Source organism: Amblyomma americanum, chromosome 7 (assembly GCF_052857255.1).
Source record: "Amblyomma americanum isolate KBUSLIRL-KWMA chromosome 7, ASM5285725v1, whole genome shotgun sequence".
Classification (NCBI taxonomy): domain Eukaryota; kingdom Metazoa; phylum Arthropoda; class Arachnida; order Ixodida; family Ixodidae; genus Amblyomma; species Amblyomma americanum.
The window spans coordinates 7,167,647-7,380,214 of record NC_135503.1 but is presented as its reverse complement, the minus strand read 5'-3'; the positions used below and the strand labels follow the sequence as shown (position 1 = coordinate 7,380,214).

General features: G+C 45.7%; 10 protein-coding genes across 22 annotated transcripts in view; 7 read left to right on the top strand and 3 right to left on the bottom strand.

Annotated features, from left to right (window-relative positions):
• LOC144098369 (major facilitator superfamily domain-containing protein 6-like) overlaps positions 1–9,616 on the top strand; it is a 37,249-nt gene extending 27,633 nt beyond the window's left edge. For 2 of the 3 annotated variants that reach the window (XM_077630958.1, XM_077630956.1), the window contains exons 3-5: positions 1,557–2,840; positions 4,070–4,222; positions 7,775–9,616. In XM_077630958.1, coding sequence (XP_077487084.1) covers positions 1,557–2,840; positions 4,070–4,222; positions 7,775–7,905 — 1,568 coding nt within the window. In that variant the 3' untranslated portion in view covers positions 7,906–9,616. Of the gene's footprint in view, positions 1–1,556; positions 2,841–4,069; positions 4,223–7,761 lie in introns of all 3 variants that reach the window. The other variant, XM_077630957.1, reaches the window with a different exon arrangement.
• An 8,803-nt stretch (positions 9,617–18,419) lies between these two features.
• LOC144096919 (major facilitator superfamily domain-containing protein 6-like) lies at positions 18,420–27,470 on the top strand. 2 transcript variants are annotated; one of them, XM_077629732.1, is made up of 5 exons: positions 18,420–18,686; positions 22,526–22,635; positions 23,890–25,176; positions 26,533–26,685; positions 26,750–27,470. In XM_077629732.1, exons 1-5 carry the CDS (start codon positions 18,652–18,654, stop codon positions 26,863–26,865), a joined length of 1,701 nt encoding a protein of 566 aa, XP_077485858.1. In that variant the 5' UTR covers positions 18,420–18,651; the 3' UTR covers positions 26,866–27,470. The 2 variants fall into 2 exon arrangements, with proteins under 2 accessions (XP_077485858.1, XP_077485859.1); XM_077629733.1 differs by lacking the exon at positions 22,526–22,635.
• Positions 27,471–33,916: 6,446 nt separating this feature from the next.
• LOC144098368 (major facilitator superfamily domain-containing protein 6-like) lies at positions 33,917–45,913 on the top strand. The gene is made up of 4 exons (XM_077630955.1): positions 33,917–34,033; positions 37,075–37,243; positions 39,890–41,167; positions 42,783–45,913. Exons 2-4 carry the CDS (start codon positions 37,180–37,182, stop codon positions 42,968–42,970), a joined length of 1,530 nt encoding a protein of 509 aa, XP_077487081.1. The 5' UTR covers positions 33,917–34,033; positions 37,075–37,179; the 3' UTR covers positions 42,971–45,913.
• An 8,894-nt stretch (positions 45,914–54,807) lies between these two features.
• jagn (jagunal) lies at positions 54,808–59,442 on the bottom strand. The gene is made up of 2 exons (XM_077630954.1): positions 59,248–59,442; positions 54,808–58,231 (listed from the first exon to the last, which is right to left on the bottom strand). Exons 1-2 carry the CDS (start codon positions 59,334–59,336, stop codon positions 57,739–57,741), a joined length of 582 nt encoding a protein of 193 aa, XP_077487080.1. The 5' UTR covers positions 59,337–59,442; the 3' UTR covers positions 54,808–57,738.
• Positions 59,443–59,615: 173 nt separating this feature from the next.
• Positions 59,616–90,462, top strand: LOC144098364 (X-linked retinitis pigmentosa GTPase regulator-like). The gene is made up of 18 exons (XM_077630952.1): positions 59,616–59,822; positions 61,489–61,614; positions 62,970–63,062; positions 64,840–64,902; positions 65,786–65,944; positions 67,041–67,190; positions 68,570–68,731; positions 69,569–69,727; positions 71,316–71,443; positions 73,754–73,882; positions 76,438–76,486; positions 78,031–78,182; positions 80,673–80,753; positions 81,016–81,096; positions 82,001–82,193; positions 82,785–82,850; positions 83,084–83,118; positions 84,224–90,462. The coding sequence occupies exons 1-18, from the start codon at positions 59,792–59,794 to the stop codon at positions 84,245–84,247; spliced, it is 1,881 nt and encodes a 626-aa protein (XP_077487078.1). The 5' UTR covers positions 59,616–59,791; the 3' UTR covers positions 84,248–90,462.
• A 2,153-nt stretch (positions 90,463–92,615) lies between these two features.
• On the bottom strand, positions 92,616–93,883 carry LOC144098365 (transmembrane protein 242). The gene is made up of 4 exons (XM_077630953.1): positions 93,703–93,883; positions 93,483–93,583; positions 93,254–93,391; positions 92,616–92,916 (listed from the first exon to the last, which is right to left on the bottom strand). The coding sequence occupies exons 1-4, from the start codon at positions 93,770–93,772 to the stop codon at positions 92,776–92,778; spliced, it is 450 nt and encodes a 149-aa protein (XP_077487079.1). The 5' UTR covers positions 93,773–93,883; the 3' UTR covers positions 92,616–92,775.
• A 226-nt stretch (positions 93,884–94,109) lies between these two features.
• app (Palmitoyltransferase app) lies at positions 94,110–125,250 on the top strand. Of its 2 annotated transcripts, XR_013307176.1 has the most exons (11): positions 94,110–94,762; positions 98,115–98,275; positions 100,818–100,976; positions 102,415–102,552; positions 104,518–104,569; positions 105,140–105,242; positions 105,839–105,948; positions 106,392–106,482; positions 112,452–112,635; positions 116,394–116,469; positions 122,659–125,250. XR_013307176.1 is itself a non-coding variant. In XM_077630951.1 (10 exons), the coding sequence occupies exons 1-10, from the start codon at positions 94,530–94,532 to the stop codon at positions 122,823–122,825; spliced, it is 1,398 nt and encodes a 465-aa protein (XP_077487077.1). In that variant the 5' UTR covers positions 94,110–94,529; the 3' UTR covers positions 122,826–125,250. The 2 variants fall into 2 exon arrangements, 1 of the variants encoding a protein (XP_077487077.1); XM_077630951.1 differs by lacking the exon at positions 116,394–116,469.
• Positions 125,251–129,648: 4,398 nt separating this feature from the next.
• LOC144098362 (uncharacterized) lies at positions 129,649–140,419 on the bottom strand. 2 transcript variants are annotated; one of them, XM_077630950.1, is made up of 5 exons: positions 140,268–140,419; positions 135,420–135,480; positions 135,276–135,301; positions 135,085–135,163; positions 129,649–135,009 (listed from the first exon to the last, which is right to left on the bottom strand). In XM_077630950.1, the coding sequence occupies exons 2-5, from the start codon at positions 135,475–135,477 to the stop codon at positions 129,752–129,754; spliced, it is 5,421 nt and encodes a 1,806-aa protein (XP_077487076.1). In that variant the 5' UTR covers positions 135,478–135,480; positions 140,268–140,419; the 3' UTR covers positions 129,649–129,751. The 2 variants fall into 2 exon arrangements, with proteins under 2 accessions (XP_077487076.1, XP_077487075.1); XM_077630949.1 differs by having other exon boundaries at positions 129,649–135,163.
• A 5,466-nt stretch (positions 140,420–145,885) lies between these two features.
• LOC144098361 (uncharacterized) lies at positions 145,886–168,318 on the top strand. Of its 5 annotated transcripts, XM_077630944.1 has the most exons (8): positions 145,914–146,069; positions 153,811–153,913; positions 157,670–157,756; positions 160,616–160,715; positions 162,603–162,703; positions 163,150–163,257; positions 163,662–163,715; positions 164,669–168,318. In XM_077630944.1, exons 3-8 carry the CDS (start codon positions 157,685–157,687, stop codon positions 164,912–164,914), a joined length of 681 nt encoding a protein of 226 aa, XP_077487070.1. In that variant the 5' UTR covers positions 145,914–146,069; positions 153,811–153,913; positions 157,670–157,684; the 3' UTR covers positions 164,915–168,318. The 5 variants fall into 5 exon arrangements, with proteins under 5 accessions (XP_077487069.1, XP_077487070.1, XP_077487073.1 ...); XM_077630943.1 differs by lacking the exon at positions 153,811–153,913 and having other exon boundaries at positions 145,886–146,072; positions 157,671–157,756; XM_077630947.1 differs by lacking the exons at positions 145,914–146,069; positions 153,811–153,913 and adding an exon at positions 146,127–146,337.
• Positions 168,319–173,617: 5,299 nt separating this feature from the next.
• On the top strand, positions 173,618–203,119 carry LOC144098359 (myotubularin-related protein 9). Of its 4 annotated transcripts, XM_077630939.1 has the most exons (16): positions 173,618–173,739; positions 174,189–174,242; positions 177,727–177,889; positions 178,235–178,394; positions 178,475–178,626; positions 179,553–179,681; positions 180,243–180,399; positions 183,265–183,369; positions 185,382–185,471; positions 189,252–189,377; positions 190,246–190,493; positions 195,213–195,297; positions 195,374–195,443; positions 196,635–196,734; positions 198,421–198,548; positions 199,307–203,119. In XM_077630939.1, the coding sequence occupies exons 1-16, from the start codon at positions 173,702–173,704 to the stop codon at positions 199,377–199,379; spliced, it is 1,878 nt and encodes a 625-aa protein (XP_077487065.1). In that variant the 5' UTR covers positions 173,618–173,701; the 3' UTR covers positions 199,380–203,119. The 4 variants fall into 4 exon arrangements, with proteins under 4 accessions (XP_077487065.1, XP_077487066.1, XP_077487067.1 ...); XM_077630940.1 differs by lacking the exon at positions 185,382–185,471 and having other exon boundaries at positions 173,621–173,739; XM_077630941.1 differs by lacking the exons at positions 173,618–173,739; positions 174,189–174,242 and adding an exon at positions 177,325–177,491.
• Positions 203,120–212,568: the final 9,449 nt, after the last annotated feature.

Below are 212,568 nucleotides of genomic sequence, written 5' to 3'. Positions count from 1 at the left end.
AAAAGCAGCCGCCGCGGTCGGGTTCGAAACCGGGAACTCCGGATCAGTAGCCGAGCGCCTTAACCACTGAGCCACCGCGGTGGGTAGTGCAGAATTCGCAGAAACCTGTTTCAGGCATTGTCGACTGCTTTGTTTGTGGCTGCGGATGTTTCGGGTTATGTGCGCACACATTGCTGCGCGCGAAGTGTCTTTGCAATGCAGTGAATAGCAGGCTTTGCTGTCGCGCGCCGTCAGAACATAAGATAGTCTGCACCTGGCCCAGTCTGTTGCGGGCGCGTAAAAACAGCGAAAGCTTTCAGTCTGCGCCCCAGTTCCTGAGTCTGCTTGTTCCTTGCGGTAAAGAGGAGCGCTTTCTCTCGAGTTTGTGCCCGCATTGCGTTGTCTATCTTTTTGTTTTTCCATTTCTTCGCCCCGTTCCCCCCGGTGGGTGCGGAGCAGCCGAATCGGATTCTATTCTGGTTAGCCTCCCTGCATTCCCCCTCTTTCCGCACTATATCGCGGGATATTTGCTGTGCTTTTGCTGAAACACTAATGCGAAGAGTAAACGTGTGCGGTCTCCGAGTGCACCCTTCCGTTAACGGCAGTCGTTGGGCCCCCTGCGTGTCTGTCTGTCCGCTTAGGTATAGTGCTCGTTAGAAGTTTTGTCATAATCTCGTCTATGATTAGCGATCTTCAGTAAGCCAGTCGAAAAACGCGACAGACAATTTACTGTGGTCACAACAGATTCTCTGCGCAGTTTTTGGCCATAAACTTCTACTAACAGCTGAAATTTTGTAGTTCTACAGAAAAGTACTGCAGAACTACAGACTATAGAAAAGTGCTGCAAAACAACAGAAAAATCTGTCCTTACGGCAAAATATTTTGTCATATTTTTGACACTGTTCTGTCGTTGTTTTTTTTCGACTAGAGGATGAGCTTGTAACGAATGACGATTAGCTATTTTTACCTGCCAAAAACAGTGCGGGCTCCGAGGAAGGAGCAGGGGGTGGGCTCCGCACCAAATTTGGCCGCCTGCGTGTATCTTGGGAGCAGTTATGGCTTTTCAAGAGACAGTTTCGGTGTGGGGAAAACCGTGTTGGGTCCCCATTTTTTGACAAATGAAGTTCAAAGAATGCGTGTTGTGAGGATTTTTTCGCGGTAGCGTTCGTAGCAGCTGCAGTAGTTTGTGAAGGCTGGGAGCCGCCAGAACGCAGTACTTTCCGCAGTGCGGCGTTGTCTTATCTTCGTTCCTTTTCTGCTATTGTAGCCGGGTTCGCGCCTCTCCCTGGCGATGATTCACATACTGGTTCATTCATAACTTGAAGCAATAAAAATTAGCTTCAAGTTATGACAAAACGACGGCAGACCATGCGCGCAATTCGACCTGCTGGTATGTGTCATGCGATAAATGCAGGTAGCGGAGCAGCCGTGTCATCTGAGCTAGCCTGACATAAAGCTTAACGTCATGTCAACCGCTGCGTTCCACAGCGTGTGAATTATGTGCCGCAATTGTCTCTTGCGCTTGGTGTAACATTGGTATCGTAAATATTTTTTTTTCGTCTCGTTTCAACATCTAGGACAAGCATGCGTGTACCCGTACCTGGCCGTGATTGGACGGCAGATTGGAATCAGCGCCTCCATGATCGCCATCATCTTCTCTCTGACGCCTTTGGCTGCCGTTGTCTTCAAGCCCATCTGCGGGTTCGTCATCGATCGTGCACAGAATGCCACTGCCGTGATCGTCTTCCTTCAAGCTGTCTTAATTATATCCCACGGTGTCGTCTTCTTCAGCCCCAGCATCAAGACCCACGAGGATGGTCTGTTCGTAGGATACATAAACTGCACTTCGGGTCAGCTTGTGGTCTCAAACGCGAGTTCGTACCATTGCACAGCATCCAAAGCTCGAAAAGACGCTCCCGTTTCTTGTAACGTAACGCTCGAAGATGGTCCCTCAGTAGACGTCAACGTCACTAAGGCCTCGGACACATTCGTTGACCTGCAGGGCAGATCAAGCGTGTGCGGGAATGCGTCGGGCAACGGAAGTGCCATTAATGACCCTTACGCCGTACTACGCTGTCCCTGCGACTCCACTCTGTATCAGGGCAACTTTTGGATCTACACCACGTCGGTCGTGATCGCTTGGACGTCCTCTGCGACCATGTACACAGTGACGGACGCTGCCGTCTGCGAGTTGCTTGGTGACAACGTGAATGCATTCGGTCGCCAGCGTCTGTGGGGAACCATCAGTTGGGGTATCGTGAGTCCTCTAATCGGGTTCACGATCGACGAAGCCAGTAATCAAAGCTACACAGACTACAAGCCCGGCTTCTACCTCTTCGCCGTCATCATGGTCCTGGACGTGATGCTCATCTGCTACATGCCCCGTCTGCGAACGGCTGATTTGTCTGTGAACTTTATCAAGGATATAGCGACTTTGTTCTGCAATGCCGAGATTGTGCTCTTCACTGTGTGGACGTTCATAGTCGGCGCTCTGATGGGCGTGCTCTGGTCGTTCAGTACCTGGTACTTGGAAGACCTCAAAGCGTCGAAGCTGATGATCGGCCTGTCCAACACGGTGATGAGCCTTTGCGTGGAGGTTCCGCTCTTTTTTATTTCCAAGACGATACTGGAGCGCGTCGGATACTTCTTTTCGTACTCGGCGGCCTTCCTGGCGTTCTCAATCAAGTTCATCGGCTACTCGTACCTGATCAACCCATGGTACGGGCTCATTGTGGACATTGCGGGTGGTGCCATCTTTCCTCTCGCGTACTCCGCCATGACAGTGTTCGCCAAACGGGTGGCCACTCCGGGAACGGCAGCTTCCATGATGTGCATCTTGGGTTCCACATTCGAAGGCCTCGGTGAGTGCTATATCGATGCTTCTGGCATGATTTCTACATGTGTTCAAGTCCAAAGAGCGGCATATATTCGCTCCACCAAAGCTCGAGTTCTTTTAAGTATTTTGACGCGATTTTTTTAAAGTATGATTATAGGAGTTCTAGCTTTTGAGAAATCTATGAATAGTCACAGCGTGAGATACTTTTCATCAATATTTGGTAGCATATTTTCCTTCATAGTTAATAGCGCCATTTCTGTGGTTCATCCTTTACTGAAGCCGAACTGTGCTTCGGAGAGTGTGTTAGGCCTAGTAAAAAAAAAACAAAGTCGACAAAAAACAATTTTTTCAAGACCCTTGGAGAAATTTGGAAGAATCGACATGGGCCTGTATTTGATAATTTTTTTCACTGCCTTTGTGTACTACAGACACACTAGCTATCTTCATTTGAGTTGGAAATATCCGAGATTCTGGTGATAAACTATATATGTAAGTGCGGGGCAATGAATTCTAAAACATACTTCACTGGTTTCATTTGTATGTCGTTAATGTCTAAGGCCTTACTATTCTTCAAAGTCATGAATATTTCGGTGATTTCACGTGCGTCAGTAGGTGCGAGAAAAAAAAATTCACATGCGATGTGACCGGTTTGTTCGCGAAGAATCACAATCGCTCACAGCGAGCGCTATGATGCTCAAAAGTGGTTGCTCTGGTAAGTTCCGTCAGCCTGAAACAGAGGGATACTATCCTGTCGACCGTGCATTTTACTATCACCGTCCGCCGTGTTTACTTTTGTTCTGGAGCACTAGTTCGCCTTGTAAACAGGTGCCCTTTGATATTTTTGTCTGCCCGCCTGCCTGGTGTGCTTTGCTGTTGTGCACACGTGTCGGTGTAATAATAATAATAATAATAATAATAATAATAATAATAATAATAATAATAATTGTTTTTTGGGGAAAGGAAATGGCGCAGTATCTGTCTCATATATCGTTGGACACCTGAACCGCGCCGTAAGGGAAGGTATAAAGGAGGGAGTGAAAGAAAGAAAGATGCCGTAGTGGAGGGCTCCGGAATAATTTGGACCACCTGGGGATCTTTAACGTGCACTGATATTGCACATCACACGGGTGCCTTCGCGTTTTGCCTCCATAAAAACGCAGCCGCCGCGGTCGGGTTCGAACCCGGGCACATGTGTCGGTGTAGAATGATGTTTCACATATGAGTAACTGCTTTTTGTGTCTTTGTCTTTTTTAGGTGTCGCCGCCGGAAACCTCTTGGGGGGAATGTGCATCGATAAACTGTCTGGCCGAGTGACATTCCGCTACCTCGGCTATGCCTCCGCTGCCTGCGCGGTCTGCTGCACCCTCTCCTACCTCTGCCTTCGGCTTATGGGCTTCAGTCGGCTAGGTGAGCAACCTGTCAGTTTGAGCGCGCTCTTTAGAGGCCGTCACGTTTTACCCAATGCAGTTCTCTGAGCAAAGCGTTTCGAAAACACCGGGAGGCTTTCTTAAAGGGTGACACTGAGGACAGTTACATCCAATTACATCCAAGCAAAAGGCTCATATATCGCCGAGAAAATTGATTTTAAACCTCTTCCCGCCGGTCGATTCGGACTCGTGGCGTCTACACCGAAAGGGACTGGTTGCCACCGTTTTGGTGTGAGTGGCGGTGTATCGCTTCAATCTGGAATTTGCGATAAAAAAAAAAGGGCTCCTTGGGACACCTGTGTTTCGTTTTTTGGTACGAGGCATGTCCGGAAAGAATACACGGCGCGCAGTTACAAGGCTAGTCGAGAGGTGGGGCCACAGCTGCCAGACAGTTTTAACCTTCAGCTTCCCTCTCCCATTTGGTTTATAGTGCTTCACCAGTGCTTGGCCGAACTCCTATCCAGATTCCCGCCAAATGCTGGGTGGAGTACGTGATGAGCTCTCTTCATGCACGCAAGAGACCTGTGCGGTTTATGATGATTTTAAAAACTGACATAATGTGTTGAAGTGATGCCCTGAATATGCGGAAGGCAGAGCGGATGTTCGTGGCTATTTCACAGCGAAGAAACGAGCGGCAGCCCGTCTGTTGTCACTCATGATCTTTGCAAAATCGAAGACGGAATTCGTTAGAATAGGCTGGTGACGACGAGGCCGATTTCATGGACTCGAACTTCACGCCTCCAGACAGAATAACATTCAGCTGCATACTGAGAAACCTTGGAACAGTTACGGCAGTGCATTCAAAGCAAACTGAAGAGACTGCTGACAAGTGGCTTATGTCTGCTTCATGACTGGCCAGCTGTCACAACTACCGCTCGTCGACCGGTTGCCTGGCGCAAGCCGTCGAGGCACAGGGGTCGCTTTACGCTTCCCTGTGGCCCAAAGGCGAGTGTTGCGCAACATTTATTTGTAAAGGCTGGTCAGCCCGTGCGTGGTGCACGTGTGTCGGTGCGTCGGTGACCGAGAAGGAACTCAATGGGTTGAGGTTTCCGAAACAAACACTTTACTTGGAGGCAGGGAACAACACAACCAGGTAAAAACGAACAAAGGGAGTGGCAGAAAGAACGATACAAAACACGAAACGCGACAAGCAGGAGACACACAATACAAAAGTTTATCCGTCTAGTTAGGACAAGAACAACAGAGCCATATACAATGCATTCCATGAAGGAACTACAACGCTACATATCCAAGAAAAAGGAAATGTCCGGCGGACAGTTCACGTACGGGGGCCAAGGTGACGACTCCGGTTCGGGTGGCTGTCGATGCGGCGATGTCTCGAAGGCGGCGGGCCTTGTGCGATGGAACGCGTACCTCGGCGCGGTAATTCGGCCCTCAGCGCCGCGGACACACCGCCAAACCTCTTTTGCTGCCTGTCTTCCCCCGACTGTCCTCAGCTCCCCGCGACCCGGACGCGGCCGGCACACAGTTTCCCTCTCATCATCGGTACGCTTTCTCTGTTTCTCCACGCGGCGACGATTGGGAAGAGGGGACGCCGTAACCGACAAAGCACCCCCGGAGCGCGCCGGAGAGCTGCGCCTTCGGGCGCTCATGTCTTCCGTGACAGCCGTCTCCGAGTCGGCCGGGCCTGCACGCTCGAGTTTCGGCAACCAGCGTATATGCGCCACTGTCCTTGAAAGCGCCACGCTTCCTGAGAACTCCAATGTTCGTTTGGTTTGCCGATGGTCGAGCTCCCAGAAAAACCTCGACGGATCCCCCGCAAACAGCGGTGCTGCGAGCCAGTTACTGCTCTACGTGAGCCCCCTCCTCTGCTCTCTCCCAATGGGCCACGTCGCGCTGGTCTGTGACACCAGGTTCAAGTGGAAGATTTTAGAGCATGCCCCGCATAGCCCGGAACTGGCAACCAGATATTTTCCCTCGTTCGTTCATCTGAAGAAACGTCTCACTGCAAAGCATTCGCCGATAATGAGGTCACAAGAAGAGTCATGACGTAGTTTACGCGATTGGCGGGAGGCTTCTATGACCACTTTTTAGTTAGTTTTGAGGAGCAAAAGTTTTCCAAAGCCATGCTGGCATTCGTATCTTTACTTTCTGAACGCCTCGTATTTTCTGGCTTATAAATGCTCCGTTTTCAGTGAGAGTAGTATCCTTGTAATCAGAACGCGGTGCCCTATAGATACAGGCCAACTTCCGTTTGGCCTCTAAGGGAGTGCAGCCACATCGGATATTTGTTGTTACTAAAATTGATTTTCCTGAACCAAAAGAAAGGTTTATTTCTGAAAAAAATGCATTTAAACATTTTCCCACCACTCACTTCAAATTCTTCACGTTTGCACCGAAAGGGAACCCGTGATCACCGCTTTGAAGTAATTGTGGTGTAGTCTAGCCTCGGGGATCCGCGCGAAAAAAGAACTGTCGACGCACGCAGTTTGCTTGCGAAATTGACCGATGATGGCGACACCTGTGTTATTTATTCATTCTTTCTGTAGCTTATAAAAGCTCCATTTTCAGCGAAAGTAGCGTCTGCATCGATGGAACGGCGTGACCTCTTTGTACATAATAGCTCCAGTTTATCCTAAATGTCCCTTTAACCCTTTCAGGCGCCGCTTGGTACTTCGCCACAAGATCAATAGTTGTCCGCCAGAATAGCATATCCAGGCCTCGCCAAAGCAAATTCGCTATTATTCCAACAAACACCACTGGCCAATTTTTTTATTTATTTGCAGGCATGGACAAGATTTTGTACGAAGTTTCACAATGGCTGGAAATTGTAACATCTCAAAGCCAGGATTTGTCTAATAAACAGTCAAGGAATCGGAAAAATTCAGAAAAAAGAATTTATTACTCGTGGCCAAATGTCTGCATGTTAATGGCAGTACACGTGCAACCAAGCTGAGTGTTTTCAGAAATACTGCGTTTGCTAGTCAGCATAAAAAAAACACCAGACTTGCTTTATGAAGGGTGATAAATTCAACTGAAACAAACATTACCGCTAGATGTAGTGCATTCTGAGAAAAAGCTGAAGGTTTGCTGTGTACATAGTTATGTGCGGTCTTGGTCAAAAGTGTGAAGGCAACAGCGTTCAGCTGCAGCGAAATGAATGTTCCTAGCTCAGAATGCTCCGTGTAGCCGATCATTCAAAATACAAGTCAAGCAGGAAGCTTTTCTACTGCTAGAAGAAACCTTCTGCTAGCATTCGAAGGTCATTAGGTTTTTAATAGTGTCGTAATGGCTCTGTTATGAGGCTGAAGCGAAAAGTCTTTGGCCTTAAGACTTTTGGCCAAAACTGTACATAGCGCCTTGTAAGTTAATTAGTTCTTGTTGCTCCTGTCGGCTTCCTTAAAGTTTGGCTTAACTGTTGGCCATAAAGCAGGTGCATAAATGTGTCTCGTCTACTGTGGCGTTGGTTGCGACTGCGTCTCTTCTCGCAATAAGGCGTCCAATTAAGCGTGCTGGCGAGCGAGAACGCCCGAATGAGTTTCCGCATCTTTACGCCAGGTTTCTCCTCCAGGGACTACGCCCCTATCCGAGAAGTTGGGCCGGACGCTGGAGGAGGAAGACCGGAGGCCGATGAAGAACGGCAGCGTGCGCATGCGCGCCAGCAACGCCAATAACGAGGTCTCCGAGCAGACCTACTTCTGAGGACATCCCCGGCTGCACATGCTCTTTCAGCCGGTCGGCATCCGTGACGGGATTCTGTGCTCCACGACTACGACACCCGGACATTTCACCTTTACCAAACGTGGCAGCCAACCTCTTGGCTCAGCTTCTTGCCCCGGACCAGGGAGGAGCAGGATGCGCCTGTCTTCTGCACAGTGCGAAGCGATTGATCTTGAATCGAACAGTGTGGACATACTGTTCACCGATGCCGACGAAATATACACGTGGGCAGAGTGTGCGAACAGTCAGTTACTGTGTTTGATGTCGGGCGCACTGCCCGTCGCAGTCTTCTGTCTTAAGCATTGTTAATGTGTTAAAAAGAAGGCAGCACGAGTCCCGAGATGCACTGCCCGCCGGCACACATTTTTTTTTTTCCATGGAGGCTGTGGACTGTGTACTGTATACTCTGCCGCTGAATGGATAATTCTGTGTTATTACCGGCCGCCATCGTGTAATTTCATTACAGCAGGTTATCTTTGTTTAAGGCAACTGATTTTAGCAGGATAAGTGGACCATTCCGCTGCCTAGAGAACATTACTGTGGTGCCAAGTCTGTCTTCATCCAAGAACTAAGTAATGACACCCGCACAGGATCTCATGTACAGAACCATGCTTCGCATGTATAGTCCACAGAGCAGACTGCATTATGGAGTATTGATTCGCCTAAATGAGAACTGCGCAATCTGCTATATAACTGTGAATTCTCCACATTGTAACGTACTTGCGGTTGACACTTGAACTGTGCAATTTAAGAGCCTAGTTGATGGCGCTCGTTGCCGAGTGCTTGACAATGGGCGCTGTTGACAGACTGGATGCGGCAAGAGCTGTGGCAGCATGGGATGCTGTTTTTCTAATGCATCTGGAGATATGAATCGCTTTATTGGAACGCCGAGCGTTCGCGTGGAATAGTGCAGGTTTTGTTTGGAGAGAAGATACGGTGTCTTCACAGCGTCAGCGAAAATCTGTTCTTTTCTACCTTCACTGGTGCCTGGATCACAGTGCGTGTCACAGGGTCTAATATTAGAATCTCATTGCCCTCTTGTTTTCTTCTTTTTTTACCTCCATCTTTACACAGAAGAAGAGAGTAAATTTTGTAAACGTGTCAGAGGCTTTTGCCTCACGGAGCGTCTTGATGGCAGACTACACAAACTTTGTCATGTCCCTGGGAAAAGGGATCTTGTAGTTAGCGTAGGATTAAGCTGTGCTTAGTGGCTTAAACGTGACATCCTTTTACTCATTTTATGGCCACTGAACTGCGCAGTAACCCAGGTCGGGTCGTTGTTGGTGTTCTTTTCGGTTACTTTTAACATTTTGATTCTGTTTTGTTGTTCACTGCTAAGAGCAGCTTTGTTTAGTTCTATCAAGGATAGACATACATGTTTTTACGTCCGCCTGTAAATTCGGCTCTTAGCGCTTTTGTTTCAGAAACACGTTTTTATGTGTTCTCTTGAGCTGAAGACCTGTTGAGATTTTGATTTTGTGCGTGTACTTGTTTATTTGGACGAAGGCACGTGAGCCCGGATACTCCCAATTAACGTCGGTTTTACAGTATTGTTAACGTAGTGCACTCTGTGGCCAGTCTTTGAAGCAATTAAGGGGTGTCTGGCTTGCTATTTATGGAAATTTTGTTTCTATGTGCACGTTTCCTTCTGGGTGCTGGAGGAATTGTACTCAATAAATTTTTCTTTGATGTAGTTTTCGTGATATTTATGCAACTGTCGCCTGCCATGAACACAAACGCGACATATTTTTTTTATAATTGTGTATATGAATGTTTTTTTTTTCTTACATCAATGTGTGTTCACTGTTCCCTAAACTGACGCCAAGCCTACCCGGTGTTCCGGTGGTGCTGGTGTGACCACAATGTCTTCGTTTACTTCATCGTTGAAGGTATCCTGAAATGATTTTGGTGGCCATATTCTAATGCGACAGATCTGTAGAGATACTCTTTGTGAGTATTCGAGCCAAATATAAAAGTCCTGTATGGACTCTATAGTTTACGAATAATTGAAAAAAATATGCTGTTCACAACCGATTAGGGAGACACCTCACCCCGCGTGTTTAGCCGCCACTCCCTCTTGTCGCAAGACGGATATCTAAGCGAGCCTTCTTATTGGACGTTCCCAAGCCACGTGGGTGGGATGTAGCAGCGGGATGCAGTCCCGACCTGTTTTCTTTATTTTTTCTTATGCGAAGGCACTCATACGCCGACCAACAATCTTGTCATCGTGCGTGCATACGTACGTGCAATCGTGCGCCGTCGCCTAGCAACCCGAGTTGCTCGTATAAGCTCGGGTAGTAACTCGGGTAAGCATGGCTAAGTTCGGAGGAACATCGCGCCAGCTGTGCGAGAGGATGCTCGGGAAGAGCAACATGTGTCGCACATTCCCCACCGGTGGCTGCGATAGAAACAGCCAGCTGACAGTGCAGTGGTGCATCGCTTAGCCGCCGCGCCACTGAGATGGTAGTGGTATGAGGACTCGCCGCCATTTATGAACGTTAGCTAGAGAATGACCAACGCCGCATCTATGCGCATTAACCCATAAACGCTATCGCGTCATACCCTTAAGGCGGAGCTCAAGTGTCCCCCTTAAATTGAAGAATGAACACCTGCTTTCGCACATAGTTTAACATAGTTAAACCACTACCAACTTTTTTTTTGTTTGGTGCGTCGGCATGTGTGAGTTGAGTGAGAACAGGGCCATCATTTCAATCGCCGATAACTGCGGCGTTAATTAAGCTAACTCGGGACATCTTTACGGTGCGGTGAAGATTGACGACATCGCTCGTGCGATATTCCTAACCTCAGTAAATATCGTTTCGGCCTCCTTTAATGCCTGCTTGGCACGTATCAGGACAATCGTTTGCGCACTAGTAAAACTGTTCAAAGAGTAGTGTTCAGAGAGTCAATCAAGTGAGGTTACTTTCATAAAGTATTGAGGGGTGTTCGCATCCTGTGGCTGGCAGCTGTTCTGGAGAAGCAGAAGCCGGTATCCCGCGTCCCACAAGATGTTGCATGTCCCACATGCAGAGCAGTCGGTGTCATGGCGGCAGCTAGCTACAAACAAATTCATGTCCATGGCTCTTTCTATACAACCAGATATACCCGACTGTATACGCGGGCACGTGTCCCTGGTACGAGAGAAACCCACACTTTACCACACCACATGGACCTGACAGCAGTACTCATAATCCACAACGTCACGCCGGCGCATTCGTTCACCATCTTTGGGCGGTATACATACACCAGGTGCTTCAGCGAACAGTTACAAAAAGTTCAAGAATCTCCTTTCTGAGGTAAAAATGTTGGTTTTGCGGCATAGTATTACCCGTGTTCGCGGACACCAGAAAGCCGGTGGATCGTCTTAAGTTGTAAGCTGGCTAATTTTTAATAATTAATTTTTAACTAGTAGAGTTAGTAGCCTAGTTGCAGTTAGACAGCCGATTGTTAATAATAGCCACGTCAGTTTTTAGAATTTCGAAAAGGCGATTACTCTTGGCGCTGTGGCTCGACAAATTTTGGCTTTTTCGGCTAATTACGTGCACTGGAGGGGTTGCTTTGCCTGCATGCTTACGAAATCGCAGGTATTTTCGCACGATGCAGTCAAATTTTGTCAAGCCACAGCGGCGAGGGTTAACGCGTTTTCGAAATTCTAAAAACTGATATGGCTATTACTAACTACCAGCTACAAATCTCTAATTGCAACTAGGCGCCTAACTACTAGTTAAAAAGCTAATTATTAAAAATTAGTTAAACAGGTTACTGCTTAAGACGATTCATATGTTTTCTGGTGCCCGCCAACACTGGTAATACTATGCCACATAAGCCTATTTTTGAAAAATTTTTGAAAATGTTCGCTGAAAAAAAAAAACACCCGGTATATAGGCAACATGTGGCTTTCAATAAGCACAGTTGTAGTCAGCGCCCGTCCTGTCTGTCTTTCTGTGTGGTTTGTGTTAAATTAGGGCAGTTTTTACCTTTTGTTACAAAAAAAAAGAGCGTACGGAGGCACGCTTACTAACAAACAAGGATAAGTATATTAAACTGTTTTGGTTGCAAATCCAAGAGCCGAGTCTCCCATGACGAGCAGAGCAGGTTGGCCGTTTCCAGTGGACCAGACCTTTTCGCGGTCAACTTCGCCTCGTCGGCGCCGCGGACGAGACCCCATTCCTGGTCAGCACCAACGCGCAGAGCCGTAAGTCCCTTGCCACTTCTCGGATCCTGTCGCGCACACTTGCGTAGAACGCATTCACGCGCACAGACACAAGAACACGCACAGAGGCACAAATGCACACAGGCGACGCGGAGAGAGATGCGAGTAAAGACGCAGAGCTGTGAGAAGAAGGCGCACTCTCTAACACACAAAAAGGAGATGTACACAACGTTCTAACAGCGCGACAGGACGATGCACAGGACAGGAGAAACAGGACACCGCTGCACTGAAGTGGGATCATCTACATTTGAGACCTAGCGATTGTAGGAAATCAGTCTGTACCCTGAGGAATTTAACTTTTATTAGCTTATCCGTCACGTCTATTCGCCTAGCCGAGCCAATCAGACTTACCCGAACTTCCACAATTTTACTCTATGTGCAGCCTCGCGCGTTCTATCGAAATATCGGTCTGCGAAGAACGATTGCAGCAGTTCAACACCGAGTGCCAGGTGGGGCGTGCTTTAACCGCCCAATGTTAGCGTTTCAATTTTTCCATCCGTATGTCGTAACGCTCCAGAAGCTTACTCGTTTTCCCGCTTTAGCCCCCGTCAAAAGTATACAGTCCAAGGGGTTTGCTTCTAAGCTGTTCAGCGGGGTTGCCTAGCACATATAGCAGTCCAAAGCTTGGGAGGATTGAGGACGCGAAGCCGTTCCTCTTTCGAGAGTTTACGGTCGCTGAGCATGCACAACGAGGCAGGCTGTAGGTCTCACAAGCAAACCCCTAGGGCCGTATACTTTTGACGGGTGGTGGACATGCTTAGCTGAGAGAAAATAATTCACTGTGAAAGGGTGGATATTTCGCTTTCGTTATTCTGCTCGCTGTCGCCTGCTGTTCTGCTGTCTTGAAGTTTTAAGGTGCAGGAGCCGCGAGCGTCTGTTTCTGTGCAAAGTGTCGTACCATATTTCCTTTCTTTCGCTTTTTTTATGCCACCTTTTCGTCCTTTTGCAGTGAAACTTCAGACCCGTGCAAAGTCAGGTGTGAAAAGTATTTCCCCTCTGCCGTAGATGGAACCACATGATTGCCAGGCAAGGCCAGCCCACATGTTTTGTTAAATAACTCGCCTCCCCTTGATTGCTGCTCGTCCTGCTGCATAATGCCGCTAGCAGAGCGCAAGTCTGTGAGCGACTGCACAGGTTCGCATACCATGTACGGAATCGGAGGTCGTGTGAAGTGACGCACGCATGCCGTGCCACGCTGAAGCACCAGCCCGCTCTTCTCTAGCGTTTTTCTTTCTTTTTGCTTTTTCTGATGGGTCGTTCCAACAGCGGTGCTCTCCGCCGAGACATCGTTGAAAACGAGGCGACTTCGCGCGGACGCTGGTGCGAGCTGAAAGCAACAGCTGTACCGCAGCTGCCTTGCGGCCTCGTTCGCTGCAAGGTTAGAGTCGTTTACAAAGTCCGACTCAGGCGCGCCGGAAGCTCACCGCGCGTAAAGCCGCAGTCGATGTGGAGGAAATATAACCGCATTAGGACATTGTAGCGAGCTTACTTCGCCACAGCAACAGAATGTCACGCAGAAACGCGGTATTATGTTGGGACTAAAAAAAGAAACAAGAAAAATTTGTCCCAGCATTCTCGACTGGAAGAGCAGCTCGCGGTTGGTCGCGGAGTTGATCCTTTGCTTTAACCCCAGCTCTGCGCGCTGCATGTGTTTTCAGCTTTTGCCACTGCTCGGGATGGTATATGCACAAGTTGGTGGCATATTGCGGCCCTGAGGTTTACCTTTAAAGACTTGTCTCGGGGTTGTCACCAAACAGTTGGCAACCATTATAAAGTAGACGAGGCTGCAGGTGATAACTAAATAGGCACAGAACTTTAAGTCCCAGGTCCGGGTCGGCATCCAGTAGTCAGTTAGGCGGGCTGAGGCCAAATTTCTGGGCGGTGGTTGCTCAACACGCAGCTGACATGGACGACCAAGAGCGGCAATGGCGTCGCGCAGAGGAAATTTGAGGCGTTTCAATGGTCGCAACGGAAACATTTCTGATGACATAAATGTCATGAAATAGGCGCTCTTATTCCGCGGTTACGATAACACCAGCGAGTCGTTTTGACCCGGGTACTTGTGAGGAGTTTTTACTTCCGAGGCTTGCGACGTCAGCTCTCGGCGTCAAAGTATGTTGGATGTGAAGACCACTGCGACTTTCTGCTGGTCATGCGAGCGCATACCAACAATAGACGATCTGGAGAAGGCGGCATCTGTGCTCACTTGTCTGGTGCTTGGATGACATGATGCAAGGTACCTCTTCACATGGGGAAAGGCGGAGAGCCTGTGCGCTTATTTATTTATTTTTGGTTTGGTTTGGTTTATGGGTGTTTAACGGCCCAAAGCGACTCAGGCTATGAGGGACGCCGTAGTAAAGGGCTCCAGAAATTTCGACCACCTGGGGTTCTTTAACGTGCAATGACATCGCACAGTACAATTTATTTCTTTAATGGGACCCTGAAGGCGAACGCCATTTCAGAAATTTCAGGCATTTCAAAAGCAAACAAGAAATACAAAAGCGAACAAAAATAAAATCGTAATGTTCCTGGTTATACAATTCCGTCTAAAGTAATTTTTCTTGGAGCGTTCGCCCGTGTGTGCGGCTAACGTGAAGGTGTTTTTTCCCACTGCAGTTATGCATCAAGTATCAGACCAACTCGCCCAGAAGCTTGCTTTCCTGAAGATGTCTATAGAGCAAGTACAGAATTATAGGACTATTCAAAAGAATAAAACACACGAAGGCAACAGAGCAAAAGTAAACACATTGTTGTGAGCCTTAGTAAACAATGTTAACTAAATTGTTATGGAAACGCAGGTTGTCTTCAGTGCTGGCTGCCGATCCGGAAACATGGTTTCCATCTTCTGTTGTTCGTACAGGGAATGAAAGGCGACAAGAAAGCTTTCGTGTGGCATAAAGTCGTGCCGACTTCGTCAGAAGGGTCTCTTATGATATTTGCCCTCATCCCGCTTCTCACTGTCTGGGATGTAAATGCGGAACGGCCTCTCTCAACGAGAAAGTCCAAGAGATTCATATACTATCAATTAGGGAAGCTGTGAGGCATTTGGTTGCACCATCGCCATCGAGTGTTGGCAGACAAGCGCTCACAGCTTTTCTGGCGCGGCCGGTTGAGGCCTATAGGAGTATTCACGTGACGTCACGTGCCAGTCGGAACAGGTGGCGATGAGCCAATTAGTCACGCCAGCGGCCTTTCGCCGTGCTCCATGAGCAACGAAATGGTGGCCACCTTTAAGCCGGCGCATACTCCTTCCTCTGCAAGCCCTTATAAAAATGGTCTATAGACAGTCTGTAGACTTCTTATAAACTCTATTGCCTTTGATGTAACAGTAGCTTGGTTTGGGCTAGTTGGTAACAGTTCTTAGAAAACATAGCGCAAAAAGGACACGGACGACACAGAAGTGGACAGGACAGCGCCTGTCCTGTCCTGTTTTTGCGCTATGTTTTCTAAGATCTATTGCCTTCCTATAGATATTTATTTTTGTCTGTTCGTAGTCTATAGACTCTTTATAGAGCAAAGTCTACTAATAGTGTATGGCCATAAATCTATAGATTGTCTATAGGATTTGTATTGCCTATACACTGTTCTCTAGGGTTTGTCTATAGAGAGTCTATAGACTTTACAGACAGAAGTCTATGGGCATTTTATAGACTATCTAAAGAAATTTTTGTAAGGGCGGCTTTGCCTGGCTCCACCGCCCGTTGCTGCAGACATGCTGCCCATCTCCTTAGCTTTCTAAGCTACTGATAGAGAGGAGAGGACAGTGGATCGCGGAAGACGTGCAATTCCTAGTACAGGGCTTCCGCAGGATCCCGGAAGTAACACCGACACACAGACAACATCGATCCCACTGTCCGTCCTCTAGACTAGCCGCGCATGCTTGAGGAGTTCGAGGTCATTGCTAGTGGCACTCGGCGCCCATAATAACCGCGCAACTTTTCCTCATCTACAGTCTTGCCACTTCAGCAGACACGCTTTGCGGCACTCCTTGCCCGCACTCTGTGCAATAACGAGTTGTGTCTCCATAGCGACGAGGAAGCGCGTGGCGGCTGCGCTTAATATTTATTTGTCGCCCTCAGAAGACAGCCGCGTATTCGAAGCGGCCTTGGAGGTGTACGGAGACGATTGCTGGCTGCCGACGCCAAACGAAGTCGTCGTTTCGCGGCAGTGGTGTTTGTTTTTCTGGCGCGCCTTAATGCGGCGAAACGACTGTCGACCTCTGCGACTCTTACTTTTATTTCACTCGCCCCGTGAACGGCACGTGTTTTTAACGTTCGGGAAGTTGGCAGGAATTAAGCCTACGGAGGCAACCTATTTCGTATTGCGGAAGCTCTAATCGCAATCTCCGCGATCGGTTTGCTGCATGGCGTCACGTAAGCATACCACCTGTCTAGACCAGTGGGCGCATGCAAGTCGTTCTCTTCGCGAATACCTCGGCTATAATCTCGAAAACAAGGCGCTGGTGCGTTTCTGGAGTAGGTGCGCCTGTTCGAAGCGCTCATATGTGACTCTTATAGCGAAATGGACAAAGCTAGCGCGCAGTTTAGCCAACAGGGCGAGTTAACTTGTGGCACACTTCTTTGTTGGGTTTTCGCAAGAGTCGCTTCTTCTTTTCGCTTTTCGCGGCGTTTCTTTAGAGTAGGTGTGCTATCATGAGCACTTGAAGAAAGAACGGGGTATTAAAAACGCAAAAAGCAAGGATTAGAAAAGTTTCGTTCATGAACATTAAAGGGCAGCCCCGTAGTGTTTTCGAAGTTAACATAATCTAACGAAATTCATGCAGTGGGTGTTCTCCTCATTTTTGATCTCTTCCACCAAGTTTGACAGGCGTGTGACATTTCATTCCGGCGCAAATCGATTTTGAAGTCTGCCATTTCCGCGGGCTCAATTCAGATTATTTCTACAGAGAACACTGCATTTACGAAGTCGCAAACGTTACCCTCAGGGTAATTCCTGGTTCTCGGTTCACTAAAAACAATTTTGAGATTTGTATTCAGGTCGCCTTTGGCATTTAATGAAAGGAGTTATTGTTTTCAGTCGCCACATCCGCCACTCAACGCGCGTGCGAGTACTTTTGTGGCAATGCTTTTGACGTCATCGCTACGTCATACTAAACATCGTCCCTGGCCACACACTCCGCTTTCGTTTCGGTTTGCTGTTTTCGCTGCTTTAAGAAAGCTTCACTGGGCATATTAAAAAACGGTTTGATGTGGTGGAGCAAGCAGCCGCTAAGGGCTGTGATGTATTAACTAAAAATGTTGGAAAAACCCCTGAAGTTGCCGTTTAAGTAACTTATGCATTTGTATACCCTCAGGGTCAGAGGAATTACAGAGGGGAGTGGCTGCAACCTTAAACGAAATTAATGAAAATATAACTAAAGTTTATAGAAACAAGTCTCATCTAATCATACAACGCTAGATAAACAGTTCCAAAGAGTTGGTTTTCACCACTTCACACAATTTAAGCAGACAAGTGGTTCCATTCACAAGATGTAAGAGGAATAAATGACTGAAAAAAAATGTTTGTGGAATAAAGTTCGAGAACGACTTTGTGAAAGGGATCATTGCGATGGGAACGATGAAGCGTTTCAAGAATTAGTTCGATCTGTAGTTCGGGATGGTGGGAAAGTTTATGAAGTAAATTTAAGCACTAAACTTTTCATGATCAATATACTGGCCTTTCGGTCGTATTCTGAAAGAACAAAGCGAGTCGAATTATCCTGGACAAGTTTTACAGAACTGATTAGGATGACGCAAGCAGGCTACCATACAGATGACGCGTACTCTAGTTTGGGGCGCATGTCCTCAAGAGCAGTAATAACACGACTGGTATTCACTCGGGCTCGCAGTAACCTTTTCCGTACGTAAAAAATAAGAGCACACTAATTTATCTTTCTTCAGACCAAACATTAATTATATGCTGCTATTTTGACAGCGTTGTTCACGTTAGTCTCCGGCATGTAAAGAAGGCGTTGAGCCTTTCGCAGTTTCATAAAAAAAAAAAAACCGGGAACAGCAGTCAGCACTCAATAAAAGCGAGGCGAGGCGTAAGGTAAGCAGCTATAAAAAGGAGTGTTGCACGCTGAGCAGACGTTCTTTACACTTCGGTCCGGCTGATCGTTTTCCTCCAGCGCGAATTCAAATTGAATAACGGAGAGCAAGCTCGTTGGGTCTACCGGGAACTATGCAGAGGAGCAGAGGTGAGTAGTCGGACGACGGGAGAGACGCAGGAGGACGATAGGGGGAGAGAAGGAAGAGCGCTGCCTGCTCTGGGAGCGAGCGTTTAAAAATGAAACGCAAAGCGCTCCGGAGCTCAACGGGCGTTGCCTCTGTAGAACACGTAGGGAATACTTTTTAGCTCGCAGCAGCTTACACAGGCCTTGCGCACAGCAGCGCGCCGCGCGGTTCGCTGGCGCGCTCTCTTGAAGAAAGGGATACGACCACGTGACGAGCCAGTGAGGTGTCCACAACGACAAGAGACTCCCGTGCGGCTGGACTTAGGAGTTCTTTACGACCATGGTCACCGAGCAGAAACAGAGCGCTGGTGAATGGTAAGTGGTCGTTGCGCAGTGGTTATCGGTGGTCATCAGTCGTGAGCGGTCGTCGGTTTTAGAATATGGTTAGGGCCACAGATTTGCTATTGCTTGGCTATGACAAATGACCTAGTAATACTGAAGCAGTGAGGTCGCGATTATGGAGCCTTGCGGTAACCGTTTTTGTCAACGATCGCAATATGTTGTGCCTTCCGTTAAGAGGTAGCAGCAAATGTAGCGGTATTACAGTTTTACCTTCCCACAACTGCGCTGGTTGATTACACTCTGTGGACTCTGTTGAGGAAATGCGGATGTTCTTGAAGGTGAATTCCACAGCTTTTCCTCAGGATCATGGAAGAGCGCAGGATCCCGGAGCTGCACTACAAAGCCAGCCGTGGCGAGTTCACACGCACACGCGTTTATCCGTGCGTTTTCTACAATAAACGGTGTGTCCCACCTGCTCTTTGTCAAACCTCGACAGTCGGTGCAGGAGTGCGAACCTTGCAAATTGTAATTGCACCGGATGTTTTGCTTGATTTATCCTTGTAGTCGCGACAATCGAGTTCAACAGCAAGTGTAGTGCAGAAAATTTTCGTTTTGACCTTGACTGTCAAATGTGGTTTACTTTGAAGGTATGTGTACTCTGTTTTGATATTCACGCGCCTAATATCGTACAGAGGGCAGAACGCTTGTCAAGAATACGTTCTGGGCGTGTTTAGGGCCGAACACACGATATATAGCGATGGCAGTTGGATAAAAATGGCCTGGATTTAAGCATGTGCAGTTCAACTCATAGGATTTCATCATCATTTTTTGCTTTCCTGGTCGCAGCGGCTTTGAGAGCTGCGGAACACACAGTTCGGTCGTTCTAGAAACGTGTTTTGCCCTCTGTGCGTACTTTCACGGCCTAATGTTGCGAAGCTATCGAACTACGGTGAACGCATTTTTCGCGCTCTGCTGTATCGTGCCAAGATAGCTCCATGTCTCGGCGTAAATTTTGTCATCTGGCTCTTGTTTTCATTTATAGTGCGATTGCTGAGTCATGACAGCGCCGATGTCGTAGAGGCCTGCAGTCGGCTGTGCGCGCGACAACCCGTCGGAAGTACCGAAAAGTAGAGGGCCGAGCTCCACACACTCGGTCGGTGGACACGGCAGCGCGGGATGTTTTACATGTGACGGTGAAAAAGGCAGTGCAGTGTATACAGTGTCACGACAAGATGTGCCAGTGTGTGTCCCGATTCGAATGTGCAGCGTATTTGAAAAGAGGAGGGCTGTTGTTTCGCCGCAGTGACTTCTAGACACAGGTATAACATCGGGTGCTCATGGAAAAGAGGTGTCGCTGCCTATTCTGTACTTTACTTTTTTTTTTTGCACATGACAATTTTTTGCGGCTAATCCTAGCCTTGTGTTTAAGAAACTCAATGGTTATGATCGGGAGAGCCGATTAGAAGAGCGGATGCACTGTCATTAACAAAAAAAAAAAACATCAAAGCGGGAATCTCTTGCATTTCACTGACTCTTCCCACTCCCCACAACACCCCAACCAGCCATCCTCGGTTGGATTACAATTGTGACTCTGAAGAGACAGTTGTGACACCGTCCTCATCAATAGTTATTTGATGCAATTAAGCATGCTCAAATAGGCGAGGACCTGTCAGCATTACAGATGGCTGTAATGGTGAAAAAGAGAATACATAAACACCACCATCACTCAATTCTGACTGCAGTACCAGTATTTGTATCTTTGAACGGAGTTGGAAACTAAGGCTGGCTGAGAAAGCTCTACCAATTTGCATTCCTGACAATAATAATGTGCGAATTGATTCTGTGCCTTTTTCTACAGTTGAGTTCATGTTTTTCTGGCAGCAGAAGACTCATTTATCGCTAAGAAAATTTGCTTGATTGGATTTCAAAGCATTTATTTCGTCAGAGGTCAAAATGCAGATGATTTGCGCTAGGTCGCTAGCAGTCCAAGGCTGACAGCGACCTGAGTTCCCCATTCAATGGCCCGGGTTTGAACGCCCAGGACAGAGCTGACCAACACGGCCTCCCATTGTTCGAGGGTAGGAACTTGTATTAGAGATTCCGGTGGCGGCTCCTCCTTGCAATTCCACAACGTGTGATCGTAAGTGGCTATTAAATTTCGCCACATGGACTACCTTCCGGGTCGTAATCACCGGGATAGAATTTTGATAGTAAGTAAGCAGTCATTGAAAAATGCTCTCGCCACTCGATTCAAACTCGTGGTGTCAGTACCGATACGGACCCCTCGGTAACCGTCTCGAAGCGAATGGAACTGCAGCCAAGCCTCGGAAAAGTCGTGATGTTGCGGCAGGCCCGATTGATTTCCTGCAACATCTTCCAGACCGCCGGCTTTGTTTCCGAGATGCCGGCATTTATAACTACGCTCACCAAGTGTAATTACATATCGGAGCGACGTCACCGTTTGTTCAGTTTACTAGATAGTCTGCCTAATGCAGCTTCGTCAGCAGTTTAGCAAAAGAGGTTACAGCTTCCTGCAGATGTATATACGGCCCGGTACTCTCATCGGTGTATAGCACGATTCTTTAGTATGACTCAGTTTTTTTTAAAATATAAATGTAAAAATTGGTTCCTAGATTTTGTTTTGTAAATAGGGCACAAATAAGGTTTATATGGAAAGTACACCGCTGTCGTGGAATTTTCTTTAGGATATTTCTATCTGAAAAAAAAAATGGCAGTGGCTTAGCTCGGCTATGCCAGGATATACGTAGCGAAAGCTAAGGCATAGCTTGGTTAGCCTAGGTTAATCTAGGGCACAGCGCTTGCTAGCAACTAAAGATTTTTTGTTTAGACACTTCAGTATATACCGAAAACCAACAACAACCCATTGCAATCACACTCCACATGCCCAACTTTTGGCGGGAAAACACTAATATACAAGTCTCAATCGCACCTCTAAAAATATATATCTCTTCCAGATAGGCCAACCGACGGATCGCTGACTCACGAATGTCCGGCTTTCGCTATATGAAAAGCTTCCACTGTATCCCGCGTCACTCGATCCCAGTGACGAAACAGAACACTTGTTCTGAGAATAGCGGGGAACACCCGTTCTTGTGCTTGCTACAGCTGCGACAACGGAGCACCAAGTTGCTCGAAGTATTACCGTTATCGAAGCAGTTCTAAAGATCTTCCACATAATCCGCTACCCTCGTGACTTCAGCGCATTCCCAGAGGATGTGAGCTCTGTTCACAAGTGATGTTTGCCAAACAAGTTGAAATTGAATGTACAGAAGACTATTATGATATCGTTTACGCCTAAGTCCTAACCCGTTAAGTTTTATTATGCTGTCAACAATCACGCCATTACGACGATGCCTGTTCCTTGAGAATTAGGTGTCCACTTAAATGCTACGTTGCATTTTTCGCCTCACATTCTGGAAGTCAAACGCAAAAGTCCGCGCATGCTTGGCAGGGTGACCCGTGTATGTAGGGCCCTGCGTATACCAGACTTGATAACAGAGCGATCATGCTTTTCTGTTTATCTTAAGTAAAAACAAAGGCTGACTGGCATCGGCGACGAGGTTAATACACAAATTTTCCAGATTTCCCGACAATAAGCATTTCATGAGACGAAAATAAAATAATGTAAAATGAAAACTAATAGTATAACTGCAGAATGAAATAATATACCTCGGTTAATCGGGCAATGCACCTTAAGCGCATCTGGAGGGCGCTTTTGCGGGACCTACTAACGTGTTGAACGCCAGGGAGACCTGAATTAAGCGTGCTGGATGGCGTTTACTCTCAGTTCCAGGTGCTGCAGGTCGCAGCAAAATCAAGCGCACTTGTGTTGACCAGCTTTTGCTGCGCAGGCGGCAAAATTCGGGCCAGCCGCAGCAGACGACGACTTTCACCTGGCTTCCGGCCTGCGTCAACCGGAAGCTATTGCCGTTCAAGCTTCACTACTTTCTGTTCATTGCGGGTACGTGAAGCGCATGCCTGTCGACGATAACAGCGTTATTCTGAAGCACAGGCGTTACGCGGAGTTGACGACGAACGCAGAAATGCGTAGTGGTGTCACGTAATACAGGGATGTTGGCAAAGTTGCGAACGTAGCGAGAACAGATAGCTTTTGGCGAGGCCCGCGGCGCGTGTTGAAGAGATGTTGCATAAATGCGCCTATATTGTTGTGCGTGGGGCCACATTGCTGACGTTGGTGGTGTCCTCAAATGGCAAATGGATCATAACCACAGTGGTGGATGGGACAAAACTCGGGCGTCGACGTTCTGATGCTCATCTTGCAATAACCTTACAGTAATGTAAATTAAAGTGCAATTGTTAATTGTATCCGTTGTGTATTTATTTATTTTTTTGCTGCCACTACTTTTATTATTTTTTTTAGGCGCGACGTCCGCTTTCCACCTGTGTGACTCGCAACGACTAGGATATTTTCCGATACAAAAAAAACTTTCTTGATTGGAAGAGCTCCGTGGAATTCTGCCGGTGTCTGTTTTGCAGCGCGGCAAATAATGTGCTGTGAGGGAAGTTTATCATCCAAATATAGGAAAGGCTGCGAGCATGTTCTGTACGAAAAAAATCATTCGTGCACTCCTGAAAAACAGCAGTTTTTCCTCTTCTTTTTTTTTACGGGTGAGGCAGTTTTAAACAACAACACTCAGTGACTTTATAAAGTAAAATGCATATATCGTGACACTGCCTCGAACTGCAATGCAGAACACCTACCTGTATAGGCACACACATACCTATGTAATTATGGGGAGAACCGAGATGCGCACGAAAAGGAGAGGGGAAAAGCGGATCGGGAGCTATATAAGACTACTGGGCTGAATATATATATATATATATATATATATATATGGAGAGTATATGTGGAATATATGTGGAATAAAGAAGACATACCCTATGCTCTTTGGTTTCGGTGACTGTTGGCTTCTGTCATTTAAGTTCTCAAGAGTTAGTTCCATCGTTGCGCACCTCCTAGTGGGTGTTTCAGGGAAGCCCACCACTAATTTGTAAAAATAGGGTTTTTGAGGGGAAGAACGTTTTTGCGGCATCGCAATACCAGTGTTGGCGGACGTCAGAAAACAGGCGAATCATGTTAACTAGTGCAGTTATTAAATAAATTCTAATAGCTGGCTTGACTTAGTTAACAATGACTTCGCCATTGATTCACTGCGCACTTATCCGATGTTTCCGCATTCTGCTGCGTCTGCAGGAGAAGCCGGAGTCGGACCCTACATCGCCGTCGTGGGGCGACAAAATGGCATAGGTCCGGCCACGATGGCGGTCATCTTCGCCGTCATGCCACTGACCGCCGTCGTGTTCAAGCCCATCTGCGGTTTCATCATCGACAAGACTCGCAACGTCACTGCCGTCATCCTCGTCCTGCAAGTCCTGTGCACCTTGTTTTACGGTATCGCCTTCTTCTGTCCCAGCGCCATATCTAACGGAGCGGTTTTTAAAGGCCATTTAGGCTGCCCGCTGGGAAAGTTCGACGTCACCGGAAGTTCGGGATCGGAGGAGTGCGCTTCCGGCTCGAGCGTTTCCCTGTACTGCACGTTGTCTTCGGGGAAGCACGCGTGGGAAGCTATGGAGGCCCGCTTAGTCTCGGAAAAGAAAGTAATGCTGACCAACGCGTCAAACGCATGCAACGATCTTCGCGAGGACGTTCTCCTAGCCAACGGTTCCCTTGGCTTTCCGAGCGAAGTCAGGTGCTCGTGTGAGTCTGCGCTCTACCGCAACTCAAATTTCTGGATCTACACAGTGTCCGCTGTCCTCGGCTTTGCGCTGGCCGCAGCGCTGAACAACGTCGGTGATGCCGCTGTGAGCAACGCGCTTGGCTCGGACATCAACGCCTTCGGCAGGCAGCGTCTCTTCGGCACGCTCAGTTACGGCATGGCGTCGCCGCTGATAGGGTACCTGGTCGACATCAGCAGCAGCGAAGGCTTCACCAATTACAAGCCGTGCTTTTATGTCTTCGCCGCCTGCATGGCTCTGGACATGGTCCTCATCCTCTGCCTACCTAGGATGCGCATCGCCGACGTCTCCGTCAACTTCTTCGGAGACATTGGGAAACTCCTGTCGAGCCCGGAGATCCTGCTCTTCACGGTGTTCACCTTCCTGGCCGGTTCCATGATTGGGTTCCTCAACTCGTTTGAGACGTGGTTCCTGGAGGACCTGGGCACCCCTACGTACCTCATAGGCCTAACCAAGACGGTGCAGTGCTTCGGCGCAGAGCCCGTCCTGTTCTTCCTGTCAACGTACATACTGGAGCGGATCGGATACTTCTACTCGTATTCCGTGGCCTTTGCCCTGTTCGCCTGTAAGGCCCTTGGCTATTCTTTCCTGCGGAACGTGTGGGGCTCGCTTGCCGTGAACATCGTGGGTGGAGCCGTGTTCCCGATGCTGTACGCCGCGATGGCAGTGTTCGCCAAGAAGAGGGCGAGACCCGGAACAGCCGCATCGATGGTCTGCATCCTCGGGGCCATGTACGACGGCCTGGGTGAGATTCAGACCGCACTGTTGCGGCTTGTATCTTCACTGTGACAAAATGTCACGGTTTGACCGCTGTACGAGAATTATTTCGCGTGTTATTCACGCACTGTCTAGAGTACCGTTCTGTGCCCCTCAGAGCAAAATGATGTAAAGAAAATACTGCTTATGCTAGTTACCCGCCCTATTTCCATAGCTGTATTTTGCCCTGAATTCATTCCACAATACATTGGAAGACCTGATGGTATTGCATACCTGGAAGGCTAGGAATTTTAAGAACGAATACGCACAGGAACGAAAGTCAGAACAAGGACATAGGATTCTCGCTATGCACATAATTCCTGCACAGAACTATTAATACTCAGGCTCTTTGAAGAAGACAAGCTAACAAAAGCCACAAATGCGAAGTACAGGACGGTATACCATGACTAAGCAGCGCACAAAAAAAAGCATGCAAAAATTATTGGTGGGAAGTCGAATATACGTTGCACGAAAGCCAACAATGCAACAATACTAGGAAGAACTTCATGGAAATTTTTACTCTTAGTAAAAATCGATTCTCTGGCTTTTCTGGTTATGTAGACGTTTGACCGGCAGAAGACGTACATTTATTGCTCAGAAAAGTGGGTTTAACCACCACTAAATTCAAACTCGTGAAGCCAAGACTAGAAAGCACTATTCGTGATCACCCTTTGGAAGTGAATGGTGGTGAAGTCTAGCCTCAGGAATCCATGCGCTTATAACTGTTTTGACGCACCACAGCTTGCTTTCAAAAATGGCCGGTGATGGCGACGCGTATATTTAACTTTCGGGCCTTTCTTTAGCTGAAAAATCTCAATTTTCGATGAGAGCAGCTTCTTTGCCATTTGAAGGCGGTTATCAGTCGATACCGGCAAACTTCATTTCCTTGTTACGCGACAGCATTTTGCTCCCGTTCAGCGGAGAGTGTTTAACTTGGCGCGTCGAGAAAATCCCGACAGGTCGAGAGCTTCGTGTCGTCACACATCGAGGAGTGGAATGCAAACGATTAAAACACTGAGTTATTAAATTGCGATTATGAGGTCGTAGTATGACTCGAATGTCATTATCACGTGTAAGGTAAATTCATTACGTTGGAAAGAAAACTGGGGTAATTGGTTGAGAATCGAACCCGTTCCCTTCGGTTGCGGGTCAGGCACTCTACCCCTAGGCCACTGAGGCACGCTTGGTTAAAGGGAGATCTTGTGTCCCTTGTGGTGTATCTTGTATGCCTACTCATGTATGATAATGAGTGTATACGTAATTAAAAAGTAGCAAATAACCAGTAACGCTGTCACGTGACACATTTAAGGCGCAGCTCAAGTGTCCCTCTAATTTTATATTCCAGGTTCTGCAGCTGGCAGCCTGATTGGTGGCACCAGCATCGACAGGATCGGGGCCAGGCAGACCTTTCTCTACCTTGGCTGTCTGTCGGTGGCGTCCACGGTCCTCTGTGCGCTGTGCTACCTGATGCTGCGTTTCACTACTGTTCACAAACTAGGTAAGAGTTACTCCGTCCGGTCACATTAATCAGATCGTCTACGTATATATTCCGCTTTTCGCAGATGTTACCAGAGAACAGACCAAGACGTCCACTCTGCAGGGCGGCTGCTGCGATGCTATGAAACTTTCGCTCAAATCCGACATCGACATGCTCCAGCTCCGGCTGCCCAAGAACTAGGCTCGAGTGGTGAAGCTTTTTCGAACCGCGTCGAGCAGGAGGCAGTGGCTGCGACCCGAAACGCCCCGAGGACTTAGTGGACATCCTTTCGGAGTACAACGCCATAGCGGTGCTCGTACGCATTAAGTACAAATGTTACGCTTCTGTTACGCTTTCTTGCTCATGCTGTCCGATCTTCACGGAAGCTATGCCAGTAAGGGACTCGCAGAGTAGGAAGCATGGTGGCTGGAAAGGTTTAGGGGCCTGTCTGAAACGCTTAGGGAGCTGCAGAGCTTAAAGTCACAGTTCAGGAGTGCACATCATTCTTGGTATCTAGGGTGGGATGTTACTCGATTTTTCGTAAACGCGTGTTTTTCATCAACACAGTCATATCAAATGCCGGTTTTCTGTCGACAAACATGCATTCGCACGTGGAAGTGAGGGTTCAGTGAATTCTATATTTATTTCATCTATTTGTAAATTCTAGCTTCAGTACTGCGATCTCAGACAGCATAGTAACGATACTCATAAAAGCGCTGTCAAACGGACTCCCCGAGTGAAGAAATCCGGCATCTTGCTTCACTGGTTCCCTCATGCCAGTGGTGCCACAAAATGATGATACTGTAAATAAAAGCTTTTTTTGTAATTTTCGCTGCGACCAAATTCTCTTTCCTTGCCTTCCATCGCGCGCATGGTTTTAACTCTTTCAGGTTGTCGCTGGTTATTCCATTCTAAAGCGGTTATATTCCCGCCTAAATAGTATATATTCATGCCGTAAGAATGCAAATTCGTTAGTTTTCCAACACAAAACACCAACAGGTAATTTTTTGGAGGCGTGTACAAAATTTCGTAAAAAGTCACAAAATGTGACAACGAAGTGCCAGGATTTGTCATATAAACATATATATTTGTCATATACAAGTTTAAAAGACGTAAATGACGCCTAAAATTCAGAAAAAAATATACTATTGCTAGTGGCAAAATACCTCTGCATGAAAAGCTACCAAGCTGACTCTTTTGCAAAATATTATTTACTGCTTTGACTTGATGACATAGGAAAGCCATCCCGTTTGCGAGTATGAAGCAAGCTAAAGTAACCTGACACAAAGAAATCACTTCTAGGCAGCACACTCTTGAAAAAAACATAGAATTAGCCTTGCACACATTTGTGTACCGGTGCCTTAAAGAGCTAAGATTGTGATGAACGTGACAGGAACGGCAGCCGTCATAAATCGGAATTAACTCTACTTAGAACGCCAGAAAGTGTGAGGGAGGAGATTTTGATTATGTGAATGAAGCGCGCAAAGACAACGGAAACTCAAGAAAAGAACTTTGGTCTTTCTTGTCGGACGCATGCGCAATGGCAAGCTGCACATACTATGTGGTACGCAAAATCCCTTTGCACATATTGCGCGTCCTATCCTGCTGTTACATTTAGAGCGGGCGACTGACGTCACGAACAACGCTTCTGTTGAGCTTTGCTTCGAAATTTACGTTTCTTGATTGCCTCCGAGGTGTGCGATAATTAACGAATTAAAAGAATCTTACAGGACGGTCACCACAGTGTAACTTGACATTTAGCTACAGCTATTTTCGGGGGTGAACTTGCGGTGGTGACGTCACTATGCTGCAATTCGTGACGTCATGGCGTTTGGACCACTCAGCGTGGTGCGTTGCAGTGATGCCACGCATGTTGTAACTGCATCCTGACTTATCAGCGTGACGTGGTGTTACGCCAAAGCCGCAAAACCACGACATGTTCCCCCAGCTTCTGTCGCTATAAAAAATAAAACTCAGTGAAGGCGAGTGAGGTGGTACGGGTTTAAGGGGGCGGATGAGGCAGGATGGCCGCCGGCTTTCAGCGGCTACATAAGGGCGCTGGTGGTACAAGGCCATCCCCGCTAGGGAGGGATTGCATCGAACAGTGACGTGCTCCTGTAGAAGGAGAATTCCCAAACCGCCATTTGAATTTAATATCTTCCGATTCTATACGTCATGCAAAAAATTACTGCTCAGAAGGCGAAACATGTTGAACACCTTTAGTATTAATCAAGAGGGCAATAAACTCTCCATTGTTCAACGTTCGTCTAACAGCGGCAGAAAAGCTCGTTGAATTCTTGTTCCAATCCTGATGTCAGTATTGAACGTAAGTTGCAGCAATTTTCCGTTTTCAAAGCCCTCCCCTAGCGTACCGGAAGGCACTTCTACATCGTACCTTATGAAATGTTGTTAGTGCGATAGCACTCATACGCTCATCAACACCGACCAAGAAAATTGTGAAGGATCTTGTGCCGTTGCCTAGCAGCAACGATGCCACGTTAGGTTAAAAAAGTGATTGAAATCCCCTACAGGTAGTCGAACCCACGGCGGGGCGAACAGACCAGCCTCGCAGGCCGCTGCGCCGGAGCACTATATGCGCTGTCGCCGCAGCCGAACGTGCCTCGTGTTAAACTGCAACTCGTTCCCATGCTATGCATTGCGCACCACATTCTTCCAATAATACTTCCCGTGCTTTCTCACTATAAATGCTCTAGCCAAGTTTAAACCCTGACACTTTTTCACGCCGCATCCCTCCAAAACACCGGATGTCGCTCAGTTCGCTTGCCGACATCTTCATTAGAACTTAAGTGACAACCTTCCTCCGCAGGCATAACTCTGATGATGATGATCTTTTATGGCGCAAGGGCATCTGCGGCCAAAGAGCGCCATGACACAAGGCTTTTAACTTCTACTCAAGGTGAGCTCACAGACCCATATCCCAAGCTTTTCGCCCTAAAGAAGCCGAGCAGCAGGCAGGGGAAGCTTGTACCCATTGTATCAACGGTGGGTACCCGGCGGCACTGGGGATCGAACCCTGCACCTTCCGCATGCGAGGCGGATGCTCAGACCACTAGGCCACCGCTGCGGTTACAGGCGTAACTTTCCCAGAAGCCGTCACGGCCCGCAATATATACTCCTATGCATGACAGGGCCGGGCTGGATGCAGCGATGGCGCGCGCTGCCACCCTGCAGTCCGGCCGTGTGCATGTCTCAGCATTTCTTCTAGGCCCAACTGGCTCGACGACAACTCACATGCTCATTGAACTGCTGCCTACGCCTGTAAAACTGACCGCGATTACGGTCGTACAGCGTCCACAGTGGCAGAACCTGATGCGTTGGGGGACGTAGCGTAAGACCGGCGAAGATTTTTGTTGCGAAACATGCCAGGCTACGACTATAGCACGTGCCTATTGGTCTGCGCGGGGATAACGAATGCGATGCAGGCGGGAATAGATGTTCCGCCGTATCCTCGGCTTACGATATATAGGCTCTGTATACACCTCCCGCTGTGCGGTCTGTGCGACAGGTGGTTTGCATGCAGCGACGAGAGCAAAACATGCGCGAGGAAGAGATTGCAAGTGGCGGGCAACCTGGCGCTGTTCGTTCAGGGTTGAGCTGCCTGTAGTCAGGTGCTTGCAGAGGGGTCATTGATCGTTTTTATTTTTTTTATCGATTCGGTGAGTAGTTCTGCAGCACGTGCATTCAAAGAATTCAAAGTCTACAGCACGGTAGTCACCGCTCCCCACTCATGTCCTGTCGTCGTTTTCGTGAGGTAAGCACTTCGTATTTCTGAACGAAGCCGGAACTGCAGCTCTGTGTAATCCAGAATTTTTTTGGGCGTGGTAAGGTCACCTTCAAGGTCAAGCTTCACACAAACTCGGCGAGTCGGTTAGAACGACGACACGAAGCACTCTTTTACGCTTGTGAAAAATTATTTGGGGAAGAAGTGGCTGGAGCTTATCGAGTGGTCAAGCCGTCTACTGACATTAATTCAATCGCACATCTTTGGATAGGCTCGGCACGTCGTCCGAGGGACAAAAAAGGCAACTGCGCCGAGGAGAAATTCGATCAGCTGCTGCAAGAGTGGGGGGAACAAAGACTACAGACATGTTCTGATAGCTTCCTGGACTCCATTGCCTCGACGGTGTTAAGCAGTGGTTAATGTAGCTAGCCTTGCGTGTGAAGCACTGACGGCATTACGTTATTGAGAAAAGGCAATATTGAAATTAGTGCGTTATGGAGGCAAAACGCTAAGGCGCCCGTGTGCTGTGCGATGTCAGCGCACGTTAAAGATCCCCAGGTGGTCGAAATTATTCCGAAGACCTCCACTACGGTACCTCTTTCTTCCTTTCTTCTTTCACTCCCTCCTTTATCCCTACCCTTACGGCGCGGTTCAGGTGTCCAACGATATATGAGACAATTACTGCGCCAATTCCTTTCCCCCAAAACCAATTATTATTATTAAATTCGTGCGCAATTTTGTAATTAAAACCAATGTAACCATCGATACCTTCAAACAGTGCCTTTTACAACGGCGCTTACACGGAAACTAATTAATATGCACAGGTTTTGTCCCAGCCGCGGCGGTCGCATTTAGATGGAGGTGGAATGCTAGAAGCCATGCAGTGTACTGTGCGTGTCAGTGCAACTTAAAGAACCCCATGCGGCCGAAATTTTCCGCGACCCTCGACTGCGGCGTCACTCATGGCCTGAGTCGCTTACGTTAAACCCCATAAAACCATAAACCACAAATGAGTGCAGAAAGCAGTTACTCAAATAATTTGCTGTGGGAACAAATTTTGGGGTAATATGATGATACTAAATACTGGTTGCCACTGTGTGAAATGTCTGATGTCGTGTGCAAGTTTTCTTACGGTAAAAAAATTACGCAAAAAAAAAAACTAAACTCTCATATCTTTTTGCTCACTACTGTATAGGTTCACGAACATTTTGCCCTCCTATAAATTTGTTCTTCGGTAAGGGCTCCGTTTAGCGAAAACACGAGCGTTGTTACGGCAAAAAGTATCCCTAAACAGAGACTGAGGACAACTCCGGACAGTTTTTGGACTTAGTAAAAATAATTCCGTGGTTCTTTCTGTGTCTGCTGATGCCTGTCCGGCAGCAAAAGGCGCACATATTGCCGAGATGAATGCATTTACGAATTTTACCGCAACTCGGTTTAAACTTGTGACGTTTACACCGAAAAAGACTACGTTATCACTGTTTTTAAGAGAATGGCGGTGTAGCCTGCCTTCCGGGAGCAGCGCTCAAAAAGCTGTGTCGTCGCACGCAGTACACTCGCAAAATCGGCCGGTGATGACGACACCTGTATTAATGGATGAATGTATTTAACGACTATGTTTTCACCTCTCTTTGTGCGCAGATTTTTGTGCATCCATCCGCTCAGCCCACGTGAAAATGTCTACACCAACTGGCGCACTACCACTGCCGCGTGCAGACAGATCGGAGCTGAAAGAAATAGATGCCGAGAAAAAAAAAATGTTTAAGAATGAACGCGTTGCAGCATCCATGCCCATCCAAATCGATTGCTGCAGGAACAGATACCCCTAATGCCCCCTTGTCATCTGGCATTGAAATCATAGAAGCTTAGCTAGCTTGCATTTAGTGCCACAATAACAACGACAGCGTTGCTGAAATATGCCGCTTATTTCGTACGCAGCGAAGCACACGGAGGAAAGCAAAAATTTATATAAATACGCCTTACGAGAGATAAATTTCATACGCTTATGAATACACAATAACCTCATGAGATTATCAAAGAGAGACTCTTTGAACACGTTGTAGCTTTTTGTGCTTTTAAAACACGCACACTGCCTTTCTTTGTGATGCTTTCTCAGTTGTGTACTAGCACACGTTCGTAGACTCTTTCGCTCGTGATCTTGTCCGCGCTTGCACGTGCATGTTGAGACCGCGTGCTTCTCTTCGAGTGCGATAGTCTTTGTGTGGCTGGCTGGCTCGGCACGTATATAAACTAAATGAAGTTAAAAACAAATGCATGCGACGAGGTGTTGATAACAGGCGATGTTTCCAAGCACACTGAGTACTTACAAGTGACGTAACGAAACAAGTGCATAAAGATTTCTTTAGTGACAGCCTTCCTTGAGTTGTTCCTTGTGCATGCATCAGTTGAAACCATTGAACAGCACGCATGCATTCCTGCAGTATGGTAATCAAGGCGCAGCACGGATTAGACGGCTAATTATTTCACTTTTTTCTTGCTTTTCAAGCTTATGAAAACATCGTTTTCAGTTAAAGAAGCCTCTGTGTCGTTAGAATGCGATAATCTATCGACATAGGCCAACTTAAATCTATCCTCAGTGCCCCTTTAAAATCATCCTCTTGCACACTTTTGAACCACTGTCGTCTTCTGGCACTAATTAAGATGAAACGGCTGGAATGACATCTGCTGTTCTAATTAAGTTGGCTTCCACTCAGCTCGACCTACCCTTTGATATTTTGGATGTATTTTAGGAATATTATACATGAAAATGGAATGCGGCTGTATGCAGCGTAAGGAGGTTCGAAAGTGAAAAACTGTCAGGGGCCCCCCTAATCAGCAAATAAAAAAATATATATATTAACCAATACATGACAGGTGATAAATTTAAGTAAGCATACGCAAAAAAGCAACGCTAATAAAAGCCAAACGTCACATGGAATCGAGATGGTTAGAGAACGCATAAATCAGTCGGTGTCAACAAATAAGCTGTTTTAGAAAATTAACAGTAACCAGAATGATTAAAAATAATACCAGGTAGAAATAAAGCAATACAAATACAGAGGAATAATAAAAAGAGAGAGTAAGAGCAAGATTACGTTAGACTTGCAAACAAGTAATGCTTAACTGTGGTCTTAAAGGATGACGGGGAACCGCAAGTTTTCGCAATGTATGGTGAAGAATTCCAAATAGAAATGCATGAGATTATTACTCCCTACTGGTTTGGTGTCGAACATCCGAAAGGAGTGCCACTGAAATTTAACGCCTAGCTTACTAGTAGCAAGCAGCGCTGGACAACTTTTGACTAGACACAAGTTGTACGAGAACCGACAGTGACCAGATTCGAGGACACAAACCCCGAGAACAATCTGCTTATCGCTCTCACACGTGCCAGCATACCCGGCACGCAGTGCTTCACGTTGTTCTCCAAGTCGGCCCGTTCTGCGCTCCTTCCTTGGGGCCTCATTTATCGCGCCCACTTGGGTGATTACAGGCGGCAGCGGATGAAAGAGCCAGGGCTCTTGATAAGATGGCGCTGTCGTAAAGCAATTAGCAACTGGAAGTGCAGACAGAGCTCACTTTCCGCGCTGCCCATTTGTGGCGGCCAGACGCCTTCACTTGCTTGGACGGGTAAGCGCTATACTTTGTCAATCATGAGCAAAACTCAGTGGTTCCCCCATGCAACGTGGTCATGCTGTCGCGCCCGTTATGGGATAGGGAGATGACAAACCATAACTGCGTCAAGCTTTTTTAACGACTATGTCAATAATCCTGACGCGTTTCTCATTAAGCCTTTCGTCTCTACCCTGTAGACATATGGTAAATCCTGTAAGCAACTGTGGACTTCGACTGGTACCCAAAAGACAAACTTTATTACTTATTACAGCTTGAAGCGTTTCGATCGGCGCCTTTTCTCGTTCTCCTTCATCAAACTCCAGAAGTTATACTGTTTTCCGCCAGTAGACGGTGTTGTCGTTTAAGCCCTAGTTTCTGGATACACGGGGGTGGAGGTGGCGGATCGTTGTGTCTTCTCGATGGTCGGTGTTACCATATTGACGTCATCGCTAGCGACATTCTTTTGACGAAGGGGCCACAGTTGACCCACTCTCCGCACCAGTGTTGCTCCTTCCACAGCGAAACCTGTCTGTCCGCTTTACTCACGTCTTCGTACTCGATTCTGCAGCTTTCCTGCCGCTGAATCGCTTGGGAAACGAGAGAAAACAATAATTTCGCAAGCTGCTCGATATGTGTATTTTGCGAAGGTCTCCCAGCGCCATATATATATATATATATATATATATATATATATATATATATATATATATATATATATATATATATATATATATATATATATATATATATATATATATATATATATATATATATATATATATATATATATATATATATATATATATAATGAAAAGAATGCCAGTTGTGAGAATTTAGTTTTATTTTTGATAACAACCAACAGCATCATAAAAGAAATTCTGTAGATTTTACATGCAGAAAACGAAAAAAAAAAGCCAAGAGAAGAAGCTGGTTTTAGCTTTTGCTTTTAGAACACTATTGAAGCTTTACCTTCAGAATAGTGTAATCCGGCTGTAAACAACTGTGTGTTCCGACCAAATGTACTTGCTCGCATGTTTCCCTAAGGAACGTGCTGCTTATTTCAAGCTGTCGTGTATATTTTTAAACCAGCCAATCTTTGGATCGATAAAACGCCTTTTTATACGGCAACTTCAGACGGGATCATAGTCGGTTTGTTAAACCGAGAAGTTAGTAAAATCGGGTTTCATTAGGTGAAGGATTTAGGGCAGTATAACATCTTAGAAACCCCATCTTTTAGGGTCAGTCTTTCAACTGTGTATCTGCATGTGGGCGCGCGTCTGGGGTCTTTAGCAGCTTGCCACACCCTGTGCGCTCGCCCGGTGTCGACAGCTCGCTACGAATCATTACGCCGAAAAAACGTGCACCCGCTAGTCCGAGAGGAACTGTGGATTGGCCTGACCCGCGACGCGCACACAGTCTGTCAATAACTCGGACCCGTTGAGGGGAGAGCGGGGTGAAACGCGGCACAAATTAGTGAAACACTGCCTAATTTTTATTGTACAAATATTCACCAACAAATGTTTCAGGGATATTTACTACCGCCCTGGCATCGTGCGCAGTGATACGAGAGAACCAGCTGAAGCGGACCACGGAAAAATTTCGTGATATTTATAATTTTGAAATGTCGCACTTTGCCCCGGACCCCGGTCCAAAATTGCACAGTGTAAGGGTAAAATGAGATTCCCATTCAAAGCAAACGCAATACCCAGTCTTGCAGTGAGTGCACACGGAGCTGAACTCATAGGTGCCAATGCGATCCCTGTGAGCCTGTTCGCATGGCAAATACTTTATCGAGTCACAATGCTGCGCTGTTTTGCTTTATGACCCGTACAAATATTGTAGTTGTACAGCCAGGCTTTGCGTGTAGCTTAACTTCAGGGTCCTTTAGAATTTATCTCCTTCTTCGTAACTTTTCCTGTCTAGTATCACAACTGTTGGTCTTGTGCTTCGTACCTATCGAATGGATATGCGATTTGCTCGATTCTCAGTACATCAACACATGCTTTGGAACAAAACTACATGTCTAAGCGAACACAGAGTTCTCCATTGTCAGAATGTGTTGCGGGAGTAGGCGTTTTTGCTCTTCCTTCTCGGAGTGAAGGCCCCATTACGAACGCTTTGCCCCATATAAAGGCGAGTCTTCTTGTCGAAACGTTGGCTAAAGCACCTTGAGGCTCACTTTTCCACTGTCCGCTTAGTTTGTGTTGACAGACAATTACACAAAGACCGATGTGATATGGACCCCGAGAACCCTAATCGCTCTTCACCTGCGCATATTAAGAAATGCGATCTCTTTTAAGGAAGAATGTATGGCGTGCTAACGCTCGAGTCGCTCTTTTTGCTTTGACTCGATAATTTCTCTTGTCATTGGGAAACAGTTTCAGCCAAGATTTTGAGTCCGTCCGCGCGTTTAGTACGGTAGGTTATACCGAGTGCACGTACGGAGTTTTTCTGCATTCAAATGTGTCGTTAAGGTTGGAATACGTTGTTGCGCCTTCTATACAACATGTCAACTGAGGAGACACGGTTGCGCTGATGGCCACAATAAAGTGCAGATGAATGCTCGCTTCTTTATTTCAAACAATGAATGAAGGAATCGAGTTATTTTTGGAGGAGGGCCCAAAGCCCAGGAGTGTGGATAAGGCTAGTGGGAGGTAGGGAAAGGGTCAGATATGGGAGCACTGCACAATACGGCGCACTGCACTTCGCTGCACGCTATGTTACGAGGTGAAGTGTGCATTCACGGACGAAGTTCCACAATCTTTTGATAGTGCGGCTGAAGGATCCTGTTTCGGTTAGATTCACTCATCGTAGCAGTGGACGTGTGGGAGCCGCTGTGCAGTTGTCGACCTTTCGTTGGACGAACGAGGGCGCAGTGCGGGGCTCTGCTTTCGGCTGCTACTTTGGAATTTCGTTGAGAACGCGATCGTGCCATTAAATAAAAGATAATTGCGGGATTTTTATCTGATTTGTATATTTATGCATGTGTGTGCCGCTCAGACCAAGTTTTTGCTGCGCCCCTCATTACTCCACAACATTGCTCGCTCTCTTTCCAGGAATCAAGAAGTCCTCGACCAAGTCCATCGCCTTTTACGCCTTTGAACACCGGCCACGCGGCGAATACGTGGCCAGCCACGTACACGGCGGGCAAAGTGCGAATCATGTTTTCGTCTATCGATCGAAATCTCCTGCCCATAAAAGCTCACTACTTCCTCTACGTAGCAGGTAAGCAAGCCACGCGTATGCTTTTGAATGATGTAGCTATCCGTAAACCACCCATGTGAAAGCGCACCTAGAACTGGCTAGCAGGCCCATTCTTTAATTCCTATCGCTTGTTTACCGTCACGGATTCTGTTGCACCAGGGTTGCCTCTGTTACGTCACTGAAAATCAAATCCGCCTATTGGTTGATTGGCTGATAATTGGTGCTTATTCACTCTTTCTATATGCTGCAGTAGCCCTGGTATTGTAAGTTTCTCGCGCTGGCAGTGCCGAGAGAAGGAAGGAAGGGTTCAGCACAAAGGAACCTGGCCGTCAGCAAAGCGTGTTTCAGGGCTGCTTTAAATACAATACACAGACCTCGCCGACACCACCATTAACGTCAGCCACTATTGCTCTGGTAAACAAGGCCGCCATTATGTTGCAACAGCTATTTTCTTTCCATGCTATATCAATTTCTCATTTTGCTCTATGGCGGATCGCGGTGACAGAGGGGAGTTGGCGTAACTTCAGCCAAAGACGAAAAGGAACAGGAATCGAAATTAAACAGAATAGAGATGAAATCGTTACAATATGACGACTCTGGTTTCCGCAGTATCAGCTTGGCGCCTCTGTCGGCTCCACAACGCCTTTGAACACTTCTGAGAATAATATGAGGTTAAGCAAGAACAGCAAGCGTAACGTAGCCACGAAAAAAGAAAAAATAATAATTTCATCCTATTGGCCCAGAATGCTAAAATAAAAGCAGCGAACTTGTCGGTTATGGCATCATTACCCTTTCTACTTCTTTGCTTGACGTCAAAAAGTGAGGTCAAAGAAGATTATACGCTGCAACATGGGCCACTTTGAATGTGACGGGGCATGCACTGTTACGGCCAGCTGGTGTCCCCCTCATGACGTAATCGATTACAGTCATGAGACATTAAAAGCGTTTTTTTTATAAGGGTCACGCTGTGCAGTCCTGCATGCAAAAAAATTGCAAGGTAGTCATTAGGTGCTCCGTTGAGTTGTGCTATTTGGCAGCTATAATGCGTCTACTGTCGTTTGACCATAAACCGTTGTCTTATCTCCGCGAAATGCCAGTTTTCCGAGAACCCATGAGTTGCAGCTCTTGACACCTCCCGCACCACGTAGGCTTGTTGGAAATTTTACGAGCGAAGCATCTCTGTGGTTCTCTGTCTAGCCATGGCACGGTGAAGGAAGTGCTATAGATGCAGGCAGGAGTGGGATCCTGCTTTACGCGTCGTACAAACCCGTTGACTGCAGTCCTATTTGCCGACTGCGCTACGGCAAGCTGTCACTGTTTTAAAGGGCTTCGTATTTTGCAGAAAGTCGTCTTAAGTTCATTATTTGAAGCGCTTTTTCTCTTTTTTAAAGCGGTGTTTGTTGCCTCAACGCATAAAGAGGGGATCATTGTATACATGGAAAGAGCCTTGCTGATCAAATAAAGTTCAGGAGGAAATGATAAAGTCCCTATTAGCAAGCAGCACAGACCACTCCACTGTCCAGCGAGGGTTTGTTGCTGCCAGATGTGGGATTCTCGTTGCTCTCAGTGTTTGTTTTTGCAGTGAATTGGTGATAGGGGCTGCTCACGCCTTCCCATGAGGTTTTTTTCTATTTTTTTATTTCTAAAAGCATTTTGTCTTGCATGTATTTAACTAAATATTCTTCATGAGATGTCGTTGCATGTTTCTGAAGGCACATAGGCCCGTAGCAGAGAACACGGAGAAAATTCAGAGGAGGAATGGTTGGACCTACGGCTACAAAAGTTTTTGTGTACATTCATTCGGACACACAGACTTCATAAATTTATTTGGATTAAAGCTGACAAACAGAACTTTTGCTCGAGTCTGGCGAGTATACAAAGCATGCACTCTTCGAGGTAACCTGAATATCCCCACATAGAAAATCCTCTCGACAGTCTTCCAGGTACAACCAGAGAATGTGCAGTTAAATAATGTCACAGACACTGCTACCTCTCCACCATGTGCGTAACCGATAAAAAAATGCAAAGAAACCTTAGTGGTGCCCAGAGCTTTCGGGACCTTTTGACATTTAGGGACGCCGTAAGGACTCCACTATACTGCTGAGAAGGAAACCCCGTTGCTTTTGGCAAAGATGATACGAAGAGCGAAGTAAAGGAAACAAAAAAGAGTGAGCGAAGGAAAACTAGAGCTCTGGACCATGTTATTAGCTTCCATCCAACTAACCTAGATTTATTCTGTGCAAAAACATATTTCTCACGCACTACCTCGTGATAAAAGAAGGTAGAAACGTCCGCACGTCACTTTCAGCCAGCCGCTCAAGTCTGCGGCGTTTCGACGACAGCTGAATGTCCAAAAAGAATGGTAGTTGTAGCTCTGTTCTTACCATTTGTTTTCATTAACATAGTAGGAGTGAAAAATCTTGTCTGTAGTTGCTAATCAAGTACTTGTTTTTTTTTTTTGGTTTTATGGGGGTTTAACGTCCCTAATCAAGTATGTTAATTAAGCTTAGTATGTTAAGTATGTTAAGTATGTTAAGCTGTTGTTTAAAAAACAACAGCTGCGTTCTTGTGTGCCAATGTGTTCCTGAATGATCTTAGAGTTAGCGCTTCATGTCACCTTTAAATGCTAAACTTCTCAGACGCCCTTCCTCCACGTGCATTGTGCAGCTCAAGCCAGCGTGCTTCCCTATCTCGCCGCCGTCGGTCGACGCAATGGCATACCGGAATCGAATATCGCCTACATATTCGCCTTGATACCCATCGTTGCGATCTTCGTGAAGGTCATCTGTGGTTACGTCGCTGACAGGACGCAGAATGTCACTGCCATACTGCTTATTCTCAACTTATCTCTGCTTGTATCCAATGGCATGGTGTTCTTCAGCAAAAGCGTGGAGAACTCGCCGCGTCCCCCGCAGGGACTCCTTGACTGCCCCGCGCAAAACCGAACCTTCGAGAACCCTTTCCGTAACTGCACCGATCTCGCACCTCAAGTGTGCAGCGTCGATTCTTGTGCGCACAATGCGTCCAGAGAATTTGAAATCGCCGTTTACGGTAATGTCTCAGCTGTTGCCACCGACGACCTGTGCTCAGTTTTCGAACAGAACAATGCGACGGGTCCTGACGTTAGCACCGGGGTGTGCCGGTTCACCTGTATGTGCTACGAAGCGGAAAGAAACTCGGTCAACTTCGCCGTTTACGTCATATTTGTCGCCATCTCGTTCATAGCTGGCGCCAGTGCGTTCGTGATGTCGGATGTTGCCACCTGCGAAATGCTGGGCGACAGGGCGAACACCTTCGGCAAGCAGCGGATTTGGGGAACCATAAGCTGGGGCATCGTTAGCCCCATCGCCGGAATCGCGATCGACGCGGCCAATGCAGCCACGAACAATCAAGCCGGATACACGCCAGGTTTCTACGTCTTCGCCGTGCTTATCGTGATGGACATGGCTCTTCTGCACCGCATGCCGCGCCTCAGAATGGGCGAGCAATCCACAAGCTTCTTTAAGGACATCAGGACCGTCTTCGGCGGCTGCGAGGTCGCGGTCTTCACCGTGTGGACGTGCTTCACGGGCGTCTTCTTCGGCGTCCACGCCTCGTACAACCCCTGGTTCCTGGAGGACATCGGAGCTCCGAAGCTGGTTATCGGACTGAGCTTCTCCGTCATGACACTGCTGGCTGAACTGCCGCTCCTGTTTGTGGCGCACAGGATTCTGGGACGGATTGGATACTTCTGGTCATACAGTCTCTCCTTTGCCGCGTCGGCCATAAAGCTAGTTGCGTACTCCTTCCTGGGCAACCCCTGGTACGCGCTTCTCGTCGATGTCGTCGGTGGTGCAGCGTTTCCCCTGGCATTCGCTTCAATGACAGTCTTCGCCAGAGAAAACGCTCGGCAGGGTACCGCTGCTTCTGTGCTGTGTTACCTCAACGCCTGCTTCGAGGGAGTTGGTTGGTATAATTTTACTCTGACCCACTTTCTGCAGGATAACTTGTGGCGGACGCGGTACACGTGCGCTTTGTAGGTATTAGCTAGCGCCAGTTAAAAAAAAAGAGATTATGTCCAGCGAATGTAATATCGACGCTCGATAGTGAACGAATTGTGACAGCGCTGATTGCGATGTCAAGCTTTAATCTCAGCAACTGCCAATGAAACCGCCCGTTGTTAGCTCGTCGTAGGAAGATGCACGGACCCTTTACAATGTTGGTAAATTAGGAACATGCAGAACAACGATGTAAAGAAAAAAATTTGACTCCTATAGCTACAGGAAGCTTGCTCTGCCGTTCGCATTACATTTAAGCTCTTAAAACCTTTTAAGGACTTAAAACTTGCACAGCTGCAGGAGGCTTTTTATGAGCAAGCACTACTGCTTTTTTGGCGTCGCGTGAGATGGCGGCTCAAGCCACTGTTTATTACTGCAGCACGAGAGCTGTTATCCGTGTACATTTTTGAAAACAAAGAGAATGGGAACATGTGTGTTTGAATTACTGCGCACACCATAGGCGGCAACTTCCGGTAGCTCCGCAGCAGATGTGTGGGAGACGATGGCTTCGACAAGTGCTCTATTCTCATGAGAACAAACCACACCGGTCTGGAAGCCATCGCCTTGCGCTTCTGATATGCCAAACCGGAGAAAGTCATCGACATGTTTAGGCCCATATCCAAGTTTCAGTGGTATTATCGTGGAGCCTGATATGTCTAGGCCGAGCATACAAGGGCGATTTAAACCTTGAGAAAGAAAGTAGCTGGAGGTATATATGATAGGGTGCAGAGCGTTTTGCAGGTTCTACCCAATGTATGAACAGCGGCTGTACGACATTCTCCATACTAGAGATACAAACTGATGTGTCTTGAAAAAAAAATAGGGGAGGGGGGTACCAGCGGATACAAAGACCCGTACACAAGAAAAGATATGTTAGACAACGTTTCTTTTCTTGTGTACGCGTCTTTGTATCCGCTGGTACCCCTTCTTTTTTTTTCAAGATGCACCAACTGTCCCAAGAGCAAGCTCTGATGTATCCTGCCAGTACTCACCTGTGAGGTTGAAACTGACGTCCTTGCTGAATGCAAGAGGGGAAAAAAAAACTTGGGCAGGACATGTAACGCGTAGAACAGACACGGAATGTATTTTGTGGTAACAAAGTAAAGGAAAATTTCTTACAAGGAGGCGAAGAGTGAAGTAGATGAGACTACAAAATTGGGTGGGGCAAGACGGCAGAAGCAGCCTCAAGACAAGACTGATTGCCGATAAACGGGGGTGGTCTTCGATTCATAGTGTATTTTACCCGGCTGGTAATGACGATACTTGAGCATGAAGGCTGCGAAGTAGTTTTGGAAATTTTCAAAACTAATTGCTTGCTTTTCGGAAAGAAAGGAACATCAAGCTCTAAGCAGACGTGCCTGACTGCCTCATCGACAGCCCGTGCTCATAGCGCCAATATTTTAGTTGCATTAACGTTCATATCCCTTAACACAATTCACTTAATTCTAATGGAAAATACTTTCATTCCTTCTTTACAAGAAAGTGCATCGATAACTCATGGCTTCTCTTTTTCTCACTTGTAGGTGTCGTCGTTGGGAACTTTGTTGGTGGAGTAAGTTTCGAAAAAGTCGGAGGAAGGTTGACGTACCAGTACCTCGGCATCGCAGCGGCTGTCTGCGTGGTCGGCTCCGGCCTCTCTGGGGTCATCGTGCGCAAGAGATACCCAAGAGAATCGCTCTGGAACGCGCCCACTAAGCAAGACGGCGCGTAGTGTGTGCATTTTTGAACACTGAACATCACTGTGGTTGTGAGCTTCCGGGGGCACTTTACCCTGAAGTGTATACGATGCAAGTTTTCAAGCCTGAGCGGTTTGTAGCTGTGCACTGTGCCCGAGCGAGCATAACCTTGCTGCAAATGTGCCGTAAGTTGTTTCCGCTCTTGTGCCTCAGTGAGTAGGACAGTAACAATGTCAGAGGCTAAAGTAGAGCAAACCAGGGCTTTTGAACAGGCCACAGGAGGCAGCGTTATTCTGCCGACAGTCCCATAACTGCCGGATGCGAGCGACGGAAACAATTTAAAAAGATTTTTCCTGTGCATCGGAAGAATGGACTACTACGTTCAGTATTTTCGTAACAATACCTTACAGTTTTCCAGTATTCAAAACTTTTGTCCAAGAAAGTTGGACATGTTTTGTCGGAAAGCTGAGGATCGGCGTGGTTCTCCCACAGAAAGGACGCTAAGGCTAAGGAATCGCTCCTCCTCCCCCCGCTTTCCCCCTTAGATTAGATCCGCTGATGGCAATGGTCTCGTAGTTTGTTGAAAATTAAGCAACTGCCTTAAGTCAGATGCCGAAGCATAGTTTTACTATTACCGATGAGATGATATCCCCAAATTTCGCCCTGGTCATTGCCAACATTGGCCCACCACACTCTCAAAATTTGGCCCACCCCCGCCCACGAAATTTGACCTTCTCGGATTTGGACTAAAATCGATATACAGGATAATTTGAATGCGCTTAATACGATGATGACCTCGAAATTTGACCCCGGCCAATCCTAAAACAGCAAAATCATAGTAGAAGAATAGAATAGCTATCGCTCGACCATTCGGTGTAACAGAGTTAAACAACTGTCATTTTTTATCCACGTACAGCTCACTAAGATAACCTCGCGTGCTTTCCAACCGGTCTTTGACGGCACTGCAACTGGGCTAACTCGCAGCGCACGTGAGCAGATGCAGTCTGGGAGTACCGCGGAACTTGACACTAGAAGCGTCAGGAAAGCTGCTGCTGCAGTGCAGCGGAGCGCAGTACTGCTCTATCTATAGCAGACATCTTACACGAAGGTCTTCAAGATTGCTCTTGAAATGTTTTGAAAGCGGGCCGGACGTCTGAAAACAAATAAATGACAAAGAAAACGCAAATACAACACCCAAACATCTCAGCAAGGCAAACGCAATGTGATATGTTTCTATAAGTGCGGAACAAACTATATTCGTGGCTCATGTCATGGGTAGAGCATCACACATTATGGCGGGCTTCGCTCATGATATATATACGAACAAGGCTCCGCATAGCTCAAGCTTTCGATTTCCGCGGGCTGTATATAGCTCCTGTAAAGCCCACACGCTCTAAAGAGAGGCCGAGGGCGAGAATGATATACGAAAGCGTAGCACATGCTCTGCGCTCTATCACGCAGTGGTTCCACCTGGGGAGGCTTCAAGTATCAATTGTTTATGAGCGGCTCGTCTGGTTCCCCTCGAGCGAGGGCGGCTAAATTTAGGTTACAGGCCGCAGCGCAGGCCAAGTGGCGCGCGCATCTTTCACGACCGTTTCCAATAATACATACCAAGGCGTCTATACTTCGCAGAGGCAGGCCGTCCGCGTGTGTTCTGACGCACTGGACACACACGATTAAACCGAGACAAAGCCGTCAATAAGTCTCGCGACTTTTCGTTCCGGACAGGAGTGCGTGCTCCGCGTTGTGATCTTTGTAAACAGGCGTCACTGCGAGAAATTAACGCTGCTTGTGGGTGCAGCAGTTTGCTCCTTGACGTGTCGTTGCGACTGACGTGACGGCTCATCAGGACAAACATTATGAACTTCTGGAATAGGGTGACCCTATCTATTAGGGGCATGGGAGAATAGCGGAGCGCCAACGCGCATGCGCCGGAAGCTAACCAGTAAGTATGCAGGACACAAGGACGGAGAAATTTAAACAGCTTTAAACGACAGGCAAAAAACGGGAAAGCTAAAAACTGGATTAATTCAACGGAAAAGAAGCATATATAATATAGAACTATATCGAAATTGGAAAAAGGCAAATCAGAAAAAAATCGTTATTTTTTCGTTTTTTTTCTCTTGTAATTTGCTTACACCTTTTTTATGTCAGCACTGCGTCGCTGTCATCTGCACGGGGTGCGGGCCTTGTCAAGCCTTTTTTAAGGGTTTTTGCTTGCCCCCCACCTCTCAACATCACTTCTGTCCAGTGGACGTTTGATGCTGAAAATAAAGATGACTTTGATAACTGAGGCAGTGCCCTATATACTCTTGAAGCTAGATCACGATGCTTTAGAACGCCCAGCTACAAAAAGAAATTTATCCAAGAAGATTACACATGTGCACTGTGTGGTAAATCTGTAGAAGCAATCGAACGTCTCAGACACGAATGTGATGGTATCCGGCCGGACGTCGATGCGGGCACAGTTACTCTCCCTGGATCCCTAGGGTTTAAAGATAACAATGGTCATGTGAATGAATCTGCGGTGGAAGTTAGCAAAAAGCGATTGGAAGATCGGTGGCTCAAATCAAAGAGGCGGCATAATGTTACTGAAGTGTACGAATGAAAATATATTCAAAGAAAATGGGAATTTCAGACGAATTTTTAACAGCGTTACATAAAAATAAAGCAGAAAAAAAAGCCAAGCATGGTGGCAACTGCCACAACCGCGTTTAAAAGGGAACACTTCTATCTTCCATCCATGCCGCTAGGACAATAAGTGGAGGGGTGTTAGTATCCCTGCGCCTGAGGACTGGCGTCCCGCTATTCATCTGAGCCCCTAACCGGTGTGGTCACGGAAGCCGCGACCTGTACGTTTCCTTTCATGCCAGAGCCACAGTGCTTTTCAATAGCTGAAAGGCCGAGGCAGCTATAGTCGCATACAACTCAAGAACGAAGCGGCAGATGCCCCAAAGGAGCCAATGACGTCAACCGAATCTCCCTTTGGACTTGGCAGCGTGCAATCGCAGGGGGTGGCAGACGAATGGGGAGGGGGGGGGGGGGGGGGGGGGGGGGAGTGCAGTTGCCTTCTTTCAAGCGAGAAATTTTAATAGGAAAGCCATTCTGAACCCAGTTTTGGGGGTGAAAAAACTCTAATACATGCATAAATTGGTGCCGTACACAACCGCCCCTACCAAGAGTAACCAAAAATCAGCTCATCTTGTAGATCAAGGAAAAATTTGGAAGTTGCCGAGACCTACGCACGCTAATAATTCAGAATGCTTGATGCATACTAACCACTAAAATGGCTTATTTTTTAAAACGCTTTTCTTCATCGTCATGTCGCAACTTTAACTGTTGTGCCGAGGATGACTCAATTCAAAAGATTAGTGGCTAACGTGTCACCAATTGATAACGGGCACCTCGGTGGCTTAGTGTATATACGGTGCTCGGCTGCTGACCCGGAATACGCGGGTTCGATCACGGCCGCGCCGGTCGAATTTCGATAGAGGCGAAATTCTCGAGGCCCGTGTACTGTGCGATGTCAGTGCACGTTAAAGAACCCCAGGTGGTCGAAATTTCCGAACCCTTCACTACGGCGCCCCTCATAGCCTGAGTCGCTCTGGGGCGTTAAACCCCCATAAACCATAAACCAACCCAATTGATAAAGTTGCCGATTCTGCCAGGCAGTTAATGACGCCAGTGTCCCGGAGGCAACAGCAAAGCGAACGTCGCCATTGGGTGGCCCCGCCGGGAGCAAGATGAACTCCTGTAGTGCATGCCGCGGGCTCTTGGCTTGCTATGTCGCACATCACACCCATGCGCTATGTAATAACGCAGTGGTTTGGCCGCATTCCAGCACCGTGCTGCAGCCCCCCTTCAAAAGTTCTCACCCAAATCACTTGTGAAAGCCGAGCAGCGGCGCGAGTCGTGAAGTGCCCTGCAAGCTCTGAAAGAGTAATGTGTATTACGTCATATCGCATCACGCGCGGTAGCCAATGGATGAACAGGCGCTGTGCTTACATACTGAAGCAACGCAGAATGTTGCCTCTACGGAGCCTGTAAGTAACAACTACCACGCATTGTTGAGCAACAAAATGTGATGTTGCAGTAACATTGCCTGAGGTACATTATTATGATGTTTCAGAATTGCTGGTTTGGTTTAGGTTTATGGAAGCTTAACGTCCCAAAGCGACTCAGGCTATGAGGGACGCCGTAGTGAAGGGCTCCGGAAATTTCGACCACCTGGGGTTCTTTAACGTGCACTGACATCGCACAATACACGGGCCTCTAGAATTTCGCCTCCATCTAAATTTGACCGCCGTGGCCGGGATCGAACCCGCGTCTTTTGGGCCAGTAGCCGACCGCCATAACCACTCAGCCACCGTGGCGGCTTTCAGAATTGCATCACACTAACGTTCATGTGCACACCTATAGCACCAACTTTCGCCACTAACATCTCGACAACGTTTCAGAGTCCATAAAGGTATGAAAAACATTTGTGAACATTAATTTGTAATAAAATACTGACAAAGCTAATAATTAACTGGTAATGTTGTTTATTGAATCGTGCTGCTTTCGTGAACCCAGTGAATGCAACGTAACTGGTGGATATACTAAAAAAGCATATGAATAGGGCTCGGAAAGGCGCCGTCTTGAGAACTAGCACGTGCGTTTTTACCGCATGCTTTTGCAGAATGTTCGCACAAAGGAGGCAGCGCGGACTAATATGGTTGTTTTAATAAAATGTATTGATGGTCGTATTCACTTGTGGTTCTAATTTTTGCCATTACAAGCTCAAAACTGCAAAAACCTTTGCTCTACTGCCGAGTGTCACTGGCTGTAAAATGAGGGCCTCATGTGGGGGTTGGGTAACAGGGTGTTACCCAACCCAATGCAGTGCGTCTCCACGCAGGAAATTTTATCCACTTGCCAACCAATAAAAGCAGGTGTCCCCCAAGGGAGCATACTTGGCCCCCTATTATTTAACTTGCATATAAATGATATTACGAGCATTAGTTGCAACGCAGAATACGTGACATATGCAGACGACACGACAATATTTTTTGCAGTCGTCCCTACCATTCCCTTCAATCCGCAATAAACAACACTCTTGAAAAACTGGCCACCTGGAGCGCAATATATTCTTCACAGATTAATGTTAATAAAACAAAGGCAATTATTTTCACTACCAGACAAGCAGCCAGCGCTCCAGAGATGACGTTCACCTTAGGCGACGCAGATATAGAAATCGTAGATTCTGTCAAATGTCTTTGTGTCCACTTTCACAAAAATATGTCCTGGGACACGCGCGTTGACCACGTGACCACACAGATAGCAAAAGCTGCTGGGGCCATAAGTAAATATATATCGTACTTACCGATGGCCGTTAAATTACACATTTACAATTCACTTTTCCTTTCACATGTTAACTACTGTCTCTTAGTGTGGGGTAAAACAACAATTGATAATTTAAATCGCATACATGTTCTACAGAAAAAAGCGATCCGCGGCATAGCAAATGTTCATTATCGTGAACACACGCCCGAACTTTTCATTAAATTTGACATTCTTTCCATCCATCATATGTAGTCATTCTACCTTGCAAAGCGATATAAGCATGACTCGCATGAAATTCTCCGTACACTTGCTAACTTGACGCTTCAAACACGACACTACAATGCACGCACCAGTCTAACTGGGAAAATTCCTTACGTTTAAAACTATCTGAACAAATGCTCCGTCATGCCCTACCGACCCTAGTAGACCACCTTCATTGTCAAGGAATAAACATAAGCACCATTAGAAACAATATTCTCAACTCCTTTGTAACGCGAGAGTGAGCGTGTATGAAATTGTTTCATGTATTTTAGAAATTCACTTTCCATTGTAAAATTGGTGTGCTTCCATGGCTGCCTTGTATATATTGACCTTTATTTGTGGCTCGAGAATGAGTGTATATTATTTTGTATTGCATATTATACGTACTGACTGTTACACTTTCTAATGTTTAAAGGTGTATATTTCTAAATCTTCCACTGCTGTTGTCCCAACAGATCAAAGTTTGGCGTGCTCGCCGTTCGAACCACGTTGGCCGAAGGGGTACCACATTTAGCAGGCTGCGAGGTCGTTCGAAACTGGGGCGTGGCCCACGAGGGGCACAGCAGCGGGGTTTACGGAGCTTCTCCCAAGCGAACACCCCTAAAGAAAGCCGGGCGCCAGGCCGGGGGCCGTTTGTACCCATTTTTACCGGTGGGTGTCCGGCGGTGGGTTTCGAACCAACCACCTCCCGCAGCCGAGGCGGGCGTAAATAAGCTCAAGTGGAAACTTCCACTTTTTCATCGAGCCCTCCTCGTCCTCCGTTAATCTTTTTCTGAGGAAGAAATAAAATATTGATTGATTGATACTTATGTGACATGCTCGAGCGCGTCCAGAATAATGCTGCGAGATTTGTTTCCAATGATTACAGCTTTACAACTAGTGTCACGTCTCTTAAAAACCACCTTGGTTGGGGATCTTTAGCTAACCGCAGGAAACATTTGAGGTTGCAAATCATGCATCGCATCTATTTTGGAAGGTTGAGCACTGACAAAGACCGGTACCTGCTTTAACCACACTTTTTTTTCTAGACAACTTGATCATCAGTGGAAGATTCGAGAGATTAAATGTAAGACAGATATTTACAAAGCCTCGTACTTCCCACGGACGATCAATGAGTGGAACAGGCTGCCGGCCGGCGTCACTGAGTGCTGCACGGAAGGTCAATTCCGCGCATTCTTATCTAATGTGTGACGTGCGCGCAGTTCTTTTGCGCGTGTCTTTTCATTTCATTAGCGTATTTTTAGCGCGGTTGTTCTCCTTCAGTGCATGCTTTTCCTCATCTATTATTACTTGTATTTTGTATTTTTTGTATTTGTATTTTTGTTATCCTCTGTACTTTCGGCCAAACGAGCAGAAGTCATTGTGTCCCCCCCCCCCCCCCCCCTCCTGCATTAATGCCTCCGGGCGCTGCAGGTATCTGTAATAAATAAATAATTGATTGATTCACCCAAAATTTTGCACAATTTCGAAAAATTGGCGTTTTGATTTAGAAGGGCGCTTTTTTCGACGTAGCATTTTCAGCGGTTTAGTATATGAGAATACAGCTAAAACGCTGTAACTAGCAGGCTGGATAACTATTGAGCAAACATTTTAACTGTAACCGTTTGGCTCCTTAATCACCGAGAGGCGTGTACGTAGCCCACCGTAAGTAATATCCATATCAGTTTGTAAAGTTTCGAAAACGCGGTTACCCTCAGCGCTGTGGTTCAACAAATTCTGGCTACATTGAGCCAAAATGCATGTGCTTTCGAGAACCTTGCAGGCAAAGCAAACTCTCCAGTGCACGTAACTCGTCGAAAGAGCAAAAGTTGGGCCACAGCGCCGAGGGTAGCCGCGTTTTCGAAATTCTAAAATCTGATCTGGCAATTCCATACGGAGGGCTACACGCCTCTTAATAATTAAGGAGCCTACCAGTAATCGTTAAAAAGTTAACTATTAAATATTAATTAACCATCCAGCTAGTTAGCACGACTTAGCTGTATTTTGATGTATTACACCGCTGACAATGCTATGTCAAAGAAAGCGCTCTTCTAACTCAAAAACCATATCTTTAAAAACTGTGCAAAGACTTAGGTGAAACACCGTGTATTACCTCCCTGAAAGTCACTCTCATGTTTATGTGTGCGCTGCGCGATGGGGTTTCCTGGTTTGTAATAAAGTGTAACAAAGTGACTTTTGAGCTAGTTGGTTCTGCATTATCCAAAACAATGAGTGTGTGTCTCATCCTCCTGTCCATGTCTTTCAGCGCTGTTTTCGATAATGGTTTGCAATGTTTCTGTGGCGCATTGTTTCGTGCATGGCTTGGTTGTATGACTTGATCGCTGCGGAAATCTTGATATGCTATTTACGGGCATTAATGCACCGTAAAAAAATTTGCACCTTGCGGTGAGTTGCTTTAAATGTTCTTTTGCGCTTCACCTTTGTAAGTATTCTTATTATTATTCTTCACCTTTGCAGATTATGCAGAGGGTCATTATTATTTTTTTTTTCACATAGGACATGCGTATGTTTTGCACAACTACTGATACAAATTAAACGGAAACGTTTTCTGCACTCTTTGTCAATCCGAAGTCAAGATAATGTCATATCAATGTTACCCAAATGTTGTACTAACGTACGTATAGTGCGTACCGTTACCTGGTGATCAAGAATGGTAACGAAGCAACATTACGACAACGTTATCAACTGACATTTTAAACTATTCAGGCGACGTTTTGGCAACATTTTGCTTTGCTTGAGTACTATTTTGAGCGAATTGTGCTCATAAAACATTGGATATCTTGTAAACGCATGAGGACATGAATCGCATGAGTGTTCTTTTCGTCCTTTGTTTCACATTGTGCTTTCGTTACACACAGTTTCATTGAAATGTGTAGCGTTACCATGCCTCTTTTTGTTTTTTCATCGCATTATATGTGACCACGAACGTACTTAATTGCCCCCTCCCCTCTTTATATGATCGTGATGGTGACTCAAAGCCGCAACATTATTAAATCTCCACAACGTCGGTTGCAGCCAACCCACCGATTTCCTCAGCAGCCGACGGCGTAACATTAGTTCGCAAGTTTTAAGAAACGCGACAAGCACTTGAAGCAGCAACGTCCAGTCAGCTGCAGCGCATTAGTGAAGAGTGAGTCAAACGAGGGCTAAACGGGGAGTAAAACATGACCCCTGAACTCGGGAGTAAAGACCCATTGCACACGGCACAGAGAGTCGAATTCGTCGTATGTCGAGCGCGTCGCGCTGCAGGGAGTCAATCACTGCCGTTGTCGTTCACCTAGCACGCTACGGTGCGGTTCGCTCATGAGCCCCAAAATGACGTCTACAGACAATGGCCCCTTGTCGATGTCGGCCAAGGTCAGCGTACGCGCACACGAAAGCCGGGATGTGCGCTGCAGCCCTTTTGCGAGCTGGTTCAGACCGGTCAATTTGCGCTGTACGTCCTGTGCAGCAGAGCTTAAAGTTCAGCAGCATTACATACACAACACGTACGACCTTAATCAAAAGAGCGATATGCGTGACAATTTATACGGTTTGAAGTCTCCAGGTACAGTTTTTCGTCTGTCTAACCGTGTTCGGCATGACTTGAAGCCAGAAAGCAACCGTGCGGAGTTTGAGCTCCGTTGCTTGCTGCATGTCATGTGCCCGTTCATTTTGCGACATGACGCGAGAAAGAATACAGTTGAACCCGGATATCGAAAATAGTTCGATACATCGATATATAAAAAATGGCAAAGATGAGCAATTATCTGTAATCCAGAATACATTGCACCGGCACTAGTTGTGCAGGCAGTGCACCGCTCGTAAGACGTTGCTACTTGCTAAAAAAGTTGTGGGACTAAAAAAAGAATGAAAAATAAAGTGTCCCAGCTCTACAGTCGTATACAAGTCAAGAACGTAGATGAAGATGATCTTCAAGGGAGGCCCTCCAGTCAACGGCGTCGACCGATTTTCGTGACGCCGCGATTAATCCGAATAAGCCATGGTTATTTTTCCTTTTCATCTCCCCCCCCCCCCCCCCCTCCCCCTGCGATTTCACGCTAGCAGGTTCAAGGAATCGGTCAAGGTGGAGAATCGGTCGACGCCGTGGACTCATTTTGAGGAGAATTCTTCGCTTCGTTCTCGATCGAGTTGTCTAAAGGTACAGCGAACTCCGCATCGAAGACGTTGCGTACAGTGTTTATAACTATCTCCTACCCATCCAAGATGTCCATTCCTGTTACCAGTACAATATAAAGAGAGTAATATGTATTATAACCAAGGCACAGCTGGTTTTCACAACGCCTTCGGCAGCACGCCACGCGAGAGCCGCCGCTGGATTTAGTTAGGTTGGCTTCACCGCATGACAGCAATATGGCGTGGAAAATGAGTACAAGAGGCTGAAGGCCACCCTGTAATGCACACGCCATGTTCACCATGTTCACAGCTCGAGCGCCGGCGGCAGGTGCCCTAGGAAGCGCGCGTAAACTGACTGAAGAGCGCCGTTAGGAGAAGCGCCACTTGCAGGGGTGCGGCGCGCAGTTCGATGTATCGAACGACCGGCGAAGTCGTAGTTCGATATACAGCGTGAAATTTCCTATACTTTTAGATCGAATTTTTAAAGGAATCCTGTGTTTGATGTAGACAATAATCTGAAACAACACGATTGTGTTTGAAATAATGTGCGAGAAAAAGAATGAGAAAATCATTCTCCACAGGGTTGAGTTCTCCCTCCCCACCTCTTTCACGTTTAAGAAAAATTCATTCGGTTGCCATACGATTACAATTAGTTTCGAGCTTCTTTGATTACAACCATGAAGTAAAAAAAATAAGATGAATCTCCACTGGATAGATCATAGTAGAGGTAAGAATAAAGAAAGTTTCCTCTATAAGGAGAATGCTTTGTTTGTTCTTGAGGCATAATGAGCAATGTGTTGTTCTTTAAGGTGCACTGTATCGTTGAGTGAAAGTCTGCCCTTAAGCACACATTTGGTGGCACTCTATGCAGAATTATACAACTGCAACCTTTTATGTCATTGTTTTTCGTTGAGACAAATGTGCATCCGATTTTTCCGCCTTCAGTGCATCCTGTGGAAACACATTAATGCTTGTTTTCACTTCACAGCAAAAGTCGAACTGATCTGTATTGACTGCACCACAATGCTAGCCAGAGCACAACAGTTCAGACAGACAAGAGACAAAGCAAAAAGTAAGTAAAAGAACAGGAGGAAGAGAGAGAGGAAGAGACTGTCACACAGAGTTGCGATGTAAGCTCAGGGTTATTTACATCTTTCCTAAAGCAGAGATGCCTACTTGCATGCAATAAGGAATGGGTGTTATAAGAGGGAGTCACACTGAATGGTTTTCATGTACAGTTAGCTCATTTCTTTGTATTACTGGTAAATTCTTTCTACAGCTTTCAACTGCACCCCACAATTGCCAAACCATAAATTAGATCTGAAACAAAAATGGCTTCAAGAAATCCTTCAAATTAGTGGTGTGCAAATAGTACTTTTTAGAAGCTGAAACAGATCCAAATTGTGATGCTTTGCTACATAACAGAATACAAATGTGCAGCTGAAAAGTGAATTGAATACAAATTGAATAGTGAAAGAAACAAACCAAACAATTGTATGAATATTCAGGACTTGAGATGAGAATGTAAAGTGTGTGAATACTTGAACATAACTAATATTCATGTAAGACAACGAAGGCCTAACGGCGACCCTATAACTTACCATTGGAGGGATCCAACTCTAAGTCAGTATTTTAACCCCACAACCATCAAGTTATATGCATAAAATAACACCGACAAAGACGTCAAACATACCAGCAATAACAATACAGCTCAATAGATAAGACAGGCAAGAGCTATGACTGCGAGCCACGGTCAGAGATATTGGGCATCAAGGTAGTGTTTTCTATACATGCCCAAACCCTCCCGCATCGCCCAGTTTCGGAGGCCATGCGCAAACATTACGAAAAGCGCCACACGAATACTGCATCGCGGCGTTGAATCCTCCTTTCCGTGTAGACCGACCATGGCAGCATGCTGCATGGCATCAAAGTGGATCATTTTTGAAACAGTTGTCAAAGAAAACTGTGGCATTCCTTCATGCGAATCATCCAAAAACTAATCAAAAACTTGAAAGCACAATCGAACAGTTTAAAAAAATTTTGAACATACACTGTTATTAACACAATGAATCGAGCAGTTATGTATCTGCTACGCTGTTTGAAAATTTAGAATATTCATGCACCCCTACTTCAGATGCTTAATATGACTAAATATGGTGCACAGTGCAAAAAGTACCAACAAATTGGAATAATTTATTGCGCCACAGTTTCACATTTCCATGTTGTCACAACAGCTGGCAGTAATTAGGCTGAAAGATGTTACTTTCACTTTAGTAATGAAACACACCCTGCAGTGTTTGCAGTCTGCAAACCATTGCTGTCGCAAAGTAAACCCACCATGTATCAGGAGCATGCATCATAAGTTTTCTCCTGATGAAGAGCATACCAACAATCACACTGGCACATAAAAAGAAATCACTCCACGGCAATGCCTACGAATGCCAAGCTACAAAGGATCCTGTACAAACACGAGCACAAGGTCAAAATTACTTCTGTGGAAAAAGCGTAACAAACAATGGTCACTTTTGAGTATTTTGCTTCTTCAGGCAACCTTGAGCAGCTGCCGCCGGCAAACAAAACCTTTTCTGTTTGTGGCATAAGCTGTAAAAAATAAATTAGTAATTATTTCATATGACAAAAATTCAAACCTCAAAGTTGTCTCTTATTCTGCAAATAATCAGTGCATGAAAGCAATCAGCACTCCAATGTAATATGAAACAAAAGAAAAAGTATTAAACATTTTCAGAATGTTAGATATCAGCATATGTCAGTTCTGTGAAGCAATTCATATATGTTTCCATTTTACTCATAACACTGTCAGAGAAACAAGGGCCTTGGGTAGATATTTTTTTCACATAAATGAGCTACGGTTATTTATTTTGCTGTTACTGCATAGCCAAATGGGCAAGCTTTCACTATCATAACTGCTTCTTCTGTAAACTTTCTAGCCTGGGCACAGTCATATTTCTCACTGGACTGCATTTTGCACCTGGCACTACTAATCCACCACGCCTGCGGCATTGAGCACAGTGACTTAGCAAACAAATTGGCGATGCCCAGAGAGCGGCTGGTAGCACCAGGTGCAAAAAGCAGTCCAGTGAGCAGTATGATGATGCTCAGGTTGATAGGTCTATACTGGGTGCGAAACCTACACGGCAGCCTATAAAGAAGGGCAGAGAGCAACATTTTCTGTTATATATGTTTGGGAAACAATTGCATCATGAGCCACTGACCAAAATAAGTCAATTACTTCACACCTTTTCGAAAACCCCTGCCTACCCTTGCACAAGGAGATCACAGGGTGGTTTTTATGCTCTAACTTTCTTGAGGGTCACAAGAATAATTTTTCTCACTTTCCAGAGCCTCTGCACAAAAGCGGCCCAGTAGCAGCTCAGAAAAAGGATGCAAAATGTGTGTAAAGACTGATGCGTTCGATCTAAGGCTGCATGAGTAGTAATTTGCTTTTGTATAAGCTTACTGCATGAATAAATAAATGACCCACTGCATCATCAGCCATACAATCAATGCATTTTTGGGCTGTTTTGCACAAGACAATGCGAAAAGTGAAAAAGCACTTCAAGGTATGTTATTGCAGGCTACAGTCGTCCAAAGTAACAACAAAAAAGCAGATCCTCTGCTAAAGATTACAAACCAAGCTGTCTGAGTTTCTCTGCTGCAACATGTACCGAAAAAATAATTGCCACTGCAAATGATAGGTTCTGACAAATAAGACTATGTCATAGCCAAAAACTGCACAAAGTTTAAGGTTTCACAAACATGAAGTACAAGAAGCTTAGGCAAGATGAACTGGAAAACTTCACAAGCAAAGTAAAATGGTTTAAACTTACAAAATGTAGCCCTAAACCTACCAAGTTGCAAATATCTGAATTCCAACTAGAAGTATGGAGAAATCATCTGACACACATTGTCTGCAAGGAGTTCAGTGACCTGCCATCATAAGAATTTCACTAAGTGTGACTGAAAAAAAAAAGGCAGGGAAAAAACCTTTTAACTTCGGCACTTGTGCTGGACGTTAGTAGAAAATTCTCAGGTATATAAAGTCCTTCACTTCGAGCAGGCTGCTTCTGGGGCTGTAATCTCAGCCCACAATCTTTTATGCAGCGCTTCTCGCCAGCAGAATTCGGCATGTGCAGCTGTGTGCAAAGAAGACATCTTCATCACAGTTTTTTCTCCCACCAATCGTTCCAGACATCACACAACAGACAGCTTTGTACGCACAAGACCGACTGGACATGGGCAAGGCACGGCACATGACACGGATGGGCATTCCCGTGGTCCCCCGAAAATTGTCAGGAGACGCCACGCTTCGAGAATGGTTGCTTCTCCTCACAAACTTGCATTGTCCGTGAGCCTTCACAGGGAGCACATAGGAGACTACAGTACAGGCACAGCAGCAGTGCCAAAGTTCCCGGTCGTCAAAGGTGTAACCAGCCGCTATTCAGCTCAGGGATGTCACAGTGCAGCTGCACTTTTTCTCCGCACAAAAAGCTCCCGAGGGCCACTAGAAGCAGTGCCATGGCAACAGTAGGGGAAGACACAGGACAGAGACTAGCTGCAGTTCATCCTTGGGCATGGAAAAAAAAATTACCCCACAAGAAACAACTAAGTGGGCTTCCTTTCAGCACATTATCAAGCTTATGTGTCACTTTACCTTCATTTAACATGTGCACCAGGCTTGATGCCCTGTCAGAAGCAAAACTATGACCATACAACTAGAAGCATCAGGAAAAGACTCGAGCCTGCACTAGTAACACATTGCCGAAATCATGGAGTTCAAGAACAAATGCCACACTGGAAGTGTACTCGCTGTCGGAAGGGAAGAGAGATGGCAGTAGTGGACAGAGAGTGTATATCAAGGGCTCCTGAGTAGGGTGGAAGGGTCGGTACTTGGCGACGAGATGACAGGCTTGCCACACCTGCTGGCACTTGGTCGGCAGCCGACAACTGTGACACTGGTCCAGTGCAGTTTACACGTGTAGGAGCAAAGAAGGGAGGCGGAAAATCGTTTGTAAGGGGGCAGCCATCCAGAACGTTGTGGTGGGTGTGTTTTATCGGTGGAGCAACGGGGCAACGGACAGGCAGCCTATTTGGCCTTCTTCATGGCAACACCTCGTTGCCAGGCCAGGACAAGCCTCACGGCAAAGTAGAGCGAAAACAAGTGAACCTGGAACGCCACGGTGAGGAAGGCGTACCAGAGCACAGCCACAGGGTAGCCCTGCCACAACTCAACGCCTTGGACGGCATGACCGTGCTGCACAAAGGCGTACATGTCGCGGAAGAAGTAGACCGCAGCTCCGAACACAGGGCACAGTCCCAGGAGGAACGTGCCAACGGCATAGACCTTCATGCTGCTTGCGCGGTTGCGGCGAATGGCGGTGAGGCCAGGCAACATGAAGACCAGGCTGGCAAGCCACACCCACTCCCAGAGCAGGGGCTTGGGGATGTACAGCTCTTCCAGCTCAAGGATGAAGATGTCCAGCCGATCAAGCACATCCTCGGTGAGCTTGGCACACATGGCCAGGAAGAGAAAGAAGTGCAGCAGCATTGAGAACTTTAGTCGTGTCTTGTAGATGGCACTGAAAGGACGGGGAATAGAACAAAGGAATGCAGCAGTCAGGACACTGGCAAATTTATTTGCTCCAGTGCAAAACTACTTCTCGTGCTTGCATCTAAAAAGTCTCACATGCTCAAGTTTCAATTACGTGCTGTGCAGCCTTCGGTGTTTAGAAATATCTCCGAGTGCGACCACGAACTGTGTGGGAACCAGAGCTTAATAACATTTTTATCCATTCTTTTATTTAGCTCTAGAAGTCGTGGCACCTAGCAACCAAATTCGTTTTCGAGTAAAACGAAGGACAAAGTGCGGAGCGAAAACGAAACTAACCGGCAATTCCGGTTTTCTGAATGACGATTTTTATGAACGACAAGCAGCGGCAGCACGGAACGACTGGCGGGTCTCGCGAGATACTTGGCCGCAGCATTCACTTGCATGTAGTAGTCGCAGTGCGCAGGACAGGAACGATGACATCACTTGCGCCAACTATCGCGTTTCTAGAGGCAATAGGTTCAATATCCTTACAAAGCAGGCGGAAAGCAGTGCTCAGTCCATGTTCAATGCACGTTCATAAATCGCAGCATCAACTTTCAATAGAGAGCATGCTTTTTGGATGTTCGGGGCGCGCCGGCAGAAACCTGACAGCTGCGGGCTTGGTGAATAACTTCTATCACTCATGCAAACGTCCCACATTGCCGAGCGGGAAACGGTAATGTGCTTCATCGCGAAAAACATAGGAAACAGCGCAGCAGCTGCCTAGCCAAGTTTTCGGCAACCAAGAAAAATCTCTCCAACGCGGTGCCACGTATTGCCTGCCGCGCTAATTTTACAACATGGTTCCTTCACTTGCCAGCCACCACATAAGCCTGCTGTCGCTTCGCCCCTTTATAATTACGCAAAACACCGTGTCCTCACTGTTTTTCTATCGCCCAATTCGCTTCGATGCCTTGTTGTACCAGAAGTTATTCCGGCTGTTCCTAATATTAGCAACGCTTGCTAAGGGTATTTGCTCGAAGACAATTGTTGCACACAACTAACCTGATTTGGTAGTGCGATGCCACTTTTTGTCGATGATTGAAATCACTGCCATCAGTGCCGCTAACGTGGATGCCGCCACGAGAAGCCATGTCTTCTGTTATTCTTCGTACAAAATTTGAGGAATCCTTGATCGAGGTCGGCAAGACGACATCGTCTCCCTACCGGAAGCCCTGAACCACTTCCGGCTGAAATGCACTAAAACATAGCAACTGAATTACTAGTCACTGGTTCAATAAAAAAGTAACAATTGCAGTGAGTAATTATTTGCAACAAATAAGATTCAAATAATTTCTTCTACATATTCTTGCGTCTACCTTTTACTGGTTACGAAACTGTTCATGGTTGCTCCATGCAAGGCCGGCCGAATCCACTTATACGGAAGAGAGCATAGGGAGGGTGCCTTATATTTCATCCTTTTGCGTTCTTGGGTTTGCGTGCATGTTTCATCCCGAACCGAACCATTTCCACGATTTTTGTGCGTCTCCCGTGTGACTTTCGATACATTTTCGTCGACTGCTTACTGTGACCCCTTCGAAAACTCAAAATGACAGCTGATGAGGAAGAGGACATCCCAGGTAAGCTCGCTCCCGTTGCTACTGTTGAAAGATGCTCGCATCTCGAGCTCATCGTGTTCTTTGGCGCCTGTTTCGCTCTTTGATTGAATTTTTCATCTATTGGCCAGTGCCGACCGGCGCATCCTATCCGAAACCACCGCACCCGATCAAACGATCGGGGCGTGGAGCATGCTTCTCCGGTGTACCGCTATGCGAAGATGACCACTCCTACGCACGCAAACGGGTTCGCACCACATCGGTCGCTATGCAGACCGAGCTAGCGCGACGAACGGCGCTCGCTGTCTCCGGGTTTCCCGGAAGAGCACGTTTTTCTTCTTTTTTTTTTTTTTTCACGGGCTTGTGCGCGACGTCTCGAAGCACGCTTCGCCGCCGTAGGTCAGGGCGAGCGTAAAATGCGACCCTCGTACGCTGCGCTCGTCGCGATTAATTACGACGCCGCGCTTGAGAGGGGAGGGGCTGCGCGGGAGGGAACGCGCCGTTACGGCATATGAGCGCTAGTTCGCGACGATTTTCCCTCGCTGCGCGCTCGACTGGCCCGATATTCTTGCTTTCTGCGAGCGGAAGAGAGTCGCGCCGTCGTTGCTAACTGGCAGTACGTGGTGCGCGGCTCCCTGCCGTCTTACAGACTACTTATTTTGGAATCGGGCCAAGGTTATTTGATTGTGACAGACCGGGGGTGTGGCCGGTGCGCGCTCTCTGCGTGGTGTAGCGCACTTCGCGCCGCGTCGGTAACGCGCGCGTACGCGTAGCGCCGCTATACCTTGGAATGTGGTCGCACGTCTGTGTAGTGGCACGCGGAACTCGACCTGTTGGTCTAGGGGGCAGCTTCCATTGTGCTCATCATTAGCTCATGTGTTACGGCCGTCATGCGAATTACTCATCGCAAATTGTACGCTTAATGTACACAATTTACTCGTGCTCATTTTTTTTTCTTTCTCAAATAAACTGACCTCAAGCTATGTTTAATTTTTGTGCAGGAACTGAAATTGATTTGCATGTGTCATTACTTATTATAGCAAATTTCTTGTGGCACGTTTTCATTTGAGAAGCAAGCATGATCTGAGCTCATGTTGTCTAGTTCAAACTTTAACATTTTGTTCTCTGATCAGGTGCACTGGTATGAAATGTTATATTTTCTCTGTGCTTAATTAAACTCATCTTGATGAACTGCAGAATATAAGGGAATCATAAAGCTACCAGCTTGTTATTGGTGTCATGTAATATCAGTTAAGCACAGATGCATAGCAAACATCACTGGTTTAAAACTGCTGTCAAAAGGCACAGTTTAAACTTTCTTTGAAAAAAAGAGGACCAAAATTTGTAGGGAGAGAGATGAGCAAAAAGAGTCAAATAAATGAATGGCACAATCGGTGCACTTCTGTAAAACAATCATAAACTGTTGTGTTTCAACACTATAAATGTGTTTCCTTTATAATAGAGATAGGCCATGTGTAGCCTGGCCTTGTAGTACGCATGGCTTGTTTACACATGCAAGTTGTGCACATCATGCATTTCCAGTAAGCATTTTCATTACGTTGAATGTATTGGCTATTAACAACTTCTTGATTTGGGGAAAAAAGAAAGGCACTTTATTACTTCAGTGCACAAACACCTATTTCTGCACAATTATTTAGTCTCTTTGGTTCTCGTGTTCATCTTCCAAAAGGCTCTGGGGCAGTATGCACCTTTGGAAAGACAAGGTTTGCTGGCAACATGCCCGGAATGTTCTGGGTGAAAAACGATCCTGTCATTCACGTGGCCTGCGGGGATGAGCACTCTGTCTTCATAACTGGTATGTCCAGCCGCACAGCATGTGAGCCGCCTGCCTAGCGTGGTGTCAGTTTTGTGATGACTTTTGCAGCTGCAGCAGCTCCGCGAGAAAAACAAATACGCAGTTGCCTGTACCTTTGCTACAATATATTTGATGACTGCTTAGCGCATTGGCTGCGTATCTCTTTTGTTCTCCTGCTCTGCTTGATGAAATTGTTTTATTTGTTTTCCTTATTAGTCTGTAGGACTGGTTCTACTGAACCTATGCATTAGGCACTCTCAGAAAAAGTTTAATAGTCGGAACCCTTTCCACTGGAGCAAAGAGGTGATTGCAGTGCCGTAATGTGATAACCACAGCTATTTTTATCACTGCTTTAACTACTGTTCTGATGCGAGATATTACCACAGTTGTGCTGCCATCACTGGCCGCCATTATCGTGGCCAATAAGTTACACCAGAAATCCAACATGCAGGAGGCTTATTTTAGGTTGAATTATATTTGTGACTGTCTTCACCTGGTGGGTCTGCCTTGTCATTTATCCTCCGTGAGATGTGTTTCAGTCTATAATAAACTCAGCTAATTCCTTCCTGTGTTGATAAACCACCAGGATAAGCTGGGCATGTCTTTAGTGGCAAAAACTGCTGGTAATAGCAGCCCGCTAAGGAAGCTAATTCGTGGTGACACTGCATGCTATGCAACAAGCACACCATTCCAAGTAGTCTTGTGTATTGGATGAATGAACTGCACAGATTTGTGATGGCAGTGCTTTCACATAAGCAGTTTTGGTATATTTGTCATCAGTGCACTGTGCACCAAAAAGATTTGTGGATTCAGTTGTTGATTAGAAGAAACAATTGCTCCATTTAGTGCCTGTGCTAATTAATAAGGTTAGCATAGTGGTGTACTTGTACTGATCTAAGTTTAGTGGCCTTATTAAATTGGCAGTATATTGTTTACAGTATGTTGCAAAACATTTCACCAAAAATGCTTGAGTTCTTAAAAAATCGGGATGATCAGACCATGAGCAGTAAAGGAGGTAATATATTAAGACACTGTTTTATTATAGGATGGTGCTAAACTGGCTCATGGTGCTTTAATTCCTTGTTCTTCCCTTTTGTCTGGCAGGACAACAGTAAGGATATGTGGGAATTTAAACTGTAATACTTTATAAGAGCCAGTGAAGGTGCGTTTGAGTGAAGCATTGGGGCTGTTTGATTAGTGTACAAAAATATGTGTGCCTGCTCTGTAGTGCCAAGAAGCCTTGCTCATCAATTCTTTACTATTGAAAATTTCAATTTCTTTAACTGCTGTTTGTTCTGTGCTCTTGTAGAGTTGCAGTATTGTCAGTGTGCTTCTTTCCTGCATGCTCTTTCCAGCCGGAGGCCGTGTGTTCAGCTTCGGAAGCAACGAATACGGCCAGCTGGGGCACGGTCACAAGAACACTATTGTGCGACCCAAGTGCATAAAAGGTACCATCATGGCAAACCCCTGTCGCTTTTCTTGAGTTTTGAAGGGGTCCTGAAGTGCCATTCTTTGAGATTAGATTATTCCTTTCCTAACTGCACTGGTAATGAGCTTGTAGAAGGTACAGGGCAACGACCAGTGCAATACATGCAACGCCCACTATGCTCACTGTCATAAGTAAGCATGCTGCTGACACCTGTCTGTTTTTTTATCTTATCTTCTTTTTTTTATGGTGGGCTTGTCATTGACCTTTCTTCTCTTTTGTGAGAGAACCTGCAGATGGTGGCATTTGTTATTTTCTGTGATCAAACAAACACCTGCTGGGCAGACCCTATAGAAGATAGCTAGAGATTAGATGAAACATGTACAAGGACCAGCAAGAATGTTTCAGGGCTGCTCCAGAGATTGGTGTTGCTCAGATGAATGCCTCAGTGTGCCTAATATGTTGTGAATGCCTTGGCAGATACTGATGTTACTACATTTGATGCTTTTGAACTTGTTTTGCTAAGCCTTTTTTGTTTGCGTGTTTCAACTACTAATGGTGGAACGAGCTTAGCAAGTTTTGTGCTCATGGGCTCATTCCACAGACATTCCACAAGCCTGCCTAAAAATGGCACAAATGAAAGCTTCACTTTGTGCATACATGTGCTGCATGGCTGAGGACAGATATGAGGGACAGCTGTTGAAAAGAAAGATTGGTCGGAGAAGCCGGCTGACTTGCACCTGTGCTTAATGTAAGGCATAAAAGTGGCTGGTTTTTAGGTATGAATGGTTTTGAATATATCTGGCAAAACTCATTGAAAAAGTGCACAATGCACTTGCAGTCACATCTGAATGTGTGATGTATGCATAAGTACTAGGATATGCACATCATAATTGTTGACCCTGTATGCATGAACTTGTGTGTACATGTATATGTGTGCATGCATGCACAAAGACGTAAGAGATATTTCTTTGAGGGCTATGTGAGGGCTGCAGAGCATATACAGCTTACTAGTGGGAAAAGTATTTGTCACGAATGATAGTTTAGTTACGTTACAAATAAAATGAGTTCAAATGGCAGGAGGAGTATGGTCTGCTTAGATGGCACTGTGATTGTTTGCCTTTGCTGCTGGAAACGGCCACTTTGGTCACGACAAAAGTGAGGCAGCATTCTAAACAATGAGTGGCGTGCCCAGTTTGTAGCATTTTTTTCTTAGTGTGCTCAGAATGACCCGTTTATACTGATGCACATTCATACACCTTCAGTAGATTGCAGATGCTTGTGCAGGTGGTGTTGAGAGACTGTTAGTGTCTGCTAAAACGAAAAATCATTATTAAGAGAGAGGTAGAAGCAGGAGTTGGAAGTGTCTTTGTTGCTGGTGCACATGAAAGACGATGAAGAGGAAAGTGGTAGATGTAGGAGTGTAAGTGTTCCTTGGCATGCCTTGAGTGAAAATGAAGGTAAAGATCCTTCGCCTGCCAGTCATGCGTGACTGTTTTGCTTGAATGAGCTGAATTCAGATTCAGAAATGCAACCCCTCGAATACCTGGTGGGGTTGCCAATATGTGTTTTGAATGTATGAAGGAAAATTCTTCCACAGCTTGACATTTTCAGGCAGCAGCAAGTGCAGAAGATGCAGTGTGTAATGTGATCGGAGTGAGAAAGTTTGCATAAATATGCTGACTCACTTTTTGAGTGGCCTCACACTTCCTGCAACTCTCACACACAAAAAAAAAGTCATTTGGTGTGATGAAAACTGTTACATAGTTTTCTGCAGCTTGAATGCTTTGTCATTTCAGCGCTGAAAGACCAAAGGGCTGTTCTTCTAGCATGCGGGCGTGCTCACACCCTGGTTGCAACTGGTGAGAACAACTGCATCGGTTTGGTCTTCATCTATACATGAAATTATTTTTCGTGCATGGAAACTCTACATACAAGTTATTCATGAAGCAAACTAATGTCTGTGATTTAGTTTTTGAAGGGAACCGTATGTTGGGTTTACAATTAGGTGAAGTAATGTATGGCCAGTTTACAGTAAACTTTATTTTTCTGAAGGGTAGATACTTAGGCTTGTTGGTTTATTTCAAGGGTAGAAAACGTAGCGCAAAAAAGACAGGGACTCAAAAAGAAAGCGCTGTGTGTGTTTTCTTTCTGAGTCCCTGTCGTTGCACTACGTTTTCTACCCTTTGTTTTTCTGAATACTTCATTTTGTTTAGCTTCTCCAAGAGTGAACTGCTGCTCTGCTATGGTACTCGTCACATGTTGATATTGAATAGATTAATGTTATCACACGGATCATCATTGCCATGATTTGAATGTTGCTATTGTCACTTAATGACAATCATTTAATCATTTACACAGTGTATTGTTTCAGAAGTGCATTAACATGTAGAGTCCTGAATATTGGAAGTGCTTTCTGCCATAGATCTTTACCGCAATCTGTGTAGCAGAGTAACATAGTAGATGGGCAGATGGCACTGTACTGCAGCGGGAAGTATATTGCTATTCTTTTCGCTCGTGTAATCAGTTTGGGCACATTTGTGGTTTTTGAAAATATAGTTTTGTTTGTTTGTTTTTATTTTTACTGAAGTACAGTTTCTTTTCTGTTGTACATGTCCTTATCTGGAATTTGCTTTTTTAAGGATGTGCTGCAAATTTCATATTCCAGTGTGGAAATGAACTTCGTCTTGAAAAACGGGGCCTCGAATCTACGTTGTTCTTTTTATTCCTGTTCTGTCATAACAGATGATCACAGGGTGTATGGCTTTGGCGTCAACACCGAACATCAGCTGGGCCTCAACTCTCAGGAGTTCCAGCATGCCGAGCCTGCTCTTATCACTGCATTGACCGGGCTGGAAATCAAGCAACTGGCTGCTGGCGCCGAGCACTCTGTAGCACTTACAGGTTTGCTAGCACTGATTTTTCCTTTTCTTACAGCAAAAGTTGTTATAGCTTGTATTTGGCCATGTAGCCCTGCATTCTACCGTCGAATCTACAGGGTCAACTGTGAGGTCATTTAGTTCATTGGGCAGTTAATTTAATTGAACTTAATTAACTGTGGGATGTGGCGGTGTTCAGGTGGCAAAGTGGAGGGAGGGAAATTCCCCTATTTGCGTTTAGGGGAGAGAAGGAAGAGGGAAGAACGAGAGGGAGGAGAGGGAGTGGGCAGCCAAATCTGATTTAGCCACTTCGTATTAGCACAGCTGGGCTTTCTCCTACAGCTTACAATTTAGATTCCACCGCTAAATCCAAGGCTAAATGGCTAGACCAAAGCTATAACAGCTTTCGCTGATTAATACGTTAAGATGGTAAGCTTAGATTTACATTTTTTTTCCACTTCACACGGAACTGAGATGGCACATGAATCAGGCAGTTCCCTTGAACAAGCTGAGACATGCAGCTCTGGTGCCTGGACATGACTGTATCATCATTCTACTGTTTTTGTTGAGCTCGACAGCTGAAATTTTTCATCACAAAGAGCTCACAGGGAACTGTAGTTTGGGTTGAGTATTGTTATCGCTTTGGCAATGGTATAGTGCTACTAGCTGGAATTTTGTGCCTAAACAACACACTTGTGGCTTTTATTTCTTCTGTTGTTTTATCTCTGCATGGTTTATTGCAGTCCAAAATTCGATTTCTCATTTCAAGGGTCCGCCTTGCATTTTATGATGCAGTTAAATTCTTGGAACTGTTATGCATATTGGGAGGCCTTGCCATTGTTCATTGTCTGCTATTGTTGCTGCGATATTCTCTGGCTTGCCACTGCTTAGCAATATTTTGACTTGTTTGACATTAGAGCACTTTGGATTACTTGCTGTAGCTGTTATTGCTGGTGCTTGCTGTTCCTGCTTTGCATGGCCGTTGTCTAGTCTCATTTATTCAAACTCAAACCAGGACTTTAGAAGTGAAGGGCATATTTTTGACCAGCAGCAGAGAGTGCTGATGCAGTCTGCTGTTTGGCATGCATTAAAGCGTTGTATGATTGCCTGTTGTGCTGCAGACAAAGGGACAGCCTACGTCTGGGGCGGTGGAAAAGAAGGCCAGCTGGGCCTGGGGACCAAGACCACAGTTCCTTCGCCGCTGGAACTTAAAGTCGACATCAGGATAATGTGCATTTCAACGGGCTACTACCACACAGCCATTGTTTCTGGTGAGTCCCATTGCCTGCAATGGTTAGTCTGTTTCAGAAAACAATGCGGGAGTTTACCTATCAAGGGTAGCGGAAATTGTTAATTCGGAATTATTGTTTACATAGCCACATGTCTAGGATACCATATAAACACATGTAAGGGTCGGGCCCATGTACGGGCTGCACCCTGTTTTCCCAAAGGAAATATTTGAAGAAAAAAAATCCTTGTAAGGGCCACACCCAACCTTTCCAAGACCCACGTGGGAATAGCCTTCGAAATGCGCGCACGCAGGAGCTTCTAAGCGCCACCCACTAATGGTGCGTGTGGGCGCGGGTCATCAATTCATCAACTTTTTTTCCACTCTGAACTCTTGCTATCCATATCAACATCAGTATCTCCAGCTCCAGTATAATATACTCGAATAGCTCCAGCTTTTTGTGGCTGTCAACTGCACAAGCGCTGTGGCTTTCTGAGCAGTTTGCTATTTTTTTATTTCTCATGAACTGCCGCCGAGCGTTGGAATTGTAGCATGATGGGCAATACCTTAATAGCTACACTGTTAGCTTGAAATTGAAAGTCGCAGAGTTTTCTCTTGAACACGGCAAGTGTGCAGCGGGCAGGAAATTCGACATGGACGAGAAGTGCGTTCAATGATGTTCACCAGCTCGTAGTCTGAAGACTTGGCGAGTGACGACGATTGAGTGTAGAATAAATGTCGCTCATGTGTACAAATGCACAGTGTGTGCAAAGGAATGTCACCACTACACATTATTGTGTGGCACACCTGTCACGCGACCGTCCCTGTCCCGCCCGTGTTGCGATGATCGTTGCTGCTCACTGCTCCAGCTCACATGAGGAAGAGAAGAAGGTCACGTGACATGAGTGCTGTAGTGACATGCTGTGATGGGCATCGCTTCGTGCACGCCAAGGGCGCGAGTCCTTTTCGCAAAGGGCGCGCAGTGGCGACAGTTTGTTATGCCTCTGTGCCAAGGGTAATCGCGTTTTAAAAATTCTAAAAAGTGATACGGCTCTTCTCCGGCTACAAATTCCAATTGCAGACAGACGCCTATTGGTAATAGTTGAGAAAAGTTTCCTATTAGCCAGCTTACTAGTAGCATGATTCACCTTTTTTTTTGATGTCCACAAACAGTACGTCACAGAAGCTACGGCCTTCAGAAGCCTTCACTCTATAACTCAACAAAGCCTGTATTTGGAAAATTCTGGTTCACCTTTGCTGAAACAACCTGCATAATATTGTTCCACTTCCAGCCCTCTTCCTTCTTGTGAGGAAGAGCTGACTAATGTTTGACAATGAAATCTGTCTAGGCAAACTAGAGGCAAAAGTGGTGCCTCTTTGGTATGCCGACATGTGATAACCACTGTGGCGGTGCCTTTGCAGTTGATGGCATTTTGTACACATTTGGAGAGAGAGATGGAGGGAAGCTTGGCCTGCCAAAGACCCTGTGCTGCAAGCGCTACAACAAACCCACCGAAGTTTCCACGATACCAGGGAAAATAATCTCAGTTTCTTGCGGTGGAACTCACACAATGGCCCTGACAGGTATGGAGCTTCTTTTCCTGTCTCCTTTCGTTTTCAGCTGGCCTTATTTATTGTAGCTGTGCTAAATGCTTAGGTCCACTTATTGCTGGCAAACTTTCTTTTGTGCAAGGTGAAGTCACTGGAGTATTTATAGTATAATAGTTTGTCTAGCTGGCTCTTTCATTGTGATGTATCATTATTGTCACGTGTAGAAAACGTGGGTGGCACTGATGACTGCAACTATCCCCATTGCTGTTCCTTAAGTTACATCTGTTCTAAAGCATAAAATCTGCAGTGAATGTATTGCACTGGTTTTTGAGGAGCGAATGTAACGACACCAAAGTTAACCTTATCGTGAAATTCTAAATCTGGTCATCCTTCGGGCCATCTAACTTTCACAAAAAGTCTGTGTTCAAAAGAGTTGTTTTGAACTGGCAACCTTTCGAGTTTAAGCTGAACATAAAATGAATGTGCCATGGGGGAACACAGCTGTGGAAGCTCTAAAAGCAGTATAGTAATGATGCCATATGTAACACGACTAGATTTCTTTGTGCAGCTCCTGACTGTGTTAACTCGTAAACTGAAAATTATTTCTATGAGAGCATTTTTGCACCTTTGTCTGATATCTACAGAAGTTTATACTAAGGAGAGGACAACAAACAGTGGCTAAAGAGCATGTTGAAACATGCATTCGTTGCACAAGAGATAATGGCTGCCCTTACACGACTGTACCTGATTAAGCAACACCTAGAGAAGTTTTGTTTATAGTATAAAAGCTTTTCAGCTGCTTGGTGTGTTGGTACAAGGTTTAGGCTGTCCCTTCTGAGTAAATTTTTTTCCCCTTCCCTCTGTTCATAGCCGAGGGCAAAGTATACGCTTTTGGTGACGGCCGGAATGGCCAGCTGGGACTGGGAAACAAGACGCTGCAGACCAACAAGCCACAGCTTATCCCTTTCATCGAGGGCATCAGGATTGCAAAAGTGGTCTGCGGAGAAAGCCACACTGCTTTCCTGTCAGGTGAACTGGAATTTCATTGTTGAAGTCCTTGTCGACCCACCGCGGTGGCTCTGTGGTTGGGGCGCTTGGCTAATGAGCCAGAGTTCCTGGGTTCGAACCCAGCCGTAGCGGCCGCATTTTGATGGAGGTGATATGCAGAGGCACTCGTGTGCTGTGTGATGTTTGTGCAGGTTAAAGATCCCCAGGCGGTGGTCGAAATTATTCCGGAGCCCTCCACTACTGCACCTCTTTCTTCTTTCATTGCCAATTTCTCCTTTTCTCTTAGGGTGCCATTCTTGTGTGAGGGAATTACTGCGCCATTTCCTTTCTTCAAAAACCAATTTTTTACCAATTTGAAGCCCTTGTCGGTGCTGCCATACTTGTTTCTTGGCATTCATGAAATGTTACAGAAAAATTTTTCAGTTATTTCTTGAGCCCCTAAAAAGGCTGCTCTCATGTGCAAGTATGTTTCGATTTTCCTGGACTAAACACACAATTTGGGTGTTCGTCACATGCGTTGGGTGTTTTCATATAAGACTTACCGGTGTGGTAAGTCTTATATGGTACTTAATTTCCTTATTTTTACACTTTGTTTTTTTTTTTGTTTTTTTTTGTTGTGGGTTTGGTTTTCTAGAGCAGCCACCAACTAGTACTCGTGATACGAAAACTTACATGTGATGTCATAACATGTCAGTTAAGAGATACAGTGGCACGCCTAGAGTGAAGTATCCCATCTAGTAAACAATGCATGTTGTGGACTTCCCTGCTTTACATGCCAGAAAACATTATACACTAAAAATGTTAGCGTGCAGCCACAGTTGCATTTAATTTTCCAGTTGACATAATTGCTTATACTACACGCTTTTTTTTTGATTAATTGAAGCATGCCTAAAAAAGCAGCCGGTAAAACTTGCACTGGTATGCAAGGTGAAGGTTGTGGTTGACGTTGCCTTAAACTAGGAATATGACGCAGTGCATAAAGAGCCCTTAGCCCTTATTTGCTGTCTCTACAGTATGAATGCATAATGCAAATGGCCTTTTCACAATTTCCTTTTTCCTCATTTTAACAAAATCCTTGATCACTGCTGAAATTTTTTGTTTTTATTCATTGTTTTATTAAAGACAGCATAATCAAGGGCTCATCAGAAAAAATGCAAAAATTATTCCCGAGTGGGCATCTAGTGCCAATTTTTTTCTTTTTATGTGTGGGCATTAGGATGCCCATTATCGCAAAAAGTATTCGCCATTGTCGTTGGCATGTTGAGCCGTGGTTGGCAGGAAGCAAAGTGGAGAGAAGGAAATCACCCTCTCACTTTCAGGAAAGAAAAGGGAGAGTGGGGAAAGAAGAAAGGGAGGATGGGAGGCAGCGGGTGAGAAAAGAGGTACAGCGTGTAACACTGTGGTAACTGTATTGGATCGGGAAAGTGGAGGTGGGGTACAGCATGTCACACGGTGACTGATAGACTGGATCACACCACCTACTCGCACGGTCTTGAACCCATCAACGGCAGCAGTTGCTTTATCCAGCCGGAACACTAATGCTAATGCATACTCTGCCACATGAATCGCATTGGTCACGTGTGCATTTTTTTTGCCCCTCCTTTCTCAGACAAAAGGCAGCTTCTGACATGCGGAGACGCTCGTCATGGAAAGTTGGCCCTGCTTACCAGCGACGCCTCAGCAAACCAGTTCTCCCCCGGTTTGGTTGAAGAGCTTCTTTCGTACCAGGTTCAGCAGGTAATGCCAGGAAGGATGAAATGACTGCATGATTCAAAAGCGTGGAGAAAATGAAGTAAGACCGTATCTTTAAACCTGATGTTTAATGTTTTGCTTGGCCGCTGTTCCCAGACTGATTCACCTGCCAAAGTGTGCAGTGTTTTTCTGCAACAGAGCTTAGGCTTCTTGAGAACAATGGCCAGAGCGAGACATTTGGCCCACATACTTGCGTGCGCATGCGCACTCATAAACATTAACGGGCATGTGCGAACGAATACATTGGATGTGCATTTGGTAGGAGTAACTATATTCCATGCAGCAAAAATTTGCAGTATGCAGTAATGGACCGGCATTTACTTCGTTGTACTCCAAAATCCAACATGACATTGGTGCCCATTACTTAAAGCATGTAAAGCAAACAGGGTGAATTTTGCATACTTTGAGGTGTGACTTTGACAAAATGATGGCAATATTCGCTGTAATATCCAGATTCAGTCTACCTCTGAGTCCATCACGGCTACACTTGAGAAGGTTCAGGGTCATTAGTAGTATGTTGAACCAGTAACTTATAGCATGCAGTATAGAAGTGCTAGGTATTTCTTTCTTCTTTCTTTATTGATGCTATCAGCCCTGTTGAAGGGCCATTGCAGGAGTGGAAATCACAAACAAAAGAAAAACAAGCAATTCCAACACAAATAAGGGTAATGCGCAATGCATGCGAACAACTGGTCACACTGGATAAAAAAAAACTATGCGGCTACACGTATGAATACACAGAACAGCAGCAATGTATGTAATCCGTACAGCACATTATGGCACACGCAGACACACAAAAATAAAAACTATTGCAAAACTCAAGTTCCCTTATATAGTTAGTTTAGCTTCAGAGCAATGTAGCTTTGAAATCTAAAAACTTGGGGCTTTCTTAACCACATTCCGAAAGAAGAAAATGCAATAGCATTTAGTCTGATGTTCTTGAGATTTTCCTGCCAAAACTCGCATTTGAATTGGTTTCATTGCCTTTGCATGGTATGCATGAGTCACCACCTTCTAGAATGTTGCAGTACCTTCCATTAGATTATCATATGAGGTTATCCTTATCTGGCCTACTAATCCACCTTAATCCATTTTCTGGGCTCGGCCTACTTCCAAAGTTTTGGAGGTCCTTTGAAATTCTTGGAAGTGGGCCAGCTTCCAAATTTTGGGGGTCCTCACATTTTCAAGTTTGGCGGTGCCGTGTGATTGGTCCACTAGTGCACATGCAGTATTGATGTCGTCACAACCCCCTCAGTCGCATTCATTGATTGTGGGAAATCCTTATACCCCTACTAGTACAGTGGTGCAGAAGTTAAGCAATGCTGTCCCGGCAGGTGGCTGTTTCAAACACAGCTACCGGTGGGACTTGTAAGACTCGGATTGGTCTTCCCGAGCTCTTGTAAGGCTCGTGCGCAGTGCCACGGTGGGCTGGTGGCAACTACATTGAATTTGGCAATGGTGGACAGTTTGCTATCAATCCGGTCAGCAGGTTATGGTAGTGCACATGGTCACGTGACCTCTCTCAATCAATAGGGGGAACTTCATGAAGAATTTCAAATTTGGCAGTGCTCTCTGAATTGTCAGTTGTGGTCACGTGACCCTGTAGATGTCATTAGGTAATTGACTAATGAGGGGATTTTGTTATGGAGGAGCTGTAAATTTTTTGTGAGACAGCAGCCTAAATGCTATCGCATTGATAAAAACCCAGCTATGATGCCAGATGCAACATGTCTGATAACTGATGTTGTGCTAGCCAGTGGTAATTTGTTTACTGCAGATATTTTTGCAAGTGCAGCAAGAATGTTCTGATGTATTGTTTGGACTTAGCTTGGAACCTAACTTCTGTTTCAGATACATAACGATGTTTCTTTTAGAGCGCAGCTCTTAGGCACCCGTTCTTGCGTTCCGTGTCGTAGTCATCGGCGCCACAGGTGGCATGTGTAGGCGTTTGACAGGCAGCATGTTGGCAGGTGGTTGCAGAGCGAAACACCACCTGCCACGGTGAGGAATGGACAGCCGGAAGGTGGCTGCCACAGGAAGATCTCAGAGGGTGGCTAGCAGCGTAAATGGCATTTGAAGAGCTGTGCTAAAATTTCACTTACCGAATATATTGTAATTGCCTGTCGATTTTTTTCTGATTTTTTTTTCAGTTGGGAATCTGGAATATTTGATTTGCTTTAGTGATGCAATAGGTTTTAGTATGAGATTGGCCTATCTGACCAGCACCAGCTGAAGCCTTTGGTTTTGAATTATACCGTCTTTTAACAGGATTGTGGCATTGCCGTCCCTTGCTAGGTCGCCTGTGGTGGCTGTCACACACTGGTTCTCGTCATTCCTGGTTCTGGACAGGAGGTCAATGCGAACAATGAAGCAGGTGCCACTGGTGATGTCAGTGCTGCGCGTGCCAAGAGACGCCACCGAAAGGTACGCCACTTGCCACCACTGCTTTCAGAAGTTGGGCTGATGCAACATTGTCAGAGAATTGATGTTCCTTCACTTTTGGATCAATTAATGACCTTGAACTGGTTATTGGGGTCTACAGATTCAAGGCAAGCTCTGCACTCAGAGAGCCTAAGCTACAACACGTAGCAAGAATAAACAGGAAAAATCTCTTTCTTTGCCTCTGTATGATACGTAGTGGCTTGGATGGGCAGTGTGATTTGAGACCTTGCATAAGCTGATAGCATCTGTTGTCTGGAAAGACATGCATGCTTCTGCACTTTTTGGAACTTTTATGCTGCAAATTTTCGCCATAACTTATTTGTTCAACGTCTTCAAGCTCTCTGCAGTTGCATTCACAGTATGTCTCTGGTTCCTTTTTGCCATTGTTTCAGTTCAGTTTGTTTATTTATTTATTTTTGAAGGAGGCAGCACATGGTGATTAAGTTGGCCTTATTATGCTTCCTCATGTGCTGCCGCTGTGGAAATCTTTTGCTCGTGTGATATGTTTCCAACTATACTTGCACTCATCTCATAGCATTTCCTCTTTTGCATACTTTTCATCATAGTCAGAGTGAAACCAGTTATTATTATTATTATTATTATTATTATCATCTGCATCGTCATTTCTGTTGGCTTTGCAGCCCTTTTTGCTATGCATAAGAGAGGTAAGCCTAATTTATATGAGAAACCACTTCAGGGCACCTAGATATGTCACAAAAAACTAAACTTTTTCTTGCACGCTTGGAAAAAAATGTCATGCAGGCTTCGTTTGGGTATGAAACGTGAATTAAATAGACATGCAAGCATGGTGCGGTGCTTGAGAGGCATACCTATTCTTTAGTCAAGTCTGTTCATTTCATGAAAAAGGAAAATAAGGCTTTAAAGGGACGCTGGGGACAAATTGGAGTTGTGCGGCATCGATAAAGCGCTGTGTTATAATTGCAAACAGACCACTCTCATTGAAAACGGAGCTTTCATAAGCTATGGGATACCAAGAAAAGAAACACAGGCGTCACCATCGCCAGCTGATTTCGCAAGTAAAATGCATGCATTGACACTGATATTATGGCATGGATCTATACTACACCGTCATGCACTTCAAAGTTGTCGCAACCCACACTTCTTGGTAAGAATGTCACGAGTGTGTATCGTCTGGTGGGAAGGTTTTTAAATGTACAATTTTCTTGATGCTAAATGCACGTCATGTGCTGCTGGACAAAAGTCAGCATACCCAGACAGAGCTGAAGAGCCAATTTTTACTGAGAGCAATAATTGCATGAAGATGTCCTCAGTGTCTCTTTAATCATTGTATACTACACTTAAATGTATGGAAGCTGAAGTTGCTGTAAATACCCGCTGTTCCAAGAAACCCTTCAGGCATAGTGAGAAACCTCTGAGGCATAGCTTCATCCATTGCTGGAGATAGTAAAAAGCTTTGTTGGTGCTATAAGGTTGTCTACACAAGGTGGAAAGCCAGGCATCTAAATAGAGTTTGCACTGTGACATCATCATTGCAGTATCCCTGCAAGGCATAGAGGTTCACGTTGCAAAACCGTCAACAGCTAGACTGTATTGATAGGTTGATTTTGTGTTTGTGCTTGAAAACTTTTATTGACTGGTTACAGGAACTGTGTATTTCAGAAACAGGCAGCTGCATTTAGCGTGCCTGTACTGGCCATGGCCTAGGTACTTAGTATGTGGGAGCTTATGGTACCATTTATAGTATTTTATGTATGATATTCACCATGAACGCACCAAGTACTATACTGTGTTTCATACATAGCGTGCAACGCTGCTAAACCTAGCACATCTCTTCGCGCTGCCTATGTCCACTCCTGAAAGTAGTTCGTTATAATGTCCAACATACATGCAAGGATCTGTGGTTGTGACAAAGGTCAACTACTGCGACTGGCATCTTCCTGCTTTTCATTTTAGTTTTGCCACATTTCCATCCAGCCCATCATCAAGGCCTCGAGGAGCAAGAGTGACATGCGGCAGAGTGATAAATGGCTGGCACTCCTACTTGCACTGACTATATCTTTGCCCAGTAATTAGTTCACTCTCACTAAAAGTTACAACGAGAGGATTCAGTAACTGAACACCTGCCTGCCTTGTCCATAATTTGCAATGCCAAGCATGTCGTCTTATACTGTTCCATGTTTAAAACCCTCACCAAGGCTTCGAGAAGTACGAGTGATATGTGGCGGAGTGATATGCTTTTGCGGGTGCACTAGTTGCGCAGCCTCTGCAACGTTGCAGGCTAATTGTGAAACTGAGTATGGATCCTTGCTAAGATCAGTAAGGAAGACAAAATTTTGTTCAAAACAGCAAATACGTACAAACTAAAACATTGGCCAGTATGGAGATTAGAGTAGTATTGTTACCATTACATTATTTAGAGTGCTGAAGAATGTATGCTAGTGTGATTGTATCACCATACTTAAAATGCTGTTGTGTAAGGGTGGCTGCTTGCCAAAGTCTTGATTGCGACTAAGTTATTCTTAATTTAATTTTCTTGACGTGTGTATGCTTGGCAGGCAGCACTCATTGAGAATGAACAAGATGAGCCGGATGCTTGCGAAGAAGGTGAGCATCACACTTTTTCTACACATATCAAGACATGATTTGAAAGCAACACTTTTTGTGCTGGTGTGTTTGAATCATTACATGTGACATTGCATGTACAGCCTTGGTGGCCTCAGGTTGTTCAATGAGTGCATATCAAGGTGGCAGGAATAGCTTGAATAACAAAGAATGGTTTTATGGAATGAATTCTACTTCTCGTTGAGCACAGAGGCTGTGGAACTCCTTTTATCAAAACTTTCAAACTACAGTGGAGCAGCCTTGGTCATGTGCCATTCAGGCTTATGTGATGTCTTTATTTTTGCACTGAATCTGCACATGGCTGAAAAACTCTCCAGGGTGTTATGCGTTCCACAACATACTGATACACAGTGAATAAATAATTTGGGAATAATAATATTTTAATTAACGGACCACTACCACCACCAGGTGATGTCCACTGAAGCAAGAAGTGTCAGCATCAACAAATTTTGTATAGTACTTTCTTGTAGACTATAAATAAGTATCTTTGAACAACTTTTGTCATCTCGTGAGTTCAGACTTGGAATAATGTGCAAGGATATGTTCGCATTATGTCAATTCTTTTCTGCACACATGCGTGTACACAGATTACAAATTTCACTGTGTCAGCGGAATAGCCATGAAAGCTAACACCAGTCTCTCTTTTTTTCATACTTTCTGTTTTTAGCATGGCATAGCACATTGTTCACGACAGTAGGCATGTGAAGATTTCATAAACATACAGCAAAGCAAAGCAGACCAGAAGCTTGCATTGTGCTGTCAACATTTGGAGGTTGTCTAAAAGTTTCTGCGTTAATTGGTATTTTGCCACATGAGGTAGAGGACCATGGCTCTGATTATCACTTTCTTTTGAATTGTGTGACTCCTGAATCATGCATTGTTTTCACAAATTTGTCTAATCGAGGTTGCATGTGTTAAACATATTGACTAGCTTGATACATCTCACCCACTTTTGGGTTCACTTGTTTCAACATTTAAGTAGCGCACCTTTGGGTATTAATGCACAGAGTTGAATTAATTTTTGGTTCTCATGAACCAGCTTTAGCAAGGACTGCTGTTACTTCTCGAGCAAAAAACTGCCACATTGGCTTAGTGGCTATGGCATTCAGCTGCTGTGGCCAAAGTTACATGATCGAATCCCATCGACAGCAGCTGCATTTCAGTGGTGCCGAAAAGCAGAAGATGCCCATGTGCTGTGTGATGTCAGTGCATGTGAAGGAACCCCAGGTGGCTGAAATTAATCTGGAGCACTCTACTACAGCATCTCCCATTGCCCGTGTGCAGCTTTGGGAGGTTGAACCCCACACGCCGCACACCACCACTTCACGAGCAAAGAAATTTAAAATAAAACCATTTAGTTTTTCAAAATGATTCAAGTGCTTAGAATTACAGTTGTTTCTTCATGAAGACTGTTATGTTTTTCAAAAAGTATTAGTATTTTTTTATTACTGTGCATTTTCATGAGCTTTTCATTGATAATGTCTTAGAAGATGAATAAAAGTTGTATTGTTCACCGTCTCTCCCAGACTCTCATGTCACAGCGAGAGTCCTCAGTGAAACTGGCCGGCAGCCTCGGAAGGCACCACTGCTTGTTGAGGCTGAAACGGACACCAGCATCCGCCATGTGGACAGCGATGTCAGCGATGATGACACATCTGAAATGTCCGTGCTGAATAAGGTAAGCATGCACCATTGTGAACAGTTATGCTCCGGTTGTTGTGCTTTGCTCAAATGCAGAAACTCTTTCAGAAAGTAAGCTTGATAAGCAGAACATTAAGGTAAATCTCAAGGACCCTACGTCCCAAGAGTTGATAGTCACTAATACCCCTGTCACACGGGCACTTGTAAGGCCTTAGAAATTAAGGTCCTTTGCCCCAAAGGCGCGTGACGCGCATCTACACGGCAAAGCGTCGAGACCTTTGCGATAAAGTTCCGTAGCAATAAAGGCGGCCGTCAGCGGCCTTAAAGTTGCTTAAAGGAGCAACCCAGACGGCAGCGCCAGCTAGCAAGCTCAAAGAATAAAAAATTGACGCAATTTTTAGTTTTGAAACCGTAAAAAATATCTAATTTATCTTATTCAATGGTTAATTTTGCGTTACAGTGCACTTAACCGTAGAGGAGGCTATGACTAAAGACATCCACACTGCTAAGAAAGGACTTGAACGCTTTTCAGCAGCCGCATCGACACACACGTGCTTGCGCATCTCGCTTTGCTGTTTTTTCTTCGTTTGCTCTTTGTTGAGTGCGTGTTTTGAGTTTTCTTGTGTGCAAAAAGACACAAGCAACAAAGCACGCTTCTCGAACAGAACGAGGAGCCGAACGGAAAAGTGCGCCTACCGTGGTCGGACCGAGAACGATGAAAAAAAAAAAGAAACTTTGTTTCAAAATATCCGTTTCTCACCGTCAGAACGCTCGTTTATTATCGTGATAGCTACTTTTTCCAACATAAACGAATGCACTCTTAGCTGAACTGCTACCGTCTGCTTTAATTTCATAATGTTACTAGCGCCGCTTCACACACAGCGGTGACTTTTGGCATTCACGGAGGCCGCGTTCTAGCCCCTTTGGATTTGCCGTGTAGCAGCGTCGCTGCTCCTTTCTGGTTTTCCTCCTTTAGTGCAATAAGACAACTTTACGGCAAAGGCCGAGAAGAAGTCCCCGTGTGACAGGGGTATAAGAGTGTTCCAAGCAGTGACATTGTAATGCGCTGAAACCGAGCTGATGGCAAATTCGATGTTTGCCAGTTGACATTTGGAGGAGTGAAGCTGAATGACCTCTAATATTAGAGTAGCCATGACATTATTTTGATTTTCATTGTCGTATTTACCATGATTGTCTTATGGCGGTTGACTTTGTGTGGGTGTGAGACAAGAAAAAGAAAAGAAAAGATTATCGGATAAAACCAATATGAAGATAAGCGCAGAGTCCTCCCACCATCATAGTGTTGATCGTGCGTTTTAGAGGCCTTGTCATAAAAACAAAAGTTCTCCCATCACTCAACTGCGTGGTAAATCGTGCCTCCCAAACGTTGGTGGCTGTTCTTGGCAGCATTTAAGGGGGGCGAGGCTTTCAAATTGTGATAAATGGCCAAAAAGCGTTTTTTTTTTTAATCGTATCCGCTCGTATGCCTTGTTTTCTATGCTGTCCCAAAATTTCATAGCTGAAATCCACCAGGAAGAACTCTTTAAAAAAATTGGTTCATGCTCTGCGGTGGCACTGCGTGTTGGGGGACATGCTGAAAAAATCGTTTTCTTCCAGTTTTTTGACTAGATGCTCACTTTGTGCAGCAGATTTGTTCACAACTGTTTTATCTATTTTGACCCCATTTTTTTTTTGTTGCACTCACAGAACTCTGCTCTATGCGATATTCTTGCTTTTCCATTTTGATCGGTTGTATACTTTTTGTGGGATGTCATGTTTACAGTTTAGATCTGCGCCTATGCCATCTGCTTTGTAAAAAATTTAAAAAATCATTTATGGCATGGGAAGAAAAATCGTAAGCATGTCATCACACGTAGCATGCATTCAGAAATGCAGTAAATGTTTAACCAGTCTTCTACCAAACGTAGTCTAGTCTGCAGGCGCTTCACAAACTGTGGAAGAGAAAAAAGTTGTAAAAAAAAGTTCTACAGATATTATGCTAAAATTTTGTGCACTTAAGTTTGAAAGCATTACTAATATGCAGAAAAGGTGTGATCAAAGGTCATCAAAAATTTAGGAAGGTGGTGTTGAAAGCTGCGTCCCCGTCATACGTGTGGAGCCTTTGGAAAATAGCACAGCAGCACGCGAGTTTGATGTCACTGAGAAGTCCGGTCACCTTAGTTAAATACTATTTGCAATCCATTAACTAATACCTAATATGCGAGTAAATATGGTATTATAGTGTGCCTTTGTCGGTGCAAAATATTCAGTTTTGATGCACATGATATTTGATTATAATGCGAGGAGTGACTTTTCACTTCTATTTTTGGTGAAAAAGTCTCATTACATTCAAGTAAGCATGGTACCTCTTTTTCAGTTTGTTTCTTTGTGCTATGACAGATAGTGAGAAGCTGCAAGGCATTTTGTGCTTGTAACCTCTCTTGGTGTTAAGTCAGTACTATAAGGAGCATACATTAGTGCCTCAAGTTCTGATCACTGCCCTTTTTATTTTCCCTTCTGCTTTCAGACACAGATAATCAATCACATTGGGTCTAAGGAGATACTGTCCACCCTTGACCATGATGAGAAGCCACCGGGGTTGAAGAAGGTGAGTGATGTGTTGGTTGGTTCCTTGAAGTATAGAATACTATATAAGAGTAACAAACATGACCATATAAACGTATGCTAGCTGGAGAGCTTAGTTGCTGTAGTTATTCTTTCTCTCATGGAGTTACTGCATTTGCTCTTTTAATCGGCAAACAGCTGCTGGCTAAGTACTATATCTGCTTACTTTCTTTTTACATAATGGACATTTATTTTTAAGTATGTGTTTCTACTTCCCCTTTCCACCCACTCATCTCTGCCATCAGGAATCTGGAAAATCTCCACAGGAAATGCTCCAAAACGGAGACAAGGCCAAGCTGAATGGTCCTAAGGAAGAGCAACCTGTGGTAAGTATTAAGTGTTCGTTGTTTCGTTACTAACGGCCAAGATGACATCAGTGAGCAGGTGCCAGAGCCATAGTAAGCGCACTTACATCCTGTGACAGTGGTCACATATAGCTTGAACGATGTGTTCTTGCATATTTTTCTATCAGAGTTCATTTGTGGATGCTTATTTTTTTTCTGACTAGACCTATCAGATTGATTGGTGATATGCTGTGTGGTATAATATTCATAGCCCAGGGCTTATGTGATTTTTATGACCATTGTCCAGTGTTATAGTCCTCTTTGTTGGATTCACTGAATTCGTGACTTTCATAGAGTCGGGGTGTGTGCCCCTTGCTAGGAGAGTGGGGACTATATTTAAAAACAGTAATTTTAACACGTTAGCATTGGAATTGGAACACGCACTGCAACGATTTGTCTGGCGGTGTCGATCTCTGAAGCGTCCAAGAAAGCGGGAGCAGAAGTAGCAACCGTGGCAGCGCAAACAGGTCAGCTTCGCTTGCCACTGCTTTAGACCACTTGGCTATCACTGCAGCCTTTTTTCCTTTGTGTTAAACTGCCAGCCTCTTGCGCTGTGCTCACATCACAAGTACTAGCTTGTGCAGCTGTACACAGAAGCTGTACATAGCTTGTGAGCTGTACACGGCTCTAAGTACTTAATGTTATTCTCATTAATTCAGATGGGGAATCATGTCGATGGCAGTGATTATTTTTTAAATGAACTGCTGATCTTGTTTTCTGCTCAAGCTTGTCATTGTCTTTCTTACTGAAAGGATTCCAAACTTCGCAGGCGTATTGCAACTGAGAACGGATTAACCATGTACTTAGTATACTTAGCAATGGTAGAATGTTCATTCATTCATTTTTATTTGAAATAAAATATCCTCCATCACTTGTTGTCTGCCAGGTACCTGCTCCGGAGACACCAAAGAAAGCAGCTGCCACTGCCAGCCATCCAAAAACTGACAGCGAGGTTGAGGAGAGGCGAGAGAAAGTGCGGTGGCTACCAGCGCACAAAGATTCGCCAAAGCATAAGAAGGAACTGGAACGCATGGCAGAGAAAGCTATTGAGAAGGCGGCCGAAGATGCTTCGGACAAAGGTAAGGCATGACTGGCTGTGTGCCACTTGTTGCGGAGTCATTCAAAAGCTCTCCCCCACCTGTGTCACTTGCTCATTAGCACTGTGCAGATAGGTAACAAGTATGAAACTTTTCATTATGAATGAAAGCAAACAGCCAGGTAAAAGCCGCCCAAGAAAGTGGCACCAATAGGAACACGTACACTGGTCTCACCTGGAATAGAACCTTCCCATGCTGTGCTTTGCTAAAACACTACCAGGTGCGTTCTAAAGCATTCGTGTGTGGTTGAGTTTGTCAACGAAATACCTCGGGCTAAAGCCGTCACCTTGTCATTGGCATGCGACTTATTTCGAACCAATTAATGCAGCTCTGACGCAACCAAGTCTGCCCACGAGGCATTTAACTAAGGAGAGTAAAATTGTAGGCCAGTTAGTCGCGTTAGTCGTTACGCCACAAGGCATTATTGCCTCCTGTTTATGCTTGCTGCTTGATTTGTTCTGAAAACACAGATACAGATTGCAATTTATTGAATGTTTCATCAGGCAACATTTGCTGCTAGACAAAGAGACCTATTGCTTGTCTGAGTGTTTTCTCACAATCCCCAATTTACAGGCACGCCAACAAAGCGTGCTGGGAAGAAGAAGAAAGATGCAGAGGCAGACAAGGAGGCTTCAAAAGGTACATGCTACTTTTTGCTGTATTTTAATTTTATGTGCCTGTGTGTGATGTCATTTGCCCCGGAAGAGGTCTGATACAGCTACTGTCATTGTCAAAAGAAATGACTAGCTCGGGTGGGCGAGTGTGCGGGAAAAAGAAAGCAGAAAAGAAGAGAAAGTAGAGTACAACAGTGCACAGCACTTTACTTCTGAAGGGCTGTTGTGATCTACTAAGAGCTGAATTTGATTTTTCAGATGGCAAGGGAGATGGTGACAAGAAAGATTCGAAGGTAAGCATGCAACAGCACTACCAAGTGAAGTCATTTTTGCTAGGGATTCTCTCTTTATCATGCTTCGTGCTACTCTCTTTACTCTTTGCTGGTGGAGGAGGATGTACACATCGACTTAATATCTGGAGTTGACTTATACATGTCAATATAATACAGTAATATGTTTTGTTCTGTCATTTCCCAAGGCAGTGGTGAAGTTCTAAGAGTGGTACTCTGTTCAGGGCATAGAGAATTTTCTTTTTCTTGTAATAGTACTTATTGTCCCAGTGAGTACCTCATCTATACTGTATTTACTCGCGTAATGAACCACTCGCATTATAAATGCATACACCACTTAGGCTGTCAAAAAATGCATCTTTTTCCCTTGTGTAATGAGCACACTCCACTCTCTTTGAATGGTGTTGGCTGCTAGTAATAATGAGTGCTAGCAGAACAATTGCACTATACTATAAAGCCAAACTTTAAGGAGTATAAAGTACCATGTGTCAAGTGTCTATGATATTTTGCTGTACGGGACCTATAAACATGTTGGCTAAAAATTTGAGGGTTTCACTGTTCGATCTGCTACACCAAGGTTCGCAGCAGTAGCAACTTGTTGCGGTTGGTCTTCACGCTGAATGCTGTAGGCTTTGTTAGTGCGAGCTCTAGTTGTGCTGTCTTTACACAGCATCATGGGCCACTACAAAGGTTATATGTGCTGGCTTAAGACAAAAGTTGTGGACTATGCTCATGATCACAGAAACCATGCTAGAGAGTGTGTTTTGTTTAATTTTGAAGGTGAACCGTACTGGATGAGGTATTTATTCAAGCAGCCTATTTTCTGTCCTGTTTTCACCATTTTAATTTTTTATTATTTTACCCTACATAACGAGCACACCCCCAAATTTTGAGATTTTATGTGAATAAAAAAAGGGGCATTCATTATTCGAGTAAGTATGGTATGCTCAATGTTGATGCACAATGCTTATTAGTAGGCTGTAAATTCCCATCCTTTTGACACTTGTCTTCTGAAAGAGAGTTGCACCACTATTGACCAAGTTATAGTGCGTGTTGACAAACTACGTATTTCCACTAAAGCCCTTGCCTTTCACCATGTCCTCTACAGTCATCAACTTGTGTCGTCATGTGACCTCCTCCTTCTGTATGACAAGACGGCCACCAGAGGGCACCACCTGTCTACCGTTGTTTCTAAGTGCTTGACAAGACACCACACGTGGCGGCGTGCTTCTTGCTTTTATTTGCCCGCAACTCACTTTTTAACCTGCTCCCAAAGAAAGCAAAGGAATTAAGTTGCTCCTGCCCAGCAGAGTGTGTTGAACGAACCGTGGTGTCACATGGTTCCCAGTCCGGTGACTAGCATATTTTTTTTTTATCCTGTTGCTGAACATATTTGCCCGACAAGTGTGACTTTTTTATGGTGTGTCTTCTGCTGTTCTGTTCCGTGGGCAAGCACTTTTATTGTTTGTGGAGGCGCGTTTGTTGATCTTTTGTCTTGGTGAGTGATATCACAGTACAACTGTCACGTTTCTCAGGCTTTGGACACTTGTTTTAAACGTCTTGGGGAGCCCTGAACAACATTGTTTGTTACATGTGCATGAGTGTCTTTTCACTGCAAATATTTATAACTAAATATAAGTACACAGTATGTTCCACGAAACATAGACCAAACTGCGTCATGTCACCAGAAATAAATGTGCCATGTGTATGTATTTAATGCTCTCAGTGATCAACACGTTGATCAGTATTAATGGAAAGCTTCTAATTAGTAAATATGTACAACTTTTCACTCGAAGATTTTCAAGGCATGAGGACCAGAGGCCAGGAACCTCTCAAGCTGTGAAACTGCAGTTTTTACTTTGGTCCCCTCCATTTGCCTGTAAAATGGGTGCAAATTAATGAAGGAAGGGGCCACTAGTATTCCATTTTCCTAAAAAGTTTCACTTCACAAAGCTCCTTAGCCAAGCTAGAAATAAAATTTGGGTTACTTAGACACCTTATTGGAAAATTTTGAGCTGGATAATGTGGCTGTCTGTTTATGCTGTGCCTGGGTCTTATTTTTGACACAATTTGAATAAGACTGCTAGAATATAGTGACAAGCCTGCTAAAGTAGTGTGCTGACAGTCTTGGTAACACCGTATGGCTTGTTGATGAAAAACCCACCTGTGTTGAGCGGGTCTGGGGTTCATTTTACTAAGACCGAGCACTAGTGACTGATTGAGGGACGAAAATTTGTGTCAGGCATGCCAACCAAGTAATGGGTGTGCACATCAGGCTCAATTTTTTTCGGCACATTGACGAATTTTTGCTGAAATGCAAACTTTTTAACATAGAAGCTTGTCTTACGTTACGTGGAGCATGCTGTGTGTAAACATTAATGTGCATCTCTCCAGCTATTCAAATGAGTGATAATCTGTACCGTTGCACCTTGACACCATAGAAAAAGTAAGTTTTGGAGAAAAGCATTATCATTGCAACTTTTGCCTGCAAAGTTATTCAGTCATGTAAGAAAACTTTTGGTTTCGGCACTGTGATGCACCTAAGCTGTGAATGTATGTTTATGTGAGTGATGTCCATAAGAGGGGTCAGTGTCAGTAGCTGTGGTAGGAAGCACTTCTATATGTGTCTTTTTGCTTTATCAACCGTTTTATGTCTCAGTGCGGTGGGCAATCACTGTTGAGAGCTCAGTTCAGGCTAAATAAGCCCAAATTATTTTTTGTTCAGCATGGGAGCTGTTGCTCGACAGTTGTTCAGGGCTGCTTAAGAAAAAAATGTGTGGCTGTTTGTTGGCTGTGCACATCAGGTAGCTTCACGCATTATACTCACGTGTAATATGCTTTCTGCATCTATCTGTTTTAACAGGAAAATGCATGGCGTGTAGGAAGGTTTGGCGGTAAAAAAACATGGGAGATATCGGCCATCCATTAAGGACAGCAATGAAAGTGGTGCTGATGTTAAATTTTTGGGTGGTACTAGTTTTTGCTTTGACAGTTTCCTGTTTACCCATTAGTCTCTACTAGGCAGTGCCGAAGCACCCCAGGTGACTAATTCTACTGTTTCTAGCCATCGGTTCTGGTTTCAGTGGCTGAGAAAATGATGTCCCACATGGCATCATGTCGTTGCTCTTTGCTGTATGTATGTCGAATAGGTTTCACAGCACCGCACAGTTTTTAGTTCAAAATGCTGCTTCTTAATATTGACTGACCAGACAGTGTAAGATCAAATTAGAATATGTTTTAAGCATTTGCTGATACTGACACATGGAACACAGATATGTGGCGACCGATCATCATCACAGCACCTTGGCCCCAAAACTTCACGCCAGGCGAGTCGTGCTGCTCCGTCTTTTGTTTTCAACGACTTCACCCTTTGCTACCATTCACGCATAAAATACTATTGTAATGAAACCAGACTGCTACTTGTCATTTGGGCTAGTGCTGTAGTTTGTGGCAGTCTGGGCAAGAACAAAGCAGCCAACCGCAGAATAGAATGAGCAGTCAGCTGATAGTTACTTGGGTGTGTGTGCGCTCATTTTTTTGTGGTGCAATTATGCGGGTATGCGGTGAGGTCATACAGGTGAATCAACATTCTGTGCCATTGTGAGGCATACACTGCTCACTACTTGAATGCGAAAAAAAAAAAAGGCCACCTTTAACCAATTCTTGACCACTCGCTAGAAGATATATAGAAATAGTCACATGCATTTGAAACCACAGAATGCTGCTCTATAAAACCAGTTGCTTTTCAGAGCACAAATAACTAGGCTGCAGTAATTATATGTGAAAAGCAATCTTAATCAATGTGGAACCCGGGGCTGCTGCAAGAATTGTTTGACTTGGCAGTGTATGCATATTACATCATCAAGTATTCATTGTGATGGACGCATTTGAAGACGAGGTGGTGCAGACGGATATTTCCTTTTTTGTTGTTCTTTTGCAAGTTCACTGGGCCAAGCTACAATCTAGTGTCCTTTCACTGCAGTCAGTTTAATGTTACTGTAACTCAGTGCTGGTTTGGCACATGCTGTCAGAATTTTGAAGTAGATGTCTGGTCTCTTTGGAAAAAGTTTTTAGCTTAAAGTTTTTATGCTGCTTTCCATTCTGACAGTTCAGCAGAAACTAAGTCGTGCAGAAGAGGCTGTGTGCAGAGTTTGCCTACTTTCCATTAACCTCCTTTTGTCAGATGGCTTCATGACCAGAGTGGCTTACTGTTAATTAGAATTACGGGGTTGTTTGCATTTTCTGGGTACTTCACAAGACCCTTCGGCATCACATGCATTGCTCGGTTGTTAAAATACACATTTACCAATTGGGAACATGTGGCGGAATTCCATGCGAAGCACTGCTTCATTAGCTTCTTTTACTTGCTCTGCCTAGCGCATACAGTTGAGAACAAGATCTGTCATGGGCTTTCCATTTTCCGTTTCCCCAGCAAATGCACAATGTACAAGATACATGCCATTTTACCAGTTAGGTTTCACACTGACGTGCTTTTTGACGGCAAGTTGCAGCATATGTCACTGCTATCGCTTGCACGACGTTAGTTTTTTTGCGAGGAAACTTGAATGTGCCTATAGTTGAGCTCGACGTGCAGCGGCTGAAATTTATTGCTCAGTTTTACATTGCCTGTTATGGATTAAGGGTCGTGCTGTCGTATAAACAGAGGTGGCTGTAGTCGATATTATAGCCTTTGCTCCAATTGAACAACTGTGATGGCTGATGACATCCAGAGATCTTAATGTATGAGCATGCTTGACATGATAGCAAGCAAGCACTTTGGTGCCACATAAAATGGCTTTTAGTACTTGAGTTACAATGCAATTTCTTGCTGTCCATTTTATGACCCAAAGCTGCTTTTTTTTAAATGCAGCAGACAGCGAACTGTGTAAAGAAACAATCACAGCAGACGCTTTACAAGCTCGACGCATATACTGGCAGTAACTAATGCACTTCCGACTATAATGTAGAGCCTTTTAATAGTCTCTCATCGCTTTCAGTCATTATTCATATTATGGATGCAGCTTTGCAAGTTTGGGTACTGCTTTTGCATACTATTTTTCTGTGCCTCACGATGGGAAACACATTATTTTTGTTGAGACTCACTTGTACTGGATTGCATAGCTTCCGAGCTTTACCGGTAAAAAGGTGCATGAGAAACGCTAATTAATCATTGCATTGCGACGTACTGGACTGCATACCGGAGCAGTCCGTCGGCCAATCCATATTTAGAGCAAGCATTGTTGTCATACACACTGTATTACGATCTGCACTATTTTTGTACACACACGTTTGGCAAGGCCTCAACCCGAACGTCAAGTGCAGTGGTGGACCAAGCTCTTTCTTTTCACAGCAGCCGGGTAATTTCTCTGAATATCCGCCCCTCGCTATCAGTTCTCTATCAGCATGCATATAGGACATAGTGACAAAAGCAACAACCAAAAAAAAAAGTTTGCACTTACTCTAAAAGAGCTCTTGCTCCATGGTGTTGACTTGAGGCTTGCTTAAATTGCGTATTCTTGCACTACAGGTGTCGGTAGACAAAGAATAGAGTAGTGCACAGTGCTGCCGCCTTCTTGCAAACAATATTGCAAATGTCTAGTAAACATCTCCAAGTGCTGGCACCAAATGGCTGCTATATAAAAAGCCTCTCGGATGTATATGGTTTGTTGTGTGTGTTTACAATATATTTACTGTTGAGAAGTCTGCAGTCTGCAGGAGTAGACGTCACTCTGCCAAGCACTGCCTCTTGGTGTTCAGACTGGGTCTTTTGTGGCATAGTCTTTCATTACAATCACAGAGATGACATTGCTATTCTTCCCTTGGCAGCAGATACTTTGTCGCTGTTGCAATCATTAAGACAATATTGCCACTGGTATGAGCATGTATTTCATCTTTTGTGTCACTTGTTTTCTAAAAAATGCACCAGAAGCTGGCTTCAGAAAACTGGAAAGCGGCATTTTCAGAGAGCCGTTCGCATTGTTAGCAGGATTTACTTGCCCACTTCACAGGCTGCTACGAGCGTTTAGTGCTCGTCTCCAGAATTTACCAGTCCTTGCAGTCCCAAATACATTTTAATTCTTTTAGTCAATCATCTTGGGATTTGCAGCTCTCCATAATGGCTGTGATGAAATATACTGAAATTACTGATACAGCAGCGTAATAAAGCTCTAAAGATAAAAAGTGTGACCATTGGGAGGCCTCCTTATAAGTCCTCATAGCCACACTCGCTCCAAGTAAGCAAAATTTTCAGTTCTGGTAATGCCAGTACTGTTGGCAACAGCGAGTAAAAAAAAAACTGGAAAAAGAAAAGCTCTCGCAGTGAAGCAAACTGCGCCAATGAAGCTGTTTCAGACTTTCCCATCTGGAGCCATCTTTTGAGTTGCCTGCCTCCAGAGCTGCTATGATGGCCATAGTTTGCCGCCTTAGACTGCTGTGCCTCGCGCTGGTGCCTCTTGGTATGTTGCATACGTTGGTATCAATGCTGACAACCGCTCATGTCTGAAATGCAAAGCATATACAATCCACAGTGTGGGCTTGCAGTTTATGGGAGAAGGCGTGCCCCGATGAGAGCATTGTCACGGATGCGCTGCCAGTTTTCTTAGTTACAGCTTGCCACGATTTGCTGAGAACTGTTCCTATGATCCTCTCGCCAGTAGCCCCCCTATTGGAAGGGAAGGGTTTAGCTGCAGATCACAGTGTTCAGAAGATGCACAGCAAAGCTCCATTACTGTGTTGCCTCGATTGCCTAGTGAAATATTTCAGAGCATGTTGTGCTTGCTGTGTGGTTTTCACTTGCATATATGCACCCAGACTGGACAACAATACTTTGATCGTGCTGCTGGTTATACAAAGCTTAGTACCTTCATTTGTGAAGGTCATGTCAGGTTGAGACTGTTCCATTTCTTTTACTAAGTAAACAAAAAGGTGCAACTGGCATCACAATTCCTTGCTGTACCACCACCAGTCATGAAAGTTTTCTTGTGCAGCCAGTAAAGAGGCAATGGATAACCAGTTTCCAGTACTCAAGCCACTATTATGACCAAGAATTATAAAAAGACTATTCCTAGCACGGTGTGACACAATGTGACAATGACTTCATTAAGGGCAGCTGTTGCAAGCACAGAAGACATGCACTGTGTTGTAATCTCACTATGCAGATGCTGAAGTGTAGATCTGAGGCGTGAGCCGATTTGCCTGCTAGATGCTTTTGCAGTTGCTGAAGTGACGCGCACTAAATGCATTCAAGAGCTTGACTGGAGTCAACGACATCTTCTACACAGGCTGCCTGTTGTGTAAGCTGTTGTAATGTTGAAAGCTGTGTATGAAATAAATATTTTACAAAGGCAAGCTGTGCAGGCTTTCGTCCACCAAGAAATGCTGTACAACATAATTTATTCGAACCTTGTCCTACTTCAGACATCACTCTAGTTTTTGGCTGCAATCTGACGCACCAAAACAGACATCCTGCTAACATTAAAATACACCGAAGTGATATATCATTTGCACCTAAAAAAAAAAAAAAAGTCTGCAGAGACACTTATGACTGCTTACATGTGAGAAGGTGTAAGCCCACTCACTTTGTGAACGCAGTTGCCGCGCGGCTGGCAGTTATAACTCTGCATGGCTCTACGTAGCCGCCACCGCAATACCGCTGCACCCGTTCTGATCTGCACGCTAACTATGTGAAGGAAGTCACTGCCGTGCCGCAGCCCCCACCCCGCCTGAACGGTTTGACGCAACTGCTAATGCGTTAATGCCCATATGTGGAGAATTGGCCTTTCTCTACTTAACATTCATAGATCCCTGGGAGTCCTCGTACCACTCCTGGGGCAATGGTGTAGTGGTTCAGTGGTGTGCAACTGCCCTGGGATGGCAGGTGCTGCCGCTTGTGCGATCCAGGTTGCCCTACTGGCAGGTAGCCCTTTTCGAACAACCTCACGCGACCAATCATTAATTTAACCCTCCATGATTTACTGCCACCTGCCAGTACCTTCGGATGGCAGGTGCTGCCACCGATGGGACTTCTAAGCTCCAGGTAGGTTGCTCTTCCTCGTGCGACCAATCATTAATTTAACTGCCAGTGCCCCGGCGTGGCTAGTGCTGCCACCGGTGGGACTTGTGCGATCCAGGCTTTGGTTGCTCTGCCCAAGCAACCTTGCGTGACCAATCATTAATTAAACTGCCAGGTTGCATGAGGGTGCCATCTTTTACAAGTGCCATCAAGTGTCAACACACACACACACGGGTTTTCGCTCAATGGGGCAAGTAAAGATTACACCTTAAAAATTGGCACGCACAGAATACCTCTACAGCCTTGCACAAAGTTGTATAGATAAAGAAATCTATGCCTATTTGTACATTCATCCACACACATCTACAACGCTCGAATGGCGCACTCTGTTGTGCATTCATGACAATGGCTGCTGCATATAGCTTTTAAAGACTTATTGAGTTAAACAAGACATATGGGAATATGCATGTACAATAACACAGACACTACATCCCAGGACATCCTCAAGATTAATTTTTGAGGACATTGTGCTGTCTTGAGGATGTCCTCTACTGATGCTGAGAGAGTCCCCAACTAGTCCTGTTGTCCGACCTTAGTATGTCCTCAGGACATCCTCAAAATTACTCTGAAAGACCTTTTCAGTCTGCTTTTAGGACATAGAATTATGATTTAGTCCAGAGAATATGGGTTATTTGCTTAAATATTGTAGGCAATGTGCAAAGGGGTTGTGAAACAGCTTTCTTTTTGCTTCTTTTGTCTTGAATTCTGGCAAACAAATTTTGCAAAAGTTTCGCCATGTTCAATAATTGACTGGTTTGTTCACCGCATTTATCGGTACTTACAGGTTGTGCTTTATGCAATCTTTTCATACAGTGATGACTATGACTCTCTCGAGTTGGATTCTGCCACATGAACGGAAAAGCCACTCAGACGAGTGACCCAAAAATCTAAAACAGTCCAACGCCGTCAAAAGCATGCAGTATATAAGACCAGGTTTAAAAGCCAAAATATCTTGATATCTCCTCAAGGCATATATTTTTTTCAGTCAGAATGGCTTTCTTCATTATATCGCTGCTGAACACGTCTCTTTTAATAAACCTGCAGTTTATAAGTAATGAAAGCCGAGTGTGAGATAAAGCTGGTTTTATCTGAGTTCAATGCCACAATATTGTCCTGCGATGGGATGTATGTAGGACATTTGAGGAATTTTCATCCAGAAAAGTACAAACTGAGGACATTTGGACGCATGATGCGCTCAACAATGTCTTGTTCGGGATGAGGTCGTTTTGACCATTTGAGAATGACCATTTGAGTCTGGGAAGGCCAGGTTTCGAGGCATAGGCAACCCATAAATATCGTCCTGGTGTGCCGTGTGAGCACTCTAGTGGGTATGTGGACCTTCTGCATCTGCATTCTGCACGTCTCTCGGGCTTAACTACCTAAAGCATCGAATATCTAATCCGCAAGGTCAACTCCAACACTTGGAAGCTGTCTGAATGTACAGTACCTTTACTTTGTTGGAAATGGAGTTTTGGTGTGGCGTCAATTCAACGTTGGTTTCGATAAATTTGCTCCTCTATGCTGCAGAAAACGCTTAGTAACAAAAAGATCCTTCGCTATTTGTAGACACCTGGCAAATACAGTGTGACTTATGTCCTTTTCTTTTTATCACTTTCTTCAATAACATAATTCAAAAGGTCCCGTAATGAGGAAAATTCCGTTCGTCCTTGCGGCTCGTTCTTTGGTATCCGTGGCAGAAATGAGCCGGCCTTCTGCCTGAACTCTTGCAGCTGAAAAGCAAGCAGAGGACAACTACAAGTAGCAGGTAAATAAAGCGAGAGAGCCGGAAATTATATAAAGAAAAGTCGAACAGGGACGAACAATTATGCATTTAGGAAGGCAGCCGTGTTTTGGCGCGCGCCAAGTACCATTTCGGTTTCGGGTCAAGGGGGTAAAAGGCGTTCTGGAAAACGCTCGGTTATTAATGCGAAAGTTTAGACCCAACAGGCTTTCACGGTGGTTTCACAGCTTATAGATTGACCGCAACGTCGCACTAACGAAGTATCGGTGCTAAAGGCCAAGGACGGCTATGTATTCGGGCAGTGACCAGCAGTACAGTAGACTCACATTAGAGACTCCCATCGCCTTCCACGCCAATAAGCAAAACAGAGAAAATCCTGTGACGGAATATAGTGTTCCCCTTCCAAGGGCTCGTAACGCAAGTTTAGATCCGCTCTCGTGCAGCTTCTGTGAAGCAGTCAAACCCTATGGAGCAAAAAGAAAAAAAGAATGAACATTCCTTCAGCTCTGAAATACCAAAAAACGCAAGGTCCTTGCAAATTCTGGCATAACTTGCCTGAGCAAACGTTTCAGGGTCGCGTTTCTTCGCTTGCGCTAAAGTCATTCCGAAGCCGAAAATTGCCGCCGCTCCGGCAACTCCAATAAGGAATGCAGCTTCTGAAATCAAAAGGATAAAAAAAAATAACGCGCTGGCTTAGGGACTGCCTGCTCTCAGGTATTTATCAAGTGGCAGCAGAGACGAGGCAATACACGGTTTTTTTCAGCTGGCAAACTACCTGCATATTTCTTCACAGTGCCAGTTTTACAGTCCTCCATTGTTTTTTGTGGCTCCGTTGTATGACCCATCAGAACTAATTATAAATTATTATAAATTTAACAATGCAGCCATGTACAGCGAGAGTCTACGCAGCTGACCACACCACACCACACGTGCAACGAAAGCCACATTTGTTTTGATTTCTGAAGGCTTGGCCTGCTCAGTATATTTCAAACAAACATTAGTGATGCGCTATGGCAGCACTATCAAAATATAGCACATATAATGTTTACTGATCGACGTGTTGTGACATTAAATACGTGCATTTTTATTATACGTGACACTTATTTTAAATAACAAACTACTGCGTGTGCACAAAGAAAACGATGGCTTCAAAAAACGCCAAGTTTCAAAGCGCTCTCTTGCGGAGTCGGGTACTTTTGCGGGTGGAAACTTGTTTTCTGCTGCTTGTGCTTGCATTTTTGACGCGAATCTGGCGAGTTCTGGCGAGTTCGACACTGAGTCACGGTCTCCGTGGCCCACGTTCTTTTAGTCGTCGAATATTTGCGGCATGTAGGCAGCTTTCTTCGCCGAAACAGTGGCGGCAATGTCCATGCAACCGTTTCCCTCCTCCGGCTGTTGTGAACACCGTATCTCGTCGTGACCCCTTTGCCGTGTGATGTGTGGATGGACTGTGTTTTCTCCGAGGTTACGCGTCTCCCTAAGCCTAGCCCACGCTCCGTGCTGCCTCGTCGGCCTCATGAATGGTGATTCTCGCTCGGGAAAGCTCTAGCAAAGCAGCACCGGGCAGAGGTTTGAGGGCATCGGCCGCGCAGCCGCCAACCGATGGTAGGCGAGGCCACTTACTCCAAGGTTTCGACTACACTGCCGTCCGGCATACCTGCCTTTGAGGACGGCCGCAACGGTAACATGCCGCAAGTGGTCAAGAAATGGCAAGTCTTCCCCGGAAGAAACAAGTTCTACTGCGATGGCAGGCTCATGATGGCGAGACAGACCGGTGTGTTTCTCGTCACCGTCGTGCTCATCGTTGGGACGTGCACGCTGTTTTTTGTGTGCGAGTGAGTATACCCGACTGTCTTCGTGCTTGTCACCGGGACCAGTCGCCCGATCCGTACCTTATTGCCTATTCTCCTAGAACCATTCGTGCGTGTCGACGGTCACGCAATTTGTAGGCCGACGTCACTGCTTCTAGGCCAGCGTCAGTGCCAGAGCCGCGTTATCTTTTCAAAGCACCACTTTGTATCCACCAAACCTGTCATTCCAGTTCGCTCTCGTTTTGCATCAGCGTAATCGTGTTTAGCGGTCACTCCTTCACTTGCACAAGCTGTCCTGTGCCGTTAACTCGATTTGGAGTATAACGGCGGCATATATAGCGGAATTTTGACACGGCTTTTCGATGGCTCGGTGAAGGGTTCTGTTCTGACAATACTTTTGCGGGAGGCGGTGGCTAGTGTAAACGCCTGCGTTCCTGCGTCCAGGGAAAAACATGAGACATTGAGGTTTAAAATTAAAACGCAGACTATTTACTTCAGTGTTTGTCCCGATTACGCCACCTCTACTGGCTGGTAATGCTTTGACAGCTTTTGGATCCTGTTGTAAACGTAACTCACAGAATGAGGCACTGTTGGCGGTAGATAGGATAGGGTCAGTATGCCTTTATTTTTGAATGACTGTTACCTAACCGTATCTAGGTTTGATTGTGACAAGTGGTTTACTTTCGTATGTTTGCATCATAGATGTGTAGATGTGTCATAAGCTGTGAAGTTTATTTCAAGGATCCTGGGTACAGTTTCATTCAGCTGGGCACTTGAACACAGAAAATTGTTCATTCTTGCGTATCACTCCCATAAGAGTGTGGCTACTACAGTCAACTGTTGAACGGGCAGTCTTATGTTCAGTAGCATACTGCCTTTGGTACATGAGCCGCCGTTGTTACTTTCTTTTGTGTAGACCATTACATTAAAAACAGGTAAAGACATCCTTCCTGGTTAGAGGGCTGCCTGGTTTGATATTTTACTTTAGCAGCAGGAAGCATTTAGCTGCTGATTTCAACCAGTACTAATTTCAGCATTCGCACATTGCCTGGTTCATTCAGACTGAATTTATGTTCTTTGCTGTCTTTGAATAGGCTTTCAGTAAGTATGTGACTTTGTAAACTAAAAATTATTGATGTCGTCATATTACAGAAATAAAAACACCTGTGCAAGAATAAAACAAGGAGAGAGTGTACTCTATTACGTGGTGCTTTGTCTGTTAACCTATATGTGTAAAAAAAATTCAGAAATTTAAAAAAAACTAAACAAATATTTTTCTATGTAAAACATTTATTTCACTTCACAACTCAGAATCATATTTCTAATGGTATGAATATTTTTCTCAACACCGGCTTTTGAGCCATCCTACAGTGTAGAATACTAGGCAAATTTGCTGCCTGTTGTATGTGGTAAAGCTTCAAAACATTTGACATCGACTTTAAAATCACATATCTCCATATGTGTGGTGGTTTCTTGTGACAATGCCAAAAATGATTTTTTGTTTTTCTTGCCGAATTGCAGCGTAATCGAAGGGGTCCAATTTAAGAAATGATGTCCAGAGATAACTGGCAGATTTTTCTGAACGTGCACAACACACAAAACTGAACGCGCACAGCAAAACCCTTGCACAGGAAAAGTTTAGACCCTTTTGAACCCATGCAAGCAGGCACAAGATTTTCCACAATACATTTTTAGAGTTACTGTGGGAAAAAATTTGGGGGATACTTACTAAGCACTGCCTTAAGCGTATGGCACGATCGCTTAATGGATTAATGCCCATATATGCAGGCTTAGTCATTCGCTACTTAACATTCATAGATCCCTGGGAGTCCTCTTCCCAAATCCTGGCACTGTAGTGCAGTGGCAGTGGTTAAGCAATGCGACACTGCCCTGCGATGGCATGCGCTGCCGCCAGTGGGGCTTGTGTGACCCAGGTTGCTATTGCCGCGCAACCTCTAACGATCAATCATTAATTTAACTGTCACCTGCCACTGTCAGTTTTCTCACAATCTGGAGGACAGATTGTGATGATGCCTTGAGGTTACATGACCTAGGTAGTCCACCTGCCTCCTTGGTTGCTTCTCTGGGGATATTTCACTCACTGTCAACGACTCCAATGGCAGATTTTCTGTGACATGGGCTCCTTAACACTATTGCGTTAAAAGTGGTGTCCTACATGTAAAACACTAGGCATATACGGGTTACACTAGTTAAGCTTTTCGCCTGGCATTGACTTAGGAGGTGGGTCATTGAATAAAATATTGCATAGAATCCACCACAAACTTTCACCTCTGAATAGAATGAATTTAAATTTGAGCGGGCAGAGTGAGTGAGGGAACAAACATCAGTTAATGATATCCTAGTCAAAATCAGGAGGAAGAAATGGGCTTGGGCAGGGCATGTAATGCGAAGGCAAGATAACCGCTGGTCCTTAAGGGTAACTGAGTGGATTCCAAGAGAAGGCAAGCATAACGGTGGCGGCAGAAAGTTAGGTGGGCTGATGAGATTAAGAATTTGCAGGGATATGGTGGCCGCAGCTGACAAAGGACAGGGTTAATTTTAATTGTAGAGACATGGGAGAGGCCTTTGCCCTGCAGTGGGTGCAGTCAGGCTGATGATGATGGTGGTGACAAGGTGACTATATGAACCGAACAGAAACATTCCCCTGTGCTTTCCTCAATTCCAGTGACTGTTGGCTTTCTTCGTGTGTGTGTGTGTCGTCACAAGGCTCTCAGTTCCCTATCCTTGTCTGCTAATTAGCTCAGTGAGGGCCTCTGTTCTGGCAGTCTTGATGCCATAGGAAGCGTAAGAGGGTTCTACACAGTTGCCTCCATCACCATCTGATCACATTTCACATGGCACTTTCACAATAACAGGGCATTCCTACGTTTGCCGCTATGGTCGATGGTGGCACTGGTAAACACTCAAAGGTTAGGTTACATGAAACATAAATGCACTCGAAAGCAGAAGAGTCGACAGCCGTCCTCCTAGCTCGCTTGGTAGAACACCGCATGCAACAATCAGAGGTGGGATCGGATTCCACCGGGTGGCATATGGTTGTTTTTTCTTCTACTTTCTTTTACCTTCCAGGTAAAAAATGGTTACACTGCTAATTTCCCTTTTATCAACACCACAGAGAAAAGGAAAACATTCACCTGTGCTTTCTCCGATTTTATTGACTGTTGGCTTTGTTCATTTGCATTTCTATAAGTGTCGTTAAATTTGGTACATCTGTTTGGCACTTGGAATTTTACCATGTGATCCTGTCTTCATTGTGTCAGTGCCATTATGTTTTGCTATGACTAGCTTGTAGACTTGTCTTTTTTTCTCTGCTTGTCTTACCTTGTTGAGCACTTGCCTTGTGTTTCTATTGCAGTTGCCCCTACTTGGCCCGTGAGATCAGCCCAGCCATCCCAGCAGTGGCAGCAGTGTTGTTCCTATTTGTGATGTCGGCTCTGTTTAGGACTAGCTTCAGTGACCCTGGGGTCATTCCTAGGGCCAGCCCTGAAGAAGCAGCGGACATAGAAAAACAAATAGGTGAGAGAGTGGCTTTTCTCAAACATTTAATCAGGATATATTTAGCAGTGATTGATTATGTTTTAAGGTGCTGAGCAGAAATTACAGAGAGGGACTCAAATCTCTCCGCACAAAGCCCATAAGGGATTCAGTTATGTTTTTTTTTTTTCAGTTTGATGTTATTCCTGCATTTTTTAAAGCAAGACTGCATTGTGTGTCAGGTTTTTCTAAAAACAGGTGTTCTGGTGCTAAATATCAGTATTGTCTGAAGTGAATAGATAACAAAGAACGACTTGCATTCAGTGCTAATGGAGCTTTGTTACAGTCATGCTGAGGCACATGTCTCACTGTGTTTGTCCTATACAATGAGAGTCATGTGTTGCATTCCACTCTGTATCCATTTTTTTTTTTTAGTGCAGTTTTCTGTACGAGGCCCACTACAATGCTCCAGAGTTATGATTGTGATTTCATTTTTCTTCGCGACTTGCTATTACTGTGGCTGTTTCATGGCCTCGCAATAACCCCATCAATAACTTGCACCGATCCAACCCCATTGGTGGGGATCCAATGCCAACAAATCATCTGAATACTTGCATATTTCGCATATTTGTCACAAATATTGTAGGGGGACCTTTCGATTGCATTTAGGGCCTGATTGTGGCATGTTAGCGCAGGGTTGGATTTATGGGTCACTCGTGGAGGGGGGGTCCCATTTGCACCATGCATTTCATAGGCTTTTTTTCATCGAAGAATAGGTGGGTCTGCATGGTTTTCCTATGCAAAGTTTCTTACCTGGTGAAGAGGGGCACGACTGCTTCCTCCACACCCCCCATAAATTCGCCCCTGTGTTAGCTCATGTGATAGCAGAACGGTCTGCCCCTGTTGCCGTATTATATGAATGGACAGTGTCAAAGTGCCGCCTTCTTTTTGTGCTTGGGGGAATGAGGTTGAAATGGTGCCTTCTGTGCAATAAAACATAAATAAAAACGAAGCCTCCAAAACACAAGTGTTGACAATTTACACTTGAATTAAGCCCCACTTAACCCTTTAACCACCAGATTGTTTTATCACTTTTTGGCAGAAACGAGTCCTGTCAGGCATGAGTTATTTTGTAAAAAACATGGTAAAATTGCAAAATTGTTTTGGCACTTTTTGGTAGAAATGATTCTTGTCAGGCATGAGTTAAGTGTAACACGTTTTTCATTGACAACTATTGCCGTGTAGTGGTGAAAATTGCAACCAACACACTTGCTGAGCGTAATTTACCTTTGGCAGTGCGAAGCAGTGCAGCATCGGGCCTGATAAGTGGGACTCGTCATTGGTGATATTGATGCAATCTCCCATGAAGGGTACAGCTTGGGGCTGGGGGTTAAAGGGTTAACCAAGTGGTGATGCGATATTGGATTGGCTGGGTCAAGAAATGGTTGAGAAGCCCTTTTGTGGTTTACCCACCGTGGTGGCTGAGTGGTTAGGGCGCTCGGCTACTGAGCTGGAGTTCCTGGGTTTGAAGGAGCTGCTCGCGTTTTGAAACACAAAAGGCGCCCAACCACTATTACTACTGCCCCTGTGCTGTTAGATGTCAATACTCTTTAAAGATCCTCATGTTGTCCATCCCTCCAGTACAGCACCTCTTTCTTCCCTTCTCTCACTCTCTCCTTTGTCCCTTCCCTTATGGGCTGGTTCAGGTGTCCACGAGCTGTGAGACAGATACTGCGCCATTTCCTTTCCTCAAAAAAAAAAACAATTTTCAGACAATTTTCAAGCCCTTTTATGGAACAGGAGCAGCAAAAGGCAACTAGGAGAATGCCTCCTCTTTTGATGAATGTGATATACATAACTGCTGATAGTTATGAATGCCTTGGATTTTTGGTGTAGCAGCAGGGACACGGTTAACAAATGCTGTTAGCATTCCCAAGCTTTCTTTTGATACCTTGACCTTTGTGTTTCATTCGAAAAAAAAAATTCAGTTTAATTCAATCCATTTTTTATTTCACCAGTAGTATGGATAGAAAAGAAATTACTTTTTGATGTAACATTCCCCCCCCCCCCCCCCCCCTTTTTTTTTTCATAATAGGCAACTTCAGGCACGGGATATTGTTACTTGGATCCAAATGACTTAGTGACTGCACCTGTTGTATTCTGATTAATCTCTCATCTTGCTGCACTTAGCACTAATGGATATTCTTCATGCTACCCTCCATGCACACTTTTTAAAAATTTTATCCCAAGGCTAAAAACTTTAAGAGTAATTATTAAAATATCTTGAAGCTCTATAGGTTTATTCTATCCTCTATTTGCTTCAAAAACTGCTTGTACTTGTGTGCCTAGGAATGAAAGCATAACTGGGCATGATCAACAGTGAATGGTCTTGTGGCTATGAAGGGCCCTCTGGCGACAAATGTACCACTTAGTGGTTGGGTTGGAGAAGGAGCATTGGGAAGGGCAAGCCTTCTGAAGATAGGGTATTGGGCTCGAGTCTCTATGTCGAGTTACTATGTCTACACATAGTCACTTCTCTTTGAAATGAAAATACCTAACCAACTGTATGTTTTTCTTGCACCAGAGGTGCCAAATGGGTCAAGTTCCCCAACGTTCCGGCCACCTCCCCGTACCAAAGAAGTGGTGGTGAGCGGCCAAACAGTAAAGCTCAAGTATTGCTTTACGTGCAAAATATTCCGGCCTCCAAGGGCATCTCATTGCAGCCTTTGTGACAATTGTGTGGGTAAGGTTCTCTGAAAAATAGTGGTGTCTTCAGTGTGCTAGGAATAGCACTGTCGCTTTTATTGAAAGCATAAAGCATCTCTTAAATTTTCATTGTTGGGATTTTTATACTTTGTTAGATTTATATTTAGGAAAGGGACTTTGTCTAATTGCTTAAGTTAGCAAAGTTCATTTTCTGCATAATATTTTGAGTGATACAGGATGTTTATTGCAGTGAATTCTGGCTTTTTTTTCTGAACATTGCTGTGCAGTCATCAGTGAAAAAATAGAGTACTATTATTTTCACTCGTTAACATAGCAACAAGAAGGTTTACACAATATCATGTTCAAATCTTAGTCAACAAATTTGGGTTATTTCATTGGTGTAATGTATTAAAACTGCACATCATAATGTCTGCAGGAATCGGCTGATGAAGGAGGCAGTAAGCATGGTGTTGATATTTATTTTGTATCATTCACTTATCTTTTGGCATGTTTGTACCTGCCTTTTTTGGTTAGCAGCGTATCAGTTAGGGAGTAATGCAGTGTTAACAACCACCTGATCACAGCTGCATGGCTACAAAGTTACAGCTTTCTCGGAAGTTTTGCAGCTGAAAAAAAAAAAAACAAGAAAACCTGTTAGTTTTCCTTTGTAGCCATATGTTTGTGCTTAGTGGTGCTACTCATTAATAACTTCCTAATTGAAATCTGCTTCACCTTTAAGGGCTGTTCACATGCAAGCGAATTGGCGAACAGCGGCGCGGCGCTGCAAAGCGGTTCGCGAGCTTTCGTTTCACATACATCGCCGCTGCGCGCTTCCCACCGCTGCGAAAACCAACGTTGCTGGCAAAAGATATGCGCCTGCAACCGGTTTTGGTGACCTGCAACCAGTTTTGTTGGCCTGCAAACACAAAAAAAGCGTAATATAAAAGCATTATTTTGTCAATTCTTTTCAGTTTCTTTAAATAAATATAATTCTTGCGTTTTAAGCATTAAACAGCACTTTATACAGTTTATTTTTTAAACAAAAGTTCGTACGTGCGGCGTACAAACTCGCGTGGCAACGCCGGGCTGTCATTGGTTGAGATGCGGTGCTGCCGCGTCGCCGCCGCGAAAAGTTCCAACTTGCCCGAACCTCGCCGCTCCAGCCGCTGGGGCTTTCTCCGCCGCTTGAGAGAGGCTGTACTCGCCGCCGCGACAAAGTTCGCGAGCGGTTCTCTTGCATGTGAAACACGCATTAGGGTTTCCCCAAAATACACTTGATTAACATTTAGTCATTTGGTATTCTTGCCTGGTTTGTCTTTATTTTTTTTTTACCATTGGGCTCTTTTTTCTTTGTATTTTTTGCGTGCTTTGTTTTCCCCCACACCCAAAATCACTTTAAAATTTTTTATCGGCAGGATTGCACCTTGTGACATCTGCTTGATCTCTTCCTAATTTATTATTATTATTTTTTTCAGAGAGATTTGATCACCACTGCCCTTGGGTAGGAAACTGTGTAGGGAAGAGGAACTACCGGTTTTTTTATGTATTTATCATCTCCCTTGCCTTCCTGTGTGTCTTTGTGTTTTCCTGTGTCATCACGCACATTGTTTATGGTGAGTCAGACACTATTGCCTTTTTACCTTCTGCGGCGTGAAGCATTACTGTGCACCCTCTTTGTGTTCTTGCAACCCGATGTCAGTAGACAGTGAATCAAAAAACGTGTGCTTGTAAGTCTTTCTTTCCTCATCCTGAAAGTGTGAAATTAACCAGGCAACTGTAGATTGAGCTCTTTTGTCAAAATGTGTTCCAAGCTCTACTTTACTGCACTTAATCCTCTATAGCACATCGCAAAAAATATCAATAAAAAGGCACGCATTGCACAAGTGCTACCAAGCACTTAAACTTTAAGGTGTTAAATGTAGTAGATGTCGTGGGCTGTCTTGTTTTTCGGAAGCAAGCTCTTATGCATATCTTGGGTTGAATTGACCACTTTCCATGGGAAGCTAGTCCTTCAGTATTTCTCCATGCTTTCTGAATTTATAGTGGAATTATTGGTGGCAAGGTGCATAGGACCATAACACACGTCAGTGAAATTGTGTGGTTTATAATGCAGTCAGTGATGGCACAGTTTTGTTTTGTATAAAGACTCTAGATACTCTCCGCCAAATGCGCTCTACAGCAACCCAGTTTGCCAGACTCCCCGCACACCATCCAAACTTTCCTTACTCTTGTCTAGTTGAAGGGAGTAACTTGCGCATAATTGAGAATGTCAATTTTGGGGTTTAAAAAGAAGTGGCTGCAGATCCCTGTTGCTGGGATGTGTTTGTAAGGTTATTGATCAGCCAACTTTACATGAACACCACATTACGTCTTTCTGCTCGCGTATGCTGTTATCAACAAACGTTTACAGGATGCTTGTGTTTGGGAAAAAATTTATTGCAGCGCTGCCATGCCACTTGGTCGCCTTGTATTGATACCAGTGCATCGAGCTTGCAAGTCCCTTTGTACTTGCAGGCATTTTGGGCGATTGGCTTGAGACTCTGCCAATATTTTCCTTTTTGCTCACCTGCATCCTGTAAACTTTCACTGTCGACCGTAAGTTGCTGTTACTTGCAGTGTTTCAGTGTAGTATTAAATTTGTGGTAAATATTTTTGTTTGCTAGAAAAGGTCTTTTGTGAGGCCGCTTCTTGATATAAAACTTTTTTTTTTTTTGCTAAATTAGGAGACCCATTTAAAATAACGGAGGGCACTTGCTCTTGATACTCATTTCACTGAAGGATTTTGAAGACCTATATAGATAGTCTTTGACTCTATGGCATATTTAGTGTTCCTAGAGACTGCTTTACAGCCATCAATTTTTTTACCAAGTTGTCAGAGGATGTTAGGATATTAAAGGCCAGACAGTGGCAGTAGCATCTAGTTGAATGTCGTTTCCTCAAAGCCACACACTGCAAAGTAACACTTGGAGCAGAGAAACCACGAGTAGTTTATTTACCTTGTTAAAAGTGAATTTCTTTTTAAAGCAAGAGATAGTCTTTGTTGCAAACAATAACTAGTCATTAGTATTGCTGTTGCTAGAAAAGCTTGCATCGGCCATTCTAAGAGGGCTTGAGCATCTTCTAGACCATGTGGAGCATCTTCTAAATTCCTTCGATTGTAGATTTTTTGTGCATTATCCATTTAACTTAGAGTCATGGCTTGGTTTCTTTTTGTGTGTGCCAATCTTAATGATGGTATTGAGTATTGACCTCTCACTAGCAGCCGCCTTTGGCATGCATCATTTTTTTGTCTGTGAGTACTTCATTGTCACTTGAATATGCATGTGCACCATGGATGCTGCCAAGTGCAAAGCGTTTATCTTTAAAAGACCTTTTCATTGTTTTTTTTTTCTTCTGTCATGCAGCACTAAGCAGCCAGTGTGTTCTACCCATTTGGCAGGAACATAACTGAGTGTAGAGGGGATATTAAAGCACACGCACACATACATGCACTCACAGACCGAGAGAGAAGGTGCTAAGTGCTTCACTTGGGGTTAGTCCAGCATCATTTGTGTGTTGTCTTGTTTTGTGTTTTTCAGTTGCTCGAGAACATGAATCGTACATAGAGGCTGTGAAGGAGACGCCTGCAAGATATCCTTTGTGCACTTGATGTCTTTTATCCAAAGTCTGCAGGGTGGTAGTTCCATCATTGTGTAGTTGTACAGGGCTGTAGTGCTTCATTTATTCAATTTTTTGTTTGGGCATTGTGATTTGCTGACGGCCAAGGAGATGTAGTCTTTTATTTGCTGCTTTTGTTTTCTGCGTGGTTTAGCATATTAAATGACAGCTTGGCCTCACTGGAAAAGGTGATGGGAGCTTATTGGAACTTGAACTTGACTGTTGAGTCTAAAGTGAACAGTTGTACTTGTTGCAACTGGTTCAAAGCTGGGGCAGGTAGATGCTTGGGCTGGTGCTGGTTCCACTTTCTTTGTGCGTTCAGGCTGTCCTACACATCAGAAGCTGCCCATGGCTTTTTAAATAGACTGTCATCCCACAAGTGTAGCTTTGGAACACAAAATATTATTTTATGTTGTCGGAATGCAGTTGTTTGTAGGGCAGAGCTGAAAACCAGCTCATAGCTCACGTATGAAAGCATATAGCGCGTATGGATGTTCTCACTCATGCTGCTGTTTTATGCCTTGACTTGCCTTCCGTCATTACTGTGGTCGAAGGAGTGGTGTGTTTCTTCTCTGTGTGGTCCATAATGGGCCTGGCAGGTTTCCACACCTATCTCACTACGTCCAACCAGACTACCAATGAAGATGTAAGTGATGACTGTGCCTCTTTTGTGTGTAGAGCTTCTGCTGTGTGGAAGTACAGAATTAAAAGGTACTACTTTTGCTGTGATGCATTGCAAGTACGTTGAAAGCGCTAAGGAACTTGAATCTTTATCACAAAGGCTTCTGAAGGATTGCTGAAATTAGCAGCAAAAAAAGCACAGTAATAAATGCAACTTGTGGATCTCACCATTTTGTGAATGCCATGCTCACGCACATACCGTTTTAGATACTGACACACAGTGCTTTGCACTCGGGCTGGTACCTGAAAACTGCCATTCTCCTGCTGATCGTGTTGAGATTTTATCAAAGTGCTTTTGAATATCATGGTTGGGCAGGCAGGTAATACTAGAGAAGGGATTCTACAAGAATGCTCTTGAGTGTTGTGATTGAGAATGTTGAACTGGTTGGTTATACTATAAACGTTAATGGATTCTGTCTCAATGCTCCTGAATATCATGGTTTAGCATGTTTAGTAGGCTAGGAATATTAGCCTTAAGAAATTCTACTACAGTGCTTTTGAGCGTCATGGTTAAGCATGTTAAGCAAGTTGGTAAAACAGTGTTTGTAATTTTATTCTTAGATCAAAGGCTCCTTCTCATCACGAAGAGGGCAGGATGTGTACAATCCATACAGCAAGGGCTCCTTCATCAGCAACTGTGTGCAAGTCCTGTGTAGCCCTGCACCTCCAAGGTGAAACTTTTGTTTGTAACTAAACTTTATTTTGCATTGGCTTGGTATTTTTTAACTGCAGAGAAAAAACACATTCAAGCTTCTCACGTGCTTGCACTTTAAAATGAGCAGTTCCTGAAGGTAGTTTGCAGTATTGTATAAATGTAGCCTGTTTATTTTTTTCCATTCTTGTGGACCAGAATGTTGAGGTACTGCATCATCTGTGTTGCTCCGCTTTGTTAAGTTGCATGCACTTGTTGGTTCCCTTTCAGTGGCAGCTCTTTGTTATGTGTATGAGCAACCATTTGACAAATAGGGTGCCACCTTTTTGCTTTCGATAGCTGTGAACTGCTGTTATCTCTGATGTGAGCCTCTTGTGTTGTTGGTGACCTGTGCCACGAATTGTGTGAGCTGTCCTGTTGGGAAAGCAACAGCTGATAATCCAGCTTCCTGTGCGCATGCAGCCTGATTGATCGGCGAGGCGTGGTGATCCCAGACACCGGGCCCGTGCTGAGGGAGAGCTATGGCACCGTCAAGGCATTTCATCTATCACAGGTGAGGGCATGATTCAGCTTATCGCAGTGGCTCTTATATTAATGAGGTATCATTTGGCTCCTTTAGTAGTTACTAATCCATGGATTGGGTCTGACACAAACAGCGTCGGGAAATGTTGCAGCAATAGGTGCATAGGGGACTGCCTGCAGAGTATTTACACAATTGTAAGTCGACCCCCCCCCCCCTCCCCCCATCACATTTCCGAAAAATTTAAAAAAAAACTTCCGAGGTTGTTTAAGCTTGGCCTTGAATAGTTGAACGCGATAGTATTATCCAGCGGCCGCCGTTTATCGTCAGCAGTTATCGGCTGCCGCGCGTGGCCGTGTGGGCACATTCCAAAACGAAAATGTGTTAGTCACTGGACTACTCGTCCACACTTGCGCCGTCGTCCTCACTAGTGCTGCCGTCGTGATCGTTGCTGCGGTCCCACAGCACGTCGTTCTAACGTCGTTGTCCAACAAAATCCCGCACTTCGCAAACAGCCACATCACGACATCGCGTGGAACAGCTGAAAATTTTCCTCGCTGCAGCTATCACACCTGTGTCACCTGTTGCAAACGTCGAACTTGCATCCCGGCGTGCGGCTGTTCGTTTCTTCGGCGTAAAAAATGGCAGCCATCTTGAATGTAGGCATGAACGAGCGCCGGTCGCTTGCCGGATTTGGAGCACAAATGATGACTGACGAAGCACTACATTAAAAACTTGTGAAACGCGGCTGGCAGTAGTCAAATGCGTCAGACCCAAAAAGAAACTACGCGTGAGTGGCATCGGCTCTTCTGTCGTCTACCGACACTCCCCGGCACTGGTACCGTTCCGAGTGGGGGTGACGCCTCGATTGGAACAGCGGCCCTTCCATCAACTATCAAAGCTCCCTTGAGCGCCGATCGCACATTTGAAAGTAAAAAGAAAACTTGTTGGACACCTGAGCTTCCCTTAGATTGCGATTGCGTTACCGGGCTGCCGCCGCTTATCAGAAACCGAAGTCAGCAGCCACGTGTGGGGAGTGTGGGGTGCCAGTTTGCTGTTTATCGATAGCCGCCGTCGGCCGCCGCCCGCATGCGCGGGGAGGGGATGCCAGTTTTGCGCGTTGGCATAGCAGCTGCTCAAGTCCAGCACCAAGAGCGATGTGACGGAGCCACGCAGCAAAAATGCAACCACACTGTAGCATGCCTGATATCGCGTTTGTCTCGCCTTTACTTATAGTGCGATGTTTTTGTTTCGATTGTAAGTTGACCCACCCACTTCGGATTTTCAAATAAAAAAAAAATAGGTCAACTTACAATTATGTAAGTCATATTGTATTGTGTCACAAACGTAGTGTGTCTTTTCTGAGAACTGTCACATTTTTGGGCTGGCCGATGAAACGGTTAACCTGGTCGCAAGGCTGTGAGCTTGCACTCTGGTCTTGTGATTCAGGCAGACATGAAAAGGGCGCACTCAGTGTTTAGAGGGAAGGGTGTAGTGCAGCTCGGTTGCCATTACTTCCTTGCCCTAGGTGGGTCAAAAGTGATATTTTCAACTCTCTTTGCACGCTTCCTAAAAGTTATTGCTCTGCTTTCGTTAACTGTCATTGTTAGCATTGTTTGCTACACGTGTAGTAATCTTAACTGTAGTTTCGACTCTAAAAAGCACCACATTTACTATTATAAAGAGCAAACAGTATGGACAGAACACCGCAGCCATATACTTGGATATTGCCTCCTGCGCCCACCCACAAATGTACACCTGCGGAGCAGTAGGCAGCCCCAACACTCCACACCTGGCCGTTTCCCCTCAGACACCTTCCCAAGGAAGGTTATTCTCTGGCAAGTTCAGACCCTTTGATACCCACATACCTTAACCTCCACCATCTCCATCGCCTTCACCCAACACTATCCGTAGATGCATCTCCCTGGAAGACCAGGGGGCACTGCAAGCCCATTTTCAATGCCCGAGTTGCTTGCAGCAATAGATGAGGCCCGTCGGAAGACTGCGCCCGGTCCGGACTCCATTCCGTACGAGGTTTACAAGAACTTAAGTTCCGCTGTACTGCCTCAACTCCTCGCCACCATTAACAAGGTATGGACAGAAGGCGTCATACCAGAAACTTGGAAATCGGCTATTGTGATCCCCACACCAAAGCCGGGGAAGCCGCCGACAGACCTCGGAAATTTCCGGCCTATATTACGCCCATTATGCAAGCTTACCGAAAAAATGCTTGCCACACGACTGTCGTGGTGGCTTGGGCACCATGGTTTCTACCATCCCGCTTAAATTGGTTTTCGTACGTCCGTAGGTACAGAAGATGGACTGGCTGTCTTGGCGTCAGCAGTTCTGGCCTCAACTCACAGCCACAATGTACAGTACTCACGGATTGAAATAGGACATTCGGAGCGCTAGCCTTGCAGTGCCACGCAGGCATGTGGTAAACCACAGGCCGGCTCATTGGCTACTGGAAGGAACAATTCTGCTTTATAGATGTTCTCCCTCTCGCGCCATACCACAATGCACCACCTTGGTTCCATGAGCGTCTACGGGCGGCGCTCCATGAAGCGACGGCCACGCGCTCCGAATGTCCTATTTCAATCCGTGAGTACTGTACGTACTGTACTGGCTGTGGACGTTGAAAAGGCGAACGATAATATCAGTCATGCTGCCATCCTGGAATCGCTTGACATGCTGCATTCCCCCGTTAGAGTGCGCAATTTTGTTAAATCCTTCCTTGAAGGCCGACACTTTGCCATACGCCTCAGTGGTGAGGCCATCGGATCATTTGTGCCTCTTCGCGGCGTTCCTCAGTGATCGGTGTTATCGCCAACATTATTTAATATTTCTTTTATCCCCCTTGCTTGGCGCTTGCATGATGTCTCTGAGATAAGTTCTTATTGTATGCTGATGACATAACGGTGCGGAGCACTCACAACGGCCTGATGACTCAAGCAGCAGGCCTACAATCAGCCATAGATATTACGTCGACTTTTGCTTCTTCAATTGGTTTGCAGCTTTCAGTGAGCAAAACCACGTTCGTGTCAGTCGCCAACCGCTGGGGGCGCCGTAAACTGACTGCAACACCAATTCGTCTCCATCTATCCGGAACTCCAATTCAAGAAAGTTTGACCATAAAAATATTGGGCTTGACAAGTAACAAGTCGGGAATAGGTACTGCTTGGCTTTTTTGGGCTAAAAAGCAAGCAATTCAGGCGTTGGATCTGATTAGACGCATTGCTCCTAAAACCGGCGAACTCCGCTCTCATGTTGCACAACAGTTGGTGCGGGCGGTTGTGCAACCGCACCTCGTTTACCAAGCCCAATTCCAGCATTTGACGAGGGCTCAATGGGATCCTCTAGAAGCTGTTAATCGAGAGGCAAGGAGGGTCATCACTTGCCTTCCCCGCATCACCCCGATCGTGGCGCTCCAAGAACATGCGCAGCTGAAGACACTAGATGAGCTGGTGCAGCAACGACGCGATGCTTGCCGCCTAAAGCCATACACGCACCACGTGTGCACTCAGGGCATATGCTTCATTGCACTCCATTCTACAGCCGCCCCCGCCAGTTCTTCCTCCCTGGCGTTTTGTGCAGCTAAGCGACAACAAGCCAACTGATCTACGTCGGCCATCATCTACCCGCGCGGCATCATCGTTTCGCGACCGAATTATAGAACAAGACGCCAATCTGCCGCATGGCTCCATCGTTATGTACGTTGACGCAAGCATTCAGGCCTGCGAAACAACAACAGCAGTTTACTGTCCTTGCAAGCCTGCTTTGAACAAAACGTCAAGGTTTCGCCTCGCAGAACCTCCTTCTGTGCGGAGATGCTTGCGGTTCAAGAGGCACTTTGCTCTGTGGCCGCCGTTCCCATGCTACCCACGACCCGCATTGTCATTCGCACCGACGCCCTTCATGTCACACGCCTACTATAACGAGTCAGTCACACCCCAGAAATCTGCCAAGACATCCATCGTCTAGCGGCACGCATCCCGCAACAAATCCGTATTGAGTGGGTCCCGCGTGACCTCCTGAGCGCACAAAGCCGCGCAGATTTTGCGACCCGCCTTTCGACCCCAACCTCGTCTTTGCCTTGAGTCCTCACTCTGGATGACAGCACCCTCCTTTTAACAAGAAAGGAACACCTCCGGCGCCGCACACGTGCTGTAATCCCTTCGTGTGCGGTAACCCTCCCCCGTGGTCTTACCCGTGTAGAGGAGGTTGCGCTTCGGACGATACGGGCCGGGGTTGCCCTAACTCCAGCTGTGACACGGAAGTGGCCGCATTTCAAAGATTTATATCCCCGCCCCGGGTGTCCAGTCTGCAAGAACAGAGACTGTGAGGCGGATATCCACCACCTGTTGTGGGACTGCCCGGCGCTGAAGCTGACGAGAATTCGGCACCTGGTGTCAGTGGGACTCTCACCGGACAATCCGGATTCACATATTGCATGGACACAGGGTCCATATCATCGTTCACTTCTTGGTTTCATCAGATCAGCTCAACTTTTTTCATTTATTTAAGCATCTTACTCATCTTTCACTTCATAGTTTTTATGCCCCGAGGCAATAAACATCGCTTCGAAAAAAAAAAAACAGGGGGCACTGCTCACCGTCACCAAGAAGTCAGCAGAAGCCACTAGGACCCTGGGCTAAGGGCCTCACCTGCAACAGCTCCAACTACTGCTTCTACCAATAAATGTTTATTCTTGAAAACATAGCGCAAAAAAGACACAAACGACACAGATGTGGACAGGACACAGACGACACACATGTGGACGGGACATGTGCTATCTCCCGTCCACATCTGTGTCGTCTGTGTCTTTTTTGCACTATGTTTAAAAAAAAAAAAACTGTTACCAACTAGCCCTGACCAAGCTACTGTTGCATCGAATGTTTATTCATTCATTCCTCACGGGGCTAAACAAATCGAGGCAGAAGCATGAGCACATGAGTGCGTGCACAGTAGAACCCCGCTGTTATGTTCCTGGCTGCTGCATTTTCTGCAGACTCATGCGATACAAACTCGGCTGTTACGTCGCAACTGTAGCAGCTTTCCTGCGTGGTACGTTGCGAATGTCATTTTGCAATAGTTGTTTTACCCCATGCAAGCATTTTGACAGCCTACATTTAGCACACACAGAACGGTGATGGCATACCAGCCAAAGTGGAACTAGACTCCATCAGCGCCTGGACACCACCATGCTCGGCAGGTTTCGGCACGCTGCACCCACGCTGATGCCCAGCACGCTTGGGGGCAGCGTGAATTTTATTGCAGCTGTTGGTGCAGTTCCATCTCATTGCAATGCGAGTGCGAACACCTTCGGTCGTCTGCGAATGACGGCACAAATGTGAAGCAGGACATGACTATAGACGTGAATGAATGGTTGACTGGAGGAAGGAAGATGGTGAAGGGCTTGCCACCATGGTGGTTGAGAGGATGATCTGATAAGCACTGGTCCATGAGGCTTCCGGGCCAGAGGTCACCTAGAGCAGACTGCTGAGGCCCATGGGCACTCTGAATGGCATGGGCAAGGGCGCTGTGTGCTCATGTGTGGGGCTTCTGGTCGGAGCGGTGCGGAGCTGGGGTAAATGGCAGTGTGAGCTTTGGTTTGGCAGGCATGGACACATTGGGCAGCGTGGAATAGGAACACGCTGCCAGCGACCACGGCAGGTACAGGATGCCAAAGCTCCAGAACCAGGATGATGACGATGCTCCGCACCTCACACCAAATGCTACGAAGTGGCTATTTACTGGCAGAGGTATTCTGCGAGACCAAGGGCCGATGGCCTTAGACACAAGGTCAGCTCACAAGCATGCAATATAGTGCTGTCATCGTCCGGTGCACTTCATTGTCCTCTAATCGTACATAGCATTGATCTGGTGTCTCAGGCCATCGGCCCTTGGTCTCGCAGAATATCTCTTCCAGCAAATTGTCATCTTGTAACATCACGCACACACATATATATATTGGTCATTGCCTGCCATGTACTGTTTTACAGAATGGCCTTCAGATCAACGCAACCAGTGCAAGCGGGGCCGTTGCTCCGACCCCTGTGATTGACATGAAGGCCAGTCATGTCCCCTTCTCTGGAGGTCCTTTGCACACAGGCCGCGCCACGTTGCCCCAAGCGGCCAATGGCTCTTACCCACGGGATGTCCTGTATCAGAACTCTGGCAGCCACGGTAAGTGCAATCCATTTTGCCATTCCTTTCACACATTGGCATGGTCCTTTGGACTCTTCCTTCCTGTTTCAGCATTTTCTTTGACATTGCTGCTTCCGTAGCCTCATGGTATGCCTTGACTGCAACCTGTAAACTTTGTCTGTTGTTTTTAAGGCAATAGGGTGTTTGGCGAAATGGGCTTTGCCTAAAGTTCCATTTGCTTTGTTTTCTAAAAACAAAATACTCTCTTGTTTACTAGCACGCTGAACTTCTGTTATGCAGAATAAGTATGCCACTGTCTAATTGAGGTGTTAGTATTCCAGCCAAGAGAAGAAACATGAAGGGCAGTAAATTCTTGCCTTGCTAGCAGTAGGCAAGAATCCGCTCGTTGTACAACATTGGTGGTCTAGTGGTTTGAGCATCCGCCCCGCATTTGGGAGATGCGGGGTTCGATCCCCAGTGCCGTCGGGTACCTACCGGTGATACAATCGGAACAGGCTTTCCTCTGCCTGGTGCTCGGCTTCTTTGGGGTGAAATGCTTCGGAAATGGATCTTTGACCCCACCGTAAGTAGAAGAAAAAAAAACCTTTTGCTGGGTGGGGCGGGCAGACGTATGATATGAAATTTCTACTCTCCCCAAAAAATCTGTTGGAACTTTTGTCCCGCATAATGAACCCTCCCCCCAAACTGATGCCAGCATTTTTGGAAAAAAAGTGGGTTCATTATGCGAGTATATACGGAAACTCGAGTTTTTGCTCTTTTGCACCAGGGAATTTCACAAATTTGTATCAACTGTGATCATATCGTTAATGCTTTACTGCATATGGTCCACTCTTTAATTATTTGTGCGTTATCTCTCCAGTTTTTAGCGGGCCTGTTCTGTTACCAACTTGCGTTCACAGTCATATTTGACCACTGAGGAGGAGCTATGTGTTTTTTCATGTGCAGCGAATATTTTTCTTGTATGCAACCATGCTTCTGCTCATGTTTTTCTCCTCTGCTGAGAAGTGTTCTACTTGGGAAGTAGACCTATATTGCTGAAATTGTTCTGCACGTTGCAGATTTGAAGCCCACTGCAGCTTATTGGAAATGGTTTGCAGTAACTTAAAACCTGATGTCTCCTTAGCCATGCTTCATTTGAGTTATCAACTATGTGAAACTTTTACTGCACATTTATAGTGGTCCGTTGCTATTGTGCTTTTGATGTGCGAACCCTTTCGCATGCCACAGTTCTGCATTTGCTTGTTTCTGGTTGTGACTTGAGCGAGGAAAAGTCGTGCGTAAATGTGCTCGATTATGGTGATGTTCTGGTGCGCATCTGTTTGGTTCAGGCTGCATGTGATACAATGAGGATTTGCATTTTGAACCTTCTGTCCTTGAAATTGTTCAGTTTTAGGAGCAGCAGGTCATGTGCCTTACTGCTGTGCTTTTGGTGGAACTTGTCTAGATGTGAATGTCTCATGCTAGATGCCTGCTGTCGTGAAAAGTTTGCCAGGCCCACACTGGTCAGCTGAATAATGGGGAAGGTTACGCAGTTTGATTCCACTGCAGTCAGTGTATATATTTTGCTAGCCTGGTGTTTCAGTAGCTTTGATCCTGGAAGTAAGTTTTCAGCCAGTTTGGTAGCGTGTGAGATCGCATTTATTTAATTTAATTTGCTTACCATAGGCTGCCTAATCATGTGACGCTTGGAAGCTTGCAAAAAGGTTAATATTATAATCCTGACAGCTTGTTGGAAGTGGTTCGTGAAATGTCAAGAATATGGCGTAAAAGCCGGACTATAGGTCGGACTGGAATATAGATCGACCCCTGAACTAACCAATTATGAAAATGAAAAAAATCTTTTTTCAATGGAAAAAGTGCCTAAAGACACCCTTACCTTGAAGCAAATGCGACTCATCAGGTTGCACAATGGTGATAGTATGCATTTAAATGCTACTGGTATGTACACCCGGCCAATTTTTTAACAGTATCGCGTGCCCATCGACCCACGTGTTTGTTTCTGGCAAACAGAAGTACAACGCCGTAGAGCAAAGCCCTTCCTCTTCATGAATCGCCGCACCCAGGATGGCGAGCCCTTGAATTGCGCCCTCGTGAGTCTATAGAGGCACAGTAGCTTCATGCGGATGCATTGGGCAGTCACAGGCAGCGATCTTGCATGCAGTTCACTCTTTCCTTCCAATTCTGGATACACTACGGTTCCCTACGAAATGTTTTCTTCTGGTTGCTGCAAGTTGTACCGCATTTACGCGGATACATTGGGCAGCCACAGGCAGCGATCTTGCACTCAGCGCAACCTTTCCTTCCAATTCTGGCTACGCTGCGGTTCGCCCACTAAATGATGTTTTCTTCCGGTTGCTGCAAGTTTTAATATGCTGCTTCTGCCTCCGCCAGTACTGAATGCTCTTTTTGGATACTCCAAATTCGCACCTTGCCGCCAGGTTGCTGTGAGCTTCCGCATACTCAATCGCGTTTTTCTTGAAGGCGACGGTGAATTGCCGCTGGCTTCCACTCATTTTGAAACAAAATGCGAAAAAGCAGCCTTTGCAACGCAAACAGCAAATAGCTTTGCAATGATGGAAACGCAAAATGACGGTGCAACAACATCGCCACGCCGTGCTGCTGCTGATGGCGATAGTGATGAAGGCTGTTGTCTTCAGCCGCCCATTGTTGCAAGATTTCCGTATTTTTGCCACCAATGACCGGTATATAAGACGGGGGTCAACTTTTCGCCATGGTTCTTTTAAAAAAAGTTCGACCTATATTCCGGTTTTTACGGTAGATCCAAGCTCTTAGGCTCTAAACCTTCAAAATGCCGACTAACATGCTGAGTTGCAGTAACTCTTATTACCTTGTCAGGTATCAAAATGTGTCCGCACCCTTGCAGGGGACACATGAAAACCAGTGTCAATTCACACTGTTTGTTTATGGAGTAAATGTATGAATGTCAAGTATTTCTGTCAGGTATTTGGCTTAAAATGTTACTCCTCACTTTGCTATCCTGGTTTCCTAGCCTGGTTTGCGACTAGGCCAACGGTTATAAGATTAACCTTTGTTCTTTTTGACTAATCTAAATTTTTTAGGATGGTGGATCAAATGTGGCTATTATGGCTCTTTTATCAAGCAAAATGTAGCCATGTTGAAGAATCTTCATTGAGGAGCTGCCTCGTTGACAGCTGGTACTCTTAATAGAGCAGGAATTTTTAAAGTTCTCAGTGTTACAGCTGGATTTTGTGCCTTTAATAACTGTAATGGCGACTGTTTTATTAATAATTTGCGCCCCTTGTTTGTAAATTGATTAAATTGTGTGAAGGTGCTGCCACTGTCTTAAAGGTATCTGTGCTATGTCCAGATGGCTATTTTCAAACCATTCAGAATTTATAATAACCAAGGTAAGAAAAAATTTTAGCTCAGATCTGCTCTAGTTCAGAATGAAGGATCAGCTGATTGGTTGTCAGCAACACAGGGTGGAAGATGCAATACCAATCCGAAATGTGGACCTCGTAAACAGAAAGTGGACTTCATGATCGGTGTTTATTGTGTCTTCCATCTTGTCTTTTTCATCTGTCAGCCGATCGACCTTTAGAAAAGGAAACCCTTTGCGGACCTGCGATTTTACAGGCTCTGCCTGCCTGCTTGTCGCGAAAGAGACTGCATGACACTGAGCTTGATGCATCAAGTGAATCCCGTTCTTTATATGCCTTCTTTCTGTTTTCTTTCTTTTTTTTCCTCTGTGGTCATGTTTTCTTCTTTTTTGGTGATGGATCCGTGGTTTTCAGGTTGATGTTTCTCCTTCCTCTCCTCCTTCTCTTTGCGACTTACCTAACCTTTCCTCCAGTGCCTCCGAAAAGACATGTGAGTATATATATGTATATATATGCGGATCTGTGCCCCCTCTGTGCATGCTGGCTGTTTCTGTTCTGTCTCACTGTCCCTGTCTTGCCTGCCCCTTTAGACTGCTGTGCTCTCATTTGCCTGGCTATACATTGGTTTATTGTTTTTTCTAGCTATTCTTGTGACATGCATCCACTATTGCCTTGAGTCTGTTATGTTTATGCGTTCAGTGTGATGTGCAAAAAGGACCTTTTGCCCCATGCCATCTTTGTAGGGCACTGTGGGTATGTCTCTCATGTAATGCCCCACGACAGGGCCCTTGAAGTACAATAAATAAATAAAAGCATATTAAACCGAGTCGAGTGGGGTGCAGAATTGCAGAAAAAGCTCTGAATGGCTGAATTGGAGGAATTTAGCAGGGTTAGGAGGAGTGTAGTGTGTGCAAACAAGAAATATTTGCTGAGTGAATGATTCTGAAAAAATAGAACTAAACATTAGTTGATTTTCTGTTCAACTCGTTCAGTGCGTCGTGGGGCACTGGTGGGTCCCTTCGTGTATTTCTGCTCTTCGGTACGAATATTGAACAGCACTATGAAGCCGTAGGGAAGCTTGGATTTTTCAAAGAACGCACAGAAAAAGCTCATGGCAGGTTGCTATTTCCATTTGTTGTTGGCTCGAATAAGATGATTTTGCCGGAGGCTTACCGGTGGGCCACACCGCACAGGGTTATTTCTGGCACAGTTGGCAATACCTACAATAGTGTGTTGACTCTATCGTTTCTGATAGAGTAGAGTTTCCTTCCCAAGTGTGGCCACCTGAGTTGCACTTGAAGTTTACTCCAAGGTGCTGTTCTGGGTTTCATGACGCTTCTTGCCTAGTTCATTGAGAGTAAGTCAAAATATGTTGTAATGCACAGAATGGTAAAGTCGCCTGTTGCTCGGAAGTGCAAAAATATTATTAAAAAGAATAAGGTTGGCAGAGGTCATTTTACTGTATGAGAGCTGCACTGCTTGGATTTACATGAACACATTTTACGAAGACAGACTAGAATGATTAAGCGTGTTAACTGTTCTTGTCTGTCTTTGCTAACTATGTCTGTGCGAATCCAAGCAGCTCTACCCAAGCCCAACACTTGTTAGCGTCGTTTCACGTTCCTATCACCGAATTAGTATTTCAGCTGCAAAATTCAGAGCTCCATCACCGTGCACATTATTTCACTAGAACTGAACAAACGAGTAGCGTAACTTAATGTGGTTATCACTATTGTATTTTAAAACCCACCCTTTAATGCTGTCTTTTTGTAAAATGAGCGTTAGCAAGTCAACTGTTCAAAAAATGGAAGAATTTATACGTGTCTCAATTAGCAGCACAACATTCAGTACATATTGACTTATTTTTCTGAATCATTATAATAGTGCTGTAAATATTTCCTGTGCTGTGCACTTTTGAAGGCATGTTCGAAATGTGGTGACATTTGAATTATTCAAGGTTCATTTTAGTGTAGTTTGATAGCTTGTGTTCAATCTGTGCAGTTAGGGGAGCACTGCAATTTTCAGTAGCAGTGAGTGGCTTTAAGAAAATGAAAATCGAAGTGCATGGGCCTTTTGACTTTTGCTAGCTGGGGAACTATCACCGCTGCCTGCAGGTATGAGAGAGAGAAAGGAAGCGAGAACAGACGAGCATTGCAGCTTAAATTTTAAATCTCTGTTGGGGTTTGTTCTTTGTGCTTACAATCAAGTGACCTGCCCAGGTATTAGCAAGGGCTGTTGACCTTCAAGCATTACTGATGCACATTGCAAAATTTTAAATTTTCACTAGCACTTTAATATCCCCCCTCACGAGCTAATTCATGCAGAATTCCTTCTGCCTGATTGTGTCATGTGATGTAGAATAAGGTTGATAATGTCATGCACATAATGTCATGTACACTTGTTACAACAAAACAACTTCATTTCTTATATTACTGACTCGCATTGATTTTATAACTTTTCACAGCTGCAATTATCAATGATTATTAGGAGTTATATCCCTGTCACACGGACACTTTCGATCCACATTGAGTCGATTCTCATCAAATTCAGTGTAGATCAGAGGTTGTTACACGGCTATTCTCAAGCACAGTCAGCCGCAACCCTGCTTGGCTCGATCACGATTCAAGTGCGCTTGAGGTTTCAAGCACAATTGAAAGCAGCCGTCGACACTCTCACGTTCTATGAGCTATAAAAATAATAGCAGTTAATAAAGTAAAAGCGCAAATGTTAATGTGTAAATTGGTTAAAATGTATAATAGACCTTTTTTGGTGAACCATGCCTGCTACGCAAAGGCACATTTATAAATAATCTCAACACTAGGCTCTACCATCTGTGCAAACAAAGATAGCATCCCCATGTGTTCGCCGATTGACGCTGCAGTCACTTCCACTGTGTCTTTTTGCACAACTGAGAAAAGTATGTCGGCGAATTGTCACCCCGCATGGCGGGCGTCAGCATGCTACGGTACGGATGTTGGTGGTACATTTGGCGCCACCCTGTGCACATGAGGGCAAGTTCTCAATGAGCATTGAAAACGTCTGTGTTGTACCAGATGCTTTAGTAGGGCTCGAAATCCTCGATGCAGATCGAGTTCAGTTAGGATCGAAAGTGCCCCTGTGACAGGGGTGTTAGACAGGCAGAGCAGAACAGTGAGTCTAAAAATTAACATGCAGAAAAGCACAGTAATGTTCAGCAGTCTCTCAAGGGAACAGCAGTTCAAAGTTGGTAGCAAGGTGCTGGAAGTGGTTAGGGGATATCTTTACTTAGGGCAAGTAGTGACCACTAATCTGGATCATGAGAGGGAAATAACTAGAAGAATAAGAATGGGGTGGAGTGCATATGGCAGGTTCTGTCAGATCATGAGTGGCAGTTTACCAATATCCCTCGAGAGAAAGGTATACAACAGCTGTATCTTACTGGTACTCGCCTATGGGGCAGAAACGTGGAGGTTAATGAAAAGGGCCCAGCTTATGTTAATGACAACACAGCAAGCTATGGAAAGAAAAATGATAGGTGTAATGTAAGAGACAGGAAGAGGGCAGAGTGGGTCATGGAACAAACGCAAGTTAATGACATCCTTGTCGACATGAGAGGAAGAAATGGGCTTGGGGGCAGGGCATGTAATGCGAAGGCAAGATAACTGCTGGTTCTTAAGGGTAACGGAGTAGATTAGAAAACAAGGCAAGCGTAGCAACGGGCGGCAGAAAGTTAGGCAGGCGGATGAGATTAAGAAGTTTGCAGGGATACGGTGGCCGCATCTTGCAATGGACAGGGTTAATTGGAGAGACCTTTGCCTTGCAGTGGGCATAGTCGGGCTAACGATGGTGATGATTAGGAAACATGGAACCAGATAGTATCATGACTTGTTTCAGTAGTTGGTATGGCAACAAAGCACATCTTAAAGATGTGATTCCACTGAACTTCTCATGAAGGACAATTAGGTGAAGTGTCACGCATAGTTAACAACTTTTAGTGATTGTAAATTCGTTTTGTTTCCAAGTGCAGTATATATGTGATTACAGGTAATTGGCATTGTGTGTTGTTTCAGTACAAGCGCATAGTTTGGGCCGCACGTGATGCAAGGCTGTAAAGAATGCATAGTTTGAAGCTGCAGAGACATGAAGTTAACTCTGTCCACATAATGGCAGTATCACATTGGGCTTATGATAGTAGTTTGTGTAGGTGAGATTTTTCTTTTATACCGTTTTGCTTTAAAAAAGATATTTACTGTATAGAGACTATAAAGTTTGTTGCTGTGGAAACACAAGCTTATCGGTTGGCTTTTAGCTCACTACTTGTTTGTCCTTGTCTGCTCTTGCGAGGAATGTGTATTAGGCTAACTCTCAATGTTTTCCCAGTGTTCAGAAATGTGATTGAGTGCCGTGTCAGGCCATCACTGATTGGTGGCTGATGTGTGCGCTTGTGTGGGGTTTAACTAACCCGTCTTTTCTGTGCTGCATTTGTTGGTGTCATCAGAGCTCCTTCCGTTTGTATGTTTTGTGTGACACTCTGTGCCACTTGGCAACATGAATAGAATCCTTTCTTCTGTTTTACTTTGGTCTTGATGCATTTCCTGTTAAAACTTCTCGAATGAGCCATTGTCAAACAACATATTGATCTACCTAGTGTCAGAGCTTCTGGATAAAGTGGATAAGAAAATTCAGTCACTCAAACAACTTTAGAATTCTGAAAGTCAAGTGTGTGAAGTTTAGAAATGTGTGCAGCAAGAAGTATGCTCAGGAAGAAATAGCAGGAAACATTTACCGTATTTGCTCTTGTATCTGGCGATGTGCCTTATATGTCGGGCCCCTAACTTTGGGGAGTGAAAAAAAAAAGAAGAAAAATTGGGATGTCGTATTAGTCGACCAGTGGAAGCTCCGAGCTGGCAGTGGGCAATTGAGGCGACCAGTACAGCACACTACATACGTGCGCTGTGCCACTGTCGTGAGAAACTCTTCATTGGAGAAGCACTCGTTGCTTTCCCCAGTCTCTGACACAGTTCTCGGTGACATCGGAATCGGTGTGGTTTTGCTCAATTTTCTTATGCCTCCACACGTCAGACTGATGGCTCTCTTAAATGCTGCTGAGAATAGTCGTCCGCGTACGGGAGTCATGACTCGCCACACAGCTAAGCAATTGATGAAAAGTGCGCAGTTGACGCAGTGATGGGGGATGGTGGTCTGTTCTTATCTTCATATCAGCCTTTTGCATGCAGCTCTTGATAAAGAAGGGACAGCAAATTCTTTGCCCAGCAACAGGGACAGCAACTGCCGTAGTTTGTGAAAGCTCATAGGCAGCCAGCCAGAAGAAAGTGGGACTTGCCTTAGTAGTGTTTTTGGCATCATTCTTCTTTCCTTTTTTTAAGTGTGTAGCCAGACTCGCACCTTGCCTTGGCAGTTATTCGGGTAATGCTCGAGCCCCGAGTTTGGAGATTTGGAAAAAAACGATCGCCTGTATGCAAGTAAATACGGTAATTACATTTTATTACTGCTTGCTTCATCTGCACATTTTTTTTCATTAGGATTAATGGTGCTGAAAAGGCAGTTTTCATGCTGTTCAGAGTTTATGTTAGGCACCTGGAAAAATATCTCGCCGTCGAAAGGCTTTACATAGCTGTTTCAAGCCTGAAAAAGGGGGAGCATAAATTTTCTGTACAATTTTGTTCTCTTTTGTCAGGTCTCCTATGAGGATTGCCTTACTGGTCTGTTGTACCAAGAAACGTTCCACATTGAACTGTGACTGAGTTAAACTTCTGCATTAGTATCGTTTTTTCCGGTCTGTAACTTGTACCAGTGTATAAGACGCACCCTGTTCATTTGTTAAGTGCTATAAAAATGCGCAGAGGATCCCTTTTTTTAGAGAGTGTGACGCAAGTACACGCTTGTAGCAGCTGCCACGCACAGATGATTTTCGAACTTGAGCCAGTGGGCTTTCCTGCCGCGGTTGGCCTTCTTTGTTTTGTAGGCTTCATTGACCGGAGCGCTCCAGCGAGTTTCCGCCAGTCCTGGGTAATGTTTTCGCTCATGTTGAACTGCCCCTTTGCTGCCCGATTCCATACTGTAGTGCATCTGCATCAGCTTCTTTGCCTTGCAGGCGGTGTCGTGTTGAGCAACAATTTGCACAATCTGCGTGAAGCCATACGGGTGTGACACCGAAACTCAAACTTTCAAGAATACAGCTGGACCGTCTGCTTGTGCTGCTGCTGCATTCAGTCCATTTGTGGCGAGATTATGTGATAACACAACAACATAATAAGATTATGTGATAACAAGATAACGTTTCAATGATAACTTGTGTTTTTCCTCTTTTACCCTTTTTTAAACATAGTTACTGGTCACAGCAAAAGATAATGCACGATGGTGCACCATTTTTTCCCGTATATGAGTTACACCATTGTACGAGATGCTGTAGCAAAAAGTTAAGAAAAAAAACCACGACTTACACACTGGAAAATAGGATAAGTTTAAGTTTATTTCAATTTGCTGGAGCAGCCGACTACCTAAAGCAGTTGGGTACAGGGGACAGTTACTTTTATGATGCTGTGAAGGACTCCTTCTTACATCTGCATGTGCCAGTGTGTTAGACTTTACTAAGCTGCATCTGGTGTTGCACTGTGACAAGTGCTTTTTCTTCTAAGACTGTGTACATATCGCCTGTTCCTGTTCCCCCCACTGACAGGGAGGGCCCACCACATACCCGTGGCCGTAGTGCCACCGCAGTCGCGCCACCCATCCGAGGAACAACCAAGTTCGATCACCAAGGGTCTACTCCCAGACAGCATCGACCATGAGTTTGGGGTAGACGCTGGTAGTCAGCTGTCGCTCCTCAAGCAAAGTTCAGTGTGACCATGCCCGGAGAGGTGGGGAGAGTAGCCCTGCGGGAGAGGAAGGGACAAGCTGAGCTGTTGAAGCTGGCATTTGCCCTGCCACCGCCACCGTGTGCTGTTGCCGGTCTTGACTTTCTTGCAACAGGTGCAGCAGTGGACTGGAATCATACCAGCCTGTCCACCGAGATTGCCTGCCTGACAGCCACACCACAAAGTGTACCGTGAGGTGACACGCCATGGAGCTGAGGGATGATCAATTCCTCGAAGTCTGAAAGAACAACTGTTAGCTGTTTCCCGGTGTTTACACATGCTTTAGTTATTTGCTTTTTTTTAGGCTCGTTCTAGCATGGCTTGGTTGACTGCAGAGGGTCTTCTTTGCTTTCCGAAAAATGTTGAGCGGTGTGCTCAGAGAGGACGAGCAATAATGGAGATTATTAGGCTGTTCACGTCGGTTGCATCTTTTGCTTTGCGCTATTTTTGCGGATCAAATTCTCTTGTGCCGTCTGCTCGTACATGATTTAACGTTTTAGGGATTTGCTTTTTTTATACACAGGTGCAAAGGAATTTATCATTGTATGACAGCAGTGGGGGGTCTCTTTGTATCCTTCCATACATGATATGTTTTAAAACTTTATTTTACCTTTGCTCAACATGCTGGAATTGCTCTGGCCCATTGAAATGCCGGTGTTGTCATTTGCTTTTAACTGTTGCTAGACTGACCTGCCACTTTTATTTTGACATGCACACTATTGCACCAGGCATTGCAGTAATGCACCATCATCTTTCCCATGAATTCCTGCTTAACCCAAACGCACCATATTTTAACAGCTTTTCTCGCTGCCACTTTTTATGAGATTTATCTTAGATTGCTTTAATTCATGGGGCGAGCTTACGCCTGTGGCAATTTCTTAGCTTCATTTGGTGCTTCGTGCGGAAGAGCGTTTCAGTTGGTGGTGGTTTGGGAGCATACTTTCTCAGGCAAACAAAACGCACAGGTTTTCGTCAGGGCTGTTTAAAGCAGCTTTTGCAGTCAGCTACTTTCAGTATGCGATTGCCATTGAATACAGCGTGTTGTTGGACAACCCTAGTCACATTGCTTCCCTCGCAGTTGTTCTGGGAACCGCACAAAGGTCACACCTAAGGCAGATAGGGACATTTGAAAGCAAGGCTGCCAGATTGTGCTTTTCAGCGTCGTAATGTGCAAGTACCTTTTTCATTTAGATGTTGATTGTCTCCTCTGCCATAATGTGTACGTACTGGTTTTGTTCCAGGCTATGGACGTAGTGAGTTTGTTTGAAGGTGTATGTGCTCATTTTTCATTCTTTTTGGTTTTTGTCCTATTTATAAGAGAATAAGCAACTTACACGGTGTAACAAAGACTGAAAAGGAAGAAGAACCGACCTCCAGTCCAAAGACGTACATGTCGCACAAGCTTGCAGTGTGCTTGTTTTTATCACCATTTTCAAGCACTGTTCTCATTATTATTATTGTTATATTAATATTAAGACTGCCTCTTTTTTTGTGCTATGTAAATCAAGCTATTTCATGAATTTTTTCATTGCTGCTAGCCGTGGTGGTATTTTTATCTAGTGAACCAGACTGTCCATGCCTATGATGCAGCAACACCGTTGATGCCACACGTGTAGAAAAAGTGTCAGAATGGAAAAGCTCTACTATAACCATTTTATTTTTCTCCTGTAATAATTCTGTTGGTGCTGGATACCTATATGGTGCAGAGATTTGAAGATTTTTTAAATTGTTATTAGTGTAACCTGCTGTTGTCATGTTTGGCACTTGCATGGTGCTGCCTCTAATGCTTGGCAACATATGCCGTGCTGACCTTGGAAGACTGCTTTCTCACGCATCTTTTGCATCGCCACTGGCATCCCAGAACTGTTTTTGAAGTGGAAAGTTTTGACTAGACTTAAACAAAGGCATATTGTTTGAAAACGGGCTCTGTGCATCAACAATGAACGTGGTGGAGTGCAAGTGGAAGTCATTTGCTGTTGTTAATCTTGAACCTGAAAAAGGGTGTTGAACAGCTGTTTGCACTTCTGTCACTGTTGTAAAGGATGATCGTATTTGTTTACATGGCAGTTGCGCATTGTGAAAGACAGTACCATGCACTGTAGTATAGCGCTTCACTGCGGGCAGTACGCCATGTGTTGCATGTGTTGAATGTTTAGGGCTTTAGCTGAATATTAATCTTTGTTCTTCTTCCTATTATTTGTATCAAAATACCAACGCATTGCGCACAACCAAGATTTTAGTATTTGACAATGCGCATGCCAATGCTTGTATCAGTGTACATATGCATATACATATTATATATACTTCGAATGTACATAAATATGCCGTGTAGATATTTTTGTGGAATGTGTACATTGGGTTTTTAATTGTTATGCTTTTTGCATATCGATATTGCAATAAATAATTTTTTATAAGACGTTTTCTGATCTTGACACAGGAGTCAAAATATTCTAATCCTATGTATGGTTGGAAATGTGGCACAAGAGCATTAACTTAACACATTTCCACAGCTATGGAAAAAGGGAAATTCCTAGGGGTTTACAAATAGTACTTTTTCAAAACCAAATTGAATACGAATAGTAAGTTTGCTACTGAATCGAATATGAATAGCATAGCTAAGAACCGAATCAAATAGGATAGAGCCATATTGGATATTTTTACCAGTATTGCCAGGTGGCGCTCAGACTCAAAGACGACGTTCGTGGTGGTTGAGCTGAAAGACGTAAGTTCGCGGGCTCCCCTCCTGAAGGACGTGCTGTCAACCTACCCCATCTATTTCTTGTGACCAACGCCATGACAAATCTGGTGGAGGTGGGATCCCATGTCCCGTACCACCAAGGTTAGCAGGATGTCCAGCTTTATATCCATGAACACGCCTGTTCACTGTGCCAGCCGCGGGCTACGAGGCTTGCCACCTGAGCTTTTACCATCGGGCATGTCCAATGAGAGAGACGGCTCCACCCCAATGCCTGGCACGACCGCCCCCTAGTTCACGCTTCAGAACACCCCATTCCGAAGTCCTTCCACGGCGACATCTTTGAAGGTTTGGAAGACTGGGTGCAGCACTACGAGAGAGTTGCCGTGTTCAACCAGTGGGATGATGCTGCCCAGCTGAGGAACGTCTATTTCAGCCTCGGTGACGGCGCTCGGAAGTGGTTCGAAAACCGCGAAGAGCAGCTCGCTTCCTGGAGTGAGTTCCGGCGCCGTCTCCTGGAAACTTATGGCAGCTCGGACCATCAGGAATGGCCAGAACGCACTCTGCACTCCCGCATAAAGTTCCCCAATGAGAATGTTGCAGCGTATATGTCGAAGACATAACGCGCCTCTTCAAGTGTGCGGACCCTACAATGCCCGAGGACAGATGTGTTTTAACTCTGTTACACTGAATGGCTGAGCGATAGCTATTTGCTGTTTTGGGAGCGGCCCGGCTCAAATTTGGAGGTCACCATTGTATTAACCACATTCAAATTAGCCTTCAAATTGGTTCAAATCCGAAATCAAATTTTGGGGATGGGATAGGCTAATGATGGTAATGACCAGGTCCAAATCTGGGGCCACCATCGCATCGTCCATAGTCAAAGTATGCTTCGGCATCTGACTTAAGGCTGTTGCTATGTGTCGGCAGGTCCGAAGGGCATTTGAATGTCAAAAGAACACAAACTGAAACTCGAGTTTCTGCATTGAACAGAGCTATCGCTCTAAAATCTGCGCCGCCTCATGCGGGGCTCGAAGGAGTAGCTGTTTTCTGGCCTTGTCCGCATTTCTCACGGAGTCTTCCACCATTGAGAAGGATCAGCGTACGATCGTTCCGTGGCCGCCGCCTACGTTTCTGGCGAGTTACCATCGCACGGAGCCGACGCCGTTGAATGAAGGGAGCGTTATTCGAGCAGAGGTGCAGCAGGCGCTCCAGCCGCCATTGCCCAGCGATGAACCTCGCCAAGCCTGACTCCCGTCGCCTCACGTACGCCGAAGAGAGCCGAGCTGTCCTGCTCCCGCTTCGGCGTCCTTCGTTCCGGCTCATGTGAAGCGGCCGCCTGCGCCCTGGCTGCAGTACGTGCAAGATCACCGACCCTCTGCGCGGAAAGCTCACGTGTGGCGTGGGTGAACAAGGTCACCTCTATCGGCACTGCCTCTACCGCCGTTTGGGCCCAGAAGGGTTTCCCGCCGATTCTCCTCGACCCAGCTATGGCGAACGACTTCGGGCCGCCCATGATACCTTGAAGAACAGCTCTGGGTTCAGTTTCGTCGCCAAGGGGTCGGCCTTCAACATACCGCGAGTTTTTCCCGGGTAGCGCAGAGCCGGTGATCCAGCCATAGTGTGGCACTGCTTGTGCTAATATTCGCACACAAACAATAATCGTGCGAAACAGCAGTCGTTACCAATGCTGCTATGGTACAGCGATATATAACTGACCCGCTCCATGTACGCAGTTATGTAATAATACATGGTGCCTTAAAGGGGTAACATACTGTCCTAGTATTGTACGGCACGTAGTGGTGGTGGTGTAAACGTTTATTAAAACAGCCTTTATGTTAGGAATTTAACAGGCCCTGGGCGAAGGTGGCGAGGGCGCGTTGCAGAGAACGCGGTGGTGGTGCAAGACATTTATTAAAATAGCCTTTACGTTAGGCGTTTTCCAGGTCCTGGGCCAAAATGAGGGTGCGTTGCAGGGCCAAAACCGGCGGCGGGTGGAGGCATCACGCTTGCGCAGCAGCAGGCTCTGTTGTCGCCGGTTTCTTCATCGCATCCGCGAGAAGTAGCGTTGCGCAGCCGGTTTATTCCATTGACGTTACCACCTTCGCATTGTACGATATGGCGAGCGATCAATCCCCTCTCCAACCGCAGCTGGCTTTCGCATCTCTCTCCTCTCTTCACGTACAGGGTGTTTCACCTAAGACTGCAATTTTTAAAAATGGGCCTTTTAAATTTGAAGAGCGCTTTTTCCGACATAGTATTGTCGGCGGTATAGTGCACTAGAATGCATTCTGGATTTTTTGCGCAAAAGACACGACACAAAAGAAACGAGGTGGACAGGACAAGCGCTTACTAACAACTCAGGTGTTTATTGATGGAACATTTGCTTAAATACAGCAGCTGCTCTTATCAAACAAGAAGAGGGAAAGAAGAGCCTTCGCATACATATATATCAGATCAGCACAGAGCGTTGTGTACTCGATACCACTTGCCTGTGGTAAGCAGTACATTGGCCAAACTGGCAGGTGCCTTAATGAAAGGCTGAGGGAGCACGCAAGATATGTCAAGAACAAGTCAGGTAGCAAAATGATTGACCATATTCGGAATTGCCGCAACTGCACTCCCGCGCTCGAAAAAACGTCAGTACTGCGCCGGTGCAAGACACAACTTGGAGGAGAGATAATTGAGGCTAATGAGATAGGAAAATCGGGTAACTCGTGTGTCAGCAATCCTTCAATTGTGCTCTCAAAAAAAGAAATCAGTTATCTTGCGCAGAATTAGAGCTCGACACATGCCTTCTCTCGTGCGATGATGGGATCTGTGCTGATCTGATATATATGTATGCGAAGGCTCTTCTTTCCCTCTTCTTGTTTGATAAGAGCAGCTGCTGTATTTAAGCAAATGTTCCATCAATAAACACCTGAGTTGTTAGTAAGCGCTTGTCCTGTCCACCTCGTTTCTTTTGTGACGTGTCTTTTGCGCAAAAAACTCAGAATGCTTAGGCACCATGCAACTAGCCTGCAAAAACATACTCGCACTAGAATGCAGCCAAGACGGGCTAAAAGCAGGCTGGTTAACAATATTTAATAATCTACTTTCTAACTACTACTGTTGTACTTTTACCCGCGGTAGTTAAGTGGAGCGAGGAGTACTCTTCTGTCGGACTCATCTGCTATCTGTTATGCTGCCTATTTATTGAGAGGCATGTAGCCCACCGTAAGTAGTATCGATATCCGTTTTTTTTTTTAATTTCCAAAACGCGATTATCCTCGCAGCCCTGACTAAAAAAAACTTGGGCCATTCGAAAACCGCACGCTTGCGGAGATGTACTGGCTGTTTGCTGCTGCAGAATAGTTCCACTTTTCCCGCTTACGAAATATCCGCAATTGCTCTGCTTTTATCACCGCCAAAGAGTGCCTTTTTGAGTTCATTGGTGTTTCATGTGGCTGGCAAAGAAAGTTACTTTTTTGTTTATTGCGCGTTGAGTTGTTTGAGTTTAGTTGCTGCTGCAAAATAAAAAAAGCAATGTCGTCAATATCAGATGTCCCGCTCTGTCTCAGCATGGGTAGCTAAATGAACAATTCCCTCTCGACCCCGTCACTTGACTTGATCCTTTGCCTCTCTCGACGATACTCCCTTTCACTCACTAGCATCATCATCACAACACCACCGCCTCCGTCATCATCTGCAGCATTTGCAGTAGCAGCCTGACTACGCCCACTGCAGGACAAAGGCCTCCTATTAACTGACGACCGCAACGAACGATTGCTTCAAAGATAACTTATTTCACTCCGTCCATGCATGTTTATAGCGCCGCACGGGTTTAAGCAGCCGGAATAACTTTGTTATATTTGTTTTGCTGGGTCAGATTTTCTAATAGCTAGGTATTCGTTACGTCACAGCTGATGCGGCGTGAACGAAGTTACCAGGTAGCTAAAGCCCTTCCATGACGTTTTTTTCCGACCAGTTTAAAAAGCGGTAGCGTCATGGAGGGGCTTTACAGGTAGCGAGCGAAAACAAATAGATAGATAGATAAAGAGGAGGAGCGAAAGACAGGGAGAGAGCTCGCAAAACGATGCGGCCGGTTCCCTGCCGCCCATCAAAAGAAAGAGGCTGGTTTTAGAGTGTTCGTGGTTACCAGCTTTATTTTTCAAGTCAACCACGCACACGCTTTGCAGTTACTACAGTGTTCGTCGCAAGTCCTACACGTGGGACTGCCGCTATCCTGCTCCGAGCGGACGAAACGTGTACCTGATGCTCAAAGGTTTCCTTTGAAGCTTGTGAACTGCCGTGATGAGCACGAAACCAGCGCGGTTGTCAACAATCGAGTTTGCGGCCGGCCTTCCGTACTGGTAGATTTGTGTGTTCACGCTGACGTTGTCCCCTCCAGTGTCCACGTCGATGTTCGGCTTGAACTGTCGTAACCCAAAGCCGCCGATCTCACTTTGTGCGACATTGTTCGTGACTCCATATCCGCTAGTCTGGCCTTCTTGAGAGCTGAACGTGTAGTTGATGCTCAAGATATCGGCAGCAAATCGGTGGACTCTAGTGATAACCGTGAAGTCTTGGTCTGCGCTTATCCTGTTCTTGACCAGCGGACGTCCATTTTGGTAGATCTCCGTGTGGGACACGGCAAAGCCGGTTCCCAGTGTGCTTATAGCAATGTTGGGGATAACCTGCCGTTCTGCGAAGCTCGCAGGCCTCACGAGACGAAAGCCATGCCAGAATGGCTTTCTCTTTGTAAACCTGCTCCCTCTCATGAGAGGAATGTAGGGGTGGGCGTACGGAGGCATCTGAAAGTTCAAGTTTCGGCGTGCTTGGAAAAAAGGAAAGAATTGCTGCTGCGCTATAGGATTTGTCACTTGCGGTACCACTAGTTTTTTCTCGTGCGAGTGATGCAGACGGCGTACGACAGGCTTCACGTGAATGATCGAGTGGCCACCAGCATGGTGGCTCGCACCGATGTTAGGCGTGACAACAGTAATACGGTTTCCTTGACTTCCGCGCTGGATAGTCACGTTAACGCGGTTGCTCGTTATTGTTTTGTTTATGGTGGTACCCGTGAGAGGATTATGAACTATGGTTAACTGCTGCTTAACCGGTTGCTGGCTGCCACGATTTACTTCTACATCTATGATTTTCCCAAGTGCTGTTCTGTTTACTGTAACTTTCGTGGCCGGGTTTTGCGCCACAGTTTCGGATCCGGACATTCCCGAGTTCTCATGTTGGACGAAAACGCTGCCATCATTCCCTGTGAATGCGTTGTGGGCCGCTACTCCTTTTACGACACTTTGATCAATATTTTGATGGCTTGCAGCTCCTTGGGCGCCGATTTGAACCGATACTCTAGCATCGCTTCCGATGACAGTCTTGTTGACTGTCACGCCAGTCCAAGGATTTTCGGCGAAGACTCTAACGCTGGGCTGCCCTTGCGTTATACGTGAAGGTTCTGCATCATTGCTGATGTTGCTTGTAGGTCTTTCAAAGTGGTTTTGCACAACTACTTGTCTGACGGCTTCTTGAACGTCACGCTGGATTTCCACGTTTACACCACTTTCGGTCACTGTCTTGTTGACTTTCACTCCTGTCCAAGGATTTTGGATAACAATTTCAGTGCCAGATGTGCCCCGAGTGCCACCTTGAACTGCTACATTTACACCGCCTGTAGCGATAGTGTTGTTTACGATCTCTCCTGTCAGTGGGACATCGTTCGCGGTTTGACTGATAAGAACTTGGTTTTTCTGTTGTACTGACACGTCCACACTGTTTGCACTAACGGTTTTGTTGACTGTCAACCAGGCTGTCAAGTTTGAAGTCCCTTGAAGACTGCGTTCGACTTGAACGCTAACGCCGTCCGTTGCGATTGTTTTGTTGACTTTCACTCCGGTCCACGGATTCTGAACCACTACTTGTCTGCCGGAAACTTCCTGAGTATCTTTTTCAATGGATACGTTGACACCTCTTCCGCTTACAATCTTATTGACGGTAACTCCTGTCAGAAGGTCACCGGCAGCTGCCCCTACGCTGCTTTGGACTTCCACTTTCACATTGTTTCCTGTGACCGTTTTATTAATTGTTGTCCACGGGTTTTCGACAGTTATTTGACTACTGGGCTCTGCTTTTGTGCCTTGCTGAATTGAGATGTTGACGCCGCCTGCATTGACCGTTTTGTTCACAGTAACTCCTGTCCACGGATTGTGGACTACTATCTGGCTGCTTGGAGCTTCTGCTAGACCACGTTGGACTGAGACGTTGACATCATTGTCACTTATCGTCTTATTAACTGTCACTCCTGCGAACGAGTTTTGGATCTCTAAGTGACCCCTCGGGGCCCCCGCTAAGACGCGCTGGAAACCTGCAGTAACACCATTAGCTGTTACTGTCTTGTTTACTGTCACTCCGGCCCGTGGGCTCTGGACAACTGCTAGTCTGGCGGGAACTTCTTTGGCGCTTCGTTGGACTGAAACGTTGACTCCACTGCCGCTTATGGTCTTGTTGACTCTCACTTCTGTAAAAGGATTTTGCACTGCTATCTGTTTGCTGAATGATCTTGGAGCATTGTCCTTGACATTGATTTCAGGGGCTGTTTTATTTATGGTTACTTGAGCCCAGGGATTTAGGACCTGGATCAGGTTGTTACCAGTTGCTTTGCTGTTACGTTGTACGGACACGTTGACACTGGCCCCTGTAATCGTTTTGTTGACTGTAGTTCCCGTCCGTGGATTTTCAACAAGTATTTGCCTGCTGAACACTTCCTGTGAGCCACGCTGTACTGAGACATCGACGTCCCTTCCTGTTATGCTCTTGTTGACTGTTAGACCTGCCCTGGGATTTTGCACCAGTATTTGTGTCTCGGGGGTTCCTTGTCTCTTGCGTTGGATTTCTACATTTACGTTGCCCCCGGTGACTGTCCGATTTACGCTAACTCCAGTCCATGGGTTTTGAACCAGGATTTGACGGCTTGAAGGCACATGGCCATTTTCAACTTGCACTTTGGCTCCTCGCTCTGTATCTGTTTCATTGATCGTCACTCCTATCCACGGGTTCTGCACTACAATTTGCCTGCTAGGAATTTCGTGAGTTGCAAGTTGTACTTGAACATCGATACCGTCCCCACTTATCGTTTTGTTGACAAGGACTCCCGCCCACGGATTTTCGACAACTATTTGGCGCGTAGGAACTTCATGTGGGCTAGTGCCCTGTACTGACACTTTGGCGGCACTACCACCTACGGTCCGGTTAACCGTCGCTCCTGTCCGAGGGCTTTGAACAGTTACGTGTGTCTCGGCGGCTGCTTGCGCGTGGCGTTGTATTTCCAGATTTACGCTGCCGCCTGTCACTGTTCGGTTTACCGTTACCCCTGTCCATGGGTTTTGGACCAGGACTTTGCGGCTTGAAGGCACATCGACACCACGTTCAACTTGCACGTTGGCTCCTCGCGCGGCAACTGTTTTATTGATCGTCACTCCTGTCCACGGGTTTTGCACTACAATTTGCGTGCTTGGAATTCTGTGGCTTGAACGTTGCACTTGAACATCGATGCCATGCCCACTTATCGTTTTGTTGACAACGACTCCTGCCCATGGATTTTCAACGACTATTTGCCTGCTGGACACCTGCTGTGAACCACGTTGTACTGAAACATCGACACCACTGCCAGTTATGCTCTTGTTGACTGTTACACCTGCCCAAGGATTTTGCACTAGTATTTGAGACTCGGGGGTTCCTTGCCTCTTGCGTTGGACTTCCAGATTTACGCTGCCCCCTGTCACTGTTCGGTTTACTGTTACTCCCGTCCACGGACTCTGCACGATGATTTGATGGCTGGGCGCTGCTTGAACGCCACGCTCGTCTTGTACGCTGCTTCCTCGTGCTGCAACCGTCCTGTTGACCTTTAGTCCTGTCCAGTGATTCTGCACAACAATCTGTCTGCTGGGAATTTCGTGGTTTCCACGCTGCACCTGCACGTTGACACCGTTCCCTGTTATGGTCTTGTTCACTTTCACTCCGGTCCAGGGGTTTTCGAGTACAATTTGTCTGTTGCGCGCTATATGTGCGCCTGGCTGGATTTCTATCTTAAGGTTATTTCCATTGTTTGTTTTGTTTATCAAAATGCCGGAAGAAGACGCTAGGGCAATGCTAGTACTTCCACCAGGTCGCGCTTGTAGGCGAACGGGCGCACTAGTTCTCTTATCTGTAGGTTGTTGGGAGCGCCCTTCCGTCCTTATCTCCTTGTCAGGTAGTATTGCTATCGTTTGCGCGACATGCGGCCGTCTTGCACGCGTTAACACTGCTCCTGGAAGCACATGCCGTGTCCAGGGTGCGTGAAGTTTTTGTTGCTGGTACTGCTTCGTCAATAGGGCGTGGCCCTGCCTGAATCGTTGCTGGTGTGCCACTAAGCTCTGACGTGCTCGTTGTTGCTGCCTCACACGCTGTTCACGTGCCCTTTGAGTAAGCAGCCGGTGCTGGCGCTCTCTCTGACGTCTTTGTTCTTCGAGCCTTCTCCTCCTTTGCTGCAGAATCTGCATGTGCTGCTCTTGCTGTTTTAACTGTAGCCTCCTCTGCTGTCCCTGCCATAGTCGTAATCTTTCTTGTTGTTGTTCAATTCTCTCCTCTGGGCTAGAAGCCGCTGGCAATTTCTTTCGGATTGTTTCTATAACTGCCTTCGATTGTTGTGGCACACTGCGATGCAACCAAGGCACATTAGCTGATAGCCATGGAATAACTTTGGCAAGGTTGGGCTGTTGTTGCTTTGCCTTGATCGTTGGCATGGAAGAAATCCACGCTCTGGCCTGCTTGAGGCGCTGCTGTGCGAAGGCCAAGCCAGGGAGACTGCGATTGTGCACCGGAAACAGCACGGAGCCCTCCGGGAAACTCTTCTGCACGAGGGTGAAAGGTAACGAGTTGGCAGCCGTCGCAACTTGCGTCTGCAGATTAGCCAGACCCGCGACTTCGCGTTTGACGCGGGCGTAGTCGTCGTTCGACTCTTGCTGGAAAGACGTTGCTGCTTGGTCAACACTATACAGCAGCGGCTGCGGTCGCGAGGGTGACTGTGGCTGCGGCTCCGGTGATGGCTGAGCTGCGTACGGTTGTGGCTGGGCTGCCACGAATGGCTGGGCAAGGGAAGGTTGTTCCTTGGGTTCCGATGATAACTGAGCAGGATACGGCTGTCGCTGGGAAGCTGGTAGTGGCTGAGGACACGGTTGCGGTGGCGGGGCTACCCCTGGCTGAGGAAGGTAGGGCTTAGGAGCTGCCAGTGGCTGTACAGGGTACGCTTGTGGTTGGGGTGCTAGTAACGGCTGCGTAGGGTAGAGCTGCCGCTGTGGTGCAGGCGCTGGCTGCAGAACATATACCACTTGAGGCTCCGGCGCCGGCTGGACCACGTACGGTCCGGGTGGCGGCAACATCGGTTGAGCCACATAGGTGGGAGTTGGCGCTGCCGCCGGTTGCGCAACTACGGGACCAGCGTAGAGTCCTCCTGGGTAGAGACCATAGTGTTGGTAAAGTGGCGGCGCCACGGGGCCAATGTAGGCCGGTCCGCCACCAAACACACCCTTCTGCGAAGCTGCGATGGCGTTTCCCCTCTGCATGTACGCGTTGCTGACTGCCAAACCGTAGGGAGCTGTGCCCACCTGCATAAGATGAAGAGTTCAATCGTTTTTTTTTGTCCTTTGCTTTATGAGTACGTTAAGTCTCGTCGAAGACGAAGCAATGTCAAGAGAACAGTAAAGAAAAGCACCTTACCGGCGCACCATACTGGGCTGACGCATCTGCGAAAAAATGACCGAAGAGGAACACAGAAGTTATAGTTCGCTTATTTGTTAGCGCTAACATTCATATTTCATCGTGTGGATGAACCGCGTATAATACACGTGCATGACAGCTTACCTTGCTTGAAGACAAGCAGGACGACGCCGAGGATGCATAAAATGACTTCTCTTTTCATTTCCTAAAAAAAGAAAGAAAGAAATTAACGTCGATTACGCGCGTGGTAATGCTGATGTTGAGCGCTAGCTGTGGAGACAGTTACGTTTCAATTCTATTTATGCACCCCCTATGCCACTCATGCAGACTGCTCTCCTTTCTCCAAGTTTCCCGTCCTTGGCACATCCGAATTCCGCGAAAGCCAACACGTGGGTGCTGAAGATAACAGGAGAACAACTATGTCCTGGAGAGGTTTCGAACCCTTCCCGCCTCCGTCCCCGCCTCCGAAGCCCGCGTTCGGGCGCCTGGCCGCGTGTACTGTTACGGTGCAACACGGTCGACAGGGGGCCCCACTCGCAGAGGCGTGGTGATGGACGCTTCGAAGAGCAGGACGCTTGGCTTGGCGTCGAATCCGTTGGCTGCCTGCTGAGTCGCTGGTCAGTGGCTTTCGGCTGCGTTTCTTCGGCGAGAGTGCCGGGACGACGCCATGGCCGGGACTGTTTTACGGCTTTGGTTCACGTTTCTTCGCCGTTTCTTGCGTTATTCCTTTTCCTTCAAAGCCTAGCGGAGGCGCTTGAGCGCGCATGTTCTTTTATATCTGTTTTCTTTACAGCACGGGCGCGGCTGCGGAGAAAGCATGCGTGCCGCTGTCTTTCGCGTTCGCCGCGGACACTTTCCGTCTGCAAAAACAACCACGTCTTTCCCTGGAAACTTCAGAGCTGACGCTGTGAAAGCAATCGCTATAGCGTACGAGCGTTACTTTGAAAGCGGCGCTTAAAAAGTCAACCCTTGAGTGTCTTGCTGCACAGTTCTTGGTAAAGCGATCATCGAAGCATGTGTTTGTGTGCGGTTCGCGACAAGCGTAAGAAAAGCAGTCGTACTCGCCCTAGGGAGCTATCTAAGGCTCAACTGAAAGTTAGTTTGATGCTCCAACGGACACTTTAAGTGCGCCTCACATTGAGGCTACTGTATAATTAGATAAAGTAGTCTTGATTTGTTGCATGGAAAATTTTAACAAGGGCAATTTATTGAACCGAAAGAAAAATGAAGGAACACGTACACAAGACGAAAATAATGACAGTCGTTTGGCGTTGGCTTTATGACTATATTTGTATGTGCGCACTGCTTTATACACATAGAATGTTCAGCCACCGCGGTGGCTGAGTAGATATGGCGCTCGGCGGCTGGCCCGAAAGACGCGGGTTCGATCCCGGCCGCGCAGTCGAATTTCGATGGAGGCGAAATGCTAGAGGCCCGTGTATTGTGCGATGTCAGTGCACGTCGAAGAACCCCAGGTGGTCGAAATTTCCGGAGCCCTTCACAACGGCGTCCCTCATAGCCTGAGTCGCGTTGGGTCGTTAAACCCCCATAAACCAAACCAAACAATGTCAATTCCGAGATCTGTTCTAACAGAACATGCCCTATTTATATACGTTGAGAATAAAGTGAGTGGTATCGCACGTCTCTGAGTAATCCTCAAGATCTATTTAATTCGTATCGCCGCGGGTAAAAAAGCCACAACTTGGACGTTCCTTACGTCAGCCCGATGCTGAAAAGGAACAACTTGCTCTGATCATGTGCTGAAGGACCGAAATTTCTAAATGCCTCTGAGCAGTGCGCGTTTCTCACGAGGCTTGTTTTGTGCTGATGATTCGCACTTAATCGTACACTGGGGAAATGTAGGTACTGTCCGTCGAACGCCCGTGAACGATTAATTTTTTTTTTTCAAGTAGGAAATGCCTTGAAAGAGCAGGAACATCAAATTTTTGGCTGTGGTTTCCATTCTTTGGAACGGTGTGCAAGGCCGTAGTATGCAGGAGTCATAACATGGAATTCACCTATGCAAACTGAATAAGTTATAATTCAATGTTTTGGCCGTGTGGTTTCGGTTTCAACAGGTGAACGACGGCTGTGACGTAACAAACGATTTAAGGCCACGTTAAGCATACAAAACTGGGATATAATCATTGCTGGTCTTTTTTCTCACTTTCCAGCTCCTGGACAGGCTTGCGTAAGAGTTGGTGTGTATTAAAACGAAGAAAGCAGCGACCATGCTGCAGTTTTTGTGTGCCTTACGTGAACTCGCCTCGTCTTTTATGCCACAGCCGTGGTTTGGCTGTGGAAACCGAAACCGAGACAGCATGGGAGAAAAAAGTTCCAATTATCGCGTATTTACCTCTCGTTGGCGTAATCCGCGTGGCTGTGTATATTTTGTAATATGCTTCGCATCATTCCAAAGAAATAAAACACAACTAAAGTGTGGCGCCTCTACTCCTTTAAGCTGGCTACTCCTGGCGATGATGTGATAGAAATAAAAAGAAATATCAAGCTGCATTTACAAGAACGCTTGGTTCCTTTCCTTCCCTAAGAACGTGTCAAACTTGGTACTAAATGAAAAGCTACTGACATAGAATCATGTACAGGGTCAGTCACACTTAAAGGGAACACGGCTCCGCGTGGCCACGCACCCCTTTGCCGAAAGTAACCGGGCGTAGGCGGTTTGGTTTCTTAGCCGCGTAGCGAAGCACTTATTGCAGCCCTTGAGCTCTGAATCTTCGCAAAGTAAGGGGAGCCCTTGTCCTCACGTTCTGACACCTTTCGGTTTTTAGGGGTGCCGTAAAGGCTCTGTTATACGGTTGTGAAGCGAAAACCTGCTGCTCGCGATTTACTTTTGACAAAGGGGGTGCCTACGGAGCGCCATTGCATCTAACCCAGACTGGCGCACAAGAAAAGGGACCTCAACGAGGTGCTTCGTGTCATCTTCCCCTTTGCAGGGGTTTGCTGCCTGCTTAGTCGCAATAGTGCTCCTCATGGGCGCAGCCACGCGGAGCCGTGTTTAGCTCAATGACCCACGAAACACAAGAAGGGCTACACAACGTGTAAAAAAAATACTACAAAAGTATACGGTAATGTCTAGAAGAAATCTATTTTCAGATGTTCTGTAGACAATAAGGCAGTAAGAGGTGTTTATGCCTGCTAATGCTCCGCCAAAAAAAGATCTAGAAAACTTCTTCGTAAGAACTCGTTAGAAACATATTTAGACATTTTATTTTCCGGAAATGGCTCCTTATATGAAGCCTATAGACTCAAGATCAGTATGCTATATATTTAGAACCCTCTAAAATTATTACGTGGGATCCCAGTAAAAAAAAAAAAGTGCCCAGTTGGAAAATTTCGAGTTGAAACCAATGGGCCGAAAACCAAATGTGTTTTCGGCACCCATTGGGCTCGACCAATTGAGCCCAACTGGTGCTTCCAATTAGAAATAACTGGCCACCCAACCAGACGAAATGGCCCACCAATCGAACTCAGTTGGCATACCTATTCGACTCAAATGGTTTGAACTGGTCAGCAAAAAAAAAAAAAATTGAATTCCATTGGAACCAATTGGCCTTTCTTCTATGACTGCTGTAGACTGCTGCCAATATTTCTACAAGGGTACTGAAATTATAAATACACGTCGTTATGAAAATCAAGAGAGATCAACAAGCGTGCATTACACACATAGCCAAACACTGTATACCAACACAAGTTCTCAATGTATATCCACAGAGCACACTTTTGCAGTCACTTATATATACCGTTTAGCTGGAGCCAGTGGTGGGTGAACATTAAGCGAAGCTATCTAATTTAAGAACGCCCGCTAAATATAGCCAGCTAAATATATATACAGAATGAAGGACATCATTGGCTTATACTTAGATTTTTCCAAATGGATCGCCCAGTTGAAACCAACTGGAGCTTCCAGTTGGGAGATCAGTTTCGAATTGGTTTTCTTGGTTCCAACTGGGAGCCCCAAATGGTTTCAAGTGGTTCCAGTTGGGCGATACAACTGGGAGCGCCGAAATCAATTGGAACCTCGCAAACCAGTTGGGTAATCCAGATGGAAACGCAGAACCAATTGGAATGCTCAGCTGCAATTAGAGAAACCAAATGGACTACCCAGTTGGATTCATGAGCCCAAGTGGCTGACCAATTGGGTCCAACTGGTTCCAATTGGAATCGAATGGTATACCCAACTGAACCCATTGTTTTTTTTTACTTTGCTATTTCATTAGGTTTAGTGCTTATGCTTTTTTTAAGGCTGCAGATTTTGTTTGCTCAGATATGTGCAGTATAGGTCGACCTGCAGAAGGCAGGCAGCTGCCCTTTTGCAGCATAAATACACATGCAGATGAGGCAAAAAACCCGCTTATTCATCAGTCTCTGTCATAGTTTATTATATAAGTGTCCAATAAAAAAGAAAACTAAATTGCTTGGCATTAAAACTGGAAATAGCAGGATTAATTGTTGCTTGTTTGTGTCAAGTACTTGGACATACATACATACATGCATGCAAAGATACGTTCGTAACAAATTGCTGTTAAAAAAACCTCGCTAAAACGTTCCGGAGTAAACTTCTCGCCAGAGAAATTTTTAAAACGTTGTGTGAAATCGTGTATTTAGAGAAGTTTTTAAAGCGTTTGTGAATAAACCTCTTTTATAAGCATGTTTTTAAAACGTTTGTGAATAAATCTCTATTGCTGAGATGTTTTTAAACGTTTCAACCTAGAGTTAGACTTTGCTAGATGTTTGGAGTTGTTTGAAGACGCTTTATAGAAGTTATAAGTTTCATAGGGATTGACCCTGTACGCTTCCTTGCTTGGCGCGTATTTAGCTGGAAGCAAATAAGACGTCAGATGTTCGCTGTGTGAATGCCTGCCATAGGCCATCGGGTCGTGGCAAAGTCCTTATCGTCATTCCTGCAGCTTGGCTCCGATTTAAATGTAAAGAAAAGCGATGGAAATAAGTAAACGCAGTCGGTGCACTCACCTCAAGACATTGGGGCTGGCTGAGTGCTGTGGACCTTAATCAGTTTCAAGAAACGCTTTCGTCCGCGCTGGCCCCTTTTTATGCCCCTATCGCAAAACTGGCCACGGGAAACGGTGGCATAATTGCTGCGACGTCATTAGCGCCGGAGGATCTCTGCTTTGCCGACGCTCCCGGCGCGCTGCCTTTCTTGTCGAGTTTACGATGGCGGCTTATCTCGCCGCCGTCAAACGTCGCGCTGATAGGCAGCATACGTGGGTTCGCGCACATTTTTTCGCAGAATTACAATTTCTCCACTCTTCCGACACATCTTCATGTGCAAGCAGATGGCTGGGCTTACCGCATGAATTATAGGTGCATTATAACTTTAAAACCTCAACTTACTAATTGTGTATCGACCACAATAAGCCGAGCTCTTGCCGACTTACCTTTCTTCTCGCCGTGAATGGGAGCAGTAGTGGTGGTAGTATGTGGGGATTATAACGTCTCAAGACGACACATGGGCTATGAGAGACGACGTAGTGTAAGGCTCGGGATTAATATCGTCCACCTTGAGGTATACTTTAACCTCCACTGACATCGTTCAGCACACGGACGTTCATGCATTTCGCCTCCATAGAAGTGCGGCCGCGTGGCTGGGATGCCACCTTGTATCCTTGGGCTCAGCAGCCATAGCACGCAGTGAATGGGGGGGGGGGGGGGGACTTGTAGTGAGTCCTCACAACGAAAGTCCTGCCCGGTGAATTCTCAGCGTAGTCATGCCGAAATATTTCACGCGGAGCTGTTCCTGATCCTGTTCGCTGTCGAAGCCTGATGCATGGTCAAGGGCGATGGGCACGTCTAGTTTCATATCTGGTTTAACTGCGCTCTGTGGTAAAGCATATGAAACTAGTGAACTTGAAATGCACAAGAAGTCTAGTCTCCAAAACAGTAATATACTCCGTTTAAGCGATGAGTGGCAAGACAACGCTTTTAGCGCAACTTGAAGTCGGTCGTATCGTGAAGTACTTCGAATTGAGATACGAAACTGACAGACATTCATTTTTCTACCCTTAAGAAGTTCTATTTTATGAATAATGAAAAAGAATATTTAGAGCCGGCCATGTTGCTGATGCATTCAGTGCTTAAATCGAGATGGAGAGGCTCAATCCCTCTGCTTCACATTGTTTATGCCCTCTTACCCTCCCCCATCCCCCTTTCCCTTCATACGCCTGCGATCAGCGCATGCCCACAGAATTAGTGGGAGAACTGGTTCCACAGTATTTATCACACTGCAGACATGCCATGATGCCTTTGGCAGCCTTTGGCGAATTCATGGCGGCGAAATTTTTTTAATGAATGCGGTGAATCTGACCTTGCTACCTATTAAAGAGGTTGCCAACCGTGCCAGCTGTCTCGTTTGAGGCTGTGTATTAAAACACATGGGACAGCTTTGATCGAGGCCTTGAGCCTCGAAGCTCTAAGACTATATGTATACTTCATATCATCGGTGATCAGCAATGTAGCAGTCTTTCTCTCTTTTAGCAGGGTCGCCAAGCCAGTGATAAGGTATACTAGTAATTTTCTTTCTACGAAGGAAGATATGTGTTCATCTAAGGCTACTTTGTTTCCAGCTTAGGTGTAGATTTATCTAGTCTCACGCTAACTAACCCAGGGACACATGGAACGACGAAAGAAGTCGGCACATATACAGTGCCGCCTCCGAAAACGAATGGTTCCGTTAAAAGTGAGATTAAGAGGTGTGTTTTGTTGGAAACTACGCTGACCAAAAGTGGAAGGAAGTATAGTTCGCCATCGATGCTGACAGAGCACCCAACTTCCGCATGTAAATGTCATGAACTCCGCATACATAGCGGCAGCTGCGAGTAGGTAGCTATTCGTAGATATTATCGATGGTGGTCATTGTTATGCAAGTGTTTGTAGTGAAATTCTTGAATGGCTATCCGTTTTATCATGGAAATAATTTCTTGCTTTCAGTGTACACGCTTTCACCGCCAGCGGAATGCATTGACAAGAAATTTCTAACTTTTCTCTCCTAAGCGACAACTGTACTACTCGCAACAGTGTTCATCTGCGTTTTGGCCCGCACACAGAGCAGAACAAGGTTCTTTTCGAACTACGAAAACGCTGAGGCACAAAGCCCCATCTCCGGACTAAAACTGTGGGGCTGTCACCATCGGTCGCCTCCTTCGTCGCGAACAGTCATGTGTCGGCTAAAACAACATCCTGAAGGCGTGTCAGTTGCGGTGGTTACGGCGCGCAATCGGCTGTGCACCAACTTGACCTTCGCGAGGTATACCATGCGTTTCAGCGAAGCCTACCACCAATTTTCCGAAATAGGAAGCACAGAGATTGCTTTACTGGTGGACATCAGAAAACATATGAATCATGTTAACTAGTAAGCTGGTAAACTAATTTCTAATAGCTAACTTTTCAACTATTACCGTGAGGCGCCTGGTTGCAAATGGAAGCTTATAGTTAGCCGTTAGGTATAGGGCCATATGAGATTTTAAAAAGGGGGAAAACGCAATTACCCTGGCGCTGTGGCTCGACCGATTTTGGCCATCTCGCGCGCCTTTGAAAAAACGCACATATCTGGCACGCGCACAGCAACGGCCACCGACGCGTGTCACTCTGCGCCGTACGTGACACGTGACTTCTCTCCCGTCTGGGCGGGGACAGCCAGCGGCGAAGATCGCTGCAGCGCAGGCGGGGGTTGCTTGGCCTGTGCGCCACGGAGTCACAGGCACTGGCGGGTGTTGCTGCGCGTGCGCAAGCGACAGGCGCTTGTCGAAAAGCACGCGAGATGGCCGAAACTTGTTGCGCCACATCAGCGAGGTTAATGGGTAATCGGCAACCAAGTTTTGGGTAGGGCGGTGCCTCTGCTAGACTGCTTCTCGAAAAGGCCGACAGTTACACATGCTCAGTTACCAGTGAGGTGGTCTAATACGGGCTGTATTATAATTGGCAAAAAAAAAAAACCAACTCCTCAGTGTCCCAAGGAAGCGCTGGATAAATTTTCGAAGTAGCAGCCGCCATCCCTCGCCTCTCCTTGGCGTCGTAACTGTTAATTGGAGGGATGTGCATGGAAATGGCCTCTGTTCTGTAGTGGACTTAGTTAGGATGATGATGATCATTGTCCATTGGTGCGATTAACAGGTCACGTCAACTATTTGTCGCATTTCTGTTGGTAACCAATTGGCGAAGCTATCACGCAAAATCTCGTGTCACGTTTTGTTTTACGGCGTCATTTCATGCCGACAACGACCATGAATCCTGAGGAAGGTTTGGCGGCAAGGCCGACAGGTTGCGCCGCCGCCGCAGCTGGGCCACGTACTGGCAATGTGACGATGACGTCATTCCGTGCTGATGGTGCGATCTAAGAAAAAGCATTTAACAGCTGGTGTAAAAAAAAAAAAGAAAAGAAAGGAACTCTCCGGACTTCCGAACTTCCCGACGCGCCGAAGGCTGTGGCGCATCCCCATCCGCCCATACGTGCGGTCAACCCGCGTGTTTCTTAGGGATCACGTCCACTAAAACAATGCTCTCTTTGCCCAGCGCAGGATGACGCGGTCGTTTTATTTTACGTCACGCTAGGTTACGGGATACAGATGTACGGGAAACACATTATTTCGGCAGCATCATGCAAGCCAATCACCTGAAATGCCTGTAAGTATGTGCGGCTTGTCCTCTCCAGCCGCTGGTATCAACGCCAGGTGAGGGGTCATGAGGCAGCGTTTGTAGCGCTACAGCCAAGCACACGCGTGCCATAAACTTTTGCTGCCATCCGCAAATCCTCGCCAGCATGCCTTTTTTATTTCTTGTGCACATTATGAGTTATAATCGTGAGAGCATGTATTAAACGGATGAAATAAGGGAAGTTTGCTAGCATAAAGCGGCCGCAGCTGACACAGCTAGGACACGGTAATTGGAGGAATATGGGAGAGGCATTAGTCCTGCAGTGGACGTGGATAGGCAGATGATAATAACACCTAGCGAGAAGTTTCCCTACGTCATGAGGAGATTAAAATTACTGGAAGTTTATTCTGCCACTACTAATTCACAGCCCGATTTGATTACCTTTAATTAGCAGTGCCGTCACTGCTTGCGTTATTTCTCGCGTTTAGCGGGTGAATTATTTCCGGCGGATAATAGCCAATGCCAGAAAATGTTGTCTGGAGCACTGTGGAGAGTAAACAAAAAAAACTTTTTATATGCCTAGACACTGCGTCTGCTACGCTTATCCTGACAATTAGTGACGGAGCTCGAGGTGGTTGGGTCAAGAGCTTCTCATTATCAACGAGCGCATCCGCTACGCCCTCCGGCCGGCGGCTGTCGCTAAGACCCTTGTTTATGGCAACCATTCATCTGGACAACGTAAACAGCGCACCGTGGTGCTGCAATGCGTAGCTTCCGCCATCTATCTGATAGCTCCGCTCGAGTTTGCACCTGGAAACGCACGCAGTCTAATTACGTCGCGGTTGCGAACTCGTCGATCGTAGGGCTTTTCTATGTATATAGCGGCCATACAGTCTAGCTGGTGTGGGACACTTGAGAGTTGTGTCCACGGACACGGAAAGGACGCTCTGTCGGAAGTGCCGCTGTGGTAGTTTGCTATTTGTCACGTACTAAAGAAAACTGACGTGTACTATTAGACAGCCCAAGTGGCACAAACGGATTTGAAATCTTCCAGTGTTTCGTCCCAGCTCGTTGTCCATCGCCAGGCTTGAGACTTGAGAAAAGTAGGGAACGCCGACAGAGGCGGACATTTGTCACACAGTTATTGTTTCTTGGTGTTAGTTCAGGCGTCTGCAGGCTATGGATGTCCGCGGACAAAAGATTTTGTCTCCGTCTCTTGGCGCTTATGCTGAGTGCCAGAAAGCGTGATGGTTTAAAGTAAATGCTCAGAGGTCGCAGTGTTGATTAAGCACCTGACCAACTGGTAAGTTTTGAGAGAGAGGGAGCGAGAACGGCGGGGCTGGCAGAAAGATGTTATTGATTGTGGGCATGAATGTAACACGCCGTATGCGTGCGCATGTAGAAAAGAGGTTGCCACTTTCATCCTGGTACGAAAGCCGATAAGTCCGTGATATCTTCATAGTCCGTGATGTCGGACTAAGATCGCGGCTCGCACATGAGCTTTTATAAAGCAATCCCTTCCAATAAGGCCCTTGAGTCCAGAAAGCCCACAACTGTTCCTTTCTCTTGGCGACAAAGGCCGATACGGACATCGAGAGCCCATACTCGGGCCTAAGATAACCGCTTTGATAGAGGCCTGCAGACATTTCAGGGATCTTAACTAGCGCAAAAAGGCACGTACAGGTTGTATACGGGGACACGACACACGCGCTACTCTTGTATAGTCTGTGTCCACTATAGAGAGGTTTGCAGTAACTGCCCGTATGGTGCGTGATTCGTTCGCTGTCGATTAATTCTTTCTGAAACTGTTCTTCAAGAGCCGGCTGACGTTTGTACTGTTACTCGTCTGGCTGATTTGTATATTTCGGGACAACCGAACCATGCTTCCGTGGTCTTGTCGGAGTCCTGCCAAGGGAAGATATTCGACGCCAATACGGCGCTCCGCGTCTCGCGCGCGCGCGGTTCAGCGTGGCGCCATTGTGAGGCGTCGGCTCGACCGACCCTCCGCAGATCGCAGCTGCCACGAGCTTCGAGAGTGCGCCGACGACAGAGTCGTGCAGCTGGCAGCTGCGTCTTGGAAGAAGCCGAAACAAGTGCGCTGTCGACCTGCGCTCCCGAGGCTGCCTGCAGTGACCGCTGGAGCCGCTGTCGCGTCCGCTGCCCTCCGTGAGTTGAAAAACGTATACCGTAGATAACCATGGTCTCTTAAACCACGGCAGCAATATAGCTGTATGCGCTGGTGTTCATCGAGGTTGTCCTAGGTTGCAATATGAGCGGAGCGGTTGCGTTCACGTACCTGAGCCCACGTCAGTGTTATTGCTACGCTCGGTTTGGCGCCATGTAAAGGTACTGGTGGCGGCTGAGGCGAAAGCGTGTACCCACTGCCCATGGTTACTACAGGCTTTTTTGTATCTTGCGGTCCGTGAGTGAAAAGGTAACGGTAGTTATTCTGTAGAGAGAGATTTTGGCTCTGTTGGGCAGCTATAGACACCGCTGACGAGGATGTATTTTTGACGTTGCATTTTGTTGATTAGGTATAAGGAAAGAAAAAAATTCGCACGAAGGCCACTTCGCCAAAGACAAAATGTGAAAATATTGACCTCCGGCATCACTCGGTCGACGAACGGAAGATAAATTTCAAAGAGTGCAGGCTTTTCTGTGGCTTTGTTCTGCTCTGTACTATGCGTTCCACGGTTTAGATCGCAAAATTTTCGGATTTAGTTCGATTATGGTTTCCTTCTCGCAGGATAGATATATGTGACGGAAGAGGTTTTAGCTGCAATCAGTGGTGTCAGTTGTATACCGGGAATGCGTCCGTTCAATACAGCGTTCTGGCCACGGTCTTGTAGCAAACACAACGCCCTCTCCTGAAAGGACGTGTCCTTTGTGAACATTTGAAATGTTCTCCCAGAATCAGACTTGCAAAAAATTCTCGACTGACGTATTCGTATGCACGGCGTCTCTGGAGACGGGAACAATTGAAGAGCAGCTCGACTGATGCGCCTTCTGTAATGGCAGTCATTAGTTATGTCATTCGACTCTCCACTTGATGGTGACGGGGGTTCACAGAACGTACAGCGTGAAGAGCGAAAAAAAGAAGGAAAAGAATCTTCATTAGCGGCTCTTCTCTCTCCCTCAGGCCATCTTAGTTTTTGCTGTTCTTCATTATTGTCACGTGGCGGTGACAAGAGGCATGAACAAGCAGCGTGTGCTGTATATGATCTATGCATGTATGTTTGTTTTTTCTTGGTTCCGCCATATACTCGTACGTTCTTGCCTTGTTATTATATGCCTGTCATCTACCACTGTTTTTTTTTTCATAACGTGAACGAAGCAAAGAGAGCAAGGCTTATTTTATTCCCATGAACTTGGCAAAAACCTCAGGCGGCTCAGACTATGTCCGAAAAGTGGTGCGTACAAGCCGATGTGAAAAAGGAGTATATAGGGTGTAATTCTTGTCCTGCTTGCTGCGCGTAAAATGCTATTAGTCAGAGATCGTAGCGCATGTACCGCCTTTGCCAAAAGTAACCGAGCAGCCTCCTTTGGCCACCATATTGGCGGCCGGAGCGTGCTTGCAGCCGAGTGACGGCGCTGCTGTCTTCGGCGCTGGCCGCTGCTGCTCCTCGGCTGCGAGAGTAAGCCTGCGCCCTCACTCAGTATGACAACACTCCAAGGGCGAGAAAAAGCTCCAAGGAAGGAGGGCGAGAGCGTGGGTTTACGCCACTCAGTTTACACTCCGCAGCCGGGGAGCAGCGGCCAGCGCCGGGGACTCCAGCGCCACCGCCCGACTGAGAGCATACTCCCGCTGCCGTCGTGCTCGGTTACTTTTGGCAGAGACGGCTTATTTGCTAAACGCACATCACAAATGCCACCTTCAGCCCCACGGCATCCTCCCCTACCCCCCCCCCCTAAAAAATTGCGAAGAATTGTTTCGTTAGTTTCTTCTCAGCGTTCATTTGCAACGAGTCATCTCTACACCTACAGAGTCCAAACGTACACACTTGCTCTGAAGTGCCAGCTTACATCTGTGCTCACTAGGTCTGCGTTTAGGGATGTCTAACCTAAGACTTTACGCAATTCTTAAAAAAAGGATTTTTTATTTAGAAGAGCGTTTTTTTTCGGCATAGCATAGTAAGCGGTGTAGTACACCAGAATATCGCTAAGACGTGCTAACCATTAGGCTGGTTAACTAATAGTTTAACTATTACTGTTAGGCTCCTTAATTATTGGGAGGCGTGTAGCTCACCGTAAGTAATATCCATATCAGTTTTCAGTATTTTGAAGATGCGGTTGCCCCCGGCGCTGTGGCCCAACAAATTATGGCTATTTTGACGACGTTACGTGCACTGGAGAGGTTGCTTTGCCTGCAAGCTTTTCGAAAGCGCATGTATTTTCGCGCGATGTAGCCGTAATTTGTTGGGCCACAGCGCCGAGGGTAGCCGCGTTTTTGAAATTTTAAAGATTGATGTAAATATTATTTATGGTGGGCTACATGCTTCTCGATAATTAAGGAGCCTAACAGTAATAGTAAGGCAAGGGGGTTAAATTTATCAGGGGCCTAAACTTCGAGCTTGCGAAAGGCCTCGTGTACTACAAATCTAATACTTAAATGCACTAAACGAGTAGCTGTGTAAATTTCAGCTAATTGGTTAGTTAATGGGTATTTAGTCCCTAAAGTACCATTGTGTTTATGTGGCACGGTGTAGTGTAATGCTGCTGCTGCTGCTGCTGCTGCTGCTGCTGCTGCTGCTGCTGCTGCTGCTGCTGCTGCTGCTGCTGCAGAGGAGGAGGAGGAGGAGGAGGAGGAGGAGGAGGAGGAGGAGGAGGAGGAGGAGGAAAGAACTGCTGCGGAAAAATCTGAACCACCTGGGATTCTTTAACGTGCTGAAAATCTCGATACCTGATCATTTCTTCATTCCACATCTGTCGAAATTCGGTCACCACGGCCCAGTTTGAACACGCGTCATCGATCGCGCCCAACAGTATAACGTCGCAGCCACTGAGCCACCGCGGTGAGCGTGCATGATTTTCAATACGCAGTAACTATTTCTGACATCATGTCACAGTTCGTTTCCGGTTCAGCAACAACAACAAAAAAACTTGTATTTCTTCGTTGCTGTTGAAAGCAACGGCGTTCATGCGCATCGCGCGCGTCGTGACAGTCGGTCTTTCCGGGGACTTTCCAGGGCAGCTGCCAGAAGTTTTTAACAGGGCAGCTGTTAATTCGTGGGTTGAGTAGCATTGGGTTGCGATGGTGAAACGGGAGGTGCACGGTTGCCAGGAGGAGGGCTGGTTCGCTTTGGAGAACTTCCTGACACACCGCTGCTCTCCTCGCGGGCCACGTCCAGTTTACAGCGACCTCGCAGTAGAGGTGGCATACCCTTCGTCGAACGCGGTTCGTACGCGAGAAATTCTTGATGCGCTGGGAGCGCGCACGCCTTAGCACAACGGCCTCCTGCTCACTGAGAGCATAGGCAGCCCTTCCATACCTTTATAGAAGATGGGGACCGCAGTGGTAGTCGAAGAATGAGTATGTGTGGAAATAGCCCTTACAAAATTTTATTTAGACAGTCTATAGACTGTCCATACACTTCTGTCTATAAAGTCTGTAGGCTCTCTTTAGACAAACCCTAAAGAACAGTCTATAGGCAATAGAAATCCTGTCGACAGACTATAGACAATCTATAGATTTATGGCCATACACTTTTAGTAGACTTTTGTCTATGACAGTCTATAGACTATGTATAGACAAAAAGTATTGTCTTTAGGAAGGCAATAGAGTCTATAAAAAGTCTGTAGACTGTCTATAGACCATTTCTGTAAAAGAATGCTTTTTTATTGTATAGTTGAAATTAACAACCCGAAGCGACACGTGGGCTATGAGGGACGCCATAGTGGAGGGCTTCAGGTTAATTTAAACCGCCCGGGGTTATTTAACGTGCGCTGAAATCGCACAGCACACGAGCGTTTCTTTTTGTATTTCGCCTCCATCGTAATCCGGTGACCGCGGCCGGTATCGAACCCGCGACCTTGGTATCAGCTAACGAACCTGAAAGCCAGTAATCTACAGTGACAAGCCGACGCAGAAATTTGATTACGGTGGCGTTTAAACTTTGCATTCCTCTGTCTTCGTGTGCCTTCTTTTATTTTGGAATTGGATTAAGCCTGTTATCCAACATGTGGTGCCAGGCGGGGGCTAATTATTTTTCATTCTTTTTGGTCGCCCCAACCTACTCATTGTCTTCATGTTGCGTTCTGCTTGAAACCTCTATTGCAACGGCGCACTGCTTCCTACGAAACAGCGGTGCAAGGCCTCGTTAACTGTGCCTACGTCATACAAGGGCGCCTTGTTACACGCTGCACGCAATCGAGATAAGGCGGTGTCGGCGACGACATCGCGTCATCACAACTTCGAGTACGCTGGCAAGCTGCTGTGGTCGCAAAAAATGACACCATTATTCTCCTATTCCTCCTCCATTGTTGTTATTACTGCGATTGCGTTAAAAGCCTCATCGGAAAAAATTGCGTTGGTCATAAAATTCGCCCATTGGCTGGATGGAAGTGACGTCACTCCTGGTAAAGTCATCAAAAGTTGCTGTTAATAATACTATAGCAATAAATATTTATCGGTCCCACATACTATATGCATATGTGGGCTTGCTGAAGCCACATCTGGACTTCAAAAGCAGTTCTCGGCAGCGGAGTTCATCATTCAAGTGCATACCACAGGAAGTGCATAAAGAAAGCTATTTGTGCATATCGAGAATATTCACTGTAATTTTCCTTTCTGTTATTCATAAAAAATGTGGTATCTATCAGTGTGTCTATTGTTAGTGGAACATAATAGTCCCTAACTCGTTCACCGCATGTAGTGCGATCACTGAGCAAGACAAGACGATCGCGTGGGCGTAACACTCGCACAAGTTAGCGCCCATAGGAGTACTCTTTTTTCAAAGCAGTACAACTGTTTGGGTAAATAATATACAGTAAAATCAGGCACTTGCATATGAGCGAAAACATCAGTAGGGTTATCTAAATCAAGACCATAGAGCACAGATTTTAATTCATATTCAAAATTGAGTCAACCTTATTATGCTAGAAGACTGTAGAGACGTAAAAACAATTTATATCGTACCGTAATACACTGCAGCACAAACCATGCATAATCTACTTTCGTACGCTTGCAGGACTAAGTGGTTTGATTGAATATAACAAACAGTCTAGTTTACGAAGTTTGGTACAAACATTATAACGATGGCTATTCCAGGACATGTCGGCGCCGAAAAAAATTCCCAAGTATTTTGCGACTGAAACATACTCTAGAGGACAACAGTCAGTCACAGCTAGCTCAGGTATGCCTGTGTTAAAAGAATGGATCACTATTATATGTTTTAAAGCACTAAGGAAACAAATGATACCGCTCTGCCAACACATAAGGTAATTAGGTGCCCCTGCGAATTTTTTGGTCTTGAGTTTGATGCGAACCAGGCTGCCTAAGAACGCTATAGAAAACCCGGATTCGAACTCGACCGCGACGGCCTCGTTTCGATGGAGGCGAACGTTAAAAGGCGCCCGTGTGCTGTGCGATGTCAGTGAACGTTAAAGATCCCCAGGTGGTCGAAATTATTCCGGAGACGACCACTACGGCATTTCTTCCTTCCTTTCTTCTTTCACTTCCTCCTTTATCCCTTCCCTTACGGCGCGGTTCAGGTGTCCAACAATATATGAGACAGATACTGTGCCATTTCCGTTCCCCAAAAACCAATTACTATTATTATTATTTTTACAACACGCGTGCATGACTTCGCAAAGAGATTGACCGGGCAGAATAGCTGGAATTGCGTTCCTCTGCTTTGGGAGGGCAACATTCAGCAGGCTGCATGGTGAAAGCAGAGAGAATGTTACAGTCAGTTCAGTTCAGTTCAGAATAACTTTATTGGTTCAACCGAATGTAGACTTTTTGAGTCCCAAAAGGAAATGGAATTTTGAGGTATCCTTGAAGGTCTGAGTTTTTAGGACACCCAAAAAGAGATTACCACTCAGAAAAAAACAAAACAAATAAGAGGTCAGGGAATTACGCGCACGAGAACTACATGGTTGATAAACCGTTGAGCAAACCAAATTAGATCTTAGCGGTTAGGATGGACGGAATTCTAGTACTTAACCTTAATGGCACGGAGACAACCGTCATCAAAACACCGCTAAAAGAAAGCTCATAACCAATCACACTCTTGAATGGATAGTCTGTGAACAATTGTAAGTGTGAACGGTTATATTTTAGTCTATCAGGTCTAATATTAGCTTTTAAAGTGTTAACATATACTCTGCGATATAAAACATTAGCAGACAGTGTCAACAATTCTGTTACAATTCTGCAATTCCCTTTTTTTCTAATTTCATTCCTTAAAAAAATGCCACACGTGTGTTAACCCAAACATTTTCGCTCGTTTACATACTTTCATGTTTGGTAAATCTGCAACTAATACCGGAGGGACCTGCTCTCAACCTTTGACAAGCCACAGTCGTGAGCTGAGCAAGCAGCTTCACACTGAGTCGGAGAACCTTACAAGGCTAGAAACTTGGGCGAGTCGGTAATGGTGATCCGTGGTATGTGAGTCTACTTCATAGTCAGAAGTTAGCACCTGTGTTGTGTGCGTCTTTCTTTGTTCCTTATCTTGTTTTGCGCTACACTCACATACCTGAGAACCTTACTCGCCGGATCCTGAGTTCATGTGTTCGTGCACCATTGCCTACGATGCCCAGGATATAATGAGAAATGCTCACAATGCACAGGCGCAGGTCAACGCACGTTCATGACGCTTGCTTCATGTGCGCGCTGTGCGTCTGTGGTATGTTGTCCTGACTACATATAGAAGTATACACTTGTGGTGGAATCTGTGAATGCGTGGAATGTACCTGTAGCATCTCGGCTGTGAACTGCACTTTCATTACCGTTTATTTTTATTCCTTTGAGGTGGGACGAGGAGCAAAGAAACACGCGCTACATTTTTATGCGATAGCGTAGAAGCATAGTCGGAGCAAGAAGTAGCCGTCCGGAACAAAAGTCACTGATTGGTCGGCACCGAGTTGGACGTCACGAGGCCACTTGACATGCCACCGGCTGGCAGCTGTGCCTGGGCGTCGCTCATTAGTCGACGCGGAGTGTGAGGTCGCGCACCTTGAGACAGCCGCGTGCTTGTTAGCCAACCCGTCGAATTGGCAGTAAAAGTGGGTTGTGCCTTAGTTCTTCCGGTTCACTGCATAGGTCCGCTTTCTCGTAGCGCAGGTGCGTTGCTGTACCGGAGGTGTCTGTAGAAAAGCACTGCTGTGATCGCAAATGCAGCGGGGACCGAAAGCAAGGTCGTGCTACCGCGTATTAATGCGCTGTACCGGAACCGTAAAAAAGGAAGGAAGATAAACGAAGAAAGAATAGATTTTTTTTTTTCGCAGCGCATAGAAATGATGTCTTCAATTCAGAGGCACCATCTTATTTTGAGGTCTGTTACCGGTGCAGTTTACCTTGCAATGCTGCAGACTTCGCTGTTAACAGGAAGGAAACTCACGGCATTGAGATCGTTCCAATGCCGTTGTAATATTCTCCTCGAATTTTCGTAGGATATTGTTCTAGAAACTTGCGTGATTGTGGCAAAGCTATGAGCTTTTATTCCTCTAAGCTGTCGGTGAGAAGAACCAACATTTTATTTCTCCTTGCTGCCATTCGATTGGCAAGTTTACTAAAAGAAAGTAAGCTACATTAGAAAACATGGAGCAAAGAAACGGGACTCTGATTAATGAAGTAACAAGTTATGCTGTTACTTTCGTTATTGCAGAAACGATCACCCGTAACAGCGCGATGAATCAATTCAAGGTTGGCATGAGACATTCCCAATCTTATTCTTCCGTGCAGTGCAAGGAACGCTGGCCACCGCTTACATTCCTAAAATGGCAGAGGAAACAGAAGCCCACCCCACTGGTGTCGTATAACGGCGTGATTTCTGTAGCGCAGCAAAGTATGCTGAAGCAAATTTCTTTGTCATAGTTGTTAGTCGGGGCAGCACATGCAGCACAACAGCACACCGTGGCTGCTGAGAGATGCTGGACATATGGAAACGGAACTATGCTCCGTGTGGCATTTGGTCTTGTCTTCTGCGGCGTAGGCGCCTTGTGCCTGTCGCTCATATCCACCTGCGGCATGGCTTTCCTAGAGACCTTTTCAATCTCTTCAAGTGTTGCTGCAGGAACGCGGTTTATGGACTCCAGCAGCTGCGAGAGGGATGCTCTCCGCACCAGTTCGGCATCCGTGATCGCGCGTCTTGATGTTGAGCATTCCACATCCACAAAATAGCCGGCCCTTATGTTGTTCGTAGCTGACCCTTGTCATTATGTCATTTCTGCCATACATCTAATCTCCTTAAGTATTTCCCGTTCACCCCAATGCCATCCTTTTTTTTTTCCGGTACAGCGAACTGACAGTTCATTCACACACAAAGAAACGTTGCATCATTACATAAGCGAAAATACATCCCCGGCTTCAGTATCCAGGCTTAGACAGTCGGCAAATCTGGCGGGTCGCGCGAGTAGCCAGCAAGCAAGGATGAGACACAAGCTGAACGCCGCTGTACGCCTCGCTTGCAAATGTACAATGTATTTTTGCCATCCGGCCTATATGGCGTTACCCTTCCTAGAGCCAAGCGCCTTATATCAACCGTCTCTCAACCGGCCACAATTACCTCGTATTGCAGAGACATTGTCTTAAGTCCTAACTGACCACCGAGCAAACACCGCAACACTGCAAGAAGGCATCTGCGTAATGTGCAGGTTTCACGACAACATGGCCACATCCCTGGAAGCGGAGTTGCTGGACATTGTCCAACCCAAATTCGTACTCATTCAATCGAACGGATAGCCAAGCTGCTCGTATATTCATACGCGACACCATTTGTCTCTATACCTCTTGCACAGAGCGCTTAAACAGCGCTTCCATATTCATCCACACTTCACGGCCACCACACAGTTGAATCCGTGTCATTCTTCAGGGAACGAATTGGCACCTGCTGTGACGTGCGACCCCGTACTTTGCGTGGCCTGACGAATTTGGCCTCCAAAGACTGCGAATTAACTTCCTTAGTGACCGGCTCAAAACCATACACAGAGAGCGGCGACTCAACCGATGCACCTTATCCGCATTCTCTCTCACTCCAGGATTAGCTACAGCGAGGCGTTGAAACCTTCTCATCGAAATGAGCTTGCACCACATCCAGCCCAGCCTTGGCCGCAGCGGCTGAAAATGCGGATAACTCTCATAGATCCTGAAAGTGCCCACACATCCTGCAGCCATCCGCGCGGTCCCTGTGTGTATTAAGTTCCTTCTCAAAAGTATCAGCATTTCGTGAGCGAAATGACCCACGCCACCACCCCGGCTTCTCCGCACTTGCCAGGAACCTGTGGTTAAGCGCTTAAAGCTGTTTTGGCTTTACGACGCCGTAATTATTATTTAATTATTTTGTAAAGAGGCGAATTAGACAAATAATGTGGATGGCCACAATCTTTACTTGAGCATTGCTGCTCCGTTGCCCAGCTGATGATGATGATGTCCTCGGGCTTAACGGCGCATACCCACGGCGGGGGATTGGTCAGGGTGCTTTGTAATTGCCCAGCGTTTCTGAAAGCAAGCCCGAGCTCCGTCAGCTTCGTCTTCGTTCAGATGTTCGCATTCTGTTGGCCACTAATGCTTCAAGCGCCAACTATCGCTCTTGAAATTTATTTATTTATTTCCGCAAAATATACACCTTTACGGCAGATTTAAATAGGAAAAATTGCAAAAAATAATTTAACCTGTCCTATAAGCGCATCTAATGACAGTAGAAGCAATGCAGATAAAAACAAGTAATCAAACGTGACAAAAGCGTAATTAACGCGACAAAAGGATGGAGGAAAAAAAAATAAATACCAAGATAGGATAGGATAGGATAAGATAGGATAGGATACATTTTATTGCTCTAACAAGGTCTTTCGGTCAGACAGAGGTCTTCATCTTCAAGTACATGTCTCCCTCTGTCTTGCAGAGGTCGGCGCCCCTATTCCAGGGCACCGCTGAGTTTGGCCGCTCGGTGGGCATGGATGACCAATCCTCTTTAGGTTTCCGCTAAAGAGCACACTCTCCTACTGCTCCGCACTCGGATTTTCTGAGCAATGGAATGCTTTATTTCTGTCACATTCCCAAGTAATATGGTATAGGGTGGGTGTTGCACCGCAACAGATCTAGGGGTCCGAATTGGAAAATGTACGATTGGCAGGACAAAGTTATAACCGAAGAAAAGCGCTCTAATACACAAGTTCAAACAAGAATAGGGAAAAAATTACAGTGTTTCTGTAAAGGTTAGTGACTAAGAGGAAAAAGAATATTTTGAATAAACCGTGTTTGAAGCAAGGAATAACATGAAAATTCATAAGGGCCATTATTTATGTAACAACTTAGGCAGCGTTTCGTTAAAGACGTTTTCCCGCTATCTCTCTCCACTGCCAGTAACAACTGGCGCCGTAGCCACCGAAGCGAAGCCCAGTGGAAAACAGTCGCGGCAGAATCGGGGCCGCAAACTTTTTTGCACGTGTTCGTTCGCGCTTAGCGTCGCCGCAGCTGCTTCGCGCTCCCGCACAAGTGGCAGGCGACCGCCCTGCCGGGTGCAGCGAACGCGCGCTCAAAGTTTTCCCGCTGCCCGCACCCGCTGCGCTCCCTTTTAAATCTCATTCGGCCCCGTCGCCTGCTGGGGTCCATAGCTGCAAACGCTCAGCACCGCCTTCCGTGCAGTGTGCGTATGTATATACACCTTTTGGGGAATGGTGTATCGCTCAGGTGTATCGTCTGCGTCGTTCCTTAAGCTCCTTGTGCTGCGCGTACGTCTTTCTTGCTATCTTTTTGAAAGTAGCGAACGACGATTGGGGGCTTTTCCTTGCTCAGTCGCTCCATTTATCCTCGGAGTAATCTCAGGTTGCTGTCTGAAGGCTATTTCTGCAAGTTATTCTCCGGGGAACTATTCTGTTTAGTGATTTTTTTTTCTCTTAAAGTGAACTTAAACTAGAAGCTACGAATCCACTTACAACGTTCTTTTCTTTCTTCCTTTGTATGTTTGTTTGTTAGACAATTTCGTATAAGTTGCCTTAAGTAAATTGCTTTGTACAGTGATCAGCAGTTCTAGAACGGACATGAATGTGGTGGGACTGGAACAGTCTTGGAGATCTTCGAGAAGAGATTTCTACAAAGCGCCTGGAGTGCGATCAGTGCCACGGTAGTAACTCTGTTCGGGTCGCAACATGGTAAGCTCTGCGAGCCTGTGGAAGTCACTGCGGCATTCGGATATCAGTGGAGTTTGCGTTCGAATTGCTTATATATAGCTAACGAACGTATACAAGCTACACAAATTGCTCCGCGACGACAGTATGGCTCCCCTGGAATACAAATTTCGCAGTGCCACCTTCACCCCCGCCCCCCCCCCCCAGACATCGGAAATCGTAAATCATTCTTTCGAAAATCCCCCTTTTTTTTGGCTGTCATACGTCTGGGCAGCTTGTCTGTGAAAGATTGAACTGCTTCTTAGTGTGGCCTGACATCCTGCGTGACACAAGTGGTTTCGGGGATAAGTATATAATCAGCGTTGCGATTAGCGATCTCTTGTCGAGCCGAAATAAGTAAGACATGCCCTTCTTAGCTTTAGCATGCATGTGTGACGACCTCGAAATCGTTCCTCTTTTCTTCTTTTTGATTTCAGGCTGAATCAAGGAAGATGACTCCCAGGGCGGGATTTTTCAAATGCTCGTTGCAGAAAGGCACCCGTTATGCAGCTGCCATTACACTGGTAAGTGCTACATCGCGAGGCACAGGGAAAAAGAGGAGCTGAGACAGATAACACAAAGCCCGTCCCGTAAGAAAAAAATATTGAAGCGCTAACATCTGGTCGCTGTATCATTATGATCATGATGAATTCAGGGGAACCGCCGGAAAGTGCGCATCTTAAATTATGTGGGACTTGTTTACTTGCCTGCGAAACGCTTTGGAGACAATCGAAACTTAAACCATATTGGTTTACGCGCATTTTTTTGTTAGTTAAGTGTTATCCTAGTAAGGAGTGCAAGGATGTCAGCTGTCGGGAGGATGAGCTGTTCCTTGATAAATGTATCAGCCGCGAGCGATTATAAGAAACCATTCACCAGTCCCACCGCTCGGCTCAGCAGTTGTGTGTAGTCTAGTGTGACTCCCCTAACGACAGAGCTTTAACTTTTGTCTCCTGTGCAAATTTTTATCACAACCTAATTAACCAAAAGACAAGCAACGCTAACATAATTATCAGAAATGGAGCACAATTAGCTAGAAAGAGGTTCCTCTTTTGCTCATGGAAGTTCCTTCGGAGAGCGATTTGTTGTCGCTATTTCTGTGGTGGCCTTCGCCGAAACATCTATAGTGCGGAAATGCTGGGTTGTAGAGGCCATTTGAACTCGCTGTCGTGCTCATGTTTCATACTACGAATAATTGACCACCGCAAGCAAACTCAGGCACAGGTAACAAGCGGAATTATTGCCGACATACAGAACGTAAGGCTAATCCCGCCGCCTACACATACCACCACCTGCACTGACTGTGTCATTTCGAGCAGCTGGCACCGTCACCAGCACGTAAATTTGCTTCTCTCCCCTGGCCTACGCAAAGGATAGACCACCTTGCTGTGAACTAAAGCCGTATGCATTCCTTCGTCTTTCCGTTCTAAGCCGTATGCATTCGTTCGTCTTTCCGTTCTTCCCCACTGTCACGTGCGTAACTTCACTGCATAACAAGTGTACCTAAGGCAAAGCAGGAGACGCAGGGGGATCCTTCCCTCCATAAAAAAAAAAAAGCAATAAAAAGGAAGTGAAAGTCATAACGAAGAAATCAGAACAGCGACAAAGAAAGGGGGGAAAAGGAGAAATTGATAAGTCAGCTGTGCATGATCTTTCAACTGCATATGTTAGAAGAACTTCCCGTGGAGTGAACTTGTTTTGAGGAGCAGGCTACTGGATAGGTCTATCGGCAGAACGTAAATAGCGGGGAGCTCGGGCTGAGGGCTGTGAATAACGGGAGAATGAATAGCACACACAGCACCGGTCTACAGCGCTAATGTTGCATGCAAAACTGTCTCCGACCGAGTACAAAGAAGAAAAGCGCAGGGTTAACGCCCTTGCTCCTGTGCATAGGCAAACGCGACTGTGCCGGCTCGTACTTTGTACTATACGAAATTTGCGCTTTTGGTACAAGACCCTCTAATATGAAAGGAAACAATCAGTTTGCACAAAAAGACAAATTTATTGGTTATTTCTGTAGTAAATCTACAAATTACTCTTGCGTATTATGCGCCAAGGGAAAGGTAGGTCTAAAACAGATAAAATGTGCTTGTCGCGCTGAATTATGGAGTAATCATTCACTGAATCAAACTGTTCTTTTTCATACTGGAGGGACCTGTACCCACACTAAAATAAAATGGCCTGAAACACGCACACTTCGATCAGAACTACGCTTAGCATCGAGGAAAAAAAGTAATTCGAATAAAGCGACTTCGTTATAACTAGGTTTCGCTGCGTATGGATGGACACTTACTGTACTGCACCTTGCCTCAGCCGGTTCTGCGCAACTTTGCGTACTGCTTTATTAACGAACTGATGCGATAAGAAAGCGTCGTAAGGTGAGGAAACTACGGTTTTCTCAATGCACGCCAGAGCGGGACTACAATCGACCCACTATATTGGCAGCCGTTGGGAGTAGCATTATAGCGGTGCACACCAGTCACTGGCTGCTTATGGTGTTGTGACAGACGTCCGCAAAACAACAGTTCTGTAATTCCCGGCACGCTGTGGTTATCCAACTTCGCTGCCACGGAAATCAGGCAGTTCGGACAGGTCATCGGTCAGTGACAGCACACTTGCACATCTGGATGCTCGGTTCAATGACCTCGGCGCGAGCCTGTGTGGGTATGGAACGCAGCTGCTGAGAGCAAAACCTAAAGTGACAGATTCAGCAGAGCGCAAGAATGGAAGCTTCGAGTTCTAAGAAGCGGTCTAACATGGACGAAAGTGAATTATTACTCTTTTCGATTAAGGTTTATGTTTTTAAAATACTGACTGGACATTTTAGTGCAATTCAACTAGGTCCTCTCAGTATCTCCTGTTGCACGCGCGTTCCTTCCACAGCACGCAGTGACAATACTTCATCATTGCAGTCTGCCTTGGAGCTGTTTTGCGAAATACTCATGGGCAATCTTGTAAGCATCTACTTAGTTGCATTTTCTTCTTAGTTCGCAGCAGCAATGAATTAAATAATCATCCGGGGTCACTACCCTTAAAAAACTCCTTTAGGCAGTCTGTAGACAGTCCATAGACTTCTGTCTATAATGTCTATAGACTGTTTGTAGGCGAATCCTGGAGAAGTCTATAGGCACTACAAACCTTATAGACAATCCATCGACAATCTATAGATTTAAGGCCATACATTTTTAGTAGCCGTTTTTCTATAGACATTCTTTGGACTATGAATAGACAAATAGAGATATCTACAGGAAGGTCATAGAGTCTAAAAGAAGTGCATAGACAGTCTATAGACCATTTTTGTAAGAGTGTGCCCCTACGTATAAGCTATTCCTCAACGAGCCGCACGATCCGTGTATGTTTGTCTTTTTGGCGTTTCGTTCCAGTTCTCGACGACCCTGCTGTTCGTCGCCTACATGATCTCGCTGTACCGGCAGCACGGCTTCCTTGAGTCTCTCAACAGGTCCCTGGGATTTGACGCGACACGTGAGCACTCGACCCACTTTCGCCACTTGTGCCCCCACCCCCGAACCTACCGCGAAGTCCTTCGCTCTGTTGTTCGTGCTCGCGAGCTACTTTTGCGCGGGTATGCACCGGATGGGGTTGAGGTCACCTGCATGATGTATATACACAGGCTGCTAGGACGAAGACGAGGAGAGAACCGCCACGCACACAGCCGCAAGCTCTCGTTTGTTGTCAATTTAGCGTCGTTATTCTTTGTAAATAAACTGCAGAAGTGCGTTTGAACAGGAACGCAACAGGCGATGAAACTTCTTGAAGTACACGGGCATTGCGTGCGACGACATACTAATACGTTTTAAGTTTATCTATATCTTTGTTCCAGCTCATCTGCCAAACTTGTGTACTTTACTCACGTGTATCTGATGGGAGGTCCCTCAGACAGTTTTACTTTGGAACCTCCTACTGTACTAACCTTTTTTATGAAACTTATGATTGCTTTGTATTTCGCTTTAATAAACCTTCAAACCTAGATACCTTTACGTCACCATGAAGACTCCAAACCGAGGCACGTATTGCTGAGTCAAATGCTCTCATGCGGGGTCATGCCTCGAAACTCGGTTTTATAACGCTTTGGGTTTGGTGATTCATAGCCCTAGCAAGCGTTCTTGTGGCGACCACTCCTTGAAACTGTACCGGGAGTTCAAAATTACACGTTCTGCAATTTAAAAAAAAAAGTTGAGCAGAAAGACTGTTTTCGCAAGTAGGCTATGCGACCACGCAAGACGCAAAGTGAGAAGGTAATTGGCGTCGTTAACCTTCTAATTAACTAAAAGAAGTTGACTATTAGATTTTAGCTGACCAGCTTGCTGTCATATCTATACGCATATATATACGAACATATCTATACGAGCATATCTATACTGAAAGGGGGTTTGTGCAGAAATGGATCAGGGGAAAGAGTTCACGGCAGGCGACACAAAACGGCGAGCAGTACGGCGGGCAGCGCAGAAGACGGCCAGTCCAACCCAAGCGATCTCGTGCAGCGTCGCTTAGTCTTTCATCGGCGCTTCGTCAGTGATCTGTCTATGCGGCATCAGGCGCGGGCGTCATGGTTCGCTACAATACGAACAATGAATGCTGTCTGCAGTTCACAAGTATACTCATTAAGCCCGAATGGCCTTGGCATAAGATTTCAATTCTTTAATGAATACAATGACGCAGGTTAGACGAGCAACAACGCAAAAGTGTTTGTCCCCTGTTTTGTTGCTGCGCTATGGATCATAACGCAAAAGCCTGCCATTGGGGAAATCTTTGAGCACCGATCGTTTGTAGTAGAACCGAGGATACATGTAGGCCAAGAAACAGACATGGAAATAATTCTCTTGGTATTCTGTTCTGTGGGCTTCACACTGCCACGATGACTTTTAATGAGCACGTTGTTTTAATATCGTTTAGATATCTAATTGTTGATCAACTCGTCTTTTCCATACCACCCAATTGCCAGGCTAATTATGGCCGGTGCCGGAATTTTCCCAATTTGAAGCTCCAAACAAAAAAGACAGTTTTTTCTGAATGAATGCTTTAAAGCTTCATTTTGTACCTTTATGGCTACACTAATATGGATATTTGTTGCAATTCATCTTTAGTTTAAAATTTATCGAATTTTGAAGAATTGCCCGATCACACTGTTATATGTCAAGAACCTTAAAAAGAGAAATGCCTGCGTTTCACGCAAAACTTTTTTTTTTCTGAAAAAAAAATTAAGAAAGGTGTCTACTAAGGCGAATCGGAAGTGTTGGCTAAAACCTATATCCAAGGTCCTCGCGCCTACAAAGTTCTTCAAGCACCTACAAACCATCTGGCTACAACAAGCACTAAAAACCTTTTCAATCCGCCCACGCGTTCGTGCAGCTGCTTCTCCTGTGGTGGAGTTCATGGCCATGCTGGGCTTCGGCCTGATACTGCTCTTCGAGATGATGTCCTCTTGGCTGGCCATCAAAGCAACCACGCTGGTGCGTACTCGGTTGTTTCCCTCTTTCGGGCCGCGTCACGACCGCCTACTTGCACTCATGCTATAGCTTATTAAGCAGTATGCCTTCTTCTCACTATAGTATAGCGCCTGCATTGATAGTTTCGTGATCCGGTGTACTATGTTAGACTTCTCAAAACAAACGTTGCTTGCAAAACTGGCCCTTCAAAAGCACCCTCACAAGACGCCATATACGCCTTAGTCTAGAGAACAAGGCTGACTGTAAGCTCAGAAATTCATCTTTATTTGGTTTCCAGGCGTGTCCCTCACAGGCGCTAAATACACGTATAGAGAGATGGTAAAGGGAAGGCGTTGGTAGTCCTCAGCATGCTTTTTCAGAAAAGTAGCTAGATCTCTGGAAATACTGACCTTAGGCATACAAATGACCAAGAAGAGACCCTTGCTCCCTCTGGTGTTGGCCAACCGCAGGAAAGTCGCTGGCTCCTGTTGCCGTTCATCGGATTGACAACGTGCGGTATCGTGTCTCCGGCGCTCATGTCAGCGATCATCGTACTCTCCTGCCGCCGCTACCAGGCTGTGAGTTGAACCCGTTGGTTGTTTCGTGGCTGGAAACCATGCCTGCAATTCGATAGGACCGTTCATCTGGTTGGGATTTAATTGACGCGAAAAATGGGAGCATCGCCCTCAACCAAAACTCAGACTGAACCTGACCACTGGGAACCAGCTCGGCTCCTTGGCCAGAGGCTATGGCAAAGGGCAGCACGGTGTGCAGCTTTGAATAGTTCAGAGTGGTGGAAGGAGACAGACTGGGAATGGAGGGATGTTAAGAGGGGTCGGGGGGGGGGGGGGGTGGAAGGAGCGTGGGTAATGGCGATTGCTTTTGCATTCTAGGTGTTAGTTTTCCTAGCCTTGATCCAAAACGTAGTACTGTGTTGTCTTCTTGAATTTTTCTTTCAAGTGTTCACTGTTTCTTGTTTTAGGTGCCAATACCCTTGAACACTCTTATCCCGATTTTGTTCATCGTCTTGGCAAGGGTATGTAATCAACTTTCCTTTTGCTTTTCTCGATTTTCAGCGTGGGGTTTGCGAGAAAGAAAAAAGGAAATGGCAAGGCCTACCTTCGCAGAAAAGTCATGCTGTAAAACATGATGGTCGCAGGCAATTGAGGCTTCGGTGTGCGCTACAGTCGCTACCAGAATTTTGCTTAATCTCCTTGCATCTTTCGGATACCACTGCGAGCATTTCGACGCTATAGCAATCGTAATGCCTCCAGTGGAGTACCATGCATTGCGTGTCGCTGCTATTGCTCATACATTATGCAAACGAGCGTAAAAACCACGCTCAAGTACCAATATACCGCAAACTGAGATGACGTCGATTAGGGCTCAAGCTTAGCTTACGCAAGAACACTCATAGATATCTGCTTGAAAGGTTGTTGTAACAGCATGTAATCATATGGACACTGCCACGCTTTCCTCGCGAGTTCGGGTATCTTATCAATTAAAATATCGGTATGTGATAATTTCCAGCAAAGAACAGAACGATGTCGAGCCCGACCGCTGCTGTTGCGAGATACAAAACTATTAAACATGTCATATACGGCTCGTGGAATTAGTGGGGGTCTGATGTGGCTGCTGTTGCCAATTGCATGATGTGGGCCGCCGTGATTGGTCAGAGCTCTGGGCGCAATGCGTCAGGAGGAGTGGCCCAGCTATTTCAAGAATAGCAAGCATCAAGAATATAGTATCGGTCTTTTTCAACGTTTTGTATATCAGTCGTAGCGGAAAACCTCTTCTTGCACTGTGGCTGAGATAAAAACTGTCTGTATTAAGTTCTTGAGAGTATTAAACATTACTTGCTCATATCCAAAACAATATTGCCTCTTGGTCGCTTTTGTCGATTGGTGTACTCCGTTCACGTTTTTCTTGGCTGGATGGCTTTAAACTTCACCTCGTTGTGGTTCCTCTTACTCCTTCCTGTTGGCGCAGACTTACTTCCTGCTGCTGAGCGTGTCCTACTACCGGGAGCTCCAGGAACGCGAGTCGCGCCACGAGGACACCCTGCCGTCGGTGGCGTCCCAAGTGCCACAGCTGCACATCGACGACCTGCCGCCTCACAAGCGATTGCCGCCCTTCCTGCTGGACTACCTCCAGAAACCTCCGCCCTACGAGGGATGCGAAGAAGGACGCCCCGAGGAACCCAAGAGCGGGATCGGTATGCGCCTCTACATGTGAAGAGGGACGAAGAAATCAGCATGTGCGCTTTTCGAGCTGCGGAGAACACCGGCGACGGCCCATTTTGAGCAACGTGCAAGCTTTGTGTACATAGTCTAAAAGTGCAGCGCTTCATCTCACCCTATCACGCCCAAAACTCCTTTTCGTGCGAACCTGGTGCAAACCCGTTGCGGCGGGACACCACATCAGGTGGGTGGTTCACGATCGGGAATTCTTTCGGGGGAACTCAACTCAACCTTGTTCGTTTCACCTCGCACCAACTCGGCAGGAGAGCTTGCTGAAGTAAGTTCTGCTGATTCTGTTCTCACGAACACCCCGCGCTAGTTGCTTTCTCGTTCGCTCGCTTCTCTCTGGCTTTAATTTTGTCTTTTGACCGCCATCTTTTGGTGCCTCGCTCGGTTGCAAAATCTCCGCTTGTCTCCGAGTTCAAATGCTAACCAGGGTGAGTTATTGCGCCCCGATTGTCTGACTTTCTGCCCTCCATGGCACACTCGAGGGCGTTGATCGGCGAGTGCGGCTCTCTTAACCAATGGCATGCTCCGAGCATTCCGCGCAAGTTCCAGGAAGTCTCTCGGCCTTGTTAACCCTTGTACTGTGTACGCTGAAGCGTGTGTACTACTGGCAGCGACTATGCCTGCTTGTCGTAGCTCCCCTCTGCAATTTCGCCGACGTAACCGTCTGAAGCCGTTGTACCATGCAGCGCACTCTGCTGACGCGTACAGACAAGCATGTTGTTCCGTCTGCGAGAGCGCTTGGCTGAAGACCACCACTAGGCATGTGGTCATGCCCGACCACGACGACAAGTAAGCTCACGGACGGACTGAGCTAAAAAAGCATTACATTCCTCCTGTCCTATTCGGGTAGTCACGTGACGCATTAAAAGCGAACCCGTCGGCTGCAGACTCTAGTTTCACGCTTTGTGCACTGAGCTCACTTTTGCCTCACTTTGACTGAAGGCTGAGCACAGTGAAGCGCCCAATCACACCGCAAAAGTGCGTGCATCTCTACATACTTGTGAGGCCCCCATGTTGTAACTCTACCGATCCTTCTCTCTCTGCGCCTCCAAGTCTTCCCTTAAAGCTTTGCCTGCAAGGAGATCGTTCGTTTACTAAACGCGACAACAAAACAACTCTGCAGGAGAACGTGGTGAAAAGGACGACATAGCGCGTGTCGCCCTTTTCATTCTGTCATGGTCACCGGTCCTCGCTTTCTCCGTCTCGCCTTGTTCGGAAAGGCGCCGAACTGTGCACGCAAAGGTACGCGGGGAGGTGCAGATAAACTCTTTTAAGGTGCCTTACCGCATTGGCTACGGTGAGCCTGTAACACGTAAAAAAAAATGTGTCGACGAATGCCCGTTTGCTCGACATTTTGCACAAATTTGAATACAAAAATTTTGCGCAAAATTGAGTCTTGCTCCCTAGCTAACTATTATTTCGCATACTTCGTGCCTAGACAGGTGAAGCCTACTGGGTATATTTCACAATATAGCCGCGTCTTTACAAGCAAGAATCACTCGCATCAGCACGAAATCTTTGTGGATTCTGGGTTGTTTAGTCTTGGATCCCCATTGTCTTAAATCATCTCTTGAATTCAGCTCCTCCCCCCGCAGTGAACATACAAGAAGAAAAACCGCACACAAAAGCCATGCACTTTTATGGGCTGCGCCATGCTGGGTCCTTTAATAATTTTTTTGGTACAAGAGAGCTGAAGGGGAGTCAGTAGAAACTTGTCAAAAGACCGTGACTGTACGATAGTTCGATGCTTCGTGAGCGGCTCTTGATCCTTTTCATATCACGCTGTCACGGCCCTCTGTTCATTTTTTTCATGTTGAGCCTATCAACGGGCAGTGCTAATGAGCTCGCTGTCCCATAGCGGGCTTAAACCTCAATAGGCCTAGCGAGTTACATTGCAGTGCGCAGGCTACTAAAAGTAACCAAGACAAAGTAACCAAACAAATCACATGGTTTTATTCCGCATTATCGTTACCACTTTCTTTTTCCGTATGTCGTGGTATTTCGCTCTCACAATCATCTGCGGATAGTGCTCACAAAGCTAGCTAGCGATTTGTGGGTCATATCAACGGGGATATGCCTTATATGCACGCACCAGCGTGCGCGAGATAAAAACGTGATAGGATAGTGCCTTAGCTCCCGCCTCATTCGCTGCAGGGATTGGCCCCTGAAAGAGCCATCCAAGATACGCGTCTCAGCCGTCACATGTTAGACGCCATGACTGGTCGTTCAGTGGCGAATCGCTAAAGCTGTCTTGACCGTGACATCTAAGCTGTCACGATTGCTCGGTGCATTGACGCCGGCTTGCAACAAACGATCTTAATGCCCGGCAATGTAAGGAGAGCCTTGTGAACCTGGCCCTTGAAAAGCATGAGAAAGGCCTGACTATCCTGACCCGACGTTTAATCATGTCTACACCTACTTTGAGTTGGTGTACGGAGCCGTCTGGTTTGGCACTTAGGCCGCGTTCTGTCTGTATACTCTAACAATTCGTTTGCAGCGCTGTGAAGGCTGCGGCGATCTGAGCCAATCAGAACGGTGAGCGCTGCAAAACGTGTTCCTCCGTGCCCCTCAACCCGTAACTGGGAAGGAAAGAGCGCCAGTGTCCAGTTGCTGCACGCACATGTGCGCGCTGGAGTCTCGGCCGTCTTGGTGCATCCCATGTGTACGAATGGCGGCGCACCACTTCGCAGCAGGCCTCTGCATTGCTGTGTTCGTGCGGACTTGCTCTGCTAATTTAACCAGTGACTGAAACGCTCGCTGAACTTTCAAAACACCATCCTAAACTACCGTTTCAATTACTGCAAGAACTATTTGGGAAATAGTCACGACACTGCTCAAATACTTGAGGAGCTATTTGTGGTCTTCCTTGGCGCTGATTGGATGAGAGAGCTGTATCTTTCACATTGCTGCATACGACTTGTGATAAGAAGTATAGTTTTCTTGTTGGGGTGCTCTCCTCGACAGTAGTCCAGGGCGAGGTTAAGAAAACTCGTCTTACGTGAGTACGTTTTGTCGTGAAGTTTCACCTCGTCCCTCACGAGTATGTTGGCGTCTCGCTGACCATCGTCATCAGCAAACTTTGTGTTCCAGTCATTTGTGACAGCCAACGAGAAAGGCCCCTGATAGTCTTGGATCGCGCTCATTTGAGGGCAGTTTTGTGCGTCACACTCCTGAGGCCTCAGATCTTGGACCTGTCCCTTCAAGCGACAGTCCGACGCTTCATTTACTTAACCGGGGTTATTCTTTTTGCATTTTTCCCCAGCACTCGTCTCAAAGTTATTGTTTCTTTCTCTTAGATCCCTCTCTCTTCATTTCATCCACGCATGCGCTGCACAATCCAAACGGGGACGTTTTAGAAGATCCCAATAAAGATTTTCGAAGCGTATAAAAGTTGTCATTGATGCGTGTTGGTCTTCGCTATGTGCGCTAGCGACATGTATACACAACAACGGCATGCGATGTCTTGACACACTTACCCAAAGGAAGGGAAACTCGGGCATAATATGAAGCCGGGCGAGATAGTGGCGGTAGGCACTGGCGCACTGTGGCGCCGAAACGAACGCGTAAAATAATTAAGGACAGTTGTTGGACAAAGGGTGAGCTTGACATAAGACGGACGGAAGTAGACAGACAGGACAGCCAGTTTATTTCGAAAGATGTCTGGACAACTTCCATTGGCCTCTGAATCGGCCAGCCGTCTTCCGAAATAAATCAGCTGCAAGTGAGCGCCTGTCTGTCTACTCCGTCACGTCCTCGAGCGTCTCACGTTCCGCTCAGCATTTCTTCCAAGACACAAAAAACCAGCTAGCCCAACAACACACCTTGCTGGAACGGAAACACGTAATGCAGCCGCTGTGCTGGTAAATAATATTTATTGTAAGAATCCGGAACTACCGACAAATAAAACAACTTGTAAAAGGAGCTCATCTCACTGAAACATTGACAAGTAGCCGGAGAAGAAAGAGCAGGGAAGTACAAAAAACGCTGGATTCGAAATGCTTCGAGGAAATATTTCACCGAATGATTAAGATTCTATTTCTCTTCCATTGTTTTTGTAAAACGACCACAAGCACAGCAAGTATTAACTTTTAGGTCAATGATTACCCCCCCCCCCCCGAACCACCACAAAAAAAAACAAAAATGGAAACGACACCTATGCTCCGCCTTAAGCGTATGACGCGAGCCTTAATAAGTTCATGCCCATATATGCAGAATTGGTCGTTCTCTACTTAACATTCATAGATCCCTGCGAGTCCTCATAACACTCCTGGCGCAGCGGTTAAGCGGTGCGCCACTGCTCTGCGATAGCAGGTGCTGCCACTGGCGGGACTTGTGCGACCCAGGTTGCGCTTCCCGACCAACCTCTCGCGACCAATCATTATTTTAACTGTCACCGGCCATAGTGCGCAATTTGCTCACAATCCAGTGGGCAGGTTATGATGACGTCAGAAGGTTACGTGGCCTAGGTGGCCCACCTGACTCCTAGGTTGCTTCTCTGGGGATATTTTGTGGAATTTCTCACGGTCACGCTCACGCTCACGGTCAACGACGCCGACGAGGATTTTCTGCGACACGAGCTCATTAACGCTATAGCGTTAAAAATTGCCGATATCCACTCGAAGCACTGGGTGCCAGTGCTGCAGAAATGCATTCCCATCGATTGCCCATATATAGGGCTAGACACTGTAAATGTTTTCGTCTGCCTGTGCCGTTCCCACGATATATGGTAGAGCGCAGGGAAAGCGCCACACCAAGTACATGTGTTTTGATATTGGGTGCAGGTTAATATTGTGTAAGATGAACAGATTAGGGAAAGTGTTGGTCTGAGGTTTCCTCCAGTCTGTGGCCTCAGAGGAATCGAGTTTGTTATGAGAGCGTGGGCATTTTCTGCGCTCCAGCCTAATATGTTACGCATGGGTGTGAGGTAGGAATGAGGATCTGCTCGGTTGGTTAAATATCGGGCAAGATCGTTGGCTACCTAATTTCCAGCTACTCCTTCCATAAAGTTTCTTACTATTAACTAGAGGGAAAGCTGGCGGCGCTACACCTGGGCCACCATGGGCGCTCAAATCATCATGTGGCGATTAGCTACTTGGTGCGGGACAGTCGTTTTTTTTTTCTCATACCGCACTTGTTTACGCTGTCTCCTTTGGTACTGCCCTGGGTTCGTCATCTGCCGCCAGATATACAGAAGGACTGTATAACAGAGAGTGGCGCTACTGAGATGTCCCGTTCCGTCCACGGCGCAGACGACTTTGGCGCAAACGTAGTGCGCAAAAGCCATAGTATCGAAAACGCAACAGCACACGGCGCAAATAAATGGTTTCTGTTTTTTTAAATGTCATTAAAAAACCTTTTAAAGTGTTGAAGCGACAATTTTTGTTCAAAAACATATTTCTTTTTAAAAAAGTCCCTGTTAAGCACGAAATGATGGCTTTTGTTGTCTGCAATCAATACTTGGCCAATAGGAGAGCAAGCCACCGCTTATTTTGGGCAAACGTTATATTCACATTCTTTTCTGCTCGTCTGTTGCTATTTATAGAAAGATAATGAATGCTAAGACATTCTTGATTATCGAACAACTTTTGTTTTTCATTATTTTTTTGGCCAAAAGTTGTGTTTCTGCAGTCGGTTGCTCTCCGCCCCATGATGCTTAGAGCGTCCATGGTGGTTCAGGTGGTCTCGAGGAAGCTCCACGCAAACTCCCATAGGCGGGCGCCAGCTTTCCCTCTAGTTAATAGTAAGAAACTCTATGATTCCTTCGTGACCTGATGTGCATGTTATTTTGTGAGTTTGACGGGCTCCGGATGCATCGGATGTATACCCGCACACGAAGGTGAGGAGGCAGCCTAAGCCGTCGCTAATGCCGGAGAGGGCATGAGTTGTGGCGCCTCAAACAGCGAGGAACGGAGAGCGCTGCCTAGCGTTGAAACGTCCTCGATTCGAGCATCAGTTTCGAGGCCCCCTACCGAAAAGGTGAGTGGCTGAAAGTGGTGGCCTGTAAAGCACAAAAAAATTAGCTGCGGTTTAACTACTGCTGAACCTGCTTAGAGAGCGAAAAGTGTGCCGTATCGGGCAAGTATAGACGCGGCTTGGCGTCTGTGACGTTGAGTGCGTTCCGCACACTGGAGGAACAGCGCACCCACCCTGCTACCTTGCAGGTGGCAGTTAATGGTTCATCATGAGAGGTTGGTCACCCAATGAACGCTGCGGCCTATACGCCATCTACCGGTGAATCAAAAGGTCAAGTGGTGCGACGCCATGGTGGACCGCATACGGTATAGGCCTATAGCCACACTTGACCCCTCTGGCTCACTTGAAGGTTAACCGGCAACGCACGGCGAAATCGGCTTTACCTAGCATAGTGAAGCTATCGCTTAAAAAAAAATGGCAGTGGCTTAACTCAGCTATGCCAGGATATACGTAGCGAGAGCTGTAGTTCTCCGCTGGTTACGCATGTTGTCGAGTTTATCGTTGTAGCTAAAATGTTACGCATTGAAGAAGTATTCGGTGAGACACATTGTTTAGTTATTCAATTGTTTTGACACAGATAAACACTGCCCGATGATCGGTAAAGTAACTCGCAGTTGTCTCAATGCTGCCTACACAGTATTTAGACTGGTTGCTTTCTCTCAGATCTACACAAGGTCACTCCTTCCGGTCCAGGATCCGGGGTACCCAGGTTCGAACCCGACCGCGGCGGCTGCGTTTTTATGGAGGCAAAACGCTAAGGCGCCCGTGTGCTGTGCGATGTCAGTGCACGTTAAATATCCCCTAGTGGCCGAAATGATTCCGGAGCCCTCCACTACGGCACAAATTTCTTCCTTTCTTCTTTCACTCCCTCCTTTATCCCATCCCTTACGGCGCGGTTCAGGTGTCCAACGATATATGAGACAGATACTGCGCGATTTTTTCCCCCCAAAGCCAATTATTATTATTATTATAAAACGCCGGTGCACTTTGGTACCTGATACCTGATTTAATATCTGCAGCGGGCCCTTAGACCTAAGGTATTAAACTTGTTTTTGGAATATGGCGGAGTGCTTCGCTTGAAGCACTCCCGGTATTTCTTGGCCCGGTATTTCACCGCCTCCGGGATCGGCCGTGGGCGTATTAGCGCGGCGCGTCTTTTCTTTCACCCTTTGCTCTCCTATCCTTTACCCCTCCTACTTTCAGCACGCGGCAGCGAGCGTGGCTCGGCTTGAGCCAGTAGGCAGGCCCGTGCTGTTTCCTCTTCCTTCTTCCTCTCAGAAACATCAGTCAGTCATGCGTTCAGCGGGACGGTAGGTGTGATCCATGCGACGCCTGACGTGGAGACCGACACCGCGGACCGCGGCCGTAAGGTTAAATTGGTATTTGGGGAAGGAAATGGCTTAGTATCTGTCTCACATATCGGCGGACACCTGAACCGCGCCATAAGGGAAGGGATAAAGGAGGGACTCCGGAAGAAAGAGCGGCGACGAAGCGCGCGGCGCACCCACTCCTCCTCCGCGGTTGCCATGGTAAAGGCGCATGCGCACAACTTTCCTCTCCCATGTACCATGGTAACGGCGCATGCACACAACTTTCCTCTCGCGTGTACCGCGAAATGCTCGACTGGTAGCCTAGTGCAGCTCCAGCTACAAAAAATGGTTAGTGGTTTATTTATTTTTATTTATTGAATACTGCGGACATGCTGTATGTCCAAGCAGGAGAGGGAAATACATGCAGAGGGGGAAAGCAAAGCGAGTACAATAGCACCGAACAATATAAATACCAGAAAATAAGCAATGTAAAAGTGCAGTTGAAAAGGCAGTTACAGTATACAGCTACTAAGCCAACAGTGAAGATATCAAGAATGTTTGGTAAGCACGAAATAATGAGCAAAAGCATGGTCTTTTGCAGGTGGACGCCACCACCACGTACCTCAAAGCGCGATTGAGGCGTCCACTGTCCCGGGAAGCTAGTTGCACTTGTTACTCAGAGGATTCGCAAACAAGGACACGCACTGCTGAAACACGGGGAGTTCTGCTACAACAAAATTCCTCACAAACTCCAGCTATGCTGTTGTTACTGCTGTGGATTGATGTGTTGTGGATTGGCCAAGATGCAGGAGGCGACTGATAGCCCTGTTACAACAGTTCGTCGCTTCTTTATTCTCAGTCTTGTTTCTCGCCGACTGCCTTTCTATTCGTGACTTGTGGCGATCGCTGCTAGGCTGCGCATCTGTTTGAATCGAAATGTCACGCGTTTGGTCAATAAGCACGTCGTGAAACAAGTTGCCTGTGGCCTGGCGTAGCAGGTGCTCAACACGTCATTGTCCTGTAGTGTATGATGATGATGATGATGGCCTCTGGCTGAATGGCACGTACCCACGGTGGGAGATTGGCCAGGGTACATTGTTGATACAAACACACACATGGGTAATGAGTGGAGTAATTGGATAATTTTGTGAAGACGCAAATTTGGATGAAAAAAGGTGAAAAAAAAAGGAAATGAAAAAGCTGTAGTGTATGCTGCCTGTTGCGTAAGTTGAAAAAAAAAAGAAAGACGTTTGCTAGGCCTGCGTTCTTCAAATACGCGCATGCGCATACTCGAAGAAGCACAGCCTGCCGGCAGTGAAAGAAAAAGATGAAAGCGACGAACAGGTGCGCCGGGGCACGCGAACGCTGTAGCTCAATCACGCGTTGCGTGTGCACGCCGGGCGTAGTTGGGCCGTTTCTACGCTTCGCTCCGCATTGCGCTTGAATTTTGCTGCTTTTGTGTGTGTGTGTGCGACGCGTATTCTAGCGCCATGGATAGCCAGAGCACGGAGTCTACGCTGATCAGCAGGTACGTATACGTTCGTTGACTGCTGCGCGAGTGCAACGCGTGGCAACGGGGAAAGTGTTCTGATGCGCTGGCATAGCTAAGCGTGGAGTCAACCAAACGCCGTCGTTGTTAAGTTTCAGCACGCATCTGTGGTCCAGTCATATACAGCATCTACCTTGAATATATGCAGGAGCCACTGGGTTCGGATCCCAGTGCCAGCGAGGAACAATATACTGGCAGCCCCCGGCCAAGACACACAGTTTACAATCGAACGCGTGGAAAAAGTGCTCCCAGTCGCTATGTGCCATACAATTATACAATTATTGTGCGCGTGCTTTCCGAACACTAACTGTAGAAAGATTTAATTCATGCTGATATATATATCGTATACGCCATGCCGCTCTTGCTTGCGGCGATTCAACTGCATAGTTACTGGAACGCCTGCTTCGAACTTTCTTTCCGACGTCTAGGGATGGGTCCGTGTCCTACTCAAAATCTCCACAGAACAAAGGAAGTCCTACCAGGTAAGTGTTAACTGAATGCACGATTTGGCATCACAGCACCGATAGTCTTCATCGCGAAGATAGCCATCGCCGGATTTACGCGTGTACTTCTGACGTTCAGGTGGCCACAAAAGTTTTCGTAAAAACAAGCCGACGAGAATGCCCGATTTCTTCGTTGTCTGAAGGTGCAGCTAGACATTGAGGGTTGGATTGTACTGTTCACGCAGGGAAGTGCATAGCACCTCCGTGCAGATCAGCATACTCAGGCCGCCAAGAAAATTAGCGTTTTGCAATTTCCGCTTCCCGAAAACTTTTGCGGGCACCAATGCATTTACGTCGTTCGCGGCGGCTCTGTGTTCCCGCTGTTTAGGATGTTAGAATCTGAGTTATCGGGTACTTGTTAAAACGAATTCGGGCGCTGTGAATTATCTTTGATTTTTCAGTGTTTTCGTTGCTCTTAATTTTTTTTGTTCACACAAAAGACCATTGCTTCCAAAGCGACCGCTGTTTGCTGCTAACAGGGCAACTATATATGCTTCTCTGTTTGCGACAACCACGTAATTTCTCCTCTTCCCTCCCTACGCGCATGCACGTGGATGGCACTGCGTTGGGCTTTAGCCGCCGCGGTGGCTCAGTGGTTAGGGCTCTCGACTAAGGATCCTGAGTACCCGGGTTCGAACCCGACCGAGGCTACCGCGTTTCGAAGGAGGCGAAACGCAAAAGGCTCCCGTGTGATGTGCGATGTCAGAGCACGTTAAAGATCCCCAGGTGGTCGGAATTTGTTCCAAAGCTCTCCACTACAGCACCGCTTTCTTCTTTCACTCCCACCTTCCTCCCTCCCTTCGCGGCGCGATTGAGGTATCCACCGAGCCCCACCGATTTGTAATGCAGTTTCCCTCAAAACAAAACAAAAAGCACTCGTTACTGCGCTGGGTGGAATCACACAGCGTTAAATCTCATCGTTTCAAGGCGAACGCACAGCGGGAAACGACCACTCTCTTTTTGGAGAGAAAAAGATTATTTCAATGAGCTATAATGCTCATGTATGCGAATACATTAAGGATTTCAAGGGGGATTACAGAAAACTGTGCGTAGACAGTACACAAGAGACGACACACAGCGTCCCGTGTGTGCCTACCGACACTGCCCTGAGTCCACGGATTGTTTTCTGCCTTGTGTATATAGACCTTTCAATTGGGAGAGGATGATGTCGGATCTCTGACTCGGTAGTTAAGGCGCTCGTCTACTGAGCCGGTGTACCCGGGTACGAACCCGACCGCGGCGTTTCGATGGAGGCGAAACGCAAAAGGCGCCCGTGTGCTATGCGATACGTCAGTGCACGTTAAAGATCCCCAGGTGGTCGAAATTATTCCGGAGCCCCCCACTAAGGCACCTCTTTCTTCCTTTCTTCTTTCGCTCCCTTCTTTATCCCTTCCCATGAGACAGATACTGCGCCATTTCCTTTCCACCAAAAACCAATTATTATTATTACTTACGACGCGGTGCAGGTGTCCACCGACATACGTGAGACAATTACTGCGCCATTTCCTTTCCTCAAAAACCAATCTGCACTTTTGCAACCGGTTCAGCTGCCTTTCCGTCGCGCTAGTGTGGGGAATCACAGAACAATATTTAAAATACACGCACTCATGTTGTGATTAATCTTTATGTCCTGTAAATTTCGAAGCTAATTCGAAAAATTTTATTGTTGCAGCCGCAAAATTAGATCCTTTGAAGAATATTTTGATAGGGAAACTGCACGGAACTTGATTCTGATGCTGCGTGTCTTTTAGCTGCTTCTTTTGATCTGTATGTGCATCTTTAGAGATTGGACTTATGGTTTTTAGTGTTTTAGAGATTCTTCGGACTTTTTTCGGCGTTTATTTCATAAAGCATCTTTCTTTTTTTGTTTTCTGCGAATATTATTTTCCACGGAAGAAATCTTTTTTCGGTGAAATATGTCTCTGAGTGGTCAAAAGTACCGTGGAGTTTAGCTTGACCTTTTTTTTTTAAGAATAAGCAACTGATAGAGCAGTAATTAACGCACAAATGATGATGTTATGGTTCCATGCACTCGATTTGCGCTGAACGAGAGGACCGCGTATGGTCCGCGTGCTTACAGCAGTGATAGAACTGCCCCTTAGCCATCGTGGAAGCCAGAACATGAAACTTTCGTGTCATTTATTCATGGGTCCGAGTAGAGTGTGGCTCATGGCTTTCTCTATGGTTATGGTTCCCAAAGTTATCAGTGTCCTTACATGCAGTGGAAAAACCAACTTAAGTAGTGACGGCCGGTGATAAGTCTGAGTAGACGGCGCCGTACATGGTGGAGTTTCCCGATCTGCTGCTGCTTGTGAGTTCAGGAACGAATTATGTAGTAGTAGTAGTAAGTGGTTTTTATTAAAATAACAATAAAAAGGAAGGAAAAGATTTTTGCTAGCCCCGGCATCTGCCATCGATACTGAAGCACCTGAGCTGGGGCAGCGGAAATAAAGGGTAGCAGGCAGAATGGAGAAATGAAATGAAAGAGGTGAGGGGACAGGAAGAGAGGATAGGGGGAGAGGTAATATACACAGACTATTTACACAATAAGAAATGTGTCCAGGTTGTGCGCGTGATTAGTTCATGATGGAGCAATAAAAACACACGCGCACAGCACTATGTTGACTACAACTGGAGTGGGACGTCCAGTTGTTAATCGTCCAAGGTAGAACTCGCGGAGCGTTCGGTCACTGAGTGTAACTACCTCGCGGAGAACAGACGGGACGTCAAGCCCGTCTGTAACGAATTATGCCTCAAAACGCAAAACGCAGAGCAGTGTCTCACCACGTCCCTGGTTCCAGCACTTTCTTAATTTCTCCTGTGGCTTACTGAACTGCTAGTGACCTTTTTCAGCTAAAACCGAATTTTCAAAAATGAATTCGGCTTAATTTTATCAGCGTTTTTAAGCTTAAACCGAAAAGTCCATGATGCTAGGCTGGTAAACAGCGCGTGTTGCGTGAACGGACGGACGGAGTTCACTTTTGGTTCTGTTTTTCAGTGTCGAAATGGCCTCAAACCGGTTGGCTGTGCGGCCTCTGCTAAAGACAGATAAGCAGCCAGTAAAAGCCGCAACGGGAACGACTGCATTGAGCAGGCTGGTGCGCGGCAGGCACGCCTGCTACCTGTGGATTTTGTGATGCTGCTCGTCGTAACATATTAACGTCACAACAACAGAAGCGGAATGCTAATGTTATTGCAAACATATTTTGAGACGTATCGATAGCGTTGGTAAGCAGCCATCTCCAGTTAAGCAGTCCGACACTGGCGAAAGCAGAGCAGTGAAGCTTTCGCCGGCGGTGGGCGTCACAGATGTGCGGCAGTTTCGGCAGCATCTGCGGCCTCGATGCTCCGAGACCATTCGCGAAACTCGACGAAACGTTTGCTTTCGTGCTAGGGCTGTCTTATTTTACGCAGATCAGCGTTATTCTGAGTCTTGGTGTGCATCTCGTTGTGTTTGCTCTAGATCCAAGCGGAAAAAAATGGAGTTCGCTGAGCTGATCAAGATTACCAAAGTTGATCGCGTCGTTCTCCACGCACCCCTCTCCACAAGCTTTGCGGGGACGCTATCCCTTTCGAGCCACCATTCTATCTTCTCATCACGCACAGACGATGACAAGGAGCTGTGGGTACGTAGACACAATTACTCTACCACTCGCGTTGCTGCAAATGTGCTTGTTTGGCGCATGCGTGGAATGACTGGAAAGCGGGTGTATCGTCGCCACGCGCTCAGTCTGTTTAATGTAAAAGTGTTCAGCCAGGGAGTTCGATCAGTGAACGGCTTGCCATATGGCTTTTGCCACGCGCTTTGTAAAACAAAGCACAGGGAGAAATAAATTCACTGCAGGCTGATCTTCCAGTCCATCTTCTCAGGATGTCACCTGCATGCTTCTCATTTAGCTTTTCCAAAAATTCAAATCTGAAAATGTGTGGTAGGTTCAGCTTATTCCTCAATTTCTTTTTTCTCATTTCAGTTGCTCCACAGAATGGTAGACACTGTGGAACGACGAATCGGAGCTCTCTCTGGCTCCCTCTTTTTGAAGTGCAAAGACTTCAGAATAATCCAGCTGGACATCACTGGCGTAGAGGCATGCAACAATGTTGCGGATACCATAGAATGCCTTTCTGCATTAGGTAAAGAAATACTGTCCTGAAACTTTTGGAGGTTTTGTAAAGTGAGAAAATGAATTACGTTGCCTGCCTTTCCTTTACAGATAACCCAAAATGGTTTCATCCATTCTTCTACAATCCATCTTTTGTTATAATGGAAGATGGATGGTCAGCATTTACGACGGAGCAAGACTTCGCTAAGATTAAGCTGGTCTCTGATGACTGGAGGATATCGCTTGTGAACAAAGATTTCTCGGTGAGAACAATTGGCTAGGTGAAGAAAATTTTTACCTAAAATCTTACATTGCACAAAACTTCAAACCTGGGGATCTTAACTACTCAAGCTCGCACAAGCAAATAATTTATCATTTGTTTCACTAAATTTCATGCTTCAGTGATTGGATGAGAACTGGTGCATTCAGCATGGTGTGGCCGATGTCAGTGCACATTAAAGAACCCCAAGTGGTCGAAATTTCCGGAGGCCATCACTATGGCATCCCTCATAGCCCGAGTCACTTGGGATGTTAAACCTCCATAAATGATAAATTTCATGCTTGAGGACACTGACTTCCTAGTTGGACACAGTTAAGAAACCGGTGCCAGCTACCATGAGGCAGTGTTCCGTGTCATGAAAATTGTTTTTTTTTAATAGAAACTAGAGAGATATATTTTTTTTGTGTTTGAACTTTTTAATAGCTATCATTGCTAGGCATTAAATCAGGCACAGTAAGCAATAAGTCACTGCACGAGTGTGCATTTTGGAAATGAGGACCTGGTGGTACAGTCGGGCATTTTTTTTTTCTAGCTTATTCCTGAACCCTTTACAAGGTACAATACAAGCGGAAAGAATTATGAACTCCAGCATGCAAAGCAGTGTGGTGTATTTATATATTTGTGATGTCTTTGTGGTATTTATGGAGCTTGTCATAAGCATTTCTCAGGATGAGAGCACTCACTTGTTCACACACACATGAGGAAGGCACCTAGAGAATATGTATTGTTTTTGCTTACTTAGTCTAGTGGCACCCTTTGCATTATTATAATTTGTATTCATGATTTGTATTGATTAATGGAATTTTCATGGTTAATTATTACTGGGAATAAATCACTTGACTAATTTTGAATTGAAATGAACTCAGTGTGTTTTGTTGCTCTGAATTTAATTCTCTTGTGTTTCCGCAGGTGTGTTCAACCTACCCTGAGCAAGTGATTGTGCCAAAGAGGATAGAAGACAGTGTTCTGATTGCTTCAGCTTCTTTCAGGCAGATGGGACGCTTTCCAGTTCTGAGCTATTTTCACAAAAAAGCAAAGGTTGGTGCTGCACATACTGTCCCAGCAGGCGTGATACAGGTGCACTGCCTCTGTCAGCCTTTATTGCAAAAGCTGTTGCTAATTTCTGCGGAATATATGGCATTGGCATGTCTGCAACGCAAAGCTGAGTTTTGTGATGCAGTTAAAGTATAGTGCTGGTCTTTATCTGCTTCATGTGTCCATTTATAAGTATAACCTTGGTAGCTTTGTTACCGTTTGCCAGCATTTGTGCTGTTCTCACTTTGTGCTGATTGCTGGATCCTAGGTTTAAATTCCTTGACGTTCTTCTTTGCCATTACCGTTACCATGGTCACAATATTGCCATTTTTATTATAATGTTGCAATTTTGACCAGTTCTTCTTCTAGCACTATTTCTGTTGTTGTGTGCAGAAATTAATTCTTTTTACTACTTTAGATGCCAAGGATATACGTTGGTGCAGGCATGTTTTAGCCAGTTCCCTCTGCCTGCCAAAACCTTTGCAACACTGCACTCTTAGAGGTCACCAAATGTTTGCTGTTGATTTTGAAATAATCTTGCTTTTTGTTATTGCTTTGTTGCAGACAGCACTGATGAGGTGTAGTCAGCCCATGGTTGGGACCACAATGCGGCGCTGCAATGGGGATGAAGAACTGCTTAAATCGGTCCTCATGTGTGGAAAGAAAGGGTTCATCATCGACACCCGAACACAGAACGTCGCCCAGCTATCGAAGACAAGAGGTATGCCTGGCTGCATCTCCACTTGTCTCGTGGCTAGGACGCAGAGGATTACTCAAAAGTTCGGGTCTTTCCACCACATATACTAGCTGCAAGCTATAAAAGCTTTCCGAGTGAAGCCCTTGAAAAATACTAGAGAAGCCTTGGAAGAATGCAATCTTTCCTTTTCCAGCTTTCTTTGTGCCTGTTGTCATCTTTTTTTTCCTGTCACCAGACCTTCCCACTGGAACGCAAGAAGGGAGCTGGGTGTTGTTATTGTTGGTGCATGAAATCAGACAAAAAATACCACCACTACAGTGGGGGAGGCCAGAGGAGGAAAGATGATATGTCGCTGTTTAGTTTATTTCAGTGGCTTTATTTTCGAAGGGTGTCCAACTCCACCTAGCTGTAAGCAGCGGAACTCAGCAGTGGGTTGCCTAGTGCTGCATGGTGCTGTGCAAAGAAATTTAGCTGAATGATATCTTATGTCATTGCTGTGATCCTGTTAAAGCTTTTGCACTTGCATTCCTTTACACATCACCATTTCTGCTGTGCCGACTTAGTTTTGGCCCCACCTCCTCCTCTTTAGTGCAGCCTTGACAGCCTTGGGTAATATATAATTGGTATTTTTGGGGGGGAAAGGAAATGGCGCATTATCTGTGTCATATATCCTGAACCGCCCGGTAAGGGAAGGGATAAAGGAGGGAGTGAAATAATAAAGGAAGAAGAGGTGCCGTAGTGGAGGGCTCCGGAATAATGGGGATCTATAACCTGCACTTACATCGCACAGCACACGGGCGCCTTAGCGTTTTTCCTCCATAAAAACGCAGCCGCCGCGGTCGGGTTCGAACCCGGGAACTCCGGATCAGTAGTCGAGCACCCTAACTACTGATCCGGAGTTCCCGGGTTCGAACCCGACCGCGGCGGCTGCGTTTTTATGGAGGAAGAACGCTAAGGTGCCTGTGTGCTGTGCGATGTCAGTGCACGTTACAGCCTTCGGTACAGATGAAATTTTGAGGCTCGCTGCATATCTTTCTTCCATCACACTTAGTAGTGCTTCCTCAAAATGTCCAGGACACCATATTGTCTTCAGCCATTATTCAAAAGGGGAAAATATTAAAACTTTAATATTTTGTTGAAGAGCATGCCAAGACGTCATAGAAAAAATTTGTCCTCCCTTATGCTTAATTGTGCATTTTCTGTCACGATCTCTTATCCTGAAGTCATGGCACAACATTGTTTTCAGGGTCTCAATTATACAGTTTTTACTCATTCCTGTAATAAGAACTGTTTATATAAACCAGCTCATTTTAATGTACTATGTTCTTACAAAACAAGCAGAACAAAATGCATGCTGAATGGACTCATACCAGAGCTACCATAAAATGCAAGTGTGTCAATCTTAAAACAATGTTTTGCATTCATTACGTGTGCCTGGATTGAAATGGTTTGGTGGACAATTTTGCACATTTCTGCACTGCATTATGGGGCCCACATTCCTGTACATTGCACACTCTATGTGATGTTTTACAGTAATCAGGACACATGTACAAATGTACACACAGTGCCTGGAGGGGATATGTATACAGCCCATGTGTTGCTTCAGGATGTTAAACCCCACAAATTACAGTTTACAGTTTTACTTTTAAAGTTCATGGAAACTCAGAAATGAAAGGTGAAAGAGTTGGAGCAGGTTTGTGACTATGCAAGGGACGAATTGCATGACAATACCAGGACAAGATGAGTTAATCATTCCTGCAGCTGATTTCTTTCAGTAAAGAAGCATGTATACAGTATGGACAAGCAAAAGCCAACATGCATGTGCAGACAAGAAAAGCCAAAAATTTTGAGGGCACTTGCGTGTGCTTATGTGGAGGAATGTGAAAGCATGTCTTTGATCTAGATTTTTTTTCTGACTTGTAACGTGGAGTGTGGCATTTCTCATTTCTGGTTACTGACATACTACAGCAGTTCGTCATTTCTGCTAATGACATACTGCACCACTTCGACATTTCCGGATACGACATGGCACACTAAGCCGTTTTCGGTTATGACATACTACACTACTTCGGCATTCCAGTTACAAGATACTTCGTCATTTCCAGTTGCATCACAATTTTAATACGACAATTGGTTTTTAAGGAAAGGAAAAGGCTTAGTAGCTCTCATGTATGACATCTTGGTGGGCACAACTGTGCCTTAAGGGAAAAGGTAAAGTCTCGGAAAGCATGCAGTTGGAGGTGCGTATATCATCGATCCAAACTCGTGTTGCAAGCTAGCCTCCAACTTGACTAAAACATTAAGCTATATGCAACAAGAAATGCTATGACACCACCCAGAACGCTGTACGACCAACAGTTGCTCAAAATTTTGGTGCGAATGCAGTTGGGAGGTCAGCCATTGATGCCATTGCTGGGATTTCATCCTGAGCAAGTGGGCAGGCCCTTGCCACTTTCCTTTTCATTCTTCCTTCAGTAGCAGTAACAACACATCTACACCTTCATTAATTTAGAGCCTCATTGAGTCAATTAAATCTGACTCTGGCATATGAGGTCAAGTGAGAGGTACCGCTTCCTGTGAGCACATTTTGTGCACATGGTCTAGGGTCACGCTGTGCGGACAACTTCCGGTGACGGCTTTTCGTTTGCATGAGCCATATGATGCTTTCGCATTAATAAATATCAGAGCCCACTAGCCCAAGCATGGAGTTAGAAGAAAACACATGGAGTGGAAAGGAGGAACCTAGAACAAGGAAACTGAAAGTACCTTGCAGTTTTCTCTTCCTGCTCCTTTTCAAGAAAACTTGCTGCCTGCGTTTTTCAGACATAAAAGTTACATAGTCGACTTGCAGTGCATTCTCTGAAATTGTGCATTCTTTACATTATTCAGGAGGAGGTTGTGAGCCTGAGGTGCATTATCCCATGTGGACACGCCTGCACAAGCCAATCGAGCGTCACACGGCTCTTCTGGAGTCCCTCTCTAAAGTGGTGGAAGGTATGTGTTGAATTTGAACTGACGTTTCCTTCTCTACATTTTTTTTTGCATCACCTTAGCTATAAGTGACCAGTTCAGTTCCATCAGAGCAGTCATTCCCTGAGTTCTGTTCTGCCAAAGGTTTTTTTTTTTTAGCATCATCGTTATCAGCCCAGGAATTTCCAGTACAGAACAAAGGTCTCTCCTATAGATTTCCAATTGACCCTGTCCTGTTCCAGCAGGAGCCACCCTATTCCTGCAACCTTCCTAATTTCACCTGCCCACATGGCTCTCTGCCACCTCCTTCCATGCTTGCCAACTTCTCTTGGAATCCACTTTTTTACTCTGAGGGACTGTTAGTTATCTACACTCTGCATTACATGCCCTGCCCATGCCCACTTGATCTTCATGATTTTATTGCGGATAGCATTAACTCGCATTTATTCCCTGGCCCACTCTGCTGTCTTCCTTTCTCTTACTGTACACCTATAATGTTCCTTTCCTTAACCCGCCACACTGTCAATCTAGTAATTTCAAGCCTTTTGAATAACTGTCAGTTAGTACCATGCCTTTTACTGTTGTGTAGTTCCTTGCCTTCATAGAGTGAATAATGCAGTGATGAAGTTGGGCTGGGACTTCGTGTTTCTGTGTGTTATCCTCTGTTCTAAAACTTAAGGAAACCTCCTGTCTGCACTTTGCCATTCCACGCCAGTTGGTTCTGGCTGATCCTCATCCCCAAGTACGTTTTTGCTCGTTAGCTTGTGTTCAGTATACTTTGTTGTATACGGTTCATGTGTTGTGTTGGGTGTGCTCATTCAAAGCATGAAGAACATTACACCACAGGTAACGTTTTGTTGCACTTACTCTACAGTGAACTCTGAATACGTATTCAGCCGTCAGTCCAGTGCCCATTGCCTACATGCTGCATAGTTGCACTCTTAACTTTCTGCGGGGCCATTTGTGTTTCTTTTTCCACTTGGGAGGGCAGCACACAAGAATGCTAGCGTGCTCATGTTCCCATTTTTACATGCACATTGAGGGATCCTCTCTAGAAGGGTGAATAATCTTGGATTGGCTCCCTCTGCGGTGCCTTTTATATAGCCATGCTTTTTCTTCAGAATTAACAATGGCGCGCTATCTGCTTATTTGGGTGTAAAACTTTGCAGTGTAGTTTTTATAAAAAGGCCATTTTATTAGCGGTGTGTGAGTATAATACTTTTCCAAAACCTAATCGAATATGAATATTCTAGCTTTGCTAGCGGATCAATTGTGAATAGTGTAGTTGAAAACCAAATCAAATTCAGATTGATTAGCAAACAGATGGAACAAATATTCGTACAAAACGAATATTTATGTGTCAGTGAAGCGCTAGTGGTGGCGCTATACATTGTGGAATGAAAGCTGTAGCTCTCTAAAGACTCAACACCGATCTCCACTAGGAGACACGCAACACAGTAAGTAAATTAGCTGTATGACCGTCATGTCATAAGCACACGAAAAATACCTGTTAGTACTTGTGAAGACAGCGAACAAACTAGCACCAAGTCCTGGTTGTTGACAGGGACCAGAGTTTGAGCCATGACCTCCTATATAGGTAGTGCCCTTTGTTTTTGGGTTTTGTGTTTTCCAGAATTCGGTTGGGGGGGGGGGGGGGGGGGGGGGTTAAAAATTTGGAAATATGTTTTCTAGTTAAATTTCGGGTACACATTGGGTTTGAAAAGTGTTTCGGGTACAATGACAGTGCTTGAATCTCGTTGTCAGCTTGCAAAACTGTTTGATAGGCCTTTGAGTCAAGAAGCGAGTTATTAATAAATAAAGAGCTAGGATGAAATGGTTTTTGTCAACTGCACTTTAAACTTATTGTATACGTTCGTGCTTACTGCAGTACTTGGCTTGAGCTGAAAACTCTACACATGTAGATCCCGTGAGGAGTGCACACTTTTAACTTACGGTTGTCTCTCTCTTCTTTTCTTTCTTGCCTTCCTTTTTCCATCTTCTATTTTTCTTTTCTTACGGTTTGCTTGCCTCATGAGAAATCTACCCTCTGAATGATGGAGTAAGCACTAGCCCAAACGGAGCAGTGGCGTTAATGAGCAGTTTGCCATTTGTGTCAAGATGGAGAGGCAAGTTTTTCATTTCGAGTCTGCCAGAGGGCTGGACCGGCATGCAATGCTTGCTTTGGTGCCACAATATTGTGCCTCGTGCAAGAGCACGCAGCCTGTTCGTGTTGCACATTGGGTTGCTCGCACTGATACTTTCGTCTCGTGCTTTCTTGCTTTCTTCCTTTCCTTCTTCCTTTGGTGTTGTGTGAAGCATTTAGTTGCTTGATTCCTGAGTGTTTATGGCTTGTGGCCCGATGCTTACACTCTGCATGGTATATTGTTGGGGGGGCACTGCATAGTTGTTGAATGTGACATGTGCACACTACATTAACATGAATGTAAACACACCATGATTGCAAGCATGAACACCACTTTTTGACGGTCATATTTCTTGAAGAGAGAAAAGGAGAACCTTTCGAGTTTGGGCATGAAATATCGCGAAATCTTAGCAAACTGAAGTGAGCAGACCCGCCACTCATACTACAACCTTTGTCTGTGAAGTTTCGAGACTGATTTATTTTTATCTCTAGAAATGATTCCCCAAAAGAAATGGTGGTGCGCATGTGTAACGCCATCTTTTCGGGGTTACCTGAGCTATTTATGTTAATTACTATGGCTGCTAGATGGCACTACATGTAAAAAATATGTTGTCACTAGTCGTCTGCGCATTCTACTGTGAGTGAATGTGGAGAGATGGACGTCCACCTCAAACAGCGTGTAAACATAAAATTCTGTGTGAAGCTTGGCAAGACAGCCACACAGACGTATGAGCTCCTTCGTGACACTTACGCCAACGAGACATTATCGCGGGCGCGAGTTTTCGAGTGGCGCAAGAAGTTCATTTCGGTGAGAACTTCTGTGGAAGACGACACAAGGCAGGGGCGCCCATCAACCTCACGGAATGAAAACAACATGGCTTGGCTCAGAAAAATCGTACAGCAATACCGCACCATTACAGTCCACATGCTATCAGATGCTCTCAACATTAGTAAGACAACATGCCACCAAATTTTGCGTGAGAACGTGGGGAAACGAAAGCTGAGTGCCAGACTTGTGCCGCACTTCCTCGCACAGGACCAGAAGGACACGCGGGCATCAGTGAGTGCTGATTTGCTCTTCCAGGCAGAGAAGGATGCTCGACAGTATCATTGCTGAAGACGAAACATGGTGTTTTCAATACGATCCTCAAACAAAGAGGCAGAGCACCGAATGGTGGTCCACATGCTCTCCGGCGTCGAGAAAGGTGCGGTGACAGAAGACCAAAACAAAGACAATGCGGAAATTTTTTTACGATGCCAGAGGTGTCATACACCACGAGTTCGTCCCACAAGGGCAGACGGTGAATCAAGAGTTTTGTATCCGCGTGCTCTAACACATGCATGATGCACTGCGACGCCGTCACCCTGACTTATGGACATCTGGACGATGGAGCCTTCTCTACGATAACGCAAGGCCGCACACTGCTCTCGGCACACTGCTCTCAACGCAAGAGAATTTTTCGCCAAGCACAGCATTACTGTACTTCCCCATCCGCCATACTCACCTGACCTCTCCCCATGTTATTTTTCCTCTTTCCTTGTGGGAAGCGAGCCTTAAAAGGTCGCCGGATGGGGAGCGTGGAGGCCATTCAAGATGCCACGACAAAGGAGCTGCCAGCTCTGACAAAAGAAACGTTTTCCAACTGTTTCCAAGACCTCAAGAAGCGTTGGAAGCTGTGTATAGACTGCAAGGGAGACTATTTCGAAAGGGTGTTGCACAAATGATTTCAATGTTAAACGCTTTTTTTTTTTTATGGACTCAGTCTCGGAACTTTACGAACAAAGGTTGTAGATGGCACTAACGACGCCTGGAAACAGGCCCGTGATGAAGTGGTGAAGGGTAACATAATTCACACTGTGACATTAGCTATTTCTGGTACATCGGCACTTGCCAGTGCATTGCAGACGTAGTTGCTAAACAGAACCATGCAATATATCAGAAGAAAAAAAAAAACAAATAACCACTTACACTCATGGCATTGCTGCAAAGAATTCTTGTGAGACATTGCCTGCCAATTTAGGGGTGTCCCACTAGTTTGATGACCCTTCGTTCAGAAGAAAGAGGTGCTTAAATTCATGTTAATATGGTGGCTGCTCTTTGTGGTGTGCGTTGAATCACTAGTGATCGTGGGCAAGTGTTGTTTTTTGGAAGATGCCTAATGTCATAGACTGTCTTTCAGTGAATAAATTCAAGGATTAGGGAAACTGAAGAATAACTTTATCTTATTGTTGGCACTTGAACAGCATGGGCAGACGGCCGCTTGCAATCAGGCCTAGTGTGATTCAACTGTGCTACTATGTGATGCTTGTGTCCATTGATATCACATGAGCAATTATGTTGGTTGTGCTGTGGAGCTTCGTCTCAAACATCTGCTCTTAGTGTCATGCTCTGCAGTGCTTACCGTCATGTGTAATTGGTCTTGCATTCTTACTGAGGCTTTTGATAGCTCTGATACTTGAAACTACTTCCAGTCAGGCTTTTAACGGCACCCAATTTTTGCTCTTTGTAAAATCTGCTCGTTGATTTTTGTGGCTCTGTTGATCTGCATTTGGTAGCTAAAGACTTAGTTAATACTGTGAAATTTGGCTTTGAAAGTGGAATATTTTTCCTGCCAGTTTTTAATCTCGTACCGCTAAGACATTAATAGCAGTAGGGGCTCTGTGATTGCTTGCTGGAAATAGATGGCGGTATGATCTAACTACATAGAGGCACAAAGAAAAAAGTACTTGACATTAGACTCTCTTAGCATACTGGAGACGTATACCGGTTTACCGGACCCCTCTTGTGCATGTGCAGTGCCTCCCCCTCACCCCAACAACGCCACTGCGCATGTGCAAGAGGCGTCCGGTAAATCGGTAGACGTCCCCAGGGTGCTAAAAATGTCTATTATCAATGTTTGGTTGTGAAAACCATCTGTGGCACTAGTATATTTCACTTTTGGCTTTTTCTAGCTTTGAGCAGCTTCAGTTTTAGCAAAAGTTTCTTTGTCGCTGAAATGAAGTAATCAGTTCATAAAGGTCAACTTCTTTACTCACTGTTTCAAGCCACTCTAACTTGGAGGTTTGCATTGCTTTTTTTTTCCTTTCTTTTCTTTTTACTGTGCACAGTTTTCTCTCTTGAGTGCTCATTTACAGTTCTGTCCTTTGTAACATCAGAAAGGCTCGATTCAAGCCTAAAGCTGAAAAAAAAAACAGCAAATTTGATGTAATAAACAAGACCCAGGATTAAACAATACATAGTAATCTAATTGTTATCTGACTGTACTAATTATGCTTTGTTCCTAACCCAGTACACGTTTCATCTCTCCTTGAAACACGTTAGATTCTGCTGTAACAGGCACAGAGTTAAATTACTGTTCTAAATTTATTGTATGAAGTAGCAAAGAACTTGGTAGTTTTTAAAAAAAATTGCCACAGGGTGTTTTCTATATGTGAGGATGTAGGTCAGTAGGGTTCAATGGTAAGGCTTGGAGGCTGTAACTGTGCCAGTGAATTTCCAAAAATGTTTGACATTTGCACATTGCTCTGCTACTGTCAGTAAGCAAGCAAGGCACTGACACTTACACCTCTCAGCACCGCATGGAACATTTGGCTCAATACTGAACACTCTTCAATTTGAGGAAGCTGCCAGGTTACTCGGATAATTTCTGTAGTCTCAGAGGTACTAACGTGCAAGGATTCCTGATGTGACAACTTCAATAGGTTTTGAGCACTTCTTGCCATTCTGCTGCTGCTTGAAGCTTTGTTGCTTTTGTCTTCACAGCATCCACAGATACTGGTGTGAGCATGGACAAGTGGTTGTCCCGTCTTGAAGCATCTGGTTGGCTGAGCCACATCAAGAGCGTTCTGTCCTGTGCCTGCTTTGTTGCCCAGTGCCTTGATCAGGATGGTGAGTGGTTTTCATACTGAAAGCAGCCTGGTAGTTTCTGGTATTGTTACACTGACAGGAAGGAGCCCCCATATTAGTTATCACTTGCTCTTTGCAGGTGATTGGATTGAAATTTTGGCCAAGGAACCAAGTGGAACTTGAGTTCTGATTACTTTGTCAGTTGTCACAGTGACTGTGCACTATTGTGCCAGCATCATATTTAACGTTAAGGCTAAGACAACTGCGCTAAAAGAAAATGCTTAAAGGAAATGAATATGTCAGACTACCTACTAGCCCAACAGTTAACTCCTTTGAAGTACTGTTCCAGTCTTTGTAAGACTGCATACTGTTATACTTTTATCCCAGCTCATAATCTTGCTCCCTTTAAGCTGTTTTTACTTGGCTTGCATTCTTCCCTTTGGTTTTGATTTGTGCAGTTTGCCTTTAGCTTCTGGTTTGACTTTGCCAACGATTTTGAGGTTTAAAGGGCACAATATTGTCTGAAGCAGGACAGAAAGTTAGGTTTGTTGGTTTGGATTCATTATGGCTACCGCAATGTGATATGATGAAAGACAAACATATGACGACTTGGGGTGAATGCTTACTAGCAACATTAGTGCTTTATTGCAGCGCTCAGAATGCAATAGACATGCTTGCAAAAAAAAAAGCAAACAAACCTGGTTTTTCTTGTTTTTCATTGCTTATATTTCTTCCAAGCGGTGCGATGAAATGCTATTGTTGCTAATAAGCAGTTAATTATCTTACCTTCATCTTTTATAATTTCACACTGCTCCACCCACAATCACTATCTTTACTGTTCTCATGAGTTTAGTGCTTTGTCATAGCTTACCCCAAAGCTTTCCAAGGAACTCTCTGATCGCTTTTCCAGAACGGACGGTCGTGGTGCATGGCTCAGAAGGCACCGACTCAACACTGCTGGCCTGCTCCCTCGCCCAAGTTATCCTGGACCCAGACTGTCGAACAATGCGAGGCTTCCAGGCACTTGTGGAGCGTGAATGGCTTCGGGCAGGGCACCCGTTTCGTCTGCGCTGCCAGCATGGTGCCTTTTCTCCACCCAGCGTGAGAACCAAGGATCAGAGCCCCACCTTCCTTATATTCCTGGACTGCGTCTTCCAGGTATGGACAGGTCATGGGTCACCTGTGGGCATGATGCGTTGTCCAGTAGAGCAGAAAAGGGGTGTTCAAAAAATGGCCGGATATCTTAAATCTCCCATACACACCACACTGCACCGTGCCACGCCAAGCAATGCCACGCCACTTCCCACGCCACACTACTGGGACAAATTCTGTTATTTCTGCGCTGAAGTTGAAAATGTCTCGGGCACCATTAGAGCACTGCATGAGCTTCGGCCAGCCGTGGGCTGGGCCCGAGCCAGAAAATGTGCTATTTTGCCAGGCCCGGGTTTGTACATAGAGGAGCTGCGTACGAATTATGATTCAGTATTACAGGGTGCAGTACACTTGAGGCATTTCAGCTGCAACGCAGATGGAACAGGGCCATGGTGTTGGCTGAGAAAAAAATTACTCAATGCTTATTTACTTATTTCTGCCGCCCCCACGGTCGCTCAGTGGTTATGGCGCTCGGCTGCTGACCCGAAAGGCACGGGTTCGATCCCGGCTGCGGCGGTCGAATTTCGATGGAGGCAAAATTCTAGAGGCCCGTGTACTGTGTGATGTCAGTGCACAAGAACCACAGGTGGTCGAAATTTCCAGAGCCCTTTACTGCGGCGTCCCTCATAGCCTGATTTGCTTTGGAACGTTAAACACCCTAAATTGAATCAAACTTATTTTTGCTGTCTGCGTTTTCCTCACGTGGGAAGAGTTACAAACAGTAATGATTTTTTTTTTTGGTCTGTCACCCGGAACATGCATGTCTGACCATGTTGAAAGATAAAAGAGAAGACGGTAAAATGAAAAAGTGCAAAATCCAGTGGTGGGCATCTCTTCAGTGGCATTCTTAGTGGAGTGTTGTAGCGCCTGACGTGCGGCCTATTTGCACGAGTGCGTTTTCGTACAAAAGTATTATATAGCACTGCTGGCGTGGGCTGTTCCAGCTATCGGCGAGCACATCTACCAGAAGGCTCTTCGCATCTGCTGTTTTATGTTATCGCTCACGACTGGCCATTTGAAGTCTCATAAGAACACCTGGAGAAGGACCTTCTTTCGACTGTTCGACGAGCAATGTCTGTTCCAAGATAGTCCTTGATTGTCTGCCTAGCCTCCTAAAATTTCATCGCTACAATATGAGAAACACCATTAAAAAAGAGCATATTGATTTAAGACACATTGGGTCTTCAAACATATACTACACAACAAACAGATGCTTTTGCTTTTAGTCTCCACAGATATGCAGCCAGTGCTGCCATGAATTTAACCCATCAAATCATGCTCATTAAAAGAAAAAATTGGTGGTGGTTTAGCTCTGGTTAAACCTGGAGTGACGCGATAGCTACAGCTGGCCGAGTGGAACTTGATCAGTTGAATTGCAAAGTCAGTCTTTCGCCGCTCCGTTTCGCTGTGCATTCCTTCTTCATCTTCATCCCAATTGACACGGTGCATGCACACAGCTGTGGCAGCTCGGTTTCGCCGGCGCGCCGGGTCACAGGCAGCAGCAGCTGCTCCGCACCACGTGGCTGGTCACGTGACCAACCAGGTGACGAACCACGTGATCAGCCACACCGCCGCGCCGCCGGCAGCTGCTCCGCACCACGTGACAGCGTGGCGGCGCAGCCACAGGGAGGCAGCGCCACCACTGCCACGGCGCCGCCATGCTGAAGGCTCGAAATGCTACCGTAATGTAGCTATCTCTACAAAAAAGAAATAACATTGCTACGGCTTCAGTGACATTTTAATAATAAGTCATATTAAGTACATGGGTCGCAAGAACTGACTTATTAAATGTCTAGAGGTAATGCAAAGTTTATTGCGCAGGTACGCAACCTGTTGCATTTGGGTTCGGGAAGTTTTGGGCCATTCATAGACAAGATCACTTTAGAAAGCTGAGCAGGCGAATCAGCCTTGTCTTTTCTTCTTTTTGTGTTTAAAAAACCAATTTTTTCAAGGGTTATTGCAATTTCAGTGCTTTTGCAGGCAACTTCTTTGCTTGAGTAACAGACTATTTGCACTCAGTAAGCAGTTTACCTCTTGTGCCACTGTGGGAATGAGCCAGAGCTCAGGCCAAGCCAGGCCTCACATTGTTGAGCTTGGTGGGCCGGGCCCACCCTCAGTAGTGTGATAATATAGCAGGCCATCATGAGGACCAATCTAGTTGTGACTGCGCTCTTGTATGTTCAAAGCTCCATGATTCATTGTTCTTTTATGTTGCTGTAAGCTGTTTTGATGAGTCATATTGGGCCGTTAGCAGTGCAGAGTTTGTATGTAGCATTTTTTTTTTTCCTGTAGTGTTAGTGGGCAGCGTGTGCATCATCGGTTTATGTGCAGATTTTTTCTAGAATTCGAGAAGTTAAAGTGACCTTGAGTGCGTATGCACAGAAAAAGAGTGATACTTATATAGTGGGATCATTTAAGCTAATTTATACTGTGTCTGCAACCCTTTCTAGGACGGCGGGACACAAGTGGTCCCACTTGCTTTAAGTGCTGACATGCGTCCAATGGTGCACCTGTGTTCTGTATTTTTGCATGTCGAATACTGCTGAACTATAAAACAAACCATACAGCTTGTTTTTGTTTTTTTTTACTAATAGGCCTTGTTCTGTGTTTTTACAAGCATTGGTGTGGAGCTTGACACAGCCTAGTTTGGAGGCAAAAATAAATTTTCAAATATTTGTTGAGTTTTTGAGCTTTTTCCTTTAGTGAAATTTTCATTTCTAATGCAAGTTTTCTTATGTGTTGAAAAGCTGAGGTACGGATACATACCATAGTTTCTCTTTTTAAGCAGTCATTGGTACAAATATATACCTCCTTTTTTGCAAAACCAATTGACGAAATGGCTTCAAAGTGATATTCAATTTCTAGACTAGTTACGAGTGCGGTTTTACCATGTGTATACATGTGAGACATATATACAGCTCGCCTCCTATAAAGGTTTAAAGCTTCTTATGCTGGTATTGCACTCTTAGTGCTGTGTATGCTTGTTTTGAAGGCACCTGGGTTGACCAATACACTTTGCTGCACTATGCTTAGAATATGTTTTGCCGCAGGGTTCCTAATCAGAAATCATTTCTGTTCAAAAAGTGCTCCTAGTTAGGAGGGCATGTATTATGAGTACATGTTCCATGTTAAGGGTTGTTCATTATCGACAAAAGGAATTTGAAAAATGCTTTTATAGTTGCAAAACTGTTTATTATCACTGTCATTTTGGAGCCACTGTTTTGATAAAGCATTCATCAAAGCTATTCAACGCGAAGGAGTATGGACATTAAATTTCCAGTCTCTTCTTTTTTTGCATTACTGCAACTACACAGGCCTCAGAAAAGACAGAAATTAAGAAAATACACCACACTGTGCTTTAGGCAACTTTCTACATTTCTCCAGGAGTTAAAAAAAAAAAATTGGTTTTTGAGGAAAGGAAATGGTGCAGTACCTGAACAGCTGTAAGGGAAGGAATAAAGGAGGGAGTGAAAGAATAAAGGAAGAAAGATGGCTTCAGGATAATTTCCACCACCTCGGGATCTTTAACCTGCTCTGAGGGGTGCCTTTGTGTTTCGCCTGCATTGAAACACTAGTTGGTTTGGGTTCGAACCCAGGTACTCCGGATCAGTAGTCGAGTGCCCTAGCCACGGAGCCACCGCGGTGGGTCCCCACGAGTTTCAGTCTTGGTTTCTGCAGACCATGCAGGCGAACATCTGTACACACACCTGCCACATATCACGTGAACTCACAAAGTGCTGCAATGAGTTATTTAAAGTGCACTGGGACATGTGTTTTTTCATTCTGTCACTCTTCAGGGCTTGTACACTGTTATCAAAAAAAAAAAAATTTTAACCTGCACATTGTGCTGATGGTCATAAAACAGTCTGAAAGTGATGCCTCTTGAAAAGCACTCTGCATGACCTGTGCAGTTTGTTTCTCAAGCACGTTCTCTGGTTACCTATGTATTTTGAAAACTTCTATAGTAGAAGATTTTGTGCAAGACAGGATCGTCTCATGGCAGATAGTTTTTCTTTTATATGCTAATATGCTGGTGACGAGAGTGGTAGTCACAGCAGTGCAGTGCATAGGATGTGCACACTCACTGGCAGTTTACACGACAGAAAAGCTGATGCGCTGACATTAATGGAGGTTGCACTTACTCATGTCTCTACATTGCAAACTGGGTGTTCTTCCATCTGCACCATTGGAAGAGCAGCTAGTGGAGTTCTTTCAAATTGCCTTTTGAGCTGTTGGGCACAGAAAAGAATTACACAACATGGCTTGCAGGCAGGGTGCAGCTTGCAGGCAGGGTGCAACTGCGGCCACTCTTGGAGAAAGAAGCTATGGAATGAAAAGTATGAACAGAATGTGCATTTCATTCTGCTTTTTTGAAGATTTGGAATTAATCGCTTAGCACCATCTTGCACTATATTAACTTAGCTGTGTCCCCTCACATCACAGTTCCCATAGCCACTGCTCTGTGCAATAGCTATTTAAACGTGGTGAGGTTCTGCTGCACAGGCCACTGGGCCGACTCCATATTTGGATCATTCTTCAGTATGACATTGACGGTGTTTACCACAGAAAAACGTTAAATTTTGCGGGAAGTCCTCCTTGATTTCAACAAGTTTGTTGCACTGAAACATTCAGAACACCATCTCTAATCCTTCAAAAAGAGCTTGCATTTGTAATAAACTTCAGGAAAAACACTCACAGTGGTTTCTGTTTATTTCTTTTTTTCAGATTCATCAGCAGTTTGCCTGTTCATTTGAGTTTAATGAGCAGTTTCTTATCATGCTGTTCGAGCACAGCTACTGCTCTTCATTTGGTGAGTACTGCACTCTTGTCATAACTGTGGAAATGCACTTAATGATGGCGGTGCATCTTGGTTAATCTGTTTGCAGGTACATTTCTTGCTAACTCCTTGAAAGAAAGAAAAGAGCTGAAATTGCCGCAGAAGACTTACTCCCTCTGGTGAGTGTGTTTTCATATGAATAGTCAACCTGGTAATTTAGTAGTGAAACTCAACCAAACAGCCATAGTGAAACATAGTGCTGGACTTGATGTCACACATTAAATTCTATCCCGTGTCTCCTCCTGGCAGTGCAGTGGGGGGGGGGGGATTCAGCCCTTGCAACACAAGTTATATTAATAAATTTGATAGCATTACAGATCCTGTTCTCAAGAAATGCCAGTGTCCTTCCTCCCATGCTGCAAAAAAGCAGGTGGCAACCTGCTCATTGGTTGTAGACAGCCTGCCCACCATAGCAGGTGGCAGTGAAAGTAATTCAATAATTGAGTGCAATTGCCACGTACCCACCGTGGCACTGTGCATCAACTCATTGGTTGAGAGATAGACAGCGTCCCAAAGAACTATCTCTGTGAAAATAATCATTCTGAGAGCTCAGGAAGAGCAAGCTGGGTCTCACGAGACTCGCCAGTGGCTGTGTGTGAAACAGCCATTTGCCAGGGCAGTGGCACATCGTTTAACCATTGCACCACTGCTCCAGTAACACCGTGTTTGTAAACACGGTGTTCGTCTATAGGAAGTGGGTGGGTGGTTCTTGGTACTTAGTCTTTGTCCCAGTACTCTGTGTACTCTGTATCTTGGGAGTCCTTAAGTTTAACTCACTTTTCTAATGAAGCACACAGGATGAAACAAGCACTGAATCACACTCACATGGGGCATATGCTAGTACCTCGTTCACACCTGGTGTTCTCTCTTTGTATTAGTTGTTCCACAGCAGTAACTGAACATGGAACTTATGCTGATGATCAAGCCCGCCTGTACACTTCCCTTCTTTACTAATACTCTGTACATTCCTTTTTTGCTGTTCTATATCTTTCCTCCTGTATTTCATCTCTGTTCACTACTCTTTTGAAATTGTTTTGATATTATACAGCTGTCTGTCTCCCATTTCTCTGCCCTGGGAGAGGGAGGGTGACAAATCTGGTAGTTAGTGTTCCTCAGTGAGTACAGGCCACGTGCATGTCATGAATAAAATGAATAAAGCTCAACTGTATACACTATTGTTTTGGTTGCCCTATTTTGAAGTGCCACTTGGCCCAGACCTCCCACACCCTTGTTAGATCACAGGAAGTCTTGAGCTGAGCAAAAATGTCGAGATTCAAACTGCAGTGATGTTTTTCTTTTTTCACATGCAGGTCTTACGTGAACTCACCGGACATGCTGGCAGAGCTAACAAACCCGATGTATGACCACAACAACCAGGTTATCTGGCCGTCTGTGGCCCCTCAGAGCATTGTGAGTAGTACTGTGTGCTGGTATCATGGCGTGGCTCTGAGACAAGCTTACTGCTTTACTTCATTTTTCTTGTAAAATTTCACAATTATCTTGTTCTCTTGTTGTGCCTTTACCATTTATTTTCCTTCTTTAACTCATGTTTGTACAATGAACAAAAATGTAGTGATGTTATACATTGTAAAATGATAATACCTGTGTTTCATATTTATTTGACTCCTTAGTATTGTGTCGTACCCCATTAAAAATAGCAAAGGGTGCATAAACATTGATGAAATGACTGAGTTTTTCTTTTTTTTATGGTGTTAGTAGGATCCTATGAAAATTGATTAATGCTACCAGGTTGCAGGTTGCTTCTATAGGTGCTGCTCAGCCTTGGTTTTCATCTGCCTCTTAAAACTTCTCCCTAGAGTCACTGTTCTTGCAGCTGCTGTTTTATGACTGAAGGATCACATGCTTAATAACCGTAGTGCGCCCGCAGGTTTATGATATTGAAATCTAATAAAAATGCGAACTTTGCTCTGAAACTGAAATTTGATTTTAGCCAGGAAATGGCAGTCGTACTGAAGAAGGTTTTAAGTGGCACATTTAACGACCAACTGAGTGAAGGCAGTGGTGGTCATGTGGTTTAAGTATCCACATCGCATGCGGTAGGTGCGGAGTTTGATCAGCAGTGCCGCTTGGTACCCACCGCTGACATGTGGGTAAGCTTTCTTCTGGCCTGGTGCTCGGCTTATCGGGGGTGAAACTCTTGGAAAATGGGTCTTTCACCCCTTCCTGCTAAGATGAAAAAAAAAATTACAGAGGGCACTTAAGAATATATACGTTCTTCGAGTGTGGGAGCATTGTCTCGTAATGAGCTCTGGTGCGAGGTTCATTAAAGATTCCTTCCCTTCTAATGACACACCTACTCATTAGCATACAGTCGTAAGGAGACTCATACACTAGGTTAACTTGTGGCCTATGGGTTGTGTGCTCGCCCCGCAACCTGAAGGTCCTTGGTCCTCACCAGGGAAGGGTGAAAGATTCTCCTCACCTTCAGAAGAAATTTTATTTTTTCTTCTTTGCTTTAGATATCACTATCCTATGGTCTACTGCTGACACCATGCGAGAGCTCGGTGACGTCAGTGAGGAATTTCATGCTATGGACGGTAACGGATGCCAGTTTTTGTGCTAATGGTACATATAATGCTTTCACAGTAATACCTTGTGCCATGGCGCTCTTTGGCCAAAGCTACCCTCGTAGCATAAAAATTTGTCATCATCGCCAACTTAGAAAGTGAAAACTGGATATGTTAGGAAGTTGAATCACTGTGATATGTGGCTGCAGGAACTTTGTTAGGGGTGCTTTGATTTGGTAGATGTAAAACAGCTGAGGTTGCTCCACTAGCTTACAGCTGCAAGCTTGCAATGCTTGCCTTACCTTTATCAGCAAGCGGGAGAGTTATTTTTGTACTACTAAGGTGAATATTCGTTTTACTTTTAGGTTACCTTGACTAGGTCGACCTTTTGGCAGGCCTTGCTATAAAATCGTGAAGCCAGTTTGCAAAATAGCCTGTAACCATATTGGCGTTTAGGGGCAACTTTGGACATTGAGGATAGCTCTTGTCTGTGTTGTTGGTCGCTATCGATAGTGTAGCAAATGCCCGTAATCAAAGCAAAGTGTTCACGATGCTTTTTTTCTTCTAGGTGCTGTGGCCCGCACTGTTTTTACGTTGGGTGTATGATCAGAAGCCCCAGAAGGAAGCTTGGGACACAATACTGGAAATCCGAAACAGGGACAAAGAACTGCGCTCCAAGGCAATCAGGCTGCGAAGGTGAGTTCACCTTAGGCCATCCTGGTCAGCTACTAGTAAGTAAGTGTGGTGAGCTTAGTAAAGCTGTGCTTGAAGAAGCTGTTGACTCGAAGTCTCTCTGAGCAAGGTTCCAGGATGATTCTCATGTAACTTAGTTAGGGGTGATTGTAGAGGACTGAAAGGTTTTTGAAACAAAGAGTGGACCAATAAAATTGTGAACTTTTCTGTTATTTGTGACAGCTGTATGTTGTAAGGGAGGCGCGAAAAAAAAAATGTTGTAATGAGCAGTCAATTGTTATCTTTTCTGTAGCGGTCATTATCATCGCCTTAACCAGCAGAATGATATTCACTGCCCTGATAGGCCCCTCTTCGTGCTGTCCAGTTGTCTTCTTCCTTTGTCGGGAGCAGCCACCCTTTTTCTGTGAAACCTTTGGCTGCTCCATTCATGCTTGTGTTGTGTGCAAGTGTTCAACACAAATTTTGTTTGGTTTAATATGTGCAGCACGTTTAAAAACCAGTAGCTTTTTGAGAGGATCACAGCAGTAAGAGCATTTGTTATACAATAACCAAGCTGCAGTCTCTACAACAAGGTGTTAAGAGTGTAGCATGTCTCCTTTTTTGAGTGTCAAACACAGCACTTTCTGAACCAATAAATGGCATACGCTCATGTTCTCGTTAATAGTGCAGATGGCTGCCAGAAGATGGCATTGCAATTGTTATGAGGCATGCACTGACATGTTTTTAACAGTCCTTGCTCTATGCTTTTCCATACTTTCCAGGCAGCTGCTGGAGCTAGAGGACGAAGCCATCGTTCAGGGCGTCCTGCAGGACTCCCTCAGCCTGCTCGAATGACATCCGAGGAGGGGCTCACTGCCTTCCTCACAGCGTGGGAGCTCCGCTGGCACTGGTGGGGAAGACGCGGGACCCAGCCACCATCAGATATCGGCCCTGGCTCAGGAGACTGCCAGCGTAGGCAGCAGGGCCTCTTTCTCTCACATATCTTCTTTGGGCTCACCTCAGTTGTCCTTGTCCTCTTCACCAGGAATTTCATCGGGCACACCCTCACATGTGCGGAGACTCCTTCGTAGCCTGCTGCATCTGAGCCTAGAGAGCCACGCTGGAAGCCGGGTGACACCCGACTTTGGAGCTGCGTCGTTCGACGAGCTTACCTTCAAGCGAGGTGACGATGAATGAATTTCCTGTCTGTGTAGTGTCACTTTGCAGGAGGGGAGCATCCAAGCCCTGACTTGCAGCATTCTCTGGCAAGACTACCTTGAAGTGGGGCAACAGCGCATGGAGTTCTTGTCTGCAGTTTTGATCTGAGACAGGAGGTTGTCTGACCTGCAACTTCACTGCTACATTGTTCAGCAGGCTTGTGGTCAAGCAGGGTGTTGATAGTTGAAATTGTTGTTTGTGCTGGTTTTGGTCTGAGACAGGGTTGCGGCGTGTGTGTTAGCCAGTGTCTTTGTCGGCCATTCTCCCTAGTGTTGTCATGACCTGGCTTGGACTATAATGCATTGGCTCATAGCAGGGATCTGTGCGTCTGCCTGTGTTTATATCATGTATTTTTCTTCTCGCGTGATTGCATATCACTGCAGCTCACCAGGCCACAGATGTGCTGATCCCTTTGCTCAGGGCAGATATTGTGCTGTGAACTTTCTGGCTGTTCTACTGAATTGTAGATGCAAATACCAGTCTTGAAACCGCTTAAGCTATTTGGTTTTCAAATTTACTTAAAGCTATCAACTGAGGACTATGCAGACACACTGTGGTTGCCGTAGTTTTCTGGGTATCCCGGGCTTTGTCAGTTGTTAGCTTTACAGTTTTCACAGATGTAGGAGAATGTTTTCAGCCTGTTTTTCGTATCTTTTATACTGCATGCATGTTGCGATTGATTGCAACTGCCTCTTCTTTGCTGAGAACCTAGTCATAGAGCATTTCTTACTATTAACATGGCCCTCACCAGATGCAAGTTGAACTGCTGTCTAAAAAAGATTTTATGATGCTGTTTGTTTATCAATATTCAAGTCTGTTTTAAATAACATATTTATACATCTGCTTTTAGTGTGTTGCACAGTGCACTGATATCCAGTTTGGATGCAGGAAAGGTATAAAAAGCCTTGGGTGCACTGTTTTTATACAATTGGCATTCTTTTTTCTCTTAATAAGGTACATTAGGCCCTGATGATATGCATGCTGCATATGTGCCATTGATGTAACCTTATTCTCTCTCAACTTTTCTCTGATAGGTGCATGATATGGCCTTAACAAGTTTTCTATTACCCTGAAAAATCTCACTTGCAAAAGAAATCGTCTAATGCTCATAAATTTTTAACATTTTTTTCTTCTTGGCTGGGTGGCATATTGCAGATGTTTGGAGACTTCAACAGTGTTCGATAACAATATTGTTGTCTGAATAACTTTATTTGCACGCTCTTCTCAGTAATTCTTTTTTTTTTTTTCGGAATGCACTGTGCCACGTCTACCAGAAAAAACTGGTACCTTGCTTGCCTGGCCAGAATAAATCTGGCTCAGAAAAGTTGCATGATGCATGTATTTGTGATGCCACTTTTCTACACCAGTGAGACTTCATTCCATGTCAAATGCACTTCACCATCGTTTGTATTTATGTAGTATTCACTTTGTTGTACCTGCTCCTCTTTACTGTGTGATCCTCATACACTTTTGTGTGGCCTGACAGCCTAGCTTGTGGATATCATGGCTGAGTTGTTATAAACCAGGTGTCACTTTAAACGCCAGTCCATGCCCAGTCGTTTGCCACCATAGTTGATGTTTTAAATGCCTTTGCTTCTCCTGTCACACGTGCACTTAAGCACACCTGTGAGGTCTGCTAGGTTTATTGCATTTGTTCCATATTTTATAAATAAAGAAACACAACTTGCATTAACTTAGCATGACTCTTTGTGCAAATCTGCAATGAAATGTCTCTGTCTTGCCTTGCTTATCCCAGTGCAACCCAAATCAGGCTAATGTTACAGTCTTGAAACAGCGCAGTGATTAGTCTTGTGTCATTGTGTTTGTGCGGTGTTCTGTCTAGGCAGTAATTGGCCATAGTGGAATATTGAGCCACCTGTATTCCTGTATTATGAGGTCATTGTGCAAGGTGTTACTGAACAGCTTTTCACATCAAGTGCATTATCCATTCTTCTCACAGAGGATAGGACCATTGTCAACATTGGAATGGACTATAATAGTAATAGCTCAATGGCCGAAAAACTTGCTAAAAAGATATTGTAATCTTAGGATTATGTATGATTTTCAGTGTGAACCGACACTCCTGTCTGGTAAATTTCGTGCTGATAGCACCTGTTGGTTCTATTCACTTAATGGCCATGTTCCAAGAAAGCCATGAATTTGCTGGTTGTTATTTTTCATTGTGATGTGTTTTAGTGCTGCTGAATGTGCTGCGTGCTTTTTCAAGGACCTTGTAGATTAACTTTTATCACTTTGTAAAGCCTCTTGTACAGATGTTGCGTTTATGTTTGTCTTTTACAAGGGATTTATTCCGAGGGGCCAGAGACATCAAAATTTTTATGCAAAATTTTTGGAGGGGCATCTAGTATAATGGTCGTGCAAACATGCTGTGTAGTTAATGAGCAATTAATTTGTAAACTGGTGCTTTCACTGCAACTATGCTTCACGTCTTCAAACTTCAAACCTCATGATGTGCAATCCACAGCTAGGTAACATTCTAAAATGAGTGCACTTTAGTAGTATATGCAGTCACTTTTACATGTGCTCATAATTTCTACAAGCCCTGCACCTTAGAGGAACTAATGTCAGCATTGCTAAAGCATGCAACATTTTCCAACAGTACACAAAATCCTGTGACTCTGAAAGCCAAGGCATCAGTATTCTGTGACTTGATTAATGCATAAAAGGAGGCTTTCATGTTTGTTGTACAACCTTTACACTTGTGTCATTCAGCTGTCATATATGACATCATTTTTAGTGCAGAACTACACCGGATTTAAAGAACTGAAACTGAATCATTTCAAGCACATGCAGGCATGGAATAAAATATACGCTGAATTTTTATTTGTCTCAAATAATCCCCTCATGACTATGTGCTACTTATACAAGGACACAACAGTAACTGTAATAATGTGGCATACAGAAATGGCAGAGCTCACAGAAAGGTCACGGATAGTTGGTCCATCAGTGTCTGAGCAAGCAAGGTATCTAAATTAACTTAGATTTGATTTAGGAAGCTTTGTTTTGAACAACAAACAGTCATTCATATTTTCTGCAGATAACTGTTTGCACCAGAGCAGTAACGTTCTACTGTATATAACCCTGGCTCATACTGTAGCTAGTTGTGTTTGGCCAGTCTGAGACAACCTAGACTTTTTTGTTTCTGCACGAATGGTCTAGTCACTGGAAAGCACTTGTACCTCTAATGAAATGTATTTAAGGTTACCTGTTACTAATTCTTTACACTAGCTTGCCTCTTTTCGTGTTTTTACTACCATGAACTTGTTCGCATGAGCTGATGTCTTCTTCCCTCCAAGAATTGCTGTTGCATGGTGTTTTCACAAGTTGCTGCTGCATTATTAAACAGATTACTGAGCTTTGTTGTTTCTTGTGCTTTGGTATAAAAGGGGCATAGGTGCAAAGTTTTTGATTTTTGATGTTCTCTCTTTGAAATATCCCCACTGGCGCTGTAATCATGAAAATAATCTCGATAAAGCAGAATGCAGCGTTGCTACTGGCAAGGTACAAGCCATTTACTGTCAGTTTCAGTTTCAGTAAGTGCCAGTGCGCTGGCCGAGCGTGACGTCACGATCGAGTCTTTGCAGTGCCCATGGTCGCGTGGGCGTGGAAATCTGACGCGAGAAGTTCGCCGCTCGCGCCTCCATCTGCTCCATTCCTCATTTCCTCTACTGGCCAGCTAGCAGGTGCAATCAGCCTCTGAAGTTTCGCATCACCAGTTTTGGACAATATTATAGTGCAGTAGGACTTCTAAAAAGTGAAATAAAGCATTCTCGTCCATGCCGCTCAGACGGGCGGAGAGGCGCGTCATGTTTGCCTGCTTAGTGTGCACGTCACTAGATTTGCGAGCATATGGAAAATCTGAAACTGCTCGCCGGCCATTGCTGAAAATTATATAACATGAGACGTTCCACTCAATGCTTTATATTGAAACTGCGGACATCCCGGATACTGAGAAAACAAATATCCTCTGTTGGTCGTTGAAACTTTGTACTCCTTTAAGGAGGTGGCACTGACGGGCTCCAGATCCCCACGAGGTTTGGTCTTCGTGGTTTGGCCCGAGCTCGACCAACCAGGTGTGGCCATAATTGTTAATTGACTTTGGCCAAGCTGATCGTTTGTCAACATCGGGCCCAGCTCGAGGACCGACCTGGCCGATGCCGGGCTATGTTCAGCCCTGCAGTAGCCCAGTGACAAATTACTTTTTATCCTAGTGGGTACATTGGAATGGCGGCTGTGCGAAACATCTTAAAAATATTTGTGAAGCCTAATTTACATCTTCAATAAGTTGTGAAGCAAAAATGAAAAGGCAGGGTTACAGCTGATTACAAAGGAGCTGTTTTGCTTGGTGGCAACATCGTTACATGTAAAATGTGATTGGCATCACAGGTTCCCACGTCTGACAAGCATATGCGACATATATGAAGCCGCACATACACTACAATCCAGAGGTTCGTGGTTGTTAAATAAAATTTAAAGCCCTCCATTTGGAGCCAATGGCACTTGCTCATTAAGCAAAATTAATTTTATTTCATTCAGTTATGAACCTGTGGGGGCACAGGCGAGAAATTCAAATTAGCCGACCACATTGCCAATAAAATTATCAGGAATATCACATTAGTCTATTCTCCCATCTTTGTCGCAGATATTATGCAAACCTATTAGGATGCAATCTTCGCAGGCACATGCCCGTGTGGTATGCGCATGTCATGGTCATATTTACGTACAGCCATGACGAAACGTGGAGAGACCACGGTAACGATGGCCAAACTAAGCCGAACTATGCTTTATGCGTTGTAGAGCTAGACTGTGGTGGCGTGCTGTCTGGGTGAGAGAGTCAGCATGCGAGGCGTTTTATCCGTAACTATACTGTAGGTCGCTATCGCAATGCAACTTAGCGCATAGGTTCTGCATGCTGTCCAAAGCAACGTACGACTTCCACTCGACGGAGGTTGTTCCCACGTGATCGTGCTGCAGAATGAAAGCTGTATTAGCCACTTTCTAGTGGTGAGCTATGTCTCCTGAGAAAGTGTTCCCGCTTGTGCCAGTCAAAGAAATACGTCTGATCGTTCACTTGTAATATGGTATGTCACAGCGCGATATTTGTCTCCACACTGGCCGTTCACAAAATACGATGCGGAGGATTACTCGCGCTGAACATGCAGATTCTACAGGCAAATTTGTGCCATGATTGCGAGAATTGTGATAGACATTATAGGGTTATAGAGTAGCGGGGCTCCAGTGCGACCTGCTATTCCCATCTTCCTAATTGATAGTGTCCTCCTATTCTAGAACTCCCTAACAGAGACTTTTTAAATAGGGGGATAGGGGTTATTGTTTTGTGCATGCACACTTGCGCTCGACTATTCCTCTATCCCCCTAATCGATGGGGTCCGCCTATTCTAAAACTCCCCATTGACCGATGAAACGGCTCGCTCATGCTAGCTAGCCAGACAACCTGCTACTGTGGAAGCGAAAAGAGGTCCCTTGCGGCTTTTCTGTCAAAAAAGCCATGTTCGCCGGAATAGCGTGGGCGAACTGGCCAGTACAATCGGAGGGGGCACTGCACATATCTTTACAACAGGCACCGGCTGTCGGAGAGCGCTGACAAGCAGTTCTGCCACCGTTAATTCCATTGTCTCTCCGCTTTTGCCCACGCCTACATTTCAAAAAAATTATGTCCGCCCTAACACGATCGATATTGCTTGTAGTGTTTTTAACAGCATTTACGCTCAACTCTAACACACAGTGTCTCAAAATTCAGCCGACATGGCTGGAGGCCAAAAGTGGCCTATTGTTAGCCCCTGTTTGCTTGCCTTGCATTAACGGCCACCTATTAGTGGTCAGTTGTTTGCCTTTTGTCAACAACTGGCTAACACGACAGTTTAACAGTTGGCCAGAAGTGGCCCAACGCTGCCCCACAGTTAATTGGCCGAGCAGATCGGCCGCCGACTCAAAGCTAGCAAATTAACAAACATTAACCAGTTTTCCTAGAGTATTTTCTTATCCTGCTTGATGTTTTTGTTTACACAACTGAAGTCACTCTACAGAGATTTATAAAACGTATTTCCTTGCAGACTTAGTGGTTGGATTTATTCAAGAACTAAATAGTGGCAGTTGCCCCTCATGGAAGCTTCTATATTTTTTGCCTGTTAGTCGTGACGCAGTTGATAGGCACGTTGTTGCTAATGAAAGCTAAATATGTTTCAGTGATGTTTAGTGACATAAAATTAGTGATTCAGCGGGGGCACGGTATGCTATTGTTGATTTGGGGGTTATTGGATTATAACTGAATTTTCTGATCACTAGATGCAACCCGCGGTGGTGGCTCATACCCAACAATTCTGGACAAAAGCATTTTTGAACAAGAAAGAGTACATTAACGCAATTTTTTTATATGTTGTAAGATTTCACTATAACAATCGATATATTCACAGATCTCCTGTCCACAGGCTTGCATTTTTTTGCTACTAACGTTATTTGCAATCGTCAAAAGTGTTCCCCATTGGTTTTCTATGGCAGTCTTAACTGCTCCATGTGGGCGATAGAAAAACTTTAAAAGAAAGATTTTGCTACACATAGGAGGAATGGACCATTACCTTCAATATTTTCGTAACAGTACCTTACAACTTTCTAATATTCAAAATTTTTGCCCAAAAATACATGCAATGGCTATGGCGCCCAGCTGCTGGGCCCAAATTTAAGGAACCGAATCGCGGCTGTGCCGGGCACATTTCGACCAAAGCGAAATGAAAACGTGCCCGTGTGCTGTGTGATATATTAATGCACATTCAGGATTTCCCCTCGGGTGTTCGAAATTAAACCACAACCCCCCACGACGGCATCGTTCATGTAGCCTATGTGCAACTTCAAGATGTCAAGCCCCACATATCATTCCTTATACCATGACCACTATAGTTGTATTGGCAATGATGAAACAGAGCACATTGAAACATCAGGACATCTCTGGATTAATTTTGACCACCCCGGAGTCCTTAACCTCTATTAATATAGGGCACAGCACACGGGCATGTTTGTATCTATCGATACCGTGACCTTGGGCTCAGCACAGCAGAGTGCCACAGCCATTGAGCCACCACGGCATGTTTCAACTATAGTGATAAGAAAGTTCAGTTGTAATTCAATAGCTGGCAACGATGGAGCGGGTGTCATGGAGCATCAAAACATACCTCGCACCACAAAATGATTCAGCTATTGTTTCTACCACCTCTATAGAGAATGTTGCGAAAATGAATTGGAATTTTTGGAGGGCCCAATTTAGGGAGTGAATTAACCTTAATTTTGCTCATATGTCAGCAAACTTGAGGTTATTTCATACCTTTTCTTCTTACAAAACTCGGCTTAAGTATTTTGTTTGAGCTTTCTTTTGTCGGTGAGAATATATGTCACTGATGGTGACACTAGTGCTCGCAAGAGTACCATTCAAGTATAATAATAATAATTGGTTTTTTGGGGAAAGGAAATGGCGCAGTATCTGTCTCATATCGTTGGACACCTGTTGGACACCTGAACCGCGCTGTAAGGGAAGGGATAAGGGAGGGCGTGAAAGAAGAAAGGAAGAAAGAGGTGCCGTAGTGGAGGGCTCAGGAATAATTTCGACCACCTAAGGATCTTTAACGTGCACTGACATCGCACAGCACACGGGCGCCTTAGCGCTTTTCCTCCGTAAAAACGCAGCCGCCGCGGTCGGGTTCGAACCCGGGAACTCCGGATCACTAGTCGAGCGCCCTAACCACTGAGCCACCGCGGCGGGTCCATTCAAGCATAAAAGATCATAAAAATTATGTAGAAACTCGTAAATGAAAATCGAAGACATACTTTTAGTGCTGCAAACGAAGCTAGTTGGTATCTCACACCTTTTATGTTCGATTGTACTTTGCATTTAAAGCAATGGACACGAAGAAGCTATAAAGGCTCCCCTTTCTAGTGTCTTCATGTCCTGTCTCTCATTTGATCTTAGTAATTAGTTCCACTGGAACCCGTATAGCACGCTCCTCTCCCTTGTAGCGGTTATAATCTCCTCCCAATTCTAACCTCAGACTTCCATCGTCGCGGTTAAAATTTGCTCTCTTGGAGGAGGAGAGATACATTAATGAACTAGGAGAGGTCTGTGCTCACATGGGAAACTGCAAGAACTCCATTGTCATGGTTGATATCTACTCCCATTGCTAACCGCATCCCATTGTCGCCGTCAGAACCTCCTCCCATTCCTAGCCATTTTTGGAATACTTTTGGAGTACTTTTTGGAATAAAAATCTACCGCAGGCATTGCGGAGCATGTCCTGCCTCTATTTGAAATACACTGTAGAGAACAAGTTGTTTACTACCATTTACGGTTATTCGTGCTTAGTGTGTGTAGCAGCCATCAATTTATTGTGCTATTAATCGGCAAGACAGCCTGGAAGAATGAACTCTAGCTTGCAAGCGCGTGAAATGTTTCTAGCAGGCCCAGAGCATACTTGGTAGCCCGCAGCCTCTCAGTCCCTCCTTTATCCCTTCCCTTACGGCGCGGTTCAGGTGTCCGCCGAGATGTGAGACAGATACTGCGCCATTTCCTTTCCCCAAAAACCAATTTTCAATTTCCCTCAGGAACTGTGAAACATCAGAATACCTTCACTAGGTGTCGCAGCAGCGGACTCGTTGGCGGCCGCGGTGGGTGCATTTCGATGGCGGCGAAATGCAGAAACGGCCGTGTACGTAGTTTCGTTGCATGTTAAAAAACCTCAGAATCCTGCGCCCTCTGCAACGAGCACACAGTGCTGCTTTACCGAAAAAAATCAATTGTCGGTAGACACTACTTATCTATATGCCACACTGCATGATGTTCTTCATGCCCTTATTTCCCTTCAAGGACTGCGTAGTTTTCGTGGAGCAGTTTGCTACGAGCTCGCATGCACGCATGCGCTCAGTTGATGTGTTATCTGCAGAGGCTACACAGGGCATCTTACGCTGACGTCATCGCGGACACCATGCTGGAGGGGCACGCAATGACCTCAGAATCAAGGCGAAAAGCGGCACGGTTAGCTTCTCCGCTTTGCAAGCTGAGCACGGGCGGCGAAAATCGGTAAGTGCTCATACGACGCGACCAGACCGATAGTGGCCACTGCCAGCCGCGGCAGCTGGCGGTGCTGCGCCTCCCTCGCTTACGCCGAGTGGCCTTGTCCCGGGCACGAGCAAAAAGCCGGTCCGCCAGGTGGCCGCCCGGCGGAGAACGAGAGGGGGGCATCCAGCCGCCTGTGCATTTGCGCGCGCGTGCGATTTTTGTGGGCAAGTGCAGAACGAACGCTTTCCTTGTCGCGCCTTCCAGTCTTTCCGTCTGTCTGTGCGCTCCTCACCTGCCGCAGACGGCGTGCGTGCGTTTGCCACCGAGGGGCATTAAGCTCATGCGGAGCGGCTGTACTTCGATTGCAGAGCTGTCGGTGCCTCATATCGCCGAAGCGCTACCGCGGAGGAGGGACCAACGGGCGCGGCCGCCCCCCCTCTCCCCCTCCTCCTCCAGTCCCCAAGTGCTTGCATTTGGATCAGATTTCTGACAATTGAAACACTTCAGTTCTAGGACTGTTTTAATGGAAATCACAGTGGGGCTTCGTAGCCAGATGTAAAGCATTTCGTATATGAGTAACCTAAACCAGTCATGTCCCAACAGAAGTCGACTGTCTGATACGCGTACATGGTCATGATTAGCAGAATTAAAGAAAAAAACTATGCAGAAACTATTTTTATGCAATTGATCACTCCTCGTGCATAAAAATTGCTATCTATAAACGTCCCATTTCAATTCGTTTTATATTGCCGTGAATCTTTGCACCGTGTGTTCGTTCGCACCCAAAACCGTCGGCACGCGGCTTTATCATTTTGTTTTGCAATGGTTTGGTTTATGGTGGTTTGACGGCCCAAAGGGACGCAGGCTATGAGAGACGCCGTAAAAGGCTCCGGAAATTTAGACCACCTGGGGTTTTTTAACGTGCACTGACATCGAACAGCACACGGGCCTCTAGAATTTCGCCTCCATCGAAATTCGACCGCCGCGGCCGGGATCGAACCCGCGTCTTTCGGGCCCGCAGCCGAGCGCCATAACCACTCAGCCACCGCGGCGGCTGTTTTGTAATGCGAGGTGCGACCAGACTTATCTCCATTGATCGCGACCACGTGCAAATGCTTCCACATTTTTCCAGATTGTTGTGGTTGCTTTTGGTTCTTTACTTAGAAGGTTCCTTGCCAGCTTTAAATTTAGCGCGGCCAAGAACTGCAGGCATTCATTTCGATGACTGCCGCCGCCGAGTCATTGAGTTCTTAGTGGGCGCGAGTCAGGCCCTTACACAATTTCTTTTGGAAGCCTTTTCGTTGTCTTCTTGACTGCTGGAGTCCCGTCACCACAACGTGACAGTTTGCATCAACCTTTGAACATTGAAAAACAAAATTAATAAAGATATACAATTTAGGATGTAAGTGAGCATTAAAAAATAAATAACAAAATAAGACAAAGGAAAAAACGCGGTGAGCTGCGCATATTCGACTGGGGCTAAGCCCCCACTTCCGCCCCCTTCTTCCATGTCCTTGTCAGTGTCTCGCCAGCCCATATGAAACAAGCAGGTCGGCCTGCAGCGACAAAAAAAAAAAAAGAAAATCATGCTATACCGTTGATTGAGCCCCACTAATGCTGAACCTTATCCGCGCCTGAGGCCCTGAGCGCGGCCACGGAGCTTGCATTGCAGAATGGCTTAGAACGGAAGCATGAACGCTGTTCTGCGCTAACAAGGACGCTGTCAGTCTCTGGCTAGAGCGCTTTAGAGTTATTCTTGCTCGCACTGAACTCACGAGTTGACCTTTCATGACAGAGACGTGGCGCACTTCAGGTGGGAACAGGCAAAAGCGACATTCGACGTTTGTCCTTTGAAGTGTGCCTCGGGCGCTTCTTTGTCACGTCGTGGGTGCGCTGCCAGCAGCCTTCCTCTCCAGGCGTACTGTAGACTCCTTCCCCATCTGCGCAGCACCCCGCCACGTTCTCCTGCCCTACGGAGGGTGGTGGGGCGAGCTGTCCAGGGTGGGGGGCTTGCCTGTCTGCTCTGTGGTACCCTGCCTCCCAGCTGGCGCGACTGAATGCGCGTCATGTGTTCGGACTTTTTTTTTTTTTTCCCCTCGGCCTTACCCGCAAGCGTCCCGTCCCGGTTTAAAAGTCCGGTTTAAAGGGAGCGCGACAGATGGGCACGCGAGCCGTGCCCTCCACCCCCAACCCTCACCTCCCTTCGCCCTCCGCCCAGCGAGAACACCTGCGCTGAGCCGAGGGCATCGCAGATCTCCCGACGCGCGGACAAACTGGATGCCTGCCCCGCTTCGTTGACGTACTTCTCGTTTTCCTAGGCCGGAGATGAAATACCTGTACGATTTGCTTTCGCTGAATCTGCCTCCTCCGGATTGCATTTCGTGCAGGCAAGCCGCCCGCAAGCTTTGATTATTATGATTGCTACCGTTGTTGATGGTGATGACTAATGCGATGATTGGGGGCTCGAAACGCGCATCGTTGCTATTGACGCCTTGCCTTAATTAATCCCTCGAAGTAATATCCTTTTGCAATTAACGACTATGCCAGACTGTACAAAAAAAGATTGCACTTTACGTAGATACCGATTACAACCCACAGATGCAGTTCTTACACTTTTATGAGGGCTCAAGCTTCGGACACCGAAAGTTTTTATTTCGAGACCTGTGGAAAACTCAGGGAGCAGCCCCTGAATGCTCTCTTGATACGAAAGAAAAATCAAAGGAAATGTTGAGCCCTTTTCTGCAAGCTGAACGCGATCCCTTCGTTGATGCTGTTGACTGTCGCATTTGGTTGCTGTTCCTCAAGACGCAGAATTCTGCGAAGCGCCATATTTTTATCATCTGCTCTTCCGAGGTGAGTACTTGAGCAACTGAAGAACGAGAAAGGGCGACTCTTCAGCGCACGTTTCGAGTCGGGCTTAACTGTCGATGTTACCTTTGGAAAGTGGTGCAGGGAACGTAAGCTACTGAGAGGAACTCAAGGTTCGTTGACACTGCAAATGAAAGCGTGGGCTGCGATTTTCTGTCCGCTGTAACCGTACATTTCAGTTTACTACTTACTGCCGTTTTACTCGGTTTTGATTATTACTCGTCTTGCCTTCTTGTCAGCCTGTGTGACAACGCTGCAATTTATGGACAAGAAAACGATCTCGGGTAACGATATGGAACTGGAAGAGGGCAGAGTTGGTCAAATGTTTTAGGGGAATCCCCCAAGGTGGAGTATATTTGTAATAAGGGGGTAATTACTCACTGGCATCCACCCAAGCGCAGCCATACGGCTACAAAGGAAAGCTACAGCTTTCTCAGAAACTTCGCAGGACGAATTTTCAGACAAGGACGAGTTTTTCTTTAACTACGAAGTTTCTGAGAAAGCTCTAGAGCTTTCCTTTATAGCCGTATGGCTGCGCTTGGGTGGATGCCAGTGAGTAATTACTCCCTTATTAAGAGAGCAGAGTAGGTGAGGGAACAAGCGTAAATTAATGATATCCTAGTTGAAATCAAAAATGAGGAAGTGAACATTGGCAGGACACGTAGCAGACAACCGAAAGTCCATTAGGGCGACGGAGTGGATTCCAAGAGGGTAAGCGCAGCTGCGGCTGGCAGAAAATCAGGTGGGCAGGTGAGATTAAGAAGTCTGCGGGGATAAGGAGGTCGCAGCTGGCACAGGGAGAGGCCTCTGTTTTGCAGTGGACGTTAAGTCGGCTGATGACGAATACGAGCGCATTGCGTATGCATACCCACCTTT

What these genes read in the sequence shown, in the direction of transcription:
- LOC144096919 (XM_077629732.1), top strand. Translation starts at nt 18,652, where the DNA reads ATGGTCACCGAGCAGAAACAGAGCGCTGGTGAATG. An exon ending in AAACAGAGCGCTGGTGAATG is followed by an intron (nt 18,687 to 22,525) that starts GTAAGTGGTCGT and finishes TTTGCTGCGCAG; the next exon opens with GCGGCAAAATTCGGGCCAGC. An exon ending in CACTACTGTTCACAAACTAG is followed by an intron (nt 26,686 to 26,749) that starts GTAAGAGTTACT and finishes CGCTTTTCGCAG; the next exon opens with ATGTTACCAGAGAACAGACC.
- LOC144098368 (XM_077630955.1), top strand. Translation starts at nt 37,180, where the DNA reads ATGTTTTCGTCTATCGATCGAAATCTCCTGCCCATAAAAGCTCACTAC. An exon ending in CTACTTCCTCTACGTAGCAG is followed by an intron (nt 37,244 to 39,889) that starts GTAAGCAAGCCA and finishes TGCATTGTGCAG; the next exon opens with CTCAAGCCAGCGTGCTTCCC. An exon ending in CGCCTGCTTCGAGGGAGTTG is followed by an intron (nt 41,168 to 42,782) that starts GTTGGTATAATT and finishes TCTCACTTGTAG; the next exon opens with GTGTCGTCGTTGGGAACTTT.
- jagn (XM_077630954.1), bottom strand. Translation starts at nt 59,336, where the DNA reads ATGGCTTCTCGTGGCGGCATCCACGTTAGCGGCACTGATGGCAGTGAT. An exon ending in GCATCGCACTACCAAATCAG is followed by an intron (nt 58,232 to 59,247) that starts GTTAGTTGTGTG and finishes CCGTCCTTTCAG; the next exon opens with TGCCATCTACAAGACACGAC.
- LOC144098364 (XM_077630952.1), top strand. Translation starts at nt 59,792, where the DNA reads ATGACAGCTGATGAGGAAGAGGACATCCCAG. An exon ending in TTTCGTACCAGGTTCAGCAG is followed by an intron (nt 71,444 to 73,753) that starts GTAATGCCAGGA and finishes GTCCCTTGCTAG; the next exon opens with GTCGCCTGTGGTGGCTGTCA. An exon ending in GTGACAAGAAAGATTCGAAG is followed by an intron (nt 83,119 to 84,223) that starts GTAAGCATGCAA and finishes TGTCCTCTACAG; the next exon opens with TCATCAACTTGTGTCGTCAT.
- LOC144098365 (XM_077630953.1), bottom strand. Translation starts at nt 93,772, where the DNA reads ATGGGTCATACAACGGAGCCACAAAAAACAATGGAGGACTGTAAAACT. An exon ending in ACCCTGAAACGTTTGCTCAG is followed by an intron (nt 93,392 to 93,482) that starts GCAAGTTATGCC and finishes TTTGCTCCATAG; the next exon opens with GGTTTGACTGCTTCACAGAA. An exon ending in AGGCGATGGGAGTCTCTAAT is followed by an intron (nt 92,917 to 93,253) that starts GTGAGTCTACTG and finishes CTTGCTTTTCAG; the next exon opens with CTGCAAGAGTTCAGGCAGAA.
- app (XM_077630951.1), top strand. Translation starts at nt 94,530, where the DNA reads ATGGTAGGCGAGGCCACTTACTCCAAGGTTTCGACTACACTGCCGTCC. An exon ending in GGACATAGAAAAACAAATAG is followed by an intron (nt 98,276 to 100,817) that starts GTGAGAGAGTGG and finishes TTCTTGCACCAG; the next exon opens with AGGTGCCAAATGGGTCAAGT. An exon ending in CATCACGCACATTGTTTATG is followed by an intron (nt 102,553 to 104,517) that starts GTGAGTCAGACA and finishes TGTGTTTTTCAG; the next exon opens with TTGCTCGAGAACATGAATCG.
- LOC144098362 (XM_077630949.1), bottom strand. Translation starts at nt 135,477, where the DNA reads ATGAAAAGAGAAGTCATTTTATGCATCCTCGGCGTCGTCCTGCTTGTC. An exon ending in CCTGCTTGTCTTCAAGCAAG is followed by an intron (nt 135,302 to 135,419) that starts GTAAGCTGTCAT and finishes ATTTTTTCGCAG; the next exon opens with ATGCGTCAGCCCAGTATGGT. An exon ending in CAGCCCAGTATGGTGCGCCG is followed by an intron (nt 135,164 to 135,275) that starts GTAAGGTGCTTT and finishes CATCTTATGCAG; the next exon opens with GTGGGCACAGCTCCCTACGG.
- LOC144098361 (XM_077630943.1), top strand. Translation starts at nt 157,685, where the DNA reads ATGACTCCCAGGGCGGGATTTTTCAAATGCTCGTTGCAGAAAGGCACC. An exon ending in ATGCAGCTGCCATTACACTG is followed by an intron (nt 157,757 to 160,615) that starts GTAAGTGCTACA and finishes GTTTCGTTCCAG; the next exon opens with TTCTCGACGACCCTGCTGTT. An exon ending in CCTGGGATTTGACGCGACAC is followed by an intron (nt 160,716 to 162,602) that starts GTGAGCACTCGA and finishes GCGTTCGTGCAG; the next exon opens with CTGCTTCTCCTGTGGTGGAG.
- LOC144098359 (XM_077630939.1), top strand. Translation starts at nt 173,702, where the DNA reads ATGGATAGCCAGAGCACGGAGTCTACGCTGATCAGCAG. An exon ending in TTGTGAACAAAGATTTCTCG is followed by an intron (nt 178,627 to 179,552) that starts GTGAGAACAATT and finishes GTGTTTCCGCAG; the next exon opens with GTGTGTTCAACCTACCCTGA. An exon ending in CCAGCTATCGAAGACAAGAG is followed by an intron (nt 180,400 to 183,264) that starts GTATGCCTGGCT and finishes TACATTATTCAG; the next exon opens with GAGGAGGTTGTGAGCCTGAG.